Source organism: Nothobranchius furzeri, chromosome 18, assembly GCF_043380555.1.
Source record: "Nothobranchius furzeri strain GRZ-AD chromosome 18, NfurGRZ-RIMD1, whole genome shotgun sequence".
Classification (NCBI taxonomy): domain Eukaryota; kingdom Metazoa; phylum Chordata; class Actinopteri; order Cyprinodontiformes; family Nothobranchiidae; genus Nothobranchius; species Nothobranchius furzeri.
This window is the reverse complement of record NC_091758.1, coordinates 43,835,514-44,076,334: the sequence shown is the minus strand read 5'-3', so window position 1 is coordinate 44,076,334 and position 240,821 is coordinate 43,835,514. Positions and strand designations below refer to the sequence as shown.

Genomic DNA, 240,821 nt, shown 5'->3' with positions numbered 1-240,821 from the left:
GATGCAGGTATGAAGATGATGGGAACGTACAGCAGTTATAACCCCAACATTAACGCAGGCGTCTTTAATGCCTTTGCCACTGCTGCTTTCCGCTTTGGACACACCCTCATCAACCCGGTGCTGTACCGGTTGAATGAAAACTTTGAACCCATATCCCAAGGACACCTCTCTCTGCACCGGGCCTTCTTCTCTCCGTTTCGTATTGTCAATGAGGGCGGCATCGACCCCCTCCTCCGCGGGCTCTTTGGCGTAGCCGGAAAAATGCGTGTTTCCTCCCAGCTTCTGAACACGGAGCTCACTGAGAGGCTGTTCTCAATGGCTCATGCTGTGGCTCTGGATCTGGCTGCCATGAATATTCAGAGAGGAAGGGACCACGGTATCCCACCATACAACGACTACAGGACCTTCTGTAACCTGACCTCCGCTCAGACGTTCGATGACCTGAGGAACGAAATCAGGAATCCTGATGTCAGAGAGAAGCTGCGACGGTAAATGTAAAATCTACAGACGGGTTGAGGAAACTGGCTGAAGAGCAATGTTTAAGAGATGGAGCTGTGTTTTCGTTGGATTTGCCACAACTGACCGTTTATTTTGTCGTTGAAATGTTTCCCCTTTGGCGGCAGACTGTACGGCACTCCTCTGAACCTTGACCTGTTCCCATCCCTGATGGCTGAGGACCTGGTCCCTGGCAGCAGACTGGGGCCCACCCTCATGTGTCTGCTGGCATTGCAGTTCAAACGTGTGCGAGACGGCGACAGGTACGTGGAATCCTAAACATGCTAAACGTAACGCTACAACGGCAAAGCGAGCCATCTTAAAACACTTTCAGCTTTACCCAGCATGCTTCTGGCCCCACACACACCAGGGGACACACTCTGGACCTCGTTGTTACCCTGAGTCTAAATGCTGACAGTGTTTGTCCTGAGGACGTTTATATTTCAGATCACCATTGCATTTTCTTTAACTTGTCAGTTTCTGCGTCCCCACCTCCTGCTCGCCGTATGGTTAGTTCTCGTTTTCTTAATGAGAGCACAGCTAGCAACTTTTCTGCTGCTTTTGATCCACCCTGTTCTTCTGATAACGACCCAGATTCCTTAACTTCTCAGTTTAACGAGCACTGCCTCTCCATTCTGGACAACATCTGTCCTGTCAGAACCAGATCAGGTCCTGCAGTGAACCCTACTCCCTGGTTTAATGACAGCCTGAAGCGCCAATGCAGAAAAATTGAGCGTTTGTGGAAGAAAACCCATCTCCACGTCCATCTGCTGCACCTAAAGGATCTTCTGACATCCTTTAACTCTGCAGTCAGAGACGCTAGGGTTTCCTATTTCTCCAACCTGGTGTCCCAGAGCAAAGGGAACCCCAAGGTCTTGTTTAACACCATCAGCAGCATCGTCTCTCCTGCCTCTCCTACAGCCTCCATCCACTCTGTTGCAGACTGTGAGAACTTTCTGTCTTTCTTTGTGGACAAAGTCAATAAGGTTAGATCTAGCATGTCTCCTTCAGCCTTATCGCCGCCTCTCCCGACTCCAACCAGGCCCATCATCCTAGATAGCTTTGCTCCTGTTTCTTTGCCTGAGTTAACCAAACTAGTTAACTCTATGAAGACCTCTGCATGCCCCCTCCACATCTTACCCTCATCTTTGTTTAAAAGTGCTTTTCAGTCCATCGGTCCCAGCGTGCTCTCTATAATTAATGCTTCTCTGGTCTCTGGTCAGGTCCCTGCTTACTTTAAGAACGCTGTAATCCACCCGCTTCTTAAAAAACTGAGTCTCGACCCCTCTCTCCATAGCAGCTTCAGACCCATCTCTAAACTTCCGTTCATCTCCAAGATCTTGGAAAAGGTTGTGGCTAAACAACTCACAGCTGCTCTTGATGAACATAACATCTATGATAGCTTCCATTCAGGTTTTCGTAGAGCTCATTCTACTGAAACAGCTCTTCTTAGGGTCTCTAATGACCTTCTGACTCACAGTGATGCAGGGGACTGTTCTGTTCTGGTCCTGCTGGACCTGACTGCAGCCTTTGACACTGTTGACCATCACCTGCTACTGGAGAGGCTGAGAGACTGGGTAGGCCTATCAGGATCTGCTCTGGAGTGGTTCTCCTCTTATCTCTCTGAGCGCTCCTTTTCTGTGGCCGTCTCCAAGTTTAGGTCCTCCACCACCTCCCTTACCCATGGTGTCCCACAAGGTTCTGTGCTGGGGCCTCTGCTCTTCCTCCTCTATCTGCTTCCTCTTCAGCACATCCTGAGCTCCTTCAAAGGAATCTCCTACCATCTTTATGCAGATGACATCCAACTGTACATCTCCTTTAAGCCCCATGAGATGTCTAAGCTGCAGCTGTTACACACCTGCTTAGACTCTATCAAAGCCTGGATGGTGGGAGCTTTCTACAGCTGAATGAAGATAAGACTGAGATCCTCATCTGTGCCCCAGACAAGCTGGTTCCCAAAGTCAGAGACTCTCTTGGTCAGCTTGCTTCTCACACCAAACCTTCTGTCAGGAATCTTGGTGTGACCTTTGACCCAGCTCTCACCCTGGATTCTCATGTCAGTTCTCTTGTTGGCTCTTCCTTCTTCCATCTCAGGAACGTTGCTAAGCTGAGTCCCATTCTGTCCCGCTCTGAACTTGAGACAGTTCTCCACACCTTCATCTCCTCACGCTTAGACTACTGTAACTCTCTTTTCACGTGTCTGAGCAGAACCTCCCTGAACCGTCTACAGGTGGTTCAGAACGCCTGTGCTCGGCTTCTGACCAAGTCCTCCAAACACACCCACATCACCCCGCTTCTCCTCCAGCTTCACTGGCTGCCAGTCACCTTCAGGGTTCATTTCAAGATCCTGGTTCTGGTCTATAGGGCCTTACATGGACAAGCACCATCTTACATTGGTGATCTTCTTAGTCCCTACACCCCCAGCAGGTCCCTGAGGTCCAGTGATCAAAGCCTACTGGTTGGGCAGCACCAGGCTAAAGGTCAAAGGTGACAGATCATCTGCTGCTGTGGCCCCCAGACTCTGGACCTCTCTCCCCCTGAGCCTGAGATCAGTGGACTCAGTGGTCTCCTTTAAAAAGCAGCTGAAGACTCACTTGTTCAAGCTGGCTTTTGTATGACCTTCTTCACCTCTCTCTCTTTATTCTGCTCTCCCACCTATTCCACCTTCCTCAGGATCCACTGATTTCCCTCTTTCCTGTTCACTTTCTCTCTTTCTTCACATTTTTTATCACAATTGTCTCTTTTTGCTCATTTTAAATATATTTTTAAACATTTTCTAAATACTTTTTTATATTTTAACTTTTTTGTTTTTGTGAAGCGCCTCGTGATTTTTATCTTGAGAGGCGCTATAGACATGATATTTTCTTCTTCTACTTCTTTTCGTGCTTCTTAACGACGTTCTAACGTAGTAGAGCTAAAAATATTTTGTGGAGATTCTAAATAAATAAAGAAGTGGACCTCTTGCATTTGTCCAAAAACCTCCACCACTAACACGTTTGGGACCTAAACCAACCACCGGACCATCCGGTCGTCGGCACCGTTGAACCACGGCACCGCCCCGGGTCCCCCACTCGTCACACACTCACGTATTCAGCAACAGAACACTGCTGGTGTGAGAGGTTCTCCGCTCAGTGTCGGAGGAGAAACAGCCGGCTGCTACCGCTTCAGCTTTAGGACAAACTACCAGAGTCCCAAAAAGATAATCACCTTTTGAAGGCAACAAAAGACGTTTGGACCTAGAAAATGGTGACTGGTGTTTAGCGCTGCCTCGTTTCCTCTGTATCAGACGGACGTGGCTCAGGGGGTGATGGTCAGCGTTCTGTGGCTGTGTTTGTGGTTAAGAGCTAGCTAGCTTGTGATTGCAGCTTTAAGAAGATATTTGATGTCACTGTTTTGGTTTCCTTCGTCTGTTCTTGTCTTTAGGTTCTGGTACGAAAATCCAGGCGTGTTCAGTCCCGCCCAGTTGACCCAGCTGAAACAGGCCTCTCTGGCTCGGGTTCTTTGCGATAACGGGGACAACATCACGCACGTCCAACAGGACGTGTTCACAGTGGCCCAGCTGCCGCACGGCTACGGTAGCTGCAACGACATCCCTCACATCGACCTGCGCATGTGGCAGGACTGCTGCGAGGGTAAGCAACCCTCATAATGACTGCAAGGAAATTTACATTTCCACAGCTTAAAAGAATTCATGTCATCATCTGGACTCTGGGTAAGAGCTGTAACCTTCATAATGTCTCAGCAGTGGTCCTAGTCTTGCACAGAGTGCTTTAAAATTAGGCTCAAAGCTCCCCTTTCCTCTACGCTCCCTCTGTTGCTGAGTAGTTGTTGTTTGTTCCACCAGACTGCAGAACCAAGGGTCAGTTCAACGCCCTGTCCTACCACTTCAGAGGAAGAAGATCAGCTGAGCACAGCTACAAAGACCAGAAACCAGCTAACAGCATTCAGGAGGAAAGGTAACGGAACCGAAGACGGTTCGGCTGAGTCGTCTCTGTGTCCGTGGTTTGAAAATGTCGCCTGGTTAAGAGGAATCCTTTACGCTGCTCTGTTGAACTGATTCAACCTTTGTACGTTTAAACCGGATAATTGCATTGATGCGTTGATTTCTGCACAGACACATGATGGAAGCATTTGTGATTGAAACGTTTCTGCAGGTCTTGACATAATCCGGGCTCGGAGTCGAACTCTGGGTGGATTTAGAACGCTTTCCTGCTCCAAAACGAGAGTGCAGAGTTGGAAATGAGGTTGAACCGTGAAGTTAAACGGTCCAGTGGCACTTTGCATGTCCGAACAGGCAAATGAATCCTGCATATAAACACTCTTGGAGATAAAATGATTTTGTTTTTAATCCACGTTGACACAAAGTTGGAATGAGAGTCCTGGACCTCTGTCTGCTGCAGCAGCGATCAACGCCGTCAAGCTGAGTTAGAATCAGAGGAATGATTTAAAATGGAAATTCCTGTCATGCCGAAGGTGTAAGTGAGGCTTCCAACCCTACATTTGCATCTTTTTTATATGTATGCATTTGTTTTACAGTTCACTCAAACAAGACGAAGAGAGTCCTGCAAATGTTACTCTGAGCTCTAAAAAAAGTGGCGAGCCGTCGCCTGGAGACTTTCAGGAGTTTGTCTCCGACATGCAGAAGACCATCACGAGCTTACGGAAGCAGGTGGGTCCTCACAGCTGCATGTTTGTCTCTGCAGCAGGCGGCCTTAACGACTGTCTGAGCTCAGACGTCCGTCTGAGCGGCCGAAGGGTCAAGTTCAAGGTCACTACAAACATTTTACAGCGTTTCCTGAGATTATATCCAAGGGCTTGTTCAAACTACTGATGAGAGACGTCGACGCTTTTTGAGTCAGTCTGAGAGCAGAAATTGATTTATTAGCCATTCGCAGATTTATTTTTTATAATCATTTAGAATTTAATTAATTAATTTAATTTATTTATTTCACCATCAGTGGGATTGCACCTCATAGGATCTTTTAATTCCAACTAAGCCAACTAAAACACGTTTTATCAGTGTTTTTGGGGACAGTTGAAACTTTTTTTTAAATTTTATTTAAAAATGATTTTTTTAAAACTTTTCGTTGTTGTAATGATTTAAATTACATGTTATTTAATAAGCCATAAGACGTAGGATTCCATAGGAAATAGGAAACCAACCTTATGGATCTGTTGGGTTATTTAAACCAGAAGATTGGAACTTTTTATTGCAGGGATTAGATAACAGCTCCGTATTCACTCAGAGACAACAGAAGAGAGTCGAGTTTAAAAGTTTAAAAATTTATTACTAAACAAATGAAACTAGACTAACTTTAACACTAAATGTATGGTGTAACTAAGGTGGATGAGACGGAGAATGGTGTGATGTGGAATGTTGCTCAGAACCAGCAAATCCGAAGAAACGATTCGTTCTGATGGGAGTGAAGGTGATGTCTTCGCGCTAAGCTTTGGTTAGGAGATTCATAAACACATTCGACGCCATTTCGCCGTCCTACGTACCCTTAGCGGAAGTCCCCGTCTAGATCAGGAATGTCGAGGTCCAGCTTGACACTCTCTGGAACCGAAGCCGGTAGGAAAAGCAGCGGTTGCCGACCAGACCAGTCTTGAGATACTTCCGGGTCACGACAGTTTTGTTGGCGTCTAGCGAGACCCAAACCTGGGTCGTGATGGTTCAGCTTTTATTCTGAAAGGAACCGTTGCAGCAGGTGGAACAGCAACAGGTTTTATCCAGCTCGTCGTTGGTTCTTTCGGCTGAAGAGGAAAGTTACGGATTGGCCACTCCGACAACTTCTCTAGAACGCTTTGAACTGGCGTTAAAGATGACGTGGGCATAGTTTTATACTTTGGATGTTTTGGTTTATGGTCGAATGAAAAGATGACAGATTTACCAAACACCACCAAAACCCCGCCTCCGTCAGATCTGGCAGATTCTGATTGGATCAGTAAAAGCAACGTGTCATGTCTTAACGCTACGTGAGATCAGTCCTAGTGGAAACATTTAAAGTCATATTACTTATTATATTCTATAGGATTATAATAAAGTAATTAATAGTTTGATTTCACAGATTGGTCACAACTTATTTATTGACGAACACTTTGTTAGATTAGCTTTATTAAAATAGAGTTCTGTGATTTATTAAAAAGAGAGAGTCCTTTCTTCGTTCTTCTGTTGAGCTGGAGAGAAGCAGTTTATAACAAATGCCTGAGAGCTTGAGACCATATCTCATGCAGACTAGTTCTGTGTCAGCGGAGAGGGAAAACAGTCATTTCATACCGTTACATTGTTTAGCATCTTTTCAACTTTTTATCTTACATTTTCTTGTAATTGTTATTTATTTACTCCTGAAATTATCGTTTTAAAAACAATTATTTTCCTGTTCTGCTTTCTATAAACTTTTAAACAGTTTCAGATCTTTGCTGTTTCTTCTGCAAACCGAGCTTCTCGGCGCGTGTGATTCATGCAGATGTTAACGGCGGATCTTTCGAATCCACGCTGACTTTATTTCTCCTCGTTGTTTTTGCAGATTAAAAGACTCGAAGCCCGACTGCACAAGACCGACTGCACTGATGGCGAGGGTCGTGAGCGAACCGATGGCGAACGGTGGCGAAAGGATCCCTGCTCTACGTGTGAATGCAGCGTATGTTTTACCCAGAAAGCGTCAAACACCACACCAGATAAACACGCGGCCACGTCTGTTTGTGGGGTGCTCGTCTGTTTTATTGCCCATCGATTTCTTTCCCTCTGCCCTTTTGGTTTCCTGGCATCGGGGTGCGTTCACCTGCCACACTCCATTTTTAAGTTATTCCATCTGGGATGCAGCTGCACTCCGAACCTCGCCGCCTCTGATCTCTCACGTCCGATTCTCTGTGGTTTCCAGAGAATGACAAAGTGAAGCTTTTAAAGGGATCCTTTGCAACGTTTTCATAGTTTTAAATCATTTTCTTGAGCCAGTATGTGCTAAAATGACCCTTTAGGGTTAATGAAAAGCCACCCAGCCCCATCACCCCCTGTGACCAGAATGCTCCACTTGCAACTTCAGAGTGCCAGTCCGGTCTGTTGGACTTTAAAAAACAACTGAGCAGACAAACCAGGCGCTGCAGTTCGCTTCCAGCATGTTTCCTGCAGGTTTTAGATCAGGCGTGGGGAACCCCGGTCCTGCATGTCTCTGCTCCAACACCTCTGATTCAGCGGTTGGTTCACCTGTTCAGCAGCTCATCAGGCTCTGCAGAAGCTTGTTAATCGCCTGCTGATTGAAATCAGGTGTGTTGAAGCAGAGTTGAAGCTAAACTCTGCTGGATACCGGCCCTCGGTGGACCGGGCTTCCCCACACCTGTTTTGGATCATGAACACAGCTGATTTGTTTAAGTTAGTGATGACTCACTCCTGTAGACACTAATGAAGCCTGAGGGTGCATTTCATCTGTTAAGATGTTAAAAACGGGAGCCAAACCTGCCTCGTCACCCTTTAAAAGCCAGAAAACAGTTTAAATCAACTCCAAAACGAACCTTTTAGCCTTTAACTCGTTCACAGCCAGCGTTTCTCGCCGTTTTTACTGGGGTTTTTTTAAGAGTCACAGAACGTTGCGCGCTAGGATGATGTCATCGCCAAAACAACCAAAACAAAGCAGAGACTCACCTCTTACATCAGGAAGAATCGGCGCGTTTCGAGCGTTATCCGTTCTGTCATAATCCGTTGTTGAATTGTGATCGGCAGAAGCTTTTCCGGTTCGCGCCTCACTTATTTTACAGCAGCGGCCCAAAACGATCTCCTAACACATGGATGTTCTGCTTCCTGATCACGACGTGTGACGTACGCGGATGAAGATTGGCTTTAGAGCTGGGATGTTTGTTCTCACGGCGTGGGGGCTCGTCCGACGCCCACACACAGTAAAAAAAAAAATGCTAATTTGGCAGTGAATGAGTTAAAGGAGCACCATATTGTCACTTGTCCTGACGCATCCTCTCTGCTGCCCCCCTCAGGATGCCCAGGTGACCTGCTTCGTGGAGTCTTGTCCAACACTCGACTGCAAGCATCCCGTCAAGCTAAAAGGCTCCTGCTGTCCAGTCTGTCTCCAACAGGAAGACGTTCATAAGCGACACAAAGCGGACACCCGTTACGGTTAACCCTCAGGACCACCCCACCCCCACACAAACGACCACATCAGAGAGGAGAGGAGACGCGACTGATCCACAGCCACAGTTAACCTCAACAGACCCAACAACCTCTCAGATTCTTTTTCCTTCATCAGGGGTTGGAGGTCGTGTTTTTGACTGTTTCAATTGGTTGCACAAGTCCGCGGCTCGGTTGTAAACCCTCCTGCAGCAAGCCGACAAACACTCCGTGGATTTACTCCTGTAGCGACGCGTAAACTCAAAACAGGATGGACAGAACTTCCCTTCCTTGTTCGATGAGGCTTCTGAAGTGTAAAAATAAAAAAAGTAAATAAAACGGGACCAGTCGCCTTTGAGAAGCAGGAAAGGGAAGTTAGTGGAAAACCAGCCACCTCTTCGATGTCTCACAAAGTTTTCTCAGGTCAGAGATGCCGAAACCCGGTGCTATTTCCCACTTTTATTGTGATTTAGTCAGAAAATCCGAACCTTAAAGTATTATCATTTGTATGCAGCATTTATGTAAACTCAGTATTTCCTTTAATGCAACGTCAGAGCCGAGCGGATCGTTGTGACTGTTTTAATCCGTGGTGCTTCATGTATTCTGTACTTTTTAGCTTTTACCCTTTTCTATGTACACGCGAACATAATGTGAAGCCCCACAAAAACGTTTTTCATGCGAAACGAACATGTCTACTGAACACAGCTTTTCTCTGGGCGGATGAGGCGCTGCCTGCCTGGGCGGGAGCGAGGTCTGAGGTCCGTCGTCTTCGCAGCTTCGCCCAGCGGCGTCGCTGCAGCAAAGCAATGACTGAAAACCTCTTTTGTGCAACTGTTCTGAACTTTCTCCCAGCGTTCCTCCTCAGCTTAAAGCCAAAAAAGTAGCTTGTATGTCTATGGATGTTGTGATTGTCTGGATGCAGCCTTCTGCTAACTCCACCGCTGGAGTATTCTCCGTTTTCATTCTGCAGCTCTTTGCTCCTGAGGCTCTCCAGCTTCAGTTTACACAAGGACACGCTCGCATGCATTCTTTAACTCCGCCTTTCCCTGTTGTTTCCCGCTTGTCCCTGTCAGAAGGGAGCTTCAGCATTAGGAATGCTGACCCTGCTCTTGTTTTTCTGCCATGTTGAAGATTTGAGTCTGAGCTGACATCATTTAGTGGAACGCCGGCTCCTCCGACCCTCATTCCGCGCTAATAGAAGCCACATGCGAGGGGGAACGGGGGCATGACGGGGCGTAGGGGGAGGGAACTGCAGTAACACCGGGCGTTCTCATGCGTACTGTACGCAGACAAATACCACTCATTGTTACTCGTGCACTGGCTCGTTTTTGTTTCCCTGTTTTTGCTCCGCGCCTCATTGTGTTGTAGCCCTCGTGTTTTCTTTCCATCGCTTTGTTTTTCTGTTGCTGAGCAGAAATAAATCACAATTTTCCACTAATGGGGGGCTGCAGCCACACTGGTGTCAAATATATTTATATGTACTCTAAATTCATCTGGCGTCATCTTGTGATCTGGGTGCTAAAGCACGTCGTCACCAGGCCACAGTTTGTTGCTTTGTCTTTTTTTAGGTGTCATTGGAAAGCACTGCCCTGCAGGACCGAGCAAGCCTCACCCTGCAGGACCGAGGATTTACTAGCACCCATCGTGACAGTGGTATTGTACTTTTTCTAAAGAACGGTTTGCACTGTGATGTATGCCTCTCAGCAGTAATAATAAAAAGCCACATTTGAATGCCAGTCCTGCGTGTTGGCGCCCGTCCTCTTTCTGTCTTTGTGCTTTTCTGGGGCTCAAAACTGGAGATCTTCATCTAATCAGAGCGCCGTCACCCGTCAGAGGATCCTGATTGTCATGAAATAGTCGTCCCTCCTGTTTTACAGGGCTCCGGTGCAGGGGCGGATTTAGGACTGAAGAAGATCCGGGGCTTATCACACACACACACACACACACACACACACACACACACACGTAACACGCACTAGTCAATATCATATATGTCTTGTACCACATAATTTTTAATCTGAAGCTACATATTAAGCATATTCAGGGCAGAGTATAGTTCCTGTTAGTGTTTAGTGTGAGATGATAGTAAATATTCCCTTTCTTGCTCCAACAACTTTACCTGATAGTAAGCTAACTTTAGGCAAACCAGCAGCACAACAAATATTTTCTAATAAGACTCACAAACCTGAGTCAGCACCAGTCTCATCAAAGCTGGGGTTCTGTCGCCGTACTTTTGGTCTAAAAAACGTCCTTATGTCCATCTTCACTCATGCGTTTCAGGCAGAGAGTGTAGAAGAAGCCGGCTGCTGAAGGGCTTCTTCTTCAGTGGTGGAGGCTCAGGCAGGCTGTATACAAACTACTGCCAGCTGCTCCCTCTCTGTTGGACTTTGGTACTGCATGTTACTTCCGCGATTTAGATCCGTGGATTTTCATAAAACATCCAGGGCTTCAGCCCAAGTAGCCGGGCCTAACGCCGCCCCTGCTCCGGTGCTTTCATGACATCAAACGGATGAGTCGTGGGAATCTGGGAACTCCCTTTTCAATCATATCTGAGCTTCTTGTTTTTTATAGATGTCTTTGCTCTTTTCAGGAAGAGGACAATGCCACTAATCAAGTTTTTTTTATGTGTTGGACTAAAGATTTAAAGCTTCTGAAAGTGGTTTAATCAGTATTTCTGAAGGGTACGGGGTCATGTTTAAAGGGGGGGGGGGCTATGCAAAACTCACCCGTTGCATTCTTTAGTGTGGTCATGTGGGACTCTACTGCTGTTATAAACGCTCCAAACATGGATAAAATATTTTGGTTTCAGGAATTATGTCTAAAGCAAGCTACCTCTCACGTGCAAAAAGCAGCTCTGCTCCAAGCCCCTCCCAGAAATCAGAGCTTCTCAGCTTATAGCAGCCTGAGTGGGAGATGGGTGGGCGTGGCCAGCCTCAGCTTGTTTTCTTAAAGTGACAAAGCCCTGACAACTCATTCTGGAAGGTACTGAAAACGTCAAGAATTAAACAGCTGAACTCACATCATGTGAGATGGATTTTGTGCAAAGATCGTAAACATGTTTTGTATTAAACTTAGATCTTTATTTGCACTCTTGCCTCTAGTGGCGTTAGACAGCTCTGGTTCTGGATTCTCTGCGGTTTGCTTCACCAGACGTTTGAGCCACCTCTCCAGACTGAAGTATGTCTGTAACTTTTGGAGAGATTCCATGAAAGCTCATCCGTTCTCCTCAGAGGACCCACCTCGCTTTGGAGAGGCTCTTGAATTTCCCCACTGAGCTCATCATGGAGAGACGTGTCTAATGAACTATGAGGTGCAACTAATTATCTAATGAAAACTCGAGTTGTTGCTGAAACACCTCCCTGTTTGTCATCTCTTCCACATTCCTACTTCCTGTCATCCATCCTTGTCTTCTTTTTTCCGGTCCATGAGAATAAATGTTGGCTTGGAAGGATGAGTAGATGGAGTTGCTGGATGGAAAACCAGACCAGGAAATGAGAATTCCAGAGGCCGAACAGAAGAAAGAGCCTTCACCTTCTCAACCTTAGCAGGAAAAGACATTACCACCCCCATAACACGGCATTCGCTTTAACTTGTATGTGCACATCTTTACGGTAACTAGTTAGTTATGGACAAGAGGCTAAAAGAGAAAAATGCCTGATAAATCTGACTTGTGGCTGCGAAACGCCACCAGAGTGTTTCAGATCCTCGGCACAGGAGTGAAGCGATGTGGATTTGTGAGTTTGGAAACGACAACCCTGCAGCTGCACACCCAGCAGGCCTCCCTCTTCCCACTCATCATATTTGGACTTTCATTTAGTCTACTTGGCTCTCAGCACTGTGCCTCTCACTCACCAAGGTGGGGATCCTTCCCCCTCGCTTATGTAACGTCATTCTTTATTCCAGAGCAAGACGGATGAAAGAGGGAGAAGTGGCGTCCCGCTGAGAGGAAATGGGTTTCACATCCCAGGAGTCTTAAGATGTGCAGCGAGAAGCTCCGACCCTCAGTAGGTGGGAAATGGCAGCTTCCTGTTATTGTTTTTGGCAGTGAGTCACTGAGACTCTGTCATTCAGGTGTGCTTGCACCATCAGCTGCAGACTGCGGCAGTTTGGGAAGGTGGCGTTTACCAAAAAGCAGACCTGCAACTGTAGCGACTCATCTGGTTAAAGCAAGGTTAAAGAAAAGCGATGGGAGCCAGTTAGAGACAAAATGTTCACATTTTTATCTGCAACACTCATGCAGGTCAGAAATGTGAGAAATTAAAACTTCTGAGCAGAATTTGAGCAAACGTCCTGCAAAATTCTCTTAAACGTTGAATCTTCGTGTACTTTGTGTTTTTATGCTGTTTCCATAAAGTCATTTGTGTGCGCATTTACTTGATACCACTTGTTTTTGTTCTAATGAAAAGTCCCTATCTGGAGGGGATGCTGGAGAACGTCAGCACTGGGGGCGGGGCTTCTGGACGACATCATCGTGGATACGTCCTGGTTCCAGGAGAACGAGGTATGGGTGGTAAAGGTAGGTGGGGCAGCTGATTATGGTTAGAATCGAAGCTGTTTCTTACTTGACTTGTATTTACAGAGCTAGACGGTTTGTCAGCCGATGACATCATAGGCCAGTTTGTCATCATTGTGTCAAAGCTGCCCTAACAGCGCTGTTAATGGGGACCAGATGCTTGTTTCGAGGCTACGACCGCTAAATCTGCGTCTCTAATGGAAAAGTTGTGCTCAACAAACTTGGCAGTACGCTCATTTACAGCACGGACCCCTACGGAGTGCCGGAGCTTGGGATTGTTTAAGACTGTTGCTTTCCCAAAAATGTCCAATCTTTCATTCATCCTGGAAAACACGGCTGCTGCAGGTGATGTCATGTAAAACCTACCAGGTGAGAAAGTCAGAAACTGACACCGGAGATCTAAATCTGTTTAAGTCCACAAACGACTGTTATTTTGAGGATTAAACAACCCAAATCTATAATATTAGGAGTGAAAATCTGCTCTCAGATCAGCTGTGGCGAACAGATAGTGTCCACTCTGAAGCACGAAGCGGGGGCTGTGCAGACTGCAATAAATCAAAGGTTACGAGATTATCTGTGTTTTTTGGAAGTGCAACAAGCTCCAGCTGCAGGCCGGAATCTGTAGTTCTTTACATCAACTAGGAAGTTGTAAAACGGTTGTGGGCAGCTGTTGTTGGCAGAGATGCAGATGAGGCTTTTCACATCTTTTGATGCTTCTAAATGGAGCCCTGTGAGATGTTGGCTGGTGGCTGAAGCAGGAAGACGGTTTGCTGTCACGTTTGAAACAGTGGCCTAGTGGTAGAGTCCGCCCTGGGACTGGGAGATCAGGGTTCAAATCCAGGTGGAGTCATACCCAACACTTTGATAATGAGACTCGACGTCTCCCTGCTCAGCTTTTAGAGATGGATTGAGGGTGAAACCACCAAAGGGTTCCTGAGCGCGGCCACAGCGGCAGCTCACCGCTCCCCACAGGGATGGGTCACATTAAGATGAACTTCACGAGTGTGGGATGACTACGGGACTTTAGACAATCAATAAAATACATTTGTATAACACCTTCCACATCCGTGACAGAAGGCCAGGGTGCTGAACACTATATAAAACACATCATAGACTTTAAAAGGAGGATCAAAATAGCATAAGAATGATAAATAAACACAAGTAAGAGCATTAAGAGTCAGAACTGATTTAAATCCTCTCTGAGGATGTGTAAACGGGACAACTGGAGGGGCAGAATGCTCTTTTCTGTTGGAGATCGAATAGTTGTGCTACTGGGATGATAACAACAGGTGCGTGGTCCTGTGGTGAGGCCAGGTGAGACAACACTCAGGTTATTATTATTTAATTATTAATGCAAAGTCACGTTGCACATTTTCAGTCCCTCCGGAAAACGAAGCCTATCCGGTTATCACGGACAGTTGTGACGTTTTTAGTCTATAAAAGTGATTTTTATCTGGGGCAGCAAATTCCATCATTCTAGAAATGTTCCACACATGGCACACGCCAGCCCTAAATCCAACAGCAAGTCGGCCATTTTTAATCAAAAACACATGTAAACAGTAACTTTGTCTAAGTTCAGCATCAGATTGGACATGATTGAGTTTATTCTACTGAACATGTGTAGCAAAACAGATCAACAGCGCCCCCTAGAACGTATCACCCGACCTCCTGCTGGCACTGAGGATTGTGGGCAGACCGGGACGATGCCAGGGTGTGAGGACCGGATTTAGCTTCTTGAACTTTTAACTCGGGTGGATTCTGTGGAACATTTGAAAATATCTCCAAAAACAAATGATCTGTAAAAGAGGGACTTCTATCCTCGGTGTTGTGATGATTTAAAGCTTCTTTCATTGTTTCTCTGTGAGAAAACGCTCACAGATCCTATGAAGTAACTGTTGAAGGGAGTCCAACCCATGAGGTCGTTTCTAGGAACCGACCGGCTGGCACACGGGAAGACTCCGTGTGCCAGCCCTCCGAGAGGCCAATGGATCTGCCTGCATTCAATCAATCAATCAATCAAAGATACTTTATTAATCCCAGAGGGAAATTAGAGTTTCAGAACACACAGTTCAGAGATCAGACATACATGGGCAAGACACATGACAAGAATTGGTGATTGTGGTCATTCGTAACCCTGAGTCGCGCTACCTTAATAGAGATAAGAGAGGGTTACATGAGGATTGGTTCAGGTGGAGGGAAAAAAGGCACTTCAGAGTTACCCTCCACCAGGAGGGCAGCTTTGCTCTGCAAAAAAAAACCCACCTCAGACAGATATGCAACAGACTTCAGACATCACAACATAAGTGTCCACTAGGTGGGGTGGTGGGTTGGGACTATCCCCACTTCAGTTCCTGCAGCCACGATAAGCAGCGCATGTCACCTCAGTGTGGATGGGGGAGGAACATTGAGGGTTGGAGGGTTGGAGTGACCCTGGATGTTTCAGCGGCCTTCCCGCAGTCCCGTCCAGGCTGGGAAAGGAGGCAGAGTTGAGTTGCCATAGCGGCGGCACATTCCACATATCTTCTGAGGGGGGAGTTTTCGTTGGAGCCTTGCAGGCTCAAGGGCGCCAGAGTCCGATTAGAAATTGTTTTGGGGCCAGACAGAGATAATTTCCTCTCTGTCTTACAGTCTGTTGGTCCTCAACCTCTCAAAATCCCAATAATGGACGTTAATCTATCCCAATCCGTGCTGATTCATCCACTCTCTCCTTGATGGCATCCATCTTTTGTGCCAAACAATGAATCTCCGCCAAAGCCCCAAGCTTACGATTCATCTTGACAATTATTTGAGTCTGTGAATTCACAGCATGGTGCAAACCATCTCTGAGCTCTGGGATCAGGCCAGTATTCCTCAACAGCTCGTTCATTTAATTTCCTCTGTGGACATCAGTGGGGTAGAGTCCAACCCCGAGAGATGATCCCGTTTTGGTGCCAGGGCCCCTAATCACCATGATCTAAATAAAACCATCACAAAAACTACCAGCCTAAACATCACCGTCTAAGTGAAAGACGCTCAGGTCAAGACCAAAATCTGCTGCCACCGTTTCTGCAGTGAGTGACATCACTGGGTAAAGGCGTCCACAGCAATACGTCAGTTAAAGTACATTGTATTTTACACCATCCAACGATGACGAGAGTGGCTGTGTGATGTGAGAAGTTGCGTTCAATGAAGAAACAGGTTTTTGCAGCCAGTAAAGTGTTGGGAGTTTAGAAAGCGTGATTTTAAAGCAGCATCATTGCTGCGCGAAGGTCCCGTAAACATCCCAGATGTTCGATAGTGGAAACGTGCCTATGGCCTGACTCTGGACACCCCTGCAGATAAAGGAGTGAACCAGCCTTACACTGACTTGTATTCGAGGCATTGCTCACCAGCATAGGTGCACACAAACAAACAGTGTTGCCACAGTTACCTTGAAATAGTAATCTGATTACTGACTACTCCTTCCAAAAGTAACTTAGTTACTTTACTGATTCATTCATTTAAAAAGTAACTAAGTTACGAGTTATTTTATTAGTTACTTTCAGCATCTACCAAAAATACGCTCTACTGCCTCAACATGAAAACTACAACTGGTGGTGGTGGGGGGGGGTTCCACAAAATAAACAACAATGAACAAGAGTCTGCTTCTAGACCTGCAGAAATGGGACACACAACAATACAACAGGAGCAAACTATCGCTGCGTCAACTTGATGAAGAAATATAAAATCAACATTGTTTAACTGAACAATCACATAATAATAAATCACAGTGCATTTAGTGCCAACCAAAGCCTTAAGACATGTGTTGAATGTGCCCAAGTCCATACTTATGAGAGCACCATGTGAGCACCTGTGTGTGTACACGCACTTGTTTATGTAAGGTTTCTCTGTAGGAGCATCCAATAGAGAGTGTGAGGGACCACAGATCCGCCCCCCAAAGATGTGTAGGAGATGGAGGGAGCTCCATGTCCCAGAGATCCACGAGTTGCCCCAGAACACAGGAACCCCAGGGAGACTGCGACCAGAAAAGCCCCGGCCCCCCTCAAGAGTCGCAGAGGATCGCCCCCGGGGGCCACAACCAGCAGCCGGCAGAGTCCCAGGAGATATCAGCGGCAAGCCCACAGGCCCGCCCGCAGTCTCCCACCCCCTAGCCGGCCGAGCCCGGGACCCAGCGACCTGGGACACAGGGGCAACCACCCCCGCCGGGGACCCAGCAGAGCCCAGGGACCCAGACCCCACCAGGCAGCCACCGGGATTGATCAGGCAGACGCCAAAAATCTTAAACCTCCTGACCCGGGAGCCACGAACACTCAGGCAGACCAAGGCGCCGCACTCCACACCAGGTGTGGCAGGGGGAGGGGAGGCGAAGATGTATAGCAGCAAAAGAAGTCCCAGAAGAAGGGAGGAGTCAAAAGCCCCACATGACATATACAGTCATACACAAACACAGTCACACACTCCCTCCCTCATGCTCACACATACACATACAACCAAAGACTTACAAAAATGCACGCCGAACACCCACTCATGCTCCCCATACACACCCTATTCACTCTGGTCCCGGTACTGCTGCACATGGGGTACAACCATCACCGTTTCCCAGAGTTCGACCCTTTCTGCTGGGGTGCTGATGAGCAGGCTCCCCCGCAGCCTTCAGTGTCCAAGTGCAGTTTAAAATTGGAAGTGGGCACCGGCACTCGGGATGAGGCTGAGAAATCCCCCTGCCAAATGCCGTTGAATGTGCTCACTCCCAAGGCCCTAAGTGTGTGTTTGTGTGGAATGTCGTCGGTGGAAGTGTTTAATGTGCAAATAAAATTGGGGGGCAGGTTACCACAGCAATGTGGAAATGGGGTCCATACCCGCACCCCCTGACTTGTCCATCCCCCAAGGTCCTATTTGCATGATTGTGTGATGATGTGAGGGAGCAGGAGGAGAGAAATATGTGGGGATGGGGATGAATGGCTGGTTGGGCTTAGCCCTCCAGGGAGCCAGCTCCCCTACTGGCCCCAATAGGCACCTCTGTTGTCAAAATGCCACCCAGGGCATGGAGACTCCAGCCCATCCTGCCAGGGCCCAAAGCAGCAGCATTACAGAGCCTCACGGAGCCCGAGGGCACCAACCCAGCCCCACCCCAGCAGAATATCTACTCCCATCCCTGCATTTGCACAGCTTCCAGAATATGTAAGACATGAGACATCCAGGTAAGGTTGGGTCCATTTACAGAGATGGAGATAATGGCGTAGCGCGCATGGCTCTGGTGTTAATCAAGTTTAATGTTCCTGTTTGCAACAATCTTCACAGGAAGGCAAAACAGTTAAATGACAGGGTTCACAATAACTGGACATTTCCCGTATTTGATCACTTATTTTGACAGAGAAACCTCAAGGCTGCAGATGCGCTGACATTTTTATCGTTACGCACATCGCGGAGGTAGCTACACCAATCAAGAAAAGATTCCCATCAGAACATGGGGCAGCAGTAGCTCAACAGGTTGAGCGGGTTGTCCAGTAATCGGAAGGTTGCAGGTTCGATCCCGGCTCCGGACAGAGAATGCTGCTGTTGTGTCCTTGGGCAAGACACTTAACCCACCTTGCCTGCTGGTGGTGGACGGAGAGACCGGTGGCGCCAGTGCCCGGCAGCCTCGCCTGTCAGTGCGCCCCAGGGCAGCTGTGGCTACATCATAGCTGAATGTGTGTGTGAATGGGTGGATGATACACTGTAGTGTAAAGCGCTTTGGAGTCCTTACTCTGAGAGGTGCTATACAAGCGCGGGTCATTTTTCATTTAACATCTGAGCTGGGCACTGAGGTCCGTGCAGCTCGCTGTCACGTAAGGTGCTGACAGTGAGCTGAAGATGTGTAGATCGGGGGCTTGGAGCGCGTTGCAGAACCAGAGCCCTGCGGGGAGGTTCCTTAGAAAATGTTCCCTGATGATGAAACTTTGGCTAAATAGCTCTTGTTCATTTCTCCAACATGGCGTCGCATCCATGAGCCTGTCTGAGGAAACGTCCAGAACCTCACATCCTCTTCAGCTCAGAAAGCTCCTATAGAGACATCTGATTACGACAAGCAGGTGACCCGTCAACTGTTGGGCCTGTTCAGGTTTACGCAGACTATCTTTACATTTGGAATTAGCATACAGATAAAAATGAATGCAGTAAAATAAAATATATTTAAATTAAATAATCATTAATTATTTTACAAGCAGAGAGCCGCATCATCAGATGGATGAAAGAGCCGCATGCGGCTCCAGAGTGCATTATGGGTAGCCAGCTTTCCAGTTTTATGTTCTTTATTGTGCGTTTTGTTGGGGTTTTATTGCAGGGTTGTGTTTGATGTTTTTAGTCGTTTGTTCGGTAATATTACTGTGCTTTTTCGTTGGTTTTAATTTTGCACCACGAGTGAGAGCTATATTCCAACAAATGGCATCGTGGTGCCGTTCTATTGTTTGGTGAAGCAATACACTGCTGTCCTTGAGCAAGGAAAGTGCGTGTTGATTGGTCAAATCCATTATGCCATGTTAGATTTCCTTCACTCAAGATTTTCCTAAGCAGAAAAACTTCAGAGTAAAGGATAAAATAACGCAGTATGTCATGGACAAGTAACTTTAATATGATTACTGGTATGGAAATAGTAACGCGTTAAATTAGTCGTTACCAAGAAATGACGTTATATTAGAGTAATACTAATGATGGGGGGGGGGGGGGGGGGTTGAGCACCTGCCCCTTTTGTCTGAAGTGCCCAAAGTGCCCTTTATGCGGTCGTTCGTCAGATTTTACCGTACAAAACTGTTATACTGTGATACATATCAGGCACTAGGACCATGTGGAGACAGCCGCCTCAAGCTGAAGCCTATTTTCCCTTAGACCCGCCTACAAGCTCACTTATTGGCTCTGCCGCATCATATTAACATGTGATTGGTTGTCCCTGCTGTCACTCTACCTTGCAGCCATGGAGACGACAGACGGGTGTTTTGCCTGCGGGCAGGAGTCTGCGTTCATCTACCTGTAAGTTTTCTTTCTGCCTGCTTCACGTCAGCTGGATGCATTTTAATATCAGAGCTTTTGTTTACGTGTGTTTGAGTCGGTGGTTAGTGTGTGTGGAGCAGAGTCGGGTAGCTGCATGTCTGGGACAGAAAATGAGACACGAGAGAGACTTCTCCTGAAGTGTTGCAGAAACTCACAAAGAATCACAAATGTTGATATTTCTCAGTCTAGATTCTCCGGGTCATAACTTCTGAATTACTAATCAAATAAAAATACTTCAAACGGTTTCTAAAAGTACATAAAACGAGCTTTCCAACGAGGTATTACGTGATGTAATTCATGTTACTCCAAACATCACTATTAGAGGGAAACCAGCTTTGCAGCGTCACAGAAAGAAACGGTGCGGACCGCGACGGGAGAGCGAGAACCAAAGGGAGGAGACGGTCTGATCATCTTCATCAGCAGCTTTTATGAAGTTATGGAAACAAACGTCACAAATAAAATCCAGCTGCATTACTGGTACTGGAAAGGTGAAATCTAAGCCCCGCCCCTATTTAAAGTGGGGTTTTCACGTTTTGACATAGATCGCTTCTTTTACTCCTCTCTCAAACCATCTATCTTCTCTGTCCAGAATGTGGACTTTGTCCTCTTCAAAGGTGTGTCCCTTGTCCTTCAGGTGAAGGTGGACTGCAGAGTTTTGACCTGAAGAGGTGGCTCTCCTGTGTTGTGTTATGTTCTTGTGTACTTGTTGTTTAGTTTCTCTAATGTAAACATCTGGACAGTGCTCCTACACTGGACTGCATAAACAACCCCACTGAGCTTCTGTTTGGGTGTTTTGTCTTCTGGATGGACCAGGTTCTGTCTGAGGGTGCTGTTGGGTTAAAGTTTACCGGGATGTTGTGTTTGGAGAAGATTCTTCTAAGTTTCTCTGAGACTCCTGCCACGTATGTGATGATGGTGCCTTTGTGTAAAGGGTGTTGTTGTTAGGTTGGTAGCAGAGCTCTCATGTTTAGTGGTAAGTTCAGTGAGATCATGGAATGGGATCAAGAATTTTCTACTGACAGGAAAAAGATCTCAGCTAACATAGCTGTAGATCACACTGGATAAGTCTCTGTGGTGCATTTATTTTACATTTATTTTACTACCTCTTACTAGAGCTGTCTTTAGTAAGCACATAATATCTTTGGTTGTACACCTGTGCAATAGCAATAAAGTATCTTGATTTCTGTTAAATGTACTTCCTGAATGAGTGACCTTTTCAGGCTAAAATAACAAAATGACAAATACAGACAGAAGGACGACTTATTTCTTCTTTTATAATGCGCTGCATCACCACCTGGTATCAGAACAGGACTCAGTATTGGAAGATAATCAAAAATCAAACAACTTGGACTCGGATCAGGGGCAAAAATGTGGTTGTAACACCTCTAGATGTAAGTCAGCTTTAAAAACTAAAACTATTATTTATGAACTAACATTAACACTAATGACACTAACTGATATAATTTTATTATGTTGTTTGAACCCAAGGGTCTCATTATCAGAATTTTCTAACTTGTTGGATTGCTCTATAAGTGCCCCTTTTTTACTTTGAGCCCCCGCCTCATCAGAGGTCTCGGCACGGCCCTGACAACAAGGTGCAAATTATTAAGTACTGAGGACCTCCAGTGGATGAAAAAGGATTATCGAGGCTAAAAAGATCCTTTTTGGTCCTCTTACGATTTCATCATCATTGACTCACAATTTTTGACGGTTTCACTTTATTATTACTGTTTTCATGATTTTTGGGTCAAAGCAGACGTTTAGTATTGTTGCCTAATCTAACCTGAGCTTTAGAGCGGCTGCGTCACGCTGTGCTGCAGCAAATCCCTCCTTTCTTTTTCTTTTTTATGTATTTCTCTAATTCTCTGAGAGAAAAGTGCGCTGTGGCCGTGAGCAGAGACAAAGTGAGTGAGAAAGCTGCACCTCGCATTTCTGCAGCACTTCTGCTTTCTCGGTTATCTAAACTGTCAGAAGGTTCAACAGGATCTTATTTAGAAGATCAGAAAAGGTTATTTTAGTTACTAGTGTGTTTTGTTTTATTTTTGTTGTTGTTATATTTCACTTTTCATTTTTTCCCTTTTATTGCATTTGTATTCATTTTTTAAAGATAAAGAATTTTTTCATTTATTGAACTTAAATCAGGAGTGTCAAACAAACGGCCCGCAAACGGGAAAACTCGGCCCATGAGGCGGTTGTGTAAACTTTATTTTCATACGTTACAATGCAGAAGTGAAAATAAACTGAAGAATTTTATTTTTTTCTATTTCAAATTTTAAAATATACTTCAGGTGCTTTGACTAATAGTGATGTTGTGGTTGAACTATTTTAGATAAACTGTCCTCAGGCGCCACCTGAAGTTGGCCGCCGCTCAGGATGTGACTTGTTGTTGATGTGCCGGTGAAAGCTAAAAGATGTTCAGTAAAATTGGTTAAATACACTTTAAGTGCTGCATGAAACTGATCTAGTCATGTGATCTGTAAGCTCTTTGAATCACTGAGGAATGTTTTTTAGTTTTTCAAATACTAAAGTACACTTCAGGTGTTGTACTTGTACTATTTTGGATACGCTGTCCTCAGGCTCCAGCTTTGATTGTTTTAAAACAAAAGAAAACAATCTGAAGTTGTTTTTAATTTACCGGTCCGGCCCACTTGGGACTAGATTTCCCTCGATGTGGCCCCTGAGCTAAAATGAGTTTGACACCCCCGACTTAAATAGATTAAAAAGTAAAAAAAAGGTTTCTCTGACTTGAAGGTGGTGCGTGGAGCATAAAAGCGTTGCGTTAGTGAATTGTTTATTTTAACTCAGTTTTTGCTTAATGGCACCAGATGTTTTTGTTCCAGTTTCATATTCAGACTTTTTCTTTTTTTTATTGGAAAAAAATAATAATTAATTGGTAAATAAATAATTAAAACAAAACAAAACCAAACTAATAAATCTGATCCATTTTCTGAATCTGTCCAAAAATATGTTTTACTAGTCTTTAAAAAATCTGCACTTGATTTTTGTTTATATTTTTCCTGAAAAAATAAAAATAAAAACAAGCAAAATCTTAAAAATAAGATTTTTATTATTATTTTTTTATCAAATGCTAATTAAGAGATTTTAACAGGATTAGAGTAAAATTCTGAAGATGAACAGACTTCACACAGAAATAGGCTGAATGTTTTTAGTAAAGGCTTCTTGTTCTTTAGACTGCATCTTATTCTATAACTGCAAAAACGCATCAACTCTTCGGCTTCAAGTGAGGGCCGTTTCCCTCTGTTGGGATACAAAACCATTAAAAAGTTCAAATGACATCCAGCTGTGCAGTAAGAGGAGCATCATGCTGCTGGAGAACGACTCTTCACGGAGAACCCGGTCACATGCTGAAGGACGACATTTTGTTGGAGCCTTCTGAGGTTCTGGTGCCCGACAGGCAGGTATCTGACGTGCCGCGTGACAAGCGATTGGAGTAGATGTACTTTTTGCTGAAGCACCAAAAGTCAGACATGATTTGTTTGAAGTGGCTCCTGAACTTGACTCCCACAAAGGCATACAGAATGGGGTTGAGGCAGCAGTGGAGGTACGCTATGCTCCTGGCAGCAGCCAGAACCCGGAGCTTTGTTTGCTCAGCTGGACAGCTCCTCTCCTTGAAGAGCGACGTGGTGTGGATCAGCAGAATCACGTTGTAGGGTAGATGACACACGATGAAGACTGCGATAACCGCCAGGACAACGCGGACGGCCTTGTGCCGCTGGCTGCTGTTGGCTCTCAGGAGAGTCCACGCGATGCATAAGTAGCAGTACGCCATCGCCATGAAGGGCAGGAGGAATCCAACGGCCATCTGGAGGCTGGGCACCATCACCTTCATCAGCTTTGCTGTGTCGGAGTTGTTGAAAGTGAGCTGGCATGTCACCTGTAAGTCAGCTAGCTCGCTGTAGTTTTGCTCCTCAGAGAAATCTGTGAAGATCGGTTCGTCAGAGAGCTCCGTGTAGATGAACGTAGGGAGAGTTAGCACCATTGCAAACACCCAGATGGTCGAGCAGATCAGACGGCCGTACGCCAGAGTCCTCGATCGAGACCCAAATGAGCGCCTGGCCTGAACTATGGCAACGTAACGATCGCCGCTGATGCACGCCAGCAGCAGCATGCCGCTGTACAGGTTGATGCTGTAGGTTGAGTGGAGAATCTTACAAGCGACTGACCCCATGGACCAGTCGTTCTGCTCGTTGTAGATGATGAGAGGCAGAGCCACCACAAAGGTCAGGTCCGCCACAGCCACATTAAAGAGATAGACGTCCGTCATTGTCTTTGTTCTCTTGTAGAAACTGTAGGTGATCATCACGAGGATGTTGCCGATCAGGCCGGAGGCGCAGATGAGGGAGTGGATGTAGGTTTGGGACAGGGTCTCCGCAGAGGGAGGGCTGAGGTTGCAGACCACCTCATCTGGTTCGTCACTAGGCCAGCTGACGTAGTCCTCCATGTTTTCCATCTGCAAAGGTAAGCTAGCGTTAGCATCAAGCAGTGGGGGGTTGGAGAGAGAGAAACAACCATGCAGAAAAACGTTCTGATGTGTTTGAAAGATCATTTTGTGGAACGACAGAAGCATATTTTTGTCAGGACTAATAAATTCCTTCTGTTTTCACGAACTTCATCTGACCAAATCAACAAATAACTGAAATAACAATTTATTCTGAAAGAAGCCTGACATACTGATGACGGGGTACGGCCTGCAGCGCTCTAGTTCTGCTCTTCCTCTCCTCAATGACCCAATTTTAGCCCAGTAACACATCCGGGCCCGTGTGCAGAAACAGGCAGCACTGCAGGTCGCCGCAACCCCGACATCGTCTGATCGCAACAAGAGATAAATGCGTAGGATACAGGATCTGAGGGCTTTAGCTGAGCATTGATTCGTCAGCTCTTGTGTAGGTAGACCAGTAGCATGAGGCGTACTCCTCCAGAGCCTTTAATGTGCTGATGTGAACAAACGGAGGCTTTTGTAGGGCAGAAAGATGCTCCGAGATAAACTTTCATTCTCCTTTCTGCCTCGAAGTTTTCTTTTGATATTTGCCAGAAAAAAAACACACAAGATTTACGCATATGTGGGATTAAACAGGGTGCCTGCATAAAAATAAAAACATTAACTGACTCCAACAAGGATGCTGCTGACTTAAAAGAACTAAAACATACTTGGAGCCCCAGATTAAGCTGAATCAGTTACTAAATGACCTTAAATCGTGTAAATTTTTCATGTTTTATGACGAAGCAGATGGGAATGTAAGCACTTTGAGTCCGTTTTACCATGAAGCGTGCTTTATAGCCAACATTTGATTTGATTTGTGATTTAATTTGTGTTTTTTTTTTTACATTTAGCTATATTTATGATTAGATTTCAATAAATAAAAAGACACAATGCTTAAAAACAAGTTTGGACGTAATGTTTTGGGGGTTGGTCACCTTTACAATGAGGTAGAACGTAGACCGTTCATCCATGGACTTAGCTAACATCTCAGGGTGCTGAAGGGTAACCAACACCACCTCCTGGCTGACCTTCAGCACCTCCTGGCTGACCTTCAGCACCTCCTGAGCCCTGGGAAGACGACCAAAGCTGCAGACGAATCTTCCACATGCTACTGACACGCCTGAGCGTGCAAAAACCGTGAAAATGTGTTTTTTCTTTCCTTCAGTGGAAATATTTAATCATCTGATTTATCCTTGCAACTCGCAGGTGTGAAAACCGACGGGAGAATATCATGTTGGAGTCTTTAGCTAAACCTTTGATCTGGCATCAGATTCTGCAGAAGAAAGACGTGCTGCTGCAAACATTACAGGTTGTTTGTGTGATGGATGCAGTTGAACAAAAATCGTTCCACTTTTGTCTAAAACAGAAACATGACGACACATCTTGAGGCTGATTTAGACGACTTCCAGAAGCTCGTGTAGCTTTTTAAAAAACTGTGAAAACGTCAGTTTCACTCTGCAAGAAATAGAAACATTTCACAAGAACCTCTAAAGGCTTTAAATGCAAACGTCCTCTAGTCTCAGCGTCACCTCGTTTAGCTTTGTTTTACATAAAGACTGAGAAATAAATCATCTCAAACTCGTTTAAATTAATATTCAATAACTTAACACACAGATAATCTACAGCTGATGTGGTTTCATTGTCTGAGAACAGTTTTTACAGTGTATTTGTCACTTACCCATACACTTACCCAGCATGAGCGATTTTATTTTACAAACGAAAACTTTGATTTTATAAAGTCAACAGCCTTTGTTCCTTGTGGAGCCTACATACCTCGCACAATGGAGCCAAGCAGGAGAGCGGATGATGCACTCGGCTGGAAAAACCTGAAAGATGCTTCGAGTGCGTCTGTGTGAAGAGACCAGGTCCGTGTCGGTTTTGTAACCAAACTCTAAGCAGAAAAAAAAACAACAGAAGCAGAAGCAGCGGAAGCTCAAACCTCATTCTCACTTCAGTTTCTGTTTCTTCTGGTCTTGATCTCAAAGTCGAGTTTCAGCCCCAGATGTGCAGCTTTTATCTGATGGTTCCACCAGTAAAACCCCTACAGACACCCACACCTGGTGCTGACCTGTAAATGTCTTGTTTTCCAGAACAAACATTTCATTTGTTGAGAAAAGTTGTGTAATTTTGCTCAGTGAACAAACACACCTGTTCCTGTAGGGAGAACAGGGAAAAGGTCAGAAAGCTGATTAAAGTTTCACCATCAGAAACATTAATTGTGTTGTTGAATGGATTTAAAATCCAGCAGCTGACACTAGGGCTGACGTTCATCTGCTCTCTCTGGTTTTTGGTGTTTGCATGCGTCCCACACCCTCAAACCTCCGTCACCACATCTGGTTTATCTATAGCCTCAGTAGCATCTCAGCCCTTTTCTTGGCGTTCTCTTGTGTATCGGACTTGTAAATGGCCTTGAATACGGACTTCTGCTCAGATAACATGTCAGACCATCTTTTTTTGCCAGATGAGCGCAGATGTATGAATCAGGTTGAAAAACATGGACACAAAATGTTAATTATGAAGATAATGTTCTTTCTGCGATGTGCAAAATTAAACAATCATTTGGGCTTTAATTTAAATGAACTTTATTTGTTTATTTACACCTAACAATGATTATTAATCATCTGGGGCTTTTATTTTATGGGTTGTGCTGAGAAATTTCAGATTTTAGTTTTTGTGGGAAACTTATTTTACAATCTGCTTTTAGAAAAGGAGTCGGTGCTGATTTTTCTGGCTGCTTTAGATTTGATGACATGAGGAACAAACGGCACTTTTACAGTGATTTATGTTTGTTGCTCAGGGTCGGATTGGGTTTCTTCCCGTTTTGAAACTCTAGATGTTTGTGTTTATTTCATCCAACACAGACCGCTTCCTCCCACACGGGCTTCTCCGTGCACGACCTGTAGACGGATGCATGAATTATTAAGTGTTCTGAGTAGGTCCTGCAGCTAAAAGTGATCCGACAGCAACTACCTTAAACTTGTTGTTTTATCACATTTCAGCAGCTTAACGTGTTTAAATGTGAGAAAACATAAAAAATGCACAAAACATAAATGCATTTTTTATTTCTTCTTTTTGTGAGTTTAATTACCATCATCTACATCCTTTGACTTGTTTATTCCCTTACCATTAGCTGCCACTAGAGGTCCTCGGTTCCCCTTAGTTTGCCTCCAGCCCCCCCCATCACTCACCTGCAGCCTCTTCAGAACAAACAGTCTGGTTGTTTTTGTGATCGTGGTTTCTTCTTACCATTCAGTGTTTACAGTTTTTCTTTTACATAAACAACCTTCATCATTCTTATCCAGCTCCTCCTCCTGACGCTCAACACTTCTGTCACCTCTTTACACCTGAGATACGATGCTTTAAGCAATCAATCAATCAATCATTCAATCAATCCTTTATTAATCCCAGCGAGAAATTAGAGTTTCAGTACACACAACTCAGAGATCAAGCATACATGGGCAAGACACATGACAAGAATTGGTGACTGTGGTCATTCGCAACCCGAGTCGCGCTACCTTAATAGAGATCAGAGGGTTACATGAGGATTGTTAAGGTGGAGGGAAAAAAAGGCACTTCAGAGTTAAGCTTGGTTTATGCTTGACGCATTTACTTTCCGCTTGGTGATGCGGCTCGCGGATGGAACGCGCTTCACAACTCGCAGCGTTTATGGTTTGTGCGGCTCGTCTCTGCGGTGAGCCAATATCCTCCCAAACTGTAGGGGGCAGCATGGAGCTCTACGGCATGCATCCAACACTACACCATAGTAGAAGTAGAAATTACTGTTTACAACATGGCATTCCAGCATTTTTAACAGCGTCCTCGTCTTTTCCGACAGTGCGAGCTATTTCTCTCCAAGAATTATTAACAACATGTTGATCCCGGTGATCTCTGAGAGCTGAATCATACAAATGTCTGTATTTACAAACCTCTGCCGTACTAGTTCTTGCCAGTCAGCCATGTTTTTCCGCGTCCGACCGTCCGCGTAGTTAGAAAATTTCCTAGGTGCGCGGTGCAGAAATTTTGGGTCGTGCGGAGGGGCGTGGTTGTTAAAATGACGCAATTTCACCGTGCGGACCTCACGGACGCGTCAAGCATAAACCAAGCTTTACCCTCCACCGGGAGGGCAGCTTTGCTCTGCAAAAAAAAAACACCTCAACAGAAATGCAACAGACTTCAGACAACACAACATAACATGAGACTCCAATAGAAAGCCAAGGGGGGGGGGGGGGGGGGGGGGGCTGGGATCCTGTTTCCCCCAGCGAGAGCAGCCATCTACGGTGCTCACCTACTGTACAGTCACAGGTGGGAGGGAGATCTTGGGAGAAGCAAAGAGCACATTGACTCTTCCAGTTGATGACCTCGCCTGGCTGAAGTCCACCAATCCGAAGGCGGGGGGGGGGGGGGGGGGGGGGGGGGGCTTAACAGCATCTGTCTGCATTCCTTCGTGGGGGTTTTAGTTGCTTGCCGCTCAAGGCTACCAGGGCGTCAGATTCAGATAACAAGAATTTGTTTGGGTCAGGCTGAGATAATTTTCCTCTCTGCCTTCAGTCTTTAAACAGATCATTCCAGTCCTTCAGTGAAGCCAGTTCGGGTGTTGAAACCTGTCCATACCGTCCGGTGGCTCTCTCCGAGATGACATCCATTTTGCGCACTAATACCGGTGTCGCAGCTAGAACATTGTCCAGCTTACGATTCACCTCGAGTAACGTCCCAGGGAAGCAAGGATCTAGAACCCATATCTCTGCTTTTCTGGGCTGATTATCCTGACATGAGAGCCTTTAATATGTTTTAATATTTTAGTTCTTCAAAAAACTTTTTCTTTTTAGAATTGACTTCCTTCCCCATAACAGATTCTCAGCTTTGTTTCCTTTAGTCCTCTGATCTGACTCGTTCCTTTGTGATAAGATTATCTCAAAATAGCTTGTAGCCCCCCCCCAAAAAAAAACAAACAAACAATGTAAACTTGATTAAGCGATGCTGTTTGCAGCACCTTCTGGGTTACAGGTCTGGGGCTCCTTGGAGCTGTGAAACAACAAAAATACAATTAATTTTAAGTGTTGTTTGTTTTGGAAACGGCGTATTTTTATATTTTCTGTGAGCTTGGCCTTTAAGAGTCAGAGTTACATGTTTCAAATGTCATACAGGTATTTTTATTTATAATCAAAATAAAAAGATCTGGCTGGAATCTGTCAGTATTCATTCATATCAATGAGTAAGGAAAGGTTCCAGGTTGTTTCTGAGATATTTTGACCTCTGCAGGCTCCTGTACCTGTTGTCTGGTTGTGCGGTGGAAAACAAAACACTGGAAGTCGTGGCAAACACAAATGAGCGTCCCAAAACCTGTAACTGTAAAGCTTAGGGCAGAACATTAACCGAGTTTTTTACTCGTTTAGAGAACAACTTCCTGGTCAACACACGGTGGACTGGACACGAACAGGTGAACCGCTACAGTCGGGCCGGAGAAGCAGCAAGCTAGCTGCAGCGACGCTTCCTGACCCTTGAACGTCGGTACTGGTTCTTCTTTTGTCTTGTTTGTAAAAATCTTGATGTCCTGCAGTAAAAAGAAAAACTACTATAATATATTTGAGAACTGTTTACATAACGGTGTAGGTGGCAGCACGAACGTAATATCACACCACTCCTGGGACCGCCCCAGGCCAGGTATGGTCACAGGTTCAAATCCCAACATGGTCTTTCTGTGTGGAGGTTGCATGTTCTCCCCATGCATACGTGGTTTTCTCCAGGTAGGCTGGTCACCGCTGGAATCTGAGTCTGCACTAATCCCTGTTTCTCCTAACTGAGGCTGTTTGAGGAACAAACCTCTTTAACAGAAATTCTCCATCTGATCCTAAAGTTGTCTGAACAATCGTGCATTTATTAATTTGAAGGTTAACGTGAGAAGTTACCTGCGTTTGCGGCTTTATTAGTTACCTGTTTGGCGCGCGTGACCGTTGTGGGTGTCTGGAGAGCACGCGCCAGCGCCAACTTGCTCTGCAGGTTTTCCCGGTGCGTCACGCCCCCCTCGTCCCCGCTCCTGTTTTCATCCTCAGTCAGTTGTCAGCTGCTTTCCTGAGCGCAGCCTCTCCTCTGAGGTCGGACACCATGAGCAGGTCCAGCTCGCTCAAGTTAAGGAATCCCTTCAAATCCAAATCCACTGAGAAGGAGAACAAGGAGCTGAGGCGCGCGACGTCGCTCAAAGACGCGTCGGCGACCATCCACCGGGATGACCTGGGCACAGCTCCGGTGTCTCCCGGCTCCTTCAGGCGCGGAGACAGCGCGACGTTGGCCGGGGACGCCACGCTCTTCACCCCGAAGGAGAAGAAGAGACGCCTGCTGTCTCTCCGGAGGCTGAAGAAGAGGAAGAAAGATGGAGGTGGAGGAGACGTGTTTTTCCCTGACTCTCAGGAGCAGGACGTCCTCAATCTGTGAGTAAAAGAAAAGTTTTCTGGTTTTGGTCAGCATCATTATGGCAAGCCAAAATGCACAAAATCCATTGTCCTAAACAAAACACCAGCATTGTGACAAACGGAGACAAAAAGGTAGTTTACATATTTATAGTCCTCTTCAGTGCAAAGTTTATCTCAGAATAAAAGTTGAACCTCTAAATAAAAACAAAGTCTTAAAGCCTCGATGAAGCCCCCCCACCCCCTCTCTCTGAGGGGCCCGGGCAGTCCCTCACAGACCTGGAGCGAACGCCTCACTGTCGGTTTCCCCCCTGGCGCTTTCTGGAATCTGAACCCTTTACCTCTGAGCTGAACTAGTTCAGTCACGCATCTCCTTCGCAGGCATCATGGATGAAAAATGTGTGTAAAGATCCTGGGATGAGGATGTGAGCTTGTTCTGCGTCATCTTTGTGAAAACGAATAGGCAAACAGGCATTTTTATAATAATAATACATTTTATTTAAAAGCGCCTTTCAGGACACCCAAGGTCCCTTCACAGGAAAAATACATCCAGTAAAATACATTAAAACAATAAAACACAATGAAGAAAAGGAAAAAAAACAATTCAAATGAAATCAGAGGTCATAGGCAGATTCGAACAGGTGTCTTGAGTCTGGATTTGAAGAGGGTGAAACTGTCAATATTTCTGATGTCTGGGGGGAGTGAGTTCCAGAGATGGGGAGCAGAGCGGCTGAATGCTCTGCTCCCCGTCTGGGGGAGAGTGAGTTCCAGAGACGGGGAGCAGAGCGGCTGAAAGCTCTGCTCCCCGTCTGGGGGGAGTGGGTTCCAGAGACGCTCTGCTCCCCATGGTAGTGAGATGGGCAGAAGGAACAGCAAGATTGAGCTTTTAGCAACGCATGATGGGTTTTTGTAGCTTGTATCTGAGTTGCAACTTATGATCATAAATATGTTTAACGCTTAGAAACGTATTCAGAGCTACAACATCTTAGATCTCACACTGAAGCGGAGCCTCTTCCACCTCGTTTGACCGTCGTAGGTGTTTGGGGCCATCAGGTGTACCGAGACTTCAGGTTTATACCTTAGTGGGGATTTTCAAAGCAAACATTAGCACAAAATATTAGCGCATTATTTCATTTATCAATAAGAAACTGTCACGTTTCCCTTCACCAAGTACATACAGGTTGATTCAGTTTGTTTTGCTAGCATGCCAGTCATCTTCAAACAGAAACACATGAACACATGAATCCCTGCTAAGATCTGATCTGGATCCAGGTGTTGTAGGTGTTTGATTTAAGCAGGGCTGGGAGGGCTTGGGCTGCTCTCGCCACACATGTGACTGCAAAACACCGCAGAGAGGAAAACCTGCCGAGCAGGATGGGAGACATTTCCTTATTGGGTCCAAATCAACGTGACTCAGCCGAGTTGCAAATGTGTCACAAAAGAAGCGAGTCCATATGACGCGGCAGACGGCAGCGCTGGTAGAAACAACAACAACAACAACAACACATGCGTATGAGCGATCATGATGCTTGACACTCGCACCCATCAGAAAACAGACGGTTCACTTTGATTCAATGGTGATGATTCGTTGAAACTCTGGTTCTGACGCTTAACCTGACATGTTTGGAGTTACATATACCTGCAGAGTAATGATGAATAATGGATGTATTGATGGTTCCATGGTTGTTCCAAAGAACTCCGTCACTGTCTTTGTGCTTCCTGCTTCCTGCTTCCGGCCTTTTCGTAGCTGGGTTAGCCACACGTTGAGTTCATGCTAGACTTGCTGAATGATGCAAAACACATCCAGGTTTTTCTTTTGTGCGCAGCCAATTCTATTGATTCATTTAACATTGACTAAAACCCCAAATGATCAGTTTCTACTCTTCATTATGTACTAGGACAACTTGTGATCCTCAGAATAATGCTGGAAAAGACTGGATATCACCAGCTCAGCCAAACCAACAGGGACATGCTGAAAACAACCTCAAGTACAATTGTTTGTTTTTGTTTTTCATCAGTACACGTGAATAGGACTTGATTTCTCACATCAGGGGAGACGATATGTTGTGATACTAAAAGCCAGACAATAATTGTGATTTTTAGGACTGAATCTAATTGGAAAACTCCGGCCAGACGCTTCTAACATCCAGTTTTATCGCAGGATGTTGTTGTTGCTTTAAAAGGAAGATGGTAAACACTGCTGCCACCTAGCAGTTGGAGTTTGAATTACACCACATGAAAGAAATATAATAAATGTTTGCATGTAAATTTCCAATAATATCAATACACTGCTTTTAAATATCGATTCAATTCAATTCAAGTTTATTTATCATGACAAGAGTCGTCTCAAGGCACTTCACATAATAAACGTTCCAGGCCGGTTCATTAAGCCAATCATAAAAAATGTTTCCTATATAAGGAACCCAGCAAATTGCATACAGCAATCCTCATACTAAGCAAGCATGCAGCGACAGTGGAGAGGAAAACTCCCTTTTAACAGGAAGAAACCTCCAGAGAATCCTGGCTCAGTAGAAGCAGCCATCCTCCACGACTCACTGGGGATGGAGAAGACAGAGCAGACACACACACACACACACACACACACACACACACACACACACACACACACACACACACACACACACACACACACACACACACACACACACACACACACACACACACACACACACACACACGATAATGTGTCTATAGTTATATTGTGATTTCTTAGTAAATATTCTATTTGGCGAGAGATAAACTTTATTGTATTTATCCTAGTGGATCTATAATTAAACGGGTAAACTAGTAGTAGCACATCCAACGTCAAGGAAAGCAAAAAGTTATTATCAGGAGAGGGGGAATGTTTAAGTGGTTAGCAGCAGTGTGCTAGACGATGGCCCCCTCCATGAGGCCTCCACAGCTCAGCAGAACATCGTTGTAGCTTCTTCTGGGGAGAAAAACACTTAGAGAGAAAATAAAGTTAACAGCTGAAATAGCAGAAAGTAATACAGTTAAAGAGCAGATTGTAGAAGAAAGCAGTAGAGTGTGAAAAGTGGTCAGTGTGTCCTCCAGCAGTCTAAGCCTATAGCAGCATAACTACAGAGATAACTCTGGATAATCTATCCTATTTAGATGGAGGCATGTTGGAGGCAGGGCAAGGGAGAGTCGTCTTTATCTACTGTACACTCCACCTCCCTCTACTCCCCCACTTGTCCAGATTTAGGCTAACATCAGATTTTAACCATAGATCCTATCAAATAAAAATGTTTTAAGCCTATTCTTAAAAGTAGACAAGGTGTCTGCCTCACAGACTAAGGCTGGGAGCTGGTTCCACAGGAGAGGAGCCTGATAACTAAAAGATCTGCCTCCCATCCTAATTTTAGATATTCTGGGAACCACCAGTAGACCTGCAGTCTGAGAGCGAAGTGCTCGGTTAGGAACGTATGGAACAATCAGATCACTGATGTATGATGGAGCTTGATTATTAAGAGCTTTATATGTGAGAAGAAGGATCTTAAAATCTATTCTGAATTTAACAGGTAGCCAATGTAGGGAAGCTAAGACAGGAGAGATATGATCTCTCTTTTTAATTCTCATCAGAACTCTAGCTGCAGCATTTTGGACAAGCTGAAGACTTTTAACTACATTCTGTGGACTTCCTGAGAGTAATGAATTACAGTAATCCAGTCTTGATGTAATAAATGCATGAACTAGTGTTTCAGCATCACTCCTGGAAAGTATGCTTCTAATCTTAGCAATATTCCGAAGGTGGAAAAAGGAAATCCTACAAACCTGTTTAACCTGGGATTTGAATGTCATGTCCTGGTCAAAGATAACACCAAGGTTCTTTACTTTGTTCAGTACCCTAACACAAAGTATTGTGATATTTAAGTGTAATTTCTTACATCTGTAGTATTTTGTGACCCAAAGTGGGGTCCTGAAAACCAGTTTTAAGAACCAGTGTACAGGGAGACCCTGCAGACATTATGCACAAAAGAGAAATGTGCTTTTCAGTTTTTGAACGTAGTTCTTCTAATTAAATCTGTTTTTGCTACACAAAGTCACAAAACTAGCAGGAAGTCAATTTGCAAGTAAGCAGCACAGCACGAGAGGCTTTAGTTTCACATTTATGGGTTAAATGATGTTCATGACCAGCTCAAAAGTTAGTCATCGTCAAGGCTGCGTTTGGAAGACATGCATGTCAGAACAAAACAGAAAGTCTGCAACAAATAGGTAGAACGGTGCTTCAAGAGGACTGGAGTTGTTTATTCAGCTTTAGTTATAAGTGTGTGCAGTCAGCTGATCAGTTCAACACAAACCCAGTGAACCTGTGAGACCAGTAAAGGCATGCGTTACTGATGATACTGGGACTCCTTTACAAACGGATTGTGACCTGAGGAGAGGAAACGGCGTGAGCTCGTTTCTGGAGTCTTGCTGGAACAATACGTAAAAACAAAATGTGCAAAAATGTTCACGTTTGGGTCAGAAACACTTCGTTCCACAGAGATCTCAGCAGACTAGATGAGCCTGCTGTGCTCCGTGTTGAGTTTTGCACTCCGTCTTCAAAGCGAGGTCACGTCGAACCCTTCTGCAAACGTAAAAGACGACTCAGCAATAATTCTCCTTAAAGGCAGCAGCTCACACCTGGTGTGTTGATTCAGCTGGACTTCAAATATGGTGGCTGTTTCAGAGATAATTTAGTTTGTTTATGCTTGTATTTAATTTAGTTCCTGACGCCGTCTGTGTCACATGATTCAGATCGTATCTTGAATCCATCAATAATCTCTTTGTCTGAACTCTGAGCCTGTCATCTTGGTCTAATCTGTGCAGAATATCAGATTAGCATTTTGCTTTGGGGGGTTTCTCCATTTTTAATGGGATGATAAATCTTATGCTCTTCATACGGAGTCGACGTGCAACCTTGTTCAGTTTATTCCTGCAGAACAAAAACTGAACTTTTGGTTTTAATCAGAAACTGAATCGGTCTAAAAGTAAATAATGATTTTATTTCTTCTTCATGCTTTATTTTAGCAGAGAATTCACATTTTTATCCATGCACTTTCCCCCACGTGTGTGTTTGTTGGTAGGAAAATCTCAGTTATAATAAAACATATTTAGTAATCCTGCATGGATTCCTGGTTTAAGTAAAGTTTAAGTAGAATAAATCAAGTAGTAACTGATGCTCGGGTCATAACATCACCTGTTGAGAGTTGAAATACCAGCTCTGCAACCGCCGGAGCCACAAAGCTGAATCTAGCAGACAGGGAGGTCGGATTTAAAAGCTCAGACCATCTTTGAGACGTTTGTGTGCAGAACCTGTACGAGCTGAGCGTTTGTTCAGTGCTGTGCACACACACACACACACACACACACACACACACACACACACACACACACACACACACACACCTGCTCACACCTACGTATTCATACACAAACAGGAGCATAAAGGTGACGACATGTGGCTGATTTTCCTCACATAGTGGCTTACCATAACCATTTAAACTAGGTCGCAGTCTTTTTTCTAATGAACATTTCTGAAACTTTATTTGAAACTCCTGTTTTGCACCTTTCATCCTCGTTGGCTCTGATTGGTCAAAAACAAGGAAAGCGCTTCCTACTTGTTATGACTGGTCATGAATCGCGTTAATGCTTTTCACTTGTGGAAAACTTGGTCTGCTTACACCTGAGACTTGATTCCATTAAAGCCAGTGTTTGCTTCCCCTAGAGTGATGGATGGTGGGTGTTCAGACGGTTCTGCTGTCCTTCGTAAAGCGAACGTTTCCTGTGTTGTTTTTTTATGAGCGGCGCTTCGGTCGGTCGTAATGCCGTGTTAAAGGGGCCCTATGAATAAAGTGGTATCAATCAATCAATCAATACTTTATTAATCCCAGAGGGAAACTAGAGTTTCAGTACACACAATTCAGAGATCAGACATACATGGGCAAGACACGTGACAAGAATTGGTGACTGTGGTCATTCGCAACCCGAGTCGCGCTACCTTAATAGAGATAAGAGGGTTACATGAGGATGGGTTCAGGTGGAGGGAAAAAATGGCACTTCAGAGTTACCCTTCCACCAGGAGGGCAGCTTTGCTCAGGTTTTCGCAGCATCTGTCTGCATTCCTTGGTGGGGGTTTTATTTGCTAGCCTCTCACGGCTACCTGGGCGTCAGATTCAGATAACAAGACTTTGTTTGGGTCAGGCTGAGATAATTTTCCTCTCTGCCTTCAGTCTTTAAACAGATCATTCCAGTCCTTCAGTGAAGCCAAATTGGGTTTTTAAACCTGTCCATGCCGTCCGGTGACCCTCTCCGAGATGATATCCATTTTGCGCACTAATACCAGTATCCCAGCTAGAACATTGTCCAGCTTACGATTCACCTCGAGTAACGTCCCAGTCTGAGAAGTCTCCACACGGACGGTGCTTTCCGTGGGCGCGGGTCGCCCTCCAATCGCTCCTGTCTTCCCATATTTCCAGAAAACCAGATATCCTCCCACTCCAATCAGGAGAAATCCAGTGATCATCAGGCCGAATATCCACACATCTTCGATATCCTCGATGGACAGCTGGGAGAGGCATATGATCTTCCACTCCTTCCAGGAATCCAGCATATACCCCGCCGGGTGTGTCCCCAGTGGACATGTGGGAGCCCCCTGCTCCGTTCTCATTGTTGAAAAAATATTATCGATCGTGTTGAATGACCAGTTTATTAAATCCATGGTTAAAAATAGAGTTTTTCAGAAGAAATGCAGAGAAGCGCTCTGTGGGCAGACAGGACAAAGAGCCTTGGGAAAAAAAGATAAGGGAGCGAAAGAGAGAAGCGTCTGTACTCTTGAGTGCCTAAAGAAATAGCAAAAAACTAAATCTTTTATGTACAGATTTATATGATTACTTGTATTTTTACAAGACATTAAGATGATGTTTTTTAGGGTCACAAATACTTCCATACATCAGTTAATCATCTATAGAAGTGTTCATACCTCAGGAGATCCGACCTTCCTGATCCAGCTCGTCATCATCCTGCTTTCTACTACATCGGATGATAAGTTCAGCTGCAGGCCCCTTGGATTTCATCACACTCTTTTCTGAGTGGTCCTGGACTCTGTTCCAGATGTTTACCTTTAAACATGCTGAACATTGCTGAGATACGTTTTGACCATTGACTGTTAAAACAAACAGGAAGCTGTGTGTGCGGCAGAGTGAGAAAACAAATCGATCCAGTCATGAGTGAAGCCTGTTGGCTTCAGGGAGCGGGTTGTGAAATGTTACTCCTATTATTAGGAAAACAGGATGAGAAAGGCTGCTACAGGAGCTCGGATCTCCAGTCAAGGTGCAAAAAAATAGGTTTGTATTATTTTTTGGAATTTCCATAGTTGGACCCATTTAGAGCTTAAAGACATGCCATGAACGGGGTTTGCCTCATTCCTCCAGTCGATCTAATCTACCTTGTTCATGTTTCCTCGTGGGGAAATTAGAGTAAATTTTAGTAAAATACTTACAGGATGTTCAAATGTTTAGTTTTGTGTTCCTTTCATTACTTCATTTTCTCACCTCTCCTTGAAAAGGTTTGAAACCGTTTTTGAAGCAGATCATCAGTTAGGAGATGTATGGGGTGCCATTTGTAAAGTCAGTCATAATCTAACAGCAATATTTTTGGTTATTTAGCATATCATAAGAGAAAAAATTGGGAGTTCACTTTTTTGAAATCATATTTTCATCATGTTATTCACACATTTATAAATGTTAAAGTTTCCAAATAAATATTTAGTTAGCAAGCTAAATGTTTAATTTGTAGTTAAATATTTATTTTGCCAACTAAATATGTAGGTCTGATCTAAATATTTAGTTTGTAAAATAAATATTTAATTCACTAACTAAATATTTATGGGGTGCCATTTGTAAAGTCAAACAGTCATAATCTAATGGCAATATTTTTGGTTATTTAGCATATCATAAGAGAAAAAATTGGGAGTTCACTTTTTCGAAGTCATATTTTCACCATGTTATTCATACATTTATAAATGTTAAAGTTTCCAAATAAATATTTAGTTAGCAAGCTAAATATTTAATTTGTAGTTAAATATTTATTTTGCAAACTAAATATTTAGTCCTGATCTAAATATTTAGTTTGTAAAATAAATATTTAAATCACTAACTAAATATTTAATTTACTAATTAAATATTTATTTTGGAACTAAATATTTAATTTGTAAATTAAACATTTATTTTCCGAAAAAACATTTAGATCCCAGCTAAACTTTAAGTTTGCAAAATCAGTATTTGGGAAATAAATATTTAAGTCTGACCCAAAAATATAAAATATAGTGTGGAGCTAAATAACATCGTGGAAAATAAATATTTAGCTGGTACTTAAACATTTAGCTAATATGCAAATTTGCTTGCCAATAAGCAGAAGTTGGTTACCAAAATAAAAGCTGGATCTCGCTAACCTCTTTATAAACTCTTGCTCCGAACCAGAACTTGTTTTATCTCTGGTTCTATTCTTCTTCAGCCAATTTGTCGGACATGTTCAGAAGAATTGAACTGGAGATAAAACAAGTTCTGGTTCGGAGCAAGAGTTTATAAAGAGGTTAGCGAGATCCAGCTTTTATTTTGGTAACCAACTTCCGCTTATTGGCAAGCGAATTTGCATATTAGCTAAATGTTTAAGTACCAGCTAAATTTTTATTTTCCACGACATTATTTAGCTCCACACTATATTTTACATTTTTTGATTCAGACTTAAATATTTATTTCCAAAATACTGATTTTGCAAACTAAATGTTTAGCTCAAAATAAATATTTAGCTGGGATCTAAATATTTATTTTGGAAAATAAATATTTAATTTACAAATTAAATATTTAGTTCCAAAATAAATATGTAATTAGTAAATTAAATATTTGGTTAGTGAATTAAATATTTATTTCACAAACTAAATATTTAGATCAGACCTACATATTTAGTTTGCAAAATAAATATTTAACTACAAATTAAATATTTAGCTTGCTAACTAAATATTTATTTGGAAACTTTAACATTTATAAAAGTATGAATAACATGATGAAAATATGATTTCAATAAAGTGAACTCCCAATTTTTTCTCTTATGATATGCTAAATAACCAAAAATATTGCTGTTGGATTATGACTGTTTGACTTTACAAATGGCACCCCATAGAAGACGTGCCGTGGAGATCTTTTCTCCACTTGTTCAACACGTTTTAAAGTTAAAGTTAAAGTCCCATTAGTTGTCACACACACAGGTGTGTGTGCAAAATTTGTTCTCCGCATTTGACCCATCCCCTGGGGGAGTGGTGAGCTGCAGACACAGCCGCGCTCGGGAACTATTTGGTGGTTAAGTAAGAACTTTTGTCTGAACTTGTAACCACCTGGACTTCATCTTCTGGACTTTACTTGTGAAAACGGCTGAAGAGGCTTTTATTTTGAACTCTTTCCGTGTCCGTCACACATCATTTACTGAACACTGCTGGGTTTCCAGAGAAGGGCAGCATGGGCAACAGGCTGGCAGAGAGCTGGTTACAGCGATGGTTTCCGTCTGTTTGCCAGAGGAAAACATCCACAGCCTTTAGGTTAGCATCGCCAGAGCAGATCCCTCTTTGGAAGACATGAGGCCTTGGTTATTGGACATGGAGACAGATGGAAAACCAGTTTGTAGTTTTGAAAGAGTCATTGTTTAACGATTGTAATTATTGTTTTGTGTGATTAAAACGAGTTGATCCGCATCACCGCCAGGTCAGCTTTCTGTTTGACTTGATTGTTTCGGAACGGGGCAGACGGTTGGGAAACGTTCCGCTTGTGAAAATGAAAATGTTTGAATGTGCCACCTGTAGGACGTGTGGGGACGTGACGAGTGCCACCTGTAGGATGTGTGGGGATGTGACGAGTGCCACCTGTAGGACGTGTGGGGACGTGATGAGTGTCACCTGTAGGACGTGTGGGGACGTGACGAGTGCCACCTGTAGGACGTGTGGGGATGTGACGAGTGCCACCTGTAGGACGTGTGGGGACGTGACGAGTGCCACCTGTAGGACGTGTGGGGATGTGACGAGTGCCACCTGTAGGATGTGTGGGGATGTGACGAGTGCCACCTGTAGGACGTGTGGGGATGTGACGAGTGCCACCTGTAGGATGTGTGGGGATGTGACGAGTGCCACCTGTAGGATGTGTGGGGACGTGACGAGTGCCACCTGTAGGACGTGTGGGGATGTGACGAGTGCCACCTGTAGGACGTGTGGGGACGTGACGAGTGCCACCTGTAGGACGTGTGGGGATGTGACGAGTGCCACCTGTAGGACGTGTGGGGATGTGACGAGTGCCACCTGTAGGACGTGTGGGGATGTGACGAGTGCCACCTGTAGGATGTGTGGGGATGTGACGAGTGCCACCTGTAGGACGTGTGGGGACGTGACGAGTGCCACCTGTAGGACGTGTGGGGATGTGACGAGTGCCACCTGTAGGATGTGTGGGGATGTGACGAGTGCCACCTGTAGGACGTGTGGGGATGTGACGAGTGCCACCTGTAGGACGTGTGGGGATGTGACGAGTGCCACCTGTAGGACGTATGGGGATGTGATGAGTGCCACCTGTAGGACGTGTGGGGATGTGATGAGTGCCACCTGTAGGACGTGTGGGGATGTGATGAGTGCCACCTGTAGGACGTGTGGGGATGTGACGAGTGCCACCTGTAGGACGTGTGGGGATGTGACGAGTGCCACCTGTAGGACGTATGGGGATGTGATGAGTGCCACCTGTAGGACGTGTGGGGATGTGATGAGTGCCACCTGTAGGACGTGTGGGGATGTGATGAGTGCCACCTGTAGGACGTGAGGGGATGTGATGACCTCGTTCATCAAAGGGGCAGATGCAACACGCTAGTGATGGGGAATTGCGGCTCTTTTTAGAGAGCCGGTTCTTTTGGCTCAGCTCACCAAAAAGAGCCGGCTCTTTCGGCTCCCAAGTGGCTCCTCAGATTTTCTGTTGCGTAGAGTACATTTGTAACCAAAATAATGCAAAACTATATGTAAAATGATTTACTAATGTAAAAAATGCAATATATCAAATATTTATCATTTCTATGGATTTAATAACTGAGCACTTTAAAAAATCTCCACTTTCCGACTGCCGGCGCTCATTTTCTCACCGTCTTCATCGCACTCTCCTCTCTCTCGCTCGCCTTTTTCCTCCTCGTCATTCCTCTTGTCTCCTTCCACCCGCATGTGCTCTGCTGTGTGTCTGAGTCTGATCCTCCCTCTTCCTCGCCCCTACTGCTCTGTGTGTGGACAGTCTGGACATGCAGTTACACATGTTGACCAATCGTCTGTAGCTTTCACCAAAGCAAGAGGGGAGGGGGGAGGGGACGGCTCCCAATGACGAGCTGGCTCCCGTCGTTCACTTCAAAGAACCGGCTCTTGGAGCAGGTTCGTTCGCGACCGACACATCACTCACTACAACACACAGATTATTATCATGTCTGCCCGAGGTGCTGACAGACGGAGCTGGAAGTTTCTTTTTTGGGGGTTTCGGGTGCAGCTTCCCATCATGCACACATCTCCAGACTACTGAAGGTCGGACTTCACCGATCCCTCAGCAACGTTTCTGTGTTCTGTTCAGTCTGGATAAATGTTTTAGCAGAAGATCGTTTTGGTTTGTTAGAATAAATCAGTATCTGAACTACTTTGGAAAGGGAAAGTCTTGTGTGACTGATCTGTAAATGAGTCCGCTTTGGAGTACGACCACCAGCCCTACGCTCACTGACGCTTGTTTCCTCGTTAGAACGTCATGAAACTTCTCACACACAAACCAAACGGCTTTATAACCACTAATGTTTATAGCTGCGTTTCCACTTTAGTGCTGTGAAGGTCGCTCTTCTCCCCCACGGTGCCGGGCTCCATATGAAAGTGGCCCTTTCAGGTGTTACACCAAATTCTGCGACCCATCACAGTTTGTGACCCCAGGGGGCAGTGTTGCATTTTGTTGCGTCTGTACATCCTGAATTGGCATAAAAGAAGAAGATGCTACGTTAAAACTGTAAACTACGTAAGCTTTGAGGAAGTTGTGCGGCGCGGACCGTGGTCATTAGAAAGAGCGTACGTGTGTTAATGCAAACGGGACAGTAAACGCAGCGATAAGCAGGGCTTTGACAGGAAATGTTTGCTAACGTTAAACATTGATTTTACAACATGCGAGGTCCGCAGGTAAAATGTTCAGAACTTCCATTTATTGAAATAAATTGTTGTGATCCACATCCTCAATTAGAAACCACTGCAGATTATCTGGTTGCTATGTTTTTTTTCCCTGTCACTCCAATGCCGCTCATATGTACCGGTGGAGATAAAAGGGAAATAAAATGACACAAACATCACGAAACGCCTTTCATTGTTATTATCTGTAGTGAAATTTAAGACATCTGCATTATTACTGAGATGCAGATGGTCACATTCTGTGATAGCCACTGTTGTATCGTGTGACCACGGTCCGCGCCGCACAACTTCCTCAAAGCTTACGTAGTTTACGGTTTTAACGTAGCATCTTCTTCTTTTATGCCAGTTCAGGATGTACAGATGCAACAAAATGCAACACTGCCCCCTGGGGTCAATAATTGTGGTGGGTCACAGAATATGGTGTAACACCTGATTTTGCTATGACGTCAGCGTTTTGCGATCATTTCGGAAAGCTTTATTTAATTTATTAATCCATTCAGGGGACGGCTAGTGTGGCAGTGTGATGTAGACGGCGCCCTTCAGTGATCAGAAGATTCGCCGTTTATGGCAGCATAAAATCAGCATTGGGGGGACTACATAGGTATAGATATCAGTACCAGTGTTATGGTTGCTATTTACTGCTGTTATTTTATGCATATATTTATTATATACATGTATAATTACGGCCCAGTTCTGATGTTTAAGCGGGGTTAGGGTTCGCTGTTCAAGCTGGCTTTTGCGTGACCTTCATCACCACCCCTTCTCCACCGTTCCCGGGATCCACTCATTTCCTTCTTTCCCATTCCTGACATTTTTAATCGTTTTAAAAACTCTTGATTTTTTTTTGTTCTTGTGAAGCGCCTCGTGAATTTATCTTGAGAGGTGCCTTATCAAAGATGATTTAGTTTCTTTTCCTGCTTGGCTTCATCGTTCTCTAAACTCTCACGGCCGTAAACACTTCAGCAGTCACACAAATCACAGAGCTGATAGCATTTCAGGGTTTTCCTAGCAACAGAGCAGAAAGGGCTCTGATTGGATGATGAAATCAGCTGACACAGAAGCAGAGCTGCCACTTTTGACCATGTTCAGGAGAATGAAACGTGTCTGTGGCTGTTTTAGGCTCTCTGGGTTGTGCTCAGTGAATGGGAGTCTGGGGGGTTGGTTGCTAAACACAGCATCAACCCATCATCAGTGGCCTTTAGTTTGTTGATCTACTCTCAAAAACAGACATTAAATTAAGGATAGGGAGCAGCTAACAGACAGTTTTATGGTTAGGATGAATTTTACTGATCCATAGACTCCTTGTGATGGGCTTCCATCTCCGGTTCCTTGTTCTTTTGGGAAAACTGTCCCCCAGGCTGACACACGGCCTGTTGTCCGTGACTTCCACTGCACTCGACTTCCTGCAGCCAGAGCGGTGTCTGAAACTGGAGCTGGTAAATGCTTGAAAGCTTTTGCAAACACACTGACATGGTTTGCCCTGCTCGCGGGTTTTGCTCCAGAATGGAAGCACAAGGGCTGGAGTTTACTGGTTGTTGCAGAACCGCCCTCTCTCTGGCAAACGCTTCCCCCTGCAGCGGTTACTGCTGCCACTCCCTAGTGGATCATCAGGCACTCTTGCAAACAGCCGTTGCTTTGCAAAAATGTGCACATCTGTGGTCTAAGATCTGATTATCACACACCATACACTTAAGCAGTTTGTGAAGAAAGAAAGAAAAACCTTTTCAGAGTTATAAGCTGCACTCGGTGCAGGCAGAAGTTTCCTATTGAGCAACTTGACCCTTACACCGGGCAGGGCTCCAGCCTTCTTTAACCGTAGTCCGAACTTGGCTGTTGGTGCCATCATCAGTGAGGGTTTTGTTCTGTAAACCACCACCAGCAGCTCCTGGTGACTCATTAAGCCCCTCGTATGCCACACAGCCTGAGTCAGCCGTTGAATCCCTTCCATCCCTTGTGTGCGTTTCTTCGGGAGCTTCAGCAGGCTTACCCAGCTCATTCAGTCCAATTCTCTTGTTTGTGTCTAAGCTGAGATGAACATTTTCTTGGCTTCAACCTGTTCTGTTAATTCAGTATTAATCTCACAGCTGCTTGGAAACTGCAGAAGATGGGCTCGCTGATGGGCTTGTACAAACATCTTAAGATGGTGTGAGCTCATTTTCTTGTTTTTCTGCCTCGGCCGTCGTTCGGTGGAGAAACGGCAGGTTTGTGACTGGACTGTGTGGTAATCTCGCTCGGATCAGGAGGCCAGATGCCAATCCTCCAGCCAGTCTTGTTGCTACAAATGTTCAAAACAGTTATTCTAAATTCTTGTTTCCTAAAATTTGTGGTGCATTCCAAAATATTTATCAGTTTGCAAGTTTTACCTCCCGTGCATCACTTTCTTCCAGTTCAGGTTGCTGCAACAAGCTTCATCTGAACACACACACCTAAGACGCTTAGGTGTGTGTGCTGTTTGCAGATGATGTGGTCCTGTTGGCTTCATCAGAACATGATCTTCAGCTTTTGCTGGAGCGGTCTGCAGCCGAGCGTGAAGCAGCTGGGATGAGAATCAGCTCCTCTAAATCCGAGACCATGGTCTTGGGTCGGAAAAGGGTAGAAAGCCCTCTCCGGGTCAGGGATGAGGTCCTGCCCCAAGTGGAGTTTAAGTGATGCGGGCGTTGTACCGGTCTGTCGTGGTGGAGAGAGATGATTTACCGGTAGATCTACGTTCCACCCTCACTCATGGTCACGAGCTTTGGGTAGTGACCGAAAGAACGAGGTCACAGATACAAGCAGCTGAAATGAGTTTTCTCTGTGGAGTGGCTGGGCTCCCCCTTAGAGATAGGGTGAGAAGCTCTGTCATCCACGAGGGGCTCGGAGTAGACCTGCTGCTCCTCCACATTGAGAGGAGCCAGCTGAGGTGGCTCGGGCATCTGGTCAGGATGCCTCCTGGACGCCTCCCTGGTGAGGTTTTCCGGGCACGTCCAACCGGGAGGAGACCTAAAGGTAGACCCAGGACACGGTGGAGGGACTATGTCTCTCACCTGGCCAGGGAACACCTTCGGATTCCCCCGGAGGAGCTGGCCCAAGTGGCTGGGGAGAGGGAAGTCTGGGCCTCTCGACTTAGGCTATTGCCCCCGCGACCCGACTCCGGATAAGCAGATGAAAATGAATGGATGGATGGATGGATGGATGGATAGATAGATAGATAGATATCAAGAGCCATTCTGGCTCCAGAGTCACTTGCTGCAGACCCCTGTTGGTTGGATGGATGGATGGATGGATGGATGGATGGATGGATGGATGGATGGATGGAGGGAGGTTTAGGACTTCTGCTAACAGTTTGAGAGATTTGGAAACTCCCTCACAATTTCCATAACTTAAAATTCCTATGCTTTGTTTCTTATCATGTCTTGTTTTAAACTGGCAGATTTATTGTGCACATTTTCATACTTTAAGATTCCTCAGTGACTGTTTATATCAGTTTCTGTTAAACGATGAAGAATAACGTTTTTGAAGCTGGAAGAAGGTTCCCGCCTTTCGGCGTTTTTAAATTCTGATGCATCATGAAGCAGCTCGAGCTCTGCACGTTAATGTGCGACGAAAATACTTCCCCACATAACTTAGGAATGACGAAGAAGACTTAAACAGTCTGGAAACGTTCCAGCATCATAAAGCAGGATTTTTGAATTCATTAAAGCACATCTGAGTCTTTTACGGCTGAAAACTTGTTAAATATAATCTAATTCTGGTATTTTTCTGCTCCCGTACAGATCTGTAGAAAACAGAAGGCTAAACAAAGACGTGTTTCCAAGGTGTGTTAACGGGAAAACAGCTAACGTTCCTCGTGAACTTCCACTTGGTTGTGTTTGAAACAGAGGAGCTTTGTTGGAGCTTCAGGAGGTCCAGGCAGGTTGGAGCTGGTTTGTGCCTGTGCACTGACAGAGGCAGACGGGTTTCACACAAGCCGTTCTAACGCTGGGGGTTATTCTCAAGAGCTTCTGTGTGGAAGCAAGATGAGGTCACATTTTCTCAGTGAGCTTTCTTTGTTCTGCAGCTGACGTTTGGCTTTCAGCTACACATACCTGCCGTGCGTTCGCCTCTTCAAACTAAACCCAGAGGACTAGGATGGGGTCAGCGGTGGCGGAAAAGCAAAAGCAAACTAAATCATCGATTTATTTAGTGCAAAAGTAACACTGGTCCTGAAAAGTGCCGATCAGACTAATTCAGCCGGGCTCAAACTGAATCGAGTTGATGGGCGTTACCCAACGGTTTTCACTTTTCATCACTACAGGGTCATTTAGCTTTTTTCAGAGGCTGTTTGTTCTGGGAGCGGGTTGTTTGATGTCATCTGCATATGCAAACATCTCCCCTCTGATTGGCTAACAGCAACGTGGCTCTCACGCTTGCTTGGTTAAACGTGTTAGCTTCTAGCAGCCGAGATGGGCACAAGTCAAAGTGGGCGGGGCCATGAATGCTGATTTTCCCTGTGACATAGAAGATGCTGGCTTTTTCTGACCCAATTGTTTTCCAGCTAATGCAGGAAGACAATTTTCAAGCTCAGCATGCTTGTGCAACTCAGAGTGACGATCGTTTGGATCAAGCGTTACATGTTTTCTCAGTAAACAGGACCTTTAAGAACTGCCCTGTTAGACTTGCATCTCCATCTTTTGCTGTGGCTTTTCTCCACTTGTACGGTTTCCCTAGCCAAGACCAACAGCGGAAGAGATTTTGCTCTGCAGGTCGGTCTAGACACGCTCCATTGGAGCTTCAGTATGATGGAGAAAAACTACAAAGATGGCGTCAGCTCAGGAACAGCCCTCGTTTGAAACAGCTTTAGCGCTAGACTTGGGCGAGTCTTTGAGTCAAGAGCAGGTGGAGGTACTTAAGTCCTTCATTTAGAAAAAGGACGCATTTTGGACCAGCATGGTGGACTGTCCCATTGGTTTCCATAGTGATGAATATGTCACATTGTTCATTGCTCTGATTGGTCCTCAGTGCTGTCCAGTTAAAGACTGCTCAGTTATTCATGGTGAGACCATATTTAAACCCACAGGATGGCTTCCAGGCTACTTTTTCCCGTAGGTGAAACAAAAGAAGGTTTGCAGAAGTGAACATGTTGTCGCTGCATGTTTGAGCTCAGACTGATCCCCAGTTATAGGACATCAGTCAAAGCTCAGCTCTCTTCCTTATTTTTCATCCTGCATTGCAAAACTTCCTATTTGGGAAAACGCCGAGTTCCTGCATGACACAGCTGCACCGCTCTGGGGCACATCCATCTGAAGAGGTGGCAGTCAGCGCATCAAACCAAACACCGTGAGTCAGTTCTCACGCCGGAGGCAACCGCAACAAAACTGCATCAACACAAAACAGGGTGACTTCATGGGACGGTGCTGACAGCCGTGCGTCGGCACCGTCCCACGGTGGCGCAACCTTCAGTCCCTTATGGCTGCATGGAAACGAGCTGGCGCTCGCTCTTTTCTAGAAGACAATGAGTCATTGTAGGAAAAGGAAAACAATCCCAAAACAGACATGTTTGGTTTGATGTTTGGAGATAAGAACAGGATGCTGTTTCTCTGACTGCCTGAGTGAGCATCACATCTGCTTAGTTTCAGTGAAATCACAAGGAAAGAGGGGCTCGTGTAGACTTTAGTTTTAAACGTATGCATGCTGATCCATCCATCCATCCATCCATCGTCTTTACCCGCTTATGCACGCAGGGTCGTGGGGGGCAGGTAGCCGTTTCCAGCAGTCTCTGGGCAAACAGGTGGGGGACACCCTGGACAGGGCAGGGCAACAGAGACGCAGGACAAACAACCAAGCACACCTGAGGACAAGTTTTTGGACTGTGTGAGGAAGCCGGAGCACCTGGAAGGAACCCACGCATGCACCGGGAGAACATGCAAACTCCATGCAGAGAGACCCCAGGCCGGGATGTGAACTCAGGACCTTCTTGCTGCTAGGCAGCGCTAACCACTGTGCCACTGTGCAGCCTGAACTATAAAAGCAGAAATGTTGACAGAATTCCTCTCCTTTCTGTATTTTCCTCCTCCGAGCCCGACCCGTGCTTCATCTCTCTGCCTCCGACCTGCAAGCCGACCCCCGCACACCTCGTTTGTTGTTTTATCTGAAAAAATGCAGCTGGAAGTGAGCGGAGTCAGATTCACCAGGAGTTAGGATGCATTTAAGGAATTATTGAAACTGAGTTCAGTATAAAGGGTAAATACGTTAATTCCCTCCTTGTTGTGTGTTTCTCACCTTTCCCTCGTGGATTACGACACTGAAAGACTAAATCATAAATAAAGAAATAAACTAGACCTAAATCCTAACATCTAAAGGAAGTAGCTTTTCAAAATAAGAGAGAAAGTCAAACCATGAAATGGGAACAAAGGAATTATTTTTACTTTGCTTCTCAAAACGAGCCTAAAGGAACATTTAAATTATATTTAAAAAGCTGAAGCATTCAAATGTGTGTAAATCCGATCCTGGAAGTCTTTTTTTAGCAGATGTAAGTTTAAGATCAGATGGTGTGACTAGAACAAAAAAAGTGGTCAAACATCTGCAAAGCCTTCGTTTTCATTTAGCTGAATCTGTCACGAGGCCTGTTGTTGGTCTCCGTATTAGTTTGTAGTTTTATTTGCATTTTTTTAAAAGACGTAACAATTCCCAGGATTACTGTTTGGGCTTCCTGACATTCCTCATTCTAAAAACCAGTCATGTTCTGCCACCCTGTGGAGAAACTGCAGAGCTGCACGTCATAACCAACGGTGGCCCCAGCCGACATGCCTTCCTTGTGTCCGGATATAATGCATGTTTGTGAATGAGTGAGTCTCTACTGTTGCATCGCAGGCGTGAGCTAAAGCGTGCAGAGTGAGCCTCTGAACGGTTAAACCAAACAGGAACGACTGGTGATCCGTCTGTAAAGCTCAGCTGCAGAAACACCACTCCCTAAAGCAGAAGTAAGGCCTCACACGCGTGCCACAATCCTCCGCAGCTCTCTGGTTGCTCCGAGTCCAGCCGGTGCCTCATGTTGGACCCGTTCGGTGTGTCTTCACCTCGGCACCAGTGGCACTGGAGCTGTCCACGCCGGAGAGCATGCTGCACGCCGAGGCGGATTTAAACTTGTTGTTTCTCACGTTTAAGGGTTTTTCTGAGTTAGGGTACAATCCCAGAGTAAACAGCTCTTTACAATGAGGGGGGAAGCAAAAGCCCGTGACATAACATCCTCTGTTCCTCCCCCTCTCCCCGTTTCCTGCCTCCCTCCACCAGGAGCTTCGACCAGATGAGCGTTTACACAGAGTGCAGTTTCCATCCAGAGTCGGAGTGGGACCCTCAGTCTGAGTACTCCTCCATGATCAGCTTTGACATGTCTCAGCCGGACAGCCCCATGTCTCCCTCCAAATCACCCAAGGTGGGTCTCTTTGTGCATTTTTACCTCCGATGTCTCAGATTTAGGATTGTTCTGCCTAAGCAGGTGTTGCAGCAACCAAGTGGCGGCCACCAATTCTCTCTGAGCCTTAAAATTTAAATGCTGCTTTATTTTTTTCATGCATGTCCTCCGATCTAAGCGGCCTGCTGCAGAGATTGTCTGAAGATACTTTTATAAAATAACATTTTTGCTGAAATATTTGAGTCTCTTTAACTTTAGAAACCCCTTTCAACAAAGTTCTCACGGCTTTTTCCTCTCATTGGACAGAGCTTTTTGTGCAACAACGATTGAACTGACACGTGTTTTTTACTGATAATAGAACCAGAGTTTTAACGTGATTTCCTTTTGTAGGAAAAGCTCGATTCCTGTTAGGATTCAGCTGCAAAGCCCACGCCCCCAGCACCACAGAGGCTCATAAACAGAAGAAAACCTGCTTAGCTGCACTTTTTCTAAAAGACGGGCTCACAAACCGCACGCATCTGATCAGAATCACCATGGCGAAACTGAGAATGGGCTTTTGTCGTTAGGAAGGGGAAGTGATAAAATATTGTGGCAGAAGTATAATGAAAGCAGCTGGATCGGATGGCTTGAGAGTGGCTTGTTCTCCTAAATCAACCGGCTGATTTGTTTCCAACTGAAAACTGCTGATTAAACGGCGTTATGGTGGTCAGAATGAAGCCGCCTCCTCAGTAAAAGGAATGTTTGGGGCATTTTGAAGTCTTCTCCATAAATAAACACAGAATGACCTGTAGATGGCTTCCTGAATGGGCCTCAGTTTGGAGAAACTGTGTTTATGTTGTTCAAGGTTGATGAGCTAACTGCTAGTTTGAGTCGAGCCTAAGCCTAACCCCTCCTTTCCACCGGAGCCGTCAGCAGCACGTTACTGCAGCAGCACGTCTTGCTCGCGTAAGCTGCTGCTTGGCCCTTCCCACGAGACGCGTAGCAGCAGGGGAGCAGCTGTCACCGACCGAGCACGAAGTCACACGAGTGACTTCGTCAGTAAACACAACAACAAGCAGGAGAAAACTACAACATGGCTCCAATAGATTTGTGTTTTATGTTCTGTCCGTTTCATAATCGCCAATACGGACCTGAAAAACAAAGGAGACCGCTAGCTAGGTGATAACTTCTCACGGGGACGCACAGTTAGTAACTTTTTTTTTAAAGTAAAGCAACCGGAAGGCAATACGTTTCTTTATTCTGAAAATCTCGGGAGCTTTGCTCCGTTTCCGCGTCCGATTTCCTGTCTTTCCTTCCCCAAAAATGTCGAACTTGACCCGTTTCAGAGGCGTCACGCGTAGAAAATAGAACCGGCGCGTAAAGGCCGCGACATGCTGCTCCTGAGACGCGGCCGACTCGCGCTGCTGACGGCTCCGGTGGAAAGCCGGGGTAAGTTCATAGCGGCTTTTCTCACCAAAATAAAACGTTTGTGTGCATGAGCCTTTTTAAAAGATACCGTTTATATTTTAATGCATGTCTGTGGAAGAGGATCACGGCCACTGGGAAAGCGTCTTTCTTCTCGTGATTCAGAGAATAAAAAGTCAGACATGTTTTTTCCCGCTTTGTGAGTAACACATTTAAGACATTTGCTGTTATTTTGTTTCTGTTATTTGGTTTTAAAAACAAGAAAAGTAAATATTTTTGCAAAAAAAAATAAAAACCATAAATATTCAGTGCAATTAAAAAAATATCCAAAAGCTGTATTTTCATAACATTTAAATAATAAAGCACAAGTCTGTATTTTTTTTATTTTGTTTGATAATTTTAAACAAATTATCAAGATTTACCGGTGGATCTACGTTCCTACCCTCACCTGTGGTCACGAGCTTTGGGTAGTGACCGAAAGAACGAGATCGCGGATACAAGCGGCTGAAATTAGTTTTCTCCTCAGAGTGGCTGGGCTCTCCCTTAGAGATAGGGTGAGAAGCTCGGTCATCCAGGAGGAGCTCAGAGTAGACCTGCTGCTCCTCCTCATCAAGAGGAGCCAGTTGAGGTGGCTCGGGCATCTGGTCAGGATGCCTCCTGGACGCTTCCCTGGTGAGATTTCCGGGCACGTCCAACTGGGAGGAGACCTAAAGGTAGACCCAGGACACGGTGGAGGGACTGTGTCTCTCACCTGGCCAGGGAACGCCTTGGGATTCCTCTGGAGCGCCGACTCCGGATAAGTGGAGGATGGATGGATGGATGGAAGGAAGGAAGGAAAGAAAGAAAGAAAGAGCCATTCTGGCTCCAGAGTCACTTGCTGCAGACCCTGGATGGATGGATGGATGGATGGATGGATGGATGGATGGATGGATGGATGGATGGATGGATGGATGGATGGATGGATGGATGGATGGATGGATGGATGGATGGATGGATGGATGGATGGATGGAAAGAAAGAGCCATTCTGGCTCCAGAGTCACTTGCTGCAGACCTCTGATCTAGACAAACCTTTTTTCTACCAGAGTGATGGAGTGATGCAAAGCTGACGGCTGTGAAAAGGATTTAAAGGAACATTTACAAGAACTAGCGTGAAAGTTAAGATACAGAAATACATTTTAATCTGAGCTATGCTAATGCTATCATTAGCTCGTGTGTGTTATCAGACACGGATGCTGTTTGGCTCTGGAAACGAGTCAAATCCGAGGATGCACCTGCTGTGGTCATGTATCGAGCCAGAACCCTCTAACTAACCCGCCCGATGCCCTTTCAGAGCGTTTTTAATATCAAGTTACACCCGTACGGTTTCATCTGTAGGAACATGGAGTTCTGAGTCATGCATCGTCTGCTTTGACCCTCTTTTGCACCTTTGCAGGTGTTTCCTCGTGAATCGATGGCAGGTGGGTCAGATAGTGACACGACCTGTGATTAAATGACTTTTTCTAAATGAAACAAAAACTGCTGCGAATTCAAACGAGTAAAGAAACACGTGGAAAGGCAGAGCGTGAGATAAACAAAGCTCAGAACAAAGAGTTGCTATATTTGTTGGTTAACACACGAATGATTACCACAGGTAGGTGTGGTGAGCCAGTAAACAGAAACCAGGTGTGAGGGAGCAACAACAACAACAGAAAACAGCAAACAGAATTAACAAAAGAACAACAATATCATGTTCTCCTTTTGTTTGAGTTCAGTTATTAAAATAAATCAAACTTAAGTGACTAAATCTAATAAAAGAGTCACAAATATGGCTCTGACGGTCTGAGGCGAGCTCCATAAACTCAAACCAGTCAGACCAGTCCTCTGTGTTGTCTGTGTCCACACGAGTGTTGGGACAGACCAACGTGATGTTGGCAAACGTTTCACTTTTATAACAGAATGAAATAAAAGAAGGTAAAACACACAAAAGAAGGAATGGAACTCCTGCTTATTGACTTGAGGATGCAGCTTCATGGGAATCGGATCAGAGTGGGAATTTTCTTTGAAACGGGATAAGGAAGTGGAGCGTTAGGCAGACGTGTGGCGCAATATCTCCACCTACCCGACCCCGGTCACAGCTGGGAGTAAATAAAAGGTGAGCAGGGCTGCACCTACAGAGACTCAAACCCTGAAGGATTCTCCATTCAGAGGTTTTCTGTGAACCGTTGGGATCGATCTGGAGGTAATCAACGCTTCTTCCTCTTCTTAAAGCTAAAACTATTCTAAACTCTTCAGTTTTCCTGCAAACCCTAAAAGTTCTGGTTGCTCGGTGCTGATCCAAACATGTGTTGACCCTTTAGTGGAACGCTTTTGGATAAACCGGGCGTGTTTCTCGTAATTACACTTAAAACGGACTGAATGCTTTATTTCCTCTTTCTGCTTCGCTTTGGCGCACCTTTGACCCATTTCTCTCCGTGGATCGGCTCTGGACGATAAGTTTAATGGCACCACTGATTTGTCCTTCAGCAGATAACTGATGACCCGCTGAGAGAGGACGGGTGTGGCCGCCCTCCACGGGGACAGACACTCCCCTTTCTCTGCAGGATTGTGGATTTCACCAGTTCTAGGTCAAAAATCAAAGCTGGTTTATGACAGAAAAGAGTAAATGTTAGCTCATTTTTATGATTTTAGAATAAAACAGTAATTCAGCAGGGAAACGATCGCTGTTCCTGTTGCTCTCCGTGTGTGGAGTGTTGTTGGAACGCGTCCGCATCACTAAAGGCTGATTTTTATCACGATGGCAGCGAGGTGGTTGTGTTCTTTGGCTCAGTTGGTTTTAAGTGTGATGCAAAAGGATTGTCATGCTGTTCTGCTGCTTTTAAACTGCAGTTTAATTAAACCCTTAAGCTGCACTTTAAATAAGTTTAATATCTGAGTTTTAGTCGTTCAGCTCGATGTTCTGAGTGAGCAGCAGGATTCCTCGGTTCAGTCCTGCCATATAAACGGGCTGAAGTATAATCATGCATGTTTCTGGGGTATACTGTAGATCACATTATTACCCGTATAAAGGTGAAATAAATCATTTTTATGCATCGTAGTTTCTAGACATGTTCATAGATGGAGACTATATTTAAAGAAAACTGGGTTCCATCCATTTATCGTGTAGCTTTATCTGCATGTGATCCACGCCGCAGACAAAAGCAAAACCAATCCAGTCCAGCTTCGTTAATCATCTGTATTTCTACACCTTGTTCTTCCTCTTTCAGAATCCAGAAGAAAAACGGGGAATGCTGGAGCGCATCAGCAGCTTCTTCCATAAAAAAAAGAGCGACCGAAAGCGCGACTCGCAAGCCTCCGAGAGCATAAGCTCGCCTGCATCTCCCCTTTCCCCCCGTTTCTCCCAATCCCAGCAGAAGGATGGGATCAGTGCGTTCGTTCATTCCCTTAAAGGAAAAGGGGAGCTGACGGGGGAACGTTCTGCAGAATCCCGGGACTCTGTCAGTCAGAGCTCCAGCCCCGGCTCCTCCAGCGCCATCTCCCTAACAACGGGTGATCCCGATTTCCCGTTTGCAGACAGCAACAGCAGTGGCAGGAGCAGCGTGAGGGAAGTGTGCAGAGTCCGCACGGCTGAACGCGAAAAGGATGCTGGGAACGCATCCCCCCCTAATGCGGAGCTGGCGCCTGCTGCTCAACCAAATAACTCCGATTTAGACTTTACAAAATCAGTCGTGGAGGAAGTAAGCAAGAGGCTGCAGGTTCAGCTGGATGAGAACGTCCCGACTTCCAGTGAGGAAATCCTTGTTACCCCGACAACCCCGATGGCTCTTAACTCCCCCTTTCCCAAAACCGCAGACACTCCAAAGTCTTCCAACTTAACGTGTATTCGGTTAGCATCAAAGAAAACGGTGGTGCAGGTTGGAGAGAAAGGCCACAGCACTGAATTAAAGGGAATAACTTTATCATCCCAGTCTTCCGTGTCACACAGCATCCCAGCTCAGCAAGGAATACACCCTCCAGGTGCAGCGAGTCCAGGAGTTTCTCCCAGCAGCCTGTCTGCGCAGACCAGTCCGTCACCACCGAGAGAGCAGACTCCCAGAGGGGATTCTCCTGTCCAGATCCACAGAGCCATCTGGGTGGAAACATACCTGGGAGAGGACCAGGAAGGGGAGGGTGGGACGGATCGGGTGAAACAAAAGGAGGATGGCTCAAGAGCAGACTCTCCCCCTGTGCTGGCCATACCTGTCACTGTAATACCTGAGGATGATCCGGTAACGCCTGACCAAGGCCCCTCGGCCCCATCGGACAGCTTCCTATCTGCTGGCAGCGTGCCAGAGCCAGCTTTGGCAGACACTTCCGAGGAATTTCACACAACCACGCTACAGCCGAAAGAGCCAGATGCCGGCACAGTCTCACAGCCAGGTTCGATTCAGGAGACGGGCACACTGAGTGAAAAAGTCGCGACACGCAGGACTGTGACTTCACCTCCGAAGAACAAAGTTTTTGCCCAGAAGGTGTTTATTAACCCGGAGCGGAGTTTGGACGGAGGCGAGGAATGCCGCGGAGCGCTGACCTCGACTGCAGCAGGGCTGAAAGCGTGAGTAACTCCCTCTCTGGTTTTTATTTTCTGAGGTTTAAACGTCTCTTTGATGCTGGGAGGGCCGGAAAACAGGGCGGCTGATGAGGCCGACGCCTGAATGCAACCCGATCCCACAGTTCCCATGTTTCTTTGAACCAGAGAGGAACAATGAGCTTCTGGGAGGTACTGAAATATTCACGACATCAATCGGGGACAGTTTTCACCAACATTCATCGAGTCAGACCATTAAAAGGAATACTGCTGTGTGACAGCGTCACATTAAAGAATACAAACCAATATTACCCGAGCATCGTGTACAGAGCCGGTCGTTGGAGCACCGGTGGCTGAAGGCTGAACAAGATCCGGGGAAAACATCAAATTCTGAATGTTTAGAGCTTTTTGTTCCGGGGAGTCTGGAAACCGACCTTCATGTGCAGATTGACCCGATGGGTCACTCCATCCTTTAGTTGGAGATGCAGCCAAACTTGGCAGCTTATCAAAGTCAACCAAAGCGAGCGGCCTAACCAGTCATTTTAAACTCAAAAAATCAGATTTTTTAAAATCATTTTGGGGTATTAAAACACAATTGCTGAGCAGGAATGAAAAATCAGACACATTTCCTGTTCTTTATCATTTGCACTAGAAGCAACAGATCCTCCGTGTGGATGTTTTCACTTCCTAAATTAAAAATTTCTAAATAATAAACTAAAAAAACTCGTAATCAACCCCAAACAACACCAGGTCAGAGCTGAGGAGGGATCCAGATGTTGGCCCTCGTAATCAGAGACTTTCTACGGCACCAACAGAGTTTTCACTCAGAAATAATACTCTAAGCTTTGTTATTTGGTAAATTTGCAGCTCGTTTGAACAACCATCTTTAGAGCTGTACTTAAAAAATCATTAAGATTCAACCAAAGGCAAGTTTTTATTAAATACAGACTAACATTAAACAGACGCCGCATTTGTTTACTCATCTGTTCTGAACCGCCTGTTCCTGTCTGCCGGGTCCTGGTGTGCATCTGCAGCCGTCACCGGGTGAAAGGCAGAGACAAACCAACGTTCACTAAATAATGATGAAAAGATTCGTGCAGCTCTTGGCTGGTTGGGAAAAACATGCCAATCCTGTTAGCTTAGCTTTAGCATAAAAATAGAAAGAGGAAGCAACTCTACATGCCTCTTCTAACAAGCTCTTCATATTTGTATGTGAAGAGTTCATCCATCCACTCACTCACTCACTCATCCGAGTTTGGGTGGCGGGGGCAGCAGCCTAAGCGCGGGAGGCCCAGACTTCCCTCTCCCCAGCCTCTTGGGCCAGCTCCTCCGGGGGAATCCCACGGCATTCCGTGGACATCCGAGAGACATAAGGGCCTTTCCCATCTGTACCGGGTCGGCCCTGCCCGGGTAGCTCCGGTCGGCCCCAGCCTGGCCCGGTTGATTCCACACATCCTTGCTTGGGTATGCAAGGAATGCAGTCAGAGACATTTTCAGCTTCTAGGTAATCAGCACGATAATGAATTGAGCATGCCTTAAGCCCATGTGGGCTGATTCTACCCACCAATCAGAGGCTTGCTCTAGTGGAAGGTGTGAATTTGCTGTCAGCAGTGGGCGTGTTGGCCCTGGTCAGCCTGAAGCAGACCCCCTCAGAAAGAGGGCTGAAAAACCGTCTGGTTGCACCCTGAAAAAAGGCAGGCCACCAAGATATGTTAGCAAGCGATGCTATCCGGGCCGGGCCGACCAGGTACTGATGGGAATGGCCCAATAGTCCCTCCAGCGTGTCCTGGGTCTCCCTTTAGGTCTTCGCCCGGTTGGGCGTGCCCGGATGAGTTCATGTGCAAAAACAAATTACTCAGATTGTATAAATTTCCACATAATGCATCACTTTATTATTCACTTCAGGTGAAGTTGTTTTTGCAGATGAACTCCTTCTTTATTTGTTGCAGCCCATCAGCAGCGGGAGGGAATAGTTTAGACCAAACCAGATGGACGTTTTCCCGTCTCTTGTCTTTATGAGCTCTCCTGGCCCCCGGCTGCAGCGACTTTTAAACAATCGAACCAAAGAGCTCCGGAGGTGCTTTGAGGTGTGGGAATGCCGGGATGGTTACTGTTTGATTTTTCTCAATCCTTCCCTCAACTTTGTGCTTTCCTTCATGTGTTTTTGTTACTGACAGACCCGCCAGCCCCGCAGACGACAACGATGCAGAAATCAAAGACGTCAGTCTTGAACTTTCCACAACAACAGATGTGACCTCGACGTTTGAAACCAACACTCCCGAACCCACAGCCAAAGAAAAAACGGACTCCGAGGCCTCAGACTTTGGGGATCCCGCTGCACCTTCAGACATGAACAGAGCAAAGCTACAAACGACGGTGTTTGGGGTAAAAAGTCAAGTTTCTTCTAAACGGGGGTTTAAAGGAGCAGCAGAGAGTCCACATACCACAGCTACTGGAACAAAGACCGCATCCTCTGCTGCTGGAAGTAGCACCAGGAATGTGTTAAGAAAGGCAAAGATCTTTACGGAGGGCAGAAAAGCGGAAGCATCCCGAGATTTCCTACTGCAGCGGGAGCACAGCAGTGAGAAATTAGTTCCTCTGTCTCCAGGCGCAAAGGATCAGGGTAGCAGCAGTGCAACAAGCTCAAAATCCAAAATCCCCAAAAGATCAGATAGTGATGTGAAATCTCCAGTAACGCCAGATAAAATTCTACTTCCTGATGTTCCAGGGTCAGCAGGCGCTTCCAAAGTGCAAAAACTACCCAGATCCAAAGAATCTGTGAAACCTCCCGCCAAACCTCTCAGGAAACCAAGTTTTGAGGAAGCTAAAGGTGGGATTTCCAGTCCAGGGGTCACTTCTCCGACAAAAACCGTTTACAGGACGGGAATAAAGCTCCTTAGGGAAAAGTCAGACGACAGCATTAAGTCTGCGAGCCTAGTGAATGGCTTGGAGAGGGAGCATGAGCAGAAAGGCGTTAAGGCGGGGCATCTGCCTGACAGGGAAAGCTCCGATGTCAAACAACAGAAGCCGAACCACCTGGAGAGCAACGCTGTCTTAGCATCCAAGAGTCGGTTACCCGTCTCATTTGCACCCAAAAAAAAGAGCGATGATGCAACTCAGACCGGCAGTGCCAACTCTAAAAGCGTGTTGGCTAGCCAGACGGACCCGAACAAGGCCGAAGCACAGAACCACGGTCCAGAGCAGCAGGAAGCGACTCCTGATGACGAGACTCGAGCTGCAGCTCCAGAGAGTCCCAAGAAAGGTAAGAGAGAGGTTTACATTGTCAGCCTTACAGGGTTACCATAGCAACCGCTTATCTCTACGCTTATTGCTGACTAATATTTAGTTTATGCATTATGGATTTTTCCAGCTGTGCTGAATTTGAGCCGTTTGTGTTTTCCAGGAACTGGAAGCATGGCGTCAGTGAAACTATCTAAATACCTGCCAAGGAGAAGCGTTAGCCACGAAGAGAGCGATACCCAGATCTCTTTTTTCTCCTCATCGCCCACCAAGCAGGAGAAGCCGGTCTTTGCGAGGCTCTCCAAGATGAGCGATGGAGTAAAAGCCCACCACAGATGGCCCGTAAAGGAATCGGCCGAGACCCCGTCATCTGGGAGCAAGCTCCCCGCAAGAGGCCAGAGGAACGTCACCAAACTAAAGCCTGGTGCTCCTCAAGAGTCGGCCAAATCTGAGGATTTAAATCACGGCACGTTTCCTGAGAGCGCCGCCAGAGCTAAAGCTGCTGTCGCGGCGAACAGGAAGAAGGACAGCGACAGCAGGTTCCGGGTCAGGTCTGCCGAGGAGCAGGGTAAAGTTACAGATAAACAGTCTGGTGAGGCCAAAGTGAAAGAAAAAGAGGCCAAAGGCACACGAAGCGCCGCAGCTGGAGAGGTTCCCCTTCAAAAAAGTCTCACAACTATTAGAGATGCTGCTCAGGTCAAAGCTTCAGCAACTGCAGAGGCAGAGGCTGAGCTGCAGATCGGTGATGAGGACCGAGAAACGTCATCCCAGTCACAGATTACTGCTGTAAATAACGCTGGGACCGACGGAGAAGAGCCAGGCGCCAAACAAACCACAGCGGAGTCTCGCATTCAGAGAGAGAAAACACAGAAACGGGAAACACCAACCTCAACGACTTCCCCCACGCTCAGAGACAAAGAGACATTCAAGAAGCTAGCAAGGGACACAAACATCAAATTCATCCAGCAGGAGGAGAACACTGCAGCTCCCGCCTTGGACGTAGCTCACGGGGATGTTTCTGATCCTTCAGCCACACCTGAGCTGGATCACAACTTTCCCTCTGACACAACAACCCACTCTGGTCAGCAATGGGTTTCACTAGCTGAGGAAAGAAGAAAAGACCTCCCTGCTCCATCTGAAGACGAGTGTCATCAAGCAAAACAGGTCCCTTCTGTCTCAGAGAGCTCGAGTGTTGCTAAACGAGCCGAAGCAGGAGCCGAGGATCCAACCAGCCATGAAAACGAGTCCCACGCGTTGCTGCTGGCTGCAGCTAAACCGTCTGACACGGAAAAGAAAAGTAGTGAGGACGTCGGCTGGAAGCCAGCTGAGGCTGTGGACGTTCAAACAGAGACCGTGGCTGTTTGTGAATTACCCAAGAATGTAGAAAATCAGTTGGACAAAGAGGCTCTTTTAAAGGAAGCTGTACGTAGGAAGAGTGACTCAAAAGCAGATGAGTCGCTTAATGAAGCAGCAGTAGAAAACACTGAGTCACACATCAGTTACACGGAGAAGCTCAAAGGAAAAACGATGGAGGGTGAAGCAGCAGCAGGAAGATCTACAAAGTCAAGCAAACCAACTGGTCTGTCACCGCAGGAGAAGCGCTTCCAGCCTGAAGCTAAAGAGGAACCGCAGATGGTGGCCACAAAGAGCTCTGAAGGAAGGAGGACGGATGCCGAACCAGCTGCAGCCAGTCTGGCTGATGCAAGGCGGCGTGTTTTACAAGAACCTGCAGAGACAGGTGGTAAGAAGACTGCAGCATGGGAGCAGCAAAGGAAGGCGCCGTTAGGAAAAGCTGGGCTTAAAACCAGGAGCGAAGGTGTCAGTGATACGGGACGGAGTCTGGACTACAAAGATGGAGGCACACAAAGACCAATTACAGGAGAGGCTGGATTTGAAGAGGTCGTTAAAAACAGAGAGAAGATAACTGATGCATCAACAGAGTATAAATGTCCGAGTGTTAACCAAGAAGAGAACCTAAACTCAACTCTAGATCTGAAGTCCTTCAGGACCGAGGTGCAGACCGCTGCAGGAGTTAAAGATGCTTTACGGATGAAAGGTTTGGAGACCAAGACAGAGCCCCAGACTGGGATCCAGGTAGACCAGAGGTCCATGATTGATGCACACCCAGGTGGGGACAGAATAAATCAAGCTGTGGGCGTGAACCGTGAATCAGATCAGAAATCAGAGGTTTTAAAAACTGAAGAAGAAGGGACAGCAGGACCTCAGGAGATGGTCACAGCTCCCAGATTTAACAGTGTGAGCTCGGATGAGTACGGAGATAAAAAAGCAACCGATGCTGTGAAGTCTTCAGAGGGTTTGGTGTCTGAAGCTTTAACTGCTGTCAGCGATGACGGTAAGCTGCAAGTTCAGATGAACATACGTGTTGATGAGCATGATGGGACAAGAGCCGATCACGCCAAATCTACAATAAACCAAAAGTTAAGAACAGAAGCTCAAGAGAAGGACGAGGAGAGTCCAATTCAAAGGATAAAGGTTCCAGCCATCAAGGATCAAAGTGCTGAAGGAGCCAAAGACAACTCGGTGGACGTTTGGGTGGAAGAGCCAAGAACTGCAGATGTTACTAATGAAAGGAAAATCTCCTCAGACCAAAGGTCTGAAGACACTCTGGCACCAGAGAACCAGGTGAGCACCCACAGTGAAGGTCCTAAAGGAAGAGCTGATTCACCTGTAGAGAGTTTGGTGCAGAAGACAGCACCTCCAGCTGATACTGGTACAGTTAGAGCCCAGCAGGTCCAGAAGCCCGCATCTGCTCAAGAACAGGATGTAGGCACGGCGGAACCAAAGATGGACAAATGGGGAAAAACTGAACTTCAATGTCATAAACTGGAACCAGAACCACAGACCGTTGGTGTTGAAGCTCAACAGGAGACAACCGTGGATTCTCAGGTTTCTAACGCTGCACCTTCAGACAACAAAGCAACCAACGCGAAGAGCAAAGTCAAACCTTTATCTGACCAGAGTTTGGTGCACGAGACAGCAGCTCCCGTTGGTGTTAGTACAGTCGGTGACCAGCAGGTCCAGAAGACCTCATCTCTAACAGAACAAGAGGCAGACTATGTGGAACCAAAGAAGGGCCAGTTAAAAGCTGGACTTCTGGATCATAAATCAGAACAAAAGTTTGGTGCTAACGTTAGACAACGGACAGCAGCAGGTTCCACAGTTCCTGCATCTCTACGCTCTCATGACGAAGGAACCAAAGTCACGGATCTATCTGAAGAGAGGGTGGCAAATGAGACAGCCTCTTCAGTCACCGACCAACAGGTCCAGAAAGCTACATCTGTTAAAGAACGAGATGCAGACCCAGTGAAACCAACCATGGACCGGTCAAAAGCTGAGCTACTACGTCATAAATCAGAGCAAGAGCCGCAGGCTGTTGGTGCTGAACTTCAACTGGAAAAGGCCGTGGATGGCCAAGTTCCTTCGTCTGTGCGTTCATCCAGCAAAGAAACCAAAGTCAAGGATTTATCTGTAGACGGTTTGGTGATCACGACAGCGGCTCCGGTTGATGCTAGTACTGACCAACAGGTCCAGAAGCCCTCATCTGTTCAAGAACCAGATGCAGACACGGTGCCACCAAAGTTAGCACAGTCTGAACTGGCCAGGTGCAAACTGGAACAAGAACCTCAGACATTTGGTGCTGAAGTTCAACAGGAGACAACAGTGGATTCCCAAGTTCCCGCATCTGTGTGTTCAGATAACAAAGGAACCAAAGTCCAAGAATCACCTGAAGAGAGTTTAGTTCACAAGACCGCAGCTATAGATCCCATTAGTGAGGCCACCAATGGACATGACCTTGTTTCTGTAACCGGCAGACGTCACGATGCAGAGAAACCAAAACCAACAGAACAATCTACACGTTCTAATGTCGACCAAACACTCCGACTGGATCCTTCAGCAGCAGAAACTAAAGAGGAGAAAACTGGAAATCATGCCCAAGAGAAAACCGTTACCACCGTCACGGCTCGGAGCGCCGAAGAAACCAAAGACAACCAGGAAACAAAGAAGACACCAACGGACAGTCTGGTGCAGCAGTCAGCTAGTAAAGTTCAGCTCGTTGGTCATGGAGACCATGAAAGGAACACAATAAAAACAGACCAGGACACGCCAGCAGAGTCCGAAACAGAAACCATGGAAATCAAAACCCCAGAAATGACTAGATTAGGTCAAATTACAGAGCAACTAATCACAATCTCTGCAGGTCCGAGTGCTGAAGGAGCTAGAGACCACTCAGCACCGAAGGGTGGGTTAACAACAAATACTTCTTTCAGAGCTGGACGTAATCAAGATCCAAATATAAAAACCTCCGTAGATGAAAATGTAAACATGACTAAACCAGACCAAGACAAACCAGCAGAATCTGAATGTGAAAGCCAAACATTAGAACAAGAGACGGAGATTATAAGGTATGAAATTAAAAAGAAGACCACAGAAGCACGGCGTGTGGGTGTAATCCAAAGCCCCGGTCATTCTGAAGGTCCCAAAGTATCGACTGGTGTCAAAAACGTATCTTCAGGGGGTGTCGTGGATGGAACGGCACCTAAAGAGGAGGTTCAGAGGTCCAACGTGACTGGAGAGACCGATGTGGACGTAATGGAACCAGACCAAGAAAAACCAGCAGAATCTGAATATGAAAATCAAAAATCCGATCAAGAGACAGAAATTATAAAATTTGAAATTAAAAAGAAGACAACAGAAACACAGCATGTGGGTGTGTTTAAAAGCCCTGCAAGTGCTCGTACTGAAGGTGCAAAAGAGATGACTGAAGTCAAGGATTCATCTTCAGAAGGTTTAGTGGGTGAAGCAGCACCTACAGAGAAGGTCCAGAGGTCCAAAATCATTGGAGAGCAACATGTGGTCAAAACTAAACCAGACCGAGACGCACTGGCAGGACCTAACTATCCAGATGCAGACCAGACAGAAACATCTGGAACAGTCGTAGTAGGATCCTCAGAGGGTGCAAAAGAGGCACATATCCAAGAGCGGAAAGCCAAAAGTCACGGCGTCGAAGATTCTGAAGAGAAAACTAAAAGCGAACCATCTCCAGTAGGTAGTTTGGTGTATGGTGCTGCAGAACACATTTACCCAAAGAGCCAGATGTCTTCAGCTGTCCAAAGAGATGCTGTGGACATTAAAACACTCGTGAGAACTTCTGATTTCAAAGCTCCTGATGCTAAACTAGAACACGAACCAACGGCAGTTCAAGAGAAGTCAAGGGGTGATGCCAAATTAGCTCAACCTGAAACTGCAGCTAAACAAGATGTACCAGACACGAATGTTGTAGCAGCCCAAGCAGAAGTGCTCGCAGCTGGTTCTGTTGGATTTCCCCGGAGCACTGATTTTCAGAGGAACGACGAGGCGGCTACAGGGACGACTGCGACTCATCCTGGATTACAAAAGACAACGTTTAATGAAAGCATGTCTCTTTGTGGCCCAAAGAAACACCCCGCTCTACTTCAAAGCCTCCAGCCCAACACGGAGTCTCCGTCTACCTGGCTGGATGTAGAACACCGCCAGAAAAAGAAAAAGGAGCGTAGAAGAAAAAGGGATCCGTCATCTCCTGCCAGCGAAGATGAATCCCTAGAGCCGGATGACATTGACCAGTTTCTAAGGAGTGTGAAGACGGGTGGAATTCCTTTTTCATTGCCCCCAAAAAAGCATGTTCGCAAAAAGTCCCCAACTCCACCTTTTGCCATGCCCGCCATCAAGGAGGACCATTTCGAACGGACGTTTGATCCTGAGGAATTTAAATTCGGCTTAAGGAAAAAGGACACGCGTTTGGATGCTTCTCCGGGTCTTCTGATTAAACAAAAGGCAGCTGACCGGGAAGGCCGAAGCTTGGAAAAGAAAAACACCTCAGCAGATGAAGCTAAAGCGCTCAAGGTGGGCGGGGTCAAAGAGGAGGCCCGAGGTGAAGCCGTTCAAGTCGAGGGGGAAAACAACGAGCCCGGGAAGATGACGTCAAGACTTGGAAGGATGTCCATCCTCTCTAGTTTGCTAAGCTCCCCTCGCACCTCCAGGAAGAGCAAAGAGGAAGTTCCCTCTGTCTCGAGCAGCACGGCGTCTTCCAGCCAGCAGCAAGACGTTCCCTCTCTCAGGCAGGTGGGGGTTCGTGACTTGCCTCTGCCAGCAGCCACGGCTGATAACGGGGGAGTCAAAGTCACTGATCAAGGCTCGATTATGGGAGGTGGTACAGACACAGTAAGCGAGTCAGCAGTTAGCCCCTCCCCTCCGCCTTCTCTGCCTGCATTCTCAGACATGAAGCTGACTGATCACGCAGAGAAATACCTCAAGAAGGAAAACGGAGTATCTGAGGCCTCCCAAGACGCTTTTCAGGCGCCTGAGCTGAAATCTGCTACTATGGAACAGAAGTTGGTAACAGAAGCCTCTTCTGTGGATGTGAGGCAGAAGGAGCCTGCAGAGTTGTCTCCTAGCACCAGCAACAGTCAGCAGATCACTCACAGCGGGCTTTCTACTGCTAAACCGAAGGTAAGCCTGCAGTTTCACTAAAACCTTCTTTATTTCACTTCCTGCTGACGTTCATCGTTCTCAGCGCCTCAGTGAGTTCAGTCCTACAAAGCGTTGCAACAACGCATAGTCCGTCTCCATGGTGACACATGTCCTGATTTGTACGCAGTGCCTTTTCTGTGTCTGGGACTTTTGTAAGCGAGTCATGAATCATTTGCAAGCAACAGCAAGACGAGTGAACTTGTTCGCTGTGGGGAATTTTGGACAGGAAGTGTTTTTTCCAAGAGCAGCGTGTCAGTTTGCTAACTGGACGTTTGCACGAGCAGGCATGGGACAAGCTCGGCACAAACGTCCTAATTCATCCGCATCAAAGCAAATCCAAACTCATAAAAACAGGTTGTTGATAGATTTAACAAGCTGAGATGTTTTTGTTTTACTTTTTTTTACTTTGAATGGTTGAAATTGGTACAAAAGACACTTTTCAGCCGTGAAATGATGTGAAGCATCTGCCTTGTTGTCTCACAGACCCCTGCTGTAAGAGGGTTCCACAAAAGACCCGGAAAGGTACGATTGGAGAACGATTTCTGGCTGCATTCACGTTCCTGCTTCCACTGATGTCCTTCTCGTCTGTTTGTGCAGATCGTAATACACGAGCATGCTCAGTTTGGAGGGGAGGCGTACGAGATCTACTCTGACGTAGAAGATTCCTCCACAATGAAGCTGTCTCCAGTAATATCAGTCAAAGTCATCCGAGGATGGTGAGGGTTTCTTACCGAATCCAACACAGGTGGCGCCGCTCCTGGAGTTGCCAGTGTAACGCGTGGTGCCAGATTGCCTGTGGCAGCTTTTTGGTTCATATTAATAGAAGGATGAGATATTTTAAGACCATGTGTTTCATTCCAGCTGGCTTCTGTATGAAAAAGCAGGCTTTCAGGGCCGGACCATCGCCCTGGAAGAAGGTCCGACTGAGCAGATAGTGAACATGTGGACCGAGGAGGGAACTCCAGAGACCTTAGACGAAATGGGTCGGCCTGTTCTGACGTCGCCGCCGCTGGTCATAGGTTCACTCCGACTAGCAGTCAGAGTGAGTTACACTTACCTGCTTTACGTCTGACCTTTTTTGTTTTGCATTTTGATCTCAGAAAGTAAATTTCTGTCAGGAATAAAGAAGCAACCTATAAAGGGACACCATCCAAGTTTTCCTTCATGTTCCTGAGCCAGTATGTGCCAAAATGACCCTTTACAGGGTTAATGAAAGGCCACTCGGACCTCACCGCTCTCTGTGGCCAGAATATCGCACTTGCAACTTCAGAGTGCCAGCTGCCACATGTTGGACTTACCTGGGACTGCACTCTGCTTCCAGCACGTTTCCTGCATGAGCACAGCTGGTTTATTTAGTGATGAGCTGCTCCTGTAGACACTAACGAAGGCTGGGCACGCACAGCGAGGGTTCAACCACAGAGGTTTGAAAATGGACACTAGGAGGTGCTAAAAGCAGGCAAAACGGCCAAGTGTGCCTTTAAAAAACGGTGTTACCTCTCATGTGCCCTGCCTCGAGACTGCAGACGCAAAAGTGGCATTCTTGCTCTAAACCGACATATTGAATAGATTCCCCCTCGAAATGAATGAGTGAATTAATGCATGGCTATAAGGAAGTGTGGCTATTTTTGATTCTGATTATTTTCTGCAGGATTACAGTTCACCTCAAATTGATCTGTACGCTGAGGTGAATGGGATGGGGATGATGTCATCATACTGCGACGACGCCGTAGAGCTGGGCTCCTACGGGATCCCTCGGACCACGGGCTCCATCAAGGTTCACTCTGGAGTGTAAGTTCAGATGCAGGTGATGACGCGTCTAAATATTTTCACAGAAGACTTCCAAAGCGGGAAAGACTCGTGTGCGACACAAACAGGAAGTAGGAGACGAGGTTTGCCTGCTTCATTCACTGATGATCCTGCTGTAACCCACCTAATCTGGATTTTTGCGTTCACTTTAATGCACTTTGGGAGTTCTGCGCTGCAATTTTCTAACAAATGAAGTTTTGCACCACCTTCAGCAAAAATCTCCCAGATGCACAACCTCTGGAGGTGTGAAGGAAGTGCAGTGTCAGGCTGTAGGTGGTCAACGGGTTTTCATTCCTGTAATGAACTCTTTCTGCCACCATCTGCTCTCTGCGTCAGCTGGCTGGTGTTCTCCGATCCTGGATATGAAGGACTGCTCGGTGTTCTGGAGGTGGGAGAGTACCCCTGTCCGGAGAGCTGGGGGTTCCCTGAGCCTTTCGTCGGCTCCCTCAGACCCCTCAGGATGGTACGACGCTCTGCATAAACACGTGACTGGTGCTTGATCAGAAACTGTTCTGACCGTTTGTCTGTCCTTTTCAGGGAGCTTTAAGGGTGGAAAACCTGTCTGACGTTAAGGTTGGTTTATGACTGCATTGCCATGTGTTGCTGATGTGATTCATTAGGAGTACGGCTCGGCTTGAATTAAAAAAGTTGTGAAACTTTGCAGTTTAGCCCCAAAATGTGTGCCCACGAGGAGACGAGAGGAATGCTTTTGTGCGGTGTGGTTTAAAAGGGAGGAAGTCACGAATCTCAGCGAACTTTCCGACTGAAGCTGGGAAAGAGTTCATGTTTCCCAGTGGCACTGCAAAAGTTATCCTGCAGACAGGTCTTCAGATTTTTCTCCTGGTTCAAGCGCGTGCTGAACAAGGACGTGGTCCAACACCAGCCAGTGAATTTTCCCTCACATGAATATTCATAAACGCTATCAAAGCGTGCTGACAGAGCTGCACCGTCCAGACTTCCACATCCTTTAATGCATCCTTTCCATTAAAAAGGGACTTTATTATGTGCCAAACTAGGTTCGTAGCTACTTTATGCACGTTGTTCCTGTTTAGCCTGTTGCTGCATGTTTGCAATAATTGAATTGTGCGAAAAGAGAAGACAACCTCGGGAGAAGATCGTGAGGCTCTGGTACGCCGACAGCTCTCAACCTGCAGCCTGCCTTCGTAGTCGAGGCGCTCGTATGATAGACGGCCTAGAGGGACGCGGGGACGTGGAACGAAAGGCATTTAGACACCTCCCTCACACGCTGATGTTCTCCTATCCAGGCTCTCGTGTTTGAGAAGCCCAACTTTGAAGGGGAGTGTTTAGAGCTGGAAGGGGATGCCTGCAACCTGCTAGAGCAGGACGTGAGGAGGACTAAACTTTCTGCAGTGGGCTCTATAAAGATTCTGGGTGGCCTGTGAGTATGTAGAAGAGCTGATTTTGGACGTTGCTTCAGTAAGGATGTAGAAACTTAAAGACGTGTGTTTTTGCTTGTGAAGCTGGGCCGGATACCTGGAGGCAGACTTTGAAGGGCAGCAGTACGTCCTGGAGGAGGGGGAGTATCCCCACTTCAGTGAGTGGGGAGGTTCTGAAGATGGACTCCAGTCGCTACGACCCGTTGTTGGAGTAAGTACCTCCAACGGGATTTCCAGCAATCAGAAGCGTGTGCCTCACTTCTAACTCCCCACAGGATTTCCAGTCCCCCCACATTAAACTGTTTGGCGACCTGGACTTTAATGAGCTGAGGGTCAACGCCGACCTGCTCGGGCCGGTTGTCGACATGGAGGCAATCGGCCACAGCCCCAGAACCAAGTCCATCAACGTCACTGGGGGGGTGTAAGTAACACCGATCCTGTTTCTAAAATGAAGTTTGGATTGTTTAACTGGGAGGGAAACGTGAAGCTTCTGGGTGTGTGCTTCTCACCTTACACACACACACACACACGCACACACACACACACACACACACACACACGCACACACACACACACACACACGCGTGCGGCTCAGCGGATGAATAATGAATACACCGAGGGATTTTGTAACTGATGAACATGTCTGACACCATCTCTTCGTTGCTTCAGGGCAAATATTCTAACTAAATTACCCACAAGTCGACCTAAAACCAGGATTTAAAGGACGAAGCGTCGCCAGTAAGAGCCATGGCTGTCGTTAAGCTCCTCCTCCCTCTCTGCCGTGCTTCGGCTTCAAGCCCCTCCCCACAGAGAAGACCCTTTATTACACTTCTCCTGTCTTCAGCTTGGCTCAGTGCCACTTTAATTTGATCTGATCCTAGTTGTTAGGATCTTTGCTTTGAGCCGGCCTCACCTGTGTTTTTACAACGCCATAACTTCCTCCTGTTCATCATGTTAGCTTTGCTTCTGAAGTCAGAGATTGAATCGCTTTCCTCAAAAGTCCGTTTACGGTCTCCAAAACCAGCGTTTGCCTTCACCAAGCCTTCAAATCTCACTCCTAGAACTCAAACAAAGAACAAGTTCGGAGGTGGTCGTCGCCGCAATGCGACGCCGTAAGTTTTTACATGTTTACGTTTCAGCTGGGTGGCGTTTGAAGAGCCTGGGTTCAGCGGAGAGCTTTACGTTCTGGAGAAAGGCATGTATGCAAAACCCGAGGACTGGGGAGCTCAGAACATAAAGATCTCATCCCTGCAGCCCGTCTTTCACGTAAGGAGTTCAGTTCTGGATTTGACTGTTTGGATTGTTACTTCGTTCGTTCACTCCCTCCTCTTGTCCGCGCAGGATCTGCTAACAGGAGCAACAAAGTTCAAGGTAAAATGTCCTTATTCTTAGATTTTTGTTCTGTTTTAAGAAGATTTTGTGCAGTTTTGGTTTGTTTCTGAGGTTCTTTGTGTTACAGGTCCACTTGTACTCTGAACCTGACTTTCAGGGAAGGCTGCTGGTCCTGGAGGACAGCTCACCAGCTCTGGGCGAAGATTTCTCACCCAAGTCCTGTAAAGTTCTGACGGGCAGGTAAGGCTTGGAAACGAGTCCTTATTGCAGCTCTCCTCTGCTAGTTCCTGAAACGAGCACACCCGAGCGCGACTGACAAGGCGCTCATTCCTAGAGACCACTGCAGACGTGATGATTACACGCGTGAACCACACCTTTAATGTCTTTGTGTGCCAGCTGGGTGGCGTTCGAGGGAGACAACTTCACAGAGAACATGTATGTTCTGGAGGAAGGAGCGTACCCCAGCGCAGAAGCTATGGGCCTCCCGTCATCGGACTCCAGCATTCGATCCATGCAGCCCAGCGGACATGTGCGTTTCCTCCGGGAGTGCGGTCACATGTGCAGCTCACTCGTAAACCGTGCACGTTCACATGAATCTCTTTCTTCTCCAGGAGTTCTCTCTGCCCTCCATCACTGTGTTCAGCAAACAGGGCTGCAGAGGCCGCAGGACAGTGTTGACCAGAGGGACCGTCAACCTGCCTCAGACAGGCATGGATGCTCACGTGCGCTCCCTGGTGGTGGAGGGAGGAATGTACGTAAGCATCTTTTAGTTTTAGGTGCCTTTACAACAAAATCTGTTAGAAACACAAAAACACACAGAAATCAGCTGTTAGGCTACGTTGTGATTAGCTGCTGCGCGTCTTTAAATTTAACACTGTTTGTGCATTTTATAAAATAATGTTGGAAATCATAAAATTCTCTTTGTGTTTGAATTTTTGAACCAAATCTGTTAGATGTGGAAAAAGTCATAAACTAAGGAAATGTGTCAATACTTGGAGGTTTTAATGGAAGATGCTGTCTGCAGGTGGGTGGTGTATGAAGATAACAACTACAGAGGTCGGCAGCTGCTTCTCCAACCGGGTGAAGTAGGAGATTTGTGGGAATACGGCGGCTTTCAGCGAATAGGATCCCTTCGTCCGTTAGCGCAGGTAAAAAGGACAGAAATGCACCAATCAGAAACGACCTGCTAGGTTTGTGTTCTCCAGTACAAAGAGAGTTATCAGACTTTCATTTCAAACCGTTCCCCTTCAACAGAAACCGACGTACTTCCATCTGCGGAATAAAGAGACGGGATATGCGATGTCTCTGACGGGAGCGCTGGATGACATCAAGCTGATGAGAGTCCAGGTGGTGGAGGAGACGGGAGGAGAAGAGCAGATCTGGCTCTACCAGAACGGTCGGATCTCATGCAAGGTACCAGACGCCTGAAACAGACCGCAACATAAAGACGTTGCTTTGGGGCAGCAGCAGCTCGGGTGGCAGAGGTGGTTGTAGGTACGACCCCCGCTCCCAGCAGAGAATGCTGCTGTTGTGCCCTTGGACCCGCTGGAGGTGGTCAGAGGGGCCGGTGGCGCCTGTGCTCGGCAGCCTGGCCTCTTGTCAGTGCGCCCCAGGGCAGCTGTGGCTACATGGTTGCTCATCACCACCAGCGTGTGAATGACTGACGGTGTTGCAAAGCGCCTTGGGGGGTTCCAGGACTCTAGAAGGCGCTGCATCAAATACAGACCCAGTCTAAGTCCACTTGTGGTTTCTGTCCAGGTGGTGGAGGACTGCTACCTGGAGACGGCGGGCAACGTGGTGATGGCAGGAAGCCGGCTTTGTGTGTCTCCCGAACAAGGCAAAGACAACCAGCTGTGGAGCATCACTCAGGACGGTTTGGTGCGCTCCCACCTCAACCCTGATCTGATCCTGGAGGTCAAAGGTCAGTCAGCTCTCTTTAATCACATCTTTGTTGAAACGTCCTCCCAGGGCTCAGCTATTCATCGCTTTCTGATTGAAATTGCGATTGCAAATGATGAGAGCATGTTGCCAACACTGCAGATTTTTGTAGCGCGTCTGACTGACCCGGGATCTGTTGTGTCGACTCTCCGCATGTCCAAGGTTGTAAAGGTTTTACGGAGGCCTGAGCTCGGCATTTGAGCCGGGTCAGCGGTGCATCAGCCGTGAGATTGTTAGGACAACGTGCATTTGGTCGTTTTTGAGGTTTTTTTCCCCATCTGGTGCCTCTGCAGCCATTATTTTTTATGGCTTCATTATTTTTTAACTCCGTCATTCATTTTCTCACTCAGCACCATTTGTGTGTGAGAGGAAAGGTCGGAGAGGCTGATTCAGTGGTTTCCTACACCCGCAGGGAAGGGATTTACCGTAATGACATTAAAAGGGCATCTTCTCTTCTTTCAGAAACCGTTTGAGTTGTTTTAATGGTACAAACTGTAGTTACGGTAAGTATGACTGCAAAAAGTGTGCAGGTGGGTTAGTTGTGTGTTCCTGAAAAAAATAGAGACATTCAAGCGGCTCAGAAAAACACCCATTCCTTAACTTTAGTGTCCACCTTTTCGTTAGAGTAAAAACTTTTAATATTTAGATGTGATTTTCTGCCATGTTTGAATCCCTCCTCTAGCATCTGACACAGTCTGAAATCCTTTTAAAGTAAAATCGTGTGCAAAGTTTAGGTGATTTAGCTTCTGTCCTTCAGCAACAGCTCTGTCTGCTGGTTGTTTGAGGTAAATGCAGCATGGATTAAATGGAAGCTCATCAGTTTTACACGTAATATTGAGTCACTTCCTGTTACTTAAACTTCATTTTAATGTAAAATGTTCTTTTCTGGCCAGGTGGTCATCAGTTTGACAGAAACCAGGTGATCCTAAACAACTTTGATGAACACAAACTGAGCCAGAGATGGACGTTAGAGATCCTGTGACCCGATGAAGATCAGCTGCTTTGTGATTCCCATAATGCACCTCTGGCAGGAAACTGAGCCCTGTGATGCCCCTTTATGTTGTGGATTTCAACTACTTGTTCTTGTGTAGGAATGTGATTTTATGTCATTTAACTTTCATTTTTTAGGACAAACGAATAACATAAGATGTTGCCTTTTTGGCCTTTTGACTGTTCAACACCAAAGACTGTCAGTAAAGCTCGGCCCTGTTTCAGTGCTGCACTTTTCTTTACACTACGGTACTTTTACCACAGAATCCCACTGCTGCCCGTTTTCTCATTCATGTGTAAACAGCGTCACTTCTTACCAATGCAAATGTGTATTTCTGCTTTTAGTAGACCAGAAATGATCTGTTGTAAAGTTTTGATATATTTGTAGGACTTTTATAGGTTGTAAGACCAACTGTGGTTTTCATTCAGATGTACAGATTTAGCTGAAAACAGCGCTGCAAAACTCTTCTGCTGAATGTAAATATCAGGGAAAACAGTTGAAACCATAAACTGTTTCATCAAAATAAAGAAGTGATTTCACTCTTTGTGTTTGTCTGACTGCAGAATCCGCAATACGAGAATTCTCCGTTCTTTAGAGGCAACAACAGTGTTTGGGAGAATTTAGAGGAAGTCTACCAAATAAGCTTTCCAATGAATCCAGTTTCCTCTTCTCCCTCCCCTCCTTTGTTGTATGAATATTCCCAAGATGACAAAAAGATTCATGTTTTTTAAAGCTTCATTAAGATTGGACTAAATTATTCTCTTCTAAATGTAGTACCAGCTTTCAGACGCTGGGGGGCAGCAGCTCTGAGTTTTTGGGAATGAGAGTGCTGTTCTGTTTTGGGCCAGTAGAGGGCACAAAATCCCCGCTCCTTCAAGGCAACAAAACGATGTTTGGAAGAATTTAGAATCGTAATAGGTCATTTGGTGCCCAAGGCGAGAGTGCCCATTTGCCGCCGCCCCTTCTGTGAGAAAATACACACACACACACACACACACACACACACAAAGCAACTTAACCCTCTGATGCATGAATTAAGAACAGTGCCACTTTCACATTCAATATTCCTCAGTCAGCTTCAGGGTTCATTTCAAGATCCTGGTTCTGGTCTATAGGGCCTTACATGGACAAGCACCATCTTACATTGGTGATCTTCTTAGTCCCTACACCCCCAGCAGGTCCCTGAGGTCCAGTGATAAAAGCCTACTGGTTGTGCAGCACCAGGCTAAAGGTCAAAGGTGACAGATCATCTGCTGCTGTGGCCCCCAGACTCTGGAACGCTCTCCCCCTGAGTCTGAGATCACCGGTGTCGGTACAGGATCTGCTCGGGTGCAAGATCGGCTCGGGGTCCTTCGACTGCCGATGACGTCAAAGTACGGCAAACGCACTCGGACAAAATACACTACACATCTTTATACTGTTGGAAAGAATTTAGCAGTTTCGCTATTAAAATAATGCTTCTTACGAAGTAAGTTTGTGTTTATAGTGGTATTTGTAAAATAAAACACTATATTTTATTCATAATGTTGAACTCCTCTTTGAGCACATCCCTTGAAGGATCATAGGTATTAGCAACACCTGTGAAATTGTATTTGCAGGAAAGAAGTGTGTCCCGTTTATTGAAGTATTTTGTGTTTAGAGTTTTTGACGTCTTGTCCATGCGTAGTTCAGGTACGCTCATAGCTGCTAGCCAAAACTCTGGAGTTAAAAGTTTTCTGGCTTTACTAAAATACCTGTCTGTACTTATTTGATTGATGGTAGTTTTACTTTCTATTAGACTCCAAATGTAATCATTTGGCATGTTTCCAATTCATAATTTGTAACAATGTAATCAGTGATATTAGCATTAGCATTCCTATGGGTTTTTCCACGTATATTAGCATTGCGCTAACCACCCGCTGCCAAATTGCAGCCTTTGCGATTAGAAAATCTCCTTTTGTCACAACGAATTTAATTGCACATGCAGTTAATCGTTCAGCCCTAATATACATGCAGCTCTATGCTAAAAGTGTATTTTCAAAGAGGTAATGATGGATTTCTTTGTAAAAATTGTCCATCTTTCCAACAGAAAGATTTGCCTGGACCAACGTCACGTGATAACAACGTAACGTGATTACGTAATTCCGTAAGGTTCATGTTCAGTCATCAACTACTTTGACGTCATCGGCAGTCGACGGACCCCGAGCCGATCTTGCACCCAAGCAGATCCTGTACCGGCACCGGCCGATTTGGAGGAAGTGTTTCTACTAAGTAACTGTCGTAAATGTTTATTTAGATAAAGAACAAGCACCAAAAGACCTGTAATTCTATGTAGTTACTGGTTTTATGTGACTGATGGCCACATAATCTGTCTATAAGCAAGTGGATGTATTATTTAGGTCAACCGGGCAGAAACAAATGGCTCAATGTCTGGCTTTAAAGATTAAGGATTTCTTCCGCCCTCCAGTGGATGAAGGCTGTTACTACAGTGTTCATAAATCTAAACAAGACTAGTCATTAGCACTTCCTGTAGATGCCTTCAAAATAAAACATACCACTGTTAATTACTACGGGGTTTATTTATTGTAAACAGCAAAGTCTAAGTAACGGGGAAGCCAGAACGCCGTTACCTTTACAAACTACGTCACAACTGCTCAACAGATCTATTTTAAACCATTCGTGTTGAGCAATGAGCTAAAGCAGGAACAGCAGCTAGCTAACAGCACTTCAAACAGGTCATCTGCCCTCTTGCGGCAACAGGGCGAAATTACATCCACTGTAGACTTGAGAGATTTCACTCTTAATTAATGTCATTAACTCATTTACTGCCATTGACGACAAAAGTCGTCATTTACGGGTTTTTTTCACTGAGCCGGCGTCAGACGAGCCCCCGCACCGTGAGAACAAACATCTCAGCTCTAAAGCCGATCTTCATCTGCGTACGGCACACGTCACATGATCAGGAAGCAGAAAATCCATGTGTTAGGAGATCGTTTCGGGCTGCTGCTGTGAAAAAGTGAGGAGTGAACCGGAAAAGCTTCTGCTGCTCGCAATTCGACAACGGAATGGGGAAAGAACAGATAACGCTCGAAACACGCAGATTCTTCCTGATGTAAGAGGTGAGTCTACCCTTTGTTTTGGTAGTTTTGGCATTGACATCATCCTAGAGCGCAATGTTCTGTGACTCTTCAAAAAACAGTAAAAACACTGAAAAAACGTTTGCAGCCATGGGCTTTTCTGATCAGGAAATGGACGGCGTTTTGAGTTAATAGGTAAATTAATTTAGTTACAGAATGTTACCAGCATATGTTTATAGTTTCTAATCAAAGATTTAAGATAAAAAACTGTTAGTTCAAAGACCAATAAATACCCAACTAGATGTAATAAACACACCCAGATATTTTCTTCATTCCTACATAATGCACCTTTAAAGGTGGAATATAGAATGTCTTAATAAAAATTGATATTTTTCAAAAATGACTCCACATGACATTTAGAGGTGTGCAGAATGAATGTGCAGTTTCTCCTGTAAAAGCTATTTAAAAAAATAAAAATCTACATTTTCTTTTGATGGGCACAACACTGCATTTATGTTTACATCTACCAGCCAATCGGGGCAACGTTGCGGTAAAAAGTTGGCTTGGCAAGGCGAGACCGGGGCTGTGAAAAATGGCGGACTCTAAGTCAAGCAGCTGATTCTGAGCTGAATAAACGTTTTACTAGAAATGAGTCCTTACCCTGCAGGATTCACCAGTGGAGCTGGTGCTGGCTGGTCACTCCTCCCATCAGCAGTCAACCAACACCGTGTTCTGTTGTTGCACTACCACCTCTGAACACTAGATGTCGCTGCAGTGTTCTGTGTTCCATATTCAACCTCTAACTCCAGTGTCTGCTAAATCTTTTTAATCCCTTTTTATTGATTAACAATGAACAAACATGGATGAAAAAGGTCATCTGGAGTATTTTGCAGAACCACCGTGATAAAAGTCTTTATAGTAACCAGTCAGCCATTTGTACTAAGTGTGGAACAGATTAATCGCCTCCTTTGCTGATTTCTATGACCGTCTTCCCTCGAGCGTGACCTTTCTCCACCTTTTCAAAGGCCTGAGAGACCTGAGAAAAGCTGAACACCTCCTCCACTACGGCTCGGATCTGAAGAGAGCAGAAAGAGGACAGACGGTGAGTAACGATCACACGTTCACATGCGCTTATTTTTAAAACTGCTGTGAAATACAGCAACACAGGAAGGTAGATTCATGAGGAGCTAGAAGTGTGCAACGGTCCCAGAGTCATTTCTGTACCATGGTAAAATCTCTAATCATAAACGTTACTTCTAGCAACCATTTCCAGCTGAGCGTCAGACGGCAGGATTTAGAGTCGTACTTCCTGGACATCTCGCCTCTGATTGGCTAACAGCAACACGACTCTACCACTAACTGTTTGCTCTGCAATGTTGATGTTTTATCTCCACAAATAACACAAGCCTGGAGGAGTTCTGCTGTGTGGTGGAGTTGCTAACGCTAACGGTTAGCTTCTACTAGCCGAGACGTTCTCTCCTGTTTCCTGGATGCTAAATCATCAACAGCCTTCCCCATCGGGAGTCAAGATGGGTGAGTCCATGAATGTTTAGTGACAGTGTGAAGTAGATCTGTCAGGCTTTTCTATCCTAGAGTTTCACCGTCTGTTTTCTATCAGAAGCTACTGCAGGAGATAGGTGTAGGAGACTATTTTCACAGTCCGTCTGCATGTTAAACTCAAAGTGACCAATTGTATTTCAAAAATAAAAAGTGAAAAATGGTTTCTCAGTGAACTTTAATCTATCTTGAACAAATCTGAAGTGACAAATGTACGCGAGTTTTCTTAATGTTGTCAGCTGGTGTTTATTATTATTATTATGGGTTGTTTTTAACTCCCATTTGCAGCAGCGTTTAACAAATATCAACTGAAGTTAAATAAAGAGCGTTAACAAACAACAACTGTTGTTTGAAATAGTTTAGAAACTAGATATCTGCAGGAAGATGAACCTTGAGGCCTGTGCACAAAAACTGTCTCCCTACACTGTGATCCCCTATAGAAACATGCACAGTTTTAAATAACTCAAATGTAATCATTGTCAGTGGTCTGCAGGTTTGTGTTGTGGAAAAAGGAAAAATAATGCAAGCATCAGCTTGAGTCTGTCCATCCACCCATCCTCTCTCATGCTACATTTCAAACCCAGCACTCTGCTATTTGAACGTTTCACTTTTCTAAATTGAAGAATTCAGATTGTGTAACTGGGAGGTGCAGTTTCTCTGCAAATTTATTTAGGCTGAATAGATTTTTAAAAGCTTCTGGAAACAACCAGCTTCGTGGACCAGAAGCTACCTGACCCTAAAGGAGGTGGGTGTTTCTAGTCGGTTCTAAAAACCCAATACAGACTTTTAGTCCATATCAACGCAGGGACGTCCGTGAGGTTTGGGTTAGGGTTAGCATGAGGGCAAAAACATAAAAATCGGATCTGGTTCCCTACCTGTCCAGCATCCACCATGTCCGTTATCTCATCAAGGGCAGGACCGCTCGGTGCGAAGAACCCCCAGCGGTAGTGAACTCCTTTCACCAGATGCTACAGAAACACAGAAAGAGCTTTACATAAATAGATTCAACCAGCTTTTTAATGCTTCGTCTACAGAAAGGTTCAGGATTTGAACATATTTGCCTCCCTGTCGTGATTATTTGTTCCTCCTTATTGATTCGTTTTACATTTTGCCGTTTCTGAAACCACAAGCTAAGCTAGTTCAGTCTGCCATGAAGAAGATGATGATGAAAGAATCATTTTGCAACACATTTCCTCTTTTTGACCTCAGACAGACAAATCCAACCATCTACTCTGAAAGTGTTTGTGAACATGTGGAAAAACTGACAAGCTGTGAAATCAGATAAGAGACATCGGTGTGGGTGCTGCTGACAAACAACGTCCTTCCACGGGGAGTAGACCGTACGCTACAAGAGAAGCACCAGAGAGGACAAGCAAACCGATGGAGGGGGCTTTAAAGGCAAGGCTAGGAAGCTGTTACTATGGCAACAGAAACAGGATGAAAACCTTTAAGTGTGCTTCCATTAGTGGTTCCCAAAGTGAGTTTTGTGACCCCGCTGTTGTAAAGTGAAACTCGTTAACTCCTACGGTTGTTTTTTGCCATTCAGTCATCCTCGGGGGGCGAACCCCTTGGTTTAACTCCGAGCCTTATGTGGGGGCTGTCCCGGGATTCTGGCTGCACTTTCCATTTTCAAAACAGGGCAATTAGCAAAGTAAAATCCAAAATTAGAGTGCTGCATGGACATAATTTTGGGGGGGGACAGGGGGGGCATGTCCCCCCCCCCCCCACACACTTTTTCCCAAGTCAAGTTTTGACCCCTGCACTTTTTACCATCCAAAGACAATATCACGCTATATTAAAGTGACACTGGTTGAGCTCTAGGACCAAGCAGAAAACAACCGTTTGTGTTGAAGCCTGTTTCCCATTAGAGCATTCTGTAAAGATACAACCCCCCCCCACTTCTAAAGTGAAAATTACATCCATGGAGTGCTGTATACATTTATTATTTACCTTTCTGTTCTGTTTTAATGCTCAAGTTTAATTTGCTCCCACCGTCTTTCATCAGTTCGTCTTTGAGGAGCTGGTTTTGGCTGCTCTTTTTTTAATATACAGAATAAAACACGTGTCTGCAGATTACACCGGCTGTTCGTGCACGTAAAACGCTGCGATTCGTGGCTGCAGGATCTGTGCGGTGGATTTTGTGGTGTTATGAAGAGCAGGGGCGTGTCCATTGGGTGGCCTGCCATTCCATGCCACCCTTGGAATCTGATTGGCCAATTTCCTTTAAATAGACTTGTCCACAAAAAGCTTGAGGTAAAAAAGAAAAAGCACAACCACTGGTGTCACCCATGCACAGAGCAAGAGGTGCAAGTTCTGCTCGGCACACCGCTCACCACAGAGGACACGCTGACAGGAAGTCCCTCTAATGCCTCTGTGGTGAGGGATGCTGCACTCATGGCTTCATCTCAGTTTGTTCTGAGCTGGAGCCGGACCATTAAAGTCATAGAAACTCGGGCCGCGGCTCTGCCTGCAGCCTCAGCGTCTGGGTAGTTACCGTTTTGTCTGAGATATTAGCAATCCTTACCATTAAATGGCCCTTTCACGTTTTTTCTTTTACCATTTATAATGCATGCATGCGGCTGTGACTTTGCACTTTCAGTAGCAACAACTTTACCTCTCCTCCGACCCATCGTTTTGTTGTGAATGTGCTTGAAAGAAAGCCTGCCTGTATTTGACTCCCATCCCAGGAAATGTTTTTACGTCATAGGGAAAAACCAACATTTGCATCAAACAGAAGCAAATAAACTTTCAATTGTGCCCCGATCCAGGTTTTAATGCTCGCCTGGTGCCGTGACAGACAAAGCAAGCAACCAGGGTGGAGGAAAGTTTATAGAATCAGCAGCTGATGTTGTTTTTCCCCCAGGTGATTCTTTGCATAACTTACGTTTGTGCAGAAAAACAAATGCAAAAATGCAGAAAACGTCCCACAGACAAAAACCACGAAGGCTGGGAAGCCTGGCAGAAGTCTAAATGCTCAGGAAGTGTGCGTGTGAATGATGGTTTAGGTCATCTCTGTGTGCTGGGGTCTGGAGAGCAACAGCATCCTAAACTGGAGCCTCTGCTTATTCTCTCTGTGGTGCTCAAAAGTAAACAACAGAAGATTTCATCCATAAATTTAGAGCTTTTATTAAAAATGTTCTTGTTTTCTTTTGAAGACTGAACATTTCTCAGAACCACTTCCTCATTTTTCTTTACCAAAGGTTTCCTTCTTCACTATGACTCATTTATGAACACGTGGGTTAAATATTTCTAAATGGAACATGCATTACAAAGAGTCCATTTGCAGAAAACTACATTTATAAATATTCCCACTAGAGGTGCTGAAAAAAATCGATTCAAGTCTGAATCGGGATTCTTATTAATAAAGGTTCAGAATCGATCCCAAGAACTCAAATGTTTGGCACGTTACAGGTTTGAGATGCTCTTTGTTAGGAGAGTCAGTACTCCGATTACTTTTGTGGTCCCATAAATTGAGATGATTTATGTTTGAATCTGCTGATAAGAGGGTACTTGAATGTCATTATTTTCATGCCCAGAAATTTGAGACATTCTCATATTTATTTTCTAAGTTGATAAGTGAGTACTCAGGATTACTCATGTACTGATATTAAGTTACTGATAAGTGAGCACTCAGATTACTCGTGTACTAATATTAAGTTACTGATAAGTGAGTACTCAGATTACTCGTGTACTAATATTAAGTTACTGATAAGTGAGTACTCAGGATTACTCATGTACTGATATTAAGTTACTGATAAGTGAGCACTCAGATTACTCGTGTACTAATATTAAGTTATTGATAAGTGAGCACTCAGGATTACTCGTGTACTAATATTAAGTTATTGATAAGTGAGCACTCAGGATTACTCGTGTACTAATATTAAGTTATTGGTAAGCGAGTACTCAGGATTACTCGTGTACTAATATTAAGTTATTGATAAGTGAGCACTCAGGATTACTCGTGTACTAATATTAAGTTATTGGTAAGCGAGTACTCAGGATTACTCGTGTACTAATATTAAGTTATTGATAAGCGAGTACTCAGGATTACTCGTGTACTAATATTAAGTTATTGATAAGCGAGTACTCAGGATTACTCGTGTACTAATATTAAGTTATTGATAAGCGAGTACTCAGGATTACTCGTGTACTAATATTAAGTTATTGATAAGCGAGTACTCACTCAGGATTACTACTCAGGATTACTCAGGTATTTATTTGAAGTTATTGATAAATGAGAGAAAACATTTTCCTTTGTAAGAAATCTGAGGCACTTTTTTAAATGGGCTGAGGACTCAAATGTTAAACTTGTTCCTACACATACTTGAAAAGTATTTGACCGTATTACTTTCAGAGCTACTGTTAGGTAACTACAGGTTTGTTATATTTTACAAGGTAAACAAAAATAAATGTTGCCTTTTGGTCAGAAGGTTGTTTCTGTTTACAGTTTTAGAATCACTTTATTTTACATTGTAAATCAGCTTTTTTGGAGCACGACCAGTTTAAAGTCAAATAAAAACGTCCCATAGCTTTAACTGACGTGTACAACACAGTAGTTCATCCTGGAGCTGACACTCTTTGTTAATACTGATTGTGAATCGATTCAAATCGAGAATCGGAATCGAATCAAATGGTGAGTTGCTGAGATTCCCATCCCTCCTTCCCACACTATCTTATTATTTACAGGATGTAATATTAGTCGTAGTTAGGGTTGACTTTGATCAATGAGGGCTTTTACCCGTTTCTGCTAATCAACTCTTCACATTTAACTGCATGTAGATTTGGTGGTTTTTGAAAATTCTGCAACATTTTGTGGTTTGTTGGAAAAGAAACACACGATCATGGTCTCGCACCCTCGGCTCATTTAAGAAAACATAACATCTCTGCAACGCGGACAAAACCGTCCCCTCGTGTTGGTTTGAGTGTGTTGGTTTGGTGGGATTTGGTGTCTTTTCACCAGGAGTACCTTGATGGTTTTGGTGGCGACTGTAGCAGCCGTTTGCATCATGCCGTCAGCTATACCCAGCCGGTCGGTGTTCTGCAGAAAAGGCGTTACAAGGGTGACATATTTGGCTCCACTCCAAGGTTTAAGCAGCCCGAGCGCCCACCTCTCTGTGTCCCCACCAACGTTATCCAGGACCAGGTCAAACCTTTAGGAGACATGAGACAGAACCAACAGGCAGCCTTGGTAGACCCTGATTAGATAGATGTAGGAGATTAATGAGATTACTTCTTATTACTTCTCCAGGGCGCTGAGAGCCTCCTCAGCTGGTCCAGCGGTGTAGTCCACCACATGGTCCACCCCGAGTTCTCCTACAAACCGCTCGGCGTTGTGGGAGCAGGTAACAGTTACGTGAGCGCCCCACGCCTTCAGCATCTGAGCACAATTATAATCCTCAGAAAAAGAGCGTCCATCTGTGCTACAGTGGGGCAACTTGACTTTGTTGTTGGAGAAAAAATAAAGTGTTTTATTACAATAACAGGCTGCCTCGTGATTTTTATCTTGAGAGGCGCTATAGAAATGATATTTTCTTCTTCTTCTTCACATCAGTCAACAAAACAAGCATTACTCTGTCTAAAACCCCCAAAACAGATTTAGTGTAAATTTGGGTCACAATGGTAAGAAAATTAGCATTTTTTATGTGAGGTTTTCCTGCTGTCCTTACAATCATCCACTAACAAACGACACATTCACTCATTCATAGTCTCATGCACCTACATTTTAAATAAAGAAAACCATAATGAAGTTTAAAAACGTTTATATAATTCACACTCTCGTGCATACCTGTGTTGCAAATGTCCCGACCCCCCCGGATCCTCCAAGGATCAGAATCCTGCACATAAGAGGAAAAGAGGCGTACGAATATTTATGTTATTGAGAGAGATGATGACGTAGATCGACCGTGTAACGTGATGCAATGACTGTTTGTTCCCTCCTCTGCACAGGACTAGTCTGCATGAGATATGGTCTCAAGGTCTCCTGCATTCCTTCTAACTGCTTATTTTCAGCTCAACAGAAGAATGAAGAATGGACTCTTTTCTTTTAAATAATCAAAGAACTCTATTTTAATAAAGCTAATCCATCAAAGTGTTAGTCAATAAATAAGATGTGACCGATCTGTGAAATCAAAATATTAATTACCGTATTATGATCCTATAGAATATGATAGGTAATGTGACTTTAAGTGTTCCAACAGGACTGATCTCACGTAGCGTTAAAAGACATCACACATTGCTTTCACTGATCCAATCAGAATCTGACAGATCTGACGGAGGCGTGGTTTTGATGGTGTTTGGTAATTTTTCATTCGACAATAAACCAAAACATCCGAGGTATAAAACTACGCCACGTCAGCTCTAACGCCAGTTCAAAGCCTTCCAGAGAAAGTGACGGAGTGGCCAATCCTGATCTAAACTCTTTAACCGAAAGAACAACGACAAGCTGAAAAATGTGTTGCTATTCCAACAGCGACAACAGTTCCTTTCAGAATAAAAGCTGAACCATCAAGACCCAGGCTTGGGTCTCACCAGACGCCAACAAACTGTTGTGTACCCGGAAGTAACTCACAGACTGGACTGATCGGAACCGCTGCTTTTCCTACCGGCTCGGTTCCAGAGAGGGTCGAGCTGGCCCTCGATATTCCTGACCTAAAAGGGACTTCCTGGAGGGTAGGTAGACCGGCAAATGTTGTCTCATGTGTTTATGAATCTCCTAACCAAAGCTTAACGCGAAGACAACACCTTCAGTTCCCGTCAGAACTAATCGCTTCTTCGGATTTGCTGGTTCTGATCAACATCACACGTCATCCCATTCACTTAGTTACACCATACATTTAGTTTTAAAGTCAGTCTAGTTGAATTTGTTAACTTTTAAACTTGACTCTCTCTCTTCTGTTGTCTCTGAGTGAATACGAAGCGGTTATCTAATCCCTGCATTAAAAAGTTCCAATCTTCTGGTTTAAATAACCTCACAGATCCGTAAGGTGGATTTCACATTTCCTATGGAATCCCACGCCTTATGGCTTATTAAATAACACGTAATCTAATTACAACCGGTAAACCGTGAGCTTTAGCGTCCAGCTCAGCTCTCTCTTCACCACGACAGATCGGTACAACGCCCGCATCGCTGCAGACGCAGCACCAATCCGCCTGTCGATACTTAAACCCCTCCACTTGGAGCAGGACCTCGTCCCTGACCTGGAGAAGGCATTCTACCCGTTTCTGACTCGCGTCGCAAAACGATCTCCTAATTCATGGATTTCCTGCTTCCTGATCAGGTGACGTGTGACATACGCGGATGAAGATGCGGGGGCTCCTTTCGACGCCCTCCTCATGAAAAATGCGGTGAGCGGTTGGATTTAAAACGAAGACTTTTGTCGTCAATGGCAGTGAATGTGTTAAAGGGGTTCTAGAATTCAAAACCACATTTACCTTTAACTTTGGGTTAAGAAAAGCTGGCGTATACCCCCCCAGGTTTGTATGTCCCAAGCCACTTCAATGGAGGGGTTGCTAACCACAAATCAATGTTAGCCCAAGCTACCGCTAACGTTCTGATACAAACGCGTACGGTTAAATGTCAGATAGCCTTCCTGAGTTATCCGGACACTGTACTGTGCAGTGTTACTAGCTTCAGGCAGCATCATAAAGCTATGGAAATAAACTGGCCACCCAACACGCATGAGTGGGTGGGGTTTACCCGTCTTTTCATTATATTTTTTATGGAGTTGTGTTCAGCCACTTACCAAGGCTCCTGGGCCCTTTTTAGCCCCAACAACGTCTCAAATGCTCTATGGAGGTTAAAAAAAAATAGTTTCCGACTGTAAAAACTTTATTCTAGAGCCCCTTTAAATGGTGACAGGTGGTCACTTTTACGTAAAAAGACGACCCATCAGTGATTTATCAGGGAGTCTCTCAGGGGCCCAAATTCAATCAGTAGATCAAAGACTTCGAGCTTCTCTGAGGCAGGTAAACGAGATGTAAATAATAACATACATGCATCTACTTTTCCTCACCTTTTACTGGCACAGTTGTCTTTGTTAAGTCCTCCGGTGTTAACCAGCGCCGACCAGGAAGTGGTTGCTACATAAGGAATGGCAGCTGCCTCTACGTGACTCAGTGACTTTGGTTTGAGGGAAATCTGAGATCCACACACACATTTTAACACGTCTGATCATCACTAAAAACTGGACAATAATACGTTGGCTGTATAGGTCATTTACTCATGCTGGCAGAAATCTTCTGAAGCCAACCTCAAGACATTACAGGACTTAACCGAGACATTTACCAACAAACAAAACATAAAACCACTGTACCTCGTTGCCACTTAGCACCACAAACTCTGCCAAGCTGCCCTGTTTCCAGGGCGGGATCGCAGCCCACACCTGCAGGAGACACAACTTCATCAGTCGTTTGTTTACGGTGATCGCCCAATGAGTTGCTGTTTCAGTGCTGAGCATGGTGCACAACAAATGCATGGTGGGAACAAGTAGAAAACGACCTGATTGACTGTTAAAATAATTGCTTTATTGACCTCATCTCCCTCTTTGAAGTACTTGACATCCGGGCCACACTCCATGATGACTCCCGACACGTCTCTTCCCAGAATTAGAGGAAACTCGCTGCCCGACAGCTTGATGTTCAGAGGGTCCCTCTTCATAGACAGCGTGTTGGCGCCATAGCCACCTGAGGGAGGGGGGGGTGGTTCTGTTTACACTGTAGAAAACACACTCTGGGACGATAAGTGTTTGTCCACACTACAAAAATGCACTTCAAGATTTGCAATCAACTTGTGTCAAATTAAAGGATGAAGCATACTTTTATTCTCTGGTGTCCCACAAGGTTCTGTGCTGGGGCCTCTACTCTTCCTCCTCTATTTGCTTCCTCTTCAGTACATCCTGAGCTCCTTCAAAGGAATCTCCTACCATCGTTATGCAGATGACATCCAACTGTGCATCTCCTTTAAGCCCCATGAGATGTCTAAGCTGCAGCTGTTCCACACCTGCTTAGACTCTATCAAAACCTGGATGGTGGGAGCTTTCTTCAGCTGAATGAAGATAAGACTGAGATCCTCATCTGTGCCCCAGACAAGCTGGTTCCCAAAGTCAGAGACTCTCTTGGTCAGCTTGCTTCTCACACCAAACCTTTTGTCAGGAATCTTGGTGTGATGGGGTGGTGCTCCCCCCATCTGGCCACGCTCCTGATCAGACATTCCCCATCACGCGCTCTGCGCTCCTCTGACCAAGGCCTGCTCGTTGTCCCTCATTCTAGGTGTCGTACTCACAGGGACCGGGCTTTCTCAGTCCTAGCACCATCACTATGGAACAAGTTGCCACCCTCAGATAGGCTGTCCCCATCTCTGCCAGTCTTCAAGAGCCGCCTAAAAACACACCTCCTCCGCTTGGCGTTTCCTGAACATGTTTGAATTTGGCCCTCTTTTATGTTGATTTTATCTCACAGTTTTCATTGGTTCAATTTTTCCCTTGTTTTACACATTTGTCTTCTACTAGAATGTTTCACCTTTATTGTAATTTGTAATCTGTAATTTGAATTGCTTTTATTTTCTGATTTATTCACTTTATTTAACTTTGTACTGTTCAGTGTTCAGCGCCTTGGGCTTCCTGACAGGGTTGCGGAAGGCGCTTTATAAATAAAGCTTTGATTTGATTTGATTGATTTGACCTTTGACCCAGCTCTCACCCTGGATTCTCATGTCAGTTCTCTTGTTCGCTCTTCCTTCTTCCATCTCAGGAACGTTGCTAAGCTGAGTCCCATTCTGTCCCGCTCTGAACTTGAGACAGTTCTCCACACCTTCATCTCCTCACGCTTAGACTACTGTAACTCTCTTTTCACGTGTCTGAGCAGAACCTCCCTGAACCGTCTACAGGTGGTTCAGAACGCCTGTGCTCGGCTTCTGACCAAGTCCTCCAAACACACCCACATCACCCCGCTTCTCCTCCAGCTTCACTGGCTGCCAGTCACCTTCAGGGTTCATTTCAAGATCCTGGTTCTGGTCTATAGGGCCTTACATGGACAAGCACCATCTTACATTGGTGATCTTCTTAGTCCCTACACCCCCAGCAGGTCCCTGAGGTCCAGTGACCAAAGCCTACTGGTTGTGCAGCACCAGGCCAAAGGTCAAAGGTGACAGATCATCTGCTGCTGTGGCCCCCAGACTCTGGACCTCTCTCCCCCTGAGCCTGAGATCAGTGGACTCAGTGGTCTCCTTTAAAAAGCAGCTGAAGACTCACTTGTTCAAGCTGGCTTTTGTATGACCTTCTTCACCTCTCTCTCTTTATTCTGCTCTCCCCACCTATTCCACCTTCCTCAGGATCCACTGATTTCCCTCTTTCCTGTTCACTCTCTCTCTTTCTTAACATTTTTAATCACAATTGTCTGTTTTTGCTCATTTTAAATATATTTTTAAACGTTTTCTAAATGCTTTTTTATATTTTTACATTTTTTGTTTTTGTGAAGCGCCTCGTGATTTTTATCTTGAGAGGCGCTATAGAAATGATACTTTCTTCTTCTTCTTCTTGTGTAGAAAATAATTTTGTGTGTGTCCAGTCAGGTACCTGATTACAGTTTTGTTCATGAATGAATGACAGATCTTTAGATAAAGATGGATAAAAAATTAAAACAAGAAAAAGGATAAAATATGGTATTTACATGTTTTCTTTACCTTATATTATAAACTGGGTGGGGGTGTCGTAATTGTCTTCCAGTCACATTTGCTAACTTTTACAGATTTATTTATTTTCTGGAGACCTTCCTTGTGCTACGAGGAATTTCAAAGACCAAATGAGTAATATTCACAGCAGCCACTATTAAACCCTCCACACTTCCATTCAGAAAACAAAAAAAACATTCAAATTCTCGTTTCCATCAACCCCACACCATCTCACCACATCATTTGAAATCACAACACCGGCGGTGTAGGAGTAACAGTAACCGCATCTATCAGAGCCCAGCAGTGGCGTGTCTAGAGGGTTTTTGGGAGGTGGCCAGGTACGGGCACAAATTTGGACAAGGGTGCATGTAAACGGCTCATAACTTTGAAAACAAATTTAAATTCTTTTTTACAAAAATACAAACATTACTCCTATTCTAATTGGCTACAATACACCGATGGTGCACTTTTATTAATCTATGACATTTATCATAATAAAATTGGGACTTTCTCTGACATTGCAAAGTCGGGATTCTTTTAGAAAATAGTGGAGGGAGCACTTTGGATGAAGTAGATTTTGTTTCCAGGCATTTTAGTGCATTTTAACTTTTTGTTAAATTGTAGTTATTTAAAATGTTTCAACTGACAACATAAACAGGTGAGTTTTAAAACCTAAATAATGTCAATGACAACACAACAACAAGAAATGAACTTCCTGGCCTAGAGTTTAGTTTTGTTTGAACCCAATAGTCCCATAATCTAAACTTCAGAAATGTGTTGGAGCAGACCAAGTTCTGTTTATTACTGAAAATACTAAAAAGTAAACTTACAAATGTCATCTTACTTTTATGTTTACATGTTTTAGATTGTGTGTATTTATTCTTTATATGGGGCAGTGTTGTTCGTCTCCAGCGAAACTTAGTTGTGGTGTCCCTCAAGGCTCAGTTTTGGGCCCGCTCTTGTTCTCGCTGTATATGTTGCCTCTTGGCGCCATCTTTCATAAGCATGGCATCTCGTGTCACTTCTTTGCGGACGGTGTGCAGATAAATGTCCCACTACATTCTCGAAGGCCATCGTTTGATAAATTACTGAATTGACTAAAAGATGTTTAAAAACTGGCCACAATTGAATCTTCTCACTTTAAATGACAAAAAGACGGAAATTGTCGTTTTTGGGGACCTTGGGCTGTTGCACGGGGTAAACAGTGTATTTGACCCTTTAGAATCATTTTGCGTGTCTCAGGGAAGAAATCTGGGTTTTTTCATTGATGGCCATTTTAAACTTGATAAACAGATAAGTTCTGTGGTCCAGAGTGTGTTCTGTCATTTGCGTGTTCTTAGTAAAGTCAAGCCCTATTTACCACTCAAAGACTTTGAAAAGGTTATACACCTGCTAATCATGTCGAGACTCGACTACTGCAACTCTCTTTATCATGGACTGGAGCAGTCGTCAATTCACCGCTTGCAGGTGGCTCAGAATGCGGCAGCTCGCTTGCTGACAGGTAGGAGGTGCACATAACACCGGTCTTACAAGCTCTTCACTGGCTCCCGATCACTTACAGGAGTTAATTTAAAATGCAACTGATATGTTTTAAGGCACAACACAATTTGGCCCCTCCTTATCTGTCGGAACTTTTAAACACTCATGTCCCCAAACGAAACCCCCGATCATCCGCTCTACATCTAATACCTGTTCCCCAGTCTAGGCTGAAGTCAAGAGGCGACAGAGCTTTTTCTGTGGCCGCGCCCAAGCTCTGGAACAGCCTTCCCCCACAGATTAGGTCTGCTATCAGCCTTTATGCTTTTAAGTCTATTTTAAAAACCTACCTTTTTACCCTTGCTTTTAACTGATTTTATCGTTAATTAATTTTAGGGTCTACTGGATGGCTCTCAGTGTTTTATCATTTTATTTAAACTGCTTGTCTGTTTACAGCACTTTGTGCAGTCTCTGATTGTTGGAAATGTGCTATATTAATAAACTTGACATTGACCTTGACATATGTTCTAAATGTTTTACTCTCAGTTTTTAAGGTGGCACCTGAGGTGCCCCCCTCTGGACACGCCCCTGTTGTCACACCTTGAAGGATGATTTCAACTCACCTCTCATGCTGACATCGATTGGATTCAGTCCAGCTGCAAACACCTTCACAATGACCTCATTGGGGTAGTTTATGACGGGGAAACTTGCGTTTTTAGTGTATCGTAACACGTCATTGCTTCCATATCTGTCAATAACCCACGCAGGCATGATGGACATGCATCTGCTGGAGGAGCTGATCGACCTGCTCTGCCTACAAACGACTGCATGCCCGCATAAAGACTTACTGAGGGGAAGCAGTAGCCTTTTATGCACTACACGTCCAACAGAGCTCATCTTTAAACTCTTCCTAGAGCCAGAAACCTAGATAAAAATAACTAATGTTCAGATGCACAGCAATGCTTTCTGTCAGATTCCAGCTAAATTACGATAAACCCACGTTTAAAATCCCTTTAGATCTACCTCTACTTTCTAATAAAACGTGTTTGGACTTAGATGAAAATATCTACGAACGAATATGAAATGTTCTGAACCATTTCATTACAACGTCCTTTCCTTCGGAAGCGTGTTTCCTGGACCCGTGTTTTGGTGAACGCCTCCACCAATCAGAGCGCTGCTTCTTCAGGTCTGACCAATCACAAAGAGGGATGTTGGAGTCCCGTCAAGCGGAGCAAATGTCGCGGCTCTCTGCTGTAGCTCACGGTGCTAAGCTTGTTTTTCTTTCGGAGGGAGGCTGGAAAAGGAAAGCATGCTCGGCCTGACTTTGAAGGGGGTTAGTGCGACCGACTTGTTTCTGTTTGATCTTTTATTTAAGTCTGTAATAAAATGCGCCAAAATAAAGGAAGTTTGTTCACTTTTCTTCTCGCTGTCACTGACTCAGCTTAAAACTGTTTGTAGCCTATTAAATATTAGGTAAATAAAAACAGTTAATAAATGTTAAAACTCAATATATAAATAGTAAAAAAGTGTGGTTTCATTCATTTATTGTTGGCTCTATAATTGTCATATACACACACACACACACTTGAGAATAAATATTTATTAGAATATTAAAAGCTTTCTCTCTCATTGTCTAGGTGTCTCTGGCACTCAGGGAGGGAAGGATCTCCCCGACAGAGCTCTGCAGGAAGTGTCTGAATCGCATCAAGAAGACCCAGCATCTAAACGCTTACATCACTGTCACAGAGGAGCTGTCTCTGAAGCAGGCTGAGCAGTCTGAAACCAGGCTGCGTCAAGGTTAGGACCCCGTTAGTCTGAATCTTTCTTGTGTGGAGTCATGCGTGTTAATGTTTTCACTTACCTGTCTTCAGGTGTCCCGATCGGTCCTTTGGATGGCATCCCCTTTGCAGTCAAGGACAACTTTAGCACTCGGAACATCAAGACCACATGTGGCTCTAGGATGCTTAAAGGTCTGAGTTCAAGGGTTACGTCAGTAATAAAACCGGTGCGACAGTAAAATCCGACTGAGAAACTCTCCACAGATTACACTCCACCATACAACGCGACAGTTGTGCAGAAGCTGCTTGACCAGGGGGCTGTTCTGATGGGGAAGACCAACATGGACGAGTTTGCAATGGGGTATGAATGACGTCACATTCAAGCTTGTGCACAAGCTAGCGTCTGTAACTTGGTGTAAACATTGATCTGTGATTGTTTTGATTTTTCTGTCAGGTCGGGCAGTACTGATGGGATTTTTGGTCCAGTCAGAAACCCGTGGAGCTACGCCACCTCCTACCTAACACAGTCAGGGGCATCGCCAGACTCTGACTGGGTCATCTCCGGGGGAAGTTCAGGTGGAAGTGCAGCAGCTGTGGCCTCTCTCACCAGCTACCTGTGAGGAATGATAAAAACACAATCAGAGAAGTTCAAACTAGATCTTTACATGTGATGTGGTTATTACCTGGCAGGGCTTTGGGTTCAGACACAGGCGGTTCAACCCGTAACCCTGGGGCGTTGTGTGGGGTCGTCGCCCTGAAGCCCACTTACGGACTTCTGTCACGACATGGTCTCATCCCACTGGTCAATTCCATGGATGTCCCTGGAATCATCACACGCAGTGCTGCTGATGCAGCCATCGTCTTAGGTGGGAAACATTTGATGATGTTAAAAAACCGAGTTTAAGTCTAGAAATAGTTTTATATTTGTGTAGAGATTCACAATCTTCAACAAACAGGATATCTATGATTAATTTGAACAAGAACCAGTTAAAACAAATCCACCTGCGGTGGTGGTGATGGCAAAGCTGGGTTCCCAGGTGACCTGAGCCTGTGTGGATGACTCCAACAGGTATCCTCCAAGGCTTTGATGTTAAAGACTCAACCACAGTTCCATCCCCTTCATCTCCACAAGAGCTTCCCGAAGACTTTGATGTCAGGAACATCTGCGTCGGCATCCCTAAGGTGGGTTAATGTTCCGCCTTCCCCCAGAGTCTCTTGTGTGGTGGTTTTTCACACCGTTAGGCCGTAGAACTACGACCGCCTGAGTGATTCTGTCCTACCTTTGGTGCCAAATCCACTCTGGCCAGGGAAGACGTGAACGAAGAGCATCTGGGATCTCAGAACACCAACTGATGGAGTTCGAGGAACTCCGCTTCCTGTTTAAGTCCAACATTTCTGCTAATATGATGAATTAGCAGAAATGGCTAATTCAGTATCGCATATGAAGCTTCCTAAAGGGTTAGGGTTAACCCTCGTGCCCCGCTCCGCCTGACGCAGCTGGGCAGGACACACCCCTCTTCCCTCAGTTAGCCCTGGCTGGTGTGTGTGTGTGTGTGTGTGTGTGTGTGTGGGTGTTTGTATACATGCAGGCCTTTAACCTTTCAGTCGTGACGCGGCTCACCAGAGGCCGGTTCCTTCCTTGGGGTTTTCTGAAACGGGTGTGCAGGAGTAAAACTTGTTTCCCGTTGATGTCGTCAGTCACACTAACCTGTGCTTTAAAGGAGTGAAGAGAGCGATGCCGCCCCAAATGTGTGTCTGCACGGTGAAGTTTAAACTGTTTTCCTACACGAGGCGTTTGTTTTCGGATGCTTTGCAGGAGTACCACGCCCCCGGCCTGTCTCAGGACATTCTTGCGCAGTGGAGCCGTGTTGCAGATTTGTTTGAGAGCGCCGGAGCTCGAGTGAAGCAGGTTTCCCTCCCACACACCCCATACTCCATCGTGTGCTACCACGTCCTGTGCTGCGCCGAGGTGGCGTCCAACATGGCTCGCTTTGATGGGCTAGAATACGGTACTGACCCAAACGTGCAACTTCTTTCCCCTGGTTCACGCGGGTTTGTGCCAGCTGATCGGTGCGGTTGGTTTGTTTTCTACCAGGACACCGAAGCGAGATGAACAGCTCGACCGAGGTCATGTACACGTCGACCCGTCACGAGGGCTTTAACGACGTCGTTAGAGGGAGGATCCTATCTGGCAACTACTTCCTGCTTAAACAGTAAGCATCAACAGCACCAACGTGTCCGTTCTGGTGCTTTCAGACCTGACGTCGGTGTGCTAGCTCCACAGAACAAACAGTTAGCATCTCCCTGCAGGAACTACCAGCACTACTTTGTGAAGGCCCAGAAAGTCCGCCGACTGATCGCAGACGACTTCAGGCGCGTGTTCAGCTCTGGTGTCGACGTGCTGCTCACGCCCACCACGCTGGCGGATGCAGCTCGATATCACCACTTCACACAGGAAGACAACCGCACTCGCAGCACGCAGGAAGATGTGTTCACCCAACCTGCAAACGTGGCAGGTATGAGAAATAAAACATTCAAACGCTTTCAGACGTGTGGCAGAACCCGTGGCGACGTGCACAGGAAGTGTGGGAGGGTTCAAGGCCGCACATACACTCGACAATATGGATGCACACAGATACTAAACGGCCTGTATTTGATACAGCACCTTCTAGAGTCCTGGAACCCCCCCAAGGTGCTTTACAACACAATCAGTCATTCACCCATTCACACACCCATTCACACACACATTCACACACACATTCACACTGGCAACACTTCTTCCTCAGTTGGGTCGCAGGGAGCTGGTGTCCAACTCCTGCAGTCATCAGGGGGACAGGCAGGGGACAACCTGAACAGGTCTCCAGTCCACCAAAGGGACACACACACACACACACACGCACACACACACACACACACTAACCTAACAGGCTGTGTGTCTGTGAGGGAAAACCTGAGGAGCCAGAGAAAATCCACACAAGCATGGGGAGAGCAGGATTCAAACCGGCAACCTTCTCCTGAAAACTCACCTGTTCAGGCTGGTTTTGGTGTGACCTTCATCGCCCTATTTTTAATCATTTTCTAAATTATTTTTTATATTTTACATTTTTGTGAAGCGCCTCGTGATTTTTATCTTGAGAGGCGCTATAGAAAATATCTTTTCTTTTTCTTCTTCTTCTTTTTCTTCTTTTTCTTCTTTTCTTCTTTTTGTTCTTTTTCTTTTTTCTTCTTTTTTCTTCTTTTTCTTTTTTCTTCTTTTTCTTCTTTTTCTTTTTAGGCCCGAGCAGCGAAAGCGCTGCGAAGGCCTCTTGTTTTTGCTCTGATTAGGCCCGAGCAGCGAAAGCGCTGCGAAGGCCTCTTGTTTTTGCTCTGATTATTATTAGGCCCGAGCAGCGAAAGCGCTGCGAAGGCCTCTTGTTTTTGCTCTGATTATTATTATTTTTTGTTATTCCGTGCCCCCTTTGAACAGCTTTTTGGGGACCTTAACATACCCCAAAACTCACAATATTTTGCACACTTGTCAGGCCTGGTGAAAAATTTGATATTTTAAAGGTCCCAAAAAAATCGCAAAGAAAATGGCTGAACAGCGCCCCCTACAAAGTGAAAAAAAACCCTCTCCATAAAGCTTAGTTTATCGTACAGTTATGAAATTTGGTACACTTGTAGTACTCAACAGTCCGCACAGAAAAGTCTCTTGCAACCATGGTCAATATCAAACAGGAAGTCGGCCATTTTGGGTTGAAATGGCGATTTTTTGCCGTTTTTGCCGTTTTTAGGGTCCGTTTCTGATTGGATTGCTCGATCATTTTTCGCACGATCGTCTCAAAAATTGTGTAAAATTGCTCAGAAGGGATGGGCGAACAAAATGAGATAAGGATTCTGAGTTTTCGTATATGTTGAAGGGGCGGAGCCAGGCCTCGAAGTTTGACTACTCGCCAAAAATATTTAAATTGCTATAACTTCATAACTGAATGGAATAGAGTTACCAAACTTTCTGTGGTCATTCGTCATCCACCCACAAAGTAAATTGAAAGGTCGGATGATGACATCACACAAGCCCCGCCCCCTCAGGACCAAAAAGATCAAGTTTTACTGTGAAAGGTCCCAAATTGCCCCATTTCACTTAATCACCACAAATTTGTAGCTGGTAACTCAAGACAAGTGGGGGTTGCTTGGCGTCACTTTATGGGAGTTTTCGGCAGAGGGCGGGGCTGTGGTGGCGCGGCGAATTCAGGCGTACCGCCTTGGCCTTACGTTTGCCTCCCATTTCGTCATTTCCAAAGATATCGTCACGAAACTTCTTGTGAGTGATCCTAGTCCGGCCCCCCAAAAGATCTGATGTGAACATCTGGTGGGCGTGGCCTATTTTCTGAAATAGCGCCCCCTAGGACCATTAAAACTATTAGCCCCAAGCCATGCTTTGACTGAGGATTACGAAATTTGGTACACTAATGTGGTGTCTCAGGACCTACAAAAAAGTCTCTTGGAGTCAAGTTCAAAGTCGCACAGGAAGTCGGCCATTTTGGATCAAGTACGCGATTTAGTGGTTTTCGCACACGTTGTTTGGAGAGTGATGCTCCGTCGCCCTTTTCACCAATCTCCTTCAAACTTCTGCTATATACCCTTAAGACATAGGGGAAAAAATTCAACCGTCGGATTTTTCAAAAGTTGAAAGGTGTGGGCGTGGCTAAGCCTCAAACTTTGACCTGTCGCCACGCTACTCTTTTTTTCACAGCTCCCTACTGGACTCCTTTTACCCAATCACCAGGATTCTGTGGCAAACAGCAGTAGACAAGTTGAGGTTACTTGGTCTCCAGTACTGGCAGGTTTTGAAAAAAGGCGGGGCTTTGGGACCATGGCGAAAATCGCCATCACGCCATGGAAATACGTTTGTCTCTCATTTCTTCAGTTATCGTGATATTGCTACGAAACTTCTGGTGAGTGATCCTAGTCTGAGCTCCAAGAGAAATAGACAGCTGAATTTTGTGGGCGTGGCCTATGTTTTGAAATAGCGCCCCCTAGGACCATTTAAACTATTAGCCCCAAGCCATGCTTTGACTGAGGATTACGAAATTTGGTACACTAATGTGGTGTCTCAGGACCTACAAAAAAGTCTCTTGGAGTCAAGTTCAAAGTCGCACAGGAAGTCGGCCATTTTGGATCAAGTACGCGATTTAGTGGTTTTCGCACACGTTGTTTGGAGAGTGATGCTCCGTCGCCCTTTTCACCAATCTCCTTCAAACTTCTGCTATATACCCTTAAGACATAGGGGAAAAAAATTTAACCGTCGGATTTTTCAAAAGTTGAAAGGTGTGGGCGTGGCTAAGCCTCAAACTTTGACCTGTCGCCACGCTACTCTTTTTTTCACAGCTCCCTACTGGACTCCTTTTACCCAATCACCAGGATTCTGTGGCAAACAGCAGTAGACAAGTTGAGGTTACTTGGTCTCCAGTACTGGCAGGTTTTGAAAAAAGGCGGGGCTTTGGGACCATGGCGAAAATCGCCATCACGCCATGGAAATACGTTTGTCTCATTTCTTCAGTTATCGTGATATTGCTACGAAACTTCTGGTGAGTGATCCTAGTCTGAGCTCCAAGAGAAATAGACAGCTGAAGTTTGTGGGCGTGGCCTATATTCTTAAATAGCGCCCCCTAGAGCCATTAAAACTTTCAGCCCCAAGCCATGCTTTGACTGAGGATTACGAAATTTGGTACACTAATGTGGGGTCTCAGGACCTACAAAAAAGTCTCTTGGAGCCAAGCGTAAAGTCGCACAGGAAGTCGGCCATTTTGGTGCAAGTACGTGATTTAGTGGTTTTCGCACACATTGTTTGGAGAGTGATGCTCCGTCGCCCTTTTCACCAATCACCTTCAAACTTCTGCAATACACTCTTAAGACATAGGGGAAAAAATTCAACCGTCGGATTTTTCAAAAGTTGAAAGGTGTGGGCGTGGCTAAGCCTCAAACGTTGACCTTTCGCCATTACTTTACTTGACTTAATAACTCCCATGTGCATGATCAGATCTTTTTCGAACTTTGTCTGTGTGATCATTGACCATATCTGTAAACAATGACAATGTGGACAGCTGACATCACCTAAGCCCCGCCCCCTGACTACAGGAATTTATTTTTTATGCTGAAATGCCCATATTTGTCCCCTCTAATTTAGTCAACATGACCCTAAGGTCATGCACTGTCTTCATGATGCTGTAATGACCATTCAGATCTGATAGCTTTCCAGAAAGGGAGGGGCTTTGATGCCATGGCGAATTCTGGCGTAACGCCGTAATCTTAATATTCAATTTAATGGTGAGCTCAGAGGGGATGCTGAGTCAGGGTGAGGTGCAGACTAGGAGGCCATTCGCGGTTTCTGGTGTCGGGGTGGTTGACGTTTCTGTTCTGTCAGACGTGCACTGGTGCGACGGCAGACCGGAGCGGCGCGGAGCTGCGAGGGCCGAACGACGCTGCTTGCAGCTTTAATTAGGCCCGAGCAGCGAAAGCGCTGCGAAGGCCTCTTGTTTTTGCTCTGATTAGGCCCGAGCAGCGAAAGCGCTGCGAAGGCCTCTTGTTTTTGCTCTGATTAGGCCCGAGCAGCGAAAGCGCTGCGAAGGCCTCTTGTTTTTGCTCTGATTATTATTATTTTTTGTTATTCCGTGCCCCCTTTGAACAGCTTTTTGGGGACCTTAACATACCCCAAAACTCACAATATTTTGCACACTAGTCAGGCCTGGTGAAAAATTTGATATTTTAAAGGTCCCAAAAAAATCGCAAAGAAAATGGCTGAACAGCGCCCCCTACAAAGTGAAAAAAACCCCTCTCCATAAAGCTTAGTTTATCGTACAGTTATGAAATTTGGTACACTCGTAGTACTCAACAGTCCGCACAGAAAAGTCTCTTGCAACCATGGTCAATATCAAACAGGAAGTCGGCCATTTTGGGTTGAAATGGCGATTTTTTGCCGTTTTTGCCGTTTTTAGGGTCCGTTTCTGATTGGATTGCTCGATCATTTTTCGCACGATCGTCTCAAAAATTGTGTAAAATTGCTCAGAAGGGATGGGCGAACAAAATGAGATAAGGATTCTGAGTTTTCGTATATGTTGAAGGGGCGGAGCCAGGCCTCGAAGTTTGACTACTCGCCAAAAATATTTAAATTGCTATAACTTCATAACTGAATGGAATAGAGTTACCAAACTTTCTGTGGTCATTCGTCATCCACCCACAAAGTAAATTGAATGGTCGGATGATGACATCACACAAGCCCCGCCCCCTCAGGACCAAAAAGATCAAGTTTTACTGTGAAAGGTCCCAAATTGCCCCATTTCACTTAATCACCACAAAATTGTAGCTGGTAACTCAAGACAAGTGGGGGTTGCTTGGCGTCACTTTATGGGAGTTTTCGGCAGAGGGCGGGGCTGTGGCGGCGCGGCGAATTCAGGCGTACCGCCTTGGCCTTACGTTTGCCTCCCATTTCGTCATTTCCAAAGATATCGTCACGAAACTTCTTGTGAGTGATCCTAGTCCGGCCCCCCAAAAGATCTGATGTGAACATCTGGTGGGCGTGGCCTATTTTCTGAAATAGCGCCCCCTAGGACCATTGAAACTGTCAGCCCCAAGCCATGCTTTGACTGAGGATTACGAAATTTGGTACACTAATGTGGTGTCTCAGGACCTACAAAAAAGTCTCTTGAAGCCAAGTGAAAAGTCGCACAGGAAGTCGGCCATTTTGGTCCAAGTGCGCGATTTAGTGGTTTTCACACACGTTGTTTGGAGAGTGATACTCCGTCGCCCTTTTCACCAATCACTTTCAAACTTCTGCTATATAGTCTTAAGACATAGAGGAAAAAATTCAACCGTCGGATTTTAAATAAGTATAAAGGTGTGGGCGTGGCTAAGCCTCAAACTTTGACCTTTCGCCACGCCACTCTTTTTTTCACAGCTCCTTATTGGACTCCTTTTACCCAATCACCAGGAATCTCTGGTAAATAGCAGCAGGCAAGTTGAGGTCACTTGGTCTCCAGTACTGGAAGGTTTTGCAAAAAGGCGGGGCTTTGGGAGCATGGCGAAATTCGCCATCACGCCATGGAAATACGTTTGCCTCTCATTTCTTCATTTATCGTGATATCACCTCGACCATTGTTGTGAGTGATCCTAGTCTGACCCCCATTAGAAAAGGTCAGCTTAAGTTTGTGGGCGTGGCCTATTTTCTGTATTAGCGCCCCCTAGGACCATTAAAACTGTCAGCCCCAAGCCATGCTTTGACTGAGGATTACGAAATTTGGTACACTAATGTGGTGTCTCAGGACCTACAAAAAAGTCTCTTGGAGCCAAGTGCAAAGTCACACAGGAAGTCGGCCATTTTGGTCCAAGTGCGCGATTTAGTGGTTTTCACACACGTTGTTTGGAGAGTGATGCTCCGTCGCCCTTTTCACCAATCGCCTTCGAGCTTCTGCTATATACTCTTAAGACATAGAGGAAAAAATTCAACCGTCGGATTTTAAATAAGTATAAAGGTGTGGGCGTGGCTAAGCCTCAAACTTTGACCTTTCGCCACGCCACTCTTTTTTTCACAGCTCCCTATTGGACTCCTTTTACCCAATCACCTGGAATCTCTGGTAAATAGCAGCTGACAAGTTGAGGTCACTTGGTCTACAGTACTGGCAGGTTTTGAAAAAAGGCGGGGCTTTGGGAGCATGGCGAAATTCGCCATCACGCCATGGCAATACGTTTGCCTCTCATTTCTTCAATTATCGTGACATCACCACAAAATGTCTGGTGAGTGATCCTAGTCTGACCCCCAATAGAAATGGGCATCTGAGATTTGTGGGCGTGGCCTATATTCTGAAATAGCGCCCCCTAGGACTATTAAAACTGTCAGCCCCAAGACAAGGTTTGACTGAGGATTACGAAAATTGGTACACTCATGTAGGGTCTCTGGCCCTACAAAAAAGTCTCTTGGAGCCAAGCGCAATTTCGCACAGGAGGTCGGCCATTTTGGTCCAAGTACTCGATTTAGTGGTTTTCGCACACGTTGTTTGGACATTGATGGCCCGTTGCCCTTTACACCGATCACCTTCAAACTTATGCTATGTACTTTTAAGTCAAAGGGGAAAAAATTCAACCGTCGGATTTTAAATAAGTATAAAGGTGTGGGCGTGGCTAAGCCTCAAACTTTGACCTTTCGCCATGACATTACTTGACTTAATAACTCCCATGTGCATGATCAGATCTAATTCAAACTTTGTCTGTGTGATCACTGACCACATCTCAAGACAACGACAATGTGGACAGCTGACATCACCTAAGCCCCGCCCCCTGACAACAGGAAGTCTATTGTTTTATGGTGAAATGCCCATATTTGTCCCCTCTAATTTAATGAAAATGACACTCAGGTCATACAGTGTCTTCATGATGTTTTAAAGACCATTCAGATCTGATAGCTTTCCAGAAAGGGAGGGGCTTTGATGCCATGGTGAATGCTGGCGTGACGCCATGACCTTACATTTGACTGTAACTTCCACAAACGGCCTCCGATTTGCCCGAAACTGAATATGGCAATGAACAATCATGCCCTTTAGCCAATGAGGCACAAACGGTTGGTGAATGTTATATAATGTCACCAAAGCTGACCTCAATGGGACTTTTCTGTAGTTGGTCACAGCGCCACCTAGATAACATTATCCTTCGATAACTTTAAAAAACATGGTCAGAATAGCATTAAAGTTGGTCACTGTCATCACACCACCAGTGTGGTAAAGATAGAGGATTCCCTAGTGGTGAGACATAAAATATAATGGTGGGCTCAAAGGGGATGCTGAGTCAGGGTGAGTTGCGGACAAGGTGGCCGTTAGCAGTTTCTGGTGTTGGGGTGGTCGACGTTTGTGTTCTGCGGACGTGCCCTGGTGCCCCGGGCTGCCGGCCAGGCCGGAGCGGCGCGGAGCTGCGAGGGCCGAACGACGCTGCTTGCAGCTTTAATTATTATTATTTTTTGTTATTCCGTGCCCCCTTTGAACAGCTTTTTGGGGACCTTAACATACCCCAAAACTCACAATATTTTGCACACTTGTCAGGCCTGGTGAAAAATTTGATATTTTAAAGGTCCCAAAAAAATCGCAAAGAAAATGGCTGAACAGCGCCCCCTACAAAGTGAAAAAAACCCCTCTCCATAAAGCTTAGTTTATCGTACAGTTATGAAATTTGGTACACTTGTAGTACTCAACAGTCCGCACAGAAAAGTCTCTTGCAACCATGGTCAATATCAAACAGGAAGTCGGCCATTTTGGGTTGAAATGGCGATTTTTTGCCGTTTTTGCCGTTTTTAGGGTCCGTTTCTGATTGGATTGCTCGATCATTTTTCGCACGATCGTCTCAAAAATTGTGTAAAATTGCTCAGAAGGGATGGGCGAACAAAATGAGATAAGGATTCTGAGTTTTCGTATATGTTGAAGGGGCGGAGCCAGGCCTCGAAGTTTGACTACTCGCCAAAAATATTTAAATTGCTATAACTTCATAACTGAATGGAATAGAGTTACCAAACTTTCTGTGGTCATTCGTCATCCACCCACAAAGTAAATTGAAAGGTCGGATGATGACATCACACAAGCCCCGCCCCCTCAGGACCAAAAAGATCAAGTTTTACTGTGAAAGGTCCCAAATTGCCCCATTTCACTTAATCACCACAAATTTGTAGCTGGTAACTCAAGACAAGTGGGGGTTGCTTGGCGTCACTTTATGGGAGTTTTCGGCAGAGGGCGGGGCTGTGGTGGCGCGGCGAATTCAGGCGTACCGCCTTGGCCTTACGTTTGCCTCCCATTTCGTCATTTCCAAAGATATCGTCACGAAACTTCTTGTGAGTGATCCTAGTCCGGCCCCCCAAAAGATCTGATGTGAACATCTGGTGGGCGTGGCCTATTTTCTGAAATAGCGCCCCCTAGGACCATTAAAACTATTAGCCCCAAGCCATGCTTTGACTGAGGATTACGAAATTTGGTACACTAATGTGGTGTCTCAGGACCTACAAAAAAGTCTCTTGGAGTCAAGTTCAAAGTCGCACAGGAAGTCGGCCATTTTGGATCAAGTACGCGATTTAGTGGTTTTCGCACACGTTGTTTGGAGAGTGATGCTCCGTCGCCCTTTTCACCAATCTCCTTCAAACTTCTGCTATATACCCTTAAGACATAGGGGAAAAAATTCAACCGTCGGATTTTTCAAAAGTTGAAAGGTGTGGGCGTGGCTAAGCCTCAAACTTTGACCTGTCGCCACGCTACTCTTTTTTTCACAGCTCCCTACTGGACTCCTTTTACCCAATCACCAGGATTCTGTGGCAAACAGCAGTAGACAAGTTGAGGTTACTTGGTCTCCAGTACTGGCAGGTTTTGAAAAAAGGCGGGGCTTTGGGACCATGGCGAAAATCGCCATCACGCCATGGAAATACGTTTGTCTCTCATTTCTTCAGTTATCGTGATATTGCTACGAAACTTCTGGTGAGTGATCCTAGTCTGAGCTCCAAGAGAAATAGACAGCTGAATTTTGTGGGCGTGGCCTATGTTTTGAAATAGCGCCCCCTAGGACCATTTAAACTATTAGCCCCAAGCCATGCTTTGACTGAGGATTACGAAATTTGGTACACTAATGTGGTGTCTCAGGACCTACAAAAAAGTCTCTTGGAGTCAAGTTCAAAGTCGCACAGGAAGTCGGCCATTTTGGATCAAGTACGCGATTTAGTGGTTTTCGCACACGTTGTTTGGAGAGTGATGCTCCGTCGCCCTTTTCACCAATCTTCTTCAAACTTCTGCTATATACCCTTAAGACATAGGGGAAAAAATTTAACCGTCGGATTTTTCAAAAGTTGAAAGGTGTGGGCGTGGCTAAGCCTCAAACTTTGACCTGTCGCCACGCTACTCTTTTTTTCACAGCTCCCTACTGGACTCCTTTTACCCAATCACCAGGATTCTGTGGCAAACAGCAGTAGACAAGTTGAGGTTACTTGGTCTCCAGTACTGGCAGGTTTTGAAAAAAGGCGGGGCTTTGGGACCATGGCGAAAATCGCCATCACGCCATGGAAATACGTTTGTCTCATTTCTTCAGTTATCGTGATATTGCTACGAAACTTCTGGTGAGTGATCCTAGTCTGAGCTCCAAGAGAAATAGATAGCTGAAGTTTGTGGGCGTGGCCTATATTCTTAAATAGCGCCCCCTAGAGCCATTAAAACTTTCAGCCCCAAGCCATGCTTTGACTGAGGATTACGAAATTTGGTACACTAATGTGGGGTCTCAGGACCTACAAAAAAGTCTCTTGGAGCCAAGCGTAAAGTCGCACAGGAAGTCGGCCATTTTGGTGCAAGTACGTGATTTAGTGGTTTTCGCACACATTGTTTGGAGAGTGATGCTCCGTCGCCCTTTTCACCAATCACCTTCAAACTTCTGCAATACACTCTTAAGACATAGGGGAAAAAATTCAACCGTCGGATTTTTCAAAAGTTGAAAGGTGTGGGCGTGGCTAAGCCTCAAACGTTGACCTTTCGCCATTACTTTACTTGACTTAATAACTCCCATGTGCATGATCAGATCTTTTTCGAACTTTGTCTGTGTGATCATTGACCATATCTGTAAACAATGACAATGTGGACAGCTGACATCACCTAAGCCCCGCCCCCTGACTACAGGAATTTATTTTTTATGCTGAAATGCCCATATTTGTCCCCTCTAATTTAGTCAACATGACCCTAAGGTCATGCACTGTCTTCATGATGCTGTAATGACCATTCAGATCTGATAGCTTTCCAGAAAGGGAGGGGCTTTGATGCCATGGCGAATTCTGGCGTAACGCCGTAATCTTAATATTCAATTTAATGGTGAGCTCAGAGGGGATGCTGAGTCAGGGTGAGGTGCAGACTAGGAGGCCATTCGCGGTTTCTGGTGTCGGGGTGGTTGACGTTTCTGTTCTGTCAGACGTGCACTGGTGCGACGGCAGACCGGAGCGGCGCGGAGCTGCGAGGGCCGAACGACGCTGCTTGCAGCTTTAATTAGGCCCGAGCAGCGAAAGCGCTGCGAAGGCCTCTTGTTTTTGCTCTGATTATTATTAGGCCCGAGCAGCGAAAGCGCTGCGAAGGCCTCTTGTTTTTGCTCTGATTATTATTATTTTTTGTTATTCCGTGCCCCCTTTGAACAGCTTTTTGGGGACCTTAACATACCCCAAAACTCACAATATTTTGCACACTTGTCAGGCCTGGTGAAAAATTTGATATTTTAAAGGTCCCAAAAAAATCGCAAAGAAAATGGCTGAACAGCGCCCCCTACAAAGTGAAAAAAAACCCTCTCCATAAAGCTTAGTTTATCGTACAGTTATGAAATTTGGTACACTTGTAGTACTCAACCGTCCGCACAGAAAAGTCTCTTGCAACCATGGTCAATATCAAACAGGAAGTCGGCCATTTTGGGTTGAAATGGCGATTTTTTGCCGTTTTTGCCGTTTTTAGGGTCCGTTTCTGATTGGATTGCTCGATCATTTTTCGCACGATCGTCTCAAAAATTGTGTAAAATTGCTCAGAAGGGATGGGCGAACAAAATGAGACAAAGATTCTGACTTTTCGTACATGTTGAAGGGGCGGGGCCAGGCCTCGAAGTTTGACTACTCGCCAAAAAATTTTAAATTGCTATAACTTCATAACTGAAAGGAATAGAATTACCAAACTTTCTGTGGTCATTCGTCATCCAGCCACAAAGTAAATTGAATGGTCGGATGATGACATCACACAAGCCCCGCCCCCTCAGGACCAAAAAGGTCAAGTTTTACTGTGAAAGGTCCCAAATTGCCCCATTTCACTTAATCACCACAAACTTGTAGCTGTTAACTCAAGACAAGTGGAGGTTGCTTGGCGTCACTTTATGGGAGTTTTCGGCAGAAGGTGGGGCTGTGGCGGCGCGGCGAAGTGAGGCGTACCGCCATGGCCTTACGTTTGCCTTCCATTTCGTCATTTCTAAAGATATCGTCACGAAACTTGTTGTGAGTGATCCTAGTCCGGCCCCTCAAAAGATCTGATGTGAACATCCGGTGGGCGTGGCCTATTTTCTGAAATAGCGCCCCCTAGGACCATTAAAACTGTCAGCCCCAAGCCATGCTTTGACTGAGGAGTACGAAATTTGGTACACTAATGTGGAGTCTCAGGACCTACAAAAAAGTCTCTTGGAGCCAAGTGCAAAGTTGCACAGGAAGTCGGCCATTTTGGTCCAAGTACGCAATTTAGTGGTTTTCGCACACGTTGTTTGGAGAGTGATGCTCCGTCGCCATTTTCACCAATCTCCTTCAAACTTCTGCCATCTGCTCTTAAGACATAGAGGAAAAAATTCAACCGTCGCATTTTTCAAAAGTTGAAAGGTGTGGGCGTGGCTAAGCCTCAAACTTTGACCTGTCGCCGCGCCACTCTTTTTTTCACAGCTCCCTACTGGACTCCTTTTACCCAATCAGCAGGAGTCTCTGGCAAATAGCAGTAGACAACTTGAGGTCACTTGGTCTCCAGTACTGGAAGGTTTCAAAAAAAGGCAGGGCTTTGGGAGCATGGCGAAAATCGCCATCACGCCATGGAAATACGTTTGCCTCTCATTTCTTCATTTATCGTGATATCATTACGAAACTTCTGGTGAGTGATCCTAGTCTGACCCCAAAGAGACATAGACAGCTGAAATATGTGGGCGTGGCCTAATTTCTGAAATAGCGCCCCCTAGGACCATTTAAACTAATAGCCCCAAGCCATGCTTTGACTGAGGATTACGAAATTTGGTACACTAATGTGGTGTCCCAGGGCCTACAAAAAAGTCTCTTGGAGCCAAGCACAAAATTCCACAGGAAGTCGGCCATTTTGGTCCAAGTACGCGATTTAGTGGTTTTCGCACACGTTGTTTGGAGAGTGATGCTCCGTCGCCCTTTTCACCAATCGCCTTCAAACTTCTGCTATATACTCTTAAGGCATAGGGGAAAAAATTCAACCGTCGGATTTTTCAAAAGTTGAAAGGTGTGGGCGTGGCTAAGCCTCAAACTTTGACCTGTCGCCGCGCCACTCTTTTTTTCACAGCTCCCTACTGGACTCCTTTTACCCAATCAGCAGGAGTCTCTGGCAAATAGCAGTAGACAACTTGAGGTCACTTGGTATCCAGTACTGGAAGGTTTCAAAAAAAGGCGGGGCTTTGGGAGCATGGCGAAAATCGCCATCACGCCATGGAAATACGTTTGCCTCTCATTTCTTCATTTATCGTGATATCGTTACGAAACTTCTGGTGAGTGATCCTAGTCTGACCCCAAAGAGACATAGACAGCTGAAATATGTGGGCGTGGCCTAATTTCTGAAATAGCGCCCCCTAGGACCATTTAAACTAATAGCCCCAAGCCATGCTTTCACTGAGGATTACGAAATTTGGTACACTAATGTGGTGTCCCAGGACCTACAAAAAAGTCTCTTGGAGCCAAGCACAAAATTGCACAGGAAGTCGGCCATTTTGGTCCAAGTACGCGATTTAGTGGTTTTCGCACACGTTGTTTGGAGAGTGATGCTCCGTCGCCCTTTTCACCAATCGCCTTCAAACTTCTGCTATATACTCTTAAGGCATAGGGGAAAAAATTCAACCGTCGGATTTTTCAAAAGTTGAAAGGTGTGGGCGTGGCTAAGCCTCAAACTTTGACCTTTCGCCATTACTTGACTTAATAACTCCCATGTGCATGATCAGATCTTTTTCGAACTTTGTCTGTGTGATCATTGACCATATCTGTAAACAATGACAATGTGGACAGCTGACATCATCTAAGCCCCGCCCCCTGACTAAAGGAAGTTATTATTTTATGCTGAAATGCCCATATTTGTCCCCTCTAATTTAGTCAACATGACACCTAGGTCATGCACTGTCTTCATGATGCTGTAATGGCCATTCAAATCTGATAGCTTTCCAGAAAGGGAGGGGCTTTGATGCCATGGCGAATTCTTGCGTATGCCGTAACCTTACAATTCAATTTAATGGTGAGCTCAGAGGGGATGCTTAGTCAGGGTGAGGTGCGGACTAGGAGGCCATTTGCTGTTTCCGGTGACGGGATGATTGACGTTTCTGTTCTGCCAGACATGCCCTGGTGCCCCGGGCTGCCGGCCAGGCCGGAGCGGCGCGGAGCTGCGAGGGCCGAACGACGCTGCTTGCAGCTTTAATTATTATTATTTTTTATTATTCCGTGTCCGCTTTGAACGGCTTTTTGGAGACCTTAACATACCCCAAAACTCACAATATTTTGCACACTTGTCAGGCCTGGTGAAAAATTTGATATTTTAAAGGTCCCAAAAAAATCGCAAAGAAAATGGCTGAACAGCGCCCCCTAGAAAGTGAAAAAAAACCCTCTCCTTAAAGCTTAGTTTATCGTACAGTTATGAAATTTGGTACACTTGTAGTACTCAACAGTCCGCACAGAAAAGTCTCTTGCAAGCATGGTCAATATCAAACAGGAAGTCGGCCATTTTGGGTTGAAATGGCGATTTTTTGCCGTTTTTGCCGTTTTTAGGGTCCGTTTCTGATTGGATTGCTCGATCATTTTTCGCACGATCAACTCAAAAATTGTGTAAAATTGCTCAGAAGGGATGGGCGAACAAAATGAGACAAGGATTCTGACTTTTCGTATATGTTGAAGGGGCGGGGCAAGGCCTCGAAGTTTGACTACTCGCCAAAAAAATTTAAATTGCTATAACTTCATAACTGAATGGAGTAGAGTTACCAAACTTTCTGTGGTCATTTGTCATCCACCCACAAAGTAAGTTGAATAGTCGGATGATGACATCACACAAGCCCCGCCCCCTCAGGACCAAAAAGGTCAAGTTTTACTGTGAAAGGTCCCAAATGGCCCCATTTCACTCAATCACCACAAATTTGTAGCTGGTAACTCAAGACAAGTGGGGGTTGCTTTGTGTCACTTCATGGGAGTTTTCGGCAGAGGGCGGGGCTGTGGCGGCGCGGCGAAGTCAGGCGTACTGCCGTGGCCTTACGTTTGCCTCCCATTTCGTCACTTCTAAAGATATCGCCACGAAACTTCTTGTGAGTGATCCTAGTCCTCCCCCACAAAATATCTGATGTGAACATCCGGTGGCCGTGGCCTATTTTCTGAAATAGCGCCCCCTAGGACCATTAAAACTGTCAGCCCCAAGCCATGCTTTGACTGAGGATTACGAAATTTGGTACACTAATGCGGTGTCTCAGGACCTACAAAAAAGTCTCTTGGAGCCAAGTGCAAAGTCGCACAGGAAGTCGGCCATTTTGGTCCAAGTACGCGATTTAGTGGTTTTCGCACACGTTGTTTGGAGAGTGATGCTCCGTCGCCCTTTTCACCAATCTCCTTCAAACTTCTGCTTTATACTCTTAAGACATAGGGGAGAAAATTCAACCGTCGGATTTTTCAAAAGTTGAAAGTTGTGGGCGTGGCTAAGCCTCAAACTTTGACCTTTTGCCATGCCACTCTTTTTTTCACAGCTCCCTATTGGACTCCTTTTACCCAATCACCAGGATTCTCTGGCAAATAGCAGCAGACAACTTGAGGTTACTTGGTCTCCAGTACTGGCAGGTTTCGAAAAAAGGCGGGGCTTTGGGAGCATGGCGAAAATCGCCATCACACCATGGAAATACGTTTGCCTCTCATTTCTTCAGTTATCGAGATATCACCTCGACATTTGTTGTGAGTGATCCTAGTCTGACCTGCAATAGAAATGGAGAGCTAAAATTTGTGGGCGTGGCCTATTTTCGGAAATGGCGCCCCCTAGGACCATTAAAACTGTCAGCCCCTAGCCATGCTTTGACTGAGGATTACGAAATTTGGTACACTAATGTGGTGTCTCCGGACCTACAAAAAAGTCTCTTGGAGCCAAGTGCAAAGTCGCACAGGAAGTCGGCCATTTTGGTCCAAGTACGCGATTTAGTTGTTTTGGCACACGTTGTTTGGAGAGTGATGCTCCGTTGCCCTTTTCACCAATCGCCTTCAAACTTCTGCTATTTACTCTTAAGACATAGGAGAAAAAATTCAAACGTCGGATTTTTCAAAAGTTGAAAGGTGTGGGCGTGGCTAAGTCTCAAACTTTGACCTTTCACCATTACTTTACTTGACTTAATAACTCCCATGTGCATGATCAGATCTTTTTCGAACTTTGTCTGTGTGATCATTGACCATATCTTTAAACAATGACAATGTGGACAGCTGACATCACCTAAGCCCCGCCCCCTGAATACAGGAAGTCTATTGTTTTATGCTGAAATGCCCATATTTGTCCCCTCTAATTTAGTCAACATGACACTAAGGTCATGCACGGTCTTCATGATGCTGTAATGACCATTCAGATCTGATAGCTTTCCAGATAGGGAGGGGCTTTGATGCCATGGCGAATTCTGGCGTAACGCCGTAACCTTACAATTCAATTTAATGGTGAGATCAGAGGGGATGCTGAGTCAGGGTGAGGTGCGGACTAGGAGGCCATTTGCGGTTTCTGGTGTCGGGGTGGTTGACGTTTCTGTTCTGCCAGACGTGCCCTGGTGCCCCGGGCTGCTGGCCAGGCCCGAGCGGCGCGGAGCTGCGAGGGCCGAACGACGCTGCTTGCAGCTTTAATTATTTTTTGTTATTCCGTGCCCCCTTTGAACAGCTTTTTGGGGACCTTAACATACCCCAAAACTCACAATATTTTGCACACTTGTCAGGCCTGGTGAAAAATTTGATATTTTAAAGGTCCCAAAAAAATCGCAAAGAAAATGGCTGAACAGCGCCCCCTACAAAGTGAAAAAAACCCCTCTCCATAAAGCTTAGTTTATCGTACAGTTATGAAATTTGGTACACTTGTAGTACTCAACAGTCCGCACAGAAAAGTCTCTTGCAACCATGGTCAATATCAAACAGGAAGTCGGCCATTTTGGGTTGAAATGGCGATTTTTTGCCGTTTTTGCCGTTTTTAGGGTCCGTTTCTGATTGGATTGCTCGATCATTTTTCGCACGATCGTCTCAAAAATTGTGTAAAATTGCTCAGAAGGGATGGGCGAACAAAATGAGATAAGGATTCTGAGTTTTCGTATATGTTGAAGGGGCGGAGCCAGGCCTCGAAGTTTGACTACTCGCCAAAAATATTTAAATTGCTATAACTTCATAACTGAATGGAATAGAGTTACCAAACTTTCTGTGGTCATTCGTCATCCACCCACAAAGTAAATTGAAAGGTCGGATGATGACATCACACAAGCCCCGCCCCCTCAGGACCAAAAAGATCAAGTTTTACTGTGAAAGGTCCCAAATTGCCCCATTTCACTTAATCACCACAAATTTGTAGCTGGTAACTCAAGACAAGTGGGGGTTGCTTGGCGTCACTTTATGGGAGTTTTCGGCAGAGGGCGGGGCTGTGGTGGCGCGGCGAATTCAGGCGTACCGCCTTGGCCTTACGTTTGCCTCCCATTTCGTCATTTCCAAAGATATCGTCACGAAACTTCTTGTGAGTGATCCTAGTCCGGCCCCCCAAAAGATCTGATGTGAACATCTGGTGGGCGTGGCCTATTTTCTGAAATAGCGCCCCCTAGGACCATTAAAACTATTAGCCCCAAGCCATGCTTTGACTGAGGATTACGAAATTTGGTACACTAATGTGGTGTCTCAGGACCTACAAAAAAGTCTCTTGGAGTCAAGTTCAAAGTCGCACAGGAAGTCGGCCATTTTGGATCAAGTACGCGATTTAGTGGTTTTCGCACACGTTGTTTGGAGAGTGATGCTCCGTCGCCCTTTTCACCAATCTCCTTCAAACTTCTGCTATATACCCTTAAGACATAGGGGAAAAAATTCAACCGTCGGATTTTTCAAAAGTTGAAAGGTGTGGGCGTGGCTAAGCCTCAAACTTTGACCTGTCGCCACGCTACTCTTTTTTTCACAGCTCCCTACTGGACTCCTTTTACCCAATCACCAGGATTCTGTGGCAAACAGCAGTAGACAAGTTGAGGTTACTTGGTCTCCAGTACTGGCAGGTTTTGAAAAAAGGCGGGGCTTTGGGACCATGGCGAAAATCGCCATCACGCCATGGAAATACGTTTGTCTCTCATTTCTTCAGTTATCGTGATATTGCTACGAAACTTCTGGTGAGTGATCCTAGTCTGAGCTCCAAGAGAAATAGACAGCTGAATTTTGTGGGCGTGGCCTATGTTTTGAAATAGCGCCCCCTAGGACCATTTAAACTATTAGCCCCAAGCCATGCTTTGACTGAGGATTACGAAATTTGGTACACTAATGTGGTGTCTCAGGACCTACAAAAAAGTCTCTTGGAGTCAAGTTCAAAGTCGCACAGGAAGTCGGCCATTTTGGATCAAGTACGCGATTTAGTGGTTTTCGCACACGTTGTTTGGAGAGTGATGCTCCGTCGCCCTTTTCACCAATCTCCTTCGAACTTCTGCTATATACCCTTAAGACATAGGGGAAAAAATTTAACCGTCGGATTTTTCAAAAGTTGAAAGGTGTGGGCGTGGCTAAGCCTCAAACTTTGACCTGTCGCCACGCTACTCTTTTTTTCACAGCTCCCTACTGGACTCCTTTTACCCAATCACCAGGATTCTGTGGCAAACAGCAGTAGACAAGTTGAGGTTACTTGGTCTCCAGTACTGGCAGGTTTTGAAAAAAGGCGGGGCTTTGGGACCATGGCGAAAATCGCCATCACGCCATGGAAATACGTTTGTCTCTCATTTCTTCAGTTATCGTGATATTGCTACGAAACTTCTGGTGAGTGATCCTAGTCTGAGCTCCAAGAGAAATAGACAGCTGAATTTTGTGGGCGTGGCCTATGTTTTGAAATAGCGCCCCCTAGGACCATTTAAACTATTAGCCCCAAGCCATGCTTTGACTGAGGATTACGAAATTTGGTACACTAATGTGGTGTCTCAGGACCTACAAAAAAGTCTCTTGGAGTCAAGTTCAAAGTCGCACAGGAAGTCGGCCATTTTGGATCAAGTACGCGATTTAGTGGTTTTCGCACACGTTGTTTGGAGAGTGATGCTCCGTCGCCCTTTTCACCAATCTCCTTCAAACTTCTGCTATATACCCTTAAGACATAGGGGAAAAAATTTAACCGTCGGATTTTTCAAAAGTTGAAAGGTGTGGGCGTGGCTAAGCCTCAAACTTTGACCTGTCGCCACGCTACTCTTTTTTTCACAGCTCCCTACTGGACTCCTTTTACCCAATCACCAGGATTCTGTGGCAAACAGCAGTAGACAAGTTGAGGTTACTTGGTCTCCAGTACTGGCAGGTTTTGAAAAAAGGCGGGGCTTTGGGACCATGGCGAAAATCGCCATCACGCCATGGAAATACGTTTGTCTCATTTCTTCAGTTATCGTGATATTGCTACGAAACTTCTGGTGAGTGATCCTAGTCTGAGCTCCAAGAGAAATAGACAGCTGAAGTTTGTGGGCGTGGCCTATATTCTTAAATAGCGCCCCCTAGAGCCATTAAAACTTTCAGCCCCAAGCCATGCTTTGACTGAGGATTACGAAATTTGGTACACTAATGTGGGGTCTCAGGACCTACAAAAAAGTCTCTTGGAGCCAAGCGTAAAGTCGCACAGGAAGTCGGCCATTTTGGTGCAAGTACGTGATTTAGTGGTTTTCGCACACATTGTTTGGAGAGTGATGCTCCGTCGCCCTTTTCACCAATCACCTTCAAACTTCTGCAATACACTCTTAAGACATAGGGGAAAAAATTCAACCGTCGGATTTTTCAAAAGTTGAAAGGTGTGGGCGTGGCTAAGCCTCAAACGTTGACCTTTCGCCATTACTTTACTTGACTTAATAACTCCCATGTGCATGATCAGATCTTTTTCGAACTTTGTCTGTGTGATCATTGACCATATCTGTAAACAATGACAATGTGGACAGCTGACATCACCTAAGCCCCGCCCCCTGACTACAGGAATTTATTTTTTATGCTGAAATGCCCATATTTGTCCCCTCTAATTTAGTCAACATGACCCTAAGGTCATGCACTGTCTTCATGATGCTGTAATGACCATTCAGATCTGATAGCTTTCCAGAAAGGGAGGGGCTTTGATGCCATGGCGAATTCTGGCGTAACGCCGTAATCTTAATATTCAATTTAATGGTGAGCTCAGAGGGGATGCTGAGTCAGGGTGAGGTGCAGACTAGGAGGCCATTCGCGGTTTCTGGTGTCGGGGTGGTTGACGTTTCTGTTCTGTCAGACGTGCACTGGTGCGACGGCAGACCGGAGCGGCGCGGAGCTGCGAGGGCCGAACGACGCTGCTTGCAGCTTTAATTAGGCCCGAGCAGCGAAAGCGCTGCGAAGGCCTCTTGTTTTTGCTCTGATTATTATTAGGCCCGAGCAGCGAAAGCGCTGCGAAGGCCTCTTGTTTTTGCTCTGATTATTATTATTTTTTGTTATTCCGTGCCCCCTTTGAACGGCTTTTTGGGGACCTTAACATACCCCAAAACTCACAATATTTTGCAAACTTCTCAGGCCTGGTGAAAAATTTGATATTTTAAAGGTCCCAAAAAAATCGCAAAGAAAATGGCTGAACAGCGCCCCCTACAAAGTGAAAAAAAACCCTCTCCATAAAGCTTAGTTTATCGTACAGTTATGAAATTTGGTACACTTGTAGAACTCAACAGTCCGCACAGAAAAGTCTCTTGCAAGCATGGTCAATATCAAACAGGAAGTTGGCCATTTTGGGTTGAAATGGCGATTTTTAGCCGTTTTTGCCGTTTTTAGGGTCCGTTTCTGATTGGATTGCTCGATCATTTTTCGCACGATCGTCTCAAAACTTGTGTAAAATTGCTCAGAAGGAATGGGCGAACAAAATGAGACAAGGATTCTGAGTTTTCGTATATGTTGAAGGGGCGGGGCCAGGCCTCGAAGTTTGACTACTCGCCAAAAAATTTAAAATTGCTATAACTTAATAACTGAAAGGAATAGAATTACCAAACTTTCTGTGGTCATTCGTCATCCAGCCACAAAGTAAATTGAATGGTCGGATGATGACATCACACAAGCCCCGCCCCCTCAGGACCAAAAAGGTCAAGTTTTACTGTGAAGGGTCCCAAATTGCCCCATTTCACTTAATCACCACAAACTTGTAGCTGGTAACTCAAGACAAGTGGAGGTTGCTTGGCGTCACTTTATGGGAGTTTTCGGCAGAAGGCGGGGCTGTGGCGGCGCGGCGAAGTCAGGCGTACCGCCATGGCCTTACGTTTGCCTTCCATTTCGTCATTTCTAAAGATATCGTCACGAAACTTGTTGTGAGTGATCCTAGTCCGGCCCCTCAAAAGATCTGATGTGAACATCCGGTGGGCGTGGCCTATTTTCTGAAATAGCGCCCCCTAGGACCATTTAAACTAATAGCCCCAAGCCATGCTTTGACTGAGGATTACGAAATTTGGTACACTAATGTGGTGTCCCAGGACCTACAAAAAAGTCTCTTGGAGCCAATCACAAAATTGCACAGGAAGTCGGCCATTTTGGTCCAAGTACGCGATTTAGTGGTTTTCGCACACGTTGTTTGGAGAGTGATGCTCCGTCGCCCTTTTCACCAATCGCCTTCAAACTTCTGCTATATATTCTTAAGGCATAGGGGAAAAAATTCAACCGTCGGATTTTTCAAAAGTTGAAAGGTGTGGGCGTGGCTAAGCCTCAAACTTTGACCTGTCGCCGCGCCACTCTTTTTTTCACAGCTCCCTACTGGACTCCTTTTACCCAATCGGCAGGAGTCTCTGGCAAATAGCAGTAGACAACTTGAGGTCACTTGGTATCCAGTACTGGAAGGTTTCAAAAAAAGGCGGGGCTTTGGGAGCATGTCGAAAATCGCCATCACGCCATGGAAATACGTTTGCCTCTCATTTCTTCATTTATCGTGATATTGTTACGAAACTTCTGGTGAGTGATCCTAGTCTGACCCCAAAGAGACATAGACACCTGAAATATGTGGGCGTGGCCTAATTTCTGAAATAGCGCCCCCTAGGACCATTTAAACTATTAGCCCCAAGCCATGCTTTCACTGAGGATTACGAAATTTGGTACACTAATGTGGTGTCCCAGGACCTACAAAAAAGTCTCTTGGAGCCAAGCACAAAATTGCACAGGAAGTCGGCCATTTTGGTCCAAGTACGCGATTTAGTGGTTTTCGCACACGTTGTTTGGAGAGTGATGCTCCTTCGCCCTTTTCACCAATCGCCTTCAAACTTCTGCTATATACTCTTAAGGCATAGGGGAAAAAAGTCAACCGTCGGATTTTTCAAAAGTTGAAAGGTGTAGGCGTGGCTAAGCCTCAAACTTTGACCTTTCGCCATTACTTGACTTAATAACTCCCATGTGCATGATCAGATCTTTTTCGAACTTTGTCTGTGTGATCATTGACCATATCTGTAAACAATGACAATGTGGACAGCTGACATCATCTAAGCCCCGCCCCCTGACTAAAGGAAGTTATTATTTTATGCTGAAATGCCCATATTTGTCCCCTCTAATTTAGTCAACATGACACCTAGGTCATGCACTGTCTTCATGATGCTGTAATGGCCATTCAAATCTGATAGCTTTCGAGAAAGGGAGGGGCTTTGATGCCATGGCGAATTCTGGCGTAACGCCGTAACCTTACAATTCAATTTAATGGTGAGCTCAGAGGGGATGCTTAGTCAGGGTGAGGTGCGGACTAGGAGGCCATTTGCTGTTTCCGGTGACGGGATGATTGACGTTTCTGTTCTGCCAGACATGCCCTGGTGCCCCGGGCTGCCGGCCAGGCCGGAGCGGCGCGGAGCTGCGAGGGCCGAACGACGCTGCTTGCAGCTTTAATTATTATTATTTTTTGTTATTCCGTGCCCCCTTTGAACAGCTTTTTGGGGACCTTAACATACCCCAAAACTCACAATATTTTGCACACTTGTCAGGCCTGGTGAAAAATTTGATATTTTAAAGGTCCCAAAAAAATCGCAAAGAAAATGGCTGAACAGCGCCCCCTACAAAGTGAAAAAAAACCCTCTCCATAAAGCTTAGTTTATCGTACAGTTATGAAATTTGGTACACTTGTAGTACTCAACAGTCCAGACAGAAAAGTCTCTTGCAACCATGGTCAATATCAAACAGGAAGTCGGCCATTTTGGGTTGAAATGGCGATTTTTTGCCGTTTTTGCCGTTTTTAGGGTCCGTTTCTGATTGGATTGCTCGATCATTTTTCGCACGATCGTCTCAAAAATTGTGTAAAATTGCTCAGAAGGGATGGGCGAACAAAATGAGATAAGGATTCTGAGTTTTCGTATATGTTGAAGGGGCGGAGCCAGGCCTCGAAGTTTGACTACTCGCCAAAAATATTTAAATTGCTATAACTTCATAACTGAATGGAATAGAGTTACCAAACTTTCTGTGGTCATTCGTCATCCACCCACAAAGTAAATTGAATGGTCGGATGATGACATCACACAAGCCCCGCCCCCTCAGGACCAAAAAGATCAAGTTTTACTGTGAAAGGTCCCAAATTGCCCCATTTCACTTAATCACCACAAATTTGTAGCTGGTAACTCAAGACAAGTGGGGGTTGCTTGGCGTCACTTTATGGGAGTTTTCGGCAGAGGGCGGGGCTGTGGCGGCGCGGCGAATTCAGGCGTACCGCCTTGGCCTTACGTTTGCCTCCCATTTCGTCATTTCCAAAGATATCGTCACGAAACTTCTTGTGAGTGATCCTAGTCCGGCCCCCCAAAAGATCTGATGTGAACATCTGGTGGGCGTGGCCTATTTTCAGAAATAGCGCCCCCTAGGACCATTAAAACTGTCAGCCCCAAGCCATGCTTTGACTGAGGATTACGAAATTTGGTACACTAATGTGGTGTCTCAGGACCTACAAAAAAGTCTCTTGAAGCCAAGTGCAAAGTCGCACAGGAAGTCGGCCATTTTGGTCCAAGTGCGCGATTTAGTGGTTTTCACACACGTTGTTTGGAGAGTGATACTCCGTCGCCCTTTTCACCAATCACTTTCAAACTTCTGCTATATAGTCTTAAGACATAGAGGAAAAAATTCAACCGTCGGATTTTAAATAAGTATAAAGGTGTGGGCGTGGCTAAGCCTCAAACTTTGACCTTTCGCCACGCCACTCTTTTTTTCACAGCTCCTTATTGGACTCCTTTTACCCAATCACCAGGAATCTCTGGTAAATAGCAGCAGGCAAGTTGAGGTCACTTGGTCTCCAGTACTGGAAGGTTTTGCAAAAAGGCGGGGCTTTGGGAGCATGGCGAAATTCGCCATCACGCCATGGAAATACGTTTGCCTCTCATTTCTTCATTTATCGTGATATCACCTCGACCATTGTTGTGAGTGATCCTAGTCTGACCCCCAATAGAAAAGGTCAGCTTAAGTTTGTGGGCGTGGCCTATTTTCTGTATTAGCGCCCCCTAGGACCATTAAAACTGTCAGCCCCAAGCCATGCTTTGACTGAGGATTACGAAATTTGGTACACTAATGTGGTGTCTCAGGACCTACAAAAAAGTCTCTTGGAGCCAAGTGCAAAGTCGCACAGGAAGTCGGCCATTTTGGTCCAAGTGCGCGATTTAGTGGTTTTCACACACGTTGTTTGGAGAGTGATGCTCCGTCGCCCTTTTCACCAATCGCCTTCGAGCTTCTGCTATATACTCTTAAGACATAGAGGAAAAAATTCAACCGTCGGATTTTAAATAAGTATAAAGGTGTGGGCGTGGCTAAGCCTCAAACTTTGACCTTTCGCCACGCCACTCTTTTTTTCACAGCTCCCTATTGGACTCCTTTTACCCAATCACCTGGAATCTCTGGTAAATAGCAGCTGACAAGTTGAGGTCACTTGGTCTACAGTACTGGCAGGTTTTGAAAAAAGGCGGGGCTTTGGGAGCATGGCGAAATTCGCCATCACGCCATGGCAATACGTTTGCCTCTCATTTCTTCAATTATCGTGACATCGCCACAAAATGTCTGGTGAGTGATCCTAGTCTGACCCCCAATAGAAATGGGCATCTGAGATTTGTGGGCGTGGCCTATATTCTGAAATAGCGCCCCCTAGGACCATTAAAACTGTCAGCCCCAAGACAAGGTTTGACTGAGGATTACGAAAATTGGTACACTCATGTAGGGTCTCTGGCCCTACAAAAAAGTCTCTTGGAGCCAAGCGCAATTTCGCACAGGAGGTCGGCCATTTTGGTCCAAGTACTCGATTTAGTGGTTTTCGCACACGTTGTTTGGACATTGATGGCCCGTTGCCCTTTACACCGATCACCTTCAAACTTATGCTATGTACTTTTAAGTCAAAGGGGAAAAAATTCAACCGTCGGATTTTAAATAAGTATAAAGGTGTGGGCGTGGCTAAGCCTCAAACTTTGACCTTTCGCCATGACATTACTTGACTTAATAACTCCCATGTGCATGATCAGATCTAATTCAAACTTTGTCTGTGTGATCACTGACCACATCTCAAGACAACGACAATGTGGACAGCTGACATCACCTAAGCCCCGCCCCCTGACAACAGGAAGTCTATTGTTTTATGGTGAAATGCCCATATTTGTCCCCTCTAATTTAATGAAAATGACACTCAGGTCATACAGTGTCTTCATGATGTTTTAAAGACCATTCAGATCTGATAGCTTTCCAGAAAGGGAGGGGCTTTGATGCCATGGTGAATGCTGGCGTGACGCCATGACCTTACATTTGACTGTAACTTCCACAAACGGCCTCCGATTTGCCCGAAACTGAATATGGCAATGAACAATCATGCCCTTTAGCCAATGAGGCACAAACGGTTGGTGAATGTTATATAATGTCACCAAAGCTGACCTCAATGGGACTTTTCTGTAGTTGGTCACAGCGCCACCTAGATAACGTTATCCTTCGATAACTTTAAAAAACATGGTCAGAATAGCATTAAAGTTGGTCACTGTCATCACACCACCAGTGTGGTAAAGATAGAGGATTCCCTAGTGGTGAGACATAAAATATAATGGTGGGCTCAAAGGGGATGCTGAGTCAGGGTGAGTTGCGGACAAGGTGGCCGTTAGCAGTTTCTGGTGTTGGGGTGGTCGACGTTTGTGTTCTGCGGACGTGCCCTGGTGCCCCGGGCTGCCGGCCAGGCCGGAGCGGCGCGGAGCTGCGAGGGCCGAACGACGCTGCTTGCAGCTTTAATTAGGCCCGAGCAGCGAAAGCGCTGCGAAGGCCTCTTGTTTTTGCTCTGATTATTATTATTTTTTGTTATTCCGTGCCCCCTTTGAACAGCTTTTTGGGGACCTTAACATACCCCAAAACTCACAATATTTTGCACACTTGTCAGGCCTGGTGAAAAATTTGATATTTTAAAGGTCCCAAAAAAATCGCAAAGAAAATGGCTGAACAGCGCCCCCTACAAAGTGAAAAAAAACCCTCTCCATAAAGCTTAGTTTATCGTACAGTTATGAAATTTGGTACACTTGTAGTACTCAACAGTCCGCACAGAAAAGTCTCTTGCAACCATGGTCAATATCAAACAGGAAGTCGGCCATTTTGGGTTGAAATGGCGATTTTTTGCCGTTTTTGCCGTTTTTAGGGTCCGTTTCTGATTGGATTGCTCGATCATTTTTCGCACGATCGTCTCAAAAATTGTGTAAAATTGCTCAGAAGGGATGGGCGAACAAAATGAGATAAGGATTCTGAGTTTTCGTATATGTTGAAGGGGCGGAGCCAGGCCTCGAAGTTTGACTACTCGCCAAAAATATTTAAATTGCTATAACTTCATAACTGAATGGAATAGAGTTACCAAACTTTCTGTGGTCATTCGTCATCCACCCACAAAGTAAACTGAAAGGTCGGATGATGACATCACACAAGCCCCGCCCCCTCAGGACCAAAAAGATCAAGTTTTACTGTGAAAGGTCCCAAATTGCCCCATTTCACTTAATCACCACAAATTTGTAGCTGGTAACTCAAGACAAGTGGGGGTTGCTTGGCGTCACTTTATGGGAGTTTTCGGCAGAGGGCGGGGCTGTGGCGGCGCGGCGAATTCAGGCGTACCGCCTTGGCCTTACGTTTGCCTCCCATTTCGTCATTTCCAAAGATATCGTCACGAAACTTCTTGTGAGTGATCCTAGTCCGGCCCCCCAAAAGATCTGATGTGAACATCTGGTGGGCGTGGCCTATTTTCTGAAATAGCGCCCCCTAGGACCATTAAAACTGTCAGCCCCAAGCCATGCTTTGACTGAGGATTACGAAATTTGGTACACTAATGTGGTGTCTCAGGACCTACAAAAAAGTCTCTTGAAGCCAAGTGCAAAGTCGCACAGGAAGTCGGCCATTTTGGTCCAAGTGCGCGATTTAGTGGTTTTCACACACGTTGTTTGGAGAGTGATACTCCGTCGCCCTTTTCACCAATCACTTTCAAACTTCTGCTATATAGTCTTAAGACATAGAGGAAAAAATTCAACCGTCGGATTTTTCAAAAGTTGAAAGGTGTGGGCGTGGCTAAGCCTCAAACTTTGACCTGTCGCCGCACCACTCTTTTTTTCACAGCTCCCTACTGGACTCCTTTTACCCAATCAGCAGGAGTCTCTGGCAAATAGCAGTAGACAACTTGAGGTCACTTGGTATCCAGTACTGGAAGGTTTCAAAAAAAGGCAGGGCTTTGGGAGCATGGCGAAAATCGCCATCACGCCATGGAAATACGTTTGCCTCTCATTTCTTCATTTATCGTGATATCGTTACGAAACTTCTGGTGAGTGATCCTAGTCTGACCACAAAGAGACATAGACAGCTGAAATATGTGGGCGTGGCCTAATTTCTGAAATAGCGCCCCCTAGGACCATTTAAACTAATAGCCCCAAGCCATGCTTTGACTGAGGATTACGAAATTTGGTACACTAATGTGGTGTCCCAGGACCTACAAAAAAGTCTCTTGGAGCCAATCACAAAATTGCACAGGAAGTCGGCCATTTTGGTCCAAGTACGCGATTTAGTGGTTTTCGCACACGTTGTTTGGAGAGTGATGCTCCGTCGCCCTTTTCACCAATCGCCTTCAAACTTCTGCTATATACTCTTAAGGCATAGGGGAAAAAATTCAACCGTCGGATTTTTCAAAAGTTGAAAGGTGTGGGCGTGGCTAAGCCTCAAACTTTGACCTGTCGCCGCGCCACTCTTTTTTTCACAGCTCCCTACTGGACTCCTTTTACCCAATCAGCAGGAGTCTCTGGCAAATAGCAGTAGACAACTTGAGGTCACTTGGTCTCCAGTACTGGAAGGTTTCAAAAAAAGGCGGGGCTTTGGGAGCATGGCGAAAATCGCCAGCACGCCATGGAAATACGTTTGCCTCTCATTTCTTCATTTATCGTGATATTGTTACGAAACTTCTGGTGAGTGATCCTAGTCTGACCCCAAAGAGACATAGACAGCTGAAATATGTGGGCGTGGCCTAATTTCTGAAATAGCGCCCCCTAGGACCATTTAAACTATTAGCCCCAAGCCATGCTTTCATTGAGGATTACGAAATTTGGTACACTAATGTGGTGTCCCAGGACCTACAAAAAAGTCTCTTGGAGCCAAGCACAAAATTGCACAGGAAGTCGGCCATTTTGGTCCAAGTACGCGATTTAGTGGTTTTCGCACACGTTGTTTGAAGAGTGATGCTCCTTCGCCCTTTTCACCAATCGCCTTCAAACTTCTGCTATATACTCTTAAGGCATAGGGGAAAAAAGTCAACCGTCGGATTTTTGTAAAGTTGAAAGGTGTGGGCGTGGCTAAGCCTCAAACTTTGACCTTTCGCCATTACTTGACTTAATAACTCCCATGTGCATGATCAGATCTTTTTCGAACTTTGTCTGTGTGATCATTGACCATATCTGTAAACAATGACAATGTGGACAGCTGACATCATCTAAGCCCCGCCCCCTGACTAAAGGAAGTTATTATTTTATGCTGAAATGCCCATATTTGTCCCCTCTAATTTAGTCAACATGACACCTAGGTCATGCACTGTCTTCATGATGCTGTAATGGCCATTCAAATCTGATAGCTTTCCAGAAAGGGAGGGGCTTTGATGCCATGGCGAATTCTGGCGTAACGCCGTAACCTTACAATTCAATTTAATGGTGAGCTCAGAGGGGATGCTTAGTCAGGGTGAGGTGCGGACTAGGAGGCCATTTGCTGTTTCCGGTGACGGGATGATTGACGTTTCTGTTCTGCCACACATGCCCTGGTGCCCCGGGCTGCCGGCCAGGCCGGAGCGGCGCGGAGCTGCGAGGGCCGAACGACGCTGCTTGCAGCTTTAATTATTTTTTGTTATTCCGTGCCCCCTTTGAACAGCTTTTTGGGGACCTTAACATACCCCAAAACTCACAATATTTTGCACACTTGTCAGGCCTGGTGAAAAATTTGATATTTTAAAGGTCCCAAAAAAATCGCAAAGAAAATGGCTGAACAGCGCCCCCTACAAAGTGAAAAAAACCCCTCTCCATAAAGCTTAGTTTATCGTACAGTTATGAAATTTGGTACACTTGTAGTACTCAACAGTCCGCACAGAAAAGTCTCTTGCAACCATGGTCAATATCAAACAGGAAGTCGGCCATTTTGGGTTGAAATGGCGATTTTTTGCCGTTTTTGCCGTTTTTAGGGTCCGTTTCTGATTGGATTGCTCGATCATTTTTCGCACGATCGTCTCAAAAATTGTGTAAAATTGCTCAGAAGGGATGGGCGAACAAAATGAGATAAGGATTCTGAGTTTTCGTATATGTTGAAGGGGCGGAGCCAGGCCTCGAAGTTTGACTACTCGCCAAAAATATTTAAATTGCTATAACTTCATAACTGAATGGAATAGAGTTACCAAACTTTCTGTGGTCATTCGTCATCCACCCACAAAGTAAATTGAAAGGTCGGATGATGACATCACACAAGCCCCGCCCCCTCAGGACCAAAAAGATCAAGTTTTACTGTGAAAGGTCCCAAATTGCCCCATTTCACTTAATCACCACAAATTTGTAGCTGGTAACTCAAGACAAGTGGGGGTTGCTTGGCGTCACTTTATGGGAGTTTTCGGCAGAGGGCGGGGCTGTGGTGGCGCGGCGAATTCAGGCGTACCGCCTTGGCCTTACGTTTGCCTCCCATTTCGTCATTTCCAAAGATATCGTCACGAAACTTCTTGTGAGTGATCCTAGTCCGGCCCCCCAAAAGATCTGATGTGAACATCTGGTGGGCGTGGCCTATTTTCTGAAATAGCGCCCCCTAGGACCATTAAAACTATTAGCCCCAAGCCATGCTTTGACTGAGGATTACGAAATTTGGTACACTAATGTGGTGTCTCAGGACCTACAAAAAAGTCTCTTGGAGTCAAGTTCAAAGTCGCACAGGAAGTCGGCCATTTTGGATCAAGTACGCGATTTAGTGGTTTTCGCACACGTTGTTTGGAGAGTGATGCTCCGTCGCCCTTTTCACCAATCTCCTTCAAACTTCTGCTATATACCCTTAAGACATAGGGGAAAAAATTCAACCGTCGGATTTTTCAAAAGTTGAAAGGTGTGGGCGTGGCTAAGCCTCAAACTTTGACCTGTCGCCACGCTACTCTTTTTTTCACAGCTCCCTACTGGACTCCTTTTACCCAATCACCAGGATTCTGTGGCAAACAGCAGTAGACAAGTTGAGGTTACTTGGTCTCCAGTACTGGCAGGTTTTGAAAAAAGGCGGGGCTTTGGGACCATGGCGAAAATCGCCATCACGCCATGGAAATACGTTTGTCTCTCATTTCTTCAGTTATCGTGATATTGCTACGAAACTTCTGGTGAGTGATCCTAGTCTGAGCTCCAAGAGAAATAGACAGCTGAATTTTGTGGGCGTGGCCTATGTTTTGAAATAGCGCCCCCTAGGACCATTTAAACTATTAGCCCCAAGCCATGCTTTGACTGAGGATTACGAAATTTGGTACACTAATGTGGTGTCTCAGGACCTACAAAAAAGTCTCTTGGAGTCAAGTTCAAAGTCGCACAGGAAGTCGGCCATTTTGGATCAAGTACGCGATTTAGTGGTTTTCGCACACGTTGTTTGGAGAGTGATGCTCCGTCGCCCTTTTCACCAATCTCCTTCAAACTTCTGCTATATACCCTTAAGACATAGGGGAAAAAATTTAACCGTCGGATTTTTCAAAAGTTGAAAGGTGTGGGCGTGGCTAAGCCTCAAACTTTGACCTGTCGCCACGCTACTCTTTTTTTCACAGCTCCCTACTGGACTCCTTTTACCCAATCACCAGGATTCTGTGGCAAACAGCAGTAGACAAGTTGAGGTTACTTGGTCTCCAGTACTGGCAGGTTTTGAAAAAAGGCGGGGCTTTGGGACCATGGCGAAAATCGCCATCACGCCATGGAAATACGTTTGTCTCATTTCTTCAGTTATCGTGATATTGCTACGAAACTTCTGGTGAGTGATCCTAGTCTGAGCTCCAAGAGAAATAGACAGCTGAAGTTTGTGGGCGTGGCCTATATTCTTAAATAGCGCCCCCTAGAGCCATTAAAACTTTCAGCCCCAAGCCATGCTTTGACTGAGGATTACGAAATTTGGTACACTAATGTGGGGTCTCAGGACCTACAAAAAAGTCTCTTGGAGCCAAGCGTAAAGTCGCACAGGAAGTCGGCCATTTTGGTGCAAGTACGTGATTTAGTGGTTTTCGCACACGTTGTTTGGAGAGTGATGCTCCGTCGCCCTTTTCACCAATCTCCTTCAAACTTCTGCTATATACCCTTAAGACATAGGGGAAAAAATTTAACCGTCGGATTTTTCAAAAGTTGAAAGGTGTGGGCGTGGCTAAGCCTCAAACTTTGACCTGTCGCCACGCTACTCTTTTTTTCACAGCTCCCTACTGGACTCCTTTTACCCAATCACCAGGATTCTGTGGCAAACAGCAGTAGACAAGTTGAGGTTACTTGGTCTCCAGTACTGGCAGGTTTTGAAAAAAGGCGGGGCTTTGGGACCATGGCGAAAATCGCCATCACGCCATGGAAATACGTTTGTCTCATTTCTTCAGTTATCGTGATATTGCTACGAAACTTCTGGTGAGTGATCCTAGTCTGAGCTCCAAGAGAAATAGACAGCTGAAGTTTGTGGGCGTGGCCTATATTCTTAAATAGCGCCCCCTAGAGCCATTAAAACTTTCAGCCCCAAGCCATGCTTTGACTGAGGATTACGAAATTTGGTACACTAATGTGGGGTCTCAGGACCTACAAAAAAGTCTCTTGGAGCCAAGCGTAAAGTCGCACAGGAAGTCGGCCATTTTGGTGCAAGTACGTGATTTAGTGGTTTTCGCACACATTGTTTGGAGAGTGATGCTCCGTCGCCCTTTTCACCAATCACCTTCAAACTTCTGCAATACACTCTTAAGACATAGGGGAAAAAATTCAACCGTCGGATTTTTCAAAAGTTGAAAGGTGTGGGCGTGGCTAAGCCTCAAACGTTGACCTTTCGCCATTACTTTACTTGACTTAATAACTCCCATGTGCATGATCAGATCTTTTTCGAACTTTGTCTGTGTGATCATTGACCATATCTGTAAACAATGACAATGTGGACAGCTGACATCACCTAAGCCCCGCCCCCTGACTACAGGAATTTATTTTTTATGCTGAAATGCCCATATTTGTCCCCTCTAATTTAGTCAACATGACCCTAAGGTCATGCACTGTCTTCATGATGCTGTAATGACCATTCAGATCTGATAGCTTTCCAGAAAGGGAGGGGCTTTGATGCCATGGCGAATTCTGGCGTAACGCCGTAATCTTAATATTCAATTTAATGGTGAGCTCAGAGGGGATGCTGAGTCAGGGTGAGGTGCAGACTAGGAGGCCATTCGCGGTTTCTGGTGTCGGGGTGGTTGACGTTTCTGTTCTGTCAGACGTGCACTGGTGCCCCGGGCTGCCGTCCAGACCGGAGCGGCGCGGAGCTGCGAGGGCCGAACGACGCTGCTTGCAGCTTTAATTATTTTTTGTTATTCCGTGCCCCCTTTGAACAGCTTTTTGGGGACCTTAACATACCCCAAAACTCACAATATTTTGCACACTTGTCAGGCCTGGTGAAAAATTTGATATTTTAAAGGTCCCAAAAAAATCGCAAAGAAAATGGCTGAACAGCGCCCCCTACAAAGTGAAAAAAACCCCTCTCCATAAAGCTTAGTTTATCGTACAGTTATGAAATTTGGTACACTTGTAGTACTCAACAGTCCGCACAGAAAAGTCTCTTGCAACCATGGTCAATATCAAACAGGAAGTCGGCCATTTTGGGTTGAAATGGCGATTTTTTGCCGTTTTTGCCGTTTTTAGGGTCCGTTTCTGATTGGATTGCTCGATCATTTTTCGCACGATCGTCTCAAAAATTGTGTAAAATTGCTCAGAAGGGATGGGCGAACAAAATGAGATAAGGATTCTGAGTTTTCGTATATGTTGAAGGGGCGGAGCCAGGCCTCGAAGTTTGACTACTCGCCAAAAATATTTAAATTGCTATAACTTCATAACTGAATGGAATAGAGTTACCAAACTTTCTGTGGTCATTCGTCATCCACCCACAAAGTAAATTGAAAGGTCGGATGATGACATCACACAAGCCCCGCCCCCTCAGGACCAAAAAGATCAAGTTTTACTGTGAAAGGTCCCAAATTGCCCCATTTCACTTAATCACCACAAATTTGTAGCTGGTAACTCAAGACAAGTGGGGGTTGCTTGGCGTCACTTTATGGGAGTTTTCGGCAGAGGGCGGGGCTGTGGTGGCGCGGCGAATTCAGGCGTACCGCCTTGGCCTTACGTTTGCCTCCCATTTCGTCATTTCCAAAGATATCGTCACGAAACTTCTTGTGAGTGATCCTAGTCCGGCCCCCCAAAAGATCTGATGTGAACATCTGGTGGGCGTGGCCTATTTTCTGAAATAGCGCCCCCTAGGACCATTAAAACTATTAGCCCCAAGCCATGCTTTGACTGAGGATTACGAAATTTGGTACACTAATGTGGTGTCTCAGGACCTACAAAAAAGTCTCTTGGAGTCAAGTTCAAAGTCGCACAGGAAGTCGGCCATTTTGGATCAAGTACGCGATTTAGTGGTTTTCGCACACGTTGTTTGGAGAGTGATGCTCCGTCGCCCTTTTCACCAATCTCCTTCAAACTTCTGCTATATACCCTTAAGACATAGGGGAAAAAATTCAACCGTCGGATTTTTCAAAAGTTGAAAGGTGTGGGCGTGGCTAAGCCTCAAACTTTGACCTGTCGCCACGCTACTCTTTTTTTCACAGCTCCCTACTGGACTCCTTTTACCCAATCACCAGGATTCTGTGGCAAACAGCAGTAGACCAGTTGAGGTTACTTGGTCTCCAGTACTGGCAGGTTTTGAAAAAAGGCGGGGCTTTGGGACCATGGCGAAAATCGCCATCACGCCATGGAAATACGTTTGTCTCTCATTTCTTCAGTTATCGTGATATTGCTACGAAACTTCTGGTGAGTGATCCTAGTCTGAGCTCCAAGAGAAATAGACAGCTGAATTTTGTGGGCGTGGCCTATGTTTTGAAATAGCGCCCCCTAGGACCATTTAAACTATTAGCCCCAAGCCATGCTTTGACTGAGGATTACGAAATTTGGTACACTAATGTGGTGTCTCAGGACCTACAAAAAAGTCTCTTGGAGTCAAGTTCAAAGTCGCACAGGAAGTCGGCCATTTTGGATCAAGTACGCGATTTAGTGGTTTTCGCACACGTTGTTTGGAGAGTGATGCTCCGTCGCCCTTTTCACCAATCTCCTTCAAACTTCTGCTATATACCCTTAAGACATAGGGGAAAAAATTTAACCGTCGGATTTTTCAAAAGTTGAAAGGTGTGGGCGTGGCTAAGCCTCAAACTTTGACCTGTCGCCACGCTACTCTTTTTTTCACAGCTCCCTACTGGACTCCTTTTACCCAATCACCAGGATTCTGTGGCAAACAGCAGTAGACAAGTTGAGGTTACTTGGTCTCCAGTACTGGCAGGTTTTGAAAAAAGGCGGGGCTTTGGGACCATGGCGAAAATCGCCATCACGCCATGGAAATACGTTTGTCTCATTTCTTCAGTTATCGTGATATTGCTACGAAACTTCTGGTGAGTGATCCTAGTCTGAGCTCCAAGAGAAATAGACAGCTGAAGTTTGTGGGCGTGGCCTATATTCTTAAATAGCGCCCCCTAGAGCCATTAAAACTTTCAGCCCCAAGCCATGCTTTGACTGAGGATTACGAAATTTGGTACACTAATGTGGGGTCTCAGGACCTACAAAAAAGTCTCTTGGAGCCAAGCGTAAAGTCGCACAGGAAGTCGGCCATTTTGGTGCAAGTACGTGATTTAGTGGTTTTCGCACACATTGTTTGGAGAGTGATGCTCCGTCGCCCTTTTCACCAATCACCTTCAAACTTCTGCAATACACTCTTAAGACATAGGGGAAAAAATTCAACCGTCGGATTTTTCAAAAGTTGAAAGGTGTGGGCGTGGCTAAGCCTCAAACGTTGACCTTTCGCCATTACTTTACTTGACTTAATAACTCCCATGTGCATGATCAGATCTTTTTCGAACTTTGTCTGTGTGATCATTGACCATATCTGTAAACAATGACAATGTGGACAGCTGACATCACCTAAGCCCCGCCCCCTGACTACAGGAATTTATTTTTTATGCTGAAATGCCCATATTTGTCCCCTCTAATTTAGTCAACATGACCCTAAGGTCATGCACTGTCTTCATGATGCTGTAATGACCATTCAGATCTGATAGCTTTCCAGAAAGGGAGGGGCTTTGATGCCATGGCGAATTCTGGCGTAACGCCGTAATCTTAATATTCAATTTAATGGTGAGCTCAGAGGGGATGCTGAGTCAGGGTGAGGTGCAGACTAGGAGGCCATTCGCGGTTTCTGGTGTCGGGGTGGTTGACGTTTCTGTTCTGTCAGACGTGCACTGGTGCGACGGCAGACCGGAGCGGCGCGGAGCTGCGAGGGCCGAACGACGCTGCTTGCAGCTTTAATTAGGCCCGAGCAGCGAAAGCGCTGCGAAGGCCTCTTGTTTTTGCTCTGATTATTATTATTTTTTGTTATTCCGTGCCCCCTTTGAACAGCTTTTTGGGGACCTTAACATACCCCAAAACTCACAATATTTTGCACACTTGTCAGGCCTGGTGAAAAATTTGATATTTTAAAGGTCCCAAAAAAATCGCAAAGAAAATGGCTGAACAGCGCCCCCTACAAAGTGAAAAAAAACCCTCTCCATAAAGCTTAGTTTATCGTACAGTTATGAAATTTGGTACACTTGTAGTACTCAACAGTCCGCACAGAAAAGTCTCTTGCAACCATGGTCAATATCAAACAGGAAGTCGGCCATTTTGGGTTGAAATGGCGATTTTTTGCCGTTTTTGCCGTTTTTAGGGTCCGTCTCTGATTGGATTGCTCGATCATTTTTCGCACGATCGTCTCAAAAATTGTGTAAAATTGCTCAGAAGGGATGGGCGAACAAAATGAGATAAGGATTCTGAGTTTTCGTATATGTTGAAGGGGCGGAGCCAGGCCTCAAAGTTTGACTACTCGCCAAAAAAATTTAAATTGCTATAACTTCATAATTGAATGGAATAGCGTTACCAAACTTTCTGTGGTCATTTGTCATCGACCCACAAAGTAAATTGAATGGTCGGTTGATGACATCACACAAGCCCCGCCCCCTCAGGACCAAAAAGGTCAAGTTTTACTGTGAAAGGTCCCAAATTGCCCCATTTCACTTAATCACCACAAATTTGGAGCTGGTAACTCAAGACAAGTGGGGGTTGCTTGGCGTCACTTTATGGGAGTTTTCGGCAGAGGGCGGGGCTGTGGCGGCGCGGCGAAGTAAGGCGTACCGCCGTGGCCTTACGTTTGCCTCCCATTTCTTTATTTCTAAAGATGTCGTCACGAAACTTCTTGTGAGTGATCCTAGTCTGGCCCCCCAAAAAATCTGACGTGAAAATCCGGTGGGCGTGGCCAATTTTCTGAAATAGCGCCCCCTAGGACCATTAAAACTGTCAGCCCCAAGCCATGCTTTGACTGAGGATTACGAAATTTGGTACACTAATGTGGTGTCTCAGGACCTACAAAAAAGTCTCTTGGAGCCAAGTGCAAAGTCGCACAGGAAGTCGGCCATTTTGGTCCAAGTGCGCGATTTAGTTGTTTTCGCACACGTTGTTTGGAGAGTGATGCTCCGTCGCCCTTTTCACCAATCTCCTTCAAACTTCTGCTATATACTCTTAAGACATAGAGGAAAAAATTCAACCGTCGGATTTTTCAAAAGTTGAAAGGTGTGGGCGTGGCTAAGCCTCAAACTTTGAACTGTCGCCACGCCACTCTTTTTTTCACAGCTCCCTACTGGACTCCTTTTACCCAAACACCAGGATTCTGTGGCAAACAGCAGTAGACAACTTGAGGTTACTTGGTCTCCAGTACTGGCAGGTTTTGAAAAAAGGCGGGGCTTTGGGAGCATGGCGAAAATCACCATCACGCCATGGAAATACGTTTGCCTCTCATTCCTTAAGTTATCGAGATATCACCTCGAAATTTGTTGTGAGTGATCCTAGTCTGACCCCCAATAGAAATGGACAGCTAAAATTTGTGGGCGTGGCCAATTTTCTGAAATAGCGCCCTCTAGGACCATTAAAACTGCCAGCCCCTAGCCATGCTTTGACTGAGGATTACGAAATTTGGTAAACTAATGTGGAGTCTCAGGACCTACAAAAAAGTCTCTTGGAGCCAAGTCCAAAGTCGCACAGGAAGTCGGCCATTTTGGTACAAGTACGCGATTTAGTTGTTTTGGTACACGTTGTTTGGAGAGTGATGCTCCGTTGCTTTTTTCACCAATCGCTTTCACACTTCTGCTATATACTCTTAAGACGTAGGGGAAAAAATTCAACCGTCGGATTTTTCAAAAGTTGAAAGGTGTGGGCGTGGCTAAGCCTCAAACTTTGACCTGTCGCCACGCCACTCTTTTTTCACAGCTCCCTACTGGACTCCTTTTACCCAATCAGCAGGAATCTCTGGCAAATAGCAGTAGACAACGTGAGGTCACTTGGTCTCCAGTACTGGCAGGTTTCAAAAAAAGGCGGGGCTTTGGGAGCATGGCGAAAATCGCCATCACGCCATGGAAATACGTTTGCCTCTCATTTCTTCAGTTATCGTGATATCACTACGAAACTTCTGGTGAGTGATCCTAGTCTGACCCCAAGAGAAATAGACAGCTGAAGTTTGTGGGCGTGGCCTATTTCCTTAAATAGCGCCCCCTAGGACCTTTTAAACTAATAGCCCCAAGCCATGCTTTGACTGAGGATTACGAAATTTGGTACACTAATGTGTTGTCTCAGGAAAAAAAGTCTCTTGGAGCCAAGTGCAAAATCGTACAGGAAGTCGGCCATTTTGGTCCAAGTACTCAATTTAGTGGTTTTCGCAGACATTGTTTGGAGTATTATGCCCCATCGTCCTTTTCACCAATTGCCTTCAAACTCCTGCTATATCCTCTTAAGACATAGGGGAAAAAATTCAACCGTCGGATTTTTCAAAAGTTGAAAGGTGTGGGCGTGGCTAACCCTCAAACTTTGACCTTTCGCCATTACATTTCTTGGCTTAATAACTCCCATGTGCATGATCTAATCTATATCAAACTTTGTCTGTGTGATCACTGACCACATCTGAAGACAATGCCAATGTGGACAGCTGACATCCCCTAAGTCCCGCCCTCTACTACAGGAAGTCTATTGTTTTATGGTGAAATGCCCATATTTGTCATGATCTGAAAGCTTTCCAGCGGCCCTAGATAAGTTTAACCTACAATAACTTCAAACAACGTGGTCAGAAAAGCATTACAGTTGGTCTGTGTCATCAGATCCACGAGAGTCGTAAAGGTAGAGTATGCCCTAGTTGTGAGACGTGTAATATAATGGTGTCCTCAGAGGGGATGCTGAGTCAGGGTGAGGTGCGGACGAGGTGATCGTTTGCGGTTTCTGGTGTCGGGGTGGTCGACGTTTCTGTTCCGTGGACGTGCCCTATTGCCCCGGGCTGCCGGCCAGGCCGGAGCGGCGCGGAGCTGCGAGGGCCGAACGACGCTGCTTGCAGCTTTAATTAGGCCCGAGCAGTGAAGCTGCGAAGGCCTATTGTATCTGCTCCGTTTATTATTATTATTAGGCCCGAGCAGTGAAGCTGCGAAGGCCTATTGTATCTGCTCCGTTTATTATTATTATTTATTATTATTATTATTATTTTTTTTCTTCCGCGTCTTTGGGTGGCCTTTAGGGGGTCTTAGCATATCCAAAAACTCACCAAATTCTGGCCCAATATAGAAAGTGCGTGAAATTTACGTATTTCAGTGGCAATGTGAAAGTTCATAAAAAAGTGGCTGAACAGCGCCCTCTAGAAAGTGAAAAATACCCCTCTCCATTAAGCTTAATTTATCGTACAGTTATGAAATTTGGTTTACTTGTAGTACTCAACAGTCCGCACAGAAAAGTCTCTTGCAACCATGGTCAATATCAAACAGGAAGTCGGCCATTTTGGGTTGAAATGGCGATTTTTAGACGTTTTGGCCATTTCTAGGGTCTATATTTGGTTGAACAGTTTGGTCATTTTTCGCACGATCGTCTCAAAAATAGTGTGCTATCGAACAGAAGCGATGGACAATTAAAATGAGACAATAAAATTGACTTTTCGTAAATAATGAAGGGGCGGGGCCAGGCCTCAAAGTTCGAGCACTCGCCAAAAAAATTCCAATTGCTATAATTTCATAAATGAAAGAATTACAGTTAAAGTAACTTTCTATAGACAATCGGCATCGCCCCCCGAAGACAAATGAATGTTCGATTGATGATGTCACATAAGCCCCGCCCCCTCAGGACTTAAAAGGTCAAGTTTTACTGGGAAATTTTCAAAAAATCGCCCTTTCAAATAATCATCCCAAATTTGTAGCAGGTAACTGAAGACAAGTTGGGGTTTCTTGGCGTCACTTTATGGGAGTTTTCTGCAGAAGGCGGGGCTGTGGCGGCGCGGCGAAGTCAGGCGTACCGACGTGGCCTTACGTTTGCCTCCCATTTCGTCATTTCTAGAGATATCGCCACGACACTTCTTGGGAGTGATCCTAGTCCGGCCCCCAAAAGAATCTGATGTGAACATCTGGTGGGCGTGGCCTATTTTCTGAAATAGCGCCCCCTAGGACCATTAAAACTGTCAGCCCCAAGCCATGCTTTGACTGAGGAGTACGAGATTTGGTACACTAATGTGGTGTCTCAGGACCTACAAAAAAGTCTCTTGGAGCCAAGTGCAAAGTCGCACAGGAAGTCGGCCATTTTGGTCCAAGTACTCGATTTAGTGGTTTTCGCACACGTAGTTTGGAGAGTGATGCTCCATCACCCTTTTCACCAATCACCTTCAAACATCTGCTATACACTCTTAAGACATAGAAGAAAAAATTCAACCATCGGATTTTAAATAAGTATAAAGGTGTGGGCTTGGCTAAGCCTCAAACTTTGACTTGTCGCCACGCCACTCTTTTTTTCACAGCTCCCTATTGGACTCCTTTTACTCAATCACCAGCAATCACTGGCAAATAGCAGCAGACAAGTTGAGGTCACTTGGTCTATAGTACTGGCAGGTTTCGAATAAAGGCGGGGCTTTGGGAGTATGGCGAAGTTTGCCATCATGCCATGGAAATACGTTTGTCTCTCATTTCTTCAATCATGTGACATCGCCACACAATTTCTAATGAGTGATCCTACTCTGACCCCTAATAGAAATGGACAGCTGAAGTTTGTGGGCGTGGCCTATTTTCTGAAATAACGCCCCCTAGGACCATTAAAACTGTCAGCCCCAAGCCATGCTTTCACTGAGGAACACGAAATTTGGCACACTAATGTGGTGTCTCAGGACCTACAAAAAAGTCTCTTGGAGCAAAGTGCAAAGTCGCACAGGAAGTCGGCCATTTTGGTCCAAGTACTCGATTTAGTGGTTTTCGCACACGTTGTTTGGAGAGTGTTGCACCATCGCCCTTTTCACCAATCGCCTTCAAACTTCTGCTACATACTCTTAAGACAAAGGGGGAAAATTTCAACCATCGGATTTCAAATAAGTATAAAGGTATGGGCGTGGCTAAGCCTCAAACTTTGACCTTTCGCCATTACATTCCTTGACTTAACAACTCCCATGTGCATGATCAGATCTATATCAAACTGTGTCTGTGTGATCATTGACCACATCTCAAGACAATGACAATGTGGACAGCTGACATCACCTAAGCCCCGCCCCCTGACTACAGGAAGTCGATTTTTTCATGGTGAAATGCCCATATTTGTCCCCTCTAATTTAGTGTACATGACACTAAGGTCATGCACTGTCTTCATGATGTTGTAATGACAATTCAGATCTGCTAGCTTTTCAGGAAGGGAGGGGATTTGATACAATGGCGAATTCTGGCGTGACGCTGTGACCTTACGTTTGACTGTAACTTCCACAAACAGCCTCCGATTTGCCCGAGACTGAACATCACATCACCAGTGTGGTAAAGATAGAGTATCTCCTAGTGGTGAGACGTGTAATGGTGGGCTCAGAGGGGATGCTGAGTCAGGGTGAGGTGTGGACGAGGAGGCCGTTCACGGTTTCTGGTGTCGGGGTGGTTGACTTTCTGTTCTGCCAGACGTGCCCTGGTGCCCCCGGCTGCCGGACAGGATGGAGAAGCGCGGAGCTGGGTTTGGAGAGGGTCGGGGATGGAGCGGAGGGGGTGCGGAAGGAGGGCGAGCAGCTTCGCTGCGAGGGCCGAACGACGCTGCTTGCAGCTTTAATTTATTATTATTAGGCCCGAGCAGTGAAGCTGCGAAGGCCTATTGTATCTGCTCCGTTTATTATTAGGCCCGAGCAGTGAAGCTGCGAAGGCCTATTGTATCTGCTCCGTTTCTTCTTATTAGGCCCGAGCAGTGAAGCTGCGAAGGCCTATTGTATCTGCTCCGTTTATTATTATTATTTATTATTATTATTATTATTTTTTTTCTTCCGCGTCTTTGGGTGGCCTTTAGGGGGTCTTAGCATATCCAAAAACTCACCAAATTCTGGCCCAATATAGAAAGTGCGTGAAATTTACGTATTTCACTGGCGATGTGAAAGTTCATAAAAAAGTGGCTGAACAGCGCCCTCTAGAAAGTGAAAAATACCCCTCTCCATAAAGCTTAGTTTATCGTACAGTTATGAAATTTGGTTTACTTGTAGTACTCAACAGTCCGCACAGAAAAGTCTCTTGCAACCATGGTCAATATCAAACAGGAAGTCGGCCATTTTGGGTTGAAATGGAGATTTTTAGCCGTTTTGGCCATTTCTAGGGTCTACATTTGGTTGAACAGTTTGGTCATTTTTCGCACGATTGTCTCAAAAATAGTGTACTATCGAACAGAAGCGATGGACGGTTCAAATGAGAAAATAAAATTGACTTTTCGTAAATACTGAAGGGGCGGGGCTAGACCTCAAAGTTCGAGCACTCCCCAAAAAAATTCAAATTGCTATAATTTCATAAATGAAAGAATTAGAGTTAAAGTAACTTTCTACGGATAATTGTCATCGCCCCCCGAAGACAAATGAATGGTCGATTGATGATGTCACACAAGCCCCGCCCCCTCAGGACTTAAAAGGTCAAGTTTTACTGGGAAATTTTCCAAAATTCGCCCTTTCGAATAATCAGCCCAAATTTGTAGCAGTTAACTGAAGAGAAGGTGGCGTTGCTTGGCGTCACTTTATGGGTGTTTTCTGCAGAAGGCGGGGCAGTGGCGGCGCTGCGAAGTCAGGCGTACCGCTTAGGCCATACGTTTGCCTCCCATTTCGTCATTTCTAGAGATATCGCCACGACACTTCTTGGGAGACATCCTAGTCCGGCCCCCAAAAGAATCTGATGTGAACATCTGGTGGGCGTGGCCTATTTTCTGAAATAGCGCCCCCTAGGACCATTAAAACTGTCAGCCCCAAGCCATGCTTTGACTGAGGAGTATGAGATTTGGTACACTAATGTGGTGTCTCAGGACCTACAAAAATGTCTCTTGGAGCCAAGTGCAAAGTCGCACAGGAAGTCGGCCATTTTGGTCCAAGTACTCGATTTAGTGGTTTTTGCACACGTTGTTTGGAGAGTGATGCTCCATCACCCTTTTCACCAATCACCTTCAAACATCTGCTATACACTCTTAAGACATAGAAGAAAAAATTCAACCGTCGGATTTTAAATAAGTATAAAGGTGTGGGCGTGGCTAAGCCTCAAACTTTGACTTGTCGCCACGCCACTCTTTTTTTCACAGCTCCCTATTGGACTCCTTTTACCCAATCACCTGGAATCTCTGGTAAATAGCAGCTGACAAGTTGAGGTCACTTGGTCTACAGTACTGGCAGGTTTTGAAAAAAGGTGGGGCTTTGGGAGCATGGCGAAATTCGCCATCACGCCATGGAAATACGTTTGTCTCTCATTTCTTCAATCATTGTGACATCGCCACACAATTTCTGATGAGTGATCCTACTCTGACCCCTAATAGAAAAGGACAGCTGAAGTTTGTGGGCGTGGCCTATTTTCTGAAATAGCGCCCCCTATGACCATTAAAACTGTCAGCCCCAAGCCATGCTTTGACTGAGGAACACGAAATTTGGCACACTAATGTGGTGTCTCAGGACCTACAAAAAAGTCTCTTGGAGCTAAGTGCAAAGTCGCACAGGAAGTCGGCCATTTTGGTCCAAGTACTCAATTTATTGGTTTTCGCACACATTGTTTGGAGAGTGTTGCACCATCGCCCTTTTCACCAATCGCCTTCAAACTTCTGCTACATACTCTTAAGACAAAGGGGGAAAAATTCAACCATCGGATTTCAAATAAGTATAAAGGTGTGGGCGTGGCTAAGCCTCAAACTTTGACCTATCGCCATTACATTCCTTGACTTAACAACTCCCATGTGCATGATCAGATCTATATCCAACTGTGTCTGTGTGATCATTGACCACAACTCAAGACAATGACAATGTGGACAGCTGACATCACCTAAGCCCCGCCCCCTGACTACAGGAAGTCGATTTTTTCATGGTGAAATGCCCATATTTGTCCCCTCTAATTTAGTGAACATGACACTAAGGTCATGCACTGTCTTTATGATGTTGTAATGACCATTCAGATCTGCTAGCTTTTCAGAAAGGGAGGGGATTTGATGCCATGGCGAATTCTGGCGTGACGCTGTGACCTTACGTTTGACTGTAACTTCCACAAACAGCCTCCGATTTGCCCGAGACTGAACATCACATCACCAGTGTGGTAAAGATAGAGTATCTCCTAGTGGTGAGACGTGTAATGGTGGGCTCAGAGGGGATGCTGAGTCAGGGTGAGGTGTGGACGAGGAGGCCGTTCACGGTTTCTGGTGTCGGGTTGGTTGACTTTCTGTTCTGCCAGACGTGCCCTGGTGCCCCCGGCTGCCGGACAGGATGGAGAAGCGCGGAGCTGGGTTTGGAGAGGGTCGGGGATGGAGGGTAGGGGGTGCGGAAGGAGGGCGAGCAGCTTCGCTGCGAGGGCCGAACGACGCTGCTTGCAGCTTTAATTATTATTATTTTTTTTCTTCCGCGTCTTTGGGTGGCCTTTAGGGGGTCTTAGCATATCCAAAAAGTCACCAAATTCTGGCCCAATATAGAAAGTGCGTGAAATTTACGTATTTCACTGGCGATGTGAAAGTTCATAAAAAAGTGGCTGAACAGCGCCCTCTAGAAAGTGAAAAATACCCCTCTCCATAAAGCTTAGTTTATCGTACAGTTATGAAATTTGGTTTACTTGTAGTACTCAACAGTCCGCACAGAAAAGTCTCTTGCAACCATGGTCAATATCAAACAGGAAGTCGGCCATTTTGGGTTGAAATGGAGATTTTTAGCCGTTTTGGCCATTTCTAGGGTCTACATTTGGTTGAACAGTTTGGTCATTTTTCGCACGATTGTCTCAAAATTAGTGTACTATCGAACAGAAGCGATGGACGGTTCAAATGAGAAAATAAAATTGACTTTTCGTAAATACTGAAGGGGCGGGACCAGACCTCAAAGTTCGAGCACTCGCCAAAAAAATTCAAATTGCTATAATTTCATAAATGAAAGAATTAGAGTTAAAGTAACTTTCTATGGATAATTGTCATCACCCCCCGAAGACAAATGAATGGTCGATTGATGATGTCACACAAGCCCCGCCCCCTCAGGACTTAAAAGGTCAAGTTTTACTGGGAAATTTTCCAAAATTTGCCCTTTCGAATAATAAGCCCAAATTTGTATCAGTTAACTGAAGAGAAGGTGGCGTTGCTTGGCGTCACTTTATGGGTGTTTTCTGCAGAAGGCGGGGCAGTGGCGGCGCGGCGAAGTCAGGCGTACCACTTAGGCCATACGTTTGCCTCCCATTTCGTCATTTCTAGAGATATCGCCACGACACTTCTTGGGAGTGATCCTAGTCCGGCCCCCAAAAGAATCTGATGTGAACATCTGGTGGGCGTGGCCAATTTTCTGAAATAGCGCCCCCTAGGACCATTAAAACTGTCAGCCCCAAGCCATGCTTTGACTGAGGAGTATGAGATTTGGTACACTAATGTGGTGTCTCAGGACCTACAAAAAAGTCTTTTGGAGCCAAGTGCAAAGTCGCACAGGAAGTCGGCCATTTTGGTCCAAGTACTCGATTTAGTGGTTTTCGCACACGTTGTTTGGAGAGTGATGCTCCATCACCCTTTTCACCAATCACCTTCAAACTCCTGCTATACACTCTTAAGACATAGAAGAAAAAATTCAACCGTCGGATTTTAAATAAGTATAAAGGTGTGGGCGTGGCTAAGCCTCAAACTTTGACTTGTCGCCACGCCACTCTTTTTTTCACAGCTCCCTATTGGACTTCTTTTACTCAATCACCAGCAGTCACTGGCACATAGCAGCAGACATGTTGAGGTCACTTGGTGTATAGTACTGGCAGGTTTCGAATAAAGGCGGGGCTTTGGGAGCATGGCGAAATTCCCCTTCACGCCATGGAAATACGTTTGTCTCTCATTTCTTCAATCATTGTGACATCGCCACACAATTTCTGATGAGTGATCCTACTCTGACCCCTAATAGAAAAGGACAGCTGAAGTTTGTGGGCGTGGCCTATTTTCTGAAATAGCGCCCCCTAGGACCATTAAAACTGTCAGCCCCAAGCCATGCTTTGACTGAGGAACACGAAATTTGGCACACTAATGTGGTGTTTCAGGACCTACAAAAAAGTCTCTTGGAGCTAAGTGCAAAGTCGCACAGGAAGTCGGCCATTTTGGTCCAAGTACTCGATTTAGTGGTTTTCGCACACGTTGTTTGGAGAGTGTTGCACCATCGCCCTTTTCACCAATCGCCTTCAAACTTCTGCTACATACTCTTAAGACAAAGGGGGGAAAATTCAACCATCGGATTTCAAATAAGTATAAAGGTGTGGGCGTGGCTAAGCCTCAAACTTTGACCTTTCGCCATTACATTCCTTGACTTAACAACTCCCATGAGCATGATCAGATCTATATCAAACTGTGTCTGTGTGATCATTGACCACATCTCAAGACAATGACAATGTGGACTGCTGACATCACCTAAGCCCCGCCCCCTGACTACAGGAAGTCGATTTTTTCATGATGAAATGCACATATTTGTCCCCTCTAATTTAGTGAACATGACACTAAGGTCATGCACTGTCTTCATGATGTTTTAATGACCATTCAGATCTGCTAGCTTTTCAGAAAGGGAGGGGATTTGATGCCATGGCGAATTCTGGCGTGACGCTGTGACCTTACGTTTGACTGTAACTTCCACAAACAGCCTCCGATTTGCCCGAGACTGAACATCACATCACCAGTGTGGTAAAGATAGAGTATCTCCTAGTGGTGAGACGTGTAATGGCGGGCTCAGAGGGGATGCTGAGTCAGGGTGAGGTGTGGACGAGGAGGCCGTTCACGGTTTCTGGTGTCGGGGTGGTTGACTTTCTGTTCTGCCAGACGTGCCCTGGTGCCCCCGGCTGCCGGACAGGATGGAGAAGCGCGAAGCTGGGTTTGGAGAGGGTCGGGGATGGAGCGGAGGGGGTGCGGAAGGAGGGTGAGCAGCTTCGCTGCGAGGGCCGAACGACGCTGCTTGCAGCTTTAATTAGGCCCGAGCAGCGAAAGCGCTGCGAAGGCCTCTTGTTTTTGCTCTGATTATTATTATTTTTTGTTATTCCGTGCCCCCTTTGAACAGCTTTTTGGGGACCTTAACATACCCCAAAACTCACAATATTTTGCACACTTGTCAGGCCTGGTGAAAAATTTGATATTTTAAAGGTCCCAAAAAAATCGCAAAGAAAATGGCTGAACAGCGCCCCCTACAAAGTGAAAAAAAACCCTCTCCATAAAGCTTAGTTTATCGTACAGTTATGAAATTTGGTACACTTGTAGTACTCAACAGTCCGCACAGAAAAGTCTCTTGCAACCATGGTCAATATCAAACAGGAAGTCGGCCATTTTGGGTTGAAATGGCAATTTTTTGCCGTTTTTGCCGTTTTTAGGGTCCGTCTCTGATTGGATTGCTCGATCATTTTTCGCACGATCGTCTCAAAAATTGTGTAAAATTGCTCAGAAGGGATGGGCGAACAAAATGAGATAAGGATTCTGAGTTTTCGTATATGTTGAAGGGGCGGAGCCAGGCCTCAAAGTTTGACTACTCGCCAAAAAAATTTAAATTGCTATAACTTCATAATTGAATGGAATAGAGTTACCAAACTTTGTGTGGTCATTTGTCATCGACCCACAAAGTAAATTGAATGGTCGGTTGATGACATCACACAAGCCCCGCCCCCTCAGGACCAAAAAGGTCAAGTTTTACTGTGAAAGGTCCCAAATTGCCCCATTTCACTTAATCACCACAAATTTGGAGCTGGTAACTCAAGGCAAGTGGGGGTTGCTTGGCGTCACTTTATGGGAGTTTTCGGCAGAGGGCGGGGCTGTGGCGGCGCGGCGAAGTAAGGCGTACCGCCGTGGCCTTACGTTTGCCTCCCATTTCTTTATTTCTAAAGATGTCGTCACGAAACTTCTTGTGAGTGATCCTAGTCTGGCCCCCCAAAAAATCTGACGTGAACATCCGGTGGGCGTGGCCAATTTTCTGAAATAGCGCCCCCTAGGACCATTAAAACTGTCAGCCCCAAGCCATGCTTTGACTGAGGATTACGAAATTTGGTACACTAATGTGGTGTCTCAGGACCTACAAAAAAGTCTCTTGGAGCCAAGTGCAAAGTCGCACAGGAAGTCGGCCATTTTGGTCCAAGTGCGCGATTTAGTTGTTTTCGCACACGTTGTTTGGAGAGTGATGCTCCGTCGCCCTTTTCACCAATCTCCTTCAAACTTCTGCTATATACTCTTAAGACATAGGGGAAAAAATTCAACCGTCGGATTTTTCAAAAGTTGAAAGGTGTGGGCGTGGCTAAGCCTCAAACTTTGAACTGTCGCCACGCCACTCTTTTTTTCACAGCTCCCTACTGGACTCCTTTTACCCAAACACCAGGATTCTGTGGCAAACAGCAGTAGACAACTTGAGGTTACTTGGTCTCCAGTACTGGCAGGTTTTGAAAAAAGGCGGGGCTTTGGGAGCATGGCGAAAATCACCATCACGCCATGGAAATACGTTTGCCTCTCATTCCTTAAGTTATCGAGATATCACCTCGAAATTTGTTGTGAGTGATCCTAGTCTGACCCCCAATAGAAATGGACAGCTAAAATTTGTGGGCGTGGCCAATTTTCTGAAATAGCGCCCTCTAGGACCATTAAAACTGCCAGCCCCTAGCCATGCTTTGACTGAGGATTACGAAATTTGGTAAACTAATGTGGAGTCTCAGGACCTACAAAAAAGTCTCTTGGAGCCAAGTCCAAAGTCGCACAGGAAGTCGGCCATTTTGGTCCAAGTACGCGATTTAGTGGTTTTCGCACACGTTGTTTGGAGAGTGATGCTCCGTCGTCCTTTTCACCAATCTCCTTCAAACTTCTGCCATATGCTCTTAAGTCATCGGGGAAAAAATTCAACCGTCGGATTTTTCAAAAGTTGAAAGGTGTGGGCGTGGCTAAGCCTCAAACTTTGACCTTTCGCCACGCCACTCTTTTTTTCACAGCTTCCTATTGGACTCCTTTTACCCAATCACCAATAATCTCTGGCAAATAGCAGTAGACAACTTGAGGTCACTTGGTATCCAGTACTGGCAGGTTTCGAGTAAAGGCGGGGCTTTGGCAGCATGGCGAAAATCACCATCACGCCATGGAAATACGTTTGCCTCTCATTTCTTCATTTATCGTGATATCACCTCGACCATTGTTGTGAGTGATCCTAGTCTGACCCCCAATAGAAAAGGTCAGCTTAAGTTTGTGGGCGTGGCCTTTTTTCTGTATTAGCGCCCCCTAGGACCATTAAAACTGTCAGCCCCAAGCCATGCTTTGACTGAGGATTACGAAATTTGGTACACTAATGTGGTGTCTCAGGACCTACAAAAAAGTCTCTTGGAGCCAAGTGCAAAGTCGCACAGGAAGTCGGCCATTTTGGTCCAAGTGCGCGATTTAGTGGTTTTCACACACGTTGTTTGGAGAGTGATGCTCCGTCGCCCTTTTCACCAATCGCCTTCGAGCTTCTGCTATATACTCTTAAGACATAGAGGAAAAAATTCAACCGTCGGATTTTAAATAAGTATAAAGGTGTGGGCGTGGCTAAGCCTCAAACTTTGACCTTTCGCCACGCCACTCTTTTTTTCACAGCTCCCTATTGGACTCCTTTTACCCAATCACCTGGAATCTCTGGTAAATAGCAGCTGACAAGTTGAGGTCACTTGGTCTACAGTACTGGCAGGTTTTGAAAAAAGGCGAGGCTTTGGGAGCATGGCGAAATTCGCCATCACGTCATGGCAATACGTTTGCCTCTCATTTCTTCAATTATCGTGACATCGCCACAAAATGTCTGGTGAGTGATCCTAGTCTAACCCCCAATAGAAATGGGCATCTGAGATTTGTGGGCGTGGCCTATATTCTGAAATAGCGCCCCCTAGGACAATTAAAACTGTCAGCCCCAAGACAAGGTTTGACTGAGGATTACGAAAATTGGTACACTCATGTAGGGTCTCTGGCCCTACAAAAAAGTCTCTTGGAGCCAAGCGCAATTTCGCACAGGAGGTCGGCCATTTTGGTCCAAGTACTCGATTTAGTGGTTTTCGCACACGTTGTTTGGACATTGATGGCCCGTTGCCCTTTACACCGATCACCTTCAAACTTATGCTATGTACTTTTAAGTCAAAGGGGAAAAAATTCAACCGTCGGATTTTAAATAAGTATAAAGGTGTGGGCGTGGCTAAGCCTCAAACTTTGACCTTTCGCCATGACATTACTTGACTTAATAACTCCCATGTGCATGATCAGATCTAATTCAAACTTTGTCTGTGTGATCACTGACCACATCTCAAGATAACGACAATGTGGACAGCTGACATCACCTAAGCCCCGCCCCCTGACAACAGGAAGTCTATTGTTTTATGGTGAAATGCCTATATTTGTCCCCTCTAATTTAATGAAAATGACACTCAGGTCATACAGTGTCTTCATGATGTTTTAAAGACCATTCAGATCTGATAGCTTTCCAGAAAGGGAGGGGCTTTGATGCCATGGTGAATGCTGGCGTGACGCCATGACCTTACATTTGACTGTAACTTCCACAAACGGCCTCCGATTTGCCCGAAACTGAATATGGCAATGAACAATCATGCCCTTTAGCCAATGAGGCACAAACGGTTGGTGAATGTTATATAATGTCACCAAAGCTGACCTCAATGGGACTTTTCTGTAGTTGGTCACAGCGCCACCTAGATAACGTTATCCTTCGATAACTTTAAAAAACATGGTCAGAATAGCATTAAAGTTGGTCACTGTCATCACACCACCAGTGTGGTAAAGACAGAGGATTCCCTAGTGGTGAGACATAAAATATAATGGTGGGCTCAAAGGGGATGCTGAGTCAGGGTGAGTTGCGGACAAGGTGGCCGTTAGCAGTTTCTGGTGTTGGGGTGGTCGACGTTTGTGTTCTGCGGACGTGCCCTGGTGCCCCGGGCTGCCGGCCAGGCCGGAGCGGCGCGGAGCTGCGAGGGCCGAACGACGCTGCTTGCAGCTTTAATTATTATTATTTTTTGTTATTCCGTGCCCCCTTTGAACAGCTTTTTGGGGACCTTAACATACCCCAAAACTCACAATATTTTGCACACTTGTCAGGCCTGGTGAAAAATTTGATATTTTAAAGGTCCCAAAAAAATCGCAAAGAAAATGGCTGAACAGCGCCCCCTACAAAGTGAAAAAAAACCCTCTCCATAAAGCTTAGTTTATCGTACAGTTATGAAATTTGGTACACTTGTAGTACTCAACAGTCCGCACAGAAAAGTCTCTTGCAACCATGGTCAATATCAAACAGGAAGTCGGCCATTTTGGGTTGAAATGGCGATTTTTTGCCGTTTTTGCCGTTTTTAGGGTCCGTCTCTGATTGGATTGCTCGATCATTTTTCGCACGATCGTCTCAAAAATTGTGTAAAATTGCTCAGAAGGGATGGGCGAACAAAATGAGATAAGGATTCTGAGTTTTCGTATATGTTGAAGGGGCGGAGCCAGGCCTCAAAGTTTGACTACTCGCCAAAAAAATTTAAATTGCTATAACTTCATAATTGAATGGAATAGCGTTACCAAACTTTCTGTGGTCATTTGTCATCGACCCACAAAGTAAATTGAATGGTCGGTTGATGACATCACACAAGCCCCGCCCCCTCAGGACCAAAAAGGTCAAGTTTTACTGTGAAAGGTCCCAAATTGCCCCATTTCACTTAATCACCACAAATTTGGAGCTGGTAACTCAAGGCAAGTGGGGGTTGCTTGGCGTCACTTTATGGGAGTTTTCGGCAGAGGGCGGGGCTGTGGCGGCGCGGCGAAGTAAGGCGTACCGCCGTGGCCTTACGTTTGCCTCCCATTTCTTTATTTCTAAAGATGTCGTCACGAAACTTCTTGTGAGTGATCCTAGTCTGGCCCCCCAAAAAATCTGACGTGAAAATCCGGTGGGCGTGGCCAATTTTCTGAAATAGCGCCCCCTAGGACCATTAAAACTGTCAGCCCCAAGCCATGCTTTGACTGAGGATTACGAAATTTGGTACACTAATGTGGTGTCTCAGGACCTACAAAAAAGTCTCTTGGAGCCAAGTGCAAAGTCGCACAGGAAGTCGGCCATTTTGGTCCAAGTGCGCGATTTAGTTGTTTTCGCACACGTTGTTTGGAGAGTGATGCTCCGTCGCCCTTTTCACCAATCTCCTTCAAACTTCTGCTATATACTCTTAAGACATAGGGGAAAAAATTCAACCGTCGGATTTTTCAAAAGTTGAAAGGTGTGGGCGTGGCTAAGCCTCAAACTTTGAACTGTCGCCACGCCACTCTTTTTTTCACAGCTCCCTACTGGACTCCTTTTACCCAAACACCAGGATTCTGTGGCAAACAGCAGTAGACAACTTGAGGTTACTTGGTCTCCAGTACTGGCAGGTTTTGAAAAAAGGCGGGGCTTTGGGAGCATGGCGAAAATCACCATCACGCCATGGAAATACGTTTGCCTCTCATTCCTTAAGTTATCGAGATATCACCTCGAAATTTGTTGTGAGTGATCCTAGTCTGACCCCCAATAGAAATGGACAGCTAAAATTTGTGGGCGTGGCCAATTTTCTGAAATAGCGCCCTCTAGGACCATTAAAACTGCCAGCCCCTAGCCATGCTTTGACTGAGGATTACGAAATTTGGTAAACTAATGTGGAGTCTCAGGACCTACAAAAAAGTCTCTTGGAGCCAAGTCCAAAGTCGCACAGGAAGTCGGCCATTTTGGTACAAGTACGCGATTTAGTTGTTTTGGTACACGTTGTTTGGAGAGTGATGCTCCGTTGCTTTTTTCACCAATCGCTTTCACACTTCTGCTATATACTCTTAAGACGTAGGGGAAAAAATTCAACCGTCGGATTTTTCAAAAGTTGAAAGGTGTGGGCGTGGCTAAGCCTCAAACTTTGACCTGTCGCCACGCCACTCTTTTTTCACAGCTCCCTACTGGACTCCTTTTACCCAATCAGCAGGAATCTCTGGCAAATAGCAGTAGACAACGTGAGGTCACTTGGTCTCCAGTACTGGCAGGTTTCAAAAAAAGGCGGGGCTTTGGGAGCATGGCGAAAATCGCCATCACGCCATGGAAATACGTTTGCCTCTCATTTCTTCAGTTATCGTGATATCACTACGAAACTTCTGGTGAGTGATCCTAGTCTGACCCCAAGAGAAATAGACAGCTGAAGTTTGTGGGCGTGGCCTATTTCCTTAAATAGCGCCCCCTAGGACCTTTTAAACTAATAGCCCCAAGCCATGCTTTGACTGAGGATTACGAAATTTGGTACACTAATGTGTTGTCTCAGGAAAAAAAGTCTCTTGGAGCCAAGTGCAAAATCGTACAGGAAGTCGGCCATTTTGGTCCAAGTACTCAATTTAGTGGTTTTCGCAGACATTGTTTGGAGTATTATGCCCCATCGTCCTTTTCACCAATTGCCTTCAAACTCCTGCTATATCCTCTTAAGACATAGGGGAAAAAATTCAACCGTCGGATTTTTCAAAAGTTGAAAGGTGTGGGCGTGGCTAACCCTCAAACTTTGACCTTTCGCCATTACATTTCTTGGCTTAATAACTCCCATGTGCATGATCTAATCTATATCAAACTTTGTCTGTGTGATCACTGACCACATCTGAAGACAATGCCAATGTGGACAGCTGACATCCCCTAAGTCCCGCCCTCTACTACAGGAAGTCTATTGTTTTATGGTGAAATGCCCATATTTGTCATGATCTGAAAGCTTTCCAGCGGCCCTAGATAAGTTTAACCTACAATAACTTCAAACAACGTGGTCAGAAAAGCATTACAGTTGGTCTGTGTCATCAGATCCACGAGAGTCGTAAAGGTAGAGTATGCCCTAGTTGTGAGACGTGTAATATAATGGTGTCCTCAGAGGGGATGCTGAGTCAGGGTGAGGTGCGGACGAGGTGATCGTTTGCGGTTTCTGGTGTCGGGGTGGTCGACGTTTCTGTTCCGTGGACGTGCCCTATTGCCCCGGGCTGCCGGCCAGGCCGGAGCGGCGCGGAGCTGCGAGGGCCGAATGACGCTGCTTGCAGCTTTAATTAGGCCCGAGCAGCGAAAGCGCTGCGAAGGCCTCTTGTTTTTGCTCTGATTATTATTAGGCCCGAGCAGCGAAAGCGCTGCGAAGGCCTCTTGTTTTTGCTCTGATTATTATTATTTTTTGTTATTCCGTGCCCCCTTTGAACGGCTTTTTGGGGACCTTAACATACCCCAAAACTCACAATATTTTGCAAACTTCTCAGGCCTGGTGAAAAATTTGATATTTTAAAGGTCCCAAAAAAATCGCAAAGAAAATGGCTGAACAGCGCCCCCTACAAAGTGAAAAAAAACCCTCTCCATAAAGCTTAGTTTATCGTACAGTTATGAAATTTGGTACACTTGTAGAACTCAACAGTCCGCACAGAAAAGTCTCTTGCAAGCATGGTCAATATCAAACAGGAAGTCGGCCATTTTGGGTTGAAATGGCGATTTTTAGCCGTTTTTGCCGTTTTTAGGGTCCGTTTCTGATTGGATTGCTCGATCATTTTTCGCACGATCGTCTCAAAACTTGTGTAAAATTGCTCAGAAGGAATGGGCGAACAAAATGAGACAAGGATTCTGAGTTTTCGTATATGTTGAAGGGGCGGGGCCAGGCCTCGAAGTTTGACTACTCGCCAAAAAATTTAAAATTGCTATAACTTAATAACTGAAAGGAATAGAATTACCAAACTTTCTGTGGTCATTCGTCATCCAGCCACAAAGTAAATTGAATGGTCGGATGATGACATCACACAAGCCCCGCCCCCTCAGGACCAAAAAGGTCAAGTTTTACTGTGAAAGGTCCCAAATTGCCCCATTTCACTTAATCACCACAAACTTGTAGCTGGTAACTCAAGACAAGTGGAGGTTGCTTGGCGTCACTTTATGGGAGTTTTCGGCAGAAGGCGGGGCTGTGGCGGCGCGGCGAAGTCAGGCGTACCGCCATGGCCTTACGTTTGCCTTCCATTTCGTCATTTCTAAAGATATCGTCACGAAACTTGTTGTGAGTGATCCTAGTCCGGCCCCTCAAAAGATCTGATGTGAACATCCGGTGGGCGTGGCCTATTTTCTGAAATAGGGCCCCCTAGGACCATTAAAACTGTCAGCCCCAAGCCATGCTTTGACTGAGGAGTACGAAATTTGGTACACTAATGTGGTGTCTCAGGACCTACAAAAAAGTCTCTTGGAGCCAAGTGCAAAGTTGCACAGGAAGTCGGCCATTTTGGTCCAAGTACGCAATTTAGTGGTTTTCGCACACGTTGTTTGGAGAGTGATGCTCCGTCGCCATTTTCACCAATCTGCTTCAAATTTCTGCCATCTGCTCTTAAGACATAGATTAAAAAATTCAACCGTCGGATTTTTCAAAAGTTGAAAGGTGTGGGCGTGGCTAAGCCTCAAACTTTGACCTGTCGCCGCACCACTCTTTTTTTCACAGCTCCCTACTGGACTCCTTTTACCCAATCAGCAGGAGTCTCTGGCAAATAGCAGTAGACAACTTGAGGTCACTTGGTATCCAGTACTGGAAGGTTTCAAAAAAAGGCAGGGCTTTGGGAGCATGGCGAAAATCGCCATCACGCCATGGAAATACGTTTGCCTCTCATTTCTTCATTTATCGTGATATCGTTACGAAACTTCTGGTGAGTGATCCTAGTCTGACCACAAAGAGACATAGACAGCTGAAATATGTGGGCGTGGCCTAATTTCTGAAATAGCGCCCCCTAGGACCATTTAAACTAATAGCCCCAAGCCATGCTTTGACTGAGGATTACGAAATTTGGTACACTAATGTGGTGTCCCTGGACCTACAAAAAAGTCTCTTGGAGCCAATCACAAAATTGCACAGGAAGTCGGCCATTTTGGTCCAAGTACGCGATTTAGTGGTTTTCGCACACGTTGTTTGGAGAGTGATGCTCCGTCGCCCTTTTCACCAATCGCCTTCAAACTTCTGCTGTATACTCTTAAGGCATAGGGGAAAAAATTCAACCGTCGGATTTTTCAAAAGTTGAAAGGTGTGGGCGTGGCTAAGCCTCAAACTTTGACCTGTCGCCGCGCCACTCTTTTTTTCACAGCTCCCTACTGGACTCCTTTTACCCAATCGGCAGGAGTCTCTGGCAAATAGCAGTAGACAACTTGAGGTCACTTGGTATCCAGTACTGGAAGGTTTCAAAAAAAGGCGGGGCTTTGGGAGCATGTCGAAAATCGCCATCACGCCATGGAAATACGTTTGCCTCTCATTTCTTCATTTATCGTGATATTGTTACGAAACTTCTGGTGAGTGATCCTAGTCTGACCCCAAAGAGACATAGACACCTGAAATATGTGGGCGTGGCCTAATTTCTGAAATAGCGCCCCCTAGGACCATTTAATTTATTAGCCCCAAGCCATGCTTTCACTGAGGATTACGAAATTTGGTACACTAATGTGGTGTCCCAGGACCTACAAAAAAGTCTCTTGGAGCCAAGCACAAAATTGCACAGGAAGTCGGCCATTTTGGTCCAAGTACGCGATTTAGTGGTTTTCGCACACGTTGTTTGGAGAGTGATGCTCCTTCGCCCTTTTTACCAATCGCCTTCAAACTTCTGCTATATACTCTTAAGGCATAGGGGAAAAAAGTCAACCGTCGGATTTTTCAAAAGTTGAAAGGTGTAGGCGTGGCTAAGCCTCAAACTTTGACCTTTCGCCATTACTTGACTTAATAACTCCCATGTGCATGATCAGATCTTTTTCGAACTTTGTCTGTGTGATCATTGACCATATCTGTAAACAATGACAATGTGGACAGCTGACATCATCTAAGCCCCGCCCCCTGACTAAAGGAAGTTATTATTTTATGCTGAAATGCCCATATTTGTCCCCTCTAATTTAGTCAACATGACACCTAGGTCATGCACTGTCTTCATGATGCTGTAATGGCCATTCAAATCTGATAGCTTTCCAGAAAGGGAGGGGCTTTAATGCCATGGCGAATTCTGGCGTAACGCCGTAACCTTACAATTCAATTTAATGGTGAGCTCAGAGGGGATGCTTAGTCAGGGTGAGGTGCGGACTAGGAGGCCATTTGCTGTTTCCGGTGACGGGATGATTGACGTTTCTGTTCTGCCAGACATGCCCTGGTGCCCCGGGCTGCCGGCCAGGCCGGAGCGGCGCGGAGCTGCGAGGGCCGAACGACGCTGCTTGCAGCTTTAATTATTTTTTATTATTCTTAGCCCGCTTTGAACGGCTTTTTGGGGACCTTAACATACCCCAAAACTCACAATATTTTGCAAACTTGTCAGGCCTGGTGAAAAATTTGATATTTTAAAGGTCCCAAAAAAATCACAAAGAAAATGGCTGAACAGCGCCCCCTAGAAAGTGAAAAAAACCCCTCTCTATAAAGCTTAGTTTATCGTACAGTTATGAAATTTGGTACACTTGTAGTACTCAACAGTCCGCACAGAAAAGTCTCTTGCAACCATGGTCAATATCAAACAGGAAGTCGGCCATTTTGGGTTGAAATGGCGATTTTTTGCAGTTTTTGCCGTATTTAGGGTCCGTTCCTGATTGGATTGCTCGATCATTTTTCGCACGATCGTCTCAAAAATTGTGTAAAATTGCTAAGAAGGGATGGGCGAACAAAATGAGATGAGAATTCTGAGTTTTCGTATATGTTGAAGGGGCGGGGCCAGGCCTCGAAGTTTGACTACTCGCCAAAAATATTTAAATTGCTATAACTTCATAACTGAATGGAATAGAGTTACCAAACTTTCTGTGGTCATTCATCATCCACCCACAAAGTAAATTGAATGGTCGGATGATGACATCACACAAGCCCCGCCCCCTCAGGACCAAAAAGATCAAGTTTTACTGTGAAAGGTCCCAAATTGCCCCATTTCACTTAATCACCACAAATTTGTAGCTGGTAACTCAAGACAAGTGGGGGTTGCTTGGCGTCACTTTATGGGAGTTTTCGGCAGAGGGCGGGGCTGTGGCGGCGCGGCGAATTCAGGCGTACCGCCGTGGCCTTACGTTTGCCTCCCATTTCGTCATTTCCAAAGATATCGTCACGAAACTTCTTGTGAGTGATCCTAGTCCGGCCCCCCAAAAGATCTGATGTGAACATCTGGTGGGCGTGGCCTATTTTCTGAAATAGCGCCCCCTAGGACCATTAAAACTGTCAGCCCCAAGCCATGCTTTGACTGAGGATTACGAAATTTGGTACACTAATGTGGTGTCTCAGGACCTACAAAAAAGTCTCTTGGAGCCAAGTGCAAAGTCGCACAGGAAGTTGGCCATTTTGGTCCAAGTGCGCGATTTAGTGGTTTTCACACACGTTGTTTGGAGAGTGATACTCCGTCGCCCTTTTCACCAATCACTTTCAAACTTCTGCTATATAGTCTTAAGACATAGAGGAAAAAATTCAACCGTCGGATTTTAAATAAGTATAAAGGTGTGGGCGTGGCTAAGCCTCAAACTTTGACCTTTCGCCACGCCACTCTTTTTTTCACAGCTCCTTATTGGACTCCTTTTACCCAATCACCAGGAATCTCTGGTAAATAGCAGCAGGCAAGTTGAGGTCACTTGGTCTCCAGTACTGGAAGGTTTTGAAAAAAGGCGGGGCTTTGGGAGCATGGCGAAATTCGCCATCACGCCATGGAAATACGTTTGCCTCTCATTTCTTCATTTATCGTGATATCACCTCGACCATTGTTGTGAGTGATCCTAGTCTGACCCCCAATAGAAAAGGTCAGCTTAAGTTTGTGGGCGTGGCCTATTTTCTGTATTAGCGCCCCCTAGGACCATTAAAACTGTCAGCCCCAAGCCATGCTTTGACTGAGGATTACGAAATTTGGTACACTAATGTGGTGTCTCAGGACGTACAAAAAAGTCTCTTGGAGCCAAGTGCAAAGTCGCACAGGAAGTCGGCCATTTTGGTCCAAGTACTCGATTTAGTGGTTTTCACACACGTTGTTTGGAGAGTGATACTCCGTCGCCCTTTTCACCAATCGCCTTCGAGCTTCTGCTATATACTCTTAAGACATAGAGGAAAAAATTCAACCGTCGGATTTTAAATAAGTATAAAGGTGTGGGCGTGGCTAAGCCTCAAACTTTGACCTTTCGCCACGCCACTCTTTTTTTCACAGCTCCCTATTGGACTCCTTTTACCCAATCACCTGGAATCTCTGGTAAATAGCAGCTGACAAGTTGAGGTCACTTGGTCTACAGTACTGGCAGGTTTTGAAAAAAGGCGGGGCTTTGGGAGCATGGCGAAATTCGCCATCACGCCATGGCAATACGTTTGCCTCTCATTTCTTCAATTATCGTGACATCGCCACAAAATGTCTGGTGAGTGATCCTAGTCTGACCCCCAATAGAAATGGGCATCTGAGATTTGTGGGCGTGGCCTATATTCTGAAATAGCGCCCCCTAGGACCATTAAAACTGTCAGCCCCAAGACAAGGTTTGACTGAGGATTACGAAAATTGGTACACTCATGTAGGGTCTCTGGCCCTACAAAAAAGTCTCTTGGAGCCAAGCGCAATTTCGCACAGGAGGTCGGCCATTTTGGTCCAAGTACTCGATTTAGTGGTTTTCGCATACGTTGTTTGGACATTGATGGCCCGTTGCCCTTTACACCGATCACCTTCAAACTTATGCTATGTACTTTTAAGTCAAAGGGGAAAAAATTCAACCGTCGGATTTTAAATAAGTATAAAGGTGTGGGCGTGGCTAAGCCTCAAACTTTGACCTTTCGCCATGACATTACTTGACTTAATAACTCCCATGTGCATGATCAGATCTAATTCAAACTTTGTCTGTGTGATCACTGACCACATCTCAAGACAAAGACAATGTGGACAGCTGACATCACCTAAGCCCCGCCCCCTGACAACAGGAAGTCTATTGTTTTATGGTGAAATGCCCATATTTGTCCCCTCTAATTTAATGAAAATGACACTCAGGTCATACAGTGTCTTCATGATGTTTTAAAGACCATTCAGATCTGATAGCTTTCCAGAAAGGGAGGGGCTTTGATGTCATGGTGAATGCTGGCGTGACGCCATGACCTTACATTTGACTGTAACTTCCACAAACGGCCTCCGATTTGCCCGAAACTGAATATGGCAATGAACAATCATGCCCTTTAGCCAATGAGGCACAAACGGTTGGTGAATGTTATATAATGTCACCAAAGCTGACCTCAATGGGACTTTTCTGTAGTTGGTCACAGCGCCACCTAGATAACGTTATCCTTCGATAACTTTAAAAAACATGGTCAGAATAGCATTAAAGTTGGTCACTGTCATCACACCACCAGTGTGGTAAAGATAGAGGATTCCCTAGTGGTGAGACATAAAATATAATGGTGGGCTCAAAGGGGATGCTGAGTCAGGGTGAGTTGCGGACAAGGTGGCCGTTAGCAGTTTCTGGTGTTGGGGTGGTCGACGTTTGTGTTCTGCGGACGTGCCCTGGTGCCCCGGGCTGCCGGCCAGGCCGGAGCGGCGCGGAGCTGCGAGGGCCGAACGACGCTGCTTGCAGCTTTAATTATTTTTTGTTATTCCGTGCCCCCTTTGAACAGCTTTTTGGGGACCTTAACATACCCCAAAACTCACAATATTTTGCACACTTGTCAGGCCTGGTGAAAAATTTGATATTTTAAAGGTCCCAAAAAAATCGCAAAGAAAATGGCTGAACAGCGCCCCCTACAAAGTGAAAAAAACCCCTCTCCATAAAGCTTAGTTTATCGTACAGTTATGAAATTTGGTACACTTGTAGTACTCAACAGTCCGCACAGAAAAGTCTCTTGCAACCATGGTCAATATCAAACAGGAAGTCGGCCATTTTGGGTTGAAATGGCGATTTTTTGCCGTTTTTGCCGTTTTTAGGGTCCGTTTCTGATTGGATTGCTCGATCATTTTTCGCACGATCGTCTCAAAAATTGTGTAAAATTGCTCAGAAGGGATGGGCGAACAAAATGAGATAAGGATTCTGAGTTTTCGTATATGTTGAAGGGGCGGAGCCAGGCCTCGAAGTTTGACTACTCGCCAAAAATATTTAAATTGCTATAACTTCATAACTGAATGGAATAGAGTTACCAAACTTTCTGTGGTCATTCGTCATCCACCCACAAAGTAAATTGAAAGGTCGGATGATGACATCACACAAGCCCCGCCCCCTCAGGACCAAAAAGATCAAGTTTTACTGTGAAAGGTCCCAAATTGCCCCATTTCACTTAATCACCACAAATTTGTAGCTGGTAACTCAAGACAAGTGGGGGTTGCTTGGCGTCACTTTATGGGAGTTTTCGGCAGAGGGCGGGGCTGTGGTGGCGCGGCGAATTCAGGCGTACCGCCTTGGCCTTACGTTTGCCTCCCATTTCGTCATTTCCAAAGATATCGTCACGAAACTTCTTGTGAGTGATCCTAGTCCGGCCCCCCAAAAGATCTGATGTGAACATCTGGTGGGCGTGGCCTATTTTCTGAAATAGCGCCCCCTAGGACCATTAAAACTATTAGCCCCAAGCCATGCTTTGACTGAGGATTACGAAATTTGGTACACTAATGTGGTGTCTCAGGACCTACAAAAAAGTCTCTTGGAGTCAAGTTCAAAGTCGCACAGGAAGTCGGCCATTTTGGATCAAGTACGCGATTTAGTGGTTTTCGCACACGTTGTTTGGAGAGTGATGCTCCGTCGCCCTTTTCACCAATCTCCTTCAAACTTCTGCTATATACCCTTAAGACATAGGGGAAAAAATTCAACCGTCGGATTTTTCAAAAGTTGAAAGGTGTGGGCGTGGCTAAGCCTCAAACTTTGACCTGTCGCCACGCTACTCTTTTTTTCACAGCTCCCTACTGGACTCCTTTTACCCAATCACCAGGATTCTGTGGCAAACAGCAGTAGACAAGTTGAGGTTACTTGGTCTCCAGTACTGGCAGGTTTTGAAAAAAGGCGGGGCTTTGGGACCATGGCGAAAATCGCCATCACGCCATGGAAATACGTTTGTCTCTCATTTCTTCAGTTATCGTGATATTGCTACGAAACTTCTGGTGAGTGATCCTAGTCTGAGCTCCAAGAGAAATAGACAGCTGAATTTTGTGGGCGTGGCCTATGTTTTGAAATAGCGCCCCCTAGGACCATTTAAACTATTAGCCCCAAGCCATGCTTTGACTGAGGATTACGAAATTTGGTACACTAATGTGGTGTCTCAGGACCTACAAAAAAGTCTCTTGGAGTCAAGTTCAAAGTCGCACAGGAAGTCGGCCATTTTGGATCAAGTACGCGATTTAGTGGTTTTCGCACACGTTGTTTGGAGAGTGATGCTCCGTCGCCCTTTTCACCAATCTCCTTCAAACTTCTGCTATATACCCTTAAGACATAGGGGAAAAAATTTAACCGTCGGATTTTTCAAAAGTTGAAAGGTGTGGGCGTGGCTAAGCCTCAAACTTTGACCTGTCGCCACGCTACTCTTTTTTTCACAGCTCCCTACTGGACTCCTTTTACCCAATCACCAGGATTCTGTGGCAAACAGCAGTAGACAAGTTGAGGTTACTTGGTCTCCAGTACTGGCAGGTTTTGAAAAAAGGCGGGGCTTTGGGACCATGGCGAAAATCGCCATCACGCCAAGGAAATACGTTTGTCTCATTTCTTCAGTTATCGTGATATTGCTACGAAACTTCTGGTGAGTGATCCTAGTCTGAGCTCCAAGAGAAATAGACAGCTGAAGTTTGTGGGCGTGGCCTATATTCTTAAATAGCGCCCCCTAGAGCCATTAAAACTTTCAGCCCCAAGCCATGCTTTGACTGAGGATTACGAAATTTGGTACACTAATGTGGGGTCTCAGGACCTACAAAAAAGTCTCTTGGAGCCAAGCGTAAAGTCGCACAGGAAGTCGGCCATTTTGGTGCAAGTACGTGATTTAGTGGTTTTCGCACACATTGTTTGGAGAGTGATGCTCCGTCGCCCTTTTCACCAATCACCTTCAAACTTCTGCAATACACTCTTAAGACATAGGGGAAAAAATTCAACCGTCGGATTTTTCAAAAGTTGAAAGGTGTGGGCGTGGCTAAGCCTCAAACGTTGACCTTTCGCCATTACTTTACTTGACTTAATAACTCCCATGTGCATGATCAGATCTTTTTCGAACTTTGTCTGTGTGATCATTGACCATATCTGTAAACAATGACAATGTGGACAGCTGACATCACCTAAGCCCCGCCCCCTGACTACAGGAATTTATTTTTTATGCTGAAATGCCCATATTTGTCCCCTCTAATTTAGTCAACATGACCCTAAGGTCATGCACTGTCTTCATGATGCTGTAATGACCATTCAGATCTGATAGCTTTCCAGAAAGGGAGGGGCTTTGATGCCATGGCGAATTCTGGCGTAACGCCGTAATCTTAATATTCAATTTAATGGTGAGCTCAGAGGGGATGCTGAGTCAGGGTGAGGTGCAGACTAGGAGGCCATTCGCGGTTTCTGGTGTCGGGGTGGTTGACGTTTCTGTTCTGTCAGACGTGCACTGGTGCGACGGCAGACCGGAGCGGCGCGGAGCTGCGAGGGCCGAACGACGCTGCTTGCAGCTTTAATTATTATTATTTTTTGTTATTCCGTGCCCCCTTTGAACAGCTTTTTGGGGACCTTAACATACCCCAAAACTCACAATATTTTGCACACTTGTCAGGCCTGGTGAAAAATTTGATATTTTAAAGGTCCCAAAAAAATCGCAAAGAAAATGGCTGAACAGCGCCCCCTACAAAGTGAAAAAAAACCCTCTCCATAAAGCTTAGTTTATCGTACAGTTATGAAATTTGGTACACTTGTAGTACTCAACAGTCCGCACAGAAAAGTCTCTTGCAACCATGGTCAATATCAAACAGGAAGTCGGCCATTTTGGGTTGAAATGGCGATTTTTTGCCGTTTTTGCCGTTTTTAGGGTCCGTCTCTGATTGGATTGCTCGATCATTTTTCGCACGATCGTCTCAAAAATTGTGTAAAATTGCTCAGAAGGGATGGGCGAACAAAATGAGATAAGGATTCTGAGTTTTCGTATATGTTGAAGGGGCGGAGCCAGGCCTCAAAGTTTGACTACTCGCCAAAAAAATTTAAATTGCTATAACTTCATAATTGAATGGAATAGCGTTACCAAACTTTCTGTGGTCATTTGTCATCGACCCACAAAGTAAATTGAATGGTCGGTTGATGACATCACACAAGCCCCGCCCCCTCAGGACCAAAAAGGTCAAGTTTTACTGTGAAAGGTCCCAAATTGCCCCATTTCACTTAATCACCACAAATTTGGAGCTGGTAACTCAAGGCAAGTGGGGGTTGCTTGGCGTCACTTTATGGGAGTTTTCGGCAGAGGGCGGGGCTGTGGCGGCGCGGCGAAGTAAGGCGTACCGCCGTGGCCTTACGTTTGCCTCCCATTTCTTTATTTCTAAAGATGTCGTCACGAAACTTCTTGTGAGTGATCCTAGTCTGGCCCCCCAAAAAATCTGACGTGAAAATCCGGTGGGCGTGGCCAATTTTCTGAAATAGCGCCCCCTAGGACCATTAAAACTGTCAGCCCCAAGCCATGCTTTGACTGAGGATTACGAAATTTGGTACACTAATGTGGTGTCTCAGGACCTACAAAAAAGTCTCTTGGAGCCAAGTGCAAAGTCGCACAGGAAGTCGGCCATTTTGGTCCAAGTGCGCGATTTAGTTGTTTTCGCACACGTTGTTTGGAGAGTGATGCTCCGTCGCCCTTTTCACCAATCTCCTTCAAACTTCTGCTATATACTCTTAAGACATAGGGGAAAAAATTCAACCGTCGGATTTTTCAAAAGTTGAAAGGTGTGGGCGTGGCTAAGCCTCAAACTTTGAACTGTCGCCACGCCACTCTTTTTTTCACAGCTCCCTACTGGACTCCTTTTACCCAAACACCAGGATTCTGTGGCAAACAGCAGTAGACAACTTGAGGTTACTTGGTCTCCAGTACTGGCAGGTTTTGAAAAAAGGCGGGGCTTTGGGAGCATGGCGAAAATCACCATCACGCCATGGAAATACGTTTGCCTCTCATTCCTTAAGTTATCGAGATATCACCTCGAAATTTGTTGTGAGTGATCCTAGTCTGACCCCCAATAGAAATGGACAGCTAAAATTTGTGGGCGTGGCCAATTTTCTGAAATAGCGCCCTCTAGGACCATTAAAACTGCCAGCCCCTAGCCATGCTTTGACTGAGGATTACGAAATTTGGTAAACTAATGTGGAGTCTCAGGACCTACAAAAAAGTCTCTTGGAGCCAAGTCCAAAGTCGCACAGGAAGTCGGCCATTTTGGTACAAGTACGCGATTTAGTTGTTTTGGTACACGTTGTTTGGAGAGTGATGCTCCGTTGCTTTTTTCACCAATCGCTTTCACACTTCTGCTATATACTCTTAAGACGTAGGGGAAAAAATTCAACCGTCGGATTTTTCAAAAGTTGAAAGGTGTGGGCGTGGCTAAGCCTCAAACTTTGACCTGTCGCCACGCCACTCTTTTTTCACAGCTCCCTACTGGACTCCTTTTACCCAATCAGCAGGAATCTCTGGCAAATAGCAGTAGACAACGTGAGGTCACTTGGTCTCCAGTACTGGCAGGTTTCAAAAAAAGGCGGGGCTTTGGGAGCATGGCGAAAATCGCCATCACGCCATGGAAATACGTTTGCCTCTCATTTCTTCAGTTATCGTGATATCACTACGAAACTTCTGGTGAGTGATCCTAGTCTGACCCCAAGAGAAATAGACAGCTGAAGTTTGTGGGCGTGGCCTATTTCCTTAAATAGCGCCCCCTAGGACCTTTTAAACTAATAGCCCCAAGCCATGCTTTGACTGAGGATTACGAAATTTGGTACACTAATGTGTTGTCTCAGGAAAAAAAGTCTCTTGGAGCCAAGTGCAAAATCGTACAGGAAGTCGGCCATTTTGGTCCAAGTACTCAATTTAGTGGTTTTCGCAGACATTGTTTGGAGTATTATGCCCCATCGTCCTTTTCACCAATTGCCTTCAAACTCCTGCTATATCCTCTTAAGACATAGGGGAAAAAATTCAACCGTCGGATTTTTCAAAAGTTGAAAGGTGTGGGCGTGGCTAACCCTCAAACTTTGACCTTTCGCCATTACATTTCTTGGCTTAATAACTCCCATGTGCATGATCTAATCTATATCAAACTTTGTCTGTGTGATCACTGACCACATCTGAAGACAATGCCAATGTGGACAGCTGACATCCCCTAAGTCCCGCCCTCTACTACAGGAAGTCTATTGTTTTATGGTGAAATGCCCATATTTGTCATGATCTGAAAGCTTTCCAGCGGCCCTAGATAAGTTTAACCTACAATAACTTCAAACAACGTGGTCAGAAAAGCATTACAGTTGGTCTGTGTCATCAGATCCACGAGAGTCGTAAAGGTAGAGTATGCCCTAGTTGTGAGACGTGTAATATAATGGTGTCCTCAGAGGGGATGCTGAGTCAGGGTGAGGTGCGGACGAGGTGATCGTTTGCGGTTTCTGGTGTCGGGGTGGTCGACGTTTCTGTTCCGTGGACGTGCCCTATTGCCCCGGGCTGCCGGCCAGGCCGGAGCGGCGCGGAGCTGCGAGGGCCGAACGACGCTGCTTGCAGCTTTAATTTCTTCTTCTTCTCCTTCTTTTTTTCTTCTTCTATTTCTTCTTCTTTTCTTCTTTTTCTTTCTTCTTTTTCTTCTTTTCTTCTATTTCTTCTTTCTTCTTCTTTCTTCTTCTTTTTCTTCTTCTTTTTCTTCTTTTTCTTTTTTCTTCTTTTCTTCTTTTTCTTTTTTTCTTCTTCTTTTTTCTTCTTTTTCTTTTTTCCACTTCTTCTTTTCTTCTTCTTCTTCTCCTTCTTCTTTTCTTCTTCTATTTCTTCTTCTTTTTCTTCTTTTCTTCTTCTTGTTCTTTTTCTTCTTTTTCTTTCTTCTTTTTCTTCTTTTTCTTCTTTTTCTTCTTTCTTCTTCTTTTTCTTCTTTTCTTCTTTTTCTTCTTCTTTTTCTTCTTTTTCTTTTTCTTCTTTTTTCTTCTTTGCTTCTTTTTCTTTTTTCTTCTTTTTTCTTCTTTTTTTCTTTTTCTTTTTTCTTCTTCTTTTTCTTTCTTCTTCTTCTTTTCTACTTCTTCTTTTTCTTCTTCTTTTTCTTCTTCTTCTCCTTCTTCTTTTCTTCTTCTATTTCTTCTTCTTTTTCTTCTTTTCTTCTTCTTCTTTTCTTCTTCTTTTTCTTTTTCTTCTTTTTCTTCTTTTCTTCTTTTTCTTCTCCTTTTTCTTCTTCTTCTCCTTCTTCTTTTCTTCTTCTTTTTCTTCTTTTCTTCTTCTTTTTCTTTTTCTTCTATTTCTTCTTCTTTTCTTCTTCTTTTTCTTCTTCTTTTTCTTTTTCTTCTTTTTCTTTCTTCTTCTTTTTCTTCTTTTCTTCTTTTTTATCTTCTTCTTTTCTCCTCCTCCTCCTCCTGCTCCTCCTCCTCCTCCTCCTCCTGCTCCTCCTCCTCCATGCGTGCTACCAACACATTTAAAAGTGACGCTTTGAGAGCAGCATCAGTTCGTCTGATTCTCAGCGACGGAAATGAGTGTCGACCTCTAACCAGCATTCTCTTTACCCCAGGTCTGCCGGCCGTCTCTGTGCCAGTCTCGTTATCAACACGAGGCCTTCCTATTGGCTTACAGCTAATAGGCCCCGCCCTGGAGGACAGGAAGTTGCTGTCAATCGCTCAGTGGCTCGAGGAGAGGGTTGGCTTTCAGTCTATCAGTGACTCTGACGACTCACAGCAGAGCAGAAATGTCACGGGAAGGACTCAAAGGGAGCAGACGTCAGCTGTTTAAAGACTCAGATCAACAGGACAGACCAAGAAGACGTCCTCCTTTCTTCATCAGTCACGCTGTATGGTCGATCCAAGTCTCCTTGGAGATTTACATGAATAAAACATGCAAAAATGGCACTACTGTATAAAAAATAGCATTTTCCCTTTTTTCCTGGTGCAATTTCATCATTTCATAAGTGCTGTTTTAGGCCATCTAATAACAGAATTACAGTCCCAGCGAGACCAAAGCTAATGGCAGAGGGACGTGATGAAAACACCATCATGAATTTTAATTCAAGTCGTAAAATCTCACCCTGGCTTTTTCTGCATTTCTCTGTCGGAGAACCGGCACGTCAGAGTTTAGAGTAAAAGCGGCTTCGGTAGTTTCCTTGTCTTTAAAGAGTTGTTTACGCTGCTTTTACTGTAATCCTGCTGCACTTTGTTGTTCTGGTGGGATTTTCAGCAGAAACACCAAACTGCTCTCAGCTACACCGGTCCAGCTCCTCTCAGCTGTTAGACTCTTCTGTAACGTCAGAGTCCGTCATATCAGACAGATTCATGCTAATGAAAAGCTGCACACAAACGCACCACTGCCGCCTTACTGGAGCACAACAAACTACAAGAGAATCGCAGACTAACAACTCGATTTTTAAACTTTTTATCCGCAATTCCTAAATATTTTAGCACCTATCGCCTCTGAGAATATAGATATATGAGATATAGACACGTGAGGGGCAGAGGTGATGCAGAAACGGTGGGACTCGTTTGATTTAGGACGATTCTGATTCCAATTCCTTGTTTCGATTGTGTGTGTGTGTGTGTGTGTGTGTGTGTGTGTGTGTGTGTGTGTGTGTGTGTGTGTGTGTGTGTGTGTGTGTGTGTGTGTGTTCTGTCTTCTCCATCCCCAGTGAGTCGTGGAGGATGGCTGCTTATACTGAGCCAGGATTCTCTGGAGGTTTCTTCCTGTTAAAAGGGAGTTTTCCTCTCCACTGTCGCTGCATGCTTGCTTAGTATGAGGATTGCTGTAAAGACTCTGACACTAGTCAGTGACTTGATGCGACCTGCTGGGTTCCTTATATAGGAAACTTGTTACTGATTGGCTTAATGACCTGACCTGTGTTGGGATGTTTACTGTGTGAAGGTCCTTGAGACGAGTCTTGTCGTGGTTTGGCGCTTTATAAATAAACTTGAACTGAAATATAACCATGCACACACACACACACACACACACACACACACACACAGAACTTGTGTAACTCGAAACAGAGAACTGTGGGACAGAAGAATCCAAAACAAATAAAGCACCCGCCTTCGGAAGGTGAAGATTTAAGCGGAGGAACCGGACCGACCGGCGCAGGCGGAGGTACCTGGTCAGGACCGTTACGGACAGCTGGTACGAGAGCTCGAGATACGAAGTCCCCCACATTGTGGGCCGAGTCCCTTCATGAGGTCAACCGTGCGGAGAAGTGACGGCGCAGGGAAAAACCCCAACCCAAGAGAAAAACAGCAGTTGAAGCATGCAGTGAAGAATCTTCTGAGTGTTAGAAGATAGAAGAGAAAATCCACCTAGATGGTGGAATTAGCTCTAGACGGCCGGTCACTATAAAGGTCAAAGCCGACCCTTTCTGGACGTTACAACAGCAACAAGTATCTCATTTAAAGAGCAAGTCACTCCAAATCAACATTTTTTTTGCTGATAAACTATATAAATAAACTAAATAAATGTAGACAACTGTATTCAATAATTCGGCATTTTAGTTCATTTTAGTTAAAATTTAAATATTCTGCCTAAAACTCAGCGATGCACCGTCGTCAGGTAAAAACTCAGCACTGCGTTTGAATTTAAATCTGCCATCGCTATTGGCTAAGAGGTATACTATGATGTTAGATGGTACATTATGATGTCACAATGTCGTGAGTGTGTGTATTTGTTACTGACTCCACCCTCTCGGTCTGCTAGGCAACAGCATTTGTTGCATTTTTCAAACAGGAAGTGGGAGTTGAGTAAGAATCTGTAGGGGGTGACTTGCTCTTTAAGGGTTTTTTCCTTCCAAAGCAAGGTGTAAGCCTGTGAGTAAAGAAAACATTGGTTGTGGTTTTGTGAGTAGAGTTTTTTGTCTTGAACAGGATGTGGTGATTGAACTTCCTCAGTGGAAGAGCCCGCAGCTGCAGCAGGGCCTGAAACTGATAAGAGAGTGGTAGAACGTCTGTTGTGGCGCCGCCGTGGCAATCGTGCATCATGTTTCTGGTTATGTGATGAACAAAGCAGCATCCTGAAGTCTTTACGCTCTAACCAAACGCTCGGCCTGCAATACGAAGTAAAAGGGCTTTCTCAAGTCAATCGAAAGCTTTCATCACCATTTTTGCACATTTTCAACACAGAAAGTGTTTGTTTTGTCCTGAAACTGGAAGTGTACTCTGATTACTCAGACAAAAGCTGCAGCTGATTATTCCAGTTTTCATTCCCATTCAGGTGACAGATTCTGCCTGACAGCACGAGAAGCAACAAGCATTTTTTAGCCGAGAGTCTGAAGTGTTCTCTGAAAATTCCCCCAACGTTTTAAACGTCCACAGAGACGCTCTCGTTTTCATGAAGGAGGTGGAGAATGCCGACCTTTTTACATTTCACTTCCTTGAAATCTTTGTCTCAGAAGTTGACGGGCTACTGGTTGAACTGGGCAAAAGGGTTTGTTCTCCAGTTGGAGCTTCCTGTGGATTACCCACGCATTCATCTCAGTTAATTTCCTGCTTCATTTCCCTCTAACAGGAAATCCTCCCATGCGTCGCTCTTATACTTCCACTTTAGTCTGAATGTTGTGAACAAATGAAGAGCTGATCTGTGGATCGAACATCAGCGTGTGCCTGGAATCAAATCCAAACTCCTGTTGGAAAAGAGCTCGGCCTCCGGCTCTTCCTCCCTGCACCCACCCCTGATCTTTGTGGGAATCGAATTCCATCCGATATCCTGACAAAAGCTGTGTTGTCCAGCTTGTCTTATCAGAACCTGCACTCATCAGTCCTCACCTTCAACTACCCATCCTCTCTATCGGGAGACGCTCCATCATAAACGTCTAACAGATGTTTGTTTAGTAAACCTGGAAAGGTTTTCCTTAAACCCTGATGGAGCCACATTCCTGCCGATCAGCCCTGAAACGAGAGGCCCTTGTGTGGATAGGTTTGGGTTGACCGTCAGTGACCACTTAAAGCATCTACCTGGGGGAGGGGGGGGGGGGGGAGGAGAAGGGAAAGGTGAATTCCTGCAGTCTCACACAGAAAGACCCTTTGATGGCAGAGACCCCTCGGCAGGTGGGGGAGGAAGGCTCAGCGATCTGATTAATCGGTTCGGACTTCTTACATCCCTAAACGATGGTTACTCTTGAGGAACTGGTGCCAGGTGTGCTTTTGGCGACCCTGCAGCAACGTCAAGTTTCACTATGGATTAAAGAGTGTTGAACTGAGTTTTAACCAACGCAAGATGACTGGGCCTGAGATTAAATGTGAAAAATTAGATTGTGTCATCCTTTAGGGATATTCTACCCATGGCTGGAGGAATCAGTTTTCCATTTAGCACTATGAGTTTTTTAAATTATAATTCTGTATTCATGTTTTCCAGGTACAAGTGCAATCCTGACGTGGGGAAGCATCTGGAGTTCAAGAAGCAGGAAGGTTGACAGAAGTGTTCAAATGCAAGGATTATGCACAGACTTCATTTAATGCCACTTTAGTGAAAGTTGCATGTTAACCAAGGGTTGAGGAGTCAGTTAACAGATCTAGTGAATTTTTACTCATGAGTTCAGACACAAGTAATCAGAATCAGCTTTTTCTGCGCAGTAAGGATCAGACCTGCTGCCTGGTCCAGGTGTGACCCTGCACCAGTTTAGGTGGTTGAGAATCAAAAGTTCCAAAGTTCTGATCAGTAGATTTATTCAATTTATAAAATCTAAAACATCTTATTACAACCTTTTCATTCAAGGCAAAGAGGTGACTTCACACATTCTCACATTAACCCAACTACATCTCCCTCAAGCAGAAGTTTAGTCCATGAACCAGTGAAGACCGGGGGGTCCTGCGCGCGCGCGCGCGCTTCGGCCCGAACTACCCTCACCCAGCAGAAAACGAACAAAGATGAGCCACGCAGGTTAGGGTTATCCATCCACACTCCCAGCTGCGCAGCTCGGACCGGGCCATCACCCAAACCGGCTGAGGAGGAGAGCAGTCCCCACGGTGAGGGGGAGCAGGAGCAGGGTGGAGGGGGAGCCGTGCTCGGGGCTGGCGTTGCTGGAGTTGGAGCTGGTGCCGTTAGCCGCCCGGACCACCTAACGGAGAAGAAACCGTTAGAAGAGGAATCGGACATAACGAGGGAAAACGGTTGCAGGTTCAAACACCTAACGTTAAATTCTGATTATGTTGGAGGGTTGATCCGTAAACAGTTATGTTTAACATCCTGACTAATAAAGTAAAGAAGCCAACCTGAGCTGAGAGGTAGAAGGTCAGCAGGAGAGTTACGACCACAGCGACGCACAGCTTGTTCATGGTGATGATGTCTGGTGCAAACTCCGGACCCAAAATGCGCTTCTGGTGCTCAGTAGACGCAGAAGACGCGCTGGAACGGTTTTATACTCGCCGTGACATCACCAAGAAACGCGAATCACCTGCTGTTGGTTGTGCTGCGTTCAAGGACCCCATGGAAAACATCCCTTTTTACGCATTTCCCCCCAAAATAACGAAGTCTTGCTAATCTGGTTAAACGTTACAAGGACGGGTTATGGTTTGTTTAATTGTTCATAAGTTTGTCAAAATTAGCTTCCCCTGAAGTTTTATGTTGTGGATTTGTTCTATAAATAGACACATTAAGAAGATTTGTGGAATTCAAATGACTAAGTTGGTCTAACTAGTGAAAAGAGCGAGATCAGCACTGCCTGCTAGTCAGACCTGCAAAGGTTTGGGTCACTAGTCATCCGTAAGTCAGTCTTTTTTCCCCAAGTGGCAATCAGAAATAAAAAAAATGTTTTGCTTTCCGACATCTGACACTAACAAACGAGAAATGCATTTCACACGTTATACAATAAACAAACAAACACATTAATTAGTTAATCAATGAATAAATACACAAAGCACAAACATAAAACATTGATCTTATTTCCAAATATGCAAAACCATCATTTAGAAACTAACAGAAATGCATTCATCGCTGTTTCCGTGTGTCATCTGAATAAACAATAGCCTGGCAAGTCACCTCATATATCACATATTTATATAGGATGGCCAGCACAGTGGAATATTTTGCTTTTGTTGTGGTTACTGTAGATTTATAGGCTAAATAAAGACATTAAAGCATCCTAAATCATTTAGATTTTTTGTTTGAAACAGATGATAAACATTAAACTTCCCTTTGGGCTCTCACTGCTAGATTGGTCTGAGCAGCCGTGCTTTGTCGCCCTCTTGTGGTGAAAAGATGAAAATATCACAGTTCAGCAGAGCTGGTGGATGTAGTTTCGCTCTGCTGTCGCCAGAGGGCGCAGCTGAAGGCTCCCGCTTTATCTCATTGTTTTAATCTTAGCAACGCAGACATCCAGACACATCCACTGAGTTAACAGTAGTTTGTGTTCATGACCTTTCTCGTTATCTAGTCCAACAACGATGTTAGAGCAAAGGTAAAAACTGTAGAAATGTGAAAGTTGGGTTTCGGCTCCACGTGGATAGAAAATATAAATGTTTTTGAGAAGGCCAGCTTGTTTCCACTTCATCTTCTCCCACAGAACGAGTCAGGATTGGGTGATTATTTGGACCATGCATGGTTGGATATAGCAGTGTGGAGCAGAGGGAGCAGCAGGGAGAAGGAGCTCATCATCCCAGTGGATCCACTGTTGCTAGCCTTCCTGGTGGTAGAGACGATGGTGAGGACTGCGGGGCTGGCTGTTGTGTTGGCAGCCCAGACCTGCAATAAAAAACATACACATATATATGCCAACGTAAGCTAGAAATGAGGTTCTTGAATAGACTCTTTCTGATTTCAGTGGTGGGCTGGTTCTACTGAAAACCCGACACAAGGACACATTCTTCTAAAAGTGAACATAATTAAAGAAACCAACCTGTGAGGGACAGCCAGCAGGTAAACTGCCAGGAGGGCAGCTGTCATCTTGTTTGCCGTTGAAGCAGACCACCAATGAATTATTTCAGCTGGTTTATTTAATGACTGAAGAAAAAGTACCTGCCAAGATATTTATACGCCTATAAAAAATTCATATATGATTTCCCACACATGTAAATCTTTGGGTCATCTTTTGTGGTATTTGCATGGCAAATGGTCTCACTATTGTTATTACCTGCAGCAAAAATGTCGTATTGGTTCCATTTACAAGACAACACTTCGACTTCCTTAGAAGAGAAGCTGGAAAATATCCCAATTTTTGTTTTTGTCCACTTGGGAATAATATAATAATAATAATAATAATAATAATAATAATAATAATGAGAAGAAGAAGGGGAAACTTCATTTCTAAAGTTTTCAGTAGAAAATAGTAAATTATTGCTAAATAAAACATGTTGTTTGGTGTTAGCAACAAGGAAACTCACTCTAACTTTGCTTTTCCTCTTATTATTTAGTTAAAAACACGGTAAAATGCATTTCTGTAACACAGTTAAAAGCGATGATCTCACTATTTCTTCTAAATGTTTCATCAAACCAACGTTTCAGCTCGTCACCCATTGAGCTGTGGCAGGAGCTTTAAGTAGCCCTCTAGCGGCCAGAGCAGGAAAATACAGCAACTGTAAAGATAAACATATTTAGTTACATAAATTAACCAGCATGACTTTGTGATTTCTGATCAATCATGTCAAATGTAAAACTATTGGTTATTATTTCAAGACCAAGAAACACAGCTGCTGAACCGACAACCCTTTGTTCACCATTTTATTTATTTATTTCTACTCTGTGTGGAAGAGGATTAGAGCCACTGACAAGAAAAAAGAAAGATAATTCTTACTTATTTCTCAGAATTCTGACTTTTTTTCTAAAAATTATGATATTTAAAAAAATCAGAATTCTGACTTTTAATCTCGGAATTTTGACAGAGAATTCTGAGGGAAAAATCAGAATTATTTTTCTTTTCTTTTTCTTTCCAGTGGCCCTAATCCTGTTCTGTACCTCTGACTTTACAGAGGGAACTGACCTTTGTTTAATACTAATTTTCTTTTCGTGTGGAAAATTTAACATCCCTATTTAACTATTTATTTTTTTAATTTGAAAATTTTCAAACATTACAACCGTTATTATGGTACAAATACTACACTAAACTAGACAAACAAAAAAAAAAACGAAAAGAAAAAACAGACAATGAAAGACACCAAATGCGAGTTACAGAGTGATATTACATGCATTATAAATTCTCATAGTTTGTATGGCTTTCTTATTGGTCGAATCTGTTATTGTACTTATATAAACTTTGAGATCAGCAGCGAATAATTTGTAAAAAGGTTTAGTATTTGTAACATCCAACTTTCCTGACTACACTCAAGTTTAGCTAAAGATGGCGGCCCTGGTTTAAGGGTTTAGAACATGTTCCTTTATGTCGACGGTTCCTTTACGATATTTATGTAGAAGTCGTGAATCTGTGAAACATTTAACTGTAAACGTTTTATTTTATTAATAAAAACATTAAACTCCACATATTAGTTTACTAACAGCGCTACGGAACAACAGCTGAATGCAAAAAAAAAAAAAAATCTGCGTTGTCCCTACTGGGATTCCGTAGTAGTGTTCACTCGAATTTCTTCCGGAAAAAACATACGCCCGCCCGGTAGGACGTAATATGAAGACACACCGCAGAAACTAAAAAGTGTACTACGTTATTATTTATTATTTTAGACATTATATCGGCTAAGGAGCGTTCTCCTTCTCCATGCTGCTGTGTCGAGTTTCGGCCGTGACCCACACGCTTGCGGGATGGGCACGGAGGTCACACCGGGGAGGTGGCCTCCTCCTCAGCCGCGCCGTGTCCATCAGCTCCGGCCGCTGTCATGGTGTCAGCCCCGGAGAAAACAGCGCTCAGCCCGCAGAGGGAGGCTCCGCTCAGGCTCTGTACCGAGACACGGTGCTCCTGCCCCGGACTGAGTTCCCCATGAAACTAACCGGACAGAAGCTTCTGGACCAAGAACTTCAAATTCAGCAGGTTAGTCTCACCATAACGTCCGTAAAACTCTCGCATTAGTTCAGAATCCAATCGGGAACTAGGAATAGTTAACATTAAAATAAACTGAATAAATATTATCTTGGATCTTGGTTTCATCATGTCAGCATGAATACATTTAAAGAGTATATAAGCCTCACTGCAGCTCACAAGAGCTTCCACATCTAAAACGGTCAGAAGTGAGTTCAGGCCACATGTCCTTTCCTTTCTGAACTCTTGCAGGAATGTGGGTTTGCAGAGTTGTACTCCTGGCAGAGAGACAGGAAGGCCAAGAAGGGGTTTTGCCTTCACGATGGACCCCCGTATGCCAACGGAGACCCTCACGTTGGCCATGCACTCAATAAGGTCAACCAGTCTCATTTGATCCCCACTTGTGTGTGATTGTGTTGCAGTCTCTTTAAGTCAGAATTCCTGTTTTTTTTTCCAGATCTTGAAAGATATCCGGAATCGTTTTGAGATGCTGAGAGGACGACAGGTCCATTACATCCCAGGCTGGGACTGCCACGGCCTGCCCATAGAGATGAAAGCTCTGGGCGATCTGGGCACCAGTGGCCTCGGCCCGCTGCAGATTAGACGAAAAGGTGAGGATGGACAGGCGATCACCTGATCGTCACCTGGATTTGCAGCAATAGTGCCCTCAAAGGGTGGCTAGAAAATGGCTGGCCCCCAGGAAAAGCCGTTGTTAATAAATCACATTAATGTTCCCTCAAATAATAAATTAGTCTTATTTATTCAAGACGTAAATGTAGCACAATAAAAATGGTAAAAATAATGAGTAAAGAAATAACCAGAATAAAAGAATACATGTTTCTGCTGCTCACCATTAAAAAAATCATTATTTCCATAGTTTTCTGTAAATGCAGCAACAGATGTATAAAAAAATAATTAAATAAGTGTGGAAATAATTTAAATAACTGAAATGTTTGTGTTTGTAAAATTTGACTTCAGCGTTTTGGAAGCGTACAGTTTTTTTTTTAATAATAACGAATAAACGAGCGATGCGGTGCAGGCTAAACTCTCCCAGAGTTACCACAAGGGCCAGTTTGGCGTGCCACCCCCAAAAGTTTCTATGGCCCCGCCCGGCGCCCCCTACCAAAATTCTCTGGAGGCGCCCCTGATGTGCAGCTGCTGTAACGGTGTGTGTTACTCTCTCCCAGCGCGAGAGTTTGCAGAAGGGGCGATCGCTCGGCAGAAGGCTGCCTTCCAGCGCTGGGGGGTGATGGCTGACTGGGAACACTGCTACTACACGTACGACGGGGCGTACGAGGCGGCTCAGTTGAAAGTCTTCCTGGAGATGCACAGCAAGGTGGGAACACGCGCTCCCCAAGTGGACGGTGCTTGTTTTCTGACTGTCAGCTCAAACGGGCTGTGCCTCTCCTCAGGGTCTCGTATATCAGGACTACAAACCCGTCTTCTGGTCTCCATCGTCCAGGTATGTCATCTGCAACCTGTTGAAACGCCTCTACCTGTAAACCCTCACGGTGTTTCTGCGACGGCACAGGACAGCCCTGGCCGAGGCGGAGCTGGAGTACAACCCCGAACACACGAGCAGAGCCGTTTACGCCACGTTTCCTCTCGTCACGCTCCCGCCAAAGCTCGCTTCAGAAGAAGGTGATTCGGTCACGCTCACATCGCCGGCGTTACAAAAACACTGCGAGGAATGTCCTGACTGTCAAGGAAATGATTTGCAGGATTGGAGAACGTCTCGGTGCTGGTCTGGACCACCCAGCCATGGACCATTCCTGCCAACCAGGCTGTGTGCTACATGCCAAACGCTCAGTGAGTAAAACCCACAACCTGCCATCAGAATCCGATCATTTAAAGTTACAAACGTCATGCATCAGACTTCTGTTTTGGGGTTTAAACTCATATTTAGAGCCTCCACACCAAAAAGCTTTAACTTACGTGTTAGCATCTTGCAGGAAAGTGTGATGGTTTTGCTTTTTAATACAAGAAGCTCGTTTCTGTTTTGCAGATACTCGGTAGTGAAGCGGGCGGATAATTCTCAGCTGCTGCTGGTGGCGACTGAACGGACGGCTAGCCTGGCAGCGCTGCTGCACACAGAGCTGCAAAGCATCTGCACCCTCTCAGGTAAGGAACGAACGCCACTCTGTCGGCAAAAGCGACCGAGTTTCATAAACGATGCTGAAGATTCAAACACATTCAGAACCTCTTGTGCACAAATCACCGGTTGGTTATTACCCCGTGTTCATATTTATACCAAATGTTGTTTCCGGTGATGCTAATTGTCACGTTCAGCCTTTAAATGGTCCCTCAGTGACAAATAAAGTTAATTCAAATGGATTCTTTTACCTTTTTTTGTAACAAGGCTCCCAGCTTCAAGGCGGATTATGCAAACATCCCACAATCCCAGACAAGCAAGTCCCGCTGCTCCCAGCCAATCATGTGACGATGGCGAAAGGAACAGGGTTGGTCCACACGGCGCCAGCTCACGGCATGGACGATTACAGTGTGGCTTCACACTTTAAACTGCCAGTGGTACGTTTGGTGATTTTTGGTTTTAAAACATCCAGAAATAAACAAAAAAGGAGATGAGGTCCTGCCCCAAGTGGAGGAGTTTAAGTATCCCGGGGTCTTGTTCACGAGTGAGGGAAAGCTGGAGCGTGGAATCGATAGGCGGATTGGTGCTGCGTCTGCAGTGATGCGGGCGTTGTACCGGTCTGTCGTGGTGAAGAGAGAGCCGAGTCAGAAGGTGAAGCTCGATCTACGTTCCTACCCTCACCTATGGTCATGAGCTTTGGGTAGTGATTGAAAGAACGAGATCACGGATACAAGCGGCCGAAATGAGTTCCCTCCACAGAGTGGCTGGGCTCTCCCTTAGAGATAGGGTGAGAAGCTCGGTCATCCGGGAGGGGCTCGGAGTAGACCCGCTGCTCCTCCTCATCGAGAGGAGCCAGTTGAGGAAGCTCGGGCATCTGGTCAGGATGCCTCCAGGACGCCTACCTGGTGAGGTTTTCTGGGCACGTTCAACCGGGAGGAGACCTAAAGGAAGACCCAGGACACGGTGGAGGGACTATGTCTCTCACCTGGCCAGGGAACGCCTTGGGATTTCCCCGGAGGAGCTGGCCCAAGTGGCTGGGGAGAGGGAAGTCTGGGCCTATCGCCTTAGGCTGCTGCCCCCGCGACCCGACTCCGGATAAGCGGATGAAAATGGATGGATGGAGTTTTGTTTAATTGTCTGAATGGATCTGTCCTTTCTAGTGTTACGTTTAAAGATCAACATAGACGTGTCTCCTGGTTGCATATCTAATTTAAAGATTGTATTTCGGTGCCTTTCCTGTGGTGGAAGGACTGTATGGTGGATGAAGATGGGAAGTTCACAGATCTGGCTGGACCTGAGCTCCAGAACCTGCCTGTGATGACCGAGGGAACTGATAAAGGTAGACATTCAGCCTTCTGGACCAGCGTTTGTGTGCTTCTGTTGAAGTCATCCTGCTTTTCTGCTGCTTTAGTGATTTCGCTGCTGAAGGAGAGCAGCTCTCTGCTGCTGGAGGAGCAGTGCGTCCACAGTTATCCATACGACTGGCGCACCAAGCAGCCTGTGGTCATCAGGCCCAGTAAACAGTGGTTCATCAACACGGCGTCGCTCAAAGACAAAGCCAAGGTAGATCTGTCGTAGTCTGAAGTGCATAAGAGCGCTCGACTCCAGGAAGTGATGTGGTTTAGGTTCGTTTGTGTTTCTGCAGGAAGCGCTGCAGAAGGTGACGATTCTGCCAGAGTCGGCCAGAAGCAGCCTGCTGGCCATGCTGGACAGTCGGACCTACTGGTGCATCTCCAGGCAGCGGAGCTGGGGGGTCCCCATCCCGGTGTTCTACCACGGAGAGAGCCGAGAACCTCTGATCAACAAGTGGGCAGACACCACACACACACACACACACACACACCGACTTCTGCACCGATTTTAAAACACATTCCTGATATTTAGAAAGATTTGTTCAGTTTGGCGTCTCCTTATCTGCAGATACACGGTGGCCCACGTCGCAAAACTCTTCAAAGAAAAGGGCAGCGACTGTTGGTGGGAGCTTCCCATCGAAGCTTTGCTGCCTCCAGAAGTTCTCAAGAAGGTAGTTTTCTAACGTCGTGTTTGTCGTAATCAGAGTTGGAACAGAGCAGGAGGTGAACCGACGACTGGAGAAGAGGCTGGGAGAAGTGTCACGTTTGTTTCTGACTTGATTTACAAACCGGGAATTAAAATGTCTCCGTGGCTGCTCCCAGCAGCTTTTCAGGCGTCTCTGATCATGTTTTCGTTCCGTCAGAGTAAAGCGGGACCGGCGAGCGACTACGTTCGAGGAGAAGACGTTTTGGACATCTGGTTCGACAGCGGAGCATCGTGGGCAGCCGTGCTGGAAGGTCCGACTCACGTTTATTTGGTGTTGTAACGTAAAGCTGGCTCGTGCAGCTCGTCCGTTTTACTGCTGCTCGGAGGGATCTGATGGTTCTCCGTAACAAGGACTTGCAGTCCAGGATTAGAGCTTTCGTTAGACTAGCGGTTCTGATTGGAAGATGTTTGGTTTTCCGACTGATCCATCTTTTAATACAAATGCTTTTTCTGTTGTTTTGGACGCGAGATGATTTGTTTTCACCTCCAGAAGATCAGGAGGACATCTGAGGAGCCGGAGTCTCATCTGAGCTGGTTCAGACGTTCACCTGCAGGGGGCGACACCGCAGCCTTTCCGCTGCTTCTGTCTAGTTTGATACCAAAGATGGAGCAGGAGGATAAAAGCTCCTCTTTTATTTGTCAGCGTGACCTTTGGCCTCTCAAAGGAAGCACCTTGGCTGTCTCTGCAGATCTTTGCCATCACTTTCAGAGCAGCTGTTTCTCATCTTCATCCTGGTATCTCGCTCAGACCCCCTCACCACCTCCTCTCCTGCCTCCCTGCAGAGTCGGACCCCAGAGCAGACGCGTATGTGGAGGGAAAGGACCAGCTGGGAGGCTGGTTTCAGTCCTCGCTGCTCACCAGCGTGGCGGTCAGGAACAAGGCGCCTTACAAGTCAGATTCCTGCCTTTGTTCTTTATTCAAATCTGCAGAAAAGCAGATATTGACATCAAGGAAGTGAAGCGCTGAAGTAAAAGTTCTGTGATGTGTCGCAGGTCTCTGGTGGTTCACGGCTTTGCCGTCAGCGAAAAGGGAGAGAAGATGTCCAAGTCTCTGGGAAACGTAGTCGATCCTGATGAAGTCATCAACGGGACAAAGGTGGGCCACGGAGAGGGACTGGCACTTTGGTTTTAATCAGAATTATTCAATCCAGACCTTTTCTGAACAGTTTTTTGGGTTTGGACTAAAATACAGTTTAAATAAACGTTTTCTGAATCTGCGGGTCTTCAGCGGTCTCGCTGCTGCTGCTGGACTCTAATGTTTAATGTTTTTCTAAAATCAGCGACGTCCTTAAATAGAGAACCTGAAATAGTCTCCCGTGTTTGCGAAAGAGCTCCGAAACTCTAATAAATCAAGTCTAAAGCGTTGAAACCAGGATGATGACATCACGCACAAACCCCCACCTTCCTCGTGTCTCCGTCAGGATGGCGGTCTTCCGGCTTACGGAGCAGACGTGCTCCGTTGGTGGGTCGCAGAGTCAAACGTCTTCTCCGAAGTCCAGATTGGACCCAGCGCCCTGAACTCTGCGCGGGACAGCATCAGTAAGGTACGGGTGCAGAACGGAGGCGTGCTTTTGCCACCGCTCCTCTTCATCACCTCTTGTTCGTCTTCCAGGTGAGGAACACGCTCAGGTTCCTGCTCGGGAACCTGCACGGGTTCGACCCGCGACTTCAGACCGTAGACCCGACGCAGATGCGCTACGTCGACCAGTACATGCTGCACCTGCTGCGCGAGTTCGGCATGAAGGTGTGTTTTCGCAGCGGACTCCTGTTTCACGCAGGATTCCAGGCGTTTAGGAACGGTTTTGTGTGTTTAGGTCACAGACGCCTACAGCGAGTTTGACGCCGGCAGGGTGGTCCGTATCCTCCAAGCCTTCATCACCAGAGACCTCTCCAGCTTTTACTTCAGTGTCATCAAAGACAGGTGAAGGCTCGCCACGATGAAGGCACAACAGATCACCTCCGTTTTTATCTCACTGACCGCTTCGTTAACCAGGTTGTACTGCGATGCAGAAGACTCGCTGGGCAGGAGGTCCTGTCAGACGGCTTTAGAGGAAATTCTGGACGGGGTAACCCGATCTGTGGCTCCCATCCTGCCACACCTAGCAGAGGAGGTCTACCTGCACACACCGGGACACGAGAGTACGCTCCACACTGGTTTGTGACGACAGTCTGAGTGTTTCATCTGCTGCTCGCTGACTAGAGACTTCATGTTGGCAGCAGGAGAAACGTTATTCAGAAGCGGATGGATCAAAAGCAGCTCCGTGTGGCGGCGACCAGGTTTAGAGGAGGCCGTGGAAGGAGCTTGTGCCATCAGGGACTCCTTCCTGTCCTCCATTCCCGGGAAAAACCCCAACCAGTACGAGCTCACCATCGCCATCGAGCCCGGTCTTCTGTTTGAGCTCATGGAGGTGAGAATCAGACTCGTCGTGCACAGAAGCTACAAACAAACTTACATCTTCCTGACGTTGGCTTTTAGTCTCTCCAGGAAGAGTCCACCTCCACCACCTCCCAGCTGGTGGAGCTAATGATGGCGGCGCGGGTCAACCTGGCCAGCGACCTGCCTCGAGACCTGCACCCAGACGCCCTGCTGAACCATGGGACCTTCCTCATCAACCTGGAAGGTAAGAACCTCTCAGTCGCCCGAATCCTTGTGGAGACTGCGGTAGAAAGGCCTCTCTTCAGATGTTACACCCAGAGTTTGTGTTTGCTAGGTGGGGTCATCCGAGAGGACAGCCCCTACAGCATCGCCGTGACGCCCACCTCTGCTGCTCGCTGCCCACGGTGTCGCCGCTACACGGCAGAGTCTGCAGACTGCCTCTGTCCGCGCTGCAGCGGCGTCGTCTCACAGGCTCACTGACACGCCCGTCACCGTGGCAACCAAGGCACGCCATGCTGGATGCAACGCAGATATTAAATAAATACTCTGAAACTGTGACATGCAACTTCAAAAATCTGCCTGTTAGCACAGCATGTCGGCGTTTTTACTGTAAATATTTGTTTGTTTGGAGCGTAGAAGCGATGCATGATGGGACTTTCTTCTCTGTAAGCGTTCTCGATGAGTGTCACCATGTGACCACGGTGGTTGCTGCTCCTGAGAAAACGAACGTAACATGGCGTTTGTATAATAGCCAGTTGTTTATGAGGAAAGCGAGATGAATCTGTAATAAAAGTATTTCTCCGAGTCCGAGCGGAGGATTCTTACGGGGACGCTCCACGCAGCCATGTGGGCCTCTGCTGTTTCTATAAACACCCCAAACATGAAGAAAATCCTCCACCGCGTCCGTCAGTGTTTGGTTTAAGAAGGCCTAAAACAGGCCGCTTCTAAAAGTCCCCTAGTGTGACATCACAGCGAGGGAAAGCAGCAACATAGGGACAATAGCTCATTCTGTCATGTATTAAACTGCCGAGACGTGCGATGCACACGCTTCGTATTGATCTAGTCTGACTAGAAAAATTATAATACATCTCTTGTTGCCTCCACTCTTCCATCTCCCAGCACATTCTCTGCTTATGAAGTGAATGAAGCCACTGACTCACTCTGCTCCACACTCGGCTCTTGTCTTAACAACTTGTGCTCTTTAGCCACTAGACCTGCTAGATCCTCTCAGTCGCACCCTTGGCTAATTGATACCCTCCGGTCTCTACGCACCAACCTTAGAGCAGCAGAACATAAATGGCGCAAAACAAAAGATCCTGGTGATCTATTGAAATTTCAGGAATTACTGTCCTCATTCTCTGCCAGCATCACTGATGCAAAGAAAGCTTTCTACACTAACAAAATACTCAGCTCTACTGACTCTCAGAAACTATTTTCAACATTCAAAACTCTGCTCACCCCTCCGTCTCCACCTCCTACCAACAATCTATCAGCTGACACCTTTGCCTCATTCTTCACTGACAAAGCGACAGCTATAAGCAAACCGTTTACTCAGCTGGCCACTCCTGAACATTCACTAACACAATCTCCATCAAGCCCAACCATCTCAGACCCTGCTGCTTCATTTTCCTCTTCATCCCCTCTCACTGAGAACTGTGTGTCCAAGCTTCTCACGTGCAGCCGCCCTACTACATGCCCACTGGACCCCATTCCACCTAAGCTGCTCCAAGCTATTGCTCCTACAGTAGCCGCAGCAGTCACACGTGTGATCAATGCATCACTGACATCCGGTACATTTCCCACCTCTCTCAAGCATGCTCAGGTTAAACCGCTGCTAAAAAACCATCTCTTCCTCCAAATCATGTGGAGAACTACCGACCTCTCTCTCCTCCCTTTTCTGTCCAAAATCATTGAAAGGGTGGCTTTCAAGCAGATCACAGAATACCTCTCACAAAACTGTCTGCTTGACCCTTACCAATCTGGGTTCAAGAAGGGCCACTCCACTGAAACTGCTCTGTTAGCAGTGACGGAATCCTTAAAAGAAGCTAGAGCGACTGGCAAATCCTCGGTGCTTATCCTGCTCGACTTATCGGCAGCATTTGACGCTGTCAACCATGGCTTCCTTTTGTCCACACTCTCTAGCATGGGCATCACAGAGAAAGCACACTCCTGGTTTGAATCGTACCTCACAGGACGATCATTCAGTGTATCTTGGCTTGGACAATCCTCTACCGTGCACCATCTTGCCACAGGAGTCCCCCAGGGCTCTGTACTAGGACCTCTTCTCTTCGCCATATACACCACCTCACTGGGTGAGATCATTCGATCACATGGCTTCTCCTACCACTGCTATGCAGACGACACCCAGCTCTATCTGTCATTTCCGCCGGACGACCACACTGTCTCTGCACGAATATCAAACTGTCTCTCTGACATATCAAAATGGATGAAATCCCACCGTCTCCAACTCAACCTCTCTAAAACTGAACTACTTGTCATCCCAGCAAAACCATCCATACAGAAAACATCTCAATCCAGAATGACTTCCTATCTCTGGCTCCTTCAAAGGCAGTTCGAAATCTGGGTGTTGTGATTGTTGAACACCTGACCTTTAAAGATCATGTTGCCTCTGTTGCTCGTTCATGCCGCTTTGCGCTGTATAACATACGAAAGATCCGACCATACCTAACACAACATGCCACCCAGCTCCTGGTGCAATCTACTGTCATCTCCCGCCTCCATTACTGCAACGCCCTTCTAACTGGTCTTCCAGGCTGTACTGTGAAACCTCTTCAAATGGTCCAGAACGCAGCGGCGCATCTGGTCTTCAATCAGCCAAAAAGAGCACACGTCACCCCTCTGTTCATTGAGCTCCACTGGCTACCGCTAGCAGCACGCATCAAATTCAAATTGCTAACACTAGCATACAAAGTCTGAGACGGTACGGCTCCCATCTACCTGAATCCTCTTGCAAAGGCTTACGTCTCGGCCCGGCCGCTCCGGTCATCACAGGATGGTCGGCTAGCAGTGCCTACACCACGCTCAGGACAATCCAGACTCTTCTCATGCATCGTTCCACAAATGTGGAATGACCTACCAAGCACTACCAGAACAGGAGCTTCCTTTTCAATTTTCAAGAAACTCCTGAAGACCCTGCTCTTCAGAGAGCATCTTCTAAACTAGCACCCCCCCTGCACCCGTCCCCCCTCTCTACCGTCCACTCCTTGTTCCCTCCTCTCCATGATTGATGTCAAGTTGTTGTTGTTGTTGTTGTTAGCCTCAAGGGCAACATGCCGGTTATCACGTGTAAGTCGCTTTGGACAAAAGTGTCTGCTAAATACATAAACATAAACATCCCGTTACAAATATCCCCAAAGTTTCTGAGAAGCCTCTTTAATCTGCGTAAGAGCTTTGTCCGAGCATCTGGACGTGGAGTTACAGAAGACCCAGCAGCACATATTTAAATAATAACAACTTCCGTATTTCTTTATGATACATGTCTAGTCTGAGCGAGAGAAACAGATTCAGCGTGTGGCATGAGAGCAAAACGAGAGAAAAGCAGACCCGCTCCGAGTCCCAACACAATAATTCAGCCATGATGTGCCCGGAAAACAGGAAGAATTAAAAAAGGTTAAAAGTTGCCGCGTTAAACGCCGTTCTCTAAATGATCCGAAGGTCAAAACCTCCATGAAATGGAGGAGAGGCTTTTTAGTGCAAAGTCAATAATAGCCTTTGCCTGCTTCCGTCTCCAGGTCAAAGGTCAGTCCTAAGTGGTGAGGACGTCCACCGCTTCCTGTAGGTGCAAAGCCAGGGTGTACTGGGCGTGATTCTCCGGCAGCATCTCGATCAGACGGCTCACCAGGCGGCTGGTCTGCGGCAGAGAGACTAGCGGGCACCTGAGGTCGCTGGGGTCCTGCAGAGCACAGCGATGGATTTACCCTAACCCTGCTCAGATCCAAGGATAAAACATGGGTGGAGTGTTGTGGTTCTTACCATAGCCTTCAGCCATGTGCAGAGGGTGGGGGGCAGGCGGGCCAGCAGCTCCATGGCAGCCTGGGTCTGGTCCTGGTTGTGGAGCAGAGAGTAGCTGAGCCGCTGTCCAGTCAGAACCAAGAGCTGGGAGCCAAGAACATCCTTATCTTCTACCTCTAGCATCACCTGGGAGGAGGGCGAACACACGAGAGGAGAAGCCTTCGCGTTTACGGAACTGTGCAAAAGTCCAGAGTGACACTTCATAAAACAGAGCTGCAATAATTAGCCGAACAGGAAGTGATTCCAGAGCTGGGCTAGCTAGTGCACCGGACAGAACTGGTTCCGTTTGTGTGTGACGGACCCGTTGTCTGTGACCGCAGCTGTCTCAGGTTGTTGCCTTGGGGGGGGGGGGTGCAGCTGGTTGCAAAGCTGATGAGGTTCTGGTCGGGTTCTGGAAATTTTGCCCAGTTTCTCCGCGGGGTTACACCAGAATCTTGGTGGTGCTGAGCTGCCGTGATTTCAAAGTTAAGAACGAACCAAGAAAGCTAAAATCTGCCTCAGTTTCCACCCTAACAGCACCACGTGCTGCATCAGCTGGTCGTGCGTTAGGACTCACGGCAAAAAAGTTCAAACAACAGCTGAAAAAGGTCAAACTGACAACACCGCTTCACGGGTTCCCCGAGTGAAACCGAGTCTGCAGCGATGACCCGTACCTCTTCCGCCCGCAGGTCCAGGCCTTGGTTGTAGAGCTCGCAGACGAGGTGTCGGCGCAGGATGTCCGGGTTGACCTGCAGCAGGGAGCCCAGCTCCAGACACAAGGAGGGCCACCAGTCAGCTTTGGGCCCAGCAGAAGGCAGAGGCGGAGCGGAGGCGGAGCTGGAAACGCCATCTATCGCCTGCACCCACGCAGTCAGCACCCGGAAGAGAAACTGAAGCGCAGCAGAGAAATACACATTAGGAAGCATTTAGAGAACCAGTTTCTCTCGAGTTCCTCCCACCTCTTGACGCTGTGATACTAAACCGGGGTCCATGTCTCCACTGGGCATCAGCTGGATGGTGGTCAGATCTCTGAAGAAGGCGTTCTTACCCTAAAACATAGACAAACTCAAGCTAGAATGCACAAGACAACTGGGTGTATATCAGGTGTCAGTTTGCTCACCTTGCTGTCAAACAGACTGAGAGGTTTGACTTTGACACCGAAGCTCATGGCAGCATGTAGCAGGGACGCTAACAGGCAGTGGTGCTGGACCAGAGGGAAGTGAACGCCTCTCTGGTCCAGGGCGAGCTCAGCGATGGAGGCGGGGCCCTCAGCTCCACTCCACACTTCCTCCACAGACGGCTCCGGAGCTGGAACGTCCTCCGTGGAGGAGTCCGCCTGCAGGTTAAAGCCCGCTTTAGCGATCAAAGGGACGCCACTTAGCAGCGATTCATCCTGTAGTTCTACCAAAGCCGAGCAGCATGCGCTGGCCATACTCCATGCTTTCTGTTCTGCAGTCTCTACAGTCACTTACATAGAAAGGCATAAAAGACAAAGAGCTCTGGCTCTTAACCAGTAACGCAGTCACCTCCATGAGGATCTGCAGCAGCTGCATGCAGCAGCTCAGGAAAGCCGTCATGGCTTTGTCTCCCATCCCGACATCCTGTTCACAAACACACGACGTCTGAGTCCGCGCATCAGATTCATCCGTAAACAGCATCTAAAGAAAATCTCACCCGTCGACATAAGCGATCTTTGGGAGCTTTCCCCACCTTTCAAAATAAAATGCACGCGTTACGTTTAGTAGAGACAACAAAGCCCGTCAGCAATGACGACCTGAGAGTGGGTTTACCTTCTCCACGAGGTAGGCTGCTGCTGAAAAACGCTTGACTACGAACGTGCTCCACATCATCGTGGAAATACCTGCAGATGATGCCGTGACACCATAGTGACTCCACAGCCTTAAATCCTAAACGCGGCGTCTGCCGCTGCCTCCTCATCATTGGTCAGATCAAACAGAAGGCGTTACTGACCTAGCTGGATGTGGGGACTGGAGATGAGCTTTAGATGTTCTACAGCGCAGGATAAACGCTGGGCCTCCTAGAAGGAAAGCAATCAGAGTTTTAAACACAGATTTAAAAATTTCTTCGTATAAAATAAAATAAATTGGGAGAAAACAACTATAAGAGAATTAAAGCTTTATGTACTCCTAACTAGGGATGGGTACCTTTGACATTTGAATCGATACCAGTAGTCAATGGTACCAATTTTAGATACTTTTGAGTGTTTAATATTTTAATTCTCTTTTATAATTAAATATATATTTTTCTCAATATATAACCATATCTGATAAATATCACGATAAATAACACACAACTGTTTGTATTTTAACATCGTCCTTGTAGTTTTATAAGCTGATAATTAAACTGAAGCAAACATCTTTACTGTGAACTAAATTTACTGTGTATCTTCATTCCTTTTGCCGTCCTTTTTCTTTTGATTTTTCCTACTGGGAAGTTAGAATTTCCGAGGTGAAAGCGAACGCACCATTAGCTGATAACAATGGTGGCAATGGAAGCTAAAATATCAAGCTAACGTTATCTTTAACAGTTTATTTAGCTGCTGGAGCAGATTAAAGCGATGATGCCTCACACTTAGATCGTTGTCGCTGGTTTCATCTTCACCCAATCACCCGTCGCATTTAGTAAAGTGAAGCCAAACTTTAGAGCGCGTTCATGTTCTTCTAGTTGGAAAATCGGAGTTCCGAGGAGAACGCCAACGCACCATTAGTGAAACGGAAGCTAACATATCAAGCTAACGTTATCTTAAACATTTTATTTACCCACCGGAGCAGATTAAGATGAAGATGTCTCACTTAGATCGTTGTCGCTGGTTTCATCATCACCCAGTTACCCATCACATTTAGTGAAGTGGACCCAAGCTTAGCGTGCGTTCTTTCTACCATGCTGCTCTGTTTACAACTCGCTCGCAGCGACCGACATAACGCTCTTGCGCATGCGCAGCTGTCTAGGCAAGTTCTCGTTATGAAGGACGGGTACCGAAACGAGGCACCGTTTCAAATGACGTGAATCGGTGCTCAGTCGGTCCTATGGAATTCGGTCGGTACCTTAAAAAGTACCGAATTTGTTACCCATCCGGTTCCAAAGTATAACTCTGAGGAACTCCACATTCCGGTTTTATAAAGTAAAAATAAAAGATGTGCCATCCCACCAAAATCCCAAATCCTGCCCAGAATGAAGAGACCAGCTGAGTCAAAGTCCAACAAAACCTAAACGATGAACTCCACACAGCCTGCAGCCATTACTATCGCATCGGCCCATACGAGAAAATCACGCCGTTTTCTAGCACTTTCGCTTCATCGCTCCTGTTCGTGTTGATGTGTTTGTTGTATTTGTGGACCTCTGGGTCTTTGTTCCACTGCACTACATATTCCCAGCAGCAGTGAGCAAAGAGCAAGTCAGGAGCGAGGGAGTGTGGGAACCGCTGACAGACCGCCACCAACAGTTCTGGGAAACAAAAGAGGACAGAAACAGATTTTTTATTTAACACATTCATGTGTGAAGGTGGCCCAAACGGGTTTCGTCTCCCACCCGCTGTTCTGTCTTCGCTCTCATCGGTCTCCTCAGCTCCTTCCTGCTCACACGTTTCCTTCTTCTGGAGGATTTCCTTCAGCCGCTCTGGCGACATGTTTTGCCTGAACACCCACTTGGAAACATGGTCTGCGATGCCGCCTTTACAGAGAAATTCAAAAACAGCCCAAACATCAGATTGATGTCCACATAATCAGAGTGTGATGTAGGGTTTGGTGTATAAAAACACATTTTATGGTTCGTCACCTGTTCCTCCCTCCAGTAGGGTTTTAATGGAGCACTGAGCTGCTGCGCCTCCTGCTGCTCCCTGAGGAGGAGGTACCAGCAGTAGAGTCTGCAGCACCAGCACATCCTCCAGCTGGCGAACGCACACCGCCCACTGCTCCAGCTCCAACGACACCGCCTCCCACTCCGACTGCAACTGCCACAAAACAACGTTTACTCGTCCGTCCGTGGTGGAATTACGCACATTCCCTCTTTACCTTGCTATCGGCTCTGCTTGCGATGGCGGCTTTGGCAGCACGATGAGCAACCGAAGCAGCCAGCAGCGCGGCAGCAGCGTTGTGAGACTGGATGCACGCGGACCGGACCTGCTGCCACCAGGGGGACACGGACTGCGGGTCCCAGGACTCGTCAACTGCCCCTGAAACAAACAAAAGCTGAATTATTGCTCGGTGCTACTGGCCGTATGAGCAGCGCTTTGCTGAAAGCGGCATAGAAGCTGAGAAAACGAAAACATTTATTTCCTTTCGTGGAGATTTAATCGGCTTTTTTTCTATCAGACGAGCCAATCAAGCTTCTTTCATCTCCTCTTTCCACCTTGTATCTGTTTAACTTAAAGGTAGGGTAGTTGATCCACAAAAAGGCTGGTAAAGCAAGCTACTATTCAAGGGTCCATCCCTCTTTATTCAGGCTCCGCCCCTAAACCACGCCCCCAGATTACAGGGGAATGCCAGATCCAATGGATTTGGTCAGATTACCATAAAAGAAAACATCATCTTACCTTTAGACTTGTTGCTGCACCCTTTCTGCCTTGATTCCTACATAACGCACCTACGTAAAACCCAAGAGCCTCGGGCTGACGGACTCAAAAACATTCCGGTGCCAGTCAGGACCTCTCTGGACTCCAACCCCCTTAAAAGTTTAATAGAAAGAGGCCACTGGGACCTAGACCGAAGATCCAGGGGCAGGACTGGAATTATTACGCTGAAAACGCCCTTCGTCACTTCTGCTCAGGCTACGTAACCATAAAACAACATAGCATGTTAGCTACTGTGACTTCACTTCCTGTTCAGCTGCTCTAAGTACGCGTGATTCGTGCACATAGAGGGGTATGTGCAGAGGGGTGGGGGGTCCTTTGCAGAAAAGCTCCAGAAAAACATCTCCTAGCCCACCTTTAGTCACAATCCTGACATGTTCTCATCACATTTATGCTAGAAAGTAGTAGAAAAGGAAGTCAAACCTTTCATTTCGCTAAGAGCAACAAGCAGTGAGTGCAGGTTTCCAACGGTTTCTGCAGGTTTCTGCAGCACCTCCTTCTCCCTCTGCAGCCACACGCTCAGCAGCAAAGACTAAAGTCAAAGCATCAAACAGGAATCAGTTCCTAAACACAGGGAAGCATTTTTGTTTCAACTGGGATTAAGTCCTGACCAGTAGCTGCTGTGGACTGAGGCCCGCCTGCTCCAGTGTGTCACACACTTTATGGATGGAGCTCTGACCACATAAACAACCCCAGAACACGAAAGTTCCTGCAAAACAAACGACATCATAAGACAGCAAAGTCCGTGTTCACATTAAATAAGGATATAAATATGCAAATGTTAGCTTACCTAGCTGGTTCCATTCTGCATCGGACCTGCGGACCACCTTAACCTCGCCTCCCTCTGTACACTCCAGCAGGGACAGGAAAGTGTGGGCAGGTAAAGGTGTGTCGGGAGAGTCCTGAGCAAAGGAAACGCTGGGTTTGGCGTTAAAGTTAGCGTAGCGCCGCAAGGCTGGTTCAGCGCGCGACAACTCCTCCCCCATGCCTTCAAGGGAGTCCCGCTGTGGGAGAAGGGAACGTTACCCGGAGAGCTGGAACTTGGGTTTATGTTTCGTCACCGTTTCATCCACACGCACATTTCCAGAGCAGGCCTCGGTGTTTTCAGCCAGCTGCAGCTGCTGGATGTCTGTGAAGAGCTGAAGAAGTTTCAGCTGTGAGGAGCAGAGCTGCAGCAGCGACGCCTCCACTTCATCAGCAGCTGTGGGACAAAAACACAAAGAAGGGGACTTGACAGTCTGTCCGGTTTTCCCTGATAGCAGAACGTTGGCTTTACCCTGCTGCTTTAAGGTGTCGTGTAAGGCCCTCGTGATGTTGGTGAGACAAGAGACAGGCGTGCCCTCGTTTGACAGCAGAGACTCCAAAGCCTGGGGGAGACGCAGACTGGAGTTAGAGACGCGACGTACGCCTTAACCCAGTTTTAATGTTCTGTTATACCTGTTTCTTAATAACCGGGTGTTTAATTTCCAACAGGACGCTTTTTGCTTCACTCTCCAAAGTTTCTGTAACAGAGAAGACAAAATGAAAAGTGGAATCTTGCACCGTGATTCCTTTAAGCTTTCACGGATCTGTTACCGGGATCCTCGTCGCCGCTCTTCACTAGAGCCGTCAGCCTCTTTAAGAGGTGCATGTCCTTGGCCCGCTCGTTTTTTTTGTCACTGAAACGGAGAAAAGCGGATTTTCATCAACATTTCAGCTCTACTTCTGTTTTGTCCTCAAACGCAGCAGAGAGCTTTCAAACTGGTTTCAGCCATTCCCGAGGCAGAAACTTCACCGCCTACCCGCGGGACCGCTTCTTCTGATCAGGAAGTGGACCCAACCCCGGTTTCACACTGAACGCCTCAGCGGAACGTCACCGTTTCACATAGAGTCCATTATAGTCTATGGACCGTTCCAAACCAGCAGCGATGCGGCGATATCCAGGATCATTCGCTCACAACATCGTTCCAGAAGTGCAGCAGTGTTTTTTCCACGGCTTTGATCCCGGCAGTGGAGAGGATCATCATATCTGGCATCAAACAGCGACATAAAACAACATTTCCTCCTTTTTGGTTTAACGGCGGATTGAATAAACAAACCGCGGCCTGAAGTGTCGAGGGATCGTGCGATCTCGTGAGCACAGCGAGGAAGCCGCTCCGCTGCTTCCAGTGTGAAACCGGGCTAACAGTTTTGTGGCGTGGGTAGGAACACTACTAGGAGATCGCCGCCTGCTTTACGGTAATAGCTGTTTACGGTGCAGGTAGCTAGTATAAAGAGCATCAGGCAGCTTTGTTCGTTTGCCAACCAGCGATAAAAAGCACAAGAAGAAGAAATAGAAGAAGTCTGAGTTTTTTGTTGGTATCACAGCGAAGCCTGGGAGTAAAAGTAGGAGGGTAACGTCTTTGGAAACGAAGTAACGAGCTAAAACCAGAAAGAACATTGAGTTAGCTAAAGGAGGCTACAAAATCATGGACCGATGGTGACCTGGCTTTGTTGCTGCTGGACGTGTAAGTGATAATGTGTACCTTTTACTTCGTGGCTTATTTTGGAATCAGTTGACTCGTGTTAGCGTTAGCTCGCTAGCTACAGCAGGGCTGCTGCTGCAGCTGTAACTCAGCTTTCAACCAGTAGGCGGGAGAAGTGGGCGGACGTATTTAGCGTTGCTTTAAAGCAAAATCACTGGAAATATATCAAAATCTTGTCCCAAAGTCAGAGTCTTGAATTATTTCCAACTCTGGCCCGTACCAACCTGAGAGCCAGGTGGAAGGGAATGTTGATGCTCCTCAGAGCTCCTGTGGTGGGATCCAGCAGACACACCTGCTGCGTGTGGAGCTGCCAGCCCTGACTGGTCACACTGTTCACCCCCATCAGACGGTAGCCGGCAAACAGCAACCTGCAGAAACCACCAAAAGAATCTGATCTCTGACTCTGGTCAAACAGACATGAAGCACTGGCTCCTTCATGCTCACGCTGCATACCTGCACTGCTTGCCCACGGTGAAAGCGCCGACCCGAGGGCCCCGCTGCATGGCCCACACTTCCAGGATTCCTCTGCGAGGAGCGTAGATGATGAGGAACAAAGCGTGACGTCTGGGAAGGGAGGCAGACGGGGAGAACTCCCGATCACCACGCTCCTCCTGAACCTGCAGCCAGCCCAGCTGGGCGTCTCTGTAACCTGTAATTAAAGAAAATCCTTAAAGGTCTCATTCCTGTGATACATGTACCGCCGTCTCCAGAGTTAGCGAACGCCTCGTGAGTCATTGTCTGAGGAAAAAAAAGCTCTGGCGCTTCTGTTTCAAGGGCTAGAAGTTAGCTAGAGGAGTGGGGGTAGCATTAGCATCACCACCACCCAGCAGAACTCCTCCAGGCTTGAGCTGCAGAGCAGAGTCAGTGGTAGAGTCGTGTTGCTGTTAGCCAATCAGAGGAGAGATGTCCAAATGTCAGGAAGTAATGGCGCTTTCGCATCTGGCCCATTCCCGGCCGGTCCTTGTAGCGTTGGTCCCACCGCAAGTGGCCGGGTTTTGTTCACACAGCCTTCTCGGGAACATGGAGAGCTTTGAGCGCGTGGGCGGGGCTAGACACACGGAGAAGACCGCGGCGTCCTCCTCTAGTTAGTACACAGAGGTGGCGTTGTCTGATACGAAGGACGCCGTTTCCTCCTCACGTCCAGCACGCACGTGCAACTCAGAGTTCTCCATTTGATTTTAGGGGTCGAACTCGTTCCTTCGTACCTTTCCACATGCGGATGGCGATGCCCCTGGCCAGGTCCAACAGCGTCACTCGACCAAAGTCATCCGTCACTCCAGCGAGCGTGTTGCAAGGAGACAGACATATGGACTCTCCGTGGCGCCGGGAGTCCGGAAGACCAAATCTGCAAGAAGGAGAACTTCCTGTTAGCGACGTCGCCGGGACTCACCTGTGGAGGAGCGGAGTCAGCCTGAGACGTACCTGATCCCTAAGGGGGTTGCGGGCTCCACTTTGGGTTTCTGTTTCTGAGCAGCTTCCTCTTCGTTCTTATTTCTGTTTTTGCTCCAACCCAACCAGCCACTAAGACAAAAACAGTGAGTGCGACGAGTGAAAGGTAACGGTTACCTGCTACAGAACAGGTTTCGTACCTGGCAGCACTGAAGAGGGCAGAGGTGAGTTTACTGGCCACAGCCAGAGCCACGTGGGACAGGAGAGGCTGGGAGCTGCCCTAGAAACACACCAAACGGCTGAACGTGCTGGCGTTGCCGCGGGTTTGTGCCGAAACTCCAGCGTTTAGGAGCAGAAACACACTGACCTCCACAGCGTAGTAGAAGCCCGTGAACGGTCCGGCTCCCACCGTGACAAACTGGCTCATGGCGGGAGGGCTGCCTTTCACCGTGGCGCTGAAGCCTCCCAGGGTGGAGGCGTTTTTCATTTGGTCAAAAACACACAGCGTTGTAACGCCTACACACAGAAAACACGCCGTTAGCCCAAACCGTTGGGCGTTTGACCAACCCAACAGAAGCGGTAGACATGCGGCTTCGACTACTTCCTGATTATCTCTCCTGCTGTTTCGTTACACATCAACCATTTCAATGATCTTTAATGAAAAAGTGGGCCTATTTTCAGCTTGTTTGTAAAGAAATGTTTTAATACAACGTTTTTGTTTTGTTTCTTCTCCAACACAAATTTTAGAAACACAGCTTAAAGAGCAAGTCACCCCCTACCAGAGTATTACTCCGCTCCCACTTCCTGTTTGAAAAATGCAACAAATGCTGTTGCCTAGCAGACCGAGAGGGCGGAGCCACTAACAAATACACACACACAGGCTCACAACGTCATTGTGACATCATATGGTACCAGCTAACATTCTAGGGTACCTCTTAGCCAATAGCGATGGCAGATTTAAATTCAAATGCAGTGCAGAGTTTTTACCTGACAACGGCTCAACACTGACAGTTTTAGGCAGAAAAACAAAATTTTAACTAAAATGCACTAAAGTGCAAAACTATTGATGACACGTGTCTGCAGCACAATTAGACACGCATTTATATAGTTTATCAGAAAAATAAGTTGATTTGGGGGTGACTTGCTCTTTAACATAAAACCTGCCCAGTCAGTGGAGATTCCTGCGGAGAATGGCTTACCCACACTGCTGTGGTCCACAATGGCGTCCATCTCCTGCAGCCCCCACTTCTTGTAGGCCAAAGGGGGAGGAGGAACCACATCACTACCAGCTGCTGCAGCTGTGAGGAAAGAGAGCGCAACAAAATCTTCACTACAACACTTTAAGGTGTTTACTTTTCTTTACGTGGCACGAAAACGGCCGCTTTAGCTTGTGAAATTCAATAGAACTATTAGAAATGATTCAGGTGACTCGTAACTTTTTGAGGTCGCCACAATATCTGTGATCGCCTCCGTTGAGCCGTCCAGCACAGCTGAGAGAGGCAGACCCCTCCAAGAAAAGAGAAAAGACTCCCGGGATCAAACAAAACAAGGTCGGGATCCCGCTCACGATTCAAAGCTAGGATCTCCCAGAACCAACAAAGGATCTGGCTCAATAAACGAAGGAGCTCAGCAAACACCGTCGGGAGGAACCTTTGTGTCCCTATGTCTCCCTCTGGTGGCTCAGTAGCTAATTTACTAAAACGAGTAACTTCTCTCTTCTGTAAAATGTAAAAGAATCAGTTTTAATGTTTTAGAAACCGTCACACACTCGCGGATACAAGCGGCCCAAATGAGTTTCCTCCGTAGGGTGGCCGGGCTCAGCCTTAGGCCCTGTCCACACGTAGCCGGGGATTTGCCAAAACGTAGATATTTTCCTACGTTTTGGCCTGTCATCCACACGAAAATGGAGTTTTTTCACACGAAAACTGAGTTTTTTAAAAACTCCGGCCAAAGTGAAGATCTGCGTTTTCTCCGTTTTGAGTGTCTGCGTGTGGACGGACAAAACCGGAGTTTTAAGGTCCGCAACGTCACTTTCCGCGACAAAAAAATGCTGACATCACGTGTGCGACCTGTGTTTACACTAGCCGACAGCATGGATCCATCAATTGTCCAAGCGCTTTCTGCTTGTTTGTTTTTGCAAGCAGAATTACTGCTCCTTGCGGAAGACCACAGACGAAGGACGAGGTTACGAACGGGGGAAGTACTGCCGCCTACAGGTCTGGCATGTCCTTAACAACGTATTTATCCGGGTACGTGTGGACAGAGTCTGTTTTTAAAACGCGGTGGTGTGGATGCAAGTTTTTGGAGGGGCGGATATTCGTTTTTAAAAAACCCGGCTACGTGTGGACTAGGCCTTAGAGATAGGGTGAGGAGCTCGGACATTCGGGAGGGACTCGGAGTAGAACCGCTGCTCCTCCGGATCGAAAGGAGTCAGTTGAGGTGGTTTGGGCATCTGGTCAGGATGCCTCCTGGACGCCTCCCTGGGGAGGTGTTTCGGGCATGTCCTGCCGGCAGAAGGCCCCCGGGTCGACCCAGGACACGTTGGAGAGGTTACATCTCCAATCTGGTCCGGGAACGCCTTGGGGTCCTGCCGGAGGAGCTGGTGGACAAGGCCGGGGAGAGGACGGTCTGGAGCTCCCTAGTTGGGATGCTGCCCCCGCGACCCGGACCCGGATAAGTGGAGGAAGACGATGACAACGATGACGTCACACTTAAATCATATGTCTAACCCCTACAACACACACACACACACACACACGTTTTTAACTAGCAATATCATTTCTAATGTAGGGAATCCAACTGGGTCACCAGCGCCACGGCTTTCCAGAGGGCTTCGAATGAAGACAGCTGCCTGCACTCGAGCCTCTTTGGAGGATCCAACGCTGCTCATTGAACACCAAGATCACAACCTCCACGAGTACTTTTGTCTCACTCCGGGCTCATGATGCAAAGTTCTAGAGACGGACTTTCTACAGCTTACAGAATTATCTGAAACTTGAGCGGAAAGAAGCTCAAACACAGAGTCCTGCTGACTGAACTCTAAACGCCGTGTGTGTGTGTGTGTGTGTGTGTGTGTGTGTGTGTGTGTGTGTGTGTGTGTGTGTGTGTGTGTGTGTGTGTGTGTGTGTGTGTGTGTGTGTGTGTGGTAGTAATGGTACTAGTACAGCACGTCTTTGTCTCACTTGGACCTGAGTGTCTTGAAGCAAACGCTACAGCTGGCAGAAGACAAACGCAGTAGGGCATTTCCAGCTGGAACCCATCTGCGGTTATTGCTCGTGCTAACTGGCAGCAGTACCTCTGGCCACCTGGTTCCTGCAGGCGCGCAACGACTGGAAGAGGCTGAAGCCGTCGATGGTGACCAGAGCAGCGGGGTACAGGATGCTGAGCTCCTCGTGCTGCAGAAGAAGATAAACACATCTTAACATTTTAAGAACTTTGCTGATTCAAACAGTGAATTGCACGTTACCTGCTCGGTTACTCCAGGGTGGCGAGGAATCTCATAAGTACGGCATTTGAGTCTCAGTACAGGGTCCAGGTGCAGCAACTGGGCCAGGAGCAGAACCCCGTTCTGGTGTGACACAATCCATGTCACTGTTGTTGTTAATGGGACACGAAGCTAGGGATACTAGTTAAAGGTGGTTAACAAGAATAAGAACTGTACCTCTGTGTAGAAGCGGACATAGCCAGACGTGAAGCCCACAACCACACAGGTCCAATCAGGCCGCCCAGTGGAGCTCCTACACACACCAAACCAAAGCGGTTCTAAACATTTAGTACTGCTACACACACCTTTAGTAAGCAGAGCATTTCCTGACCTCTTCTGGCTGGCCAGAGGGATGGCAATAACGCTGTTCACACACTCCCTGGAGAGAAAAAGCAGTCAGGATGAAATGTTGCACCAAGATGTACTAAAAGGAAAAGAGTTTTACTGAAACTTTTGGTCATTTTTGTAGTGATGAATGTCTTTTTTACATTAGAATTGGAGTTTCTTCTGCATTTTGGCTTTTAAAACCCAAAATAAAATAAAAAATGCATCAAGAAAGCATCCCGTTTTTACGACGGCTCTGCTGTCTGTTCACACGTTCGCATCGTTTTCTCACCCCTCTTCGGCGCTGAGGGTTCCGGTCCAGGACACGGCCAGCGTCATCGCCTCTCGGCCACTTCCGTCCGTGCACCATTTGGCTGAAACGACCCAAAATACATTCAGATTCAAAGACGACCACACGGAAAAGGTGGAAATGCGTGAGCTGGTGTGAAAATCCGACCTGAGAGAAAGACGGCCTTCTGCTCTCGAGCCACAACCAGCAGGTCGGCGCAGGGCGACAGGGACACGACGCAGTCCTGCAGCCAGGGTTCACTCTGACCCGAGGTCTCCTCCTCCACCTGCACAGGAGACACGTCATAGCTTTTGGAACAACATGGAAATTACTCCTGGAGATGTGAATATTTAAAATAGTCTGATGCTAAATTTTGTTGAGAGTAAAAGCAAAAAAAAAAAAAAAAGCACGACTGAAACCGTTTTGGCGCTAGCTGATCCTTCCTCTTTCTTCTCGTCCCATGCTGCTTCCCAGTCGGAGGTGTCCCAGGACAGCTCGTTTTCTGCCAGAAACAAAAGCTCAAACTAAATGTAACAAACAGGAAAAAGTGGTGTGTGGGAGTCCTCGTGTTCACATGGAGCGGCCACCAGAGAGGGTACAGCGCAGGGCTGGACCATAAACAAAACGGATACTGATCAATGTCAACAATTATTGATGACTATAAAAAATTAGAAAACATATTTAAGTGCAGCCTTGGCAATTTCACGTTATTACAAAAAAAAGCTGCTTGTGTTTTCAGACTTGGTTTAATACTCAACGACTTTAGTTTATGGTTAAAAATCTAACTACTGCCATGCTGGTGAACTACTCAAACCTTCTGCTGGGACAATGTCCTCCACCTCTCCTGGTCTTGCTGCCTGTTTAGGTTTGAGAGGGGAGGGCTTGGTGGCGGAGCATGATCTGTGTTTTGATTGGTTGGGAGATAGCAACGACTCTAGTATTAAGCTATTATGAAAAAAGAAAGCAAACGTCGTCGTCTTCCTCCGCTTACCCGGGTCCGGGTCGCGGGGGCAGCATCCCAACTAGGGAGCTCCAGACCGTCCTCTCCCCGGCCACCTCCACCAGCTCCTCCGGCAGGACCCCAAGGCGTTCCCGGACCAGATTGGAGATGTAACCTCTCCAACGTGTCCTGGGTGGACCCGGGGGCCTCCTGCCGGCAGGACATGCCCGAAACACCTCCCCAGGGAGGCGTCCAGGAGACATCCTGACCAGATGCCCGAACCACCTCGACTGACTCCTTTCCATCCAGAGGAGCAGCGGTTCTACTCCGAGTCCCTCCCGAATGTCCGAGCTCCTCACCCTATCTCTAAGGCTGAGCCCGGCCACCCTACGGAGGAAACTCATTTCGGCCGCTTGTATCCGCGATCTCGTTCTTTCGGTCATTACCCAAAGCTCATGACCATAGGTGAGGATTGGGACGTAGACCGACCGGTAAATCGAGAGCCTGGCTTTCTGGCTCAGCTCCCTCTTCACCACGACAGATCGGCTCAGCGTCCGCATCACTGCAGACGCCGAACCGATCCGCCTGTCGATCTCCCGATCCCTCCTACCCTCACTCGTGAACAAGACCCCGAGATACTTAAACTCCTCTGCTTGAGGTAGGACCTCTCCCCCGACCCGGAGTTGGCAAGCCACCCTTTTCCGGTCGAGAACCATGGTCTCAGAATTGGAGGTGCTGATCCTCATCTTGAATTTTCTATTGACCCATTTTTTCCTATTGCACCACATGTCTATAGGTGAGTGAGGATTTTTAGGATGTGCTGGGCGTTTCCCCTCTGTGATCTGACGCTTCATCACAAAACATTAACTCTGGGTGAAATATCAATAGATTTCCACAAGATATATAAGAAGATAAAGGTTTAAAATAGTAATAATGGATGCTGTAAGTGCTTGCTTTTGGTTAGTTCATGTGTTCATAATAAGAGATGGGTGGTGGTGGCAAACAAGAAACACCCTCTCTTCCCTTCATGGATCTTCTAGTGTTGCATACAGGAAAAAGCTCCAACAATGAATTTCTAGCCATCATTAATAAAGAAACAACACCCTGAACCTCTGAACCCTCCCATAGCAGACATCTCAATCCTTCTCACCACAAACTGCATCAGGGTCTGAAATGAGACCTGATCAGAAAACAACCCTTTTTGTTTATTTTTATTCTATTTACATCAAATCGTGTTTTGTTTGCTGTATTTACTGTCAGCTTCTACTCCCAGAGGTGGCTAACTCCACTGCTTGGATCCTGCTCCTTCATCATCTAGCACCAGTAAGTACCTGTTTGATTCTGCTCCGCAGCCGGTCCTGCTGTTTGGGTCTGAAACAAGAAGTCCCGAACCGTCCTGAGTTCTTGGATCCTACAAAACTCAAACAAGCTGCAGGACATCCCTCTGCCCAGTCAGGAGCCAAGAAGTGGAAACAGCCAGTTAGCTTTCTTTGCTAACAGTACAGAACCCACGCAGCTTCGGTTCGTTTTCTCGTCCTTTGCGACTTTTTGTCAACTTCCTCACAAAAACCCAAACTTCCTACTGATCTTCTGCAACGAACTACACAAACATCAATGCATATCCTCTAGGCTTTCTCTGTCTAACCTATAGTTTCCACCCCAATGTGTTGACACATTAGCATAATAACACTTTTGTGCTTCCGGGTTAGAGCTGCGTGCAAAACGTCAAAATAAAAGCAGTTCCTGTGTACAAAGAAGACGGATTTATTTAGTAATAAACACTCAAATAACAAACAAATACATAAAATAAAATATAATATAAATGATAAATTTAATTGACACGTTTTCATGCTTTCATAAAAATGCAATGACCTAACTTTTTTGCTAGAGGGCGCCAAAGCAACATTTTTTGTAACGTTTAGAGCTTTTTTTTTTGTCATTAAAGACTTGGGTTGCATTTGTATGACATGCTAAACATTCAGCTTGCTTTCTAGAAGTTAAATCACACTCATCTATGATATTATATCGGTTGTGTTGGATTTAGATTTGCAGGATTTATGTAAAATTAGTAATAGCAATAAAAAACACACTCTGATAAAATAAAAACAAATAGTCCTCTGAGATTATTTAAAAGAAAAAGATGCACCCAGCAGGTTCTAACAGTTGTACTAGTTTGATTTTTTAAAACATGTGCCATCAATCATTTTATCTGAGTGATCCCAGATTGCACTTTTAAAAACTGTAAGAATATTTTTTTATTTCATAAAATATGAGAAGATCTAGGCGGAAAGTTATAATAATAACTCTGTTATTCTTCTTGGCTGAAAACACCGGCCAACGCTTTGTCCCTGGGGCTTTTTAGTAAAGGAAACAGGTAATGGCTTCAGCCGTGGTTGTTTGTGTTTCCACTGTGTCTCTGAAACGGCTGCTGAAGATGGTCTGGGAGAAAAGATGGGGAAGACATTATTTAAGTAACAATAATCCCTTAACTTCACATAATTATCTATTTAGGGGAGTGTCTCTCAAAAGCGTCATTCCATTTTCAATAAAAGATTCGTTTTGTGTACATTTAAAATCAGCAAGATAGAAAACACCAGATCTGTACTTTAATTTCTTCTTATTTTCATGCATTGAGATTTCCCAGAATCAGAAATTATTGCAACTTCCTTTCCTTTAGTGATATTTTACTGGTGTTTCATTTCAAAACAAAGTGGGAAAAAGTTGAAGGTAGAAGAAGATCTCTTTAGTGCGCAGCCCTCAAAGGCAAAACCTGTTTCCAAAATCCCGAGTGCATTTTTTAGCATGAGTCACAACCACTAAATATGTGTTTATTTAGTGATAAATATGCTGGATATTTCCTTCTGACGTGGGAATGTTTGTGAGAGAAAATGGTCCGTGTGTAGTCTCTGATGTGCGGACAACACACACCGCAAGACCAAAACTTTTACATCCGGATTGTTTGATCATGACGTATTCAAAATCTTACGACAATTCTTAAAAATCCTGCCGTGTGAACTGTCTTAGAAATATTGCATTACATAATAAAACCTTAAAATTATACAAATAAAGAGCGTAAAATGAACAAAAGAAATCATTTTATCATTATAACCTTCTAAAAGTCTATTCAAACACAGCAGATAGTGTTAAAACTTAACCAACAAACTCAGTTTTGGCTAATTCTCTGTGCCAGCTGTTTAGGTCTGCTGCAAACGCGATACCCTTGCTGTTTGTTTCAACCGGGTTCTTTATTTATTCACAATGATTAAGGGGTTTCTACTCATAAAAACAATCATTGTTGTGGACTTTTATTTTGTTAACCTCAAGAAGAATCTATTGAGATGGAGTCATGTGGGGTCAAAGGTCAGTGTTAGGCTGAGAACATAACACAGCTGCAGCTGCTGCTGCTGGTGGTACTGTTAAACACCGCTCCACGTCTTTCCTTCCTATCCTTTTAAAACAGCAGTGGGCAATCTGCCAGCATACACACACACACACACACACACACACACACACACACACACACACACACACACACACACACACACACACACACACACACACACACACACACACACGACCGCACAAATAGAAAACCATCCCCAGGGGCTGCCCAAAAGTTTCCGGTCCGGAAGGCCGGACACAGAAACTCGGGAAACAATCGGGTGTCATGGAGGTCCTTTGGATGGTCGTGATTTCCCTCCCTGGGCTGCTGCTTTCTAGCCCGGCCCGCCAGACTCCTCCTCTGTTTGATTCTGCACAGAGAAAGGGTCTGGCAACGCTCCTATTCAAATAACCCCGCCCCCTGAGAATTTTAACCGAGCCAATCAGCTCTGAGCAGCATACATCACACACCACAACGCCGAGCCTGTCGAACATGGCGACGGAAGCGGAGTTCGCTGCGGCTCTTTCCTCTGGTCTAAATGACTTGAATGTCTTTAAAACCACAAGTAGAAGCGCTAAAAGCCTTTCTTCTAAAAAAAATTAGTATTGCTACAGCTAAAAAACTACAGCGTCGTGTTTCCGTCTTTTTTCTGATTGGTTATTTTTAAGCTGCTAGTCCCGCCCCTCATGTGCCGCTCCGCCTGTGAGTTACCAGACTCTTTCTCTGTGCAGGATTAAACAGAGGATGAGTCTGGCGGGCCAGGCTAGCTGCTAACTGGGCCGCTGCTGCGCCTGCAGCAACACGTCTCCATCTGGCTCCCCCAGGCTCTTCCTTTGCTGTCATGCTCCTCCTCAGGACGGACGCAGCGCCGGTGCACAAAGCGGGATGGCCTTGATCCATTCAAACACCCGGAGTTGAAAGACCCTGGCTTTTATTTTTATTTGCAGCTTTTAGGACAAAGATTAGAGACGCCATTCCAGACCAAGTGAACTCAAATGTTATGAATTCTATTTAAAGAATGGATTCTGAGTTGGCTGGAGACTTGAAGCGTCCTCCTGAGGTCCAGGTGAACGTCAGAAACGTTCTCACGCTGAGAAGAGCCTGCAGCTCACTCAGACCAACGTCGAGTTTCAGAATAAACGTCAAAAAGTCAAAGAGCATTTTCCTCTCGTCTCATGTGACTACAGCTTTGGTTGGTTTCTGCTGGCTTCGCGCCGCCATTCAACAGGACTGTGTAAAATTTCAGCAGCTCATCACACCGAGGGTTAATTTCCCCACTTATGCCTCCTTCCAGCTGAATACGCCGATTTCTCGGCTCTCGTGCTTTTTAATTTGCACACAATCAAATGTTTAAACTTTTTTTTTTACACTTTAACTCCGTGACATTTCCTGAGTAGTTGCAGTGAAGAGGAGGTTGGGTTCAAAGGTCACAGAGAGCTGCTTTCTATGACAAATCAAATCTTTTCCTCTGAACTGTTCAGCACACATAATGAATGCGTTCATTAATGAATAACCCGTTTGAGCTTCTGCAGAAACACAGTGAAGTTCAAGCTCTGGTCTTGGGTGCGCGTCTTTAAGAAAAGCTGAGCTGCGTGCAGACGGTTGCCGCCGACACGGTGAAACGTGAGAAACGCCGGGAAACGAATGGGACTCCATGATTATGCTTCACCTGTTGGTGCAGAATGAGTGCGAGGCTCTAACGGCCAAAAGCAAAAGCATCTCTGAGTTCCTCCAAAGAGAAATCACTCCTAAAAAAGCCAATTATTTCTAAATAAGGAGGGTTTCAGACATTAAAGTCCCGTAGAGAGACGTCAGCACCGATAAGGAATTCCTTTTAGCTGAAACTCTTTCTTATCTTGTTTGATTCAAACTTGCAAAGAGAAACCTTCATAAATAAAGTAAATCTTCTGTCTTTTGTTCACGTGTCATAAATGCTTTTAAACCAGTTTTGTCAGCTGACTTCTTCCAGCTCTTTCTGGTTTGAAGCTGACAGAATTTCATCAGAAAATGTGATTCCAGGTGCTTCCAAGAAACAATTCCCAAGAGTAACTTTAGAGTCTCAGCATACCTGCTTTTACTCATGAGGAGACTTGTGTGGAACAACAAATCACAGCCTAATTTGATGCTCTACGGGGTTTTCTGCAGCTTTTATGCACCTGATTTTACGAGGGAAGCTGTCCAAATGTTCTGATGACAGATTTTTGCTTTTTAGCTTCCTTGTTTTACATTTATCTCTCTTTGAAAACATTTAAACTCAGAATTACCACAAAAAAAAGATGATAATCCAACATTTATCCAACCAATTCAAAACACATTATTGCATCACATTACTGCTGAGGGCCAACCACAACGAATGACCGAAGGCTCCCTGATGCTGCCGCTGCTTTGCAGCAAGGTGGAGCTGTTATCAGCAACGGTGGTCCTGGAGGGCCACTATCCAGCATGTTTTAGTTGTTTCCCTGCACCATCACACCTGATTTGATGATTTAACCACCTTTTTATCATCTCATCAAGCTTGGCAGACTCACATTAATCACCTACTGATTAACGCCAGGTGTGTTGGAGCAGGGACACAACTAAAACCTCCCCCTGCAGTGGAGTGTTTTGTGATCTTTCCAATGCAAAATTTTTAATTATTTGACGTTTAAATCTTCGTTTTTGAGTTAAATCTTTTGCACAAACTGCATGAACTTGGCATAAATGGTAAATGGCCTGTATTTGTTACAGCGCCTTCTAGAGTCCTAGTCCTGTTGAATTGCAGCTGCTTGGGTGAGCGCTCAGCATCTTACCTGCAGCAGGCAGCAACAGAGCAATCTCTGAAGAATCAGGAAGTCAAGCTAAGAGCCATCTGCTGATCTGAAATTCACCTACTTTCTTCACACAAGAGTCGTTCACTAATACTCAAATGATGCTCGTGCCGCTGCCACACAGACTCACTAACGAGTGATGATGTAAAGATCCTGACACCTGATGCAAAACCAACAGCCTGCAGGCAGCAAAACGGAGTCAAACTTCACATCTTTTCAGAAAACGGACAACATGTCAGCATTGTTGTTTAAATAAAACAGTGTTTTGTGATTTCTCTGGATCCTGATGATGGCCGAGGAACCTGAAGATTGTAGATGAGTGTGTCTGGAATCCCACAGTAACAGGAGACGTCCCGGTTTCCACCAGACTCAGCACATTTTCTGCCTTTCTGCAGACTTCGTCGGTAATCACGAGTTCCTGCACGAGGACAAAGGCTCTCAGAAAGGTAAAGCAGTAGGAAATGTCAGCTTTAATATCATTTATGTCAATTTTATGTCAGATCTATTCAAATAAAAGCATTAATATTAAGTACAAAATATAAAAGTATAATTGTTTAGCTATTTTTATATTTTTGTTTTGTACCAGACTGATTAAAAATAACTGTCTACTGATCCATGATTCTTCTGCATGAGTATCACTAACCAAGCGGGTCAGGAAGCTGAACAGATTATTAATTGTACTTTCCTTCATCTAACACCTGTTTTGTGTGAAAAAGCTCAAAGCTAACCAGCAGCAGCAGATTTTCTCAGAAAAAAGTTCTCGCGTTACGTAATACGTTATTTAGATTTGTCACTAGCAAATCCAGACCGGCCACACGTCGGATATCTGATGTAGCTCTCTAAAAACATTCAGACACGCTGTGCTGTAAAGTTAACGTTGTGATGCAGGCAAAGTTATTCTGGAACTGAACTTTGACCTTTGACCCAACGATTTAACGTGTAACTGATGATGAGCAGCAATAACATTGCCTCTTAGCCATGAAGGCAGATAAGACGGTCTGATAAGCTTCTTTAAAAGGTTTTATGGAGGTTCGTGCTACCTGAAGCGAACACACCTCTGTCAAGGAGAAGAGCTTCCTTGTTAGAAACTGCATTTCAAATGTTATAAATGGAGTTTTCCCCTCCCCGATTGGTCTAAAACTCGGTCGTTTATCTTCTCCCGTCAAGACAAACTTGAGGAATTTGGGTGTTATTTTTAACCAATCAGTGTCTCTTGAAGGCAACAACGTTGGTCCCAAACTGTTTTTATCTCTTAAGTAATATGTCCAAACTGTGAAGGTTGGTGTCCAAACATGAACCTGAAATGGTTCTCCATGCCGTTATCTCCTCCCGTCTAGATTGCTGTAACACACTCTTCACATGTTCTAACAAAAAGCCCTTGACCGCCTTCAGCTGGTCCAGAACTCTGCAGCGAGGCTCCTAACTGGAGCAAACAGAAGAGCTCACATCGCTCCTGTTCTGGAGTCTCTGCACTGGTTACCCGTTAACTTTAGAGTTCATTTTAGAGTCCTGACTAGAACTTTCAGGGCTCTGCATGGTCAAGCTCCTCCCTATATTACTGACCTTCTGCTCCAACCCGAGCCCTCAGGTCCACCCACCAGAACCTTCTAGAAGTTCCAAAGACCAGATACAAAAGTGGAGGTGATCGCTCCTTCCAGACTCTGGAATGATCTTCCTTAATCCGTACGCAGCGTTGACAGTCTGGACACTTTAAACAGCTGAAGACCTTTTTATTTAAAGCTGCGTCTACCTAAACCTTTTATTTTCTTATTTTTAACTCAAATGTTTAATCTTTCACCTGTTTATGAAATGTTATGATTTTATGACTTATTTTTTTCTGATTGGTTAGAGATCATTATGATTTTATGACGGTTTAATTTTGTCTTGATCCATGTCTGTGATATGTGCTATACGAATAAAATGTACTTACTTTTTACTTGAAAAATATTCAACCCTGCATGCAGTTCAAGTTGTTGGGATTTGTTTTTTCCGGTCGTGCTGCAGGAAGAACTCACAGGAATTTTTAAGGTTTCTTTCAAACTGGGTCTGGTTAAGAGGTGTTGTTGTGCTGCATTTCTGTTCATTTAATAAAAATATGACAGGAATTTTAAACAAGAGCAGGAAATGTCTTTTTTGAAAAATCACCTCAAGATCCAAAAACTGATAAAAAATATTCCATGACATCAAATAGCATTCTGGTTCAAGATGGTGGGAAAATAATGGCCTGAGCACAAAGTTCAGGACGGCGTTTTGTTGTTTGTTGTTCAAAAGCACGACTCGTCTTCCTTACCCCGCTGTGACACGAGGGCGGATGGGTTCCTGCTTGTCTTGCTGCAGGCTAACTTTCATCCACAAGAGCATTCCAAGACAGGACACATGTATTTCTGCAGAGTCACTTTCCTCAACCCGACAGTTTGGATGTAGAGGCTGCAGAAGATCTGAATTACGCATCAAGGCTGTGCAGAAATGAGTCAGGATAATCCGAGATCATCCAGATGAAACTGACCGAAGGGTATGAGTAAACATCAGCACAGCTGCTCTGGGAATGTCTCAAAGAAGTGGCTGCAGGCTGCTTTACGGGTTAGTCAGCGCCTTTAGAAGATGTGGAAACTGCTTTCTGTAGCATGAAATTTTAGGTTATTAATGCAAAACTATTGTAAGATCTTTCCCGACCGAGATGCAAGCGGACAACCGGCAGCTTTGTCTTTGTGCTTCTCAACGATGGGAGCAACACCCTCGCTGCTGCAGACAAAGCTCCAACCAGTCGGTTCCTCTCTCTCCCCTCATCCTTCTGTTCTTTGTGGACATCGTACCAACATGCATCAACTCCTCAAATCCAGAAAAAGCCTTTTCCCAGTCAAAAACCATGGCTTCAAAGTTGGAAACGCTAACCTTCATCCCTGCACATAACTGCTCCGGTGCACACTGAAGGTCACGGCTTGAAGACAACCAAACCGCAGCTCGTCTCTGTGCAAACACCACAACCAGGACCAGACGTGGGCCACTCTCCCACTTGAATGAGCTAGTGGTAGTGCATTAAATGATACAATTGTCTTCCTCCTGTTTTACAGACACAGAGAGAAATTGATTTTTTATTTATAATCAAACCTTCTGCAGAAATGAGGATTAAATCCAGAATGAGACCCTGGATTTGCAGGTGCACGCAGGTTTTCTGGCTAAACTTTGCACGAACGTTGATTTCTCGCCGTTGATGCTGAAATAATCACCCAACTATTTACTAATTGTTTATTTTACAAGAAATACACAATTCACATTCAAACGTTCAACATACAAATAATTTAATCATATAAAACATGAATGTTGGGAGTTTTCTCATGGTGGATAAACAAACCAGTCGAACGTGTTCTGGTTCAGAAATGTAGCCCAGATGAGTACCTTTACTTGCTAAAGAACTGGTGAAAGAAAGGCTCACAAGCCAAAGTGCACCAGTGATGAAAGAGAACAGAGCGGGAAATGGAAAAACCCCAGGTGTAAAAAAAAAAAAAAACATTAAAAGACCTCTGTGAGAGTACATTCAGCAGAACGGTAGTGGGCGTCCGCTTTGCAGTGGATAAGGCTCTTCCTCCAACAGTAAGGCAGAAGCTGCAGTCACAACGTGCACAGAGTTAAAAAAACAACATTTTTTAGAAAGTTTTTAGCACTAAAAAACTTGGCTAGAACAACAATTGAAAGTAGCCCTTCGTGTTGCTTAATCACCCCGAGCAGCACCATTCTGGATCTGTGTGCAAGAAGCTACGTGCAAAAGGTGAATGATTTCAAAAGTGATGTGGAAAACTATTTTTTGGGGGACTTTTCGTTCGTCTAAAAACTGAAAAGAGGTGCTAGCACCATTACAAATGACTTGGTCGGATGGCTCAAACATACGTCAAGCGAGCATCGATCTGCCACGACGTAACCTTTGCGGCGGCGCTTCATTCATCCACGTCAGTGCGAGCCCCCCAAAAGCAAACATGAGCAGCGAGGTCATGTCCCGAGCACAGCTGGGTCTGTGGCTCCCGGCGGGCTCTCCACCAACGTTTACACGGCAAATACAATCAAGAGAAAGAGTGCTACACGGCCAGAAGGCGAGAAACGTCGCTGCTGTTAAGGTTCCATCCCCATTTAAGCCCCAAAATCACAAGAGCTGAAGCTTCAGAGCTGTCAACCGGCTCGCGGACAGTAACAAAACACAAATGCATGAGAATTTTCAAAGAGGCATCTCCTAAAAGTGTGCAAAAGTCAAGAGTCATCTCTCCTTTTTTAGATTTTTTTTAACCGCCAACTCTGTTAGGTAGAAAACGCAGATGACAGGAAGTCTGGAAACACTGAAAATCAAGAAGTCATCGTTTCGGTCGCTCATAACGTCAACAGAGGTGGTTCCGAGAAGGTTCTAGTAAAATAAGCGGAACAACAGGAGCGCTGGTGTTTCACTCCGTTGTCTTTAAGACACATGGTCGGCTCAGGTCACGGAGGGACGGTCAAATCCGGAGTGGACTTTGATTTACCCTCGTCTGACTGATGTGTGCAACGACAGACACGTAAATCCACGTAGCAGCCCAACAGAAGCTACCACGTCCTTCATAATAAATATCGTTAAAACACCAATATGGTGAACAGCAATCGTTGAAACTACGGGAACTCGAGCACATTTCCACATAAAGTTTCAGCCCTTAAGAAGGAACAGAAATCACTCATGGACAACGTTACGATAAAACATGCGAGGCTTTGATTTCGTATAAAAATAAAGAGAATCAAGGAGAGCAGCTGTTAAATACTCCTAGGGCTACAGGCGGTGCTCTCTAGTCCGTGTGCAGAGATCTTAAAGATTTGATCACGAGCTTACAGGAAGTTCATTTCTTCCACAGATTTTCACAGATCAGCGGTTTAAGTTCGACTTTAGCTTGGCAGACTCCTATCCTATGAAGTGGTGAATGCTACAGGACCAGTGAACTGTTGGGACATGAAACAGGTGAGGCTCAAGCATCCGTGTTGTCTTCCTTCGCGTATTCCTCCACCAGTTCCTCGTAGGAGTGGCTGGGAGCCGAACCGTCACTGGTGAAGACGGATCCTTCTGATTCAGAAGTCTGATCCTCCTTAATGTTTGCCTCCATGTTTTCATCACAAGTCATGATGGAGATTTTTGCTTTAGAGTCATCATCATCATCACCATCGCCTTCATCATCATCATCATCATCATCGCTGCCATCTTCTTCCAGCTCCTCTAAGTTATTGCTGAGGAAGTTTTCCTCATCAATAAAAGTAATGTTTGCGTTTTGGATCGACAGAGGGTGGTACTCTTTAGAGTCCCACGTCCTCAGACTTCCTGCTCCACAGTCTCCGCCTCCTCTGTTCTCCACATCCATGTCCTTATCCAGCTGGTTCTCATACAGCTGGTCTTTGTCCAGCTCTGGGTCACCCTCCATGTGGCCCTCTGTTAGCAGCAAGCCATTGTCAGAACCAAGAAGGTAGTTCTTAGACTTTGAAAAGGCCACCGTGACGCGATCGCTGAAGCTGTAGCGCCTCTTTTGGCGAGGCGAGCGGTCCAGGCGGAGGATGGTGTGACCGTTAAACATCGGCGCGTCGGTGCAACTCTGAGAACGGCCAATGTCTTTCATCTTCTTGTTGGCGCTGCCAGCGGTGCCGTTTGTTCCGGCGTTGCCAATCTGCTTTATTAAGTCGTTGTAGCCCTCCTGCTTCTTGGACATGAAGCTAAAGATGTTGAGATCTTCGGGAGAGGGCGGCAAACGAGGGGAAGCTTTGTGAGACTCCTTGTAGTGCCGCATCTCTTCCAGGGAGAGCTTCCGAAGCTTGCGTCGTTTCTTCAAGGCCTTGTGGGCTTCGATGACCATCCGTACTTTCCAGTTGAAGAACAACGAGAGCCAGGCCAGACCCAGATAAATCCACACTTCCACGAAATAACGATACAGCGTCGGATACTCTTTAGTCGGTTCCACTCCTGCAGGAACGAGGAAAGTGTCAAACTTCGGAGTCTGAAGTTCAGTTAAAGGGTATAAAGTAGTGTTTTATTTCTTCACATCTTACCTGCCACCAAGTCCCCAAAACCAATAGTGGTCAAGGTGACAAATGAGAAATACAACCCTTCAATGTATGTCCACCCCTCCTGGGACATAAACACGAAAGGTGGAAGGACCAGATGGACCAGCACACCCCAGAGAAGAAAGATGGCCGTGCAGGTAAACTGAGCTTTCCTCTGGAAAAAGAGAAAACATGGATTTGGAAATGAGCAACTCAAAGAAATGCCCCAAACTGTAGGAAAAGCAGAAGTATGAACACACCAGCGAAAATCCCTTTCTGGTTAAATACTGGCCCAGGTGCTTGGCTCTGCCGCCAAAGAACTTCCCGAGCTCACTGATCCAGGTGAAACACAACGGCACTCCAAACAGCCCGTAGAAGATGCAAAACACTCGGCCGGAGGGCGTTTTGGGGGCGATGTTCCCATATCCTGTAAAAATGGACAAACAGACAAAAACGGTTGAAACAACTGTTCAAACTCAACTGAATGAAAGTTAAATTTCAGATTTGGGCAAAAACAAACTCCGACTTTGAGAACAGCTTAGACTTGGCTGTTGGTGAACATTTGGGAACGTTGGATGGAATATTGAAGCTTGCTTAAACTGGTGACTTAACATGGAATAAAAACATGAGTGCAAGGCTGGAAAGCAGCGGGAATTCTGGCCTAAACATGGAAATACACACAAGTTCCTGCACAGCAAAGAATGTCTGAAACAAAGAAAGCTTGATCCTTTAGAGAGGTTTTAACCCTCCCGCTGTCTTCATGGGTGACCCCGCAAGGAAAGGTGACCAATGAGCAGGGTTGATGGTTTATCCCTTGGGTCCACGTGGCAGGGGCCACCCATGAAGACAGCGGGAGGGTTAAAGGACATTAAAGCCATCACATACCAATAGTGGTGATGACTGTAGCAGCAAAGATGACGGCATTTGGCCAGTTCCAGTTGTTAAACGTCTTCCTGCCCGTTATGGTAACGCCTTGGCCTGCAGCGTCGGACACCACCTGAACAAAAAGAGACAACTCAGTCTGGGACGAATCTTAGTGGCACTTTGTGAATAAACTGGAAGGAAATATTCAGACTGGGCAGGAAGTGTGTCATCTGTAAGCTTCATGTCATTCACCACATCCTTCCTGTGACAGACCAGCTAATGACCTGAAACGTTTAACCAGAGGCGCCTTTTAGCTCCCGTCGCAGCTGATTTTGTCAGAGAAACAGGAAACCTGCTGCTGCTGCATCCCTAAACAGCAGTTTCCTAACGACGCGTGCCGAGAGGTTCCCCACCTGAAGTTCCATCCAAAGTTTCACTCAGGCTGAAGAAAAAGCTCCTAGTTCATCTCCAGGGGGGTTTTTGGTGCTGAAATTCAAAGAATGAGACAAAAAGTGCTCATCCATCGTTCCCAAACACACACGTGCTTCAGCGGCCACAACAACACACGACTTCAGTCTCCTGAGAATGGCCACAGCCGGCCGGGACAATGCTTCACCCCCAGCATGCTTTCTCCAGCGTGAGGAAACGTGCAGACATTGGCACAACGTAAGCCCTGCAATCCTGGAAGATGCTTAGTTCTTTAATAATAACAGGTCCGGCGACAGTTCAGCTCTGTAATTACCAAACTCAGGGAGGCCGTTCTTCTGCAAGAAGAATAAAACTCTCCTTGGTTGGACTATTGGGGTGGGGGTGGGGGGGGGTGTCAACACCAGTGATGATTGCGTTCATGTTTGCTTAACATTGCTGTTGGTAATCAGGCGAAAATCTTATTTTTGGACAGAAGTTATATTAATGTTGGCAGAATTCAACATTTTACAACAGAAAACCGGAACCCCGACCTTTTATTCTTTTTTTTGGATGAATAGTAAAAAAAAAATCCCCACGAAGCATGCAACACCCACCCCTCACTTCAGCGTTTACGCTTAAACAGCTGTGTTTACTGAGCTGTGCAAAAGTCCTGATGCAACTCATTTCTTCCGTTTGCACCATGAAAACCCAACGAAGCTCGCTGAAGACAGTTTAAATGTTTACATGCATAAATGTTATTTTTGCGTGTGTTTACATGCATAAATGTTATTTTTGAGTGTGTTTAAATGCATTAATGTTATTTTTGCGTGTGTTTAAATGCATTAATGTTATTTTTGCGTGTGTTTACATGCATTAATGTTATTTTTGCGTGTGTTTACATGCATTAATGTTATTTTTGCGTGTGTTTACATGCATAAATGTTATTTTTGCGTGTGTTTACATGCATAAATGTTATTTTTGCGTGTGTTTAAATGCATTAATGTTATTTTTGCGTGTGTTTACATGCATTAATGTTATTTTTGCGTGTGTTTACATGCATTAATGTTATTTTTGCGTGTGTTTACATGCATTAATGTTATTTTTGCGTGTGTTTACATGCATTAATGTTATTTTTGAGTGTGTTTAAATGCATTAATGTTATTTTTGTGTGTGTTTACATGCATTAATGTTATTTTTGCGTGTGTTTACATGCATAAATGTTATTTTTGTGTGTGTTTACATGCATTAATGTTATTTTTGCGTGTGTTTACATGCATTAATGTTATTTTTGCGTGTGTTTACATGCATTAATGTTATTTTTGCGTGTGTTTACATGCATTAATGTTATTTTTGTGTGTGTTTACATGCATAAATGTTATTTTTGTGTGTGTTTACATGCATAAATGTTATTTTTGCATGTACTTCATTCAACGCGACACTAAGCTTTTTTGTTGCAGCTCATGATTTAAGAGCTGCAACTCAGAACTCTAATTTCTGCGCAGCTCTGTCGAAGGCAAACTAAAAATGACAAATCCATGATTCATCGACTCCTCTGCTGGGACTAATTTGACGTTTAACCTCAGAAATGTGAGATGCGTGACGTTTCCTTTTGCTATTCAAAAAACAGATGTGTCAGGTTTTGCATGTGGGGTCTTTGCACGTTTAGCTCGGCAGCTTTAGCCCAATAAGGGTACGTGAACGTCTTCAGTTTGTCTGCCTGATTAGAAAAATGCTGAAAATCGACCCAATCTGAAATCACACGACACGCGGGAGCTCGTTTGCTCTCTAAAGGACGTGTTGGTACCGCTGAGCCCACTTTACGCTGCACAAGGTGGAGAAGGGAAGAGTTTCTCTCCACGGATGAAAAGCTCCGTATTGCAAAAGTCAAAATAAAGGACAGAAAGGTCATTCAGAGGTCAAGTCGTGGCTGCCTGAAAACAATGAGATGTGCATGCTCAGGTCCAAGCCAGCTGTTCCTCTGGACAAATCACAAGTGAATAACTAACAAGAACATTAGTGAATGTGTCAGCTGTGCTGCACCAGTTACACAGAACTGGACGGGTAGAGTAATCTCATTACTATGAAAGGGCCCTTTTTATTGGACACGACCAAACGGGAGCACGACTCAAACTTTGGCTGATGTTGGCGTGAGCATGTGCCTCGCTGAGATATCAGAAAGAACAGCTAAACAAAACCACAGCGACAAACGGACGTTATCAACGCAGCTGCTCCGGCCTCGTGGTACTTTTCCACTCCAGCAACAGTCCGCGCCACCGAGTTACAGACAGACGGCGTCACGTGGCCTCGCCCCCTCCGAGTCACCAGGAATTAAAGCCTCTGTGTGGAATGACTTCATTTTGTTTTAATTGTTAGCATAAAAGGGAAAACTCGGCGTTGTGTTAAAGAGGCCGTTTTACTTAACGGTGCAACTTGTTTCTGTTCTTTCATTTATGCTAATTAACATTTATGTAACTAATAAAAGTAAGATCTTATACGGATCTGAAGGATCTGAGGACGTTTGCAGCTGTAAAACACTTGAATCCCTGTGGGTACGCCATAAAATCTCAGCAGCGAAGAAGCGCTCCTTCAAACTAAACGCTCTGATTTCATTTGTTAGAGAAAGACGTGACCATTACGGGTCAGAAACAGCAGATAGGTCACGAGGAAAAACCCACATCTTCCTCAGAAAAGGTTTCGCTTCATCCGTTTGTCCTTTTTAAGAGGAAGGTGGAGGTCACGCGTGGTTTTAAACCTCTGACGCCGGAAACAAGTCATGTGAAAACCACTTTTGCCACCTTGCATAAAACAGCTGATGAGAATCTCCTGCAGCTCATCAGCAAAAGCAGGAAGAACGAGAAAACGGACGCATCGCCACGTTTCTCTGAACTGGCTCAGATGCTGATTTGCAAACATCTCACCGACATCTTTTTCCATCTACTTTGGCGACGATGAGGATTTTTGATGGTTTCCATGAAGGCGGCGCAACATTCAAAGTGACCAATCAGAACCACATCCCTGCTGCTCATGCTTCCTTTAGGTTTACTGAAGCGCCGCATCATTCAGTAAACTTCTTCATGCTTGTGTGCGCCTGCAGCTTTACTAGAAAAAACAAACACAACAGGACAGCCAGGTGTTTAATCCTCACCTGCAGGAGATAACCCCTCACCCTTTCAGCACCACCTTTAAGCTACTTTCGAGCGCTTTGACGGGCTATAAAAGCCAGTCTGAACTGTGCCCACTTCAAGGATCCTGGAGTTAATAGTAAACTTCTCGTTAATGAAACAGCGAGGACTGACTTTACAAGCTGCAGCGGAGGGGGGAAAGTTTCCACCATGGAAATCTAACTAAACCCTGCCTTCAGATACTCATTTTGCAACCGTTTCATTTATAGCAGCTCCAACTCATCTGCAGCAGGTGTTTTCCCCTCTCCATTCACCAACACTGGTCCAACCCGCTGTGGAGCGGGCACAAAGGATGGGATGCTCAACAGGCAACTCCAGAGGATCCTTTGTAAGTGGGATGAAAACTGAACAGATGGCTTAATATCGTCTTTGTCCCCAAGAGGGGACACGATAGCAGGACGTCCCAGTCTCACAGCTTCACAGAAACCCCGCTGCAGGTGATCTACAGAAACCCAAACTGGGAGATTTCTGAAATCGGACTAAATGGATTAGGCAGCAGGTGTTGGGGGAGGTTCTGGGCAAGTTTCCCTTTTCCAGTCCCCCCAAACACAAAGAGGAGAGGCAGAAGGGGGGGGGGATGGGGAAATGAACCTCCCTAATTCTGGAACCAGGGGTACAGGTCGGGGCACGTCTCGGGTCACACAAACCCTGTGACGTCAAACTGTGGAAAACTCCAAATTCCTGTCACTTTCAAACATCCTGAAGAATCAAGGTGGAAGAGCTCTGACATCAGAGCAAAAACAAACAGAGAGTCATGCATGGGGCAAAAAACCTGCAGGAATCGTGTTGATTCAAGGCTGGCAGCCAGACCCGGGAGGGGTCAACGGCACAGATCTGAACCCTGGAGGGAAAGCGGAGGTTCAGACCGCTCCTCTGCAGCCCTTCAGCACGAGGACAAAAGATTCAGGGGAACTTTTTCCATCAGCAGCAGGTAACAAAAGAAGTATCATTCCGGAGATAGGACTAACTTCAGCTAGAATTCAGGCCTTGAGGCTTGCCCTGAGAGGGTGTGTTGACCCACCACTGATGAACCCTGGACCAGAACCTCATTCCTGAGAGGTTTGGTATCAAAAACCAGCTGGAGCTCCTCTTGCGTTAACACCCTTCTCCATTTAAACACAGCATACCTCTAGTATCCTGTCCAGTTCCTCCTTGGACAGACAGGGATGGTCCTCCAGGATTTTGTCTTTCTGGTCTCTGTACTGCTTTGCTGCCAGCTTCCAGTTGGGCTCCTCCAGGACCTGGAATATGGCTGCCCCGACGGAGAGGTAAAATATGACGGCGGAAGTCAGCAAGGGGCCTTTATCCACCATGCTTCTGTGCAAAGAGCGCGGGGAGGGGGTGAGATAACAACAGAGCCACGTTAGGCGGCGGGGTGCATCCTCACAAAGTGTTTCACGCTTCTGAGTGTGTGCGGTTCCGGCACGGGGGAAGCCGAGGAGCGCGCGGCGGCTGACTGCATCGGGCTCGAGACATAACCGTTTTAAAAGGAAACGCCGGGCTGGGCCGAGCGCGCGGGCAGTTCATCCACTTGTAGTTCCACGTGCGCGTCTGGCGATCAACTGCGCCCTGAAGTAGAGCGCTGCTGAGGGGAGTGGCGCAGAACCGCCCCGCGCTGCCGCAGAGGGAGGGGGAACTCCTCTGCTGCTGCGCCTTCTTTGGTTACAGGTGCGCAACTCCCCCAAAGTGACCCAAAACTCACCATGACGCGTCTTCTGTGCGCTAAACCCAACAGCTGATTCAGTACAGGAGAGACTTCTGACAAAGGTCTCGAATACAAAATAAACTACAGAATCACAACTATTCTCAAGGCTGAAAAGTTGCGTATGGAAAAAAAAATCAGGTTTCTGCATGGGTGGCTTTAGGGGAGGAGCCAGAGGGGCCCCAAGCCCTGCTGAAACCTGATTGGTGACCAAGTTCACTACTTTGTTCTAGTTGTAGAAGAAAAACACATTTATCAGCCAAAAACTAAAATATTCTCATCAGCTAAACACATCGGTAGACCCAAACAGACATCATTTTGTACGTTTGTGAAAAAAATCTTTTTAAAAATACATTTTTTGTTTATTAAATATCTTCAATATTCTAATGAAAAACAACAACAGTGAACACGTCAGCAGGCGGCTTCAGCTTCCACATCAAAACGTAGATCGGTTAAAACTCACAAACGAGATCTTCCTCCCAGTTCCCCCGTTCACCTCCACACACACACTAATGAGGACGGGTCCGATTAAAGACATTACTGGGATGATTCATGTGCTGCAGAGGAAACCATCTGTTCGAGTAAATGTTGTCAGCTGACGTCACATTTAGCCTGAGCCTGCTTGGTTTTTGCAGCCTGAGGCTAGCTGTTTGGGAAGATTTCATCAGTCTTGTGCAGTTTGACCGGGTTTCATTCATGTGCTAAAGTGTTTGCTTAAGACGGCAAACAGGATTTTATTTGAATTATTGATTTGCGTGATCAGCGGGACAGCCGAACCTCAGACAATCACCGGTTTGCATTTGCGTTGCAGTAACCGGTGAAAGAAAGTTGATTACTTTTGTGAGAAATTGGTGCACCAGTGTGAATTTGGCTCGTTTTACAGAGGAAATAAGATGTTGGTCAGCGGCGTGCTGGGCTTGACTTTTTCCCTGTTTGGCTTACGCAGCAAGCCCTAGTTACGCATAAACCCTGTTAATTTTTACACAGTTGCTCGCTGGGCTGCAACCCTCCACTGAAAAACATCAAACTATTAGAAACCTTTGCTGTGTGCGATGGGAACGAGTCGTTTCTCTGCATGCAGCAGCATGAAATCACTGGCAACGCTTTGCTGATATCAGGTGTGGGAAATGAAGTGAAACCAGTTGCAGCTCTAAGCAGGTCCTGGTTTACAAGTGATGACCTGCTCTTTCACACACACAGAGCAGAATGGCCTGCATTTATGTAGGGTTCTGCAACCCCCCAAAATGTTTTACAACACCAATCATTCACCCATGCGCACACAGTCAAACACTGATGAGCTACGTGGTAGCCACAGCTGCCCTGGGTCTCCACGACAGAGGTGAGGCTGCTGAGCCCCTCCAACCACCTCCACCTGGAACCAGCAACCCTCCGGCTATGACCTCAATTGTGACAAAGTACCTTTTATTCTGGCCATGAGCGAAGGATAAGAGCTGCTCTGCAGCAGCATGCAGCAAATTATTCATGAAAACAAGACTTGTTTAAAAACTACTGATTGTACTTTATTGTGTTTATAAAGTGTGCTTTTGGAAACATGCATCTGAGCAAAGGTGTTGCAGCTTTTCTGTCTTCACCTCCTGGTTTGCTGTTGTCCCAGATCACTCAGAGAATTCCCCGTTGCAGGAAAAATGGAATGAACTTTCCTGCCTTTGCACAGACTTCAGTTTGGCCGCTTCCTGGTTGACGTGGTGTCTTCTTCAAACTCTCGTATGAAAGCGTCTCCATGAATGTGTGAAGAATTGCTGACCTGTCTTTTAGTTAATCTTTTCATGAATTAACGTCTAGAGCAGTTCTGCAACATTTGCAGTAAAGAGGAATTTGCAGGGTGCGCGTTTTAATCGTTCACTTTGAAACAACGGAGACAGAGGTGATGTTCTCGTCAGCTGCCAACGAGTGTTGGTTTAGTTATCACGCATTCACCCGTTTCTCTGTATTTGGGTTCATTTGAACCATTTCTCACACTTCAGCCTCTGCAGACGTCAAACCAACAAATGTTATGTGACGTGTTGGATTTCAGCGCCTCTGCTTTGCTGAAATGATGCAAAACGTCCTGCTTCAGAACATGTTGATTAAAAAAATATCTGCAGGAAGTTTCTTCAAGCTACAAAAACCCAGAAGAAGAATCTTTATAGCCTCGCCTCTAAATAACATCGATGTTTTCCATGTCATCTTTTCACCCGCATGCTACAACCGACAAGAACAAACCATCCAGGTGGAGGTGTTGAGATAAAAGTAAACATTTCAACAGAAAATTTTAATAAAATAACAATAATAACAATAGAAAAGAGTTTGAGGCTCCTTTTGTGAAAGATTGGAGGCAGTTCTTTGAGTTCTGCTACAGAAACAACCAAACGACAGCAGCTTATGGTCAAAAATGCTTCATTTGCTTAGTTTACTCAACAGAATCACCTCCAGAATCCGGAGTTACATACGCAACAAATGCAGATGGGGTTGGGAGCACTTGTGCTACTCTTGATGCAGGATATGTTTAACTTTATTAGTTAAAATACAAAACAGCCTTTTGATTCTTTTTGACATTTCGTTTTTCATCTCAACTCTCTCAGTGGCCTGGTGGTAGCGTGTTCGCCCTGAGGCTGGGAGATCAGCGTTCGATTCCTGGTCGGGTCGTACCAAAGACTGAAAAATGGAACCGACGCCTCCCTGCTTGACACTCAGCAATAAGGGGTTGGACTGGGGGGATAAACCACCAAATGGTTCCCGAGCGCAGCCGTGTCTGCAGCTCACCGCTCCCCCAGGGGATGGGTCAGATGCAGATTCAGTGTGTGTGACGACTAATGGGACTTCAACTTTAAAGTGAGGGTCAAGGCTTGGGTGGAGACGCGTTTCATCCACACTTCCTGTTAGGAAAACGCTTCTGAAAGAGGTGTGGCCTGGCGGACAGAGAGAGCGGCACTGAGGCAGTGGTAGACCGCACCCCCTCAACCCCCCCGCGTGCGCTGTCGGAGTTTCTCAATCTAAAAATGTTAATGAGCACGCGCGCACTCGCACGTGCACACACTCACACAAGACTTACCGCTCAGGAGAAGAGCAGACACAGATTCTGCAGCATTCTGGAGGATTTCCTGTCAAACGCAACCATTAAATGGTAAATGGTCTGTATTTGATATAGCGCCTTCTAGAGTCCTGGAACCCCCCAAGGCGCTTTACAACACAATCAGTCATTCACCCATTCACACACACATTCACACACTGGTGGGGATGAGCTACCATGTAGCCACAGCTGCCCTGGGGCGCACTGACAGAGGCGAGGCTGCCGAGCACAGGCGCCACCGGTCCCTCTGACCACCACCAGCAGGCAACGTGGGTTACGTGTCTTGCCCAAGGACACAACGACAGACTGAGCGGGGCTCGAACCTGCAACCTTCCGATTACGGGGCGAGCACTTAACTCCTGTGCCACCGTCGCCCCATTTCATTAGGTGAAAGGGGGAGGCGAGCAGCTCAGAGCACTAATGTGTCATATCGGCAGGTGAGTGGCTGAGCCAGGTGGAGGTGCGGCTGCCTCACCTGGAGACCGGTGCGGTGCAGCCACGTGGTAACTTGCTGATAACGTCACGTTTTCCAGCGTAGCCATCAGCCACCGCTGGTTCTGCATGAATGTGGAGCAGAGTTTAACCTGAGGATGGAGACAGAATTATGGTTTAGGGCTGAAATGTTACATTTAAAGTAAGCTGCACTAAACTACCACACTAATGATTACACATGTGTGCAGCACCATTAGACACTCGTCTATGCAGGTTATCAGCAAAAACAAGTTAATTTAGGAGTTACTTGCTCTTTAATTTCCTCTGGGTCAGGGTTGCTGGGCTGAGTGATTGCTGTTTTCTTGTGATTGTTGTCTCTTCCATGAATCGGTTAGCTCAGAAAGCTAACTCCAGGTGTTCACAACGTCTCACGGAGAAAACAAAAGTTTTTCCCAGCATGCATTGCAGCATGTTAGCTGAAAAAAGTGAAGAAAAGAAGAAGAAAATATCTTTTCTACAGCGCCTCTCAAGGTAAAAATCACGAGGCGCTTCACAAAAACAAAAAAATTAAAAATATAAAAAAGAATTCAGAACGATTAAAAGTGATTAACAATGTTAAGAAAGAGAGAGAGTGACTAGGAAAGAGGGAGATCAGTGGAGTTTGGTGTGAGTCAGCTGTTTGTGAGGCGGGCAGCGTGACCGCGAGTGAGGTCAGAGAGACGTGTGATGCCGTGCTCACGTAGGATTCGGGTGTGTTCTGTCCCTTTAAGCTAAAGATGCACCATTTTCTAGTCTTTCACACGTCTAATAATTTAGTACAAATGATCCTCTGAACACTTCATCCTCGGTCACGCTCAGCTATGGAATTTTACCACATTAATCCACCTTGAGAAGAAGATGTTATGTTTTTATGTGCTGCAATGAAAATGGGAGGAAACTGATTTTAACATCAAATTAGCTTTTTTCTCCAGAGTTTTAAAGCGATGACTCGTTTCCATCAGCAGCGATAAAGCCCAGAACACAACGGGGCTTCTGAACACCATCATGGTGGTTTTAAGGGAAACGTCTGATGGGATAAAGGCGGACTTCCGTCTCCTGGAACTTAGATAAGACAACGGAAAGACGCGCATCTGATTACCCACGTTTTATCTGGTGACCCGTGGTCTCCAGAGACGGTCCGATCTTCAGGGAGATCTCGGAAACTCCTCTGTTAGCCTCTCACAGTCACGGTGGCATATTTATGCTTTATGTTCACATATTTGGACGATTCTTTGTTCAGAGCGACTCATAAAGGAGGAAGTAACAGTGCAGCTGCTGTTGATGCTGACAATAAGCTAGTCAGATGCATGAAAACACCAGTCAGGCTCTGTCAGAGGTGGAGATGTAGGCAAAGCATTGACGGGAGTGCACATGACAAATCTGGGACAAGTGTTTTTCTATTCTAAATACCGCCTCTGTTTCCAGGAAGTCTTTCATTTCAGGAAATACCCTCACTTTTAGGAACAGTCAGATGTTTTGTTTGAATAGAATAAAGGAAAGCAGCCTTGGGATTCCTAGTAAAAGTGGGTGCACCGCTTCATCGGGGAGGCGTTTATCTCTGCACAGCGCTTGGTTGTGAACAAAAAAACATGTTTGTAAAGTTTAAATAAACTCCTAAATCCACAGTATAGTTCAGACACGTAGAAATGGATCAGGATTCCCTCGGTTAAGTCAGCAGACATCACTGCTTAGGAGCGCTAACGTCTGGTTGAATATCTAGGTTGTAAAGCATCGTCACCACGACGATGAACGAGACCGGGTTCAGTTTTTATACTTTTTATTTTTCTAGATGATTGGCCGCTCTGAGTTTAACACGCAGGCTAAATGTGAAAACAGGCTTCTACCCCCATGTGCATTAGCCGCCAACAGAAAATAAACGGGGAAACGTTTGCTTTAGAAAAGCTAATCAACATTGTCAAATTAGCGCGGAGTTCAGCTCGCGACGGGGAAGGCTGTTGCTGATTTTACCTCCAGGAGAGAGCAGAGCACATCTGGGCTAGTAGAAGCTAACTGTTAGCATTAGCAACTCCACCACACAGCAGAACTCCTCCAGGATTGTGTTATTTGTGGAGATAAAACATCAGCGTTGCAGAGCAAACAGAGTCGGTGGCAGAGTCGTGTTGCTGTTAGCTCCCTTCTAGCTCCTGAAACAGGAGCGCCAGAGCTTTTCCCCACAGAGGTCAGCATTGACATCAGAGACCAGTGCAGATGTAATGAATTAATGAGTGAACTTGTTTTTTTAAAAGATACCTCAAAATCCTGTTTAAAGCGTGCTCTTCCGGTTTGTGTGCCGCCCCTTTGTGGTGGGATAATTTTAGCCGTGTAGGTGTGTGAAGACCTTATTTCCTAGTCCCATTGTTTCATGGTGGTCATTTTCTTACCGGGAGGAAACGATGGTCATCAGTCAGATGATGTGTTTAATACTGGTACGTTATGTCCTCTGATTGTTCACTTCTAAAGATATACCACATAGGAAGTGTTTCAGGTGTTATTTGGTTCCAGTTCTTCTGCAAAGTAACCTTTAGATGTGCAGAATAGAGTCAACACATTTCATCAGCATGCACGGAGGATGAGGACACCTCAGACTCCTAAACCTGTGCAGCACGTTTCTGCACTGATGCTGCCATCAGAAGCAGGGAGCCCTGACTCAGCCCACAGAGACCAACCTTCAGGACTTTTGGTCTCTTCTTATCTCGTGTGTCAAGCACACAGCTCTGCAACTGTAAATAAGACTGAACATACCTCCACATCCGTGTGTTTGAGAGAATCTTCCCAAAGTCATCTCTTGCCGGTTAATTCTTATCATGAGTGATGGTTCTTGACTTGGTGCCGTCTGAACATTCAGAGATTCCAGCTGTCACGCTTAGGCTTGCCTCTTAACGTGGAGGTTTCTCAATAAATTTCTTCTTGCAGGAATTCTTAGAAATATTTTACAATTCCAGTTAAATTTTAATCCTTGAAATGTTTTCAAACCTTCGCTGTATTCTGGGAAGAAAATTTTAACCTGATTTGTAGATTTTAGTTATCGGTGCTGACCGTGTGCAATGCAAAATGGCTTTTTTCCTTCATTTGTGTCATTTCACAGCAGACATTTTCACTTGCAAGAGCAGGAAATGCACAGGTGTATTAATTAGGGCTGCATTCCATTTAGAAGCAGTTCTGCTCATTTGCACTGAACAATCAGCGCGCACAGGCGCAGAAGTGGGATGCGGCCCTCATTCCCTCACCAGGGTTTATAGTCCTGCAAGTCAGAGGTTCTGATATAAAATCTGCCCACCAGTTTGCACGTGTCTGATAGGCTTACAGGGAATGTCCGGTGCCTTTGCAAAGAGCCAAGCCGCACAATCCTGACAAACATCCTCTCCCGGCCCTGATACTTCTTCTTTATTACAACTCAGGGATCGTGTTCTGGAAGCAGACAGCATTTACGTTTTCCTGACTAAACCACACAATCACACTCTGTGTCGTGTAACAAGGAGAGTCTTTGTCACTTGCGTGTGTTGCAGCAGTGCTTTTGTGCGGCCTCGCAACATAATCACTCCAATCTGGCTGCAAAGACGCCTTTTCAGAGTTCAGACAGAGCGGGGACTCACTGGGCGGGAAACCCTGGCCATGGGTTAGGAACACATGATCAGCAGCGTCCACCCTCGGTCGCTTTGCTCGACACAAAATGAGGTCCAGTCATAAAAATGCATGGCTGCAGACTAAAGGAGGCCGACGTTTCAAATGAAAAGGTTTCATCAAACTGAACTGATTTTATTTCATAGATAGCAACACATCCTGAGCAGGCAAAAACTATGTTTTAATCAAATCAAACGCAGGAAATCATGCAAAAAACACATCATCAGCTAATGAATCCAGAGGGTTCCTGAGCCTTTAGATGGTCTCTCAGTCTGAGCTGGATCACTGATTCTAGTTTTTCCAGCTTTACCCCTGAGCACAGACCATTTACAAATAACCACTAAAACACAAAATAAAATGTGTTCTTGGACAGAAACTTTTGCTGAAGGCCCAAATCAAAGATCATTTCCACCCCAATCAGCTGTGAGTCACATGTTTGCTAAACGCCTTGAGTTTCTCATGGTTTTTTCTTGTGCATCTTCCTCCTCCTCCTCAGCCTTGGGCCTGATTGTCTGCATCACAGAGACAGGTGGAGCTGGTGAAAAGGAAAGCATCATGGATGCAGGCATGGAAATTCTGTCAGTGAGGGAAAAATGAGAATTTTCTCTAAAAATGACACATTTTCTACACGATGAAGAAGAAATGGAGATGACTTGATATATTTGAGATTTTTGATAAAATCTCCAACAGCTTCATGTCAGGCGAAGTTTGTTACATTTTACTGCATCGCGTTTCCAGATGTCCTTGTGACAAGTTTTTCTGCTATGTCAAAATTTTCCAGCAGGAGCTTGAAACGGCCTCTGACCGAACGCCGTGGGTTGTTTATGCTGCTGCTCACCTCCTGCAGGCTCGCCCCTGCAGCCGAAAGCCTGTAAGCCAGAGAGGAAGTGCTGCGATGGAGAACAAAGGCATGCCACAGGCTGGCGGTCCCAATCCCGATGTCATGGTTCAGCGATGCTTTTACCAGATCAACTGTTCTAGAAACAAAGATTACCGAAGCGCCGGAGCTTCTCCTCATATCAGAGTTCAAAGTTCACTTTTATTATCAGCAAAGATAATCTCTTGGTTCCATCACACGGGTAATCTAATGATGAGTGATTAATCGGCTATCCACATAAACAAAAGCGTGTTTCTTTACTCTTCCGAGGAGATCAAGTAGAACTTTATTAGATTCATGGGATCCTTTTATGATTTCACTTCTAAAATGTCCTGTTTCATTCTGTTTTCTCCCTTCAGAGCTTTCATTCAGCAGTGGTCTTGGCCATAAACTAAACACATCAAGCTGTTTATTACAGGCTCATATAACAAGTCACAAGTTTACAAGTCTGAGGACAGTCACTGTAATTCTCTCTCAGTAATTAGCAGAAACAGCCTTTAAGAATATCGTGTCCTGCTAGCAAAGGGAAAGAAATCGTTTGAAGTGGTTTTAAATTTAGAATAAAGCTGCTGAAAGTTGTTCAAACCCAACATCAGGAAGCCAAACAAATCACATTTGGAGGGTAAAACAATAAAGTTGAGTGTGAAACACTTCGGCACGTGGGCTTTGGATTGTTTCTGCCACGAAAAGGCTCTGGCTTGGACTCTGTGGGGCGTTCGACTGATCACATCTCCAACACCAGGATGGAAGTTTTAAGGAGAATGGGAAAAATGTGGGATCCTTGCATTTGCGTTTTATTTCTGATGGCAACAATTCCAAATTTTGACTTGATGAGGTGCATTCAGCCACACATGAAGGTCCTAAAAAAACTTAAAAGAAAGAATTAAAAACCAAAAATAAAAGCTGGGAATGCTTTTAATTTGTGTTTCCTCTAGCTATTTCAGATAAGGACGAGTATCGGCCAGTATCATCCTCCCAAACCTCCAGTTTGTCCACAAATGTTTGATGCAATCCTTTACTTTCCTGCAGCTTCCTCAAATGATGCAAGAATATTTTCTAAATGACAAGTCTGAGCTTTAGATGGGCGTTTGTGAACTCTGACCCTTCAGATGCATTAAAAACATTACTCAATGGCAGAAAGAAAGGGGTTGTCACAGATTAAGAGGCTCACCAACAAAGTCACACGTCTTTTTCGGTTTTGGAAGGCGAGAGCGTGACTAAAGAGTGGTGATAACATCTTATTTTGTAACTTTTGATTCAGCGGTCTCTGTGCATTAAAAGGACTCGTCTACACATTTTCTGTAATAATAAATGCCAAAAGCTAATTCTCATAGCTTTTTTTTTCATGCACTACTTTTCAAAAGCACGTTTGGCAAAGTGTCCAGCCTTCCCGTGTGTTTTTGCAGTCTGCAGGAGAACTTGCAGTTGCAGGAACTTCATGTTGCTCGACTCTCGGGGTCTTCAGGTCTTTCTGTTGTTGTTTGGATTTGGGAGGACTCGGCATTTTGAGATGCGGGGTTCAGGAGGAGTTCACCAAAGCTTTCCTCAGCAAGTTTAACATGGAAGGAGACCATGAAGGCATCGACCACGTCTCAGGAAGCCAGAAAGGCGCGTTTATAACCAACAGCTGCTGTGCGGGCGGGGCTGTCAAGACCAACACACCCGGGGTGAACGTGCACAAGTTTAGAGGGTTCTTCTGAAAAGTTTCAAAGCATTTTATTAAATGCATGAACATTCATTTAATTTGATTCATGCAGAACAGATGATGTGTAATCTGCCGTGCACCTCTTGGGGTGTTTTCTGTGTCCATGCCGCAGGAGCCTGCAGTGCTGGACTCTGCAGAAGCGTGTGTTATCAGCGGTGTGTAAACTGACCACAGTTTACATGCATGCGCTGACGGCCCGATCACCGGACACACGGCGGCGTCTTGAAGCAGATGGCAGCTTGTTAATCAACTTCCACAAACAATTAAGACAGATTTTCACCTAATTTACTCACTGACAACGCAAAAAAATGAATAAATCTGGTAAACATAACACACTCAACCTGGAGGTAAGTGGAGAAAATTTAGAAAATTTGCAAATATGTATTGACGAGGTTTTTGAGATTTTTGTCATGGGACCGAAGAAAGCAGCAGCAGCTGAGACGGAAACACCTGGGACCAAGAGGAGCCGTCCCCAGGACTCGCCCGAGGCCTCATCTCCCCATAAGGATGTCCTAGATTTACTACAGTCCATAGATAAACAGCTTCTGGGATTTGAGGGACAACTCCACCTGCTAGAGTTGCTTCACAAGGAATTCCAGGACCTCCAAACATCTCTGGAGTTGAGCCAGGAGCAAGTGGAGCGGCTCGCGGCTGAGAACGCGTCTCTGCTGGAATCGGTTTCCTCCTTGACTGCAGGATTAGATCGGATCTCCCAGGACAACAAAGTTCTAAAGGAGACGGTTCTGGATCTCCAATCACGCAGCATGAGAGACAACCTGGTGTTCGCAGGCCTTCCAGAGCAGAACGGAGGAGAAGCGGAGGATTGCGAACAAACCTTCAAGAACTTTCTCCACACCCACATGAAGATACCTGAGGAAACGGTTAAAAACATCACCTTTCATCTGGTACATCGCCTTGGAGCCAGGAGAACAGACAGCAGAAGACCTCGTCCCATCGTGGCTAAATTTGAGCACTTTAAGCAGAAAGATCTTGTTGAAAGCCGCGGGAGAGAGCTTAAAGGTAAAGATTACAGCGTTAACGATCAGTTTCCTAAAGAAATTCTGGATCGCCGCCGAGTTCTCTTCCCGTTGCGCAAGAAGTTCATCCAGGATGGGAAGCGGGCTGTGATCTCCGTAGATAAACTGTTTGTTGACGGTAAGATCTACAAAGAACGAGGAGTACCAGACTGGCTTTATTAGACAAACTTCATTTACAACTTTATTGTTATTAAAAGCACTCACTGGGTTTGAACATGTCAGGATTTATAGCTGCTAGACCTGTTTAGAAATGTTCACCTGTTCCCTCACCACCTCACACCCACAACACTTTTCTTTTCTTTCTTCTTTTTTCCTCTTTTTAACCTTTATAATTCATTTCTTTCCCTTTTTTATCTGCTTCTGGGTCTTTACATCTGCACGGCACAATTTTTTTTCCCTTTCCACACTGCAGCACACAACTTGCGTGCGCGCGGGCACACACACACACACACACACACACACACACACACACACACACACACACACACACACACACACATAGACTCCATACGCAGTCACACAGATAAGTAGCCTAAGGCATTTCATTGCACAATCAAAACACTGTTGGGCTTGTCTTGTTGTTGTTATTATTATTATTATTATTATTATTTAATTATTGTTTTTGTTTTTTATTATTTATTTATACTTTATCATTATCAGCATTAATATTTTTATATTAATGTTGTAGGAAAGAAAATAATAAAAAAAACAATTATTATTATTTTTTTGCTGTTGCTACTATTATTGCTATTATATTTAATGTTGCGAATGATAATAATGATTGTAACAATACCCTTATTATTATTATTATTTACTATAAGATTGATGTATGCATTTAATTACTTATTTTATCTCATACACATGAAGGCGTCATGTTATAGCTACTCACACACACATCTATGGGTGCACTAAGGTTTGTCTCATGGAACGTACATGGAGCTGGCTCCAGAGAGAAGAGTTAAATTTTTTTTGATCAGTCAAAGAGAGTGCAAGCAGACGTAATATTATTACAAGAGACTCATAGATCTGCCACATCTGCAGATGAACTTAAGACACCTGAGTTTCCCAGCATGTTCTCTGCCTGCTATAACTCTAGGCAAAGGGGTGTAGCTATTTTAATACAGAAAAACATCAATTTCACAGTATTGGACACACTTTCTGATAGGTATTTTCTGTATTTAATGTACCTTTTTGAGGCCTAAAGAACGTTGCAGTATTTGTTTAAACGAAAGGTCATCGATCTTCTTTGATCACATTTTAGAATGGTGAAGAATGGCCTCTGTGATCACTTCCTGAGACAAGATGAATGTCCAACAATACCCCGGTCAGATGATTCTGAAGAATGTTGATTAAGTTACCGGTCAGCTGAAGAAATTGTGTAAACTTCTGGGTGTGTCTTCCTAAATAAAAGGAACTCTAAGGCTTTGCCTGGTGTGTGAGCAAACTGCCGTTGTGTCTGGTGTGTTTGATTCTCTCACCCTCTGCAAAGTATTTTCACTTTGCAGAGTATTTCGATGTTGTATGTTTAAGGGTTGTTTACAATTTACCAAATTATGAATCTGATCCCTCTGTGTGTGCTCTGACTTTCTTTGAGGTAATATAGAAGCAATATTAGAAATTACCCAACAATTTCAGATCCAGAGGGTAGATTTATAATGTTAAAAATATCTGTACAAAACCAAAGCTTCTTTATCGTCAGCATATACTGTCCAAATATTGATGACCCTCCATTCTTTCATAATTTTTCCTCTGTACTCTCCGAACACTTGGACTGTCCACTTATACATGGAGGTGATTTTAATTTTTGGATGGACACTTTAACAGACTGGCTCAGTACAGCTGGGACTCAGCACAATTGGCAATCCACTAACATAGTTAAACAGTACATGAGTGATTATGGGCTTTGTGATGCATGGCGATCTCTTCATCCTAACCGTAGAGAGTATACTTTTTTCTCACACGTCCATCACTCTCATTCACGTTTGGATTATTTTCTAGTCAGCAGCTCATTGTTGGCTGACATTTCAGACACTGAGATACACCCCATAATTGTCAGCGACCATGCTCCGGTCTCATTAACTCTGGTAAATAAGAAGACAATCCCACCAAGCAAAAACTGGAGGTTTAATACATCACTGCTTAAAGACGAAGGTTTTATAGAATTTTTTTAAAAGGAGTGGGCTTTATATTTAGAACATAATGACCTGCCTGGAACATCAGCATCTATTCTTTGGGAGGCAGGAAAGGCAGTGATGAGAGGTAAAATAATCTCTTTCTCATCACATAGGAAAAAAAACGGAAAACAAACGTATTCAGGAGTTAGAAGAAATCATCAAGTCTTTAGAGGCATCCACAGAAGAAGAGTCAATGAGCAAATTACGTAAAGCTAAATTAGAACTTCATGGAATTATTGACAAAAAGACACAATTTTTAGCACAAAGACTACGAATAGAAAACTTTGAGCATAGCAATAAATCAGGTAAATTCTTAGCTAGCCAGTTAAAAATAAATAAAGAGAAAACTACCATATTTATTTACTACCAATTTTATTTGCACCTTATACACTTCCACCGACGACATTCCACACAAACACACACTTAGGGCCTTGGGAGTGAGCACATTCAACGGCATTTGGCAGGGGGATTTCTCAGCCTCATCACGAGTGCCGGTGCCCACTTCCAATTTTAAACTGCACTTAGACACCGATGGCTGAGGGTGTAAGTGGGGTGGTGCGGTGGCATCAGCTGGCATATGCCGGATGATGCCCGCAATGCCCACTCACCACAGCCATGGAATACACCTCATGATCACACAACACTATAATGGAGCAGGCGGAGGGAGACTAGGGGTCTTAGCCACCTCTGTTGTTGCTTGGCTTCCTGGGGCTGGAGGCTAGGAGGGAGATCTGGCCGTCTGGTTGGGGTCTGGGGTGGTGGGTTGCTGTGCTCAGCGTTGGGCGAGGGAGCCTGCTCATCAGCACCCCAGCAGAAAGGGTCGAACTCTGGTAACCGGTCATGGTTGTACCCCATGTGCAGCCGTACCGGGACCAGGGTGAATAGGGTGTGTATGGGGAGCATGAGTGGGTGTCCGGCGTGCATTTTTGTAACTCTTTGGTTGTATGTGCATGTGTGAGCATGAGGGAGGGAGTGTGTGACTTTGTTTGTGTATAACCGTATATGTCAGGTGGGGCCTTTGACTCCTCCCCTCTCCTGGGACCTCCTTTGACGATATAGATGTTTGTCTCCCCTCCCCCGACACACCTGGTGTGGGGTGTGGTGCCTTGGTCTGCCTGACTGTTCGTAGCTCCCGGGTCAGGGGGTTTAAGATCTTTGGCGCCTGCCTGGTCGATCCCGGTGGCTGCCTGGTGGGGTCTGGGTCCCTGGGCTCTGCTGGGTCCCTGGCGGGGGTGGTCGCCCCTGGGTCCCGGGCTCGGCCGGCTAGGGGGTGGGAGGCTGCGGGCGGGCCTGTGGGCTTGCCGCTGATATCTCCCGGGACTCTGCTGGCTGCTGGTTGTGGCCCCCCGGGGCAATCCTCTGTGCCTCTCGAGGGGGGCGGGGGCCTTTCTGGTTGCAGTCTCCTTGGGGTTCCTGTGTTCTGGGGCAGCGCCTGGATCTCTGGGACTTGGAGCTCCCCCCGTCTCCTACACATCTTTGGGGGGCGGATTTGTGGTCCCTCACACTCTCTGTTGGACGCTCCTATAGAGAAACCTTACATAAACAATCTAAGGAGCTTTGAAAGAAAAGCGTCTGGACTTCTTTGAGTTGCTTGAAGACGTTTCACCTCTCATCCGAGAGGCTTCTTCAGTTCTAAGGTCAAATGGTGGAGAGTCCCAGATTTAAACCCAGTGGGAGTTTCCCCCCGAAGAGGGAACAAAAGACCCCCTGATGATCTTCTACATAAACACAATGAGGGTGGGTGTGGGTCCTATTCAGCCAGAGTTTCGGGTGAGCTCATTGTGAAACCTGGCCCCACCCTATCATGTAAATTCCTGAGGTCAGATGGCCCAGGATATGCGTGGGCGTTGAGGCATCTGGGAAGGGATCTCAAAACTGGATTATAGATGGAAGACAGTTGGTGTTGTAAACCACCGCCTCTGTTCAAAGATGCCAGTTGCCACTAAATGCACTATGATTTATTATTATGTGATTGTTCAGTTAAACAATGTTGATTATATATTTCATCATCAGGTTGACGCAGTGATAGCTTGCTCCTGATGTATTGCTGTGTGTCCCATTTCTGCAGGTCTAGAAGCAGATTCTTGTTCATTATTGTTTATTTTTGTGGACCCCCCCTCTTCCCACCTTTTGTCTTTTCCTTTCTCTTTCACCTCTGTCTCCGTGTCTGGTCAGAATTACAAAGCATTCAAAAACGATAACAATAAAGTTTTAAGTATCAGGCGTGACATTAAAAGCAGACGCTTTGATGCTCCACCTGAGAGTAAATCTGTAAGGCTCGTCACCAGCATTCAGACATCTATTCTGCTTGCTTCACAGCCAGACAGGACACGTTTAAAAAAAATCTGACCACAGTTTTATGGCTGCTGCCTGAAAGGTCAAGTCAAGGTCAACTTTGATGTCATCCAGTCTAAACATGATGCTGCTCGAGTGTCGCAGGCAGATTTCTGCTCCATTGGAGGCCGTTATGTTTTGCCATCTAGACCCGCCGTAGCACAGCTGGCTCAGACCTGCGTGCGTTTGACTGCTGCTGTAAAGAAAAACAAACTCTCTTGCTTTTGATGCAAACAGAAAGTAGCCTAGTGAACTAGACCAAATTCTTGCTTTGCAAAGTTTGGTCTAGGCATGCTCCATTGGAACCTCAGCAGCTCCTACCAGGACTCTGGCTAGCCAATCACAGCTCTCTAGAGGGGTTTCAAACACATAAAGAGCTGTGATTGGTCCATAATGGTGGGCCAATCATAGTGCTCTATCTGCTTAGTGAACAAATCACAGAGCTTTATCCGCTTTGTGGGCCAATCAGGGCACTCTATACGCCTGGTGGGTGGGATGACGCAACAGAGTGAAACAAGAGGATGTCACATTCATTGTCCAGTGGAATGTGGAGATCATTTGAAAGACAACGGTAGAACCCGCCCCACAACCGAGAGCCGTCAATGGAGCGTGGCCAGACTAAATAATACATTTATTTAGTCTGGCTTGCCAGGCTAAACAGAAAGGACAACAACAAAACAAAAGTTGGTTTTAAACTCGAGTTTCATCCTTGGAAGTTAGAAGCCCCCCCCCCCCCCACTGCCAGCGTTTACTAGTCGTACATCCTGTGTGTTGTTTCAGCTGCAGAATGGCTGTGACCATCAGCTGTAGAAGACTTTGTTGTTTATGGAAAACCTGAGACTCCTACAGGAACACCAGAGACCAGCGAGAGGACTGAAACCAGCCATCCAACCGTCATCCTCAGCCTGCTGCTTACAACACAAACAAGCATGAGCGCCAGAAGTTGCTGTAATGTCTGTTTTTCTCTGCTTCTTTGGATGTTCACCGGTTCGGGTTCATCTCAGCTCTTTGGTTCACTGGAGTTTAGTGGAGTGCTCTGAGGGTGACGGTTTGCAGTCCTACCAAACAGGGCTGGACTCGACCTTTAATCTGGATCGGCTTCTATCAAGAACGAATAAAGAGATTTTTCAGCTCATTTGACAGTTTTCTGCATTGAAAGGATAAAACTTCACTACTTTACCCACCAAAGTGGGTTCAGAGAAGGGTCACCGGACTTTCTCAGCCTCCTTAAAGAAGCTTTACTTCCTATTTGTCATGGAATCTGTGCAGCAGCAAAACATGACATAACTGTTGCATCCAGGGGATTTTTAAAACAACTTTTTCAAAACTACTTATGCAAAAGTTTAACCTTTAGGAAAGACTCAAAACATTTAGTCTTCTGTTGGAGATATAAGAAGACACCGTCCGTAGGCAGAAAGACTTTAAATGTGAGTGTAGACAGCCTCATCCAGATAGCGATCGGGTAAATACCAGAAGCATGCTTTCTGGAGCAGGATGACATTAGCGTGGTCCTGACCTCGTGACACAGAGCCATGTTTTGGTAGAAGTGCTGTTAATGAGTAGTTAGAGGGCAGTGAACCTTTGCGATGCTTTGAGCTGGTCTCTTTTCTTATCTGTCTGCTCTGCTTTGTTGTTCACGTTGGAGTATGGCCTTGCTGCTCCGGTGTTCGTTACGTAGAGCGAAGTACCTCCTGCTGCCAAACATCCTGTTCCCACGTGTTCGTATTTTACACGCCCTCGATAAGACCCCTCTGACTCACGGGCAAAGACAAAAACACAGAAGAGCAGAGCGGTGACGCAGAGCATGAGGAGGCGAGCGTTAGAGATCTGGAGCGCTGTGGCGCTTTCTCATTAAAGTACTGGATGTATACAGTGTTTTTGCAGGATTTGCAAATTTCTGTCAACTCAGCAGCACTCAGCATGTCCAGTCAGCTGATTGTGGTAATTGTTGGGATTTGTGTGACGTGCATCTGTGAAGTAAACAGGGATCAATCAGCCGGGTTTCAGAAATGCACACAAACAGAGGTTTAGAAGAGGGGAGGATGGGGAAGGTCTAAGCAGATCTGGGTGAAGAGGAGGAACGGCAGGCGCTGCTTTGGTTTGGAACACTGGGGTAAGCTCTGGTGAGCCAAGAGGACTTGTGATAAAAGCACATTGTTTGACTGGTTTACGGCGAGAAGAACAACCTCATCCTCTACAGACAAGACCAAAGAAACCATCTCAAACTTCAGGAAGAGAAATACTCCTTGACAGACTCGGCAGCCTGGCAGGCTCACAGATTGTAAACAAAGACTACGTCCCTCTTTAGCCAGTTAGAACGGAGAAACACTGACAGTCCTCCAGCCGGCTGAAAAGAAAATCTGTTTCTATGTAACCTTCCTTCCATCACGGTTGAGACGTGAGCATCTTTAACACCACTGCAATGCCAAAAATAACCCAGTACAGACTTTATTTCATCAGACTTCTCAACAAAGCTGGTCTGGACCATCGCCCACACACTCAGTCCCACAGACGGCTGATGGAGAGCATCACTGCCTGGTATGGCAACACCACCGGCAGAGAGAAAGGCTCTGCATATTTGGACTCTATGTACATGCAACGCTGTCAGAAAAGAGCAGAGGGAATAACCAGACACACACACTTCCCCACACACCCGCTGCTCAGACGCTAAAACTGCTGGTTAGACGCTGCAGACGTGCTTCTTTACCAGCTTCTCACACGATGTGAAAGGTACGACTCATGTGTCCATTATCTGTGCACAAGAACTCCAGTGAGCCTGACCTGTAGGTTTCTTGCACAACTGATAACCTTGAACCTTGGATTAAGAGCTACTACCACTAATGCATCAGTGCACAACCTTCATAATCACCCCAGCAGCCCTCTTAGTTTTTTCTTTTACCTAAACAATATCTATTTTTCACCCCAACGTTCCCATTTTGGTGTCTTTGTTCACAGATACCTCCGTTCTAGCGTGTTCCCCACCGGGACGTTCTACTCATCACTGATTTACAGCTGCAGCGATGCTGTGACACAACTCAGCACCACCGATGAGGCCTTGGCACGGTTTGAAATTTCTCTGCAATGATTGCAGCATTCTGCACCGTCATAGTCAGCAGTTTGGGTTGAACGACAGCTACGGGATAAATTGTTGGTTTCGTTCAAAACCGTCAAAGGTTTCAGCGAATCAGACCTCCAACGGCTTCAATTTAAACGTTCTGCACAATCAGACGTGTTGATTCTTGTTTTCTGTTAAAGCTGCTTTACATGTTACACAAACCTGGAGAGCCTCGGCAGCCGTGTGTGTAGGTTAAAGATTTATTACCTGATAGAATCGAGCCGTAGAGACACAACGTACCAGATCCGTTCATCCATTAACCTCCAGTGATCTAAGTCTGGGTGATGGAAGACCCAGATCTAGGAGTGATGCTAAAAAAGTCCATCCCTTCCCCAGGGCCAATCTCCGGCTCATTCCGGGGATCCCGAGGTGTTCCCAGGCCAGAGAGGATGTGCGATCCCTCCGGCGACCTCTGCATCTGACCCTGGGTCTACTCTCAGTGGGACATGCCTAGAAGACCTCCATAAGAAAGAAACAGATGGATGAATCTCCTCAGCATACTGTTTTGATGAGGAGGAGAACTGTGTCTGCTCAGAGCTCCCACCTGGTGATGGAAGTCCCATCGTTAGGAGGAGCATCACTTTAGCTGCTTGTATCCAGGATCTGGGACCTCACAGGCGAGGAACGCTCTGTCCTTCGGCCCAGCCTTCCATTACAACCAGCGCTCCCAGTTCTGCAAATTCCCTGTCCTACCTTCACAAGTGAGCAGTAACGCTTCCAGTCTGGAGAAAGTATTCTGCCCTTTTCCTGAGTCCAACGCTGGAAACAAGCCTAAGAAAGCAAACAGCATTTGCTTTGGTCGTACAGAGGCTGGATGACCCTTAAAGTCACCCCGGCACCCTGCACAGAACACAAGGACTCTCAGTCGTACGTCCTTTTCAAGTCCACGAAACACGTGTGACCTGGACAAGCGAATTCCCACGATTCCCTGTGCTATGGAAAATTGGCCAGAATGAGTTAAACATTGTCAGAGAGAGATGTTGAACCTCGTGAATGATCCTGTGTATCATCGCAAAGGAGAACCTCCAGCCTGGAGCTCCTTGGTGCTTTTTAAAATCCGTTAATAAAAAAAAAAAAAAATCTTTCCACCTGAAAGTCTGCCTCTGAGTTCAACCGCTGCCAAGAAGTTAATGTCTTCGAGCATTTTGTCCCTACGTCTTCAGTGGCTGCAGCCAGACCTGTCACTCCATCTTTATTAATTCATAGATTTCCATAAACCCCTGCAGAGAAAAAACGTGAATAAAAAATAAACTTCATTACTTTCTTTACTGTCTGACGGTTTTCATTTTCCCTCACTTTTCCCACCAACCTAATTCGTTTTTTTCCTGTCCATCTGTCTCACACATTCTCATTTTCCATCCCTGCTGCTCGCCGTCTGTCTTTGTCGTTTACTGCTCCTCAGAGGTGCCCGAACTTCGTGATATATGAGCCTCAAGGCCATTTTGCACCTCTGACTTCTTCTGTGAGAGCCGAGGAACAAAGACACCTTGACTCTGCAGCTGTACACTTTTATTTTATGATGCAAGAACAAGAAAATGTTGCATCAGACTTTTTACAACAGAGGAAACAGAATTGTCTTGTTGGTGGAGATTTACTGACTGTAGAGGCGTGACAAGTAGTCAGGTTGTTTATTTTATTGAACCTTTTGTGCTTTTTATTCACCTTTCTGGGTTTTTGTCTGAAGTTTTCGTATTGGTTCAATTGCACCACCTAGTGGACGCAGAGCTCATTTCAACCAAATATGAATGTGAAATAATCAACAAGTAAACAAATAACCCTGTCGTTGTTCTTAATGATAGGGTTGAACTAACCCTATCATCAAATTTTCCTCAACAAAAGCTCAGTTTTAACCCAATAGTGTTTTCAGAAAGGTTTTCTGTGCTACTTCCTTTCAGAAATGCTGATTGGTTCAGAGTTGATTCAACAGGAAACATAAATAAAACTACATTTTCTTACTTTAAAAATGAGTGTTGCTGCTTTATTACTACACATTTCTGTAATAAGTTGGTGGCTGTAGGAGCCAAACAGAAAAACCCAGGAAGCAGTTAAGTTGTAATCTAATCTTGTGATGAGGTGTTTCTCCACCCTGGTCCTCAGAGCCCCCTGTCCTGCAGGTTTTCTATGCCTCTGCTACACCACACCTCGTCCACATGTTTGTATTGCCTCCTGAGGCTGACATCAAGTGCTGCAGAAGCCTGTTGATCACTCATTCATTTAAGTCAGGTGTGTGGCAGCAGAGACACAACGAACGCTGTTGGGAATGGCAACATGCAGGACAGAGGGGTGCTGAGGACCAGGGTGGAGAAACTATGTTTGTATGGGTGAAAGGCGAGGAGCACGGTAGCGATGAGACACTCACGAACGAATCAAATCTTTTGAACAGATGAGAGCCGTTTGTCTTGTACTCCGGTAACGAACCTCCCCGAAGTCGCCATTACCCACCGCTGTGACAGACGTCGAAGGAACGCTACCCAACCACGTTACCCTTAGGGACACGTTGCTCTTAATACCCCCCCCCCCACCCCCCCCACCCCGCTCTCATAGTTTTGCTTCGTTCAGACAAGCCAGTCTTTTGAACAGTTCTTTGAGGTAAACGACTGACTAATGAACAGCTCCCATGAAAGAGCCATAAGGTCCATCACTGGAGCAACCACAAGGAACCAGCAGCGAGTGAAGAACTGTGCAGAGGTGAAATAGACTGGGCAGTGATGAGGAGCAGGTGTGATGAGCACTGATGATGAGGATCCACAGGTGGGACTAGTTAACTGATGGGAGGCAATACAAAAACACAAGAGGACTGAAACTGAACCAGAAACGAAAAGAAGACGATGTTAGAAATAAAGACAGAATGAAACCGAGCAAGGTGACGCTAACCGATCTAAAGACACGAGTTCAACCTGCAGACCAAACTAAACACAACGAACAAGGAACGAGTAGGGAGAAGGGGCAGGAATGGAACTAAACATGAGTAGGTGATGGATGATAGCCAATGTGGAGGGAACTGCCAGAGAAACAAGGGGGTCAAAGGTCATGCAAGCAAAAGGAGGCTAACTGCAATGAATGCTGGGGAGAAAAAGATATGGGGATATGGAAGGGAAATGACATGGACAGAACACGAGATCTTCTTAAAAGGACATAACCCCAACCCGAACCCGTTCATCAGACACTCTGAGCCGACGGACGAATACAACTCTGATGTGGCAGAAACAGCCCGGTGTGAAATGCCTGAGCACACACACACACACACACACACACACACACACAGACACACACACACACACACACACACACACACACACACACACACACACACACACACACACACACACACACACACACACACACACACACACACACACACACACACACACACACACACAGGCATACATACATACACACACACACACACACACACACACACATTTCACTACTGAGACTGAACACCTAATGAAATTCTGACCTGACAAGCAAAATAATATTAAAGTAGTTTTCTCACATTTGTCTAAAAACGGCCACAAACAACACATTTCTGACCAAAACCAACCGGACCGTCTGGTTGTCGGTCTCATTCAGCTGCCGCACTTCCCTGGTCCTCCACCCATCACACACTCCCGTATTCAGCACCGGAACTCCACCGGTCTGAGAGGTTCTCCGCTCAATAACATCAGAGAAGGAGAAACAGCCGGCTGCTACTGCTTCAGCTTTCGGACAAACTGCCAGAGTCCCAAAAAGAAAATCACTGCTTGAAGTCTCGAACAACTAGAAAACCGGTGACTGGTGCTTAGCGCTATCTCGTTTCCTCTGGAAACGCTGGTTTCCGGTTCCAGTGGACGCAGGTCCAGGGAAGATACCTGAGGGGAGGGGTGAGCGTTCGGTGACCGTGTTTGCGTCCCAAAGCTTGTTTGCAGATTCGCTCTAACAGCTTTAAAAATCTGATTTTAGTGCACAGAAAACAAAAAATTCTCTTTGTTTACATGCTTTAGTTCTTTTATTCACATGTCGATCTCTACACAACGGAACAAATACGCACCCCAGCAGAGTCTGGTCATCACAGCCAGTTCATCTCTTATTATTAAGTGTTCAACCTAACAAGAAAAAAGTTATTTAAAGTGACAATGTGTACTTTTTACCACTCGTTTCTGGACATTTTCATTGAAATGTTGTAAATGAAATAAAAGACACCCAGTTGTCGAAAAATATTGACGCTTTCATAACGTATCACCATAAAAATCGGGTCTAAAACACATGGGAGCTGGCTTAAGTCTCTGGGCGATGCCATATTGGATGCCACGTTTCCGTCTATGGAAGCCCCTGAGGACAGAATGCATTTGCTGATTTGAAACAAACTTTCATCATTAACAAACGTTCTTTTACACATTTACCTCGTCACTCGTTGCCAGCGATGAAAGGGAACCTGATGTTCTTGTTATTTTGCTGGAGGTGGCACTCCCAAGGACTTTTGACCCTAATGGCCACCCGTTGGTACGGCCTTACTTGAACATGAAAATAATGCTTGCAATGATTTAGGTATCTACTGCCCCCTATCGCCCGAGAAACTACACACTTTAATATCTGAAGTAAATGTTACAGATTTTTGTTTTCCCCAAATTACAAACAAACAAACAAACAAACAAATCCACAGAAAGAAAAATCACAGCAGTCTTTGTAGACGTGGACATTAAAAAAGTCAAAAGCTTCATTTGGTGTGCAAACGTGAGCTGAATTTTGAAAAGTTGCTCCATAGAAAGTGCATCGAGACTCAGAAACCTTTGGTCTGTTTCAGATGAATAAACAGAGGAGGCGACAGATTTACAACCCGATAACTCACATGTACGCTCAGCCTGATTTAGGTCATGAATAAATGATCCCCGGTTCTCCGAAGCCTTCGACTTGTTTGGTAGATTACTGAGATATGGGAGTTTCTTTGATCTCTTCGATTTCCTCCTCTTGAGTGTGAGGGTTGTTCTCTTTGCTCTCTGACTCGTTTGACTCTTCTGCGGGCTTTTTGCCACAGCACTGCTGTTTAAAGAAGGCGTTGAGTCGCTCCAGAATGTCTATGGAATGGTTGATGAGCAAAGCAAGCCAAGCCAGACCGAAAAAGATCCACGAGGCCATCAGAACACTGTACCAGTTTGGGTAATTAGTATCCGGGTTGTTGTCTAAGAGGGAAAAAGACTGGGTGTTTAGGTAGAAAAGGTTAAACAGGTTAAAAGTGGGGTTTAAAGGGGAGCCGTACCAGCTACAAAGTCCCCAAAACCGATGGTGCTGAGTGTGATGAAGCAGAAGTAGATGGCCTGTGACAAGGTCCACCCTTCCTGCTGCTGGAACACGATCATGGGGACGATGAAAAAGCCCACCATCCCACAGATGTAGCTGATCAGGTGGATAAAGAAGCGTGTACACCTCTGCAGGCCGAGGGGAGGGAGATGTTAGTCACATCCTAGCGAGGTCGGAGCGACGGACTGCAACGTGCTTACCTTACGTCCGGTTTTCCCTTTGATGAAATCAGCAATGTTCCTTTCCACTGCCAGCATGTACTGCCCTACTCTGTTGAGCACCACCATGTTCAGAGGAATACCAAAGAGTGCAAAGAACACACAGAAGATCTGCCCAGCCGTGGTGGTGGGGCTCATGTTTCCATAACCTGCAAAGGTACAAACTCGCGTCAGTCTGGTGGAAGAGACACAAGATGGAGCAACTAGTGTTTACATGCATATAGTTTAAAAAACAACAATACACTGTATACCCAAAAGTTCAAAATAATCAAATATATTGAGTAGATAAAACTTTTAATTAAAAAAAAATGTTTTTAGAACTCAAATGTGTTGAGCTTGTTCAACCTTTTCCTTGTTTTAAGTAATAGAACTCAAACGTTTTAATTAATCTGAACTATTAAAGGACAACTTCACTTTAATGAGTACTAACCAAAAAATGATTGATTTATTATTTTATGTTTCTATATTATTCCATTCATCTTCACGTCAACCCAAAAGTGTGTTTGATAAACAGACTTGTATATTATTTTAAATATTTGTGAATTTACAAGAAAAACAACCACAAACAAGCAATTTTGTTGGATTTCAGGAACAATAAACAACTGGTGGGTGAGGTGCATTGTGGGTAGTCATGTTTTCAGTTATTTTGCTCTATTTTGGGGTGTTTATGCGTGTTTATTGTGGATGATTGTTGTTGTCAGTTATTATTTCGTTCAGTGTTGCAGATGTGGTGTTACTTTTTGTATCATGTTGGCACCATAAGTGAGGAGGTTGGTCAAAGTAATGCCGTACGGCTGTGCCGTCCCAATGTTATTAATACTGTGGTTGTTCACACCAGATGCTCTTGACTTGACTTTGAGTGTTCCACTTTCATTGGCTGTTAGCGTTTATGGGTGTGTGAGTCATGATCCGGTGTTAGTTACTGCCTTCACCAGCCCGCCACATTGTAATTTTTAAGTAAATTCAACTTATTTGGGTTAGGGTTTAATAGGTCCATTTAGAGTTCATATAAGTTAAATATTTAAGTTAGTAAAAACATGTAATAAAGTTCAAATTAAATAAAATAAGTTTAGTGAAATTAAATTTTGTAAGTTGCTTAAGTACTAAGTTATAGGCTGGAGGTAGTTAAATGTTTTGATTTTATTCACGTCATATTTTTTAAGTTATGGTAAACTTATAGTTTCTAGATAAGTTAACTTAAAAATTATTAGGTAATCAGTTTCCTCATAAATTTTGAGTTCAGTGAACTTATTCGGGGTTACAGTGAAAGGTCGATGGGGTTATCATCTTTTTTACTGGATGGATTTGACTAAAATTTCCTAATTGGTTAAACAGCTGATCATCAACCCGATTTTCACTAATAACACAGCACCCTGGGATTCCTCCGGAGGAGCTGGCCCACGTGGCTGAGGAGAGGGAAGTCTGGGCCTCCCTGATTTTTACTTAAATACATGGTGGCAGGATGCGTCAGAACAGCGCTACGCCCTCTGTTGTCCCGGCGGGAGACGGAGACGTCCGAGAGCAAAGCATCTCTGTCCATGCGTGTGCATTCGTCCCTCGCGGAGCTGGTGAAGGAGTATAAATTGGGCTGCTGCCCCCGCGACCCCATCTCGGATAGGTGGAGGAATGGATGGATGTGCCAACAGCTGCCTCTGTTCTCCCTTCTTTGTCGAGTAAAAAATGCAACATTTATGATATCTCCACTAATAACACGAGCATGAACGCGCTCCACCATGTTGTTGAGTTGCTATAGCTAACTGTTAGCTTCTATTAGCTCGTTAGTTTCCAAATTTGACAAAAATGTAAATAACTAAATTATTTTTCAGCATTGCCTGTGTTGGTGGTGGTCAGAGGGGCCGACGGCACCAAATGGCAGCCTCGCCTCTGTCAGACCGCTCCAGGGCGGCTGTGGTTACGTAGCAGCTCACCATCACTGGCAGTGGGTGAATGTAAGAGTTCACGCAAGCGTCTTTGAGTGTCCTAATAAAGCGATTATTATTATTATTATAATCTTTGTTTAAACCTCTGACATAAAAACCTGCCTCTCTTCTAATAACACAAGACCTTAAATCCTCAACATCTGCACAGGGACTATTTTCACTGACATGATGAAAGCTCTGAGGATAGATGCTGTTTGATCAAAAGAGGCTCGTCTGACCTATGGTGGTGACTACGGTGGCAGCAAACACAGCGGAGCTGGTAAACTTCCAGAATCCATCCGTGGTGCGGTTATCCTTCAGACTTAGACCTGCTTTTGACGACTCTTGAATCACCTGAAAAACAAAACAAATCAAATGCTTTCCTCTGTATTTTTACCTCTACTTCCTTGGACTGGGGCCCACACTGATAAGGTGCCACTCCGGTAAGGAGTGATCTATGGCGCGGTTTGGGGGCCAAAATTAAGACTACTGCCCAGCAGGAGGAGGCTATATAAATTCTGAAGCAAACTACCGACCTGATTAACGATAAGCTGGCGCTGGTAACTGAATGGCTGGTGCTGCTTACTGAGAAATAGCACCTTTACCGGTGTTATTACTAGATATGCTAGGGACTAGCAGCCCTCAGCTGGTCATTGACTGGTTCACACACTCCCTCTGCTGTCTGTTAGCATGGATAGACTAGCGTTAGCCTGGACTGGCTGGTGTTAGCATCGGAGAGGCTAGCCATTAGCGTGCCTAGGCTGGCCACTAGCTGACTAGTGACTCTCCGAGACATGCTAATGGCTAGCCTCTCCGATGCTAATGGTCCGTCAAGGGGGTAGGAAATCCAGCTAGTGGCATGCCTAGTCGGAGGGACCGGTGGCACCAGTGCTCGGCAGCCTCGCCTCTGTCAGTGCGCACCAGGGCAGCTGTGGCTACATTGTAGCTCATCCCCACCAGTGTGTGAATGTGTGTGTGAATGGGTGAGTGACTGATTGTGTTGTAAAGCGCCTTGGGGGGTTCCAGGACTCTAGAAGGCGCTATATCAAATACAGGCCATTTTACCATGCCTAGGCACGCTAATAGCTAGCCTTTCCGATGCTAACGCCAGCCTATCCATGCTAATAGACAGCAGAGGGGGAGTGTGAACCAGTCAATGACCAGCCGAGGGCTGCTAGTCCCTAGCGTATCTAGTAAAAACACCAGTAAAGGTGCTATTCCTCAGTAAGCAGCGCCAGCCATTCAGTTACTGGCGCCTTATCATTAATCAGATCAGTAGTTTGCTTCAGAATTTATATAGCCTCCTGCTGCTGGGCAGTAGACTTAATTTTGGCCCCCATACCGCGCCATAGCGATCTACATCTTTAGGTTGGCTGGAACACCTTAAAGCTTTTAATGAATGACAACTGTCAGCGTCCTGTCAGCAGCAGCATGAGGAAAAAGCACAGCCATGCGGGCTGTGGTGTAAACATTCATCATGATGGAAGGTCTTGCTCCCACGCAGGTGTTTCTAAAGGAAGGAGGCAGCAAACAGATTTAAATTCCAGACCTTCGTGCTGCTTCAACAAAAGCTGCCTGGTTGGATTTGTTTTCATATGATGCAAATCGCTGCAGCTTCTCTCAGATTACCATTACGAAGGCCAGCTGACCTTCAGCTCTTCGATTTGTGATTAAAAGTCACTTTTTACATCAGACTGCAGGACTGTGTGTGTTTCTAGGGAGGTTTTGTGTTTTACGGGTTTACCAAATGAAGAGATATCGTTTTGCTGCAGCACGAATGACTCTGGGTTTGAATGCATGATGGCAAAGCAAAGGCTGGCTATTTGCATGGAAGGATGTATTTGTCACAAAAACATGAGTCGGAAGCTTAAATAAGATTTAAATTTGTGTTTTTGTCCTTTTTACTTAGATCTGAAATCGGAATCTGCTAGCTTCTTCCTTTGTAGGCATTCAAATGAACCAAACCCTGCAGCGTTGCGTCTGATGCATTTGAGCTAAACAAACAAGGATTAATTATAAGAAATGGAATCTGAATGCTAAATGTATTTAACCATATTAATATACC

At 45.6% G+C, this 240,821-nt stretch overlaps 8 protein-coding genes across 13 annotated transcripts in view; 4 read left to right on the top strand and 4 right to left on the bottom strand.

Moving 5' to 3' along the window:
* The window catches only part of LOC107391713 (peroxidasin), a 51,077-nt gene extending 42,223 nt beyond the window's left edge, over nt 1-8,854 (top strand). For all 3 annotated transcript variants that reach the window (XM_054741946.2, XM_054741947.2, XM_015969135.3), the window contains 7 exons: nt 1-488; nt 624-758; nt 3,919-4,127; nt 4,340-4,451; nt 5,032-5,164; nt 7,023-7,136; nt 8,479-8,854. The exon at nt 1-488 is cut by the window's left edge and continues 9 nt beyond it. In XM_054741946.2, coding sequence (XP_054597921.2) covers nt 1-488; nt 624-758; nt 3,919-4,127; nt 4,340-4,451; nt 5,032-5,164; nt 7,023-7,136; nt 8,479-8,622 — 1,335 coding nt within the window. In that variant the 3' untranslated portion in view covers nt 8,623-8,854. The remainder of the gene's footprint in view (nt 489-623; nt 759-3,918; nt 4,128-4,339; nt 4,452-5,031; nt 5,165-7,022; nt 7,137-8,478) is intronic.
* A 14,243-nt stretch (nt 8,855-23,097) lies between these two features.
* Nucleotides 23,098-24,619, bottom strand: ccr6b (chemokine (C-C motif) receptor 6b). The gene has a single exon (XM_015969136.3). The coding sequence runs from the start codon at nt 24,595-24,597 to the stop codon at nt 23,485-23,487; it is 1,113 nt and encodes a 370-aa protein (XP_015824622.2). The 5' UTR covers nt 24,598-24,619; the 3' UTR covers nt 23,098-23,484.
* A 5,909-nt stretch (nt 24,620-30,528) lies between these two features.
* Nucleotides 30,529-74,345, top strand: crybg1a (crystallin beta-gamma domain containing 1a). The gene is made up of 23 exons (XM_054741942.2): nt 30,529-31,052; nt 50,506-50,647; nt 55,274-56,601; nt 58,752-59,836; nt 59,978-66,321; nt 66,826-66,864; nt 66,940-67,058; nt 67,204-67,384; nt 67,991-68,130; nt 68,485-68,611; nt 68,686-68,721; nt 69,414-69,547; nt 69,630-69,756; nt 69,821-69,966; nt 70,685-70,811; nt 70,887-70,916; nt 71,005-71,117; nt 71,274-71,406; nt 71,489-71,628; nt 71,902-72,025; nt 72,132-72,290; nt 72,636-72,798; nt 73,709-74,345. Exons 1-23 carry the CDS (start codon nt 30,730-30,732, stop codon nt 73,795-73,797), a joined length of 11,349 nt encoding a protein of 3,782 aa, XP_054597917.2. The 5' UTR covers nt 30,529-30,729; the 3' UTR covers nt 73,798-74,345.
* Nucleotides 74,346-77,673: 3,328 nt separating this feature from the next.
* Nucleotides 77,674-91,682, bottom strand: rtn4ip1 (reticulon 4 interacting protein 1). The gene is made up of 9 exons (XM_015969140.3): nt 91,185-91,682; nt 86,950-87,101; nt 86,732-86,800; nt 86,432-86,556; nt 84,205-84,253; nt 83,660-83,796; nt 83,386-83,569; nt 79,295-79,387; nt 77,674-77,937 (listed from the first exon to the last, which is right to left on the bottom strand). Exons 1-9 carry the CDS (start codon nt 91,456-91,458, stop codon nt 77,818-77,820), a joined length of 1,203 nt encoding a protein of 400 aa, XP_015824626.3. The 5' UTR covers nt 91,459-91,682; the 3' UTR covers nt 77,674-77,817.
* Nucleotides 91,683-91,761: 79 nt separating this feature from the next.
* qrsl1 (glutaminyl-tRNA amidotransferase subunit QRSL1) lies at nt 91,762-162,485 on the top strand. The gene is made up of 11 exons (XM_054741945.2): nt 91,762-91,894; nt 92,199-92,358; nt 92,433-92,531; nt 92,604-92,700; nt 92,794-92,955; nt 93,030-93,205; nt 93,409-93,521; nt 94,156-94,348; nt 94,435-94,552; nt 94,650-94,855; nt 162,147-162,485. Exons 1-11 carry the CDS (start codon nt 91,871-91,873, stop codon nt 162,362-162,364), a joined length of 1,566 nt encoding a protein of 521 aa, XP_054597920.2. The 5' UTR covers nt 91,762-91,870; the 3' UTR covers nt 162,365-162,485.
* A 7,635-nt stretch (nt 162,486-170,120) lies between these two features.
* Nucleotides 170,121-177,852, top strand: iars2 (isoleucyl-tRNA synthetase 2, mitochondrial). Of its 3 annotated transcripts, XM_054741941.2 has the most exons (24): nt 170,121-170,513; nt 170,754-170,876; nt 170,959-171,112; nt 171,689-171,837; nt 171,914-171,963; nt 172,033-172,142; nt 172,223-172,310; nt 172,507-172,622; nt 172,861-173,030; nt 173,842-173,932; nt 174,005-174,156; nt 174,239-174,399; nt 174,514-174,616; nt 174,809-174,913; nt 175,142-175,193; nt 175,366-175,543; nt 175,645-175,747; nt 176,073-176,195; nt 176,264-176,395; nt 176,466-176,572; nt 176,645-176,790; nt 176,869-177,059; nt 177,128-177,272; nt 177,363-177,586. In XM_054741941.2, the coding sequence occupies exons 1-24, from the start codon at nt 170,244-170,246 to the stop codon at nt 177,506-177,508; spliced, it is 3,165 nt and encodes a 1,054-aa protein (XP_054597916.2). In that variant the 5' UTR covers nt 170,121-170,243; the 3' UTR covers nt 177,509-177,586. The 3 variants fall into 3 exon arrangements, with proteins under 3 accessions (XP_054597916.2, XP_015797269.3, XP_015797267.3); XM_015941783.3 differs by lacking the exon at nt 175,142-175,193 and having other exon boundaries at nt 174,809-174,902; nt 175,435-175,543; nt 176,872-177,059; nt 177,363-177,852; XM_015941781.3 differs by lacking the exon at nt 175,142-175,193 and having other exon boundaries at nt 174,809-174,902; nt 175,435-175,543.
* A 2,635-nt stretch (nt 177,853-180,487) lies between these two features.
* rab3gap2 (RAB3 GTPase activating protein subunit 2 (non-catalytic)) lies at nt 180,488-196,221 on the bottom strand. Its single transcript, XM_015941780.3, has 35 exons — nt 195,889-196,221; nt 194,037-194,119; nt 193,786-193,903; nt 193,621-193,702; nt 193,336-193,383; nt 193,182-193,257; nt 192,987-193,088; nt 192,816-192,915; nt 190,720-190,818; nt 189,888-190,036; nt 189,721-189,800; nt 189,554-189,652; nt 189,337-189,476; nt 188,585-188,780; nt 188,356-188,499; nt 187,203-187,285; nt 187,065-187,129; nt 186,904-186,994; nt 186,707-186,828; nt 186,418-186,631; nt 186,239-186,336; nt 186,051-186,159; nt 185,071-185,231; nt 184,835-185,009; nt 184,589-184,729; nt 184,398-184,504; nt 183,011-183,077; nt 182,830-182,900; nt 182,714-182,749; nt 182,566-182,640; nt 182,160-182,375; nt 181,999-182,088; nt 181,714-181,929; nt 181,022-181,186; nt 180,488-180,941 (listed from the first exon to the last, which is right to left on the bottom strand). The coding sequence occupies exons 1-35, from the start codon at nt 195,995-195,997 to the stop codon at nt 180,795-180,797; spliced, it is 4,074 nt and encodes a 1,357-aa protein (XP_015797266.1). The 5' UTR covers nt 195,998-196,221; the 3' UTR covers nt 180,488-180,794.
* A 29,229-nt stretch (nt 196,222-225,450) lies between these two features.
* LOC139063943 (proteoglycan 4-like) lies at nt 225,451-233,770 on the bottom strand. Of its 2 annotated transcripts, none has more exons than XM_070547173.1 (2): nt 231,887-233,770; nt 225,451-231,801 (listed from the first exon to the last, which is right to left on the bottom strand). In XM_070547173.1, the coding sequence occupies exon 2, from the start codon at nt 227,365-227,367 to the stop codon at nt 226,732-226,734; it is 636 nt and encodes a 211-aa protein (XP_070403274.1). In that variant the 5' UTR covers nt 227,368-231,801; nt 231,887-233,770; the 3' UTR covers nt 225,451-226,731. The 2 variants fall into 2 exon arrangements, with proteins under 2 accessions (XP_070403274.1, XP_070403275.1); XM_070547174.1 differs by having other exon boundaries at nt 225,451-232,562; nt 232,652-233,770.
* Between the last annotated feature and the right edge of the window lie 7,051 nt (nt 233,771-240,821).

Excerpts from the sequence above, each read along its gene's own strand:
- ccr6b (XM_015969136.3), bottom strand. The coding sequence starts at position 24,597 with ATGGAAAACATGGAGGACTACGTCAGCTGGCCTAGTGACGAACCAGAT.
- crybg1a (XM_054741942.2), top strand. The coding sequence starts at position 30,730 with ATGAGCAGGTCCAGCTCGCTCAAGTTAAGGAATCCCTTCAAATCCAAA. Across the intron at positions 68,612-68,685 it reads CCCTCAGACCCCTCAGGATG|GGAGCTTTAAGGGTGGAAAA; the intron begins GTACGACGCTCT and ends TGTCCTTTTCAG. Across the intron at positions 70,812-70,886 it reads CCCTGCAGCCCGTCTTTCAC|GATCTGCTAACAGGAGCAAC; the intron begins GTAAGGAGTTCA and ends TTGTCCGCGCAG.
- rtn4ip1 (XM_015969140.3), bottom strand. The coding sequence starts at position 91,458 with ATGAGCTCTGTTGGACGTGTAGTGCATAAAAGGCTACTGCTTCCCCTC. Across the intron at positions 87,102-91,184 it reads AATCGATGTCAGCATGAGAG|GTGGCTATGGCGCCAACACG; the intron begins GTGAGTTGAAAT and ends CCCCTCCCTCAG. Across the intron at positions 86,557-86,731 it reads TGGTGCTAAGTGGCAACGAG|ATTTCCCTCAAACCAAAGTC; the intron begins GTACAGTGGTTT and ends TGTGGATCTCAG.
- qrsl1 (XM_054741945.2), top strand. The coding sequence starts at position 91,871 with ATGCTCGGCCTGACTTTGAAGGGG. Across the intron at positions 92,956-93,029 it reads GCCTCTCTCACCAGCTACCT|GGCTTTGGGTTCAGACACAG; the intron begins GTGAGGAATGAT and ends ATTACCTGGCAG. Across the intron at positions 93,522-94,155 it reads TCTGCGTCGGCATCCCTAAG|GAGTACCACGCCCCCGGCCT; the intron begins GTGGGTTAATGT and ends GATGCTTTGCAG.
- iars2 (XM_054741941.2), top strand. The coding sequence starts at position 170,244 with ATGCTGCTGTGTCGAGTTTCGGCCGTGACCCACACGCTTGCGGGATGG. Across the intron at positions 173,933-174,004 it reads GACCGAGGGAACTGATAAAG|TGATTTCGCTGCTGAAGGAG; the intron begins GTAGACATTCAG and ends CTGCTGCTTTAG. Across the intron at positions 174,914-175,141 it reads TGCTGGAAGGTCCGACTCAC|AAGATCAGGAGGACATCTGA; the intron begins GTTTATTTGGTG and ends TTTCACCTCCAG.
- rab3gap2 (XM_015941780.3), bottom strand. The coding sequence starts at position 195,997 with ATGTCCTGCAGCTTGTTTGAGTTTTGTAGGATCCAAGAACTCAGGACG. Across the intron at positions 189,477-189,553 it reads GCAACCCCCTTAGGGATCAG|ATTTGGTCTTCCGGACTCCC; the intron begins GTACGTCTCAGG and ends TCCTTCTTGCAG. Across the intron at positions 185,010-185,070 it reads CAAGCAGAGCCGATAGCAAG|TTGCAGTCGGAGTGGGAGGC; the intron begins GTAAAGAGGGAA and ends GTTTTGTGGCAG.
- LOC139063943 (XM_070547173.1), bottom strand. The coding sequence starts at position 227,367 with ATGTGTAGGAGACGGGGGGAGCTCCAAGTCCCAGAGATCCAGGCGCTG.